The sequence below is a fragment of the Oreochromis aureus genome, linkage group 5 (genome assembly GCF_013358895.1).
Source record: "Oreochromis aureus strain Israel breed Guangdong linkage group 5, ZZ_aureus, whole genome shotgun sequence".
Taxonomy (NCBI): Eukaryota; Metazoa; Chordata; class Actinopteri; order Cichliformes; family Cichlidae; genus Oreochromis; species Oreochromis aureus.
In genome coordinates, this window is record NC_052946.1 from 529,742 (window position 1) to 772,304 (window position 242,563).

Here is a 242,563-nt window from a genome sequence, read left to right on the forward strand (position 1 = left end):
TACAGGCGGACAATTACACTTTCTACCGACCAACCGATCCTCCAAACAGTTTTCCACCTTTCTTCTTTACATCCTACCCTTTTTTATCTTATCATGTCAGAGGCCAACTGAAACCAAGGCCATCTATATAAAAACACCCTAATCAGACACCCTTTATTTTTCCTCACTACTTTACATCGGCACTTGAGAGCATAACACTTCGTTCATCAGCACGGGCATTTTACTTTTAATTTAACTAGTTTAGGAGCATTTTACTTTTCTTTAGCTCTTTGAAACACACAGAGGCTAATAGTTTCAAACAGAGTGTCACAAATAACATGTATTCCTTTAGAAATAAACTGTGATATTCTAAAAAACACATATTCACACCTAGCCACACTAGCACTGTATCAACCCCCAATGTTCCTTTAATGCAACTAGCCCTCTAATTATCTACTAGTCACAAACACCCTGTAACAGTAAGACTTGTTGATTACACATAGATGATTTAACTGCATTAGGAGCATTTCATATTCTTTAGCGCTCTGAAACACACAGAGGCTAATAGTTTTTAAACAGAATACCACAAACAACAGGTATTCCTTTAAAAATAAACTGTGATACTTCTAAAAAAAAAAAAAAAAAAACCACATATTCTTTTCCTCATCACTAGCCATTTCACCATTTTATTTAAATATCTGAATTTTCGGAATGACGATCCAAGCGGGACACAGAGGCTGCTAGTTTTAACGCACCAGAATGCAAATATAAATAAAAGCCTGACTATCCTAGAGCCTAGCTGCAGCGACACCTTTCTTTGACACGGTTGCCTGGATGTGCGTTGGAGCTGCCTTTGCTACCCGCACACAGCGTTTCTGACCTACGGGCGTTGCTTATACAACAGAGAAAAGCAACAATATAGCGTGTTTCTCTGCTCCAAGACATCGGGGGGCCTTTCACACGGTAAGCATGTCTGTTATACCCAGCGCATAAATGTCTGTATGTCAGTGCTGATTATACAAACCCTGTTTAAAATGTGACACATATGTTGTCCGAAAACAAATCCTCTAAATTTGCAAAGTTACTGATTTAAAAATATATTTTCGAATTTTTAGTTGCATGACAAACATACGATAGAATCTTGAGCGTATTTATTTATATAGCTACATTCACAATGGTACAACCATGCTAAATAAAAGATGCCCAAGCACCAAAGCACTCTAATGCAAGCCTCTGAACTGTATGTTTGATAAGTGCATGAACTGTACCTCTACCTCTACAGCTGAAAATAGTTTGTATCCGCACTCTGAGGGTCTGCTGAATTGTTTTTAACCCTAATGCTCCCGCCAGGGGGAGCGTCGGGGTCGAGGAATGCTGGTCCCCCCGCGGAGGGAGGAAAGCGGTTGGGGTCGCGGGGGGGTGGGACAGAGGGAGAGAGGGAGGAGGGAAGAGGCGGGGGTCGCGAAATCCCCCCTCGGGGAGGGGACGGGACGAGGGAATATGCAGGGGTCGCGAGATCCCCCCCCCCCGAGGGAATGGGAGACAAAGCAGAGAGAGAGAGAGAGAGAGACGGCCGGAGGGGATCGAGAAACACGCCGGCGAAAGCGCAGCGTGTTGCGCGCCAAAATGATAAGAGCGTGGATGGCGGGTACTAAGCGTGTCGGGGTTTGGTTACAGAGGCGGTGTCCCAGCGCGCGCTGTACAACAACAACAACAACAACAACAAGGTGCCACCGAGAAAGAAGAAGACAAAGACAATGTCACGCACTAGACCGTGGGACCCAAAGAGCACTAAGGTCGGCACGGGCGGATCGCTTTCGCCGGTGGTGTCATCGTCGTCGTCCTCCTCCTCCTCCACCTCCTGCTCACCATCACCATCACTGTCAACATCGCGTTTGGCGTACGCGGGGTCGGCTCCGGTCGCTCCGTTGTTGCGACCGGCCACGTTTCACTATGGCGGTCTAGGGGTCGAGGAAGACCAAGAGCAGCAGCAGCAGCACGAGAACTCTGAGGAGGAGGAGGAGGAGGAGGAGGAGGAGGAGCAGGACGAAGAGGCCGAGGAAGAAGAGCAAGAGGCCGAGGGGGATAACGACTCGACCGCCCGAACGCTCGCAGACGAGGAGCGGTACTCGGAGGATCAGGAGGACGAAAACGATGGGGTGGCGGACCATAGGTATTTCGCGGAAGAGGAGCACGACTACGAATGGCGTTGCAACTCTGCCAGGACGGCGGCTCGCAAGGCGAGTCGAACCGCTGAGAGGGAGAGGAAGAAGCAGGCGCTGAACCGGGGCGGGGGACTTGGGAGATTTGGCAAGAGGACGACGCCGGCCGTGCTGCAGGTGGCGTTCATAATCCTGGGCGCGATCGCGGCCACGGCGCTGTCGGTGAAACTCGTGACGCAGATGTAGCCGATGATTATGACGATGATGATGAAGAAGAAGACAAAGACTATGAAGAAGAAGGAGACAAAGACTATGAAGAAGAAGAAGAAGAAGAAGAAGACGACGATGACCTCGACCCACGAGGACGAGGCCCCACCGAAGAGGCCGTGGTGGCGGCGCGAGACGAGGCCTCCTCGTTCATGGCCTACTTTCTGCCAGAGATAGAGGACTCTGTGATCGCCATGACCAACCTCGAAGCGGACAGGCGCAGGCCCGCCATCGACGGGTGGAAGCCCATGGGCCGCGTCGAGTTCCGGGCCTACGTGGGGCTGCTGGTGCTCGCCGGCGTGTACAGGTCCCGGGGAGAGGCCTGCGAGAGCCTGTGGGACGCCGAGAGCAGCAGGTCCGTGTTCAGAGCCGCGATGCCGCTCAAGACCTTTTGAGCCTACTCGAGCGCGCTGCGCTTCGACGACAGAGAGACCAGACGAGCCAGGCGAGGCGAGGGCGGCGGCCACGGCTACGACAAACTGGCCCCCATCAGAGCCGTGTGGGACGAGTGGTGCGCGAGGCTGCCCGCCATGTACCGCCCGGGACCGGAGGTCACCGTCGACGAGAGACTGGTGCCGTTCAGAGGTACGTACGTGGTGCGTGTTGTGTGTGTGTGTTATGTGCGTGCGTGCGTGACTGGGGGATGAGAGGAGGAAGAGGAGCAGGAACGGCGACAACGCTAGCTTGCTTTGTTGTATTTGTGTTGGGTTCTGCGTTTGTGCTTTTACATGACTGTATATCTTCCATGCTTGCAAGTGCGTTCTCTGTCAAACTGACGTCTCCTCTTCCATTTCTGCCCCAATCTCCCACACTTTCCCACATCGCTCTGGGGGATGAGAGGAGGAAGAGGAGAGGGGAACGGTGACAACGCTAGCTTGCTTTGTTGTATTTGTGTTGGGTTCTGCGTTTGTGCTTTTACATGACTCTTTATATCTTCCACGCTTGCACGTGCGTTCTCTGTCAAACTCACGTCTCTTCTTCCGTTTCTGCCCCAATCTCCCACACTTTCCCACATCGCTCTCTCTCTCTCTCTTTCTCTCTCTCGCCATCAGGAAGGTGTCCGTTCAGACAGTACATGCCCAGCCAACCGGCCAGGTACGGGATCAGACTTGCATCTTCCAGCTACGCGTGGAAGATGCAAGTCTACACCGGCAAGCCCGACAAGCGCGGCCCTCCCGAAAAGCACCTGGCCACTCGAGTGGTCGTGGACCTCACCGAGGGACTGGCGCCGGGACGCAACGTCACGTGCGACAACTTTTTCACCTCGCGCGAGCTCGCCGACAGGCTCTTTCGCAAAAGAGGCCACACCGTGCTGGGCACTCTGCGATCGAACAGACCCGAGATCCCAGAGAGCTGCGCTGCATCAAGGGCAGGGCCGTGGACTCCGTGGAATCCGTAGAACTCGGCGGCTCCGCGGCACGAGGACAAGGAGGAGGAGAAGGAGGAGGAAGAGGGCCAGACACGATCATCCTCTCCTACGTGACCAAGAAGAACAAGAACGTGCTGCTCTTCACCACCGCTCCTCGCTACCACCACCGCTCCGACCCCGAGCCCCGGCCTAGCCGCAGCAGCAGCAACAGCAAAAGCAGCGGCAGCAGCAGCAGCGGCGGCAACGGCGGTGGCGGCAAACCTCCCTTAGTGCTGCATTACAACCGCACCAAGGGAGGCGTCGACAACCTGGACAAGGTCGTGAGCACGTACAGCTGCAGGAGAAAGACCTGCAGGTGGCCCGTGGCCCTTTTCCACAACATGGTCGACGTGGCGGCCTACAACGCGTTCGTGCTCTGGAGGGAAATTCACCCCGACTGGATGGCGGGCAAGCTCAACAAACGAAGGCTCTTCCTCGAGCGGCTGGGCAAAGCGCTCGCGCACCCCATGATCGAAGCCAGGGCGTTAGCGCGAGGAGGAGGAGGTGGAGGAGGAGGAGGAGGCCGTGCCGCGGCCCGAGGTACTACTGCTACTACTACTACTACTACTACTGAGGACGACGATGCCGATGCTAGTACTACTCGCACGGCTGACGCTACGCCGCGCGACTCCTCTCCGGTCAAGAGGCGAAGGTGCCGCGTGTGTCCCAGAAGCAAAGATGTCAAGACCAAGATCCTGTGCCACGAGTGCCGAGCGTACGTGTGCACCAACTGCGCCGTCACGTACTGTCCCAACTGCGCCGCTTCACGCAGTCACGATGTAGTCCTCACTTTGGTCATTTTGAACGCTGAAGGAGATTTGTTCCATAGACACCTTATACTAGTGTTTCCTGCACTTAATCCATCACTACTATGTTCTATTTAAATCCAGATTCCTTTTATAGTTTGCAGTTTCTTTACTAACACATTTGTAGATAAGTTTATTGCTGAACCCCACAGCTAGCAGTCTCACACACTCTTTAGGTTTTTGAAGTTTTGTGTGTAACGGTTTAGTCTTTCAAACATTACCCTTTTCTCCCCAGTATCACAACAGTATGACTCCTGTTAAGGTTCAAAAATATAGGGAAGGAAACACAGGAGGAATGCAAGTAACCACACTGGTCCAAAGGGTAAAGACGATGATTTTAATGAAATGACACGCGTGGGAGAATGAGCGGACTCTGTAAGCAGACAGCCCCACAATCTCATCCTCCTAACATCAAAATACAGTTTTATATGCATCAGAGTATATTTAGTGACGCCCCCTCATTGCGTCATCACATACATCAGCTTCAAAACCACAAATGTTCTATTTGGCAACTTAAGGCACAATTAAAAGTACACTGGCTTCCATCTTCTCCCCGGTGGTTTCCCGTAAGCCAGCTCAGCTCTCGCACCGTGCATCTACTGCTTCATCAGTCAACTTTCACCTACACCCTAACAGTGTGTGTGTATGTGTGTCTGTGCGTCCACGTGCGAGGGCGCGTGCATGCTGTGTACTGCATGACCTCTCACTATTTGTCTGTCTGTGCGTGCAGAGTTTGCATCTGCTTTTCTGAACCTTAGTTGACCTTAAACTGAACTTTCCCCTATCAGTGATTCCTCTAACTAAGTGTGCGTGTGGTTACGTGTCTGTCCGAACCAAGACTATATATGTGTACTCTACTGAATTAATGTTTTGATCAAAAGCCTCTACTAAAAGCTTAAATCAAAGATAAATGCATACTAACTCTTTGGCTCTTTCTGCTTTCGGTTTCGCTTCTGCAAAACATGCTCTGCAGACGCGTTTCGTTTCCTGTCTCATTTTAGCACAGAGAGTATTTTCCTGTCTCTGCCCTCTACACAGAGATCATAAAAGCATTAATAACATTTAAATTATAGATTCAACAGAACCATTTAAAATGGTTCTTCTTTGGACCTGTAATAAAGGCTATAACCATATATTTGAACATCTGAATGCATCTAAATGCAACCTCACTATTAATACTGAAATGTTAATGATGATTATAAAAATAGCAGCAACTAATAGCAGGACAATATTTCTATTCCTGACACTCCCTCTCTTGGTGACCCTTAAAAGGGTCACCATACACTTATAACATTACTCTGACCCTCTCTAGAAATGCCAGCTCCCCTAAGAACACTCCATGGGTAAAGTCAGGTTCGTCCTTGGTCCCTCTCTCGTGGAAATCTTCTCCTGTAAAGGATAGAAAACACTTTCTCCCTACTATGCTCTAAGTTACTCTGTTCCTCGATTGTTCTCAAAACATGAACCTAATTTCGTATTTGGTTTTTGACTTTTATTCCTATATAATCTTAAACATCACTCATCTCAATCTACAGCTTTCTAACAGTCTTACAGCACTGCTGACATACGTTCCTGTTTTTCCTTATCTGATCATCAACATCCTGTGCACAAAACTGTCCCTGCTGCTGCAAGTGCCTCTCATCTAAAGTCACCTATCACAAGCAAAATCATCATAAAATCATTATAAGGGCTTATTCTACTAAAAGGATCAAAGAAAAACAATCACTTTAATCACTCAGTGTAAGCACATAGTTAATTGCTCCTAGATAAACTTCATCATAGCTAAAAGCTGAACTCTAACTGTATTTTGAACTCCCATTTCCTGGGTGATAACCTGTTTGAATATATCATTTTATTTCATTTTGCTGCTTTTAATGTAATGACTCCTTCTAACTTAAACTTTATCAGACTTAACCAACATATATAAGCTTTCTCCCTTTGCTTCTGTTTTAAACAACAACTTTTTTTACTTCAACAAGCATTTGTTATTCTGTAACTGCATTTTATATAAGAGGACTAATTTAGAACTGCATGTGTTATCTCCGTATTTTACATGTCACCCCATTTAGTTACCACCGAAACTCCTATTCAGTTCCTCTTTCTGTCATTTGTTATTGGGCCAACTCAAATTCAGTTAAAAGCTAAAGGAATTTCAGGCCCTAGGCCTCACCTATGTTTAAACCATATGTGTTTGTAAGCGTGAATGCTGTTTATCCTTCTGTTGCTCCAAGTCCCCTACAATATATCGACTGAGACATAACGCTCATCGAAGCTTATGACCTTTAAATGACCGAACCTCAACTCTGTTAATGAGCACGATTGCAATGTGTAAGAAAAATCATTTCTACATATATAATCTCCAATATTATTCATTTGAGTCCATAACACTTTTAACATCCTCATAAAAGCTCTCCTCTACCCTAAAAATAAATCTATTTACTCTCTGTTTCTAAAGCCTACATTATAACAACATTCTAGCATTATGTCACTGTTACAACTTATCCTAAAATCAAAAAGAAATCCCACATTTTCTACTCATCAAATGTTCACTATTTTCCCCAAAGCATATCCTTTATTCCCACAGTTTCCCCTTTAAATTTGGTGTACAACTTCTTTTTAACCCCAGCAATTTATCTTCTAAACAGGATTCAGTTCATTTTACTCCTTTCTTTAGAATTAACAATCTCCGCCTCAGTTTTACTATATCTAGATTATCAAACAACCCCAATCGTTATAAAATCCTAGTAAAACCCTTTCAAATTAAACAAATTAAATCTTAAATCCCTCTCTTTTTGACACATCTCATGTGGCAAAAACTCAAAATCTCCACCCAAGCTTAAAACATTAAAAGGGAAAAAGGTTAGTCATATCATATCATTTCTCAGAACACTTCAGCCATCCTCCCCTCCGGTGTTTTGCTCCAGCCCTGAAAACCTGTGTTTAAGGAACAAAATCAATTTAATCATCATGTCAAATCTCCTCAAAATCGTTGCTCCATGCAAAGTCTGGATCCTTGGAATTTCCTGAAAACAAAACCTGTGCCTTACATTTCATACTCAACTCTCCCTTTATGATCTAGTCTGTGTCATGACACAAAATAAACTTAAACAAAACAGTTATTAATCATGTGTTACCTCAGTTAATGGTAACTTAAGTTACATCAATGTTTCCCTTTTAGCATTTTATAATGTATTAATATGGTCTAACCCAAATCAATAAAACAGAAATTCACTCAAAGGAACATCAGCATCCCCAGATTTAAGTCTTCCACTTCTCCTGTTTGTCAACCTTTTATTTATTTCCCCCCTTGGTCCAACCACTCACATTCACTCCCATGCATTCACACATGATATTTTTGCTGATCTGCAGCCTTCGCATGACGTCATCAGATGCTCCACATCAGCAAAATGAGCTCAATCATTCGTTTTATTTCGTTTTCCTGTTTAGAAAAATAGTTCTCTATACTTTTGACTGGATTGAATCGATACAATCCATTTTTAGACAGAGACTTGCCGCCAATCAATCTCTGATTGTAATCAATTATAATTCTGTAAAGCCCACCTGATTTTCGTACTTGGTAATTTTGTCAACGCCGTCCGTTCACTCTCTTCCAGGCCTGCTTAGAACAAAAATGAAAAAAGAGAGCTGATTATTAGCTCATCAAAGTACAAAACAAAATCACCTGACAGGTTTTTTCCTGAGTGCACTACTACAAAAAAATTTTTGGGGCCCCTCTCAGACATATCCATGTCTCAATTAAACACCCTCTCTGGAAATAAAACAACAGCCTCAAAAATCTGAAACAATCTTAAATTTCACCCATTCAACACACGAAAACCTCGTCAAAGATCAAAGACCGTATGCACAATGTCACCCTTCCTCACTTTACCATGTGTTCATTCAGCACAAGATAAAACCAATTTCAACCACATATCATCCTTAAATTATAAATTTCCTGTCCAAATCTGCCCCTCTGAACAGACCTGACCACCGTAATCAACTATCCTGATACTTTACCATTATATATTTCGCCAAATACTCTTCATCAGCCCGATCTCTCTTGAACTGAAAGCCTCCGACACACACGCACACAGGAAGTGTCTTTGTCACTCACTCACTCCAGCTAATTTGCATAAACCCACAGCTCAACAGCCAACTTAACAAGAGGAATACATGTTTAAACCTTATCACATTATTGAATTATTTTCCTTTTCTTTCTATACTAATCACTTACTCTGATCAATCAGTGCAAGAGCACTCCTAAGTAATCACTTCTCTTTTGTTTTGTTTTTCCATAACTCACTCCCTTGTCATACAGCAGCTTCGTTTGAGTTATTCCACAACAACTCTATTTTATCCAAGTATGTTTTAAGTGTATTTTCTTCAACATTCACACCATTTTAACCCTCATGAAATTAACAGGCTGATTTAATTACATATGTTTGTGTTCTTAGCCAAGTTTTAATCACTATCTATACATTACTCTTCATGAGCTTATCTCTGTAAGGTTAGTGCATTTTCTGTTTGTATGTGTGATTTTTATAAATGTTTCTTTATGATCTTTGTGATCTTGTAAATGTTTCTTTTCCAGTGTTCCAAACTCCTTTTGACAGGGTGTGTTTTCTCTCTTTGGCTCATCACTGGTCATTGTGAATGACATTTCCCTTCTGTCTGTGCCCAGTGGCCTTACCTGTTAAATCCGTCTCCTCCAGTGACCCAAGGTCACTCCGGGACTTAGGTTCGAGCAATCGTGACTGCGCCTTGCCTTAGGTTGTCCCAGGGTTTCGAGGTGGGATCTTACCCGTCATGGGCTGTCCAGCCTTCCATGCCCGCCTACTACAGGAGCCAACTGGGCAAGGGTGTTATCAGATCTAGGGGACACACTGGTTCTGGAAATTAAAGGAGTGTAAACTGCTTTCTTTCTTAAACTTTCAACAATAATTTCACATGTAACAGTTTGTGTACGTATGCGTTTTCAATTCATTAATGTAATTGTTAGTTCCTGTATTTATTTCTCTCAGTCTGTCTCTTTTCTAAAACCTGTAATTAATATAATTTTATTACTTTATTACTTTTTCTTAAAACATGCATCCGCTTCATCTTCTTAGAATTTAACTCTGTCTATTTCTCTGGGTGCTCCCCTGACATCATCAGTCACACACACCTTCCTCTCACACACACTTTTAAATATTCTAACCTCTTTCAGACGCCATGACTCGTCTCACACACACTGCCTTCTCTCTCTCAAACTTCCATTTTCCACTCACTCAGACAAATCATGCAGAGTCACTCAAATCAAATACTGACAGCATTCACACAGTTAAAATCACACAAAACACGCTTTCATACGAGTATTTTGGACATGCCTTCCATGATCAGAAAGAGCAAGTCAAAAGAAAAAAGAAAAAGAAAACTGAAACCTCTCATCGTCTCGCAGCTTCTCCCCACACACATAACTGAAAAATAAACACACCAACATTTATGGCTCACGAAATATACATCTATCAAAATTCAGTCATTTACTATGCATCCACACTAATATATTCAAACTGTATTTACACTCTCATAATAAGCAAAACCAACCTCTTATATACAGGCATTTAGCAAAGCGCTCAGTCCTCTCGAGAACTGAAACCACCCTCTCTGCGCGTCACTGCTGCTCATTTGCATTTACACACACCATCCGTGCACATCCGGCTGTGCATTACTGACACAGAGACTGATCTTACTCATAGATCTCATATTTTATATTACAGACGTCTTATTAATTACAACTGCACAGATTTCAGGCCTCTTAACACCTATATAATTTTGATAAATTTACGTAACGGCTCCAACCGATAAGTCCTAGACTTTTTTGCTCAATTCACCGGACCAGCTCCAACCGTTCCGTCCACATTTCTAGCCCTAACTTAATTTACAGGTAGCCAAAAAAGCGCAGATACCGTTCCAAACGGTAAAGTGGTCCAACCACTGGCTTATCTCAGGATGCCCTGTACCCCACGGTCAAGCCAAACCGAGCTAACCCTACCGCCGATGGGTCAACAATGCGCTGGCGTCCGCATCGAGGAGGGATCGCAACGTCCGGGCTATGCGCTTCTTAACAGACGCCGCTGTCGTTCTACAAAGATTTAGAATAATTTGAACCAACAATCTACACTCCCACACAGGAGTAAGAATCAGGCAGACCTATCCTTGTGGACATAGGGGCTCCAACCCACAAAATGACCATCACAAAATAGAGTCCATGACCCATAGGGCTCCAACCCTCAAAACAACCAAATTCCCTACCACACTAAATTAGCAGCTCCCACTGCTTTAATTCTCTCAACGGCTCCAACCGTTCTTAATTCTCTCAGCGGCTCCAACCGCTTTTAACTTTCTCAGTACTGTACTTTATTACTTTCATTATCACCAAAATCAAAACAGACTTTCCCCAGTAATTTTCAGTGAGTAGACTTTAATTTGACATGTCCAATCTAGCACATTTTGGAAAATTCAACAGGTATGTGCCTTACCTTTTGTTATATGCCGGCTTGTCACTCACTTTGACCACTGACCAATGCCTGAGCGCCTGACGCCTCGGACCTTTCTCCGTCCTGTCTCACTTCCCCCCTCGGACGAAGCCCCCAAATGTTAAGGTTCAAAAATATAGGGAAGGAAACACAGGAGGAATGCAAGTAACCACACTGGTCCAAAGGGTAAAGACGATGATTTTAATGAAATGACACGCGTGGGAGAATGAGCGGACTCTGTAAGCAGACAGCCCCACAATCTCATCCTCCTAACAGCAAAATACAGTTTTATATGCATCAGAGTATATTTAGTGACGCCCCTCATTGCGTCATCACATACATCAGCTTCAAAACCACAAATGTTCTATTTGACAACTTAAGGCACAATTAAAAGTACACTGGCTTCCATCTTCTCCCTGGTGGTTTCCCGTAAGCCAGCTCAGCTCTCGCACCGTGCATCTACTGCTTCATCAGTCAACTTTCACCTACACCCCTAACAGTGTGTGTGTATGTGTGTCTGTGCGTCCACGCGTGCGAGGGGTGCATGCATGCTGTGTACTGCATGACCTCTCACTATTTGTCTGTCTGTGCGTGCAGAGTTTGCATCTGCTTTTCTGAACCTTAGTTGACCTTAAACTGAACTTTCCCCTATCAGTGATTCCTCTAACTAAGTGTGCGTGTGGTTACGTGTCTGTCCGAACCAAGACTATATATGTGTACTCTACTGAATTAATGTTTTGATCAAAAGCCTCTACTAAAAGCTTAAATCAAAGATAAATGCATACTAACTCTTTGGCTCTTTCTGCTTTCGGTTTCGCTTCTGCAAAACATGCTCTGCAGACACGTTTCGTTTCCTGTCTCATTTTAGCACAGAGAGTATTTTCCTGTCTCTGCCCTCTACACAGAGATCATAAAAGCATTAATAACATTTAAATTATAGATTCAACAGAACCATTTAAAATGGTTCTTCTTTGGACCTGTAATAAAGGCTATAACCATATATTTGAACATCTGAATGCATCTAAATGCAACCTCACTATTAATACTGAAATGTTAATGATGATTATAAAAATAGCAGCAACTAATAGCAGGACAATATTTCTATTCCTGACACTCCCAAAGTATGGAGCAGTAAACAACCAATGATTCTAAAGCCAGAACAGAAAGATACAGTTGGAAGATGAATGATTGCGTTTTTATGATGCGTAGTAAAACTGGCCCCTCTTCTTCTTCTCTGTGTTGTTGTTGTTGTTGTTGTTGTGTGTGTGTGGGTGTGTGTGTGCCTTAGAAGTCAAATAATACATTAGCCACACTTAAAAAAAAACATTTGAATTTCATTTAGAACTGAGATTCTAAGTTGTAAGCAGAAATCTTATGCTCAGCCACAAACATGTTTCCCCACTTTCACAATGCTGAGGTGTCAAATCCACAACCCCCAACAAATGGTTTGTTACACGCGGGTGTGAAGGGCAAGCTGTACTTACACAGCCTCACACACAGTAGATTTTTAAAGTTTTTGGGTACAGTGGTTTAGCCGCAGATGTAACTTCCACTTTTGATAAAGATCACTCCACCTGTTTATTTCTTAAGAAATTAAGCTCTTATTTATACATGTCTACAAAATAATAAACACCGTGTGCTCTGTGACATTATAGTCTTCTACTTCAGCTTCCATTGGTTTGCATTTTAAACTCCCAACCTTTCAGGTTGTTATGAACGACTTATATTTCTAACATTTTGTGATGTAAAAGTGAACCATGTGGGTTTTTTTAATTTTCTGTGTGATGGAAGGACTTAAGACACGAGTTATTTAAACAATTCTAAATGACAGTACGATGGCCATAGTACGGGTGCGGGTCAAATATGTTAAGGATAATGTTTATCAATGTAAAATTGCAAAGAACCTTTGGATAGATTATAACATCTTGTAAACAGTTACCTCAGAAGCTGTACTGTCAGATCTATGTATGTAAGGTAAAACTTTCCACAGTACTTCCACTTAAGTAACTAAACACATAAAGTCACCCTTACCAATAATCCACTGCTCCTTGAAAAAAGTAGCACAAACAGACAACTGACTCAGCAATGATGAGTAGAGCTACCCGAGGCCGAGACTCAAGCGGAAGAAAATTAAAAGTTGTTGTTGTTGTTGTTGTTTTTGTGGCTCAAAAGATTAAAGGAAAATATATTTAATAATTCAACAAGACCCGCACCTTCAACACATGTACATTCAAACTTTGGAACAGGCTCAGCAATGCTGTTTGTTCAATAGTTTTTAGCCGTTCGAAAAAGTCATTTTATGGCTTTAATGTTTCCAGCTGATAAGGAGAATGAGTGCATTTCAAATGTGCGTCCAAAGGCTTTAAACATCCGCTTTGTCTGTAATGACAGTATCAAACTACAGTGCATTGTTTTTACTAAAATTCAACATTTTCAGATGAAAATATGGCTGCTTTTTGTTTTTTTCACTGTAACACACCCCTCAATACCATTTTTAGGATATTCTTGGTGATCCCATTTTTTTCATATTCATGCTTTTGGGAGTAAGGGGAATCTAATACGCACGTTGTCACTGTGTTTTTGTACTACCAGCTGTGAGGGCTCTGCTTTTGCTTTGAGCAGTCTGTTTTTATTTTGTCTTGTGAGTGCGTGTTTTTCAAACAAGATCCTCGTCAGTTTGATTTTGTTACCACAAACTTTGTGTGAAGTTCACAACAGAGGTAAAGAGATTTAAACACACCAGTTTAAGGAGGCAGGCAGGGGTTGGACCAGCTGCACAGGACAGGTGAAGCAGAGAGTGTCAGGGGAGATGTACAACAGAAGCAGAGGGAACATTTTACAAGATGATAAATGGCACATTTAGATGATTAAGGACTTGTTGACAAGATTAAAAGACACGGCCCTCAGAGTTCAGCAACATTACAGTTTGATTAAATAAAAAGTTTTTAAACTACACAGGGTTTATTTTGTCCTCTGATAGTAATCATATTAAACATGTCAAGAAAGAAAGAGTATAAAGAAAAATAGTAAATGTGTGTCTAATTCAACTCTTCCTGTAAACCTTATATCATCCTTTAATATGTTTGGTGTTACAAACTTGAAGAAGCACAGAAGAGATCATCAGACATTAATCTAATCAGTTTTTCAACCTTCATGCATATTAAAACATTGAAATCTTCCCTGCTACACCAAAGTGCAGTGTTTAACACCGTTGACCATAACATTTTATTACTGCTATTATTAAATGGAGAGTCCTCTTCACACACTGAGATTAATTATGAAGGCCTCTGTGCAAGATCTGAAAACTGCTGTTCACAAACGCTGTCCATCTAATCTGACTGAGCTGGAGCTGTTTTGCAAAGAAGAATGGGCAAGGATTTCAGTCTGTAGATGTGCAAAGCTGGTAGAGACATACCCTAAAAGACTGGCAGCTGTAACTGCAGCAAAAGGTGGTTCTACAAAGTATTGACTCAGGGGGCTGAATAATTACGCACACCCCACTTTTCAGTTATTTATTTGTAAAAAATGTTTGTAATCATGTATGATTTTCGTTCCACTTCTCACGTGTACACCACTTTGTATTGGTCTTTCACCTGGAATTCCAATAAAATTGATTCATGTTTGTGGCTGTAATGTGACAAAATGTGGAAAAGTTCAAGGGGGCTGAATACTTCTGCCACTGTATATTGTACAGTAGATCGTACAATAATAGATAGAGAGAAAAACCCAACAATCATATGACCCCCTATGAGCAAGAACTGTGGCGACAGTGGGAAGGAAAAACTCCCTTTTAACAGGAAGAAACCTCCGGCAGAACCAGGCTCAGGGAGGGGCGGGGCCATCTGCTGTGATTGGTTAGGGTGAGAGAAGGAAGGCAGGATAAAGACATGCTGTGGAAGAGAGACAGAGATTAATAACAAGTATGATTCAATGCAGAGAGGTCTACACTGTAAAATCTAATATCGTGTCTAATTAAAAATATTAAGTAGGCTGAACTCAATTTTTATCAATTTGTTATTAGAACTCAGTTTAAGTAAGTTACCAGTACTTTTTATGCAAAAACGCTGATCAACTCAATTTATTTGAGTTGTCTTAACTTAGAAAAATTAAGCTGGAAATTTTGCTTCTCAGCGCGGAAGGATGAAACGATGTGTTTTGAAAATGCCACGTCACTACCATCCTCCTCCCTAGCACGGATCAGTCCGCATGTTCACGGTGCATTTTTGTCTGGAATATGTTGAGCAAACCTGGAGAAGCTTCAGCTGAAGATATTATTGTTGTCATTGCTGTGGATCTTTACCTGATACACTGACTTGGTGAGTAAATGTTTACTCTTATTCAAACTGATTTTGTGGCTTCTCTTAGTTTAGCACCAGGTTTATAATCTTGCTAGCTAGTTAGTGTTAGCCTAGCATTGCTGCTGCCGCTGGGCTCATGTTACTTAAAAATTAACACCACAGCCTTAAAAACCTTACATAAAACTATGTCTGTGAAATTTTCTGTTGACTGTTTGAAATAAAAAAGTGAGATAAGAGCCCAGACAAAATTTTTCGGGAGGTGCAGCCATTAAGGGTGGGGTGGGTATTTTCAATCCATAGCCATAACTGACTAACTATATATATTATATTTAACCTGAGTAGCAAAAGACCACAAGGGGGTTGAAAACGATATACGCCAGGAGTTAGCTGTGCTTGCCGGCTCTATCGAGCCTTGACCTCCCGGTCAACTATCGCGCTGGTGGATAACGGAGCTCTCTGAAAACGTCGAAGCACTTTTGCAAATATGTGATATTTTGATAAATTAAGTAGATATTTGAGCATTACACAGCTACATTCTCGCCTGAAAATATCTTAAAAGTTTATTTTGGAAAAGGAGGATCGCATTTGTCGGCCGCAGTTGTCGGAGCCTGTGTATACGTACTTGTGTGGACTTGGAGCGACTTGGTACAGCTAAATATCCCAGAATGCAACTGTCCAAAACTCAAACGCAGCAATGGCGGAGGAGCGCAGCTAACAAACTTTTAAATATTACTTTTTCTGGGTCACAAAATAAACTTTTAAGATATTTTCAGGCGAGAATGTAGCTGTGTAAAGTTCAAATATCTGCTCGATTTATCAAGACATCAAATATTTGCAAAAATGCTCCGACGTTTTCGGAGATGTCTATTTTTTTAATGCTTTGTGGCAGCTTTTGAACATATGTGGCATCTATTAATGTCAAATCTAGCCTTTCTTTAACAACATAAGCAAACTGCTTTTATATTTAACCACTTTTCTGTTTAATTAAATTTTAAATAATAATAATAACAATAGTATTTGTTTTGTTAAAAAATGTGTTTAAAAACAAGTTTTGTTGTGACAGCTATAATCAAGATTAGTGGCCTGTTAAATGGTTAAAGTTTAGGTTGGCTTCATACTTCAGAATAAAGTAATATAGCTTGTCCTTCTAAAGAATTAAGTTAAATTCCACAGTTGAAACATAAGAAACACTGTGTTACATATAAACCCTGCCATATGTTAGATCTGGTCATTTTGCTTATTAGAAACTTTATATATTGGAAGTTAACTTTTAACAAGCATGTAATGATTATATTTAAATTAGGTGGTCTTTTTTTAAACACATATCTCTTTAGGCCTAAACTGACAGTGCCAATACCACACATTCAGACACAGTAGTAGATGGTGTTTTTAATACTATATGTGTTAGTCTAATTTGGTTGTATGGGGTCTACATTGACCCTCTGTGTTGTAAGTTATAATGATTGCACAGCCATTAAGGATCAAATCAGTTTCTGAAAAATGTTCTGTTTTTTCTCCCTCTGCTTGCTTCTTACTGTCTTTGAGGCTCGGGACCTGCTGTTGGACAGAAAGACATCAGTAAGTATTTTGGTTTTCCAATATATTAGCAACTGTCAGTGACATTTATATTAATCAGGCTGAACTTTAATCATACTTTAGATCAGCCTGTTTTACTTATTGTTTTATTTGTGCTTTGGTTTGGGGAAGTTGTTTCTTTACTGATCTTTTCCTGTCTTCTGTTATTAGACTTGAGATATGACTGCACTATGCTGTTGCTGGTGACCACAGTTAATTCTACAAGACATGCTGTGTAAGTAAACAAACAGCAACAGTTTGGTCTGCATTTCTTGAAAGATCACATCCCCCAAACTTAGTTTAGAGGGTCTACACTGTATATAGTGAAGTCTGCAAGTTTTCTAACAGCAAAATTTGTTTTGTGCACAAATCATTTTGCACATCATTAGAATGAAAGTTATTGGCCATGTTTGCATAGCCCTTTTTAAAATGATGCTTTCATGACATTATTGTGTGTCGGGTGGTGGTCAGGGCTACCCAGACTGACAATTGGGACATTGAATGTCACCTGGGGAGGGAGTGGGGAGGGTGGGGAGGGAGCCTGAGATTGTCTAAATTGGAGTTTGTTTTATACCAAATGCAGAAAAAAATGTTTTAAGAAACCAATTAAGTTCATGTTCCAAAAAATATGATTGTTTGCTTGCAGGACACCAGGAGAGACGAGTCCTCCGTCACAGATGGTGTGGTCAGTGAAGATGGTTGCCTGCAGGTTCAAGCTCATTGCATCTCCAACCCACATCCACTGCCACTGTACTGAAGGGAAGTTAAAGACTTTCTTCTGCACCTACATTTGGATCACCTCGATCCATGACAGTCATTCAGGCAGTAATGCCTGGCCTGGAAACAAGCCATCCTTAAAATATTACAACATTCCAGCTCCTGTGTTGGAATGGAAAACAAATGTGTTGTTTAAATTAGAGACTGCACTTGTGACAGAACAATAAATATATTTTATTTTGATTATATAAGTAATGTAAGTACAAAACAAACTTGTGGTAGGCCTAAACTTATTTTCAGAATAATTAAATCTGAGACTTTGTTTCATTGTAAGATTGTAACAGTGATGGCAATATAATTGTTTGTTGTTCAGCAGAACAGTGTCCAGTATGTTGGCTGTTATACTTTGTTGTGTTTGAAAATAAAAGTTGGGCTGATTTTAACATCATTACAAAAAGTGTTGGTAATTATTTTTAATCATATTCATGGTACCACAAATTGTTTTTTCATTTAGTTGAACTTGAAACGTTTGTCAGTAGGTAAACAATTAGTATTGTACAGTCAGAAATATCAAGTTATTCTTAATACTGTCACGGTACTGGGTCGTGTGACCCAGTGTTTGAGTTTTATGTATTTTTGTATTCATTTTTGATCTAGTTAATTTCTAGGTTGCTGTTTAGTCCTTTATTTCTTAGTTGTTTCTGTCATCTCCCCCTGTACTCAGTCTCCCTGGTTCGTGCGTCTAACTGTCATGTTTCATGTCTATGTGGTTATGTTAAGTTCATGTCATGTTTTATCTCCATGTCTATGTCTCCGTGTTTCCTGTTTTATTTTGGAAGAGTCTGGTGTTCTTTGTTCATTGTAGTTAGTGTTACTCTCCCCTGTATTGTCATTATGTTTCATTCTAGTCAGCCTTTGCCCACTGAAACTAGCCAGGATGCATCTGACCATCAAGCCGATGTCGGCGGTGGTGGTGGTGACAGACAAAAGGACATGTTTGTGGATGAGGTTTTGTCATATAGAGATGTGATAGACCGAGTTGAAAAAGCAGGAGTCGTCAGAGGAATTATTAAAAAAAATAGGGTTGCCATTTATGTAACCCAAAAATTATATTTACAAAAGTAATGAATTTGAGCTCATAAAGAGGTCAAAGAAACAAAACTCAACTCAGGCAAAGAACTGCAAACTTAACAAACCAAATGACTGCTCAAACAAACATAACTGACTTAAACATTAGTGAGGTGTCGGTCGCGAACGAAACGGCTCTTAGAAGCAGATCTTTGAAGTGAACGACGTGAGCCGTGGGGTTTTTTTTCTTTCTCTCACCCTCTCTCGCACATTTTTTCTGCTTCACTCCGCATGCGAGCCTTGTGCTTTGCGCTGGGCAGAGGGGGGAGGGGCGGTAGTTACACTCTCAGTAGCACAGGAACAGAGCAGGAGGGAGAGACAGAGACGGCCAGGGACAACAACGTCACATTAGAAAGGTATAGTAATCATCCACAACTATTTTCAGTTGCGGATGATAAAGGATTCAGAAAGTTTATTCATGCAGGCCTATATGACTAGTACGTGTTTTGGAGTTTGTACGTGCTTCAGAGTTTGTACGTGTTTTGGAGTTTGTATGTGCTTTGTCTCTAGGGGCCACCGTAAATATACTTTTATTTATTCACTCCACATAAAATGTAATAAATAAATCATATAATACAAAAACCAACTAGTCACAGTTCAACTTTTAACTATTTAAATTTTCAGCTTTTTCCTTTTAAACAAATTTAAAGTAAATCACAGCAAAAAATCCTGGCACAACTTCACCTGCTTCCAAGGTGCATGGAGAAGATGAGAGAATTAAAAAAAACAGGAACTCCAGCAACACTTGAGGAAAGAAGAACAACTTTAATAATAATTTAATAATATTAAAGTTGTTCTTCTTTCCTCAAGTGTTGCTGGAGTGTCCTGTTTTTTTAAACAAATTTAAAGTGAAACAACACAAAGCACTGCAAACCACAACACAATTAAATATAAATTAAAATATGAAAACAAAAAGAAGATGCATGTTCTCTGTCATATAGGCCTGCATGAATAAACTTTCTGAATCCTTTATCATCCGCAACTGAAAATAGTTGTGGATGATTACTATACCTTTCTAATGTGACGTTGTTGTCCCTGGCCGTCTCTGTCTCTCCCTCCCGCTCTGTTCCTGTGCTACTGAGAGTGTAACTACCGCCCCTCCCCCCTCTGCCCAGCGCAAAGCACAAGGCTCGCGTGCGGAGTGAAGCAGAAAAAAAGTGCGAGAGAGAGAGGGTGAGAGAAAGAAAAAAAACCCCACAGCTCCCAATAAGGAGCCGGCTCGCGTCGTTCACGACAAAGATCCGGCTCTGAAAGTGATTTCATTTGCGACCGACACATCACTACTGGTCGGTTTGTCAAGATATAGCCTCTTTGCAAAAGTGCTTCGATGATTTCGGAGATGTCTGCCCAGCCCAGTCTCAGGGCAAAGCGTGGGACAGACCCACTCGCCTCGCAACCATTCGAGCTTTTATTACCACCAACAAAGCGCAGGCCCCGGTACACAGCTGTAATAACCCCCGCTGACACTGACTTCATTTACTGAGGTTATATTTATCAGGTTTTTATTTCCTGATGTTCGTATGTATCCTACGTGTTTCAGTCGCCAATTCTGAATTATAACTAACATTAAAAACATGTTTAAGGAGGAGAGAGAGCAAATAAATTCGATTAACAGCTGATCTTTGGGTTTTTGTTCAGTAATCAGCGTGACCTGTGTATAAACGCATAAAAGAGATAACGTTGGTGTTTTCCGTCATGGAGTAACTGCTAGGCTAGGTTTAACTGTACAAAGGTTGTTCGACACTATGAAACACATACAGACTTCATGATGTTGGGCTAATATTTTTATTGTGAATATTAATCATCAGGGTAAATGGCCCTGTACACCACGGAGCGAGGTCAGCATATCCACAATATCTTCAGCTCTCTGAGTTAACCCAGTTTCCCAGCTGACTAATCAAACTGTCATCTACGAATATGTCACGGGTCATATTAATATGATTTTACAGAAAATCATCCTTATTACTGCCAACTATTCCAGAGACGTGAAAATCTACAGCATAAAGAACAAAAATATAGCAGTCTAGCAACACTGTAACAGAGATGAACGCATCAGTTTGTCACAGATCAAAGTGGAATGAAAGTGATTGGTTGAACAGGTGTTCATGATCTGTGTTATCTGCATTTTCATCAGTGTAAGAGACTCAGCAGGAGATTAGAATAACAATTTGGTGATTAAATCACTAAATTAATACACGCAAGAAACGATCAAACCTGTTCCGACAATTTGAGTTTGTATTCCCTCAGCTGCAGACTCGCTGCTGTTTAAATGTTTGAGAGAAAGATTAGATATAAAGCAAACGTGAGGCCAGCACGTATAGTGGCTGTGTCCTGTTTTAAGATCATATATGTAAAATTGTTGTCTGACCTGCGTCGATCCAGCCACTCAGAGTCCGTGGTTACCATGGTTACTGCATAAGCGGCTGTAATTTAAACAGCTGGCACAGCGGAAACCTACCGGCAGCATGGGTGTTTATGTTTGTCATTGCAAAAGAACTGTCTGAATGGTTAACTGAAGTTAACTTGGATAAATTATAGTTAAGGAGTATCACAGATAACGCCCACAGAGCTGTGTGACTGTTCACCACTACACTGAAATAAGTAGGCTATTATTGAAATACACGTGCTATATCATAAACTATGATATAAATAGGGAGGTCCTATTAACATGTTTAGTTTTAAAGGACACCTTCCTGCCTTTAGTCTCATTCATGAGCAGTATTAGTTTTCTTCTAACATCCAGAAGTCTGCACGATGTGTTTCATAGTTTGTAACAAGCCTTTGACAGTTAAACATAACATGACCGAAAAAAAAAAAAAAAGAAAAAAAACCCACACAAATTACATGTTAACCTCATTTAGTTTTAGTTAAGTAAACTCTAAAAATTCTAACAGATACCTGGTGCTTAGAATACAGTTGAATAACTATTAAAAAACAGATGATGTAATATTTCTGTCCAGGTTGCAGTCTTCATAATGAACACGCTGTTGCAAACTCTGCTCCTCTCGGTGGAAATGCACCTTCTCTTCCTCTTTGTATAGAAACATTTTAAAAGTCAGTTTAATCTCAAAATTGACTGTCAAATCCAAAACACACCAGATAAAGAAAAGCGAATGGTTCAGTCTAACACATGTGCCAGTGAACCATTAAGCTTCAGTAAAACTATGCAGTTGTGAAACGTAACTTTAACCTCAGCCAAACCGATTTGCTCAGTTGTAAATAAAACAGCGAAGTAAACGTGACCCGACAGACAGAACCTGAGTGAATTAAGTCCAGTGTTTAAGCACTGAGAGCTAAAACTCAGGTGAGGTTTCAAAGCTGTGTGCCGGTGATTGGATATCAGCCGCTGATAAAGTGGGTTCGCCTATAAAGTGCTCTGTAGAGAAAGAAGCTCCAGCAGCTCTGTGCTCGGAGAAAAATATTATATTTACTTATCTTGTGCAGAAAAATGCGCCGACATTGCGTTATATCGAGCACTGGCTGCCCAGTCAAACTGTGACTATCACCAGGTAACGTTTCTTGAATTAGCAGCAGGTGTTAAACAGCTGACAGGTGAGGAGGAGGATGCATGCAGGTAAACTGAGGGCCTGTTGAGCTGATCACTGGTGTCCTGAGGAAAATGTCAGCTCGTTCTTTATGTTACAGAAGCACAGAGACAGAAGACCAGGCGGAAAGAGACGATCGTTCGGTGAAAATGAGAATCTGCGAATGCAACATGTGAAACACGGAGAGTGGAATATGTAAACAAACCGGTTAACGTAACCCCCCCCCCCCCCCTTAAGCTGGAACAGCTGTCCCAAGTCCACACAAGCAATCGATTATCTAGGATCGACCTGTCTTGACTTACTTTGCAGGCAACCAATCAAATGTTAGAGAAGCTGCATGGGCAGCGTTAACCCCACCCACTTAGTTTGATGGGTGAGGCTGACAGATAAAATTATTTCAAGGTGAGACATGAAGGGGATGAAAGTGCCAAAATGAATTAAATAAATACATCATTAAATAATTAATTAAAACTGTCAATAATTATTTAAATGTGTTATTAATTAATTAAATATGTCAATAATTAATTGTGTCATTAGTTAATTAAATATGTCAATAATTAATTAAATGTGTCAATAATTAATTAATTGCATGTGTCATAAATATTTATGTAATTAATTATTTCCAATTTTAATTAATTATTGCCACATTTAATTAACTATTTAATGGTGTATTTAATTAATTCATTATGGCAGTCCTGGCGTTCCATATGCTTGTGTATAAATACACAAACAATACACATATGCATTCAATTGTGTAATTTAAGTGATCTAGGTAGCTCTGTTTTGGAAGTTCAGTTAACGCTAGAAATGTGTTTTGGAGTTTGTACGTGCTTTTTTGGTGTTTGTACGTGCTTTGTCTCTAGGGACCGCGTGTATTTATATATAAACATATAAATAAAACCACTTTTTTTTTTACATTAGTAATTCTTTTTGTGCATAATTTTATATTATTGTTAATAATAAATTAATTAAAGCAACAAAACAACCTGAAGAGCCGGTTCTTTTTAGTGAGCTGAGCCGAAAGAGCCGGTTCTCTAAAAAGAGCCAGAAATCCCATCACTTCTAAACATGAAATGACACTCAAGGATTTATATAATGGCTGATCAGACCACTATGACACACGAGGCGTAACTAAACGAAACACAAATGTAAACAACAAACAATGCACTACAGTCTGGTTTGTTAATAAACTAAACGCCAAAGAAGAAAAGTCAAAACTGAACCTTAATCTCAAATATTTAATTAAATACAAATACTTTGTTTTTAATTTAAGAAAACACACATTCTCCCCTTCAGCAAGAAGTGGTGGTGCGGTCCAATTATCCCTTTTTGTATTTAACAGCTTCAAACCCTGACCACTAGTGATGGTAAATTTGATTCTTTTAAAAGATTGAATCGAGTTTTAATGAGTCACTCACCAAAGTGAATCGGGTTTTTTGAGTCATTTGAGTCACTGAGTCAGTTGACCAGAGAGTGCAAAAAATGTACATTTTCACTCAAACTTAATTTGTTTCTCTTTTAATGTAAATCCTACTGCTAAGATGAGTGATTCTTAAAGAAAACAACTATTTTATATAGCAAAAAAGAGCAAAAGAATTTCTAAAGGGAACATTTCTTTTGTTTATTTTTATTTTATTAGTATTTTCCTTACATGTGTCAAATATATATTTTCTCATCTAAATGTGAACTGAGCTGTGAGCCAGGGGGCGGTAGTGCGCCTTAACATTGGTTGCCAACCAAGAAGAAGAAGAAGTAGCTGCGAGCCAGGAGCGAGGGGGTGAGTGAGTGAGTGATTCGTTCGCTCTATGATTCAGCACAGGAGGGAGGGAGTGAGCGAGTCATGAGTGATTCGCTCGCTCTATGATTCAGTTTTCAGTTTCAGCTTTCAGTTTTCAGTTTTATTTGTCATATGCAAGTTAGCACAGGGTCAACATCGCAATGAAATGTGTTTGACGAGCAGCGGTCTCTCAGCAGCATGATACAGTAGGAAAAAATATAATAAAATATAATATAATAAAATAAAATAACAAATAGAAAAATAGTAAAGAACAAAATATTAGAGAGACATGGTAAAAGAGAAAAGATGACTAAATATATATGTATCTATAAATATAAATATATGTACACTAGTGATTAAATAAGAAAATCTTGAAAAGAAATATGACGGGAGGGCAGATGGGATATTGCACAGGAATGAGCAGCAGAAATTTACAGTATTGCACTTTTTAAATATAAATTACAATAACAATAACAATTCAGCACAGGAGGGAGGGGGTTAGTGAGTCCTGAGTGATTTGCTTACGCTACGATTCAGCACAGGAGGGAGGGGGTTAGTGAGTCCTGAGTGATTTGCTTCCCCTACGATTCAGCGCAGGAAGGGAGGGGGTGAGTAGCTCAAATGTGCTGTTAGCATGTTAGCAGAGCGATGCTACTGTGAACCGAGGAGCTATTGTCTTGATGTGAGCTTCTACTCAGGGTTTTTTCTTCCAGTTCAGAGCAGAAATGTTTTTGTTAAGATACTGGATGTTGTGTTTTTCTTCACAATTTTAATTATAAGCTAGATATATTTCTACTAATGAAATTAGTTTGCTAACAGCAACAGGGATGAGTCAGTGAGTCAGTTGCGCTTGTGAATCATGATTCACGAGTCAGTGAAGTGATTCTTGAGTATTGAACGATTCATGATTCGCGCATCACTACTGGCCACCACCTTTTGTCTGGCAACTCACAGGGATCATGGCAGGTAAGGCAGGTTTTCCTATAGTCCGACAGAGGACCCATGTGTTTGAAGTCATCCCCGAACTGCTGCTTTGTGAGCGCTTGTTCTGCGCTCATAGAAGGGACAGACGGTGCGCAGCAATGCGTCTAATGATGTTTAAAAGATCCCATAGCGCAAGTGCGTCATTTCAGATGAACTGCAAAACAAATTTCCCTCGTACCGGCCCAGTACTGGTAATTTTTCTTATGCAGATGAGGCATTATTTCTGTACCATTATTTAATTCCAGATGCTTTTAAGTTTTTGGGGGGTTTTTTGTTGTTGTTTTTTTGTGCTCGTTGACTTGTAAAAGCCTATATGACACTTTTCGTCCACATGTAAACGGCGTTTCAAATCACCGAAAACTGAGATTTTTTTTAAACTCCTGCCAGGATGGAGATTTGCGAAAACTGCATTTTTGCATTAACGTGTGGACAAGGAATACGTTGTTCGTCACGTAATGTCAAAGGTATATGCCTTTTTTTCACGCCACGTTGCTGTTTACATTAGATGAATTTCTACAGACAAAATACTGTTACTGTTAATCTGAGTATCTTCAGGTTTTACACGCTTACATATACACATGCAGTTACTGTCCCTCCATTTAGAAAGGCAGAGGCGTCACGGTGTAATTATTTTACGTGTAGTTGTTTTTTTCCTGTGTAATAATATTCAACATTGCTGTCAATACATTTTTCAAAAAATGCCTCTCTGTGCAAAATGGGTTCAAAAGCATAAACAACTGTGGGATACTGTTTGTCCGTGATTTGAACCGGGGGAACAAATTACGGCAGGATCAGCCTGATATTATTTGTATCCCACTGTAACTTTACTGCATAAAGAGCTAACAGCTCCAAAATGTCAGGAGTAGTTAGTCATTATAAGAAGTGTTTGTGAACTAAAAATCAAGAATGTGGGATCCTGTTTGTCTGTGATTTGGAGAGCCCAGCGCTGCTCCCGACGCAGGGAAAACTAATTCTGCAGGGGAGACCTACCTTGGCACTTGTGCAGGTGAAGCCAAAGGGAAGATATGCTTCACCATATTTTCTAGTATTTGGCGATGCTTCATCCTCTGCTTTGCATTTCTGTGGGAGCCCTGTCAAAAACCTGTCCATTATGCTAGCAGTGTCTAAGCATTCCTTTTTTTTTTTACCCTGGTGGGTAACAGACGTCTCCGAAAACGTCGGAGCGCTTTTGAAAATATGTGGTGTCTTGATAAACCGAGCAGATATTTGAGGTTTACACAGCGCCGTAGCTCCGCAAACGCACATAACGCACACTGCGTAGGGCACCAAATGGCGGTAGGGCACCAAAAAAATCAGGGTCGTAAAAAAAAAAAAAGTAAACCATATTAATACTATAAATATCATATGCATTAATATGGTTAAACAATACAAAAGCAACATAAAACAATTTTCCCGAGAAAAGGGGTGAATCTGCTTTGTGCCCTGTCTCCAGTCTCCTCCTGGTGCCCCCCCACTCCCAGTGGTCTGTTCTATAATGCCTCAATTCGGTATTGGTAAACACCTGTTTGAACATGGCCTCGAAAGCGGCAACAGGAGTCGGGAGCGGAGAAAAGAAAGAAGAAGAGGAAGCGTGATGAAACTCAGGCGCCGCTTGCCGGTAAGGCAATGTTTAAATAATAACAATAAGAAAAAGTTCATTATTGTAGCCCTTGCTTGCACGCTCATGTCCGTCAACTCTGTGATAGCTCCTGTTAGCAGTGTTCATACTGTGTTAACAAATGTTGCAAATGATTGATGTTGGGTAGTTTGTTTACGTTGTGGATATGAATATAGAATGGACTACTAAAAGCAACTCATCATGGTCACTCAATTGACGGTTTTCAGATAACGTTAGCAATCGTGAGACTAGCATTTCCCTCCTCAGGTTGCTAGCTGGCTAACGTCATGCATGCTACTGATTAACCTTAACTTTGGGATAGGTCAGTGATGCAGTCAAGTATTATTATCAGATTAGACAAGATTACTTTGTATGTTGCTGCATTTCAGGATATCTATAAAGACGCATATCTTATTTATGCGGCATAAATAAGATATAGGTTTCATATTACAGTGTAATATGAAACCTATATCTTCCAGTAATATAGATTTCCTACTTGCATTTATATCAAATTATGTACAGCATGTTTATATTGCCATTTGCCATTATGAAAATCTATACATGTAAAATATAGTTAGTAATTTTTAAATGTACCAGTGACTTACTTAATTTATTAGTCTTATAATGCAATTTTTCGTGAGGCCTACTGTAGATTCAAAATTGTATTTCTGTAAAATCCCTGAATATTTTCTCTTGTATGCAGGGTCAATGCTTAAATATGTTCAAGGAGGATCTCAAGGACAGGATGAACCATCCAGTAGTAGTGCCATCCCTGGACATCAACCACCAGCCATTGTAGACCCTGCAACAATCCCTAGCCAAGAAGAACAAGAACCATCAACCACCAGTTCAGGTACAGTTCCATACACAAGTACCACTGAGAGTCCTGTCACTGAGAGACTATCAGAAAGTGACACTGTGGAGACATGTGTGCCCCTTCAACCGATCCTGCTCTTTGGCCAGCTCACATTGTAGATGCTGATCGTGTTGAAATTGTCTTGAGAGGTCCTTTTAATGTCAGCTCTGATTTTAATTTTCCAAAGGGGCCTGAGTATTTATTTGTAACAGTATTTTTAACCTCCTTTAACCTTATTTATTTGTTTAACTGTCATGTTTGTTGTTATTTAATTAAACAAATTCCACTGAGAAATTCAAAAGTATTTTTTTTTTTTTTTTTTTTTAAGTGGCGGGGGCACCATAAAGCATTTGTGCTTAGGGCACCCAAATGGCTAGCAACGGCCCTGGGTTTACACAGCTACATTCTCACCTGAAAATATGTTAAACGTTTATTTTGTGACCCAGAAAGAATAATAAGAGTAATATTAAAACTAACTAGCTGCTGCCATTGTTGGAAACTGAGCTGGGCCGCGCTATGAATTCTGGGATAGGTTGGGCCACGAAGGATACACCCGACCCATCCTTCAAATCTGGGGAAATGAAGGGCGCAATTGTCGGAGTCTTCGAATTTGGACAGTCTTTGTCGTGTCGCTGTAACCTAATTGGCCTACAAATGCGGGCACAGGAGGATGCGGCTCCTGAATTTGGACACAGCTACGATACCGGACACTGGTTCTTCTTCTTCTTCGGGGTTTAACGGCAGCTGGCATCCTTGTACATGCAGTGCTGCCATCTTCTTTTTCAGTCCATTATTACACTCTTAAATCCTACTACTTATTCTTGCGTCTTTTGGGATCTTACAAAGCTTCAAACGACGCATCGACTATTAAATTAGTCTGTTAAATTAGTTAGAGATGTCATTATGGAGGCAGATGAAACCATGGTCTCGTATGATGTTACATCTCTCTTCACTTGCATCCCAGTCATGGAAGCGTTGGAGGTAGTCCGTAAGAGATTACAGGATGACACCAACCTCAGCAGCAGGACCACTCTCAGCATCGACCAAGTGTGTTTGCTTTTGGAACTGTGTCTTCATTCCACCTACTTCACATACAAGGGTCAGTTCTACTGGCAGAAACATGGGTGTGCCATGGGCTCCCCAGTTTCACCCATCATGGCCAATTTGTACATGGAAGAAGTGGAAAAGAGGGCTTTGCTATCCTACCCTGGAACACCACCAAGCCATTGGTTCAGATATGTGGATGACACCTGGGTGAAAATCAAATCTCAGGACGTACCACACTTCACGGATCACATTAACTCGGTGGACCAACACATCAAATTCACCAGGGAGGATATGAAAAGTGGCAGGTTAGCCTTCTTAGACTGTGAGATTTCCATCAGTAATGGGGGACATCTAAAAGCTGACGTGTACCGTAAACCTAGCCTAGCGTACACTATGTTATTTAATTCTGAGATTAAAGTCAGAATTCTGACTTTTTTCTCAGAATTCAGGAAAACAAGAAAAAAAAAAAGACGTGCCCATCTTTTTTTTTTCCAGTGGCCCTAATCCTCTTCCGTATTAATGTCATCAGGAGTCATATCATTAAAGCCATCTCCCCCGAGCTATTTAGCCAGATTCACAGCTGTATCTACTGCAGAGTGATGAATCTCATCAAGAGAGCATTCGGTAGGGTTGTGCACTGCTTCAGGCCACATGTTTTTTCCAGCAGACATTTAAAGTTTCAGTTTTCATCTCCTGAATGGCTCTCTGAATATTTTTGAGACAGGATGCAATTGTGTATTCACCCCAGCAGCAAGAAATCTTGATCCGACTCCATAGCCGTAAAATACACCTTTCACCACTGCACCTGCGAGATCCTCTAGTTTGTATATGGGAGGGTCTCTTCCTAAACGCTCCTTTATGGTAAAGACCTCGTCTGTGTAGGTCTGCTGATAACCCTTTCGGATTGTCCCACGTAGTTTAGATATTCTCACTGTATCATCCACATTAAATTTAAAAGTCACCGACCTCTGGGGTTTCACCTTGTACAAAGTGTTAAAGACTGTTTTCTCATTATCTTTGTTCACCTCAGCGGGGGTCATTTTGATAGATCTGTAATAAGACTTGTAATAAGACTGTACAAGATCCTGGATCACATTAACCCTCCTGTTGTGTGCACCCCCACCCCCCTTACTTTAGTGTTCTGGTCACAATTGACCAGTCTGTTTTAACAGCTCTTAAATTAACATAAGAAACATTTTTCACCACCAAATTCAGTTCAGTGAGTGGTTCAATGGGTTGTTCAGTGGTCATTCAGTGGGGTTGTTCAGTAGGTTGTAAAGTGGGTCTTTTATTTGGTCATTCAGTGGGCCATTCAGGGGATCAGAGGCCAAGGGAGGGTGGGGGGGATTCCCAATCATTTCCTATGGTGGTCACTTTTGACCAGAAACAAAACAGATGTTACACAGTTGATTAAAACACTCAAAATTCAAACAACAGAGGTGCTCATCACTTTAATATGTTCAAGTGCATAGTGTGGAGAATACCATAAGGTCTTGAGGCAATCAGATGTAAAACACAATATTTATGAGTTTTTTAATTTGTAAATCGGTCAGTTTTGACCTGAACACGATAGGAAGTCGATATCTTCATTAGTTAAGCGATGTTAAGTATTCTACAGTTTCCCCTTTAAGCTGCGGTTAAAACACCTCCGCAACCGATGGTCCTGTCTTGGTTTTAAGACACCTAACCCATGCATACTTCGAAAACACATTTATACATGTCAGTAAGTAACTCACATTATCATTATCCACAGAATATTCACGCATGTCAACCAAATCAGCCTGAAACTGCTTGTCGATTCCGCCAACCAAAACTGTGCTTCTGGGAAAATGTATCGTTGCAGGTTTATGAAGAGTATAGGTGTCTTCTCCCTTTAAATAACGTTCCACCTCCAATAATGACGGTGTTACGCCTGTTGCCTCCCTGGCAGCAATACAGAGCTTCTTTACACTTTCTAAACCCCCTAGGTGTGCAGGGTTGTGATATATTTTTCTCAGTGTGTTTTCCATGATCATGGTGACCAGAACAAACAAACAAATAAATGACCAGAAAAAGTGTTAACATCACGTTTTATTTAATTTCTGTGTAGTGCACAGTAAGGTTATGACAGATGTACATTATATCTTATGTCTCCCATGCCAGTAGTTTCCAATCATGTGAAGCAGCACCAGTTTAGCACTACTGTCATCATCACCTGCATCTAGCAAGGAAGCGAAGGTGTCGTCAATGGCGTCTGCTATGTGTATTGACTGTTTCAGTTCATGCTAAATGTGTTCTGCAATGCCACGGAGTTGTGCTTTAGCCTCACAGATGTTGTGTGAGCTTACAAACAGGCAGATTGCTGGGATGATTCGGTCCATCCAGAGCCTTTTCATCACCTCATCATAGTGAGGCATTTCAAACAAACAGTTTTGTCGTAAGTGGCTGGGGTGGTTGACTTGACATCCATAACATATCTCCTGTTGATACTCATTCAGCGCAATCGACAGCAGGTGGAGGCTTGCAAGTTTAATGTTGGTTACTGTTTCCTCAGACAGGTCTGATCCAACTGTGTCCTGAGAGCCTTGTGGAGATGGAGGAGGAGGAGCTGCGGACTGGATTAGCAGTGCTGGAGGGGGAGACTCTGAGTGCTCTGCAATACACTGGATGTTGTCTGTAAAAGAAACTGTTAGGGTTCAATGTTGAGAGAAGAATCCATAAATAACCACAGATCCGGTCCGGTGTGCAATTAGACAGTATTTTAATAAACACGTGTGAGTCCGACCGCTGTGCAGATTTCAGCGTCGAACTGAACTTACAATCATTAGACAAGGTTTTATAGGGGTAGGACAACAAAGCCCCCTCTTTTACAAAACAGACAATAGTACAGCTTACGTCAATCCAAACCACAAAATGTTCCATGAACTTTAACATAGCTTTAAAGAACATTGTCTTGGTCGGTGCTTCCCCTCAGCTCGTCTTCTCGCTGTCGCTCGTCTGGTGCACTTCCTCTAAGCACGCCGGCACACATCTTCACTTCTGCCCTACCAAAATAGATCTACCATGGTGTGTGTGTGTGTGTGTGCGCACGCGTGCGAGGCGGCGTGCATGCTGTGTACTGCGACGTGTCATGACCTCTCACTATTTGTCTGTCTGTGCGTGCAGAGTTTGCATCTGCTTTCTGAACCTTAGTTGACCTCAACTTAAGCAACCAACCAGGCTAAGGCCATCCTGTGTGTAATGATCTTGACTTATATGTAAAATATATAACAACTGTTTCAGTCTACCACAACTACTTAAGGCTTAATCCGCAATAAATGCATAATAAACACCCTGCTCTTCACTTGCACTCACTCTGCTTTCGGTTTCACTTCTGCAAAAGCATGTAACTTCCTGTCCCTGCAGTCAGCTTCTCACCCACTGAAGACTTCAGTATAAGAATATAAAAACATTCGAAAACCTTTAAATTATAGATTCAACTCCACAGTTTGAAGTGGTTATAACAACCTGTAATAAAGACTAATATAATACCCATATATTTGAACATCTGAATGCCTCTGAATGCAACATCACTATTAACATGAAACGGTAATGATGATTATAAAAATAGCAGCAAATAATAGCAGGAAAATATTTCTATTCCCCACAAAACCCATACATTGCGTTTTTTTAAAAATAATAATATAATAATAAACTTTATTTATGAAGCACACTAAAAAACCAAGGGTATACCAAGGTGCTTGACAAAAAAATAAAATAGGAAAAAGGAGATGGGAGGGAAAAGAGAAAGGACCTGGCACGTATCAATTATAAAACCATGACAATCATAATACATAAAAGTAGTTAACAAAGCATAACGGATAAAAATGTATCAACGCACACCAAATTTTAGCTAGGTGGAAAAGCAAGATTAAATAAATAAGTCTTCATCCGTGATTTAAACAATGGCATAGAGTCAGACGCCCGGATAGCAACAGGAAGATTGTTCCATAAGACTGGGGCAGCTACAGCAAACGCACGGTCGCCCCGTATTAAAACCCGATTCTTTTGTCCCCATGATAGAACAGAGAAAACCCGACTCATAGTGGTCAAAACATTTTATATTTCTTTTTATTCAATCATCTTCCGGAAGAGAGAGCCCTGCACAGCCCAAACGCCAGTTGCAGGATCTCTAACATTTTTTGCTCAACATGTGTCTTATATGGTGTTATTTCGGTACTTCAGACGTCGCACATGTCACAAGTGACACACACAGTTTCATTACAAACAAAACTCCTTCTACTCAGTTCCTCTTTTCTGTGTCTGATTTATTAATATGCCTGTGCACTAAAACTTCCTGTGCAGCTTGCAATAACTTCCCCTTTCTAAGGTCTGTTGCCAGGGCAACCTGTCTAAACTTAGTCTCACGCTGTCTGTTCCCCATATTCTGCAAAAACATGCAGTTTCTGGTCAGCCTGTGACCTAGTCAAGTCTGGGCCTCTCATAAAACAATCTAATGAGCAGATACGCATTAAAAATATCTCTCTATTTCTTAACTTCAGCCGAGAACGAGGTTGCTCCAGAAGAAGTTGGGTAGCAGATCTAAGTGCTCTGACAGGAGTGTGTAACCTAAGAAGCTCATTCGGCGCCAAATTAATAATAATTTTGTACGTGAAAAGTAGTACTTTAAAGTGAATATGGTATTTAACTGGCAGCCATTGCAAGCCAGCAAGAACAGGAGTGACGGAGGAAAATTTCCTTCTACCTGTGAAAAGGCATGCCGCCGCATTCTGGACAGTCTGCAATCTAAGGAGAAGGGAGGAGGAAAGGCCAATGTAAAGAGAGCTGCAGTAATCCAACCTGGAAGTCACGAATGCGTGAATAAGTTTTTCCAGGTCATTATGCGGAATATAGTGCTTAGCCTTAGAAATGAGGCGCAGCTGATTAAAACTAGACCTCACTACGGCAGACACTTGTCAAATTCAAACGAGCTATCCAGTAATATGACCAAATTACTGGCATAATCAGAAGGGGAGCTAGCAAAAGGCACCAGAGCAGCACACAATTGGTCGCGGGGGATTTTAATGTCGAATGCCACGATCTCTGTTTTCTTTTCATTCAGGACAAGAGAATTACTCTTGAATCTTTAACCTCATGCATGCATTCACGAAAATAGTGAAAAGACAGCAAGATCGTCAGTAATCTCAAAATAAATCTGTATATCATCAGCATAGCAATGAAAGGCAATATAATACTTCTCAAAAATTGTTCCAAGAGGGAGCAGATATATTGAGAAGAGAATAGGGCCTAATACAGATCCTTGAGGCACACCACAGCGTACAGGTACCGAGGAAGATGAGAAATTGCCCAAATTAACTGAGAATAACCTGTCAGCGAGATAAGATTTAAACCAGTTAAGGGCAGTGCCTCTTATACCCACAGTATGCTCAAGTCTTAATAGAAGAATGTTATGATCCACTATATCAAAAGCCGAGGAAAGGTCCAATAAAACCAGGACCACAGAGCGTCCAGAATCAGTGCTTACAAGAAGGTCATTGAGAACTCTAAGACAAGCCGTTTCAGTGCTGTGCCGTGGCTTAAAGGCAGACTGAAATTTCTCTGCAATGTTGTTCGCGTCTAAATACGCCTGAAGCTGAGAAAGAACTAGTCGCTCCAGGATCTTGGACAGAAATGTAAGCTTAGAGATTGGTCTATAGTTCAAGAGATCATAACAATCAAGATTCTTTTTTTTTTCAGAATAGGCTGGAATACAGCATGCTTAAAGGCCAGTGGGACAGATCCAGAGAGTAGAGAAAAATTCATTAAGAATAGAATGCTCGGTCCAACTAGAAAAAAATTTGCATTTCCTGCGAAAATGCTGTGTGGATGCCTTAACGCTGAAGATGTCTGCTGAAAAAAACTGAAAAAGTTGAAAAGTTGCAAAAAGGTGTATGGCGGTGAAGAAACTGAAAATTCTGCTGAAAACAGGTGAAGAAGCAGAAATATTTTGCTTAAAAGTGGTGAAAACCAAAAAATTCTACTGAAAAGGGTAAAGACGGAGAAATTTTTGCTGAAAAGGGATGAAAAAAAAAAAAAACATTGCCCTGAGCAGGCTTCGAACCTGGTCCTCCTGGTTTCAAGGCGGCTACTCATCTCACTAAGCCAAACTCGTTCTCACAAAGAAGAAGTGGAGAGACTGACAATTCTACTGAAATGAGCAGAAGCTGCTGAGAATTGTGCTGATAAGAGGTGAAAAGGCTTAAATTTTCTGCAGAAAATAGGTGAATCAGCAGAATTTCTGCTGAAAAGAGGTAAAGAAGCAGAAAGTTGGGCTGAAAAGAGATGAATTAGAAGAATTTCTGCTCAAAAGAGTTTTTCCTGAAAACAGCTGAGATTGGGGCTAATAAGAGGTGAAAAGGTTGGAAAATTTTGCAGAAGAGGTGAATAAGCAGAATTTGGGCTGAAAAGAGGTGAAAATTCGGCTGAAAAGAGTTCAATCAGCAGAATTTCTGCTGAAAAGAGGTTTTTGCTGAAAACAGCTGAAAAAGCTGGGATTTGTGCTGAAAAGTGGTGAAAAAACTGAAAATTCTGCTGAAAAGGGGTGAAAAAGCTGAAATTTGTGTTGAAAAGAGTTAAAAAAGTTTAACTGTTAACTGAAAGAAATGTTGCCATAAGCGGGATTTGAACCCGGGCCTCCCAGTCTGAGAACGGATGCTCATCTCACTGAGCTAAAACTCAGGTCAACCCGGCAAGGAAAATCAGTGACCCCACTGATAATGTGGAAGAAATGGGCAAAAAATATAGCAAAAAAAATTCAATATCTCAAAAAGTATAGAAGTTATGAGCACCAAAAGTCATAGCCGGCATTACCAGAAAGAGCAGAATTTTTTAAAGTTTGAATGGCGAAAATCGGATAAAAACTGTGGGAGTAGTTAAGTGCCAAAAAGTGTACGGAAGCAACTAGAATATAGTGGAATAAAGAATAAAGAGAAACAGGAACTCAATAGTGTGGATGCCTTTGAGGGCATCCACACAATTACATCAAAGCAGCCCTTAACAATGCGTGATGGGAGAATATCAAACACAGTATTGGTGTTTTTCAGTTGATCAACCAGCTGCTTCAGAGTCGAAAGTAACACAGGCTCAAATTGATGAAAAGTTGAATTGCACTCAGAGGAAAAGACAGGACAAGAGGCAGACGGAGAGGAAAGCTTAAGGGATGAAACCTTATCTAAAAAAAGAATTTGAAAACGCTCACAAAGAGCTTGTGAATATGGTAAAGGCATATCAGAAAAGGGATTAACAACAGAATTAAACATTTTAAATAGCATACGGGGGTTGTGACCATTAGCCAGAATGACTTTGGAAAGAAAAGATGCCTTAGCCATTTTAGCAGCAGTTTGAAAATTTGAGCGGCTAGTCCGTAACATGTGATAAGAAACCTGAAGTTTATCTTTTTTCCACCTTCTCTCATCACGGCGACAAACACGTTGTAAAGCACGTGTAGTAACATTTAGCCAGCAGTGAGAGTAGGTTCTAGAGCGCTTCATTTTGATGGGAGCAACAGAATCAAGAATAGAAGAACAAAAAGATAACAGGATATTAGCATAACCATCAACCGAGCAGAGAGAACAGTAGTCAGGTCCAGCCAAATCAGAGGTAGATGAAAATAATGATAACAAAATATCAGCATAACCATCAGATGAGCGAACTGAGCAGCAGTCAGGAATCATAAATGCCAAATCTAAAAAAGACACAGCAAATATTAAATTCCAGTTCTTTGTATTCTTTACGGCCAAGAAAGACACGGCTCAAAGTGGTCTAACTTAAAAAATGATCTTTATTTTACATATCCCGGGATATGGAGACTGAGCACAGAGACGACATCAGCTACAGTCTCAAGCAGAAACAGGAAGCCAGGTTATTTATGTACTTCTCGACGTCACACCACACTTTCGATCAAACACTCTGCTTAGTTTCACTTTCTGGCTCTGCAAAAGCATGCAGTTTCCTGCCAGTACTTTTAGCTCAAACTCAAAGCTGGCCATCTCTTATACATAAAACAATATAATCAGCAAATAAGCATTAAGAATATATATTTTAAATCTCAACACAAACTTTGACACAGCTTTAGAGCTGAGTACACGTAGCGGACGAGAAAGAGCTCCAGACTGCGGTCCAGCGGCAGATAAACCAATATCAAAGGAAATTGGAAAATGATCTAAAATCCCAGCGTCATTTATATCCTTAATACAGATATCCAGGCCATACATAAAGACCAAGTCCAAAATATGGCCTTTAACATGGGTTGGTTCATTTACCCACTGAAGGAGGTTAAAAGAGTCCATTAAAGCAAGAAAGTCTTTAGCAGCAAGCAGGTCATCCTTACAACAGATGTGTATGTTAAAATCACCAAGAATAAGAACAGAGTCATATTTAAAAAGAACGGAACCCAAGAAGTCGGCAAAGTCCGAGATAAAACACTTGTTATATTTGGGTGGTCGGTAGACCAACACACACAAAGTGGTCATGGAAGCAGTCATCTCCAATAACTGAACTTCAAAACTAGCAAAGTTAGGTGAGGAAAGTTGCCAAACATATACGTTTTTAAAAACTAAACCACCTCCCCTACTAGAAAGCCTCGTTGAACTAAAAAAGGCACAGTCCAAAGGAAGAAGTTCAGAGAAAGGGATGAGCTCACCAGGGCGAATGCAGGTTTCTGTAAGGAATAAAACATCAAGGCCGCTAGTAGAGAAGAAGTCATTTAAAACAAAGGTCTTATTTACCAGCGACCTGACATTAAGCAGTGCCATCCATGGCCAGGGTACTAAGTCACCTCTAGAAGCACGACGTGGAGTGCTTAGACAAACTTCCCGTCAGCACGACGGTATCCAAATCCGAGCAGGAAAGCGTTGTCGCATAGCGAGCAGAGGAGGCTTGATGATCAACCGGGTAAATCCAGATATAAGTAAGCAACTTAGCGTCAGAGCAATCCAGGGAGCAGGAAAAAAATGGAGTATCCCGGTTAGCATGTACATGGTCCGTCATTCTGGCTCTGAGAAAGGCCCTGAGACAGACGCGATGGCCACTCCTTCTGCCCCGCTTCCAGTAACGTTTCTTGTGGAGATTAGGGAGCCGTAAGTAGGAGAAGCCGAAGGACGAATCCAGTTGTGGTAAATTAGCGCTGCCCACACTCCAGCAGGGGTCGGCCCGAAACGAGTGGAAAGAACGAAGATTTAAAAGTGTTTGCCTGTCATATGTAATCAGTCCACAACCACTAGATAAACATACGACTAGAAAAATAAAGATAAAAAACACAGTGCTGAGGTCCATAAGGGAAGGTAAAGGAAAAAGGGAGGGTAAAAAACGGCGAGACAGACACAACCGAGGATGGCAAGCCAAGCACACCGGTGCCATCTTCTTCTTGAGTTAATGAAATAACGGGTATAATACCATTATCTCTCACACGTAGACAACCTACCATTTGTTTTTATTTTTATTTATTTATTTTTATTCAGTCCTCAGGGTTTTTGATGATTTTTGGCCTGAACATGGTAGAAGGTAAACCAATCTTTGGGCCAGGCGTCAGCTGATCATATACCAGATGCCTCCTTATAGTCTCATAAGAAGAGCTGACCTTGTCTCTCTTGATAATCTTATCGACCTCATTAAACAGCCGCTGCAGTGCTCTCCAGTCTGACCACTGAACAAAAAACAAGTCCTTAAACCACGACAAATGTTTTTGAAGGGTTCTTGGTGGGTTTAGCCTCCAGTTTTCAAGACGCCTGTCAGCAATTACACTCTCTCTGTCTTCACACACGCTAAGTCATTGCCAGGACGATTGAAACGGTCAGCTTCTACATGATAGAGTTCAGGTCCTGTCGGACTGACCCAATGTGAAACATAAAGCATCTCCGGGAATCTTGGTTGGTCTGGTATGCGGTATCCCTGAAAACCAGATGAAAACCTGGCCCAAATTTTTGTTCTAGTATATACGTACCGCTTTAAAAACGTGTAACATTCCAGTAGGAGGAGACAGAGAGTGCATAGTGCGGCCGGAGGTCGGAAGTGTCCCTTTTTGAATGAGTGATGTGTTCCACCTCAGTGCTCTGTGTCAGTGGAATAATCAGGAAAGCAGGATTCTATGATAGATCCCACATATTCTCAGAGTTATCATTCACAGGGAAAACCTTGAAAGTCCTAAAAAATCTGCAGTCAACTTGGAAAAAAGTCCAAATCCTTTTCAGAATTATAATCCAACACGCTGATGATGATGATAAAAAGCCATAAACTACAGAGATAGCTGGTCAGCGCAGGCTCTCAGGACCGGACCAGGGATTCAATCTGGTCCTGCTGCCTTCCTGGTGTTCACCCTCCTGAAAGCTTTTCAAACGGCATTATCTGTGATGATGAAGGCGTTGTCTTCTCTGCTGCACTCTATGCGCGTGCAGCCATTTGTTGTTTTAATGGCTGCAGCGTCGAAGTGAGCATAAAACGGGTTCAGCTCATCAGCCAGAGAAGCGTCGGCATTCATCATTGGAGAAGCTGGTTGTTTGTAGTCCGTTATTGTCCGCAGTCCCTACCACAGGCTCCTAGAGTTGCACTGTTGTAGCTGTGACTCCAGTTTTTCTCCGCAGCTCCGCTTTGCCTTTCTGACCGCTCTGCGCACGTTGTAAGACGCAGCCTTGTATTGGTCCATATTACCGGAGACGAGCCTTTCATTGTAGGCAGTGGTGCTTGATCTCACAGTGTCGCAGATGTTTTTATCCACCCACAGATTCTGGTTGGGAAATGTTCGGATGATAGTTCTTTCTGCTGTGTCATCCGCTAGTTTCCTGATAAATCCCACAACTGCTTCCGTAAACATGTTGATGTTGTTGGGTCTGTGTTTCCACAGGCCCCGCTAGTTTTGAGACTTATTCCTCATGAAGAACACAAGACAAAACAGAACATCTTCAACCGGTCTTTAACTCGCTAACGAGGGAAGCCTTGGTTAGAACCAGGCGGTGGAGCAATGCTCCTCACCTGTCTCTAGCCCAAATCCTTCAAAGAGCAGCTCTCCTCGCAGCTATTTATTGACATGACAGTTACAATACACATCACAACACAAGCACCTCCCAACGTAAAACCCCCCTTGGTTACACAGACAAGGCACTGTGTGTGTGTGTGTGTGTGTGTGTGTGTGTGTGTGTGTGTGTGTGTGTGTGTGTGTGTGTGTCATAGGGGTGCATTTGTGTGACCTCCTGCTCACCAAAGCTTACAACACAAGAACCAGATCTTTCAGATAGAATGTATCTACAATAAAACCCCCCGTCAGCCTCCCCCAGCACCAAATTGGCTGGAGAGGTGGTCAGGATCAAAGGAATGGCTTTGATCCTACTGCTTGAACTAAGACTTCACAAATTTAAGAAACACAATGACAACATTTAACAATTTGACTTAACAGATGTCGTCAGAGCTGCACCGAAACATGTCCCAGCGTCATCCAGTGCGTCCTGCAGCGCAGTCACTGAGTAGTCTGTCCAGCGTGCGACCTCCCTCCTGATTGGTGCTTGCTGGTTTAGCCTTTGTTTGTCAGCAGGCATAAGTAAGATGGCGGCATGGTCCGATTTTCCAAATGCCGGCAGAGGCTGGGCCTTGTAGCAGTCCTTGAATGGAGTGTAGCAGTGGTCTTATGTCCTAGTTCGTTGGAGATAAGATGTCCTAGTGTATTTTTGTGCCACTATTCTGAGCACACGTAAAAAAAAAAAAGTGCAGGTGCAAGCATTGCATTTTGAGAAGAAATGTATTTTGAGCGAAGAAAAGCTAAATTTGAGTGAACAAAATTCATTGCTGCGTGCAAAAATGTATTTCAGTGTTTGCTATTATCCGTATACACACACTGTCATGACTGTGTGCAGGCAGGCAGGAAGAGAGGACCCAAACTGCAGGACTCACGGAGGCAAACATAACTCAAAATACTCAGCTTTATTGCTGGACAGCAACTGAAAAAAAAAATAACTAAACTGAGAATACAGAACAAACTAAACAGGCAGGCAGGCTGGCAAACAGAACACACAGTGAAAGTGAGGGTACGACAAGACAACGAGCAGGGGAGGATGCAGACACCAAATACAAGAGGTGAACAGAGCTAAGAGGAAACAGCTTGGAGACACGGCTGACGCTGATTACACTGACGAGATAGGGAGAGCACAAAGCTGAACGCACTGACATAAGGCAGAGACCTACAAAGTAAAATAGGAGGTACACAACAGACACAGAAATCCAGACGAGACAGAGAACTTAATTGACGCAGAATCATGAGCAGACATAATAACATCATGGGCAGTGTGGAATTAAAGAAATTGCTTCACTGCTACAATATATATTCTTTAGCATTAGCATCGCATTAATAATATCACATATAGCTTTAAGATGGCAGGGAGACATTTAACACACTGACACCATATTAACCTTTATTACAGGTGCAGTCATAATCATTTTTACATTGTTATATCTCTATACACACATTGCAGTTTTGTGCTCATAAAGAGTTGAAGCTTTCCCAGGTAGTTAAAGGTCTCAAGCTTCATTCAGCGTGATGTCTGGGTGACCCATTGGTTAAGAAGCCTGGAGCTTAAGAAAGATTGCACACATGCTTACAAAACACATATATATATATCACATATAATCTAGACACAGATCTGAGCAGAGGCCTGAATGTATTCAGTAAACCTGTAGCAATAGAGTCTACCCAACAACAGGTGACAAGAAGGAGGGGGCCAGCCCATGGGGACCCAGAGGCCTGCGACCATCGCCTTATTTGGAAGAAGATGCCAGAAAGAGGAGCTCTTGTGTCTGCATTTACCTCTTAAAATTGATCATTGTCTGTAAAAGAGGCAAATAATGTTCTTAAGATGCAAATTATGTGCTTGTAAACGCATGAGGGGGCGTCATAATACCCTGATATTATAAAAGCAATCTGAAATGTATTTTGGGCGAAGATGCTTGCTGAGGTGTGCAGTAACTGTCTTCCCGCACGTGTGTTTAAATAAAACTATTATTCTGACCTAACCCTTCTGGACTATTTTGGTTTTGTATCTTCCCTCAATTTCGAACCCATAACAGCAGAAAGAGGGAACACAGAAAAGAGAGACCAGGGCAGACACAGAACAGAAACCTAACAAATGGCAAATCTTAATGGAAAACACAATCAGAATAAACAAGATCATAATAAAGAAACACAAAACACTGAGTCACCAGACTCAGGACCACGACACACAAAATAGCAGCCCCCCTCATTCAGTTTTTGCATTTGCGCTTGCTCGCAATGTGTTGCTTGCGCTCTCAACACTTCTGCCCCTGCGCGTTCAACTCTTTCTGTACGCCGTTATATTTGTGCCACAAAACCAACCAATCACAGACTTGGATGCAAAAAATTCTGATTGGCTATTTTGGTCTCCAATTAGCTCGCTAGCTGCTGTAGCTAAACTCAGGCAAATATCTCAGAATGCATTTCATCCAAAACTCAAACGAGGCAGTGGCGGAGGAACGCAGAGTGGTGGAGTTTGAAATATTACTCTTTCTGGATCACAAAATAAACTTTTAAGATATTTTTAGGTAAGAATGTTGCTGTGTAAACTTTAAATATCTGCTTGATTTATCAAGACATCACATATTTCCAAAAGTGCTCCAACATTGCACCTGCAAATTTTTTTTACATGCGCTCAAAATTTTTTTACGTGGCACAAAAATAACGCCATAAGTGCTCCTGGTGGGGCAGGTGATGTGCTGGTTAAGGTTGTGAAATGTGCGTTTGAGATTTAAAATGTCCCATAACAATAAGCCCGGCATCCTGGTGAAGTGCTTGTTGTGTGAGAGCCTCATGTAGCTCACATAAGGCAGTGTTCAACTCCGCGTGAGGCGGAATATAAACAATAACTGCAGTGAATTCCCGAGGGAGATAGAAAGGACGACATTTAATGATCAAAAGTTCCAGATTGGGTGAGCAAGAGCCTGTAAGTGGGGAGATGTTGCGCTGTTGCACCACCTGTTGTTCACCATCAAACACACTTGACCACCTCTTTTCTTCCCTGACTCCGTTGTTCTGTCCATGCGGTAAAGTGAAAAGACCCCACCGGCTGCACACCGTGTTCCGGTATCCCTGGGTTCGGCCAAGTCTCGGTGAAGCAGCGGAGGTTGCAGTCCTGAATGTTTCTCTGGAACTTAATTCTGGCTCTGAGGTTATCAAGCTTGTTCTCAATGAATTGAACATTGGCTAGCAGGATACTGGGCATAGGTGCACGGCGTTTGCAAGCTCGTAGCCTGTTCCTGGTTCCTTTGTGCTCTCTCAGGATCTCCCTTGGCCAAGTTTGGTCCAGAGTTAAAAACAATGAAATGTGTGTATATTGTAAACCGATAGAAACCAGTGTCTCTACTGTAGCGAATTTGTGTGTTTTCCATGATGCCCATGCAAGATTAAGGTAGAGCAGAAAGTACACTGAAGTTGTGTTTTAGAAATGCTTGACGGTAACATGAGACATGTTGACTTTGACAACACTATCATCCAACACTAACATCCAGAGAAGCAAGTGCATCACAGAAGGTAAAAGGGAGCTGCTTCTCTCTACATGTGTTCAAATAAATTACAGCTCTATAATGAAGATCACAACATAATTTCACTAGCTGGGCCCACGTCCTCATTTTAGGTTTGACAGCATTTTAGTAGGTAAAGGTGAATGCTTGGACATGAATTGAGCTGCGGTTTGGAGAAGGCCTCGAAGGGGACTGGCGAACGGCTCCCGGGCCTGGCAGCTCCACAAAGAAGGCATCCCTGAGAAGCAGTAATAACTGTGCTTTACGAAGGTCGAAGACCTCAGCTGTAATAATTAGATTTTCAATTCAACTTATTTATACAGCACCAAACCACAGTGACAGATGCCTCAAGACCCTACAATGATGTCTAGAGGAAAAACCCAACAATCGTATGACCCACTATGAACAAGCACTTTGGTTACAGTGGGAAGGAAAAACTCCCTTTTAACAGGAAGAAACCTCCGGCAGAACCAGGCTCAGGGAGGGGCGGGGCCATCTGCTGCAACGGTTTGGGGGTGAGAGAAAGAGAACAGGAGAAAAGCAAGCGCAGGGAGAGCGAAAGTCGCTCCATGGAGTGAAGTGGATGAGCTCGGACAATTAGGAAGGAATGGCAGGAGAAGAGATCAAAGGAAATTGCGAACAATGGAAATCTTAATAGATGAATGAGGGGAACCCTCGATCGGGTAGCAACGTGGCTCGACTTTGAACTGAAGCTCTGACAGAGAAGTATGCTGGATTTGAGGTAAGGCTTGATGGTTCGTAAAGCTTGCGTGAGCTTGTCTTTGAATAGAAGATGGAGAGGGGGTGCTTAGCTGGTTAATTACTTCAGATAAGGTTGCGATAACTACTGTGCTGATTTCTGAAAAAAACAGAAGTGACAGCAGCAGCTTGGGAAGGGTTGATGAATTAGGCTGATTAAAGGAAAATCGTCTTCTATAATAATTACCCCCAAAATCATCAGGGAGCAGAGTTCGAGTCCACTGAACTTCATGGGAGATGATAAGCTGTTTAGACGTAGTCAGAACCATGAGTCAGATTAGAGAGCGGTCTCAAATGATTGTGTAGAGCAGAGGTTCCCAAAGTGTGGGGCCCGCCCCCTAGGGGGGGGCGCAGAGCCATTGCAGGGGGTCGCGGTATGAAAAGAAAAAAAAAAAGAAAAAGAACGCTTGGACACTGCTAGCATTATGGACAGGTTTTTGACGGGGCTCCCACACAAACGCAAAGCAGGAGATGAAGCATCGCCAAATATGTTTCCAAACCAACTTCCTTCCAAGCCAAAGACTAGAAAATATGGTGAAGCATATCTTCCCTTTGGCTTCACCTGCACAAGTGCCAACGTGGGTCTCCCCTGCAAAATTAGTTTTCCCTGCGTCGGGAGCAGCGCTGGGCTCTCCAAATCACAGACAAACAGTATCCCACATTCTTGATTTTTAGTTCACAAACACTTCTTGTAATGACTAACTACTCCTGACATTTTGGACATGTTAGCTCTTTATGCAGTAAAGTTACAGTGGGATACAAATAATATCAGGCTGATCCTGCCGTAATTTGTTCCCCCCGGTTCAAATCACGGACAAACAGTATCCCACAGCTGTTTTGGTTTTTGAACCCATTTTGCACAGAGAGGCATTTTTTGAAAAATGTATTGATAGCAATGTTGTTAACTTGTTATTTTCTGTTATATCGCGAGAGTGCTGTTGCCCGCGAAGAGTTGTTGTTGGTGTGGAGAAAAATGGCGTAACGAATAAAGCGCTTGGAATGAGACTACGACGTCGTATCTTTTGAGTTAACATTGGTAGCAGAGAATGGTTACCAATTACAAAGTACCACCAAAGCTTGATGAAGCCAGGAAGAATGCTGGAAGAATGAAGTCAATATCTGGAGACGAGTTACGGAGCTGGATAAAAAGAAATAGGCACTCGCGGTGGTGCTGGGGCTCGAGGGAAGAGCCAGAGAAACGGCCATGGGCATACCCATGGAAGACTTGAACGAAGATGACAGTATGGAAATACTACTTGCAAAACTTGACGCGGTGTTTCAGAGAGAAGAGAAAGACCGCGCTTATGAAGCCTACTCGTGTTTTGACTCCATTGCAAAGAACCACAGCGTGTCCATGGCAGACTACATTATAGACTTTGAACAGAAAAAGTACAACATGACGCTGCCTGACGCTGTGCTAGCATTTAAGCTTCTAGATACAGCTTGTCTTGATGAGAAAAGTCGACAGCTTGCACTGACAGCATGCACGGACTTAACGTTTGCGACTATGAAGTCTGCACTGAAACGGATTTTCGGAGGGAAAGTAGCCGGAGTTTTCAGCGGAATTCAACTGAACCAAGATGCAATTTTCCTTACGGAACAAAAAGGTCCCAAATACAAACGAAACAACGGTACTTCATCGCGGAGTGGACAGCGACAACCACTACAAGGTACCAACCCACTTGACAAGTTTGGCAAGCGAACAAGATGTGCTATTTGTCAGAGCACTTACCACTGGGCGAAAGACTGTCCTCATCGTAATGGTGACCAAGTAAAGCTAACTGAAGATGGGAAAGTGGAGGAGTGTAACATTACTTTGTACACTAAAGCCTCAATGACAGACTCTGAAATCTTCCTGACTGAAGCACTGGGGTCAGCCATTATTGATACTGCATGTACACGTACAGTTTGTGGTCAGAAGTGGCTAGATAGTTACATGCGTGACCTCAGCCCAGGCCAAGTAAACAAGTTGTTGCAATCAGAAACCCCCAGCTCCAGACCATTTCGCTTTGGGGATGGTACTGTAGTATATTCCAGCAGAAAAGTGAAACTTCCAGCCAAAATTGGACAAACGAAATGTGACATTGAAAGTGAAGTAGTTCCTGTTGACATTCCACTACTACTGAGCAAAACGTCTCTCAAGAAAGCAGGGACTGTTCTAGACATGGAGAATGACAGTGTTGTCATGTTCAAGCAGCCTGTTCCCCTAGAGCTCACTAGTTCGGGACACTATTGTGTGGACATTAGAGATGAAAATACTGCAGAAAGCTGCAATGAAAATGAAGTTCTCATGGTAACTGCTGAAATGTCTACAAAAGAGAAACAGAAAGTCCTTGTGAAGCTTCATAAGCAGTTTGGTCATGCATCTGCAAAGAAGTTATTGAGGCTCACCCAAAGCTCTGGCAATACAGATAAACAATGTGCAGTTATTCTACAAGAGATAGTTCGTGACTGTGACATTTGAAAGAGATATTGCAAAACCAAGCCGAGACCTGCTGTTGGTCTACCCCTGGCTTCTGAGTATAATGAGACAGTAGCGATGGATCTACATGAGCTGGAGCCCAATGTGTGGTCCCTTCAGATCATCGACCACTTCACACGCTTCAGCGCCGGCAGCATCGTAAAGACAAAGAAAGCTGCAGAGATCGTCAACTCCTTCATTCACACCTGGATAAGCATTCATGGTGCCCCCAGACGGCTCTACACAGACAACGGCGGAGAGTTCAACAACACAGAGATTTGGGACATGGCTGAAAACTTCAACATTGAGGTAAAGACAACGGCGGGGTATAGTCCCTGGAGCAACGGACTACTGGAGAGACATAACATGACACTTACAGAAATCTTCCTGAAGGTAAAAAAGGAACGAGGATGTGACTGGCACACTGCGTTAGACTGGGCCCTTATGGCCAAAAACAGTATGCTTAATGTACATGGTTATAGTCCACATCAACTTGTGTTTGGCCAAAACCCCAACCTTACTTCTGTGTTGATGGATAAGCCACCTGCCTTAGAGGGCACAACTGTAAGTGCAAGAGTAGCTGAACATATATCAGCATTACATGCTTCCAGGAAAGCATTCACTGAGGCAGAGTGTTCAGAAAGGATCTGGAGAGCACTACGCAAGCAACTTAGGCCTACAGATGACAAATATGAGGCAGGAGATAAAGTATACTACAAACGAGTCGACTGTACAGAGTGGAAGGGTCCAGGTGTAGTTATTGGGCAGGATGGAACTGTTGTATTTGTAAGACATGGGGGGACTCTTGTAAGAGTACACCAGTCAAGGTTGAGTAAAGTGGATGCACAAAGTGGAGATAAACAAATACCACACAGTACTACTGATGATGACACTGACAACAAAGACACAGTTGAAAATGATGACACTGACACACCCGATGGTGAACAGAGTATTAGTGAGGAAGAAGACATCACTATTGACAGAGAAACTAACACTACAGAAAACATGTCTGTCACACAAACTGCAAATGAGCCCTCTACACCCATTGATCCTGTCTCCTCTGCAAATGTAAAGTTAAGGGCAGGACAGCTGATCACTTTTACCAACAGAAACAACGGTGTTCAACACACAGCGAGAGTGCTAGGCAGAGCGGAAAAAGCAAAAGAGACTGGGGTGTTCCCCAGCTTTTTTAAACATGCCATTGTGGAACCAAGGCTCAAAAAACCCAACCTGGACCCAACACTACTTCAAAATTTAAGACCTATCTCCAAACTCCCATTTATGTCAAAACTCCTTGAGAAGGCAGTAGCTGTCCACCTTACGGCATACTTGGAGAAATATAACATCTATGACCGTTTTCAATCTGGGTTCCGTAAATTGCATTCCACTGAGACAGCACTACTGAAAGTTACCAATGATATTGTGATGTCAGCAGACTCCGGAGAATACACAGTCCTAGTCTTGTTAGACCTTACCTCAGCCTTTGATACAGTCAACCATACCATCCTGATAAACAGACTGAGAGACCTGGTTGGGATGTCTGGCTCTGTTCTAGACTGGTTTTCATCTTATATATCTGAAAGGAGTTTTAGTGTGTCTGCAAACCAGATCATGTTGGAATCTACAGAGTTGTTGTGTGGAGTTCCTCAGGGCTCTGTTCTGGGACCTATTCTGTTTTTAATATACATCCTTCCTTTAAGCCAGATAATACAGCAGTTTCCTGAAGTATCTTATCATCTTTTTGCTGACGATATTCAGCTATATTATTCTTTTAAGCCTGCTGAAACTCATAAGCTCTCCAATCTGACTGACTGTTTAACCAACATTAAACAATGGTTGAACAATAATTGCTTACAGCTAAACCCGGCCAAAACAGAGACTTTGATTATTGCATCAGGCAGTGCAATACCTGATATTAAACGGCGACTGGGTGACTTAGGTTCCTCACAGAAACATAACCTTAGAAACCTGGGTGTTATTTTTGATGAAGCTTTTTCTTTGGAGGGACATTTAAATCAGACAGTAAGAACCTGCTTTTTTCACTTGAGGAACATTTCTAAACTTAGATCCATCGTGTCAACAAGTGAGCTCGAGATGATAATACATGCTTTTATCTCTACAAGACTTGACTACTGTAACAGCCTGTTTACTTGTTTAAACATGAAAGGGCTAGCCCGCCTTGTTCAAAACTCTGCAGTGAGGCTACTGACCCGCTCGAACAAGGGTGCTCATATGACCCCTGTTTTAAAGTCGCTGCACTGGCTACCAATCAGATTCAGGTTCCATTTTAAAATTGTAGTTTTAACTTTTAGAGCATTACAGAGACAGCCCCCCCCCCCCCCCACATTGCTGATCTGATTCATACACATACCTCAACTCGTAACCTGAGGTCAGCAAACCAAAACCTTTTAGTGATCCCCCACACTCGTTTTAAAACCCGAGAGGACCGATCCTTCCAAGCTGTTGCACCCAGATTGTGGAATGCACTTCCCCTATTTCTGCTGCGGGGTTTGGACTCAGTGGAGACCTTCAAAAAGCAGCTAAAGACATTTTTATTTCAAAAAGCTTTTAATTAGACCGAGGTTTTTATGGTGTACTTTGTGACATACGTCTGTGAAAGGTGCTATATAAATAAACTTTACTTACTTACTTACTTACTTACAAAAGGGCAATACAAAAACTGGTACAATGTGCAATATCTTGAGCGTGATGGTAGTGAAGGTGAAAAGAAAGCTGTAGACATGTCACTTGTTGATGGTCTTTGCACTGAAGCTGAAAACAGAGATGCAGATGTACTCATAACAAAAGATATTTCCTTTGATTCTGCTAAGCAGCAGGAGATTGAGAGCTGGCAAAGTAATGGTGTTTTTGATGAAGTGAAAGACCTGGGCCAAAAATATGTGTCTACTAGATGGGTCTGTACACTCAAAGAAACTACTAATGGTGTTGTCCCAAAGGCTCGACTTGTGGCACGCGGGTTTGAAGAGGTAAATACTAAAGAACTACAGAAAGACTCTCCAACATGTGCGTCTGAGTCCCTCAGACTGGTGCTAGCTGTGATATGTCAAAATAAGTGGAGAGTAAATTCAGTGGACATTAAATCTGCCTTCTTTAAGGGAATGGAGCTGTCAAGAGACATTTATCTTCGTCCCCCACCTGAAGCTGGCAAGGACAATGTTCTATGGAAACTGAAAAAGTGTGTTTATGGACTTGCAGATGCTTCACTTTATTGGTACAATAAGGTCAAAGACATTATGCTCAAAACTGGTGGTAAAATATCACAGGTTGATCCTGCAGTGTTCTATTGGCAGAATGAACAATCTGAGATTACAGGAGTACTTGCATGTCACGTTGATGATTTCCTTTGGGCTGGTTCAAGTCACTTTGCAACTCATATCATTCCTGTACTGAAATCTACCTTCCTCGTGGGCCGTGAAGAACATGACAGCTTTTCTTATGTTGGTATGGACATTTGTACAGTTAATGATGTAATAGAGGTGCATCAACAACTTTACATTGACAACCTACAACCGGTTCAGTTACAAGCAGCACGGGCTGTACAGAGGGATGCTTCCTTAAGTGAAACGGAATGTGAGCAACTCAGGTCAAAAATAGGACAGATTTTGTGGGTTGCCAAACAAACGACGAGGCCTGATGTTATGTTTGACACATGTAGCCTTGGATCTAATATCAAAGATTCAACCGTACAGTCTATTCATGAAGTGAACAAAGTTATCCGTAAACTTAAGGCAGAGAAAGTGACTCTTAAGTTTCAGCACTTGGGTAACCGTGAGGATTTGGCATTGGTTGTTTTCAGTGATGCTTCATTTGGCAACCTTCCTGATGGCAGTACTCAAGGAGGGGCATTAATCATCCTTATGGGTAAAGGAGGAAAGTTTTGTCCTCTCTTTTGGCAGTCTAAAAAAATCAGGCGTGTGGTCAGAAATACACTGGCAGGAGAAACTCTTGCCATGTCAGATGGAATAGACAGTGCTGTCTTCCTGGCAACACTTTTTTCTGAGCTTACAACTGGTAACACTGGTCTGAACGCTCTTCCTTTGATCTGTGTGACTGACAATCATTCCTTGTTTGATGCACTCAAGTCTACGAAGCAGGTTACAGAGAAGAGACTGAGGCTAGAAATGAGCAGCATTAAAAAGCTCATACAAGCCAAGAAAATCAGACAGGTTTGTTGGTCAGATTCAAAATCCCAACTTGCTGATTGTCTGACAAAAAAGGGAGTTTCACCTTTAACCCTTCTAAAGGCACTAGATGAAGGACTCTGGATAATGTGATCCTTTGTTTACAAAGTTGTCTTTGCATTAAAATGCACTATTGTTTATTGTGTGCAATGATAGTATGCTTTAAGTAAAGCAAAGCACTTTGAAATGTTTTTTTTGTTCATATAAATATATACAATATATAAACCGGGGGTTTACTGGATTATAGATGGCAGACAGTTGGTGTCATAAACCGGGGGTTTACTGGATTATAGATGGCAGACAGCTGTCTGCCATCTATAATCCAGTTTTGAGATCCCTTCCCAGACGCCTTAACGCCCACTCACAGCCTGGGCCATCTGACCTCAGGAAATCACATGATAGGGTGGGGCCAGGTTTCACAATGAGCTCACCCGAAACTCTGGCTGATTAGGACCCACACCCGCTTTCACACCTTGGCTCATGTGATTAGGTAGAGGATCATCAGGGGGTCCTTTGTCCCCCTTTGGGGGGGAAAATCTGGGACTCTCCACCACTGATCCTTAGAACTGAAGAAGCTTCTCGGATGAGAGGTGAAACGTCTTCAAGCAACTCAAGAAGTCCAGACGCTTTTCTTTCCAAGCTCCTTAGTCTACGATGACCTGGATGACTGAGAACCTTCACAGACATGCTGCTGTGATTGGATATGAGTTAAGGACCTAGCATCCTGGTGCCATGAAAGCATGTTGCTGAATTTTGAAGGAGGGATCGAGGGAAGGGAAACTGGCAATGTGCTGGTAGAAGGCTTGCTGCTGCTTTTGTAAATGAGGGATAAAGGAAAACCTGGCAACCCAGTGCCATTTTTTTTCCCATGCAGAGAAACTAGCCGTTTTACGAATGAGAGACGAGAACTTGGTATCCGGGGCAAGAAAGAACTGCGAATCTCGAAGTCATAAGCATGCTGCTGCATTTTGCAGAAGAAGAACAAGGAGTGAGAACCAAGCATCCCGGTGCCGAACGCTTGCTGCTGCAATTGCAAATGATGGAAACAGGGAGCCTAGTGTCCCAGTGCTAGGTATGACTGCTGCTTTTGTGATGTAAATGTAGAGAGACTAGCAACTCCTTGATAGAAGCTTGCTGCTGCATTTGCGAATGAGGGATAAACAGAGAACCTGGCATCTCTGTGCCAAAGAGGTTTACCACTGCTTTGCAATAAGGGATGCAGAGAAACTGGCAACATGGTGGAAGAAGTTTGCTGCTGCGATTACGAATGATGGCTATAGAAGGAACCAGCTGGAAGGATTCTCTACTGCTTTTGCCATGATGGATGGACAGGAACTGGCAACTCAGGGGTAAGAAGCTTGTTGCTGCAGTTTGCAAATGGCAGATATAGAAAGAACCTGACACCACAGTGCTAGAAGGGTTTGCCGCTGCTTGCAATGATAGATGCAGAGAAACTGGCAGTTCAGTAGTAGGGAAGCTAGATGCTGCGTTGCAAATGGGGGATAAAGGAAAACCTGCCAACCCAGTGCCTTTTTATTTTTATTTATTTATATATTTATTTTGTCTATACTGAGAAACTGGCAACCCGATGGTAGAAAAGCTTGCTGCTGCTTTTGTGAATGAAGGATAAAGGAACCTGGCAACCCAGTGCCAAGGTTTGCTGCAGAGTTTAGCCGAGGAGTGGTGAGTGGCTGAAAGCCTGGCAACTCAGTGCCGACGTTTACTGCAGAATTTTGCGAAGGAGGGATGAGTGGCTGAGAACCTGGCAACCCGGTGCCAGGTTTGCTGCAGAATTTTGGGAAGGAGGGAGTTACTTCATAATTGGATTTAGCTGAGATAAGACGACTGGATGAATCGACGCAACAGACTGTATGTAGGGTGGCGAGAAAACTGCTAGAAAGTCGTCAGCATTTGGTCTCTCAAAAGCGCCGCCGTGACATTCGGTGTGTTTCTTGGATCGCTGGAGAAAAAGCGATGAACACAGAGCTTGAGTAGTTGTTCATCTGATGCGCTGATGGACGAGAGGGCAATTGTAGTGAATGGAAGGGTGAGTAAAATTATGTTACTCCTGAGAGATGAGCTGTGTTTAAAGGTATTCGCCGAGAATGGACCCTGTTTGCACATAAACGAGAACGAACAGCCAGCAGAACTGGGGGAACCTATATAGATGACAACGGGAAAAAGCATGTTTGGAGCCGTGGTCCCGCTCCTGAAATTCCGATACATAATCTCCAATTATAACAAAATCTAACATCAATATTATTGTCCCTAGAAATGGCTCAAATATTAAGAGGACATGCCCAAGATCACAGAGTGGCAAAAAATGTACTTTAAAATGAGCTCTTTATGTTTCATTGGAGCAGTAAAGTAACACAACACCATAAATCACTTTTTGACACAAAGTCTCTCTCAAAACATTATGATGGTGTAGGTGTTAATACGTTAATAATAATATAGTGTGCAGTCTATCATCCCCACATCAGTGGCTCAGTTTTACTGGTATATGTTAATTTTTATTTGCCTTTCACTGTGTAAGACAAACAGTGGTGCATGGGAGCAGCTACAAAGTTCACTTGGCTGTAATGCTTTTAATGGTGATTACAGTAACAGGCAGTGCTGTTATGGAGGCTAGAAACATGTTATTTGTTCTACCCGAGCTCACCAAGTCAGTGTGTGTAGACACACTCTTAATCTGGGGCCTGTGTGGGCTGTTGTGTGTTGCATATAACAGGCAAACAAACAGAAGCAGGAAAGCTGGAGAGAAAATGGTGTTGCATTCATTTACAGGATCTTCATTCGGCCTGGAAAAAAGGCTTGCTACTCTATAAAAAAGGTCCTCCATGAAGCTAGAATATCTTACTATTCGTCACTAACTAAAGAAATAGGAACAACCCTAGGTTTTGTATTAGCAGTCTGCAGATTATACCCATCTTTATTTACCCATTAACCCAGATGATACAGGTCATCTAGTTAAACTAAAGGCCTGTTTTAAAGAGAAAGGCTTAGGTCACCTCTAATTTCGTACTTTTAAATTCAGACAACGCTAAGGTTATTGCACTCTGAAACATGTTGTCTAACCAAATACTTACTGTTGATGCCATTACCTTGGCCTACACTGTGAGGAATCTTGGAGCCATTTTTGATCAGTTGATTCAGTAAAAGGACTAGATGTTACAATCCCTGATAATGCATTGCTTTAGATGGAGAGACTCTTGAGGGATGGCTGTTATGAGGAAAGGCAGCCCAGAAACTTTGCCAGCAGCACACATCGTTGTGTGCCTCAACTTTCGGTCTTTTACCCAGGCTAATCTGCCATTTTCATTCCTTGGTTAGGTTTAGGGATTAGAGATCTGATCTAGCTTATCATTTTGAAATTTGGGACACATCGTCAGTAGTGGACCTTGGATTCATCGGGTGTTTCGGCCATTATTACTAGACACCCTCATCCAAGGAGGCCCTGCCAGGGTTGATCAGGCCCTGGAGTGTGTCACTGGTTTATGTTAACTTGTTATTTCTCTTCTTCTTTCTTCTGTTTAGTTTCCTACAGTTTATTTTCTATCTATTCACTGCAACTGAGAAATAATACTTACCTCTTTAGCATTTATGGAGCCTAACTTCTTCAAAGGGATAGAAAAGGTGATAGAGAGAAGTAAGACAAAAGGGGCAAGATAGGAGAGAGCAGAGAGGAGAGCCGGGAGGGGGGCGCCTGATCTGGCTTCCCACACCTCCCCGCTGGATCGGGCTGTACGCTCTACCTCCCCACTGCCTCCCAGAAAAGGGAAGAAGAGCAGAGGGGAGAAGAGTGGAACATTTCTTTTCTCGTGCGGTTAGCTGACTGCCTTAACTGCCCAAGTGATGCAGCTGATCAAACCCTCACACGTGCAATAAGACTGCTATATGTCCAATTCTTTCTCTGACAAAGTTGTACTTTTGTATTTTCTTACTCAGTTGTATATAGTATTTGTATTCTATTTTATTCTATTGTATATATTATTCTATTTTTATTCTATTGTATATAGTATTTTATTTTATTTTATTCTATGTTATTTTATTGCATTCCAGTGTTTCTAATTTCTGCTACATAACTTTGCACTTTGGCTGTAACAAAACAAATTTCCCACCTGTGGGACTAATAAAGGTCATCTTATCTTTATCTTTATCTTTTAGTCATAGCCAGTGACTGGTCCTCTCAGCAGTGTTAGCTAATTCTCTTATAGCCTGCCGTTGTGCCTGTCCTCTGATCCCAATCTCTCTAAGCAGTTTCGCTGTTGTACTGGCAACAAAGCCCCTGCACCCACTTCCACCAGGCGCACTTTGATCTTCCAGCCTCTGTCCTCTGCCTCAGCTGCCAAGTTGGCATACCGCAGCTTCTTACACTCAAACGCTTCCTCAATTGCTTCCTCCCATGGTACCATCAGCTCAATGACGTACGCAAGTTTTTGGGAGTTAGACCAAAGGACGAGGTCTGGTCGCAGAGTAGTTGTTACGATCTCTGTGGGAAAAATTAGCCTCTGATCCAAGTCCACTTGCATCTGCCAATCCCTGGCAACCTTCAGCGGGCCCAGGTCTGGAGTTGTGGGGCTTGTCTTCGGCTTGTCTCCCTCCCGGACAAATGTTGATGAAAACTGATGCTCCTCTTGGTTCGTGAAAGGTTGAGCGTTGATGGATTTTCTCTTGCACTCAACTTTCACGGCTAGACACCTGAGGACCTGGTTGTGTCTCCATGTGTATTTGCCTGAGTAAGGCTAGTCCTACAACCAACCAAGATGTGCTTGAGTGTGGCTGGGACTGTACACAGGGGGCAGGATGGGTCCTTTCCAAACCACAGCTGCAGATTTATTGGGGAAGGCAGCACATCGTATGTCGCTCGGATTATGAAACTTGGTCTATTAGACTCCATGCCCCAGATTTCACTCCATGAGAGTTTCCTCTTTTCCATACTCTCCCAATTCATCCAGCGACCCTGCTTGGCCAGTGGCCGCATGACCAACTCCATTGCCATGATAAATGCCAGAGGGGAAATCGTGCAGCCTGCCATAACTCCAATTCCCAGGGGCTGCCAGGCGGTGGTGGTGTTCTCAGCTGTCACACAAATCTGTAAATCCTGAAAGTAGGTCTTGACCAGTCCTGTGCTGTGGTTTGGTACGCTGAAATAGTTGAAGGCCATCCACAAGATCTCGTGCGGAACTGACCCAAAGGCATTGGCAAGGTCTAAAAAGACCACATGAAGGTCTCTTTGTTCTTTCTTGGCAGTTTGAATATGGTGCCAGATGACGCTGGCATGCTCCAGACATCCCGAGAAGCCCCGGATGCCGGCCTTCTGCACTGATGTGTCAATATAGTTGTTTCTTTGCAGGAAAATAGATAGCCTTTGGGCCAAGACACTGAAGAAGCTCTTTCCCTCTACGTTCAGCAGGCTGATCTGGCGAAACTGGCTGATGGATGAGGAGTTCTTCTCCTTAGGGATCAGAATACCTCCTGCTCTTCACCAAGCCTTTGGGATCACTCCTTTCTGCCACGCTCATTACTTGTGGGCTGGAGTATCCTTCATTATTGCTACATTGCTCTAAAAGCTTCTTCAGCCTTCAGTTGATCCAGAACACTGCAGTGAGAGTACTAACTAGGACTGGAAAGGGAGACCACATTTCTCGCATATTAGCTCTCTTCATTGGCATCCGGTTAAAATATTTAAAGACCTCACAGTACCTTATTATCCAAACAGATCACTTCATTCAGAGACTGCGGGCTGTTTTCAAAAGTAGAATGGGAGGCAGAGCCTTCAACTCTCAGGCCTCCCTACTATTAAAGCAGCTCCCAGTTTGTATTCAGGAGACAGACACTATCTCCAGGGTCGAGATTATGCTTAAAACTTTCCTTTATTCTGCAATAGGCAGCTGTTGGGCTTCCATGGTCTACCAAGTGTTTCTTCAGTACTCATCTTTGTTCAGTTTGTGTTTATATGTATCACTACTGTAACTGTTAATGTCTGTGTCTCTCTCCCATAGTTTGCCCTTCGTCTCTTCTCTTTTCCCCTCACCCCTGCTGGCTGCCCCTCCGTGAGTCTGGATCTGCTGCTGGAGGTTTCTTCCTGTTAAAAGGGAATATTTTCCTATCACCAAGTGCTTTCTCACAAGATGCTGTGTGATTGCTTGAGTTTCTTACTAATGTTGCAGGGTTTTCACCATACAACATAAAGCATCTTGAGATGACTGTTGTCAATTAGTGGAATATATGAATGTATCCACGATGTCACCACGATGTCACCCACTGGTTTCAGGAAGTTTCATCTTTGAAATTGTGTCCAGTATCATCTTGGTTTTTAGAGCCTATAATGACCATAACTGGTGAGATGGTGCGGTGTTGAGTAATGAGGTCATGGTAGAAAACCTGTCTGCCCAGTTGCTTTCATATACTGTATGCATCACCTAACAGACTAATAATAAAAATTCACTCTTGAAAACTGAAGCATAAACATCTAAAATGATCTTTACTCTAAATGATACTATTCCAAAAAGCCAAACAGAGGTTCAGAAAGTAAACATTTGGTCGACGTCAGGCCTAAAAGACCACATCACTTACAGCCCTATTCCACTGGTACCTACCAACACGCTGCTCGACTCCACTCAGTTCTGTTTCAGACAGTAAAAATAGTTTTTGTTTTGTTCTAGTTTGGTTTTGTAACAGTTTGTAATGATGCACTTTTATTTCTGTGAATTTGGTCAGTTTAACTTGAGACTTTGTTTTAGAACCGGCCTTAAGAGGCCACTAGAGGAGCTAGCTTGATAATCACCAACTCTCCTAGAGGGAGCCTTTAAATGAAGACAAAGATTTTTGGGTGATGTATCAGTAGAAAAACCTGGTGTTTTCTACTATAAATATAATGAATTAGGATGGAATAATCAATTCTTCCATAGGAAGGTCTACTGCTTTAAACCTATGCTGCACACAAGTACAGAAACAAGGATGACAACCAACAGTCAGGAGGTAGAGAAAAGGAGATAGCTTTACTATAAAGAAGGCGCCACTAGCAGAAGTTGCAACATGTCATCATACACGCATACATGGTGAATATATTTAAGCCATTTCCTGTAGAGTAGATGTACCTTACAAAAGCTGTTATGCTGCATGTAGAAGCAAGGTGTTAACACACTGCTCTGATACACATGGTAAAAACAAGAAGATGCCAATATGACGCAGTCGTGAAAAATCCAGCTGGAAATGTGCACCAGTAAGTTCTGACACTTTGCAGCATTTTAAACTGAAGGAAAAGCAAAGGCTGTAAAACTGCACATTGACTATTTTCATCCCCAGTTAAAGGTGAGCTAAGATAATGTGAAGAGTGAAGAGAAAGAAGCTTGGTCTTTGTGCACCATAAACTGATGTGTAGACACACACGAAGCTTTGTATACCTTTGTTTCTTTATGTTGCCAGCATCCCTGTTGTGATCCACCAGTGGAGGTTGGTGGATGGGCAGCAGCAGAGCGAGTAAGGAGTGGTGTGTGTGATGATTTTTAGCAAAGTTCCAGTGATAAAATTCAGACCTGTTCTTCAACCAAATATTGCTCTTTCAGTGCTCTGTCTCACTGTGTGCGTCTGTTTCACAAGCAGCGTCCTGCTAGTCAACACATTATAGTTGGTGCAAAAGTACAGCATGGGATGAATCATCCTGCTGATTAAAACTCAGAGGACACTGCTTTAACATTCAGGAGAGAGGACAGATGACTGGGACGTACTGTCAAGCAAGAGGTTTGTCTTGAAAGGAGTGAGAAATATAAGATCATCAATGACAAGGAAACTACTGGGCTCTGTTTTAGAGATGCTCACACTCAAATTTCACTTTGGATTCACAAGGTCTACCATAAATAAAGTGGCTTTCTCCTCTGCAGACTTTAGCAACAGGTGATCTGAGTTAACTTCTAAACCCACTGTAGGAAGCAAATAACCGAATAACTCCTGAAATTCAGATACTTTAACTACAATAGATGTGGATGCTGATCCGCCTCGCTTTGTGGTTGTCTAGTCTCATTCAGTATTTTTGCATACAGTATGCATGCAAACATCTCACAATGAACGCACTGAGAAGATTAAAGAGTTTCCCATTGCATGAAATGATTGAGGAGTTTTACTCCTTTAGTGTCCTTCACGTGTCCTTTAGTGTACACATGAAGAATTGAGTTTGCTTTAACAAATCAAACAGACGGAATTAGAAAGGGTTGCCTTTTTATACAAGACTGGAACCATTAGCAGGCGAGGTTGGTGAGGCAATAAGGCAGCTCGTCCAAACTTCAGGACGATTAAAGTCCTGCAGTGAATTTAGAACATTTTGAAGGTAAGATTATAGAGTAGCTCACCTGTGCTCACCTGTGTTTACTTGCTACTAATGCCATTGTATTAACACTGCCAAAGGTTCATCTGTACAGTGTTCGAGAGAGACCTGTCAACGAATTCTAGACAGAAAAAAACACACCATTTAAATGTTAGTTTTACCAAATGCTTAGTGTTGATTACATATCATCATAAAAAATATCCCTTTGGTCTTTGTTACAGAGAATGAGATAAAACTAGTAAAACATTTTCATTCTGCAGTGTAAGTTTATCGGCTGAGGATTATAGGCCGGGAATGATCTGAAAGTTTTATTTTTGATGTATTTATTTTAAACACAAGGTGGTCTGACATCACATTGTACCTATTTGCTGTGGATTGTTTGAAACACATGTCAGGTTTGGGGCTACAGTTTATTGGCAGTCTCACACTAGGACACATTAAGAAAGAGGAAGTTCAGAAAATGAATGATTTTCCCTAGTTTAAGACTTTTTACCAAGGTTTTTGTGGATATGTAGGTTTACAAGTTGACAAAGAGCACCTGAGAAGAGTTGTAATGGGGAACAAAGACCAACAAACAAAGTGGAATACATTACAGGGGTCAAAGTTGTTGACCCCTGTAATGAGACACATGTCATGCCTGTGTATCCAGCCCCTATTCAAGAAAAGGAGGGGACCTCAGGAAATTCATGTTCTCAGGTCTTTTAGTAGTTTGTGTAACTCAGGTAGTACACTGCATGAGCTGTTACTTTGTACACAATAGAATCGCACATATTTCTCTTTCAGAACACACAAACCAAGCCATCAGCACACCCGAGAAGGCTTGCCACAGTCCATATATGACAATGTCAATGCAAAGGGATGATTTCTCCTCAGAGTGCAAAGATTAATCAAAGCTACATAACAAAGGTGTATGACAGACTGGCAGACTGCACCACTACAGCTGCTTGGTGGATGCAGATTTGTGACTCTCATTGGGCGGGTGGGGGTCAGTCTTCAGTATTTACAAAGGTAGGATTTTCTTTCAGGACTCTGATGTACAAAATAAATACCAAATAATGAAATAATGAAAACACATCAATTCATTCTCAGAATGATGGAAAGGTTATGCTACTTAAGTCTGAACAGCAACACAGAGTAACAGTGATACAACACGAGTATAAGAATGGACGGAGACGTGACGTCTTTGACAGATATATTTTTGTGTATCAGTTACAGCAGAAAATGCAGCTGCTAGAAAAATATCTTGAACATACAGTTGTGTGTTGATGCCTCTCATGATGAACAATAATTTTATTCTGTAGCCATCGGTAGTTTGGCTCAGTTGTACATAAAAATGAAGTGAATTAAATTAAGAACTAATATATTAATGCTATCCACATCATGTAATAAATAACAAATAAATATTCCAAATGTCAGCCTGTTTGATGTAGCACTCATGGGTTTAATAGTAGCTTCAGTAACTACAGCATGAGTGCCAACAACTGTTTGGTGAACCTTTATAGCAACTTAAGGCCAGTGAGTCTTACAACAGGATGGATCTGATACTCAGGCAAAAATGTCAAATGAAGCGAATAACTTTTATTTTTAAGTGTGGCTGTGAATTGTACCTTTCGTTCTATAGATCATTTGTATCACGTAACAGTGTTTTGTAATCATGTCTTTTTGGAGTTTATAAAGATTCAAAGAACCAAAGAGGCCGTGGTCCCTCTGTGAAGGTGGGTTCAGGCTAAACTCACAGAGTGCAGTGCACTTACCTCACTGATTAGGATGTACCTTATCTACATCATGTGATTGTTGGGCTTCGCTCTCCGATGTTGTACCTTGCAATATACAGCACCTCAAGGCAATAAAGTAAAATAATTGGACTCTTTCAGAGCAACACATCTGTGGCTGTTCCAATAACAGTGAGTACTGGAGGTCATTGTATACAGTGTGTGGTACTAATGTCTGCACAGCCTGAGTGAAGCTGAACGCACAAAGTTTACTGTGGACACGGCTTATGGATCATGACTTCTGGTGCTACATTCATGATCCAGGAGACAAAATGAAGATACCTGCAGTGCTAAAGAGGGGTAGAAGAATATTTTCTTTCAGTTGAAATATGTCCCTGTGTGTCCACCATACATTTGGCCTGGTTATAAAACACACTTTCAAAACTGCCAGTTTACCTGATTGGATGTAACTCTTTAACAAAGTCAACAGAATTAAGGAGCCTCACAGATGCAAAGAAGGTTTGTCTGTTGTACAAACCTATTAGAAGAATACTGATCCAGGACTGTGACTGACCAGTCATCTTGTGCTTTGATGAGGTCATCCAATAATTGAGAGGTTGGCAGTTTGACCCATACCTCCTCGAGTTCACAGACTAAACTGTCTTTGAATAGCAGACTGGACTTAAAAATTTCCAATGTCTTTCACGATTACGTTCACAGCAGGAGACACTGAATTCAAACTTCTCCCTTTTGCAGTTTTTCCCACATTCCAACAACACGATGGCAATGATTCCCACACTAATATGGGAATCACTGCCATCGAACCCTGTCAGCTAGACATGAATGTAGCACAAGCCCACATGCTTAATAGGGAATTCACTGGTTTTTTAGTGCGCTGGTGTTTCTTGAGCAAACCTAAGTTTATTACCATGCTTCAGAACAACGTTGGGTTTAATTAACCACATACTGTAACTGAGCTCAAAGCATGAAACGGCTTTTCCCAGGAAAAGCATTTTGAACAGCTGCAACACAGGATAAGAGGAAACAGATGCATGCCTGCAACAAAGGTCAAGGCAAACCACCTTGGAACTGAGTCTGCTAAAAAGAAGCCCACAATGTGTATTTTTACTAACCAGATGGAACCAAAAAGGGTATGGAGGTGATAGTGCATAGATTTGCAGGGCACTAAAATGTGTGCCAGGACTTTATACAGCATTCGTTAAGTTTCACGGACTCCTCTATCAGCTGTGGAAAAACTAAAATCTTTCATTGCCTAAATATCAATATGATAAACATATCTGCCGGCATCCTATGGTTAGAAGCTGATATGTTACAGGATGTGGCCAGAGTGTGTATGTATATTTAACCTCTGTGACTACTTTACTTGGTTACGCAGAGGTATGCCGGGCACAGGGGAGGTTATCGGGAAGCAGAGCTGAGTCACAAACCAAAAAATCTCTAAAGCATGTTTGATGCCTCCCGAAGGCACACTTCAAGTCTGTGTGGGTAAAGGGCAGGCAGAGCACAAAGGAAAACGAGCATTGTCCACTTTCTCCAGATGTGTCCATGGACCATATTGTTAGAACTGGAAAAATAAATTAAAGGCTTGTGGTCGCATCTTTTTCCACGTTACCTGCAGAGGAGAGCCTAGACAGTCTCCAGACTGGCGCCACTGCTGCTTTCACTGTGTGTAATGTGTTTCATATACTCAGAATCATGTGTGTTGGTATATGTGTCTGGTTCTATCATAACAAATCAGAGGGTGTGCCCAAGTTCCCCGCGTGCGCTGTTGAGCCGCTATCCCAGCGAGTAGATGGCATTCACAGGTGAAGTGGCCTCGGAGCTCTCGTTGCCCTCCGTCTCATCCTTGTCCTTCTTCACTGTATATTGGCCGATGAAAGAACCGTCTTCGTTGAACTGCCCGTCTCCACCCTCGCCGTAGTCCACCAGACTGTCATCACTTTCCTTTACGTTGCCATCCAGTGAAGTCTGGCTGCCCTGCAGAGGCTTGTTGTCCTCGTCACTGCTGCAGAGGTAATAAAAACAGCAATGTTAGAAGTTCAAACGGCTCCAAGCTCTCATTATAGCATCAGGTGGACCTGTTTAGCTTCAGGACCCTGTAACACACTATAAGGGGAAAGTAAAGATGTAGGGGATTACAGGTAAAGAATAGGCAGCTTCTCTTTGTCAAATGATTTGGAAAAAACATATTTTTTGAATGATTAATGTTTTTTGATGTTTTTCTTTATTTTTGGCAGATAAGTTGGCTCTTTATCTTTTCCTCCAAAATTTAGACTGGGTCTGTTTGAGAATATATCCAGCACACATGCAGCGCACTGCTGTTATCTGAATTTATGAATGCAGTTTGTAATTGTTGCCTAAAGGTCTGACAGTACAGCAGTCCTTCTAGTTCTTAAGCTGCAACTGTATCAGTGAGAGTATTGATTCAAAAGTAGAATGGGAGGCAGAGCCTTCAGTTTTCAGGCCCCTCTTCTGTGGAACCAGCTTCCAGTTTGGATTCAGGAGACAGACACTATCTCTACTTTCAAGATTAGGCTTAAAACTTTCCTTTTTGCTAAAGCATATAGTTAGGGCTGGACCAGGTGACCCTGAATCCTCCCTTAGTTATGCTGCACTATGTGTTTATACACCTCTACTGCATTTAATCATTAGTTATTATTAATCTCTTCGTCTCTTCCACAATGTGTCTCTCGTCCTGTCTCCCTGTCCTCACCCCCAGTCGGTGACAGCAGACGGTTGGCCTCCCTGAGGTTCTGCTTGAAGTTTCTTCCTGTTAAAATAGAGTTTTTCCTTCCCACGATCGTCACAGGGGGGCATTGTCTGACTGTACGGTCTTAGCACCTAAAGGGCCTTGAGTTGACTGTTGTGGTGATTTGGTGCTATATAAATAAAACTGAACTCTGGAACTGAATTGTTCTTCCAGCTCCAATGCTGTTTCACAGTCTAACAACAAATGAAGAAGAAATGTAGAAACAGAACTCAAATGTAGGTGCAGATTTTAAAGAAACTTAGCAAGTACAAACACAGGACTGTGCAAAGGTCCTGAGCTGCCCCCATCTCTTTACACTTTGCTGGGAAAAATGGGAAATAGGTGTAGCAGTTTATTGAAACGTGTGAAAAGATGACTGAAAAGTACACAATTACAGGGGAAAACAGAGTTGGTACAAACAAACTCTAGTCAATGACCGCTTCCATTGCTCAGCACAGCTTGAACTCTGTTAGGGAAGCCTTCTGTAGTCTTTAGTTGTTAGTCTTGTATTGTTTGCTTTAGTCGTCTTCAGGGATGGTTTTCCAGGCTTCTTGAAGGACATTGGAGAGTGCTCCTTTATCTGCCTTTGGTTCTGTCCAGATGATCCCACTCTGCACAAAAAATGCTGAAGTCCAGGAGAGACTAGTCCATCCAGCTATGCTTTTTCTGCAGTGGGAGTGTCTTTGGGCTCATTATACTGAAAAATGAAGCTGTTGCCAATCAGATTCCAGATTAGTTGATTAAAGTTGATTAAAATCTGAAAATACTTTTCTGTGTTCATAATTCCATCATTTCTGGGAAGAGCCCCCTCACCACTGGCTGAAATACAGCCCTACACTGTGACAGAGCCTCTACCGTGTTTTACAGACACCTGTAGACGCTCAGTGTTGCACATCTCTCTTGACTTCGTCCATACATATTAATGAAAATTTCAGACAAAAATGTCAAAATTAGGCTCAGAAACCTGCTGCTACTGATTTTCAGTCCAGGTCTTATGTAATCTGGCATATCTCAGCCTTTTCTCCCCATTTCCTTTCCTTAACAATGGTTTATTAGAAAAATTACCTCCTGGTTGTGGCTCAAGGGAGAGCAGGTCATCAACTAATTGGGAGGTTATTGGTGTAATCCCTGGCTGCTCCAGTCTGCGTGTCAAATGTTGGCAGCATACCAACTCCAGGTTGCTCTCTGATGTATTTTTTCTAGACTCAGTAAAAAAAATTGGGAAAAACAGGCTCTAATCTAAATAAATATATTAAACTTTACTGTAAAATAAAGACAGGATTTCATATTGGTTTTTTATCTCTTACATGTACAGAACACTGGTTGTCAACTAGGTGCTGTTTTAAAACCACTTAAGAACAGTGGAAGAAAATCTAGTGGAAGCAAAATGTAAAGAAATGAGGGCTGGTTGAAGATGTATGCACTACAGTAGGCCTCCTGTAGGATCATACAGCCTATTAATGCTTATAGAACAATAACATTGTTGTAAAATTGTTTGCAGCCAATAGGAAAAAGCTCAGCACTATCTGCTGTGTGAGGGAATCTGCAGGAATGGTGGCACAGTGTTCAGGAGAATTTCTTCATCAGTAGCATCTCTGCTTTGCAGTAGGCTGTGTAATACAGAGCAGGAAGTAGCAGACTACTTATGTAGTACTGAAAACCCAAGGTTAACCCTGAAGTTAGCTGGATAAACCCCAATCAAGCTTCGTAGTACAGGCCTCAGATAATGAGCTCTGGTCTGAGCATAGCAATGACAAGAGTTCACTTTGTGATTTCAGCACACACACAATAACACCAGCAGGAAATAATCCAGGCAGCATCTTCTCAGAAATGAATTTGAAAACCAAAATAAACAAACATGTTTTTTTAAATTAAGTAACAACTATGACACTTGATTGTACATGCTAAAGTAGCCATATTTAAAAATGAAATCTGGGCAACTATCTGTATTGCATGCTTGATTTCATCTCTGATGGATATGTCTCCTAACAGATTTTAACAGGCAGGAGAATTTCATGCATAGTTATACACAGCTGTATGCTAGCATTAACTTTGTCATCTCACATTAAAACAGTAGCATGACAAAAGAAAAAAAGAGTGCATTTAAAGGATGCAAAGGTAAGATGTTCTCATCTCCTTTTCTGTGTGTTCAGACGTTGCCCTCCCAGCCCTCACCCCCAGAGGACACAATCTACACTGTAGCTTATCAGAACTGCCTTGCTTCATGCCAAAGGACATTTGTAATATATATGTATATGTGTATATATGTGTGGATACATTTTAGCAAACAAAAACAAGCAAAAAAATGAAAGAAAAAACATGACCAAAGCAAATTCAAGGTCAAAAATTAAAAATGAAGAAGCAGGAAGGAAAAAAGCAACACTTTCTGAACCAAGAAGGAAAAGATGGTAGAAGATGATTATATAAGTATTTTTTATCCTGACAAGTAATTCTGTCCTGCTGAATAGGTCAAACATGAACGTATACTGAGTGAAGTATCCAGTGGCACAGCGACAGTTGTGTGTCATCCACACTACTGCTTGGCACAGTTTCTGGTGAAGACAGCCTTAGAACTTCAAACTAAATAATGACATGACAGTAATATTTGTTGGCTGAAGGGAAACCGACACGTTCTTAGGTGTCAGTGGTACTTGATTAGGAAGCCTCTTCTCTTCAAGTAACAATATAGTTCTTTGAAGTTCCGGCTACGCCGAAACAGAAGAGTGAAAATTATGCATCGATCATGTTTTGGTGTCTTTTCTCTCTTTGCATGAGATGAGCCCTGGTAATGGACAAACCAATACCATTATCAGTGCCTCCGTTTAGGCTTAGAGTAGTTTGATGTTTAAAGGCACACAGAGATGTGAAAGAAGAGCTTCCATCAAACGTCTTAATGCTAACGCAGCAAGCCTATTTAGAAAATTACAGGACTACAAAGTGCAGCCATTTGTGTTAAACAAAAAGTCAGAAAAATAAATACTCAAGTAAACGACAGTTACTTGAGTATTCTAAGGCTACGTCCACACTAGTCCAGATAGATTTGAAAACGGCGTTTTCGTCTGAAAACGCTCCGTGTCCACACTACCGTTTTCAGTTGTTTTTACAGAGTTGTGCATCCACATTGAAACGGCTGAAAACGCTTACGTTCCAGTCCTGTGCATGCGCAAAAGCAAGTGAGAATTAAAGAATTTGAAGAAAACCCCTAACCCCCTAACCCAAAACGGAGAGAAAACGATGTGAGGTGAGATGTGAGTGTGGACGTAGCCTAAGGTAGTGTTTTCTACTTCGGTACTTCCCACCTCTGTGAGAACCGCCACTCCAAAAGCAAGCCCAACTTAATGACAGCAGAAACGAACATGCTTCCAGCTGAGTTCAAAAATGGTTTTGGTCTCGATTCCTGTTAATGGAAATTTTACTGGGGCGATTTTTAGAGTGTAAAGTGGGCGCCATATTGTCCAGTTCAGCATTTGTTTTTAATCTAATGAAACATTTCATGTAGGCTACTTTCACTTTCACCCACTGGTTAGATTTAGGCACTGAAACCATGTGGTTCAATTTAAGAAAAGATGATAGTTTGGTTAAAATGGGCAATCCTAACCTTTTATGTATTTAAAAAGTATTCACATAAATCCTGAAATATAAATAAATACAACCAAATTAAACCAATTAAATGTTCTTTATATTTTATATAAATGTTTTCTCAGTGAACATTGAGATCTGGTCTGTGAGGGGTAAAAGTATTAAACCTTGTGGATTAGCAGTAAATTTAACAGAGAACTTTTTATTTACTTAGCTGTGAGTTGGCATCTTTTTATTTAAGCTATAAAAGAGAAGGCTGTTTTAAATGTTGCTCTTTGCATGATAAAGACATGAATTAATTGGTGGAGTGCTTGGATCTGTTGCCTTATACCATAAGGATTCCAAACTTGTGCCTGCATCCCTGGCTTGTTCCCACAGTCCAGAGAAACACATCTTAGGTTAGCTGGCGATTCTAAATCAGTCATGAATGTAAGGTAGATAAAAGGAATGAGTGTAGTTCAATGTGGCTAGTCAAGAGTGTTTTAAACTAATAAAATGCGCTCTCATTCCCTGATAATCATGCTGGGAAAAGATAAGAAATCAAAAGAGCCTCAAATCCACCAATCCACAGGCAGATACGCCGTGTACAAATTGAGAAAATCAAAAGTCGTTTGTTGTGCCTGGCTTTGTTGTGGACGCTTAGTTCTAGTTGCCTAGGTAACCTTCTGAATCGGTCACCATGAAGTGGAGAAACGTTTAGCTTGGAACAAACACTGCAGAAGTTTGACCACTGACTCTGTCTCTAGTTACAAAGCTGTGAACTTCCTGTGTGGCACAGCAACACACCTAACAAAGGAAGTCAACCAACAAAGTTCACACTCCAAGAGTGTGTGACCATGTGGACTTTCACAAAGAAGCCCTGGTAGCATTAAAGGCCTCTCTCACCTCGGCTAATTTATGGCTATGTGAAAAAATGTGGTGACCGGGCTGCAAGGAGGAAGCCCTGCTCTCCAGCTATTAAAAACTGTGGGGACAATACCAGGAGACATTTGGGACAAAGGACAGGTTCTTCTTGCAGAGAGGAAAATCTGCGTTCCATTATTTTAAACTTTATTTCTACTAAAAATCAAGGTACCGCTACAATCAGAGCTTTGTTGTGTTTTGGTGTATCTGGGCAAGAACAGCTCGTCATAACTGACGGAGCAAATACAAATTCTGTTTTCATTTTTTCCTAAATATTACATTAAAATGCAAAGCAATCCAGATGGAGTGTTACTGCTCACATCATGGACTTAAGCTGCACCCCCTTTGCAGGCTGACCAAAAAGCCAACAACGCAGGCATGTTGTCAAGTCTCCAAACATGCTACACCTTATCCTGTTCTTACCCCCACCCTCACGCCGCTTACCCCTACATGCTCAGGCCAAAAGACTTTGCTGAAAACCAAAGTACCTGTTCTCGTTTTCGTTCCTGTCAGGGACAGATGACCCATTTCAGCATTGGGGAGAGAGAGGGACAAGATGTGAGGAACCACATAAGATGGCAGGAAGGAAGGAAGGAAGGAAGGAAAGAAAGAAAGAAGACAAGTTCCATATTGTGCATGCATGGGTTAGTGTAAAAACGGGCTGGACCCTGAGTTTAAGAGTGCCGTTGTTCGTTAACAGAAAACACAAGATGAAACATACATTATTAAGCACAGCATGCTGGGGTCCAATGCTCATTGCACCTCTTTTAAAGTTACCCTGAACAGAGTCCACACAGTGTGAGTCAAAAAGCATAGCAGCTGTCATTTTAAGTACAATTTTAAGCAAAAGCCCTGTAGAGTGAACGTTATGTGGGACCCATTTGTGTGATTTAATGGACCCATTTAGGACCCAGGGTCACAAATGAAATTCTGATGCTAAAGTTGTGGTGATGAAAGTTAAGATGCCACTCTCACAGCTCAGTTAGAACACGTCCACTTCAGATTTAGAAAGCAGGTTAAACTTAAAACGTCTTTAGTCTAAAGGGACTGTTGGCAAATTAAGAGACAGGTTCATTGGTCATGAAGAAGAATGAGGCCACAGAGCTCAGTGGAACCTGGAAGGAGCAAAAGATGCAACTTACCACATATCCTTGACATTACATAGAAGCCTTTACATAGTACATTGTATCGAGTTTGAATATATTTGTGTACACACTTATGTCTATTCAGAGCCTTTGTGGAAAATAACAGAAAGCTTGGAGAAACACGGACAAAACTAGATAAAAGGTTTAGGTGGGTCAGGAGATCGTCTAACTCTGCTCATTCAAAGAGTCACGCAGACCACTCTGAATTTGTGAATGTGCACGGTACACACACTCGAAGAGCAACAGTGTGTGGGATGGCTTTACTGTACTTGTGTTATTGCTGTTCCAGAAGTTTTATTCATAACTAGCTAACCAACTACCAGCAAGGAGAATGTACAAGAAAAATGTGCCAGGCGTGGTCTGAACACCAACTTGTGTTTACAAGTTATTCACATGTATGTTGTTAGAATAGTGACCAGCTAAAGAAGACAGTGTATGTACAGATCACGCTTCACTTTAAACACTCTAGTCTTAAAGATGAATCAGTCACAGAGCAGGAGGAGCCTCACCCTAACCCTGGCCTCAAGAGGAAGGAGCTAACACGGAGCTAACCCCTGTTCATGCTGTTCACCACAGAGCACAGCTGTAGGTGTACTCAGGCTGAAGCCCGTGTACACTTCCTTCAGAAAACTGGCACCAACATCGGGCTGATTCTTTTACAGAAATAATAATAATTAAAGAAGCTGGAAACAGCTGCCATTTCAATTCAAATATTGAAAAATGTTTCCTTTGGATTCCTCTAAGCAGTAGTGCTCTGTGGTTTTATAGTGCAGTGTTTCTGGTTCAGTTCTTTAGCGAATTATTGCTTAAAGTTTAAACTCAGGCTATGTAACGTTGGTACATATACAGGTTCATTACTAAAGGGGCTGTAGACCACCGTGACTGATAACTGCTGATGACCTTTACATGAGCGTATAACAGGAATAGTAATGCAGAACAAGCTATTTATACTTACTGGTAATCAAAGGATCCATCCTGGTCTTTTTGATCCACTGCATCCAAGGGGAGATCTTTTTTATCTCGCACTGCCAAGGAGGAGAACAAACGTGTTAGGCTGAAGCTGTTAGATTCAAGAGAAACCAGACAGATTTTCAGGGCTTTATGTTGAAAATACAATCATTTAGTTAGTCCCCATCTGTTGATTTAGTTGTTTACACTGTGTACTGTGTATAGAGTGTATGAATAACGAGTGTAGGTTATGTCCTGTCTGTCCACCGGTGTGCAAAAACACAGGGTGAAGCAGCTCACTCAAAGGCTTCGTTCAGTTGCTGCCAATTAAAAAAGAATTCAAATGTCATTTAGTGACATTTTTTCATGCCTAGTGAAACATGCATTTGGAACACAGTGCATTTATGTGAAGGGACACTCAAGCCTGTTTTAGTAGCAGTTGCATTATGTTGGGTTTGTACAGAGAGGCTCAGGGCCACTGGGAAAAAGGAAAAAGTTTCTTTCCTTTTCTTTTTCCCAGTGGCCCTGACCCTCTTCGGTAGCTTTGTGAGTTTGTCAGATTTGTTAAAAAAACTTGTTGAAAACGTTAGTTTTAGTTGGCAGATGGCTGACTGAAGGCTTGTCAGTCTCTTTTATTGGTCACTGGCCTGTTATAAGTATTAGTTTATCACTGGGTCAGCACCTACCCTGAGCTTTTGTGAAACAGCTCATGTAGCCACCACCTGGACATTACAAAAACTGTAAAACATTAACAATACTCTAATTCAAGTGATTCATGACCATTACGTTGTAATACACAAAACAGCAATCCAGCAAAATGCTGTAAAACTTCTAAACCCTGATTTCTAATTCTGAATTTTCCATCATCATATTTGTCATTTTTGTTTTCATTACTCTTGCTCATGCACACAGCAGCTAGCTGCTTAGTTCAATCATCCTCCCTGTACTGACTGATCAGCTGGAGTCAGGGCTCAGGCTGCCTGTTTGGGGTCTGCTGTGACTCTGAGCCCTCTCTTATTGGAGCTTTTCTATGCAGCAGGCTACACAGGCTGCTAAGAACAACAAGCTGTGCAAAGATAAATCTACAAATCCCTCACAGCAGATATTCACCCCTCCTCATTTCCTCCTGTTTCCAAAGGATTTTTGTTGTTCCTTTCATAAACTGCTTAAAACAAATAAGTTCTGTAAAGCTCACTACTTGAACCTCTATGCGGGGCAGCATCTTCCCAAAATTAGATCTAAGGAATCATCTTTATCATCATCACTTTGTCAGAGTGAGAAATGAATGGAAAACTGACTTTAACACTCTGGTTATGTCCTTCTTCCATACTGTGCTAAAAGATATCTAAGAAGATGACGTCAGTCACCTCGTGTCATCTTGTCCAGAGACCCCGTCTGAAACCACCCACCATGACTGCCCAGTTTCATTTTCACTTATCAAAAGAAATATTTAAATAAAAAAGACTAGTGTGCTTTCCTTTCTTAAAAAAAGTGCATGACAATATTGATTCATGTTTTTATGTTGTCAAAGGTAAACAGCCGCCTGATAAGTCGGTGTAGCAGCAGTCTGTTCTTCCTCTCATTCTCTCTGTTCTATGTCATAGCTGTTTCAATAAAACAGTATTTATGTATTTACACTTTAAGCCAATGAAGAGCACATATTTACAATCCACAGAAAAAAAAAATCAATCAGGTATTGTTTTCTTATTTTCTACACACACGTGTCTGTTTGTATTACACAGAAATCCCTTTGGGTTTGTGTTAGGACGGCACAGAAACACAAGGCCCAGCCCAAATGACTCATCCACAGTCCTGGGAAAACAGACTGTATGTCAAAGCAGACAGTTTCCCACCTCACTGGCATTCCTTAAATTCAGTGGACAGATGGAAAAAGTCAAGGTGGTAGTTTAGTGGCCCATCAGGAAACAAGTGCACTTTGAACACGTTGAACGTTTGCATGAGATGCATCGTCCAAAGTGCCATCACGTGGTCACCAGAGGAGTTACAAGAACAGACCTCTCTAGGGTGCTAGTACAAACACAGCAAAGTAAAACTAGCTTACATTCGCTCAAAGTCAAGATTCCTTTCAGGCTCACTGCTTGTTGTTTTTTGAAGGTTTCATTTCACTACAATACACAGACCTGGTTCTTGAACCCAGATGCTCTCTACAGAAAATACTCTGCCGATGAACCTCAACAACATCCTTCCATCCATCCAGACGTGTAAATGGCCTGTATTTGTATAGCGCTTTACTTAGTCCCTAAGGACCCCAAAGTGCTTTACACTACATCCAGTCATCCACCCATTCACACACACATTCACACACTGGTGATGGCAAGCTACATTGTAGCCACAGCCACCCTGGGGCGCACTGACAGAGGCGAGGTCTAATGGCATGAGGCGTGGGAGATGGAATCAGTAACTAACTGGGCCCCGGTTGGATCTAAATATGTCCTTGTGGTAAGTTGTAGCCACATATAACAGCATTGGCTAAAATACCCACTGCTCTTAAGACCATTAAGACCATTGATCTTCTAAATGGAAACTACCTGGATGAACTGTGACATTACTGACATATTCTTCCTCTCGGCATTAAAGAATATTCAGTCTCTGTGTGGCACCACAAATTCAATAATTACTTCTTCCCACTGTCTGCATGATTTCACTCAAAAGAATAGACTTGCATGAGAATGCTGTGGGAACCTTACCTGGGTACTTTCCTCCACGACTCCGCTTGATGAAACAGACGATGAGGAGGATCAGGATGATAAGGGCGATGGCGCACATCAATCCGATGAACCAGCCCTGTGTGGCTATGTCTACCTGGTCTATGTAGGCTGGAGTCATATCAGAGAGACACACAAGACCAGACAGTGGACAAGAGAGAAGAACGCAAAGAGAGTTAGTATTTATCTGAAGAGGGTTAGGGTTAGCCCCCTGACCCTAACCCATGTGCATCCCAGAGCGCTCAGCAGACGTCAACAGCTCAGAACCAATATGTCATCGTTTTCCTCAAAAACAGTGAGGATGATGTAGTGAACATGATCCTGTCCATGCCAAGGTGATTGCCTAAAAATTCACACACTGTGTGATTTAATCTGAAAGATTTACTTGTTTTTTTTGTTTTTTTCAACAAATCAGGGACACTTTGTTTCACAGCTGCCAAAGTTACTGTGTAAGTGTGCAATAGGAATTTCTCTTGCTGCTTGTTGACACACTGTAACCAACAGTCTACCAAGATCAGTCATTTTTTACAGGTGTTTGCGGCTTGATTTATCCCAGCTTTGTGTTCATGTCATGTTGGAGGAAGGGAGTCCCATATTTAGGACTTGAGCTACCAGTTTTGTTTTAGTCATTACTCTTAATTCACACTTAATTCAAATTACCAGAAGGATACAGTACTGGTCAAAAGTTTTGGAACACCCTGATTTTTCCAGTAATTTATTGCAGTTCAAGTCATCCAAGTCCAATGAACAGATCAAAATGGTACAAAGGGAAGTGGTTAAAAACAAAGGTTACCCCAAACGGAAAACTAATGTACACATTGTGAGTACAAGAAAATAATTATTAGAGTGTAATGTGTTAAATTTGCTTAGATAAGAGGGTCCAGCAGTAGACCAGAGGAATAGGGAAGGATTTGTCTGTGTTTTTCAGTTGGCTTAGCTGTAGGCCTGAGAGTGTGTAATTGTGTAGAGCAGGGGTCCCTAATCCCAGTCCACGAGGGCCGGTGTCCTGCAGATTTTAGATCTCACCCTGGGTCAACACACCTCAATCACATGATTAGTTCATTACCAGTCCTCTGGAGAACTTCAAGACATGCTGAGAAGGTAATTTATCCATTTAAATCAGCTGTGATGGATCAAGGACACATCTAAAACCTGCAGGGACAGTGGCCCTCGTGGACTGGGATTGGGGACCCCTGGTGTAGAGGGAGAGGAATTTACGGACACTGGGGGTCTGCTGTCATAAAAGGAGACAGGAAGCTACAGTTGGGGGCTGCTGATGCTGATGCTTGTACCTTTAATAAAAACTCATAATTGTCATAACTTAGAAGTAGGTTTGCAGGAGACTCTCCACCTTATCTGTAAATGTAAGACAACAAGAGGCCAATGGCCCAGTGGATGCAGAGTGGGGGTCTCAGTGTTTGTAATATGTTAACTCTGTTTTCTATGTTGTGTAGAGGAATTTGGTGTAGCTTGGGTGAGGAGATTACTTTTATGACCGACAGGAAGTCACAGATACAGAGACACACACAGTGCTTTGACTGTTACACTCACACACACCCACATGCACACTCACTCACGTGCACTCACACATACACACAGATATGCGCACACACAGGCACTCATGTGCTCGTGCATACACACACAGACACACAGAGTTTGCAGCACACCATGGGGGTTTTATGATGGGGTCACTTCTATAAAGCTGACTGTAACAAACAAAGGAGTGGAAGATCTGCAGAGGGACACCGGCCTGGCACATCTCCCCTTCTAGAAGATGCATGCGTAAATGAAGATGAATAAAGATGAATAAAGATGAATAAAGGCTTTGTGAAATAACTACTGAGTTCCGGTGCCGTCTCTGGATGCCCGAGGAATAAAAAGAACCGGGGTGAAACTGGTTTCTTAACAACATACAAAAAGGCCTTTATCAGGGAACACAACATGGGTTAACAGTATAAAGCTGTTCTGCAGCAATGGAGGTTGATCAAGCCTTGAAAGCTGGAGCTACTAATTCCTACAGCTGCTCCAACTTTTCTGGATTACTTCCCCCTCTGTCTGCATAAAGCAGTGCTGGAACACACTGATGTACCCTCGTGAGCATCAGCTGAACAGTACTGTACTGCAGAAAGTAGTGTGTTGCTACAAAAATGGTGTGAAAAACACAATTAACAATGGAAGAGAGACAGAACATCATAACACTTATAAATGCAGGTCTGTCCTACAGTGAAACTGCAAAGTTTCCTTCACCAGCAAAGGCTCAGAAACTGTGACAGGAAGAGGTCTGCAGACCCAAAGACATGACTGAATCAGAGGACAAGTTTCTGAGAGTTAACAGTTGTGTGATGGCGGCTCAGAGGACAGCAGCTTAATAGTGGACAAGCCCCCAAAATGTTACGGATTCAAAATATTGAGGAGAGATACAGGAGGAATCCAAATAACAACTCTGGTCCAAAAGGTGAGGTCAAACGATGATTTTAATGAACACACGTGTGGGAGATGTACACTGCAAAACATCAGCTGTAGATCTCTCCTCTAACAATAATAATAACAAACAGTTATTTTATATCATCAGGGAAATATACGCCCCTTCATGCGTTAAGCAGATACAATACATGCATACGTCAAATCAAAACCACAATTCTGTTAATGACTTTTGACATAGTTTGAAAAGAACATCGCCTCGTCCCCATCCCAGGTGTCTTCCTGTCGCTCATCTTGCCCTCGCTTATCTCTGGAACATCAGGCGCACGTCCTGCAACAAACTGTTCTTATGCAGGCACAATTTTGCAGTCACAAGCAAACTATGATTAAACTTTCACCTATAAATGAGTCTATCCACTGTGTGTGTGTGTGTGTGTGTGTGTGTGTGGGTATGTATGTGTATGTGTCGACTTTAACTGCACTCAGTTTCACCTCTCACCTCACCAGCTAAAACGTGTAACCTTTCCACCAGACAGAAGGCCAGCACGTACACAACTGAAACTATATGTGTAATATATTGAATAAATGTTTTAATCAAATGATACCACTTAAAACTTAATCTTCTTCCTAGTATAAAATATAAATGGATAACAGATAATAAAGAATAACCTGGTATAAATGTGTTGTAAGCATGCATGCAATCCTTCCACAGCTCTAGCCAACATCACAGTAGATTGGCTGATCATAGCGCCAGCCAAAAGCTCTTGAGCCTCAATTAGTGGACTGAGCCACAACTCCTTTAAAAGCACAGAATGCAATGTGTATAAAAATGATTATAATCATTCCTGCAGCCAGGGTTACATGTTACCAATATGTTTGCTCTTCTCAATATGGTCTCAATATGGCTATATCTTGTTAATACAATATGTATGCTGCGGGTTATATGATAGCAAAGAACATTTTCCTTAACCCCACACAGGACAGCAGCTTAATAGTGGTCGTAGTAAGAAAGTCTCAGTTTCAACTGTGAAGAGAAGACTTTGAGCTGCAGGTTTGACAGGATGAGTTGCAGTAAGAAAGCCAGACGTCAGAATAAGACAAAGAGGCTTGTCTGGGTCATGAAACACCAACATTGGACTACTGAAGGGGCTGTGTTGGTGGATCCAGGGTCGGTGACCTGTACACAGTCAGAAGCTCCCTGAACCAAAACAGCTACCACAGCACTCTGCAGCCCATCAACGACCCAAAACATAAGTGCCAGAGTTTTTTTCAGACTGCAATGAGGCATTAAAATAGTGGCGTTCTAAAACTTTTGACCAGTAATATACAGTATATCCGTACATATATCTGTATATAGATATACAGATATATGTACACACACACACACAAGACAGAAGCAATAAATATATTTTCTTTCAAGTCGAACTAACTTTTTAGTTGGTTAAAAAAACGTAAACTACCAGAAGTAAGCACACGATCTAAACTAACTTGTACTTCTTGTCATGTAGATTCCATTTCTAAGGACAATCCCTCTAAATCTGAGGCAGTTCAAATGTAGAAAGGTTTACTGCTGGAAAAAAACATGACAGATATCAATCAAACAAACCGTGACAACCCACCCTGCGGTGACTTAGTCAGTGTAGATATTACTTGTATCAAATACCTAGAGGAGCCCAGCTGGCTCTAATCCTTGTTCCACACGGCGAAGTGTGGTCTCACCTGCTTTGGTCTTAAAGGTGACTTGTTTGCTGCTGACATTGTTGAATAGATGGGAGTAAACTCTCAGGTGATACACGACGCCTGGGATGAGATCCACCACAATAATGGGGGGCTGTTGACTCTTTACATCTTTCTTCGTGTTGTTACCTTGGAAACACAATAAAAAGGCCCATCACACTCCAGGGGTGTGGCCTTCGCTCCACTCTAAAACTGCAGCATCACAAGGCTTTACAGGGAGACTGCTGTTATCTGATAGCAGGGTGGCTGTACTGAACTGAGGCTGATAGCAATGCTGTAACCACAGTGGCCATAAAGATTCATTAGTAAAACATATGGATTAAACAGTATAGTGATGTATGCTCAGTTCAGACAATATGTTCTGATTAATTTTACTGTTTTATGGCCCTGTGATTGCTTTTTTTTCTTCAAGGTGAAGTTTCCTGCAGAATCCTGATCATTGCTAGTAGTGGAGTAGTGAGGCACAAGGACCACTGTCTGTCAAGCAAAACCACTTCTGGAATAAAATTGGCTAAAACGCATGTTTTAAAACATGTTTAGCACCATCTTCTGTCAGTACAGAACGTTGGTGTTGGTTACCATCAACAGATTTACTCTACATTAGTTTATGTTCACAAACTAGCAACAAAACCAATAACTTAGTGGGACATAAGCAGACTTTTGGAATTCTGCAGGGTTTGTCTGCATCGTTCTTTCACAGGAAAGCATTATCAAGATTATCAGGTAAGTTTATACAACTGCGATATTACATTTGTTTCAATTTCTGATGCCCTCAATCTCTCTTGAAAAAAGACATTTTTAATGTCAACACTTTTTACCTGGATAAAAGTCACTTTGGCAAAAACCGATTGCAGCAGCTACTTTATAATCGGAATGTTCTTTTTGGCTGTAAATTACTTGATATTCTTTTATAAAAGTTTAATTTACAGAAATCATTCTTTTGAAAAATTCTGGAAATCACTTTTCAGCCAGTGATCACTGGAAGCAAGTGTGGATTGGTATACTAACTACATATATTTATAATATATATTTAAAGAAATGATGAACTATATTGTCTCTATTAACTTAGTCTTCTTAAGGTACCTCAACAAAAAAGAATAACATCTAAAATAAAAACTTTGTCCACAAGGTGTTGTATGTCTAGTTACATTATGTAGCAGTTCTCTTCTCTCGTCGGCATATTTCCCCGAGACTTTGTGGAGATTCCACACTTCTGGAGACTGGATTACTCCTTCACCTACATTTAGGCGAAGGAGACTTTAACACGGAGACGTTTTCTCCTTCGACCATGCTCATGAAGCTCAGGATTTTTGATCGTGTTTTAATAAGAAACACAGTGAACTGTTTGCTTGTGCTTGGGGAAAAAAGAGAATATTTTATTATATAAAATAGTGCATATATTATATCATATTTTGCAAACACTTTCTTTGCTAGCTAATTGTGTGGCTCGTTGCACCCGGCCTGTCGAGGAAAAGCTGCAGTATTGGACTCCAGCTAGTTGGTCTGGTGATTCAAACAGACTCTCCTCCAAACATTAAAAAAGTACTTTGTAGCCCAAACGCTGCAGGCGGATTTTCCCATGTCAGTGCAGCTAGCCAAACAACAAAGAACCGCTGACTGCTTAAATGATTAAAGTGAAAGTGGACAGTATAGGCTTCATTTAAAACTCATTGTTGCAGCTAGGGGCAGCGCAAAAGTGACTCCCTTAAACTGCTTTTTAATTTTATTGTCCCTGTTTTTCCCCAGGTTATTGGTTCTGTTACTAGTCAGTGAACAGGAAGTCTATTGACAGCAACCAAACAACCAACCCGGTGACATAAAGCTCCATACTGAGAGAAGATGCTACTAAACATGATTTTAAAATGTAAGCACTTTGAGTTAAATCTATGTCAGGTGGCAAAACATTGCTTGTCTCAGTTGGACACCAGACCCCCTCCTATCTCTAAGGTCAAGACAAAAAGCAGTGACGACAGCCGGCATGTTTTCAGCAGAAACACGTCTGTCATGCCCAAGCTATGAGAGACACTCTGAAAAGGCAGTGAAAGTTGAGGGCAGCATGAAGTGACATCATGCACCATGCTGTTAGACACACTTTCACAAAGTGAAAGTCATCCAACATAGGTGATTACCAAGCCATGCCACAGCAGTCCTCAAACCAGCCAAAGAAAACACAGACACACAAAGAACATGCTGTTCTACAAAAGTCAGTGAAGTGCTATGAGAAAGGCCAAGGCTTATTTTGAAAAATACTTTGGATCTTTATCATCTACACATCTTAACCACAGACACTGCCAACCTATCTGGATGACATCATCATCTACAGTGACTGCTGGGTGGACCATAAGCCTGCCGTACCTGTACATTGTGGCTTTTTGGTCATTTGTAAAATGATATCCATCTGTCATGTCTTTCTTTGTGTATGTGGCTAAATAATTATCCTCATGACAGTCAGCACTATTTGAAAACAGTGTATTTAAGCTGTATTTATGTTTCATGCCACATATTGTTTTCAAGCAGGTGTAAAAAAATCAAACTGTAACCCAATCCTTTTACCTAAACAATATATTCTTCTTTTTTAAATAATAATAATAATAATAATGATCAAACATAAAAAGGCAGTTTGTGTCAGTTTTTGTGGTTAGCTCCACCAGATACATCCTTTAATTCTGGGGACAGGTTGGCCAGAGTTAATAACCTGTTCGGGCAGTGTGTTGGGATGTGTTCGTAACCTATAGCGACATGTAGCGGGGCCTTCTCGGTAGCCCTAACCCGCCAGCATCAATAATGCACTCCACGAGAGTCATCTCGTAATGACAGTCTATGCACAGACTTTGCCCTGAGGCAGCCCTGACCTACATGCATTTAGGTCACAGGAACACAGTTTGTCCCGGACTTCAGCTAGAATGGAAAAAGACACAAAGCTGGATTTATTCTGTCGTTACGCTGTCAGCTGCTTCTTCTTCTCTCATTCTCTCCCCCTCCCTCTCCTGTTGCTACTTCAATCATGAAACTGATCAATGATCAGCTGATCAGCTTTTCTGATACAAGTCCCGTCTCTCTTGTTTGTGTATCGCCCACTTTGCACCAGAGGGTTGATATGAATGAGTTGAGGGGAAGTTATGAACTGTTTCTGAGAGACAAATAACACCAGGATCCTTTTCTAAGTAGCTGACAGCTGGTAACTGTGCAGGGGCGGGTCTAGCACAGTTTTGCCAGGCTTTTCCTACAATAACTGGTGGGCCGGTCTCTAGTCAAAATGCCTGGACCATTTTTTTTGTCCCAGTCCAGCCCCGGTACTTCCTGTTTACTGTTGGGTTGTAGTTAGCGCTGGTTAGCTCCAGTAGCTAGCTAATTCTCAATTGGAAACAAACAAAAAAAACTTAATACACGAAAAAAAATGTGGACGCTTTTGAAATAAAATCAAATCAATAAACACACATTATAAACAGCTTTACTACTTTACACGAGTTCATCTTACTCTACAATAGGTTGGAAGAGATCTGAAGAGAATTGAATCATCTTGTATTTAGTGATTTGTAAAAGAGGACATGTGTAGAGCACTATTTTATCTGCCCTGGCCAATAACAGGACATAATCATCATCATCATAATAATAATAATAATGAGAGAGCCCGCCTTGAGGAGGTCAAAGTACTGTCATCCTTCTTTCCTCCCCACACACTCACAAAGACTGTCATTGCCCTTTTATACTACAGATGTTACTGCTGATGCAGTTTAATCAGAACTTCAATGATGAATATTTAAAAAAAAATGACAAATGTTGTGATTTGGTTAAGATTTATTTATATCACTTACTATGTTTTTTGAAACAATGTAATATCCCTGTTGTCTTAAAAATGAGAGAAGAACCGTCTCCTTTGTCTCAGTCAACCTAAAAATGAAACATACCCTGGCTGGCCAGATCTCCCGTTAGCCCTGCTGTGGTTTATCTTATCAGGGTTACATAAACTGTGTCCTCAGACATGACCTACCACTGATCAAGAGTCTGTATGAAAGAAAAGTCTAAATCTAACATCCTTACAGCCTGACAGTGCAGGGACAGGTGAGAGAAGTGGATACCATCAGACCAATCACATCACTTCCTTTTCTCACACTCAGACATTAATAATTAAAATCTCAGCACAAGTACACAAACACATTTCCATCCTTTCTCTGCTCCACAGTTTATAGACTGGGCTGAAGTAAACAGCAGTAACTGAGATGTCTGATCAGAGCTGCCCAATTTTGCTATCCAAGCTCTGTGAAAAGGCGGGATGATTAAAAGCCAGAGTACACAGCACTTCATACCAAGCAGGTGAGTATGGCAGCCTTGGTGAGCAACAAAGACACACTGAAACAGCAGTTCAAAGAAAGCAGCCCATCCCAGCGCTGGGCCAACAAAAGCAACTCAAAGAACGGCAACAGAACTCATAGATCCATGCACATGGTGCACTCAAACAGGCAAAACCAAAGAGTGAGAGGGAAACAGAGCGTAATGTGTTTGCTTTCTTTTCTGAAAGTACAAACCAACACGTCAACCTTAGGGTACAAATATCGACTCCTTAATTAAAGGGAGATAATAAAACAAAGAGCAACAGAGCCATAGCATTGCTGCTGTTGAAGCTTTTTTCTTAATAACAGTTATTATTGTTGTTTATTGTATTGATGACACACATTAGGAAAAGCTTTTCCTTTCCATTTTCTCTGATTGTTTCATTACTTTTCATGACTTGCTTCATAATTTTGCAGATGCTGCCTAAAAATGTCTCTCAGTTAATGTGTAACTGCAAAGTATATGGAACAAAATGTCAGTCTTTCATCTGAATATAATTACATTACGATGTACCATTTCTGTTGTGACTAAAATCAATATTATGCTGATCTGGAAAACATTTTCAAGACTGCTACTGCACATCCAGTTGTTTTCCTCTCATCCAGTCACATTAAAATCTAACTATAGACTGTGTTACTGCAGCTAAATTATATATTGTTAGGTCTTTTCAAGCTGAATTATGTGTGAATTGTTAACAAAAGAATGCACTTATAAAAAGCAAAAAAGGAAGTCAATTTGAACCATCTGACAGCACCTCAAGCTTCCACACACAGTATCAAACAGACTTTTATGTTGACTACATCTATTTATTTCATTCTAATGTTCGGTTTGAAGATGCTTATGAGAACTTCAAAACTGGATCCGGTCTCATCCTTGCCACCTGGCTGAATTGCGTACTGTATTCCTGTAATGTACAAATGGTGTGATAAAATGTGGTTTTACCTGTTCAGCTCAACCTACACTCTGCACCTTGAAGCTCCAGTATTACTTCACTATCCTTGTAGATCTACTCTGTAGTCAGAACATTTAGTTCACAGTTTATATCTCAGTAGCTCAGTTTGAGCTTGGTCTGATTTCTTACTGTTTAGAATGAACTCTAGTACAAAATCGCTGCTGCCGGGCGGGAAGTTGTGTGTCCAGCTGACGTTAGCGTAGTTACTGTTAGGTTCCACCGTCAAATTCCAGATCTCTCGCCCAGAGTCCACTACACAAGGTAGGGTAGGTGGGGGGTGGGGTAAGGGACAAAGGGTTCAAAGTTGGAAGCAAGAGGCAGAGAGGGCACAGTTACAACAACCACACACAGGGCTCTGTTTGGACCTGTGCCTTGCACAAGTCTTCCTACAACAAAATAGACTCCATGCTTTGCTCAAAATCAAACTAACAGCATTAAACTATATTCACCCCCCCACCCCCCACCCAAATATATCTGCATAGTTTTTTAAAGTTCATGAATGAATGAATTGTAATGTTTACTTCTGAGTTAGCGATCACTTCAGTCCTAACACTGCCAGTGTCCAAGTACTAATCAAACCCGACATATTCTAAATGTTGGCACTACTGAAACTCAAAGCCATCATGTTCTGTGAAATAAAAGTTTAAGTTCTCACTCCCTGACCAGGAGGATATTTGCTGGCTTCAACCCAGTATTTTGTAGCATCTCCCCACTTTTTGTGCAGCAGGTACAGCACAGCGTATCAGAATGAAACCCTGATGTAGTTTACTGTTCAGGTAGGAGAAGACAGTTCAATTCAAATGGTAGAAAGACAGTAAAACTAGAATGGGACAACAGCAAGTACCCAACACATTCTGGTCAATACGCTTGGTGGTGAACAGCATTGGAAGGATGGTAGTGGTTGCCTCAGTAGTAGAAGTGGTGGCAATAGTAGTGGTTGAAGTCGTAGTTGTAGGAGTGGGAGTAGTTGAGGTACTAATGGTTGTAGGAGCAATGGTAGTAGGAGAAGGATAACCAAAAGGAGTAGGAGTAGGAGTGAAACCAGAAGCCACAAAGGAGTCGGTAAGCTCGACTACAAAAGAGGAGGAGAGAGCAGAGGGTTAAAGACAAGGTAGCAGGAACGTCAAACACAACGATCAACAATGACGCACACACATGCATACGCACACACATGCATACGCATGAGAAGTCAAAGAATCCCTGAGCAGAAACACTCGAGGAATTCCCTGCACGATCACAGTCCTCATTTGAGAGCATCTCATTCCAAGGATCCATGCACGTTATTCTTCTGTCATCAGGAGGACAAATGTTGTCTCGTATTGTGTTTCGTCCAAAGTCCCTACCTGGGACCGGTGACCCAGGGTTTATGCTCTTTGATTCAGGGTTTCTAATGGAGTAGTCTTTCTAGTTCCCTAAGTTATCTTTAGTATTTCCTGATTTCTAGCTCTTAGGTCTTGTTCCTCCCTGTGATCCTCGTGTCTCATCGACTCAGATAAATTAATAATAAATTAGATAAATAATGCTTATATCATTTGTATTTTTTGACTGTAGTCATCTTGAACCTGTTGATATTTATTTGTAATATAAATCGCTATTCTAATGAATTGGTATTTATTAGAATGTATATTTATTGTATATTTTTATATTGTATATTTTTTTGTACATTTATAAACTTGAATGTAATTTTATGTCATTTTGTTTTTAACAGAATGAGGCTAAAATGTAAAACTGTTTTACTGATAACTTCTTACAAAGACTGATTCCCAGTCTCTTCCTGACGGTGAGGATTACACTTTCATAATCTGACACTGGTATTAGACTGACACGCTACGCTGGCCGATACCCACAGACAGGGCACTGAATGGAAAATGGAAAGAGCTCAGTCAGTACATCCCTTATTTTCCCCTTTCTGAGCTAAAATATGTCTGCATTTTAGCCACTACTAACTCTAAATCTACCCATACGTGGTTCATTAGATAAGACCTGATCAAGGACATTTTTCACTCATTTGAGGGAAAGTTGAGAAACAGCTTGGATTGCTTTGTAAAAAGCTTTTCTTGCAGACACCACAAAGAAAAACTATCAGCACTGGTGATAGAATCATAACAAGTGGTTTGATTAATTCAAGTGTAACTGTTATTTGTTCTGTCATGAGATCACGGTTGCACAGTCACTGCGTTTACCATGAAACAATAAGGCATGTGTGTGAACTCTCCCCAAGAGGCCCAATGTGGATCACAGAAACATGATTATACATAATACGTACAAGATGTTAATACTTGTTAAAGTAGGTATTAGCAGAAGGTGTTATAGTGGCATTGGTATAGAATATTTTCTTATAAGCAGTCGAGCAGTTTCACTGATTTCTTCTTCAGCTTTTGACACTTTGGAGGCTCCTTGTGGGGATCACGCACACCTCAGGTTAATTTCACTTGAAAGAAATCTACTGTACCTTCAACTTGAGATTGTATCCAGCCAGTGAAGGGCCCCACTACTGATGCTCCCACCCAAGCACCAACCCCCCCCAGCAAGCATGCTTTTATCACCTGGATCGAATCCAGGCATGCCCTCAAACAGCCGTTAGTGCAATATCAGCATGTGCAGGACAGCTCAGTGAGGTGGGCCAGCTCAGCCAAACGCTTCTTACAACCTTACCTGTAATCTCTGGAACATGCTATTCATCCAGAGAATAAAAACGATGGATGAAGATGACAGAGCAACATGGCCTCTGAGGAATAGTCAAGGCAGCAATGCCAACTGCTGATGGTGTTCATCTGTCCTGCCCAACACACACCTGTCATACACCTCCATCTTCACCTTCTGATGCACGTATGTGCATCTTCCCTTATTCCCCACACTAAAAACAGCAGTGTCATCATGACACTGTATCCAGTGACAGGGAGTGAGAAGTCATTAGCTCCAGCACAAGGTGAACTTGTGTTCCACAGTACACAGAAAAATGCAGCGATGCAGTGAGATTGTACAGTGGAGGCATGCCATCAGGGATTGGATTTAAAGGTCAGCCGATATACACACTGCCCAAAGGAAGACTACAAGAGTGTATGTGTGAATGTGTGAATCCCAGAAACATTAAGTGGGAAGTGAGCGTATTCAATCCCTGAGAGCATACAGCAGCTTTACTCTCCGAAAACAATGCTGAGATGCAGGAGAGGCAGACGGGCAGCACAAACAGCAGTTCAGTCTAACAGGAAATCACTTTTCATTGTGACGTCTTAAACCTACATTTCAGGTAATCAAAATGTTTAGTTTCAAATCTCATCCATTACTAGGATGATGTTTAAATCTAATTTTCATCAACACTGCTTTGCACCTCACCCTGTGGCAGAAGAATAGGGCAATGGAGGTGGACTGCGCTGCTGTTAGTGTGTGGATGGACAGGCTGGGGTTGGGGTGAAGGTGACAGACATGCTGCACTTCTTGTTCCCCTTTACCTAGATCTGTCGTGTCAGTAAAGTTTTCTGCCAATAAAAAAAGAGAATGAAAACATGAGAGTTGTAAAAAAGGGGCAGCAAGAAGGTTGCCTCAGAGGTGCACTTCAAAGTGTCCACGGGGTTTGTCTCTACATGTGGGTGAGCTGACCTTTATGGTGAGGTAACATGTTGCTCAATTAATATGATCTCACCACCACTGGATGCAACACACACATGTGAGGAAGTGCAGAAGAAGAAGAAATTAGCTAGAAATCATAGAGGACAACAGTGGCTTAACTGTGAGCTGGTCAATGAGATAAATAATACTTATATAATTGTTACTATAGTCATCTTGAATCTGTTGACTGAGGGTCAAATTGTTCACACATAAAGAATGATTCCCAGTCTCCTCCTCCTCCTAATTATTTAGCACTGGTATTGGACTGGTACTCTGCAGTGGGAGGTACCCAGAAATGGAAACAGCTTAATCCATACATCCCTGTTAGAAAGGCAACATCTTCAAGTCTCTGAGCAAGTGGCTACAATGTAGCCATAATAATAATAATAATAACAGCAGCTCCTTCTCGAGCTAATCTCATACACTGTTTATTGAAGGACTTCAGCCTTTTTTCATTTTCTGTCTTTGTCTGTTGATCTCTCTCACACACACACACACACGCGCGCGCACACACACGCACACGCACACGCACACACACCATTACTGCCAGTGTTAGCCCTCAGCCTTCTACTAGATGACTTTACTGTGTAAATTTGAAAATTCCTTCTTAACTTATTCACAAGATTTTTAGAAAACCTGACCTCTGACCTTGAGTTGCCAGGATTTGAACTTGTCTGAGATTTTTAGTAGATGCACCTATGGTATCAATTTGAAACAAAATTGGGTGGCAGTAGCTCAGGTGGTAAAGCAGGTCCACCACTAATCAGAAGGTCGGTGGTTTGATCCCAGGCTGCCTCCTGGCTGCATGCCAAATATCCTTGGGCAAGATACTAACCCCATGTTTGCCTACTGGTGGTGGTCAGAGGGCCCGGTGGCGCCAGTGTCCGGCAGCCTCGCCTCTGTCAGTGCGCCCCAGGGCAGCTGTGGCTACAATGTAGCTTGCCATCGCCAGCGTGTGAATGACTGAATGTAGTGTAAATCGCTTTGGGGTCCTTAGGGACTGAGTAAAGCGCTATACAAATGCAGGCCATTTACCAATTACCTATTTTTTATGTTACTTTTTGAATTCCCAGTGAAGGGACAAATGTCTGAAAGCATGTCAGATGATACAGAGAGTTTTAACAGGTTCAGAAATGTCCTAAAACATCAGGTAAATAACTTGACTCTCACTAGAGGAAGTAGCAGAAACCACTGGGAACCATTCTGAGCTGTGGATTCACATATCTTTGGTAGTTACTAGTTAATTAAAAATGTCTGCGATTCTAAACAGTTAATAAAATACTTTTGTTAAACCCTCTGTCAAATCTGGTTTGTTTTAGTGTAAATCCACTGTGGGGGAGTACAGAGATACAGTCCCTCAGAGTTCTGTCGCAGCCATGAAAATATCCACACATGGCAGCTATCAGGACTGTAGTTAAAGGTGAAGGCTTTCTGGGTTTTTGAACCAGAACAATTAACACTGAACAGTGCCAGTTATGAAAGAGCTTGTACAAGCATGAGTACAGTCAGGCACACACATGCTCTTGCTTTTGCTTTTCTTTGTCAGTAATTGAGCAGATGTTCTGTAAACTCTGAACTGTGACATTAATGAAGTGTTGCAGTAATTAGTCTAGCTCATATATTTAGTTAATTCTGAATTTCCTTCCTTTGTCAAACAAATATATAGTGTTTTATAAGCATATCACAGCCTTACCTTCATTAGTGAAGTGTGGAGACTCCTCAGCATAGTCCTCCCCCTTTCCCACCTGAGTCAGTGCTGACAGGAAGAACTTGTAGCGGGAGGAACGGTCCGGCACGCGAAGGAAAAACTCTGTCACATTAGGAAAGAACGTCTCCAGCTGGAAAGGACCCACCTTGGAACCGTTGACTACATACACAACAAACACACACACACACACACACACACACACACAGTCATTCAGCTATGTTGTCCATTTGAACGCTGTAATCATCATCTCAATCGTATCCAATTAGCAGTATCAGTTTCATGAATTTCTTGTACATTTCTGTACAGTCACACTTAGGTGCTGTTCCAGAATTAGAACATTTGACTATCACTATTTCTACCATCATTACCATAATGGTCAATAAAGCTGATTCGTCTGAGGTAAATCCTGATTGGTTCTATGTAGCACAGTTGTGCTTTCTGCAGAGTAAGGCCTAACTTTCAGCCTTTATTGTCACTAAAACACTGGTAACATGTTACCATTTCAGTTTAAGCCCAAGTGACCAATCACGCTGCTCCCTTAATGCATCTCTCTTGTAGACCTATGTGGTCCCAATACTAACACTACAAAGCAAAGCACTAAACTTAGGCCTGTAAAAACTCACAAGCAAGTCTACATTCAAGAGCTGAACAGCTGATGATGATGTCAACCATCAATAAAAGCATTGGCATTTTGGACATACCAACATGTGTGTGTGTTTCTTAAGTCAGATAATAAAAGATAACCAACTTGGCAAGCTGCTACTGTATGAGATGAAATTATTCTAAATCATACCCAGTTTTCTAGCTTGACTCTAAATGGGCCCATAATTTACAAAATGGACAGGACAATGTATTGAACAAGATTTAAAACTGAAAACTGTCAACTCATTAGGACGTTTACTAAGGTTTAAATTAAGTGATAAACAGAGTGATGCTGAGGAGTCCATGCCTGCTGGCCTTTAGAAAGAATACAAGTTTAGGGAATGACAGAGTAAGACGAGTTCACCTGTTTGGTACTTGAGCTGGTATCCAGTCAGAATGCCATTGGGCTCCAGAGGTTTAGCCCATTCCAAGTGGATCGTGTCCAAACTTCTGCGATTAATCTTGAAGAACCTTGGAGCGTCTGGAACTACAAACACAACAAAAGAGAAGAAACAGTGTCCAGTATGGTAGCTAAAACGCAGTTTCGACACATGTTTGGACAGCACCAAGAAAAACTGCAGTGTGTGTTGTGTGTCTTAAAGCTTACATGCTTAGTCAGTATCATGGAATACAATGTTCAAGTTCTGAGACAAGGTGAGTTCATATCAGGTCAGTGTCAGTACTGGGCCGTTGTAAGGTATGCAGTGTTGAGAACTACTTTTTTATTCCTTTCCGCTCCACCTGATTTTCCAGCCTTTAATTTTTTGAGTCTACACAAAATTGTCTTTATAAAAAGGACATATAAGACTGTCAGAGAGCTACCTCTGGGTCACAATAATATGATACCTCTACATGGCATGCAATGGGGGAAGTAATTATTTGATCCAGTGCTGAATTTGTATGTTTCCTTACTTTCAAAGAAATGAAGTCTCTCATTTTGATGGTAGTTTCATTTTAATGGAGAGAGACAGATCGACCATGTCACTGAGTGTAATAACAATCTGAATTCCCAACAATCATGCCAGAATTCTGATTGGTTGTGTTCCGATGTGGCCAGATTACAAAAATGATTTAGTCAATCACAGAAATTCCTGATCTGAGCTTGTTATCTGTAAGAAGCACAACTTTCCACAGAATGAATTTCTTTTATTCCAGCCTCTCCACCACAATGGGAACGACCAAAAAGCTGTCAAAGGATGCAGGGTACAAGGTTTTAGACCAACACAAGCGTGGAATGGGCTCCAAGACCATCAACGAGAAGCTGGGTGAGAAGCCGAGAACTATTGGTGTGACTGTTCGGAAAGACAAGAAATATAAATTGACCATCAAACGCTCTAAATCTGAATTTGATCTTGGGACAGATTGAACCACAATCACCAAGAACACCATTGGTACCACACTACACCGTAAAGCAGGACTGCCAAACATATGAGATCATTTCATATGTCAGTTATTGTTGGTATTAACAATCCACGTATGCAGGGCGGGACTTTGTTTTGATGGGCAGCCAATTACATGCAAAGACAGACTGGGATCATACCATTATGTGAAAGAAGAAAGGGGGACAGACGTTCTGAAGACAGCGAGTGTAGTGGTCCAGGTCCACAGAGAGACGGGGAGCTGGGTAAAGTCATTTTCCACTGTGGAGGACAAACAGTTTCAAACTTGTCCAGGTCTTAAAGCTCATGTGTGCTCTCCCTCGGAGCAGCAAATCCATCACAACAACACAAACTGCCTCCTTTAAAAAGACTCAATGTACAGTTCAGTATTGAATGCGACATAACATGAAGTGTGTTTGAATGTCAGAGATGCAGAAATGTGTGCATGTAGCACAGAGCCATGGCTCAGTGTCTGAACGAGCCTCACAGGCCTGAGTGTGCTGGAAGCCGTTTATGATTCTCAAACAAGCTCAAACTTTGGACTTTGAACTGTAAGTTTTACACCTTTTTTACTGATGAAAAACTCTATTATGGCCGTTCATACTCCACACAGTCATTAACAAATAAACAGTTAACCTGTTGAACCCCAATGCCTCCAGCACCAGGGATCAGAGGGTGAACATCTGGTTTAACAGGATGTACTGCCAGATTTGTTACTTAAATATAGACGTGTGGCATCCACAGAAACATCAAAAATCTCAGGTAAAAGCTCACAGAACCATTTCAACAACCACCAAACAGCTAAAAGAGCAAATGACTGGAGAGCAACTAAACAGATTCTGCAAAAAGACGTAAACACAAAGCACGCATCTCCGCCGGGGCGTACATGGACATGCCGTCTTTTGCTGAAAGCAGACATCTCACAGATTCCGAGCTCCAGGTTTTGTCACTCTGTGACCAAAAGTCACTGAACCAGCAGCAAAGGAAAACATCCTTCACGAAGGTAAGACAAGGTGAGTTTGTCTTACTTTTGCTGTCTTGCTTCCACCACAATAAAATCAGACTTCCTGCACAGCTCTGGGTACACTGAGTGGCCAATGAATGGGACCATGTACCATCAAATCTTAGACTATTCATTTATTTGAAAGATGAATTTACAAATTCAGCACATGATCAAAGAGTTATTTCCCCCTGTATAAACTTGTCATTTTTCGGTTGGGTGGGTGGACAGCATCCTCACCTCCTTCTTTGGTGGTAAATTCCACAGTGTTGCTGGGTTGACTCTCAAAGCGATTGTTGGCCACAACCATGAACATCTTGTAGTTAGAGTACGGCACCAGGTCACTGAGCATGCCTGATGGTTTGACCGTAGTGCTATAAAAACCTTTGACCTTCTTCTCCTTAATGACCACCAGACCTGGAACCTGACTAGACTCACGCCAGTAGTATAACTGGGAAGCAGAATGGGAAGAAAGGTGTTAATAGGTAAGACGTACGGGAGATTGGAGGATATTACACAAGAGAAATTATCCAAAATTGATCATGAAGGATAATTGGAGATTATGTATCGGAATTTCAGGAGCAGGGCCACGCCTCCAAACACGCTCCTTCCGGCTCTCATCTATATAGGTTCTCCCAGTTCTGCAAGCTGTCATTCTCGTTTACGTGCCCCACCCTCCCTCCCTCCTTGTTCTCTATTCTTTAACTTCCTCGCTTCTAATTAGTCCATGGGGATCTGCCAGGCCGGGGAGCCGTTGCCAGTCGCCTTCGAGGCCTTCCCCAAACCGCAGCTCAGTTCATGTCCAGGCATTCACCTTTAACTACTAAAACGCTGTCAAACCTAAAATGAGGACGTGGGCCCAGCTAGTGAAATGACACGTAATGTACCAACTCTGCAGTTTGTTCTCATTAGAAAAACCAAAGGCAGTCTTACTCTATACTCCTTGAACTCTCCCTGGACAGAGTTCAGGTCCACAGGGTTCCAGTGGATGATAACTTTGGTGCTGTCAACCTTTGATACCCGCAGGTCAGTGGGAGCATCAGTGGGCTCTGAACACATCCAAGTCGACACAATATGTGTGAACAGTCAGCAGTATTTTCAAAACAAATTCTCAATTCGGTTTTCACTTTTCCTCAAGCTCCACATGGGTTGCTCTTATAATTAAAAGCTGCTTCATAGTCAGTATTTACTTACTGTCTTCTCCAGAGTATCCAATCACCATGTTAGACTCTGGTCCTGCTCCAAACTCATTCCTGGCCTGGATTTTGATCTCATAAGGCACATAGATTTCTGTATTGTGGACCACATGTTTGGCCCCCAATATGGTCACGTTATTCCACTCCTCCTCAACGTCTTTTCGTCTCCACCACACAATGTAGTGCAGGTTTGGACCATTTCTTTCCAGATCAAGGAGAGGCTAGAAAAGTCAACAGAGAAATGAGCCTGAATGTAAACACACTGGAAAGTAGATATTGGTATGACAAACAATGAGTGATACTTATCAAATGATAATTACATGTTATAACTGTTTGGTGGTTATATACATTTACTTAGACATTGGTCGTTTTGCGTCTAACCTTACTGTACAAGGAGATTAACTCTGATTGGACACTTCCAAGCTCATCCCGCCTTTATTCCACAACATGTAGTGTTTATTTGTAAACATGTTGATACATTTCATCATATTTCTGTGCATTATTTTTGATTTATTTATCATCTTGTTTTAGGTCAACAAAAATAAACCCTGTTAGATGAAGCAACGTTTTATGGGGAAAAATTTTATCTTGTAATTTAATTTTTGTTAACAAAAAGAAGATGAAAATTATGATGAAATGTTTTGACACTTTTGTTGACCAATAAAAATCAAATGACAGGAGAGATTAGATCCAATCAGAATTAATCAGGTTGTGCAGAGAGCGGGACGACTTTGGAAGTGATCTCCTTGGGCAGAAATATTAGATACACACAATTTGATCTCACAAGGTGAGAGCTCCCATCCTTCCTGTTTGTCATGAACAGGCGACAGTGCTTGGGAGGAAGAGAAACGTAGACTCATTCCACATTTGACGTCAAGGAAAATACAACATTTGTAAACTACATGGCGCACCGGTAAACACATGACAAACTTTTAGTCAACTGAATTCACTTCAGATTAAGGCGACGATAATCTTATAATATTTGGTCAACTAAAACTAAAACAAGTTAGATGCCTAAATTATGACTTAAACTAAAAAGACTGAAACTAAATCCAAATTTGCTGTCAGAATTAAGACTGGTTTGTGCAAGTCTAACGAGCTGGAAAGACAATATTTGTTACGACCACCTTTACTGTTCAACTCTCTCAGGCAAGCTTTCTTTAGCTCTTCAGGCTTCTTGCAGGACACTCCAAAGCTCTTCTTTGGATGTTAGCTCCCTTTAGTTTGATTCCCTGTCAAGATGATCCCATAAAAATTCAATAATGTTGAGGTCCAGGTTCTGGTGAGGCACATGCATGACTGAAAGTGTTCCACTGTGTATCTCTTTCTATCCAGGTCCACACATTGGCTGTAAATGGTTCTTAGTGCTTTTCTACTCCACCTGAGCATTCAAAGTTCCCTGTGTTTAGGATCATTGTTGTCATTGTTGTAACTCTTACATTGAGACCATTTCTAATGAGGCTTAAGCAAATCCTAGATTGATCAACATAAGGTCCAGATCCAGCTGTTTGGTCCTGTGTCAGCTTAATACTACATTTTTTCAAACCGTGTTTCTGCTGTAAATAGTGTTTTGGGCCTGCTACTTTTACTCTTTTGTCCAGGTTTGTGAAATAGACACACTGCACATCATGCCAAGATTTGCCACATTTTCAGCTAATATATATTTGGGAATTAACATGTTGGAGCACAAGTACTGTTCTATGTCTGGAAAACTGTTATCTTTGGCATTTTTCATAGATTCTGCTAGCAACAAAATGCATAAAGATCCTATTTAACACTGAGGAGAACGTACCACCACACAAAAAGGTCGTAGCTGGACCTTTGCACACAGGACTCTGTGCTTTCAGCTAACAGTGCTAACCACCAGCATAAAAACGTTTGTCATAGTCACTGAAAATGTCTACAGATACAATGTTCTACATCAGCTTTCTTTTATTAAGATGACAACAGGACCTGATTACACATCTGCATTCAGGTGACTTTCAGTTTCATTATATTGTTAACATGTTCACAGTGCAGACTACACTGTCTTACTGATTCATTTCCCATAGATGTGCACATCTTACCTCCCAGGTGATCTCCATATTGTCCTTTCTGGACCCCCAACCCCGTAGGCCTTTGGGAATGGCATCTGGTGCTTGTTTCAACATAACAGAGTGCACTGACATTAAACAGAGTCAGCAAACCGTTTAAGGTCACACTTATTCAACTGTAACTGTAAACCTTTAGTGAACATACATTTCCAAAACAGCACATTACATGTTGTACCTAATTTGAGTACATGTAAACTAATAAAACCGACCAATTGAGGTCAGATGATTGCATGAGATGCTCCTTACCAGCTCCAGTTGTCTTGTATCGGGGCGAGGGGCGGCTGGGATCACTCTGACCTACCGAGTTGATGGCGATGACCCTGAACTGGTAGTTGACAAAGGGAGCGAGCTGCAGGATGACAGAGTTGAGGTCTCCAGGGTAAGATGACAAGTTCTGCCACCTACCCGGCTCCCAGCGGTCCTCTTCAAACTGGACCAAGAACTCTGAGGAGAGACAGAACTGTAATGAGAAAAACCAAAAGAGTAAAACCTGCTGCAAGTCTGTGAGTCCATGTGTTCTGGAAGCACGCTGTGTCCCATCCATTTGTCCACAGCAGCTTGTTTAATGGCCCAGCTGCATACATTTTACAACCTTTTCCACAAATACAGATTTCAGTATCCCACATGGATCATAATTTACCCAGATTCTTCAGTAATGGGATTTTGAGTTTAGCATCCATTCAGAATCATGTCTCAACTGTGGTAACCTAGAAACTAACTAGGCTACTTTTGCTTACACAGTGTCCCCAACAGGATCAGTTTAGTCAGTTTTTGAGAAAATAACACAATCCTGTCAGGATCCAGGTTTATGTGTGCCTACTTACCTGTGATGGGGCTCCTGTGGTCTTTTCCAGGGATCCAGGTGAGGCGAACGCTGCGTGCTGCTGGGTCCGACAAATCCAGATCCATGGGGGGGTCTGGACGGGCTGAAGAAAGACAAGACATGGCTTTGCTTGTGTCAGACACACAAAAGCATACTCACATACATTTGTAGACATGTTGCACTTGTGTTGCATAAAGACTTTCTTCATATAAAACAAATGACTCGTCGGGTCTCCTCTCAGCACAGACACATAACACTCTCAGCACAAAGGTTTCATACAAATAGTAAGACAAAGAGACACTAGTTTAAAAAAAACAAGCAAATAACAAATGTAAAAACAGGACAGAGACAAACAGTAGATAATATAAAACTTCCAACTGAGCTGTGTGTTACCTGGAAGCAAGGCACTAGAGACTGAGGGGTTGAGAGTGGCCACCTCTGTGGGACAGGGTCAGGGAGCAGGAAGTGGGTATAAAGGTTAGAGTCTGCAGGTTAGTCTACAAGCCAATCAACAGCAAGGGATTAAGAATGCATTTAGCACACATAGTAATAAGGTAAGTTACACAGTTGTACACAATCACGTAATCACTGGTTTTTGCAAATAAAAATGCTCACACTGATGACGACATGTGGATTAAAGAAGAATGCCTGTTATTATTTTCAAATCATTAAAGGTCTACCACACACACACACACACACACACACGCACACACACAAACACACATACACACAAACACACATACACACACACACACATGCATGCACACACACACACGCCCACACATGCGCGCACACACACACACAGACACACACACACACACACAGACACACACACACACACAGACACACAGACACACACACATGCATGCGCACACACACACGCCCACACATGCGCGCACACACACACACTCACACATGCGCGCGCACACACACACAGACACACACACACGCCCACACATGCGCGCGCACACACACACAGACACACACAAACACACGCACATACACACAGTCAAAGGAGTTTGCAAAGAAAAGTGTCTGGACTTCTTTAAGTTGCTTGAAGACGTTTCACCTCTCATCCGAGAAGCTTCTTCAGTTCTAAGGTCAAATGGCCGAGAGTCCCAGATTTAAACCCAGTGGGAGTATCCCCCCAAAGAGGGACAAAGGACCCCCTGGTGATCCTCTAATCACATGAGCCAAGGTGTGTGAAAGCGGGTGTGGGACCTAATCAGCCAGGGTTTCGGGTGAGCCCATTGTGAAACCTGGCCCCACCTTGTCATGTGATTTCCTGAGGTCAGATGGCCCAGGATGTGAGTGGGCGTTAAGGCGTCTGGGGAGGGAACTCAAAACTGGATTATAGATGGCAGACAGTTGGTGTCGTAAACCACCGCCTCTGTTCAAAGATGGTCGCTCACAGTGGACATAGATGGCTTCTTTCACTCCTCTTTCAAACCATCTGTCCTCTCTGTCCAAAATGTGAACGTTGGCATCCTCAAAACAGTGACCTTTATCCTTAAGATGCAGGTGGACTGCTGAGTCTTGTCCTGTGGAGGTGGCTCTTCTATGTTGTGCCATGCGCTTGTGAAGTGGCTGTTTGGTCTCTCCAATGTAGAGGTCTGGGCATTCCTCACTGCACTGTACAGCATACACCACGTTGTTCAGTCTGTGTTTTGGAGTTTTGTCCTTTGGTGAACCAGTTTCTGTCTGAGTGTGTTGCTGGGTCTGAAGTACACTGGCATGTCGTGCTTGGAGAAAACTCTCCTGAGTTTCTCTGATACACCGGCTACATAGGGGATGACAACGTTGTTGCGTCTGTCTTTCTTATCCTCCCTCGCTGGTGTCTGATCTTCTTTTCTGTGCCTCTTTGCTGATTTATGAACGCCCAGTTAGGATAGCCACATGTTTTGAGTGCTTCCTTTACATGTGTGTGTTCCTTCTTTTTCCCTTCAGGCTTAGAGGGAACATGTTCTGCCCGGTGGTGTAGGGTCCTGATTACTCCAAGTTTGTGTTCCAGAGGGTGATGGGAGTCAACGAGGAGGTACTGGTCCGTGTGTGTGGGCTTCCGGTAAACTTCGATGTTGAGGTTGCCATTCTCTTCAATGTGCACGGCGCAGTCCAGGAAAGGCAAAAAAGAAGGAACACACACATGTAAAGGAAGCACTGAAAACATGTGGTTATCCTAACTGGGCGTTCATAAAGTCAGCAAAGAGGCACAGAAAAGAAGATCAGACACCAGCGAGGGAGGATAAGAAAGACAGACGCAACAACGTTGTCATCCCCTATGTAGCCGGTGTATCAGAGAAACTCAGGAGAGTTTTCTCCAAGCACGACATGCCAGTGTACTTCAGACCCAGCAACACACTCAGACAGAAACTGGTTCACCCGAAAGACAAAACTCCAAAACACAGACTGAACAACGTGGTGTATGCTGTACAGTGCAGCGAGGAATGCCCAGACCTCTACATTGGAGAGACCAAACAGCCACTTCACAAGCGCATGGCACAACATAGAAGAGCCACCTCCACGGGACAAGACTCAGCAGTCCATCTGCATCTAAAGGTCAAAGGTCACTCTTTCGAGGATGCCAATGTTCAAATTTTGGACAGAGAGGACAGATGGTTTGAAAGAGGAGTGAAAGAGGCCATCTATGTCCACTGTGAGCGACCATCTTTGAACAGAGGCGGTGGTTTACGACACCAACTGTCTGCCATCTATAATCCAGTTTTGAGTTCCCTCCCCAGACGCCTTAACGCCCACTCACATCCTGGGCCATCTGACCTCAGGAAATCACATGACAAGGTGGGGCCAGGTTTCACAATGGGCTCACCCGAAACCCTGGCTGATTAGGTCCCACACCCGCTTTCACACACCTTGGCTCATGTGATTAGAGGATCACCAGGGGGTCCTTTGTCCCTCTTTGGGGGGGAAACTCCCACTGGGTTTAAATCTGGGACTCTCGGCCATTTGACCTTAGAACTGAAGAAGCTTCTCGGATGAGAGGTGAAACGTCTTCAAGCAACTTAAAGAAGTCCAGACGCTTTTCTTTGCAAATTCCTTTGACTACGATGACCTGGATGACTGAGAACCTTCACAGACACACATACACACACATGCACGCGCACACACACACACACACACACACACACAGACACACACACACAGGCTGTCCTGTGGTACCATGACTACAATCATGAATGCTGCACCCTACAGGTCGAACAGGAGAGGTGCCATCCAGCCGGTCACAGCTCAAAGCTACAGTCTGTCATAGTGTGGCATTTGAAAGCAGTTGGTGTTCTTTGCTAACAAACGCTTGGAGCGTGTTGTTGAAAGATGACATGTTTGTAGAATGATGGTGGACTAAATATAGACTAATAAACGGGTGGAGTCTTTTTCTGTGTTGTGTTTTTAGGAGCAACCTCAAACAGCTCAGTCAAATCAATGGTGACACAGAATGCTAAAACTGTTTTCCAACCAGTCCCAAAGACTACATCAGTCTGTGTAGAAGCATGCCACTGGATATATGAGCAGTTTTGAAGTACTTGTTTCAGTGTCTCACATACTGCTGCTAAATTACAAAATGCTGTATTACATTAGAGTGATTTGTTTCGTTTTTACACATTCACTGTAAATAACTGCTTCATACGTACGATAACTTTTTTCAGCTAATACACAGCACTGTGCATAAAACTGAAGCCTTCAAATGTGCTGAAACTCTTTGTCATATCCTGATACCATCAAAGTGCAGTCTGACTAGTCCTGTTTCATTCAGGAGCAGGAAAGCATCAGAGCCGTCACAATGACCTGAAGTAACATGAACATAAGTCCAAAGTAACAGAAGGTCTTTCATCAAATGCAGTTACATATGCAGTACATATGCATACCTCTTCAGCAGCTCAAACCAGTGCTTTAACCATCTCTGCTCACCTAAATCCACAGCATTTCCACAGCGTGTTCACAGGGGGTCATGTGATTGTTGGGTTTCCTCTGTATGTATCATTGTAGGGTCTGCCTTACAATATAAAGGTGACTGTTCTTGTGGTTCAGCGCTGTATAAATAAAATTGAATTGAAACTAATTGCTGTCATGTGACTGGCTGATTCCATATTTGTAGTAACAGGAAGTTGAACAGGTGTACCTAAATAAGCACTGAGCGCATGTGCATGCTGCTCATGGGATGATGATGATGATGATGATGGTAAGTGTAAATGTAAGAGAAGATTACATATTTTAAGAATACATTCAGACTAATGAACTAATGAAACAACACAGAGTCCAGTCTTTATGTGAGTGTACCTAATACTGTGAGGCGAGCAGAGGCTGACAGCTGGTCTATCTCAGATTTAACAGTGCAGGTGTACGTCCCCTCGTCACCCTCGTTCACATTGGGGATCGACAGGGACTCATCATCCTTCTTCAACCTAGGAGACAGATACAGAAAGGACTGTCACACATGTAGTAACAGCACTGGAGGTAGTCTTTATTCATATTCATACAAAAACCAAAGAAACATGGATACAAGTGAAGAAGGCTACCATTAGGCTGGAAAAAATCCTGTCAGACAAACAGGAAGTACTTTAGATCATGTGACATATTCTTTCAAACAAAAAAGGATGCTTTGGTCACCTCAGCAATACCAAAAGACCACAGAAGACAACTTACAGTTGAGGCCAAAATTATTAGCCCCCCAGGAATTTTGGAACATTTTCCTAAACTTCTGCCCAATATTTACAGCATTGATGAAACTTGATATAATCGAACATTCACCAGTGCTATTAAGTAGCTTTTGGTACATTTTGTAATATAAAATACATTATTAGGCTTGCTTTATATCAAATATAATAAAAAATGGGGTGGTCAAAAATATTAGCCCTATGTGAATGTTTGCTTTCAAAACACCGAGAGTAATTAACCAATCAGCTTTGAAACCATTGCCAAAGACAAAGGAAATAATTCTGGAGCTCAGAACAAAGATAGTAGAGGCTCATGATAAGGGGGGAGGCTACATTGCCATTTCCAAGCAATTCACAGTGTCTAGAACTGCTGTATCTTGCATCATTGCCAAGTATAAGGAGACAAATTCTGTAAAAAGCAAACCTGGCCGTGGCCGTAAGTACAAGATTTCAAGAACTCTGGAGAGGAAACTAGTCACAGATGTCAGCAAGAAGCCCCGGACATCTGCCAAGACGCTTGTTGCTGACCTGGCCTCTTCTGGGGTTGATGTTTCAAGGAACACAGTTGTGACGGCTCTTGGTCGTGGTGGACTTCAGGGGCATCGTCCCAGAAGAACCCCTTTAGTCAAAGAGCGACACATCACAGCCCAAATGATGTTTGCCCATGAACATTTGAAAGGTAAAGATGAGTTTTGGAAGTCTGTGCTTTGGTCTGATGAGAATAAACTGGAACTGTTTCAGCACATAGTTGTTGCTTATGTTTGGCGAAGAAAGGCACAGGCCTTCAACCCCAGGAACACAGTTGGGAACATCATGCTGTGAGGCTGTTTTGCAGCCTCAGGCACAGGGAGCCTTGTTTGGTTGCATCATGAAAAAAGAAATTATGTTGACATTTCGAAGGAGAATATGCAGAAATCTGCTCATAGTCTAGGCTTAAGTCATTGCTGGGTCTTCCAACAAGACAATGACCCAAAGCATAAATCAAAATTAGTCCAATGGTTCCTCAAGGATACCAAAACCAAGATTCTGGAGTAGACCGCACAGAGCCCAGACCTCAATCCTATTGAGAATCTGTGGCAAGTGCTCAAAGTGAATGTCCATGCTTGGAAACCATTCAATTTGGACCAGCTAGAACAATTTGCAATAGAGGAATGGGCCAAAATCCCTCAGGAGACTGTGCCAACCTCGTAAAGAGCTACTCTAAGAGATTGTTGTCAGTTGTGTCTCAGAAAGTGTACAGTATTGACTATTAATGGCCATGGGGCTAATAATTTTGGATGTCTCATTTTTGCCCTTTCTTGTTTTAACTTGGTGTATCAATAAAATATGCTAATTAAACTTAGTGGACATTGTTATTTTGGAAACAGATTCACTATACAAAACAAAGACTTAGTCTTTAATGGTCATGTTCACGCTGAAATCAAGAGTGTTCTCTAATTTCATAACAGGGGCTAATAGGTTTGGACTCATCTTAAGTGGATCATTTCAGACTTTTCACAACATCTAGCCAAATCCTGAACAGAACGAGACAGGCCTATCATGAAGTCTTTTATCAAGAGGTGCCTTCAAGCATGTAAACACAGAAGGCTTACCCTCAACAGAGAGGCCAGATCAGACTTTTTTACAGTAAAAACTGGAAGAGGAGCCAGATGTGCATCAGCCACATATGAAATTACTCGAGTAGACCAATAACAGATCAGCAGCTGAAGCAAAAGGAAACCTTGCAGATAAGCTTTAGATACCAAAAAGCATCACACTCCACCACAGAACCAAAGTGGACATCTCTGAGCAAACATGGATGCCCCTACATCAAGATCACATGTTGCTACAAAGAACACGCAACAGTAACATGTGACCAACATTAAGTGGAGCCAGCAGTGGCTCATGTTGTCATGCAAGGATTACTGCCACATTAACCAAAAGTACTGTTACCCCCATGACACAGATGGTCCTATATCACAACAAGTAACTTCACTGTACAAAATTCAGTAAAGTAAGTGCTCTGATAGTAAAGCACAAACGTGGAACCAAAGAAGACTCACAACACACAAAGTCACCTCGTCAAAACTGATAGATGTGTAGATGTCCACGTCCACACAGCTCAACTGAATGCTGCTTCAGTCACATGGTCATCTCTAGCCAATGGTCTCTGTGACAGCCCACCTTGCCTTCCTTTTGTCTGTTTGTGTGGAAAGTCTCATTTACAGACTTTGCTTGTTTTCCACTCAGTGGCACCTCGGCCCTGTGTGCTCTGTAAGACCTCATTTTGGGGTGGCTCTCCTGGGGCCTGGGTAGCCTGGTTTGTGACTGTCTCAAACTGTTTTCAGAATTCCTGACCTGTATCTAAAACTGAGTCTGCTGGACGCACCAGTTACCTGAAAGAGAGACACCGCTACTGCAAAAATAATAATTCAAGGTTTCCTTAAGGGAGACAAATCTAATATTCTTCATTTGATATTATAAAATCCTATGTAGAACATGAGCACAGAAAATAAGGAGAAATTACTGTGGCAGGAATGAGGCACGACCACGTTTCACCAGTCTTGAACATTCTCTTTATTGCGGTTACTTGTTCACACAACTCGGCAGCAGCTTCCCTGCTGCCAGCCACACACCAACAACAACAGCAACCCCACAACAGGTCTGTACACCAATCTTAAGCTGGCGAGGCGTGATTGTGATGCCACGAAGGTGCGTTCGCCTCCCCTGCAGCGGCACTGCCCACCACACCCTCCCACAATTACATTCAAATTGCATTCAAATAAACCTCGGGCAACCTCAGCAGTTGCCTAATTACTATTTCTATCGTTACAACGCTGTTACCGTTACTAACAAGAAAATGCGGCGCGGTCACATTACTGACGATCACTTTCTGGCACAACACCTGGAGCTAAGGGGGCAAAACAGTCGCAACATGACATTTGGTTGTTTAGGAAGAGGGGGAAGTTTTAATTCAATTCAATTTCATTTATATAGCGCCAAATCGCAACAACAGTCGCCTCAAGGCGCTTTATATTGTGCAGTAGATCGTACAATCATAGATACAGATTTTTGGAGTGACGGCGAGAGAGAGAGAGAAAGAAAGACAGCAGAAAAAGAGAGAGAGTTTTGAGATGTGAGAGATTTGTGACGTTTAGCATGTTTGTAGTTTGTAGTGTTGTGGATAGTTTTGTGTTGTGTGCCAGAACAATGAGGCGACTGCTGTCTCCAGGTAGAGAACAGGAGGAGTGATACACCTGCTGCTGTCAGGCCTGCAGGTATCAGGCTGTCATGTTCTCCTTTATAGTGGACAGAAATTATATTTTGCAGTGGCACAAATAATTTGTGTGGCATCTTATTTAATGCAGAATACCTGATTTTTCTGTAAATGGTTTCAAATGGCTGCAAATAACTTTGTTTGCAAAACTTGTGCATAGGATTTTAAAATTTACAATTTATATTTGCATTTAAAGTTATGAAATATGATTCAATAAACAAGTTTGTGGTTGTTACTGTAAAAAAAATGTGTTTTTTGTCTGATTTTAGATCAGTTGTGTTAATACAGTAAGTCAAAATGAAAACATAACTGTAAATTCAGACATGTGAGGTTGTGCTGAAAAAGATGATACCAAACAAGGCAAAGTAAATAGTTTTTAAAGGTGAAATGTGGAGGGAAAATCAAAAGTAGTCAAAAACAGCCAATTATACCCTGGACCCCAGAGGGTTAAACGTTTTTTTTAAAGTAACGCAATAGTTACTTTTCAAGTAATTCATTATTTTTAGAAACTTGTAACTCAGTTACTAACTCAGTTACTTTTTTGAAGAAGTAACTAGTAACTATGATTAATTACTTTTTCAAAGTAACTTGCCCAATCCTGCTGATGACACCACCATTATCGGTCTGATCCAGAATGATGATGAGTCTGAGCGGAGGTGGATCAGCTGGTCCACTGGTACAGACTGCCAGTGGACTTTGGAGAAACTACCCGATGCTCCGCCCTCTCACCATCCTCAACAACAGTCTGTATGTGAGGACCACTTCAGATCATAAAAAGGTGGATCCTAAGGAATCTGAAGTGATCCACTCTGTCGAGAACAAGGCCCAGATGAGGTTCTTCCTGTGGCAACTCAGAAAGTTCAACAGGAGCTGCTGGTCATCTTCTACGCTGCCATCACCCAGTCTGTCTTGTGCACATCGATGACTGTCTCAGCTACGTCACTCTGATAAACACTCTGAAGTAACCACTGATATATCATTAGGTCATATGCATACTGCACAATTATAGTTATTTTATATATATAAGTTATATACTTCTAGTTTGTATAGTTTCTTAAGATTTGCTGTAGCAAAAGTTGCCAGAAAAATAACTACTCAAGTAGAGTACAGTAACAAAGTATTTGTACTTCATTACCTCCCACCTCTGAGTATAGCCAGCTGCTCCTCAGGAGAAATTAGTGGTAGCTCAATCAGAGGGAGGGCTTATTTTAAACCATGTACTTTTGTTAGTCTATAAACCATCATCATATATAACGTTGGGTCTTGGCCTGCTTAGCATCTCCAGCAACAGAACAACATCTAAGTTGAGATTCTGTTTCTCAGTCATGTTTTAAACTCGTCTCACCTTCTGCAGCTACACACTCAGTCCAGCTTTTCGGGCATAGAGTCTCCTAAGGCTGTTTGAAACAAACCCGTTGACTCATGGACCCTGGCTGAAGCTTTACCCTTCACTACAAATGCTTTATACATAGCTACTGGGAAAAAAACAGTGGGTAGGTTGGAGTGATATGGGTGGGGGTACTCCCTGACATCCCAGTACAGCATCTGTAATTTAATGGACCCATTGAAAACACTAGAAAGAGACACTGATCTTTTATTGACACACGCTGTAGAGATGAAGGGGTTTAAGGATTCACCTTCCCTTTGGCTCATTCAAACTGACCAGGACTCAACTGTTGGAAAGGCAACACTTTTTGGTTGTTTGGAGGCTCATTTTGTGCCACTATGTAACCATGAATGTGTTCTGCTTTAGGTCTTGAAGAGTCATTGTCAGGACTACGGATTGCCTGCATGTCACAACACTGGGACTAGATACTCATTTTTAGTAACACAGCCTCAGTACAATTCACTGTTACAACTACACACCAATCACAGCACTGCAAACCACACCCAGGCCAGCCAACAGCTGATGCTAATACCCTTCACTAAATTGTGAAATGTTGTTGTTAGATTCAGACATAGAGCAGTCAGGCTAGTCAGGCTTGAAACAGAGTGTTACATCCTGTGAGGCTGTGGGAGTGTGTGGGTGGGGTGTTTGCCCGCTCTCTCCGCCTCCTCCTCTCTTGCCACTCCTACCCCCTCTGTCTCTCTCACTCTCCTGTCTCCCCAGGACACAGCTGCTTTTGGTTAGCCTCGTTTGCCACCTGGGCACAGTCAGCAATCACCTCTGAGGCTATATAAGCAGGGGATGAACTGTGAGCAAGGTGGTTTTTCCCCTCTGTGGCTCTACATGTTTTCCTGCTAGGTTTTGGACAGACAGCCTCCTTCGACTAGTGAGTAGATGGACTTGTGGCCCCCGAGAGTGTCTCCCCGTGGTGAGGAGTTAAGTAGGAAGTGCCTCCCTTAGTTGTTTGGTAGTTTTCTTTTGTTGCTGTAACTGTTTCCTTTGTTTCTTTGGCATTATTGATAAAACGGTGTTGCCGGCTCTTTAAGTTAAGGTTATTTGTAATAAAACTATATTGTTTGTAATAAAACTATATTATTTTAGAACAACTTTGTCTGTTTTCCTTTTTATTCTATTTCCGGACCCATTTGTTACTGGTCCCCACACTCACACCCCCTAGACCTCTTCGTGGGGACGTAACACAGAGACAAAGAGGGTGACAGCAGAGCACAGGTTGTTAAAAAAGACCAAAAGCAGGGGTCATTACCTCCATCCCAAGTAAAGAGGCTTGTCATCCTTCATCCAGGCCACACTGACAGGAAGGCTGGGGTCAGACGTCACCCTACAAGTGAAGCGAGCTGTGGAGCCCCTGATGGCTGACTGGTGCTCGGGGGCCTGAATGATGCGAGTTGGCTCTGGGTCAAAGTTAAGATGAAGAGCAATACATTACATGAAGATTTTAGATGCATCCAATAATACATGTGGTAGATAATACTGTGTGGAGATGCATTGTCAGGTGCCACAGTCTTATCCAAAACAAGACTAATTTACCAAAACGTATTCTTTCCATCTCTTTACATGTTCAATATGAGATAAGCTGCAAAGATTTAGATAAAGAAAATGTGCAAGAAAATTGAATCATGGTGACTTTATTTGCATAAAAATACAATCCCTTTGTGTAAAAATCCAGTTAACACACAGTACAGTTAACATGCAAAAACAAATCATGCAACCAACAGCAAAGTCAGGTGCTTTGTATGTCCAGCCATCCCACCAACCTCTGCCCTTCTCCTCTGGTCTAAGAAAAGAGTAACATGTGACTTAGACAGGACTACAAATAGCTTCAACAGTCTTACTAATGTACCCTGACATGTAATAAAGGTAAGCAATGTTATTTTCATCATTGGCTCTAATGCTTTGGCTCACTGGAGACAGGCTTGGATAAAACAAGTTCAAATTTCCATTTGATTCAGTGAAAGTCAAACAAAGGTCGGCAAATGTTGATTTAAGATGTTCTGCCCACATAGCAGACAGGTCTGTCCCGGATCTGGTGTCAAGCCAGCACTGCTGGCTGACTTCTGGCATGATAGGTGGTATGTGATCCAAATATGGACCTGGGGCCCGTTCTTCGTACCTCGCTTACTACATCCAAGATCAAATGACACATCCAAGATCAAATCATCGCGCTAACTTTGAGCTCGCTAATCCGGTTCTCCGAACACACCTGTTGTTGACGATTAGTATAGCTGGATGAAGTAATCTGAGATCACTGGGTGGCTTAAAAGGGGCTACGCATCGATAGTAGAAACATTGATCGGCAACCCTGTGATTGGTCGGCGAAGATGTCGAAGGAGCGCGCTCAGTATTTCACGGCAGCAGACCAAGAACTCTTGATTGAGGGATATCAGGAGTTTCAGAGTTTAATTAAAACGCAGGGGAACACTGCAAAGGCTGCAAAAGCAAGGAGAGAGGGCTGGCAGAAAGTTGCTGACAAATTAAACTCGTAAGTGATCCATGATATTACATTATATCATGTGATATTATATTATACCACAGTATATTATATTACATCATATCCTCTTTCACATTAGAGCCACAACAGGACCCACTAGAACATGGGAAAAAGTAAAAGTGAAATATAAGAATATTCCACAGAATGGTAATATTTATCACTTATATTGCTTTTAGTCTATGACAAGAGACCCTGAAATAATCTGTTTGTTTGTTTATAACAGCAACCAAGAAAAGGGCAGAGCAAATAAAGACAGGTGGTGGTCCTGCACCCCTCGTCACACCCCTTTTGTACTGTGACATTTATTGACATTGTGGGTTTTTTTTGTGTGTAGTTTGACATAACACTCCATCACTTTTACCTGTTCCCATGCAAGGGGTGACTGAAGCATGCACAGTAAGTCGGGAGTAAGTATATACAGTACAGTAAGTGTATATATATATATATATATATATATATATATATATATACACATAGAGAGAGAGAGAGAGAGAGAGAGAGAGTGTTAAGTAAATAATACCCTCACGGGAGAATCGATATCTCTCTATGAGCACACTGTCGCGCTGAGCTAAAGGATCCCGTCTATCCCGCAATATACGCTAAATTCTGTAAACTCTCCTTATCAATCTTGCACCTTCCTTGCTCGCGTACAAACGGACAGGACATGGCTGCGACAGACTTCCCAAATCCACCTTCACTTTTATAGCCGTGGTCTGTCATCTTGATTGCACGTAGTAATTTACTATTACTACTCTAAAATATGAATTACATCTGACATGATCTACTACATGTAATAGAATGATTAATAGTACATTTCCCTTTTTTTCGGAAATGACCTGTATGTATCTGTATGAAATCAATAAAAGAATCAAATGCTGCATTATCTTTAGTGACAGTGATAATATTTATTTATGGTAAAACAGTGGAGAAATATCGCTCTTGCTTTCATATAACTGCAGCGGACATACCTGAGAGGCCGCGATCTAATCCTGTTTACATAAAGTAAGCCTGCTCCCGAGCAGGTTTTACGCCACGGATCTGTTGCTATGACAGCAAGTCCCAGATGAGCTTCGGAGAACCGAACGATCCAAGATCACGCGAAATCGTCAACATTCAAATCCAGCTAACTTACTTAGCGAGGTACGAAGAACGGGCCCCAGGCTTGGCGTAGATGGCACTGTTTATGTTCCTGTTTTCCTATTTCAGTTAGAAGACCCAAATGCCATGTTGCAATACTATACTGCTATAGTAGCCAACGTTTCAAATGTAGGTTTGACAGGTTTGTGAGTGTACACTTTATCCAAAACCTGGTGAGGGTTTACTCATGTTTACCACTGGGTGGCTGTAGCTCAGGAGGTAGACCAGGTCACCTATTGAACGGAAGGTTAGTGGTTTGATCCCTGGCTCCTCCAGTCTGTATGTCAAGAAGTTAGGAAGCACTCAGTTTAGAGAAAGTGTGTGATTGGGTGAATGTGGCGTGTTACATAGAGCACTTTGAGTAATCTGGGAGAGTAGAAAAGCGCTGTATAAGAATCAGTTCATTCACTGTCTGAACAGTTTCGTCATGTTGCTTTTGCACTCTTATGTTCCGGCACATGATGTTACTACATGGCTTGATTAAGGTACACATTAGGCTGACATCTGGGGCCAGAGCTAAAACTGTTCTGGGCCAGCACAGGGCCACCAGTGTGTCTGCAACTGGCCTTGTGCTGGCCCATGTGTGGGCCACCTCTGGCAAACCAGATCTGGGCCACCAAAGGGCCGTCATTCTTTGCAGTATGTGGGTCATGTGTAAGCACATTGTGTGGGCCAGATCTGGGCCATACCAATTTTGCTATGTGGGTGCATGTTTACGTCCTCTTTGTCTCTTTCTGTCATTCTCACTCTGTCACAGTTTAACATTTAATAAAAGGCACATGAGATTTGCACATAGTCACAGAGTGCAGGCTGTTTGGCACAATGAAAGGAAATCATTCAGATAGCTACACATTTGTTGAACAGGCATAGACCTGCTCGAGCAGAGCTTATGTCACTCATGAATTCACTTTTCATTTTTAACATCTAACCTTTGACCTCCAGGCGCACTTGGTTTTCAGCTTTTCCCAAGATGCTGCTGGCCACACAGGTGTAGGTTCCCTCGTCCTCTGCTTGGGCCCGCTTTATCTCCAGGGTACCATTAATGTAAACACGGTACTGGCCTCCATCCAGCCCGCTGCCCTGTCCGTTCTTAAACCTACACATAATAAAAACACATAAACATGGTTAACAGCTGAACTCTGGCTGTCATTTTCCTGTAAAAGGACCAAAAAGCTTTAGATGCTCACCAGCGTAGCTCCGGTAAAGGGGAACCAAAGAAGGGGCAGTCTAGGAAGGTGCGGTTGTTCTTAATGACTTTTATTAGCTGGTTTTTGGGGCCCAGCATCCTCGGGGGCAGGTCTACAGGAAAAAGGATTACAGTACATCTTCACCAGGCTTTATCCCTTACACAGGCTTACAAGCATTTAATCAAACACAATTATAGAATAGAATTAGAATAGAATTCAACTTTATTGTCATTGCACATGCACAGGTACAGGGCAACGAAATGCAGTTTGCATCCATCCAGAAAGTGCTTTAGCCGTGATATAGATATATTACAATATATATATTAGCAATAATATAGATGTGTAAGTATATTACAGAAATGGGTCTATTATGGTATGTTATAATGTACACGGTGTGAAGTGTACATTATAACATACCATAATAGACCCATTTCTGTAATATGATGTAATTATGATTATTTTAGGAAAACTCAATACTTTTTTGCATAGAAGGTTCCTGTGTGAACTAACCCTGTGTTTGCAGTGTATAATAAGGGTATCCATAAACCAACAACCATCACACTTCAAACATAAGTCCAGTATGAAAGTTATCTGGCTCCTTCTCAACAAGCACTCATTCCTATAACTGTCAGTATGTTTATACTCAAAGAGTCATTTTGCTTTTACCGGCTAAACCTGGGCAGAAGATTAGAGAGATGTAACTGATCATGTGCTCTGTTGGTTTTGAATGCAGTTATCTTTAGACAAAATGTCAGTTATTTCCTGTTGTCTCTCAGAATCAGAATACTTCATTAATTAGGAAAATATGGGCTACAGCAGGCTGCATGCTGGCTGATGCATGCGCACTAAACCTTCCAACCATACATACATTGCACAAACATCACATTGGGAAGACAGGTCATAGACTAGGCTGACAATAATACAGGTATTACTTTGTAATACATCTTTTAATTGCAAGATTTAAATTTTTTTGCAATAATTAGGTAATCTATCCTGACTCATTTTTCTTGCTATGTCAAGATAAAAAGTGCAGGAGGAAATGGGCTCATGAGGAATCATTAGGAGCAACATTTAAACTTCCTCAATAATATGTATGAGTATATTTCAACTTTTTTCAAGGTGCAAATAAAAGTACCAACTACTGACTATCTGTGGTACTTTATGATAGAAAATGAGTACTTTGCCATCCAGTCGAGGTGCAGACTATGACTCTTATCCCAAAGCCAGACAGAGGTGAAGAATAACACTGTCTTTGTCCTGGCAAACTAAATTAAGGGCTCGATCAACAGCGGTCACCACATTTCTAGGTAACCTCTAAGAATACATGTTAAATTCGACGACACAGCAATGATTATATCATTATAAATAGTAGTAACAAGCAACACAACACAGGTGTTTTTCCAAACACTAATTTGAAGATTAACCAACTAACCTCATGTTAAAGTTATTTTGGAGGTTAAATTAATGTTAAATTTGATCAAACAACTGACAGACTGCCTCTGAAAACCACTGATTCCAGTAATGAATGACACAATGTGTGTGTGTGTGTGTGTGTGTGTGTGTGTGTGTGTGTGTGTGTGTGTGTGTGTGTGTGTGTGTGTGTGTGTGTGTGTGTGTGTGTGTGTGTGTGTGTGTGTGTGTTTCATGGATCTCATAGTAAAAAAATGAGTTTACATGAACGCAGGTCAGCACAGCAGCCGTTCTTTGTTTCAGCCTGCTCACCAACATCTAAAGCGCTGGTCAGCGATAACATATCACTACATTGGTTATCAACTGTCCTCCTGCACAAAGTGCTGCCTGCTCCAATCACAAGAACTTTGATGATAAATTGGTGATTAAACTCTTTAAAGAACAAAACAAACTTGTCCAAACTTTTACCTGGCAGTGTAACCACTATGGTCACTTCTGGATAAGGTTTAAAGAAAGGTTTTTAAAACCAGTCCTGACCCCAGTGAACTACAGCACACTCTGGATGCACTGTGGAGAGCTAATAGCCTCACTGCTCTGTTTCCATTTTGAAATCAAGCTCCCACTTCTGTGTCTCACCAAGAACGTTGACAAAGGCGTTGGCTAACAAATAGCCATGCTCGTTGGAGGCATTACACTGGTACACGGCGCTGCTTCCAATCTGCACAGAGCGAAAGATGATGGTGTCTCCGAGCACCTGTCTGTTTGGGTTGGTGGGAGAGCCTGCAGTCGGGCAGAGGATGGTTAGATGATATAGACAGGAAGACAAAGAAAAGACTGTTGATAGCTGTCGTATATACTGATGTTAATTCATAAAAAACAAGGCTGATATTCTGTTACAATAATTATAAAGAACCATACTCTCTATAGGCTGCCCATTGACAAGCCACTCAATGTGAGGTTTAGGGTTGCCATTGGCCCGGCATATCAGGCGTCCAGTCTCTTCTGGGGCTAGCACCTGGTCTGATGGCTTGACTAACCAGTAAGGAGCCGCTGTTGGACACAAGGCCAACATGTTAGCACAAGTTATACATTCATAGAAACACAGAGCCAATACAGCCTACTCACCTTTAACTTGAACAAAGATGGAGTGGCGTATGGTGCCTAAATGATTGTTGGCCATGCATACATACTCGCCAGCATCCTCCTCTGACACACTAACAATCTTCAGGGTCTTGTTGAAGTTCTCAAACTTCACCTTCTGCCCTGGCAGCTCCCCACCTTTCTTAAACCACTTGATGATGGGTGTTGGACTGGAGGAGAAAGCAACGGTAGGAAAGACAAGACTTTGGCTTCAAAATTCAGGTTCATGTGCCACTGTTCACTTTTCAAATAAATGGCATAATCTTATCATTACGCAGTACGTGTGTGTGACAGTGCACTCACAGTCCAGCAGCGATACACTCCAGCAGCAGCTGCTCATCTCGCAGCACCATTTTGGAGCTCTCACTTCCTGATGGTGAGAGGAAGGTCGGCGTGGACTCTGCTACTTTACGGTCTGAAGATGTGACACGATAATACACACAAATGAAACATTCACTTATCTTTGCAGCATGACTCACTTTCTCCATGGGTTAAACAGCCTCTTTTTAAAATCAACCTAGGACTATTATTGTGAATCCTTGCAGGCTTGGCTCTGTGCAGTCACTGAGGTCACAGTGACCTGTAAACAGGTCCAACACTCTCTGGCTTATTTTGAAATAAATGAAATAAGGTGATTAAGATAAAAAACAATGATGTTTGTTTAAGTTAACCAAGGGAACGCGGATGGCAAAGCCGGCCATTAAAAGCTTAAATCAAACTTTCCCACACTTTATTTTTGTTTGTAGCCTTTTATTCACACTTTGATTTCAGAGTGTTTTTGGCTTCACATGAAACTACACGTAAGGGCACACACAATAGCATTGGGTATTATGTTAGCACCTTTGAAGCAAAAATAAATAATAATCCCACATATAATGTACGGAACATTTTTACCTTTCATATATTTTTTCTCTTCTAAATCATTGAGGTAACCAGTTTGGACTAAAAAGCTTTGATCCAATCCCAGCTGTAGAATCCAGCAAAGAGATGCAGCCTGCCGAGGCTTATGTGAAACTAATTTGGCTGCAGCCGACTTTGTGATGCAGATCTATAATGGATTAAAGCTGCGAGCGTCTACAAAGGAGCTGCTGAGAATGAGACAAATCCAGACCCGGGCACCCATCGCTGAGCTGATGATGGTGGCAGGACCAGCCTCAGACACCTTTGAGTGCATGTTTACTCACTGCTGCTGTAACACAAGCACAACCTCATTCTCAGACAACAGTGTGATGCCACACTCAATATTCATCATGTCATTAATGTCTGTTCCTTCATCCCTCGGGGACATATCCCATCTTCCCAAATCATGTTCTTTCACAATACTGTCTGCATAATTAATACAGAGATTATCTGTGTACGCTCTACTTGAATTAAGGGTAGTTTGTGTGTTATTCTATGTTTATATGTGATCCTTTAATAATGACTCTGCTGCCAGCACACAGCATGTTAGGGTTTACAAAAATGTTGATAACACATGGTTCAATACTACACACGCTTTGGAAGATTCATTTAAATGTCATGTCATTCATATTTATCAACAGGAACAATAAAGGATCATTTTCCTCCATCTCACACACACACACACACACACACACACACACACACACACACACACACACACACACACACACACATTACGATTCTCTGCCCAAAAAGGATGGCATAATTTCTACCACCATTTGGGAGTCCAGCTGTGTCGACCCACCATTGTATGTCTCTTTCTCTTCCTGTATTTTCTCCCTCTCTTCCTGTGTGTGTGTGTGTGTGTGTGTGTGTGTGTGTGTGTGTGTGTGTGTGTGTGTGTGTGTGTGTGTGTGTGTGTGTCAGAGTAGGGATTCCTCCAGATTTCTGGAAGCTGTTGGATAATAACACAGCTGTGTGCAGCTGGTCATTCCCTTCATGCTTCCTGTAGAAATCCCTCAGTTGATGCCAGCTCATTGTACTTACTGTGGCTTCCACATGTACCACGGGTTACTCTGTTATATTTTGCCTACCCTGGACTAAGTTGGAAGTCCTGTTAGTCCAAGTTAACAGGACATCCATGGAAAATTCAGGAAATCCACCTGAATTTTCACCAGAGTGAATTATCTGCCTGTCCCTCTGCCAACTCCATTCAGAAAATACTTCTTTGTATTACTTATATTACTTGTTTTTCTTCTGTTCCTGTTCAACTTTTACTTCAGTGTCCTGCATTTGGCTGCAAGAGTTGACATTGAGATGACTTTGGACTGCAGTCTACGTTTCCACTTTTGTCTTCCATCCTGACTGAACATCATGATTGGCTCTCTCTGCCTCCCAGCAACCATGCAATTGTGTTATTGACATCCTTACCTGGTGCCCGATCTCTGGCCATGAGCTGCCTATACAGTCTCACCAAATCAGAACACGATCCAATGGAAAAATACACCCACCACTCATTAGCTGCTGACATCATCCCACCCTCGTCCTACTCCCTGGGAGCTGCATTTCTTGCATTAACTTTAGAGGTTTGAACTGTTAAAAACAAACAACCTTTACATCTGTTGTCTTCTCCCTTTTAACTTCTTCTGCAAAGAGCCACAGTCTTTTCCGAAACATCTACGATCCCATTGTGACAAGTGGAAGACCACCTTCTATACTCCCCTGGGGCATTTACCCTGTCACACCACTTGGACTTACCAATGTCCTGGTTGTCTTCCAGGCGTTGGTAAATGATGTGCTTTGGGACTTCCTTGCTTCATCTATGTCTACTTGGATGATATTCTCATGTTTTCAAACCACTATAGTCATGTTTTAGTCAAGTTTTAAATGGCCTGGCTCCTTCTTACCTGTCAGACCTTCTACACCGATACACTCCACAAAGGTCTCTCAGATCAACTGGCCACTCACTCCTTGCTGTCCCCATGTCGAGACTGAAACACCGGGGGGATCGAGCTTTCGCTGCCCCCAAATTATGGAATAAACTGCCCCTCCATATTAGGCTGCCCCAACACTTGAAATGTTTAAATCACTTTTAAAAAGGAGTATTATCAGAGTCATCCTGTAGTCAGTTTTAGTCAGCTGTTGGTCACTCTTAATCTTTTTATTTTGTTCATTTTATTCATTGTATATCTTATTTTCTATTTTAATCATGTTTTAATATTTAATATATATACTGATTTATTTTTATGTATTTATATTTTATTGTTATTTATATTTATTTCTTTGTCTGCTTAATATATGGTTTTTAACTGCTATATCTGTTTTATTATTGGAAAGCACTTTGGTCAACTTTGTTGTTTTTAAAGCAAATAAAGTTGGATTGGATTGGATGCTTAGTACTCTGGTACTCTAGTACTGGTACTTCAGGTACTCTGAAGACTATGAGAGTACAAACTATACTGTACAGAAGAAAAAAGTTCAGTCAGTTTTCTTTCAGGTGTTCATCACTGAGAGAGGGCAGGTGAAGGGAAGTCACACAACTCAGAAGCAGCTGTGGCATTTTTGGGGAATTTATTGATGGTTCATCAGGGATTTCAGTAAGGTTGTCTTACCACTCGCCAGTCTAAACTCACCTAAAGTTGTGTCGTGATGGAACACCCTGCCCACCACACCTTTGAATTTTTAAAGGAATTCTGCAGTCTCATTTCATTTCTGGCTTCCATCCTTAGACAGAGTCAAAGGGCCAAACCGGGAGCTGGTGGCAGGACCAGAGGTGTGTGGTACCGAACAGTCAGTCCACATGAAACTCACAACTAATGGAACTCAAAGATCTCCACAGCCACAGGTCTTTCTCAAAGCATTCCTCAGTTACCAGCTCCAATGTTCCCATCTCAGGAGTGTGAGTTTTCGGTCTATTGGTCATTACCTTCATTGCTGTTTCTGGCTATGGAGAGCATCCCATGTACCATTACTAAGAACACACTGCCACCATATTCCAGCACCTATCTACTCTCCAGGTGAGAAAGTCTTTCAAAAGTGATTAATTACAAACTTAGTCTAAAAACTGTCTCTTGTTTACATTAGTGAATTTGAAATTGGGGCAATCATCAACCCGTCCATCTAAATCCATCCAAACACTGGGCTGCCGCTGGCCAATCAAATTTCAGACACAGTCATTGTCAGGTACTGAAGAAATGCATACACTGTTAACCACACTCAATGTGCAGCAGTGTATTTTACAAGCAGCTTCCCCCTCGTCATCACTAAATATATGCATCATATCTATTTTTGACTAAATGAGTGGCAAACTGCGAGGAACACATGAGGTGGGCACAAAGTCAGACACAGGGATGTGATGGAAGATCTGCTCACTGAGCCTCTATTGCCACCTTCTATTTCTATGGTACAGACTACTGAAATGTTAGAAGCAGATCGTGTAAGTATTGTCACGTTCAAGCTGCTATGCATTGTGCTCTATACTGCCACATCAGGGTTTGGCCTTCCTCTCAGTCATACAACCCTCTGTGTTTCTGATCCATGTGGGTCTTCGTAGTCACCAAAGTCTTTAAGCTTCATATTTCTCTTACAGTCGATACACTGACTACAACAACCAACTAAAATCTAGCTCAAAATCTATATCCTAGATTTTGGCATTCAGCACTATGGGATAATATTGTTATTTGCTTTAGCTATAGGTAGTTAAGTTGTGCCTTGTTATTGTCTTTACATCATTATTAAAATAGTTAAAAAACAGCCAACATTAAGAGAAACACAATAAAGCAACCCAAACGTAACATTCAGTATGAAACTAACCCACTTCTACACATGTAAAGAGCAGTTAGGAGGTTAGACTGAGCTTCAGTGAGTCAGTAGGTTAGCACCATGTTACACCCTTAGGAGGTGAACAGGAAACCGAGCTGTCCTGACAGGAAGAGGAAACTCACCACCGTGGGGCTCAGAGGCATTGTAAGATGTGTCATTGTATGGCTCCTCTAGAAACAAGAGGCACACACAGTGGCACATCAATCTGCATAAAAACACTTTCACACAACCTGACAACAATGTTCAATGTAACAATGTTCAATGTAACAATGTTCAATGTTCAAACAAACTGTTGGAAGAATGAGCCAACATTTGACAATCTGATCTTTTTGAGGCAGCATTAGGAAATCATCACAAAGGTTATGGTTTCATGCATGTCATAACATCCCCTCTAGATAGATAGATGGGGTCTTACTGTACTTGGGTTAAAGTAGTGTATGTGTTCAAAACAGACAAAGCAGATAAGAGTTTAGCAGGAAACAGCAGCTCTAATGACACGACAGCACTAATCACTTGGCAACTGACTGCTTCAGGATCTAACTCCTTATTTGTGTGTGTGTGTGTGTGTGTGTGTGTGTGTGTGTGTGTGTGTGTGTGTGTGCGTGTGTGTGTGTGTGTGTACTTACTGGTCTGAACTTTGAGTTTGTATGGGTTCTTCTCCTGGATGGTGTGTGTGAACAGAAAGCGAGCTTTGCAGCTGTAGTCTGTGTTTGCATCTTGGGCCAAAACGTTGGAGAAGTAGAGGTCTCCATTAAGACCCATGGACACTCGTTTATCCTGAGGGATTGGACTCATATCTCAAGGTCAGACAGAAATGAAGAATAAGAGAGAAGGAATGAAACCACATCGACAAGTTTAGGATTTCATTTATCAGCTGCAAGTTCAATAACGTTCAATGCTCGAGTGGCTCTGGGAAGCTCAGCGTGTAACTGAAAAGATGTAAAACAGCTTTTTGGCTGTAAAGTGGTCCTTCCAGGTCATTACAGAGAAATTTAAAAAGATATGTCTTTATTTTTAAATCTGGTTGAGTCAAAGTGCCTTCCTTCCATTTTTTAGTACCTATGCAAGATTTCCTCTTGCAAGAATGCAAAGAGGGGCCATGTCATCCGAGCAGCTGGGACTAATAAAACAAATACAGACCACTTCTATATTTGCCAAAAGTATGTCTATGTTTGATCTAGAGGTCGACTAAATTTCTCAACTAAACTGACTGCAACAGGTGGTTATCCAACATTTTGATGTCTTTTAAACTTCCAATTCAGTTAAAACACAATGATGTCACTCCTTAAAGGCGTCCTGACATGTGACAAAGGTATCTTTCCAACATGTTTTTGTTGGGTCCAATATTTGCACCCAATTCGTTGTTGCATGGACTTGCTTGGTATTATATGCTTTTTGTTGTCTCATTCCATTGATCTCTGGAAAAGCCAAAATATCAACCTACAAACACAGAAGTAACAATCTCTTCAGGGTTACTGGAGACAGTTTGCTGCTTCTATTTTCACATGTAACTCAAATCAACATCGGCTGAAGTTAATCGTGCTGATGTGTTATTCTACAGTCACTACAAACAAACCTCCAGTACTCTCACACAGATGTCAAGGCAAAGCATCCCCCATTGTAAGTGTGCAATGGGTGACATAACCCATCTGACCGTTAACACAGAGCCCCAGGACCAATCAGCAGCTGGGCCAGCAATCCTAATGATGCATCGGTGTGTCTGCGGCTTCCTGTTGTTTGTTTACGACTGTGTTTGTGTCACAGGCTTTACGGTGAACGGGTCAGTTCAGGTTAACAGCCATTTTCAGCAATGTCAGTTTTCAAGCAGGACAAATGTCCAGTCTATATTTCAGTTTCAGTTTTACATAGAGAATTATAGACTGGATTGAATAAATATTAGTATTGTTTAACTAAATAGCTTCTTGCCTCTGGCTGTTCAACAGCTAATGGGTTAGGGTTAGGGGCCTGCTCTCTCAGCTAACAGTGGCATGAACTTGTGCAGATGCAGCCTAAGGACCAGAGCAGCATGAGAATCAGAAAAACCATCACTTTATTTAGGACACAGGAGTCCTAAATAAAATGCACCTCATATATCAAGGTAGCTGTGCTAAAGAACTTTAACAAAGCAACCATGTTATCCTTAAGAATGAATGACTGATAGGTGAAGCCTGTCAGTCTACAGTCTGGCTTCTGATTCCTATACGTGTCTCTCTAACAGCGACGAAACAGATACCACATACTACGAAAAAGAAGTGGGTTCAGTTATTTGGGGATTTTGAAACTCACTGCTGTCCATCCAGAAGGTGAACGGAGGAGGCAGACCTGGTGGGGGGTTGCAAGGTAGAACCAGTGGGGAGCCTTCAGTCACAGATACTGGCTCCAGCACCTCCTTAGGCCACAGAGGAGCCTCTGGAGGATTGGGGGAAATATGAACAACAGGATTCAGCTATTAGTTGAAAATATAAGAAATACAATTAGCACTGAGCTGTTGGTGGAGATAGATATCTGCCATCAGGGGCGATTTTAGCCCATTTTGGGGGGTGCAATGAATCAAAGCACCCCCAAAGATTTCTTACTTTTTTTTGACAATATTTGCTGTTTGTGTGACACACTACTAAAAATATAAAAAGCATACAGTACTTGGTTGAGACGGAACATTTTAACAACAAAAGTATAGATAACCCCTCCCCCCTCCCAAAATGGTTTGTTCCAGCTCGCCCCCACTCTGGCTCTAGGGTCGATGCTGCCAGAGCGATGGTAGCTGAGACGCAGCAGAGCGGAGGTGGAGTGCCCGGATTAAAACAGGACATATTAGCAGCATTTAACCTTCAGTTACTCTTTATGTAGTTAGATAGGAGTCATGTTTCTTTTTAGCTGAAAAACCTTACACCAGGTAACCTGCAGTGTTGAAAATGTGTTTTCCAATGATGTTTGCTACCCTACAATCCGTCCTGCTCTGTAGTAAAATCAGCGACATTTGACCGTCCTGTTGCTCCCACTGAAATGTATACAGCCTATTTAAAATCTAAAACTTAAAATTGGCCGTAGCCTGCTGTTGTTACCACTGTCCTGTTTGAAATGGATACTAACTAGCTAACTGACTGAATGCCCATTAACCTTATAACTCCTGTTGTGTGTGTGTGTGTGTGTGTGTGTGTGTGTGTGTGTGTGTGTGTGTGTACAGAGAGACAGCCAGGTTCATAATGGATATGAGGAAGCTTTTTCAAAAACAGGAGCCACATTCAGGTAAAAGTGTAAAATCAAATGATCCATCAATAAAGGATAATGTTGGATCAGTGTTTCAATATTTATATCTTTTATTAGATGTTCATGTGGTTTGGTTATTTGCCTTTTGGTTGAAAGTACACTGAGAGAGGACTTTTCGTTAGTGAACTTAATATTTTTTTTTTTCATATTAATGTAATTTTTCATCTAATTGAATCCAATCTATTTGTGTATGATTGTCAGTCCAAAGAGGGAGAGAGGAAAGAGGGAACATGTGGAGAAAGTACAAGGTCAGGAAGAACCAGGTAAGAAAACAGACAGGGAACAGTGACAGGCAAAACAGAAACTATTAAACTGACAAAGAGAAAAAACCTGATTTTACTCAGACAGTCTGGAAGTTGTGTCCTCCCTATATTAAAGCTGCAATACAGAATCTGCAAAACAAACTGGGTTGAAACATTTTTGACCCTCTTTAACAACATTCCAACATAACATTATCATTGATTGGGGAGATTAAAATTAATGATATATTTTTATGTGGTTCAGCCACAACTCTACTAAAACCTCAGCCAGTAATACGTAGACCAACTTTTGGACCGTCCAGTTTCTCTGCCGCATACAGACTTATGCGGCAGAGAAACACTTATCAGTGTTTCTCAAACTTTTTACAGTGTGTACCACCTGAGAAAAATGTCAAGCTCTCCCAAGTACCACTATGAAAGCATGAAACTCATAAATCTTACAGCACAAAATTAGTATTATTAAATTAGTTAAATTAGTATCTGCAGTAAAGATTTTTTCATACATTGTATACATTCTACCACAGGCAGAGTTGCCTCCATTTTTATAGTTTTTTATTAATATTTTGTAATAATTTATTCTGTTTTGGGAGTGTTTTTTATGTATCTGTATTATATTATACACACACATTAAAAGTGAATCTCTGTCCAAAACATGCACTCAGTTTACTTCTTACTCACTATGAGCATCATTTAAATAACCTTTATCAGATTTGATGGTTTTGTTACAGACTTTAAAAAAGTGTTTTGCTTTTCTTTCACAAATGTGGGGATTAAATTGTGTTAAAATGTACAAAACAGTGATGTCATGTTTTGTGACGAGGACCCAGGCACAGAGGGACTTGATGAATTTAAGAATCTTATGATTTAATAAAGAAATTTGCAGACTTGCACAGAGATGGTAAAATTATGATGACTGATAACGGAGACAAAGACAACAGACGACGAGGACAGGGAGGAACAGGGGTTTAAATGCACCAAGGAGACAGTCAGAGGGAACTCGGGACAACTGGAGACATTTAAGGATGCAGGGACTGACAGAGACGGGGAAGAAGTCTCATCGTGACGTGTAAAGTTTATCTTGCCTGGCTGGGCAGCTCTCTGGGTGCTCAGCACCCCCAAAGCTCTGATCCTAGAATCGCCCCTGTCTGCCATCCATCCATGCATGCATTTATTACTCCAATGTTTCAAGGGGTGTGTTCTGGATATCAAAAATGAATGAATGACATGTAAATAGTAATTAGTGTGTTCTGTGATCTTACTGGAGACCCGGAGCAGGATTTTGTTGGACAGAGACACTCCAAAGTCATTGGTGGCAAAACACTGGTATTCTCCCTCGTAGTCCTCTGGCCGGCCTCCGCTGCGGAAGCCGATCTCCAGGGTTCCTGAGCGCTTTCGCATCGTCACCCTGGGATCTTTCCCAATATTGAAAAACTTCCCATTTCTTCGCCATGAAAACCTAAGATTCAATTGAAGAAATCAAAGAATTATATCTCTTATAACCTTGTTTTCCAAGAGCAGACAGTGTCTACGTGTAACTACACTGACCGAAGAAAATGCATGCAGGAAACACCGGGCAAAATATAAGCACGAATAAACAGCAGCTCTCCAAATAATAAAAGGAAAAAAATCAAACTCAAATTCGATTTTTTGTTTGTGTTTTACATTATTTTTACGTTTATCTTTCTCTGAAAGTGTCCGATTGTTTAGACGTATGTGTTGCTGTTTCACTTGAGCTGAAACTTCAGTGGAGACAACATCATCATGATGAAGATGAGCCTGTATTTTCTCCTATTTATCCTCTCCACTCAGGACTTTACACTGTCTTATTGTACTGCACTGTACAATTTCTTTACCCAATGTTGTAGTGTAATAGCTTGTATGTGTTGCATTTCTTAGTTTTTAACTACCTCTGTCTAGTCTATTTTGTAGGGTGTTTGTGAAAAAGTACAATTTCACCACACCATTGCAAACTAAGGTTTTGTTTCCTTCTCAGACTGGAGCCCAAATGAAATCCCAGCAAGTCACATTTATAAATACATTATGTAGAAATAAGTGGCGTTAAGAACAGAATCTTTTCCTTTCAGAAAAGGTAAATGACAATATCATTTCTGTGAGTGTACGGCTGATAGGTTTATAGGAAACACATCAGACACTAAGGACACACTACCACCATTATATTAATCTTTTCATTGTTTAACAAGCAGGAAATGCCAAAGTTCTCTGCTTGTTACCAGGGGACATAAGGTACTGCTGATCAATGCACTCGACTAACCGATCAGAAGAAACCAATACGTGACATATACACTGTGACCACTTGTATAAAAGCCGACGTTTGGCAGTTTTCTGGTATGCTAAAAAGGAAAGACCACAAAAATAATCTTAGTGATGCAACTGGTGCTGTCCAACATGGACACAACGCCATTTCCAGAACAAATGAAAGTCCCTCATTCAACAGTGAGAGTGATCATGCACAAATGGAAATCAATCTTCCCAGGATATACATACCAACCAAGGTCACCCTGAGGTCACACAAAGTTCAGAAAAACTCCAAAGGCCTCATCTTAGTACGTTAAAAGTTCATCACAATACAGTTTGATAAAGACTAACCAAGCATGGCTTATTTGGAAGGTCTACCAGGATAAAGCATCTTTATCCATCAGAACTTTTCATTCCATTTCATACTGTTTTAGTATCTTCTAAGGACCTGAGTCAGTCCTAATAAACAAAACCCTACAATTAAAAGAGGGTGTATTTTCTTCTTCACATGACTGTATATTACTCAACTGTTATATGACAGCAGTGCAAATATAACACACAGTCTACACGTGCTTTTAGTAATACTTTAATCCAGTGCTGTGTGGTTGGTTAGTGAAGAACACCAAATATTGTTACATAAGTCAGCTCTAGTTTTAGTGAGGCGTGGGACTTTACAAAATTAAGGCTTCCCATTATTTTTCAGCAAGCAACAGCTGTGATCGGCCTGTTTGTGGTGCAGCACAGAGCACTGAGCCAGGTGTGTGTGTGTGTGTGTGTGTGTGTGTGTGTGTGTGTGTGTGTGTGTGTGTGTGTGTGTGTGTGTGTGTGTCATGTAGTGAGAGCCTGATTGCAAGTGAATAAGTGAACGATCCTTTTTGGTGACTGATCCATGTCCACTGGATGCATTACTGAAGCAGAGGAGACACAGCATGTGCACATGGCGTAGTGGCTCTGAGTGGCTGTTTGTGAGGTTGTGTACGTATCTGTGTGAACACAAAAATCTTCCTGTCTCCAGTAAAACAATGAACCACTGTTCTGAGCTGCCCATACACCCAGTTATGTAAGCAGTGGTATCTCTGGTCTGAGTTTGACTTACAGAGGTGAGGCTATGACTTGGTGTTAGCTATTCCTTTAAGTGTCATCCCTATGTGTGAGAACAATATGAGAAAGGGGCATCAAATGCTCCAGAGCAACAGAGGGACAGAGAAAGGTATTCACTCACTGGGCCCACGTCCTCATTTTAGGTTTGACAGCGTTTTAGTAGGTAAAGGTGAATGCTTGGACATGAGTTGAGCTGTGGTTTGGGGAAGGCCTTGAAGGGGACTGGCAACAGCTCCCGGGCCTGGCAGATGCCCGTGTACTGAATAGGAGTGAAGAAGTTAAAGAATGGAGAACAAGGAGGGAGGGTGGGGCACGTAAACGAGAATGATCAGCTTGCAGAACTGGGAGAACCTATATAGATGAGAGCCGGAAGGAGCGTGTTTGGAGGCGTGGCCCTGCTCCTGCAATTCCGATACATAATCTCCAAAACAAACAATGTAAACCAATATGACAGCTCATTTGTGTATGAGCCTCAGTGCTTGGCATAGCTGAATTGTAAACACATTAATAGTTCTAAAACTATGGATGGCTTTATTGATCCAAACGTCTGTATCTTGTGGTTCCCATAATTTACTCCAATGCTCTCTTCTGGCTTTTCCTTGACCCAAACTTTTTAAGAACTCACATCTCTGAGGTTCTTTCAGCACCTGTTGTGAAGACGGCCCAGCAGCAGCTGCACTTTTTGAAGGGTTTAAGGAGGAATCAGTTGGTGCGGGTGAACTTTTACTGTTCTACAGTTGAGTGTGCTGACACTTGCCATTACTCTGTTGTATGCCGGCTGTACAGTGGCTGAAAAGAAAAGACTGCAGAGGTTGATGAGGTCAGCTGGTCTCTGGATGAGACTACAAGCCCAGTATTGTAAGTGTTGGGATGGACCCAACACTTACAATACTGAGTATAACTACCTTCCTTTTTGAAAAGTCACCCCCACGCTCCGTGTGTCCCAGATCAAACCTTGTTGGTCACCAGTCCTCTGTGTCTGCTAACGGACCCACTCCCTCCTGCCTCCCAAGATGTGGACAGTCACCCCTGATGAGCACATTTTTGGTTACTCGAATCTTGAATGTCCGGCACAAGGGGTTGGTCCTCCAGTACCTCGTCGACTGGAAGGGTATGAACCTGAGAAGGTTCCACATCCATGCTTCCCTCATCACAGACTTCAACAGGTCTCAGGTGGTTGGGTCCGGTACTCTGCCTGTAGATGGCCTTTGAGTGGGGAGGATTGCCATAGTCTGCCAATGGACTGTGTGTTTTTAACTCTCTGAGCCTAGGAAAGGTTGAGGAGGTCTTGTACAACCCTTTGGGTGGTGCTCGGAGTCTCTCCACTCCCTTGTCAGCCTCATCAGCAGCAGTATAAATGGACCAGCTCTGCAGTCCAGTCTCTGCTAGATTATCTGCCACTCTAGTGTGGTGACTAAGCTCAATTTAGTTGCTCCTCAGGCTCCTTGCTTCCTACTTATACTAACATCAGTTCTCTTTGTGTTTCCAGAGTGCATTCATCAACTGGGCCCAACGGTGGATTCTAGTTCCTCATTGCACCCCTATTCTGCAAGAGCTGGTCTGTCTCCACCAAATCTTAATTAGATACCTCTACAACTTACCTGCCTGCTTACGCTTGAGCTTCTTCCCTTGTGGGAAAATCCTTTGTGAAATCCTCTGCAAAAAATTACCTGGACTAACTTATGTCTGTCCCCTCTAGCCTGCTTCCCTTGACCTGTGCAGTTCCCAGACTTTTGTTTCCTCTCTGTTGCAACATACACAGTGCACATGTGTCCAGCTGAGTCATCGCTTCAGCTGGCTACCACCAGCTGGACCAGCTAGAGAATAAACAGTATTAAAGTAGCAGGAGTAGTAGGAGTAAAAAAGTAAAATATTTTTTCATGTTCTACGACAGTAAAGACAGTAAAGGTAAAACATATAAAGGAAGAAATGCTGAATCTGTAAGTTTGCTCATTTACAAAGAAATGAACAAGCTCTAATTTTATGGTAATGTAATTTTAATGGAGAGAGACAGAATATCAAGCAAAAATCCAGTATTGTTCCCTACAAACCTGCCAGAATTCTGGTTCCCACAGACTGGCTCAGTGACACCCATACTGTAATCAATCAATCAATTACAAAAACTCCTCATCCAGTCTCACTATATGTATAAAGCACACCTGTCCACAGGAGCATTGTCTTCCATTCCAACCTCTCCATCACCATGGGCAAGGACAAAGAGCTGTCAAAGCATGTCACATGACTGTAGACCCACATAAGACTGGAATGGACAAGATCATCAGCAAGAAGCACGGTGGCAGCTTTTGGCGCAATTATTCACAAATAGAATATATTGCATATATCAAGTAAGGTTTGAGCTCTGGAGACTGGCTAGGCCTAGCAAGTCTCCAGAGCTCAAACCTTTAAAAAGTCTATGGTTTTTATGGTTTTGAGGCCATCTGTCTGACAGCCTAAATTTGGCCAAAACTGGACTCAAACAAAATGAAATGATCCCAGAGCAGCTGAAAAAAAAAGGCCCAATCAGTCAGGATCCATCAAGCAAAGTGGAACAGTGTGGCTGGACGTCGAGACAGCAGGGAGATGAATGCCTACAAAGCTGTGACAACACTGCACAATGTTGCAACACAGCAACAGGAAGATGTGCCAAAATCCTTCCATAATGATGTAGAAACTGATTACATGGAAGTTATATACAAAAACTTCAATTCCACTGTGTCATTCGTTGTTCTTTATGAATGCTTTGTTTTTACCATGACTCATGTTGGGACTGTGTGAGTGTGTGTGTGTGTGTGTGTGTGTGTGTGTGTGTGTGCGTGCGTGCGTGCGTGTGTGTGAGTGAGCTTACGTTGGCACTGGGTTGCCCTTGGCCTCACACTCAATGATGATGTTATCTCTGGGGTCCACAATGTAGTTCTTTACTGACTGTTTCATGATAGTTGGGGGCTGCTTCACTGGGAGAGAGAAACAAGACACTAGCTTTGGTAGAAGTTTGCCACCTAATCACATCCACTGGAAGAAAATACAGTTTGTAAAGAGCCATCATGGTATGGTATTTGATACTTTCTATGAATGTTTAAGATGTCAAACACTTTCTATTATTACTGTGCTTTAGTAATAATGGAAACAGACAAACAGTCACTTGCAGCAGGCCCATAAATCAACGTCTGATGAAAACTCTAGTACATTTATACTACACTGTTGAGTTTAGTATGGAAGTGTTACGTGAGGGGGCTGAGAGGTTTGCTCGACAAGGACGACCTGGGACTAAATGGAGCATTGTTTATCAGAAACTGTTCAATAAATTCCAGTTTGAGAGATATTTGCTGAGATGGAAAAGGAGGCTGGAAATAAAAGAAAGTTCTTGATTGCATTTGTGCTTGGCTCACTTTTTCACATGCTGCATCACAAATGTGCATGTCCTACAAAATCGGGTCATCAGCAGACTGTTTCCCAATTTTACTTTTAACAAAGTCAATGACATGTCAGAAAGACCCAGGCTGTGATATGGAAGCACATGCAAACAGTGCAGCCTCCTAATGTGGACTCACATCTATTCAGAGGATGTTGCAGGAGTGACATTTAAGGCTCTCTGCTCACTTTGGCTTACTAAGTGCATACTTCTGCGTTCACTTGCAACTGCTTGGCCAGGTTTAGACTGTTTCAGGTTAAAATATGTTTATTGTATTCTTGAGTTTTAACTTTGCACTTAAACACGATGCATTCAAATCTGGTCTTAAGTGGTCGTTTGTGAGGATTCATGACGGTGTTGATGGAGTCACAGCGCTGTTTTAATATTACAGTTTGGACCTTTTTTAACAAATGCCACTGGCTTTGTTAAAACAACCATATATGACCCTCTGAGTGAATGACAGCAGGTTTGCTCTGAACGTGAGGACAAAAACATGTTAGAACACTTACAGTCTTGCTGGATCTTTGCTGTTAGTCCAAAGTAACGCCAAGGAGAAACAGAATAAGATGCACAAGTTGTGATTGTTAATTACATTAGAGACAAATACACATTAATATTGTACTATGTTACAACTGTTATCATACACAGCTCAGTGGTTCCCAACTGGCCCACTAAGATCATTTTAAGTGGGTCAACAACAATATTTAACAGTGGTAAAAATTGTAAATCAGTCTTTTAATTATGAAGTACTCCATGTAAGTGTGACTGTTTACAACAAGCTCTGTCAAGTATGTCACTGTAGCTTTGCTATGTTGAGCTAACCCAGCAAGACAAGCACGAGCAGAGCCAATCATTTCAAGAAACCATCATGTGGGTACATTTATCTGTAGTATGGAAGCAGGTGTTCTCAGTAAAGGAGCCTCCAGTAGCAGACATCACTGGGTTCGATCATTTTGAGAAAGGACTGCTTTGGTTCCCTGCAGAGAATCCGTCTCCATATAAAACTTTGGAGTCAGGTCCACATGTACAAGTACAAGGTTATCAAATACACAGCAGATACTTTCACCAAAAGGTGGAAGCTCGAGGAAGTGTTAATAGGACGCTTCATTTGAAGGTGCTAATTTGTTGGGGTTTTTATATACACATTTAAAGACTTATAGATAAGATCTATACATATCACAGATTCTATTTTTATCGTGAGAGTACTTTTTTCTCTTTTTAGAAGTGCATTACTGAATATAGTGGTTTACACATTAGCATAACAAGCCAAAGATCCCCAGTTCAGTCCCAAGATGATGCTCAGATGCTTTTCAGGTTGCATCTGGCATAAAAACATCAAACCTGCAGGGTGACTCTTTAAAAAAGGGAGCAGCCGAAAGTAGAACAGCTTTACTTTTGTCCAGTCACAGCAAGAGATGTGAGCCCACTGTCAAGCAGAACTGATGTGTTTTCATGAGAATAGGCCAGTAGAGAACCACAGTTACAGCTTGCATGTGTAAGTATGTACTATATTAATTGTTTTAAAAAACCTAGTGATGGGTCTGTCTAGCACAGACCCGCCGCTGGAACGAGAGAATTTTAATACAACAGCAAAAAGCATTAGACAGCAAGCAGGCAAAGTTCTTTATGTTTCTTGTATACGAGGAAGACCAACTGGACAAACGCCGTTCCTTCGCTTGACCCCAATTGCTCTCGTCCGCTCCCTCGTAACACTGCTCTTTTATTGAGGTTGCATGAATATACATAGGTTCATTAACATATGACGTCTACATAAGTATACATACAAACAAAGAGTACCTTGTCTGTGTGTGTATGTAGGTATGTGTGTGTGTGTGTGTGGGGGGGGGTCAGAATGTGACCCCATAAAGACTTCCCTAAACCTGCTGGTCTGGAAGTCCAGCAGTTCATCTAAACAAAGGCACTTAGACTAAAACAGATATAGATGTGTTTGCTATACTATATATCAGCAAGAAAAGATACGACCTCTTCCCATGACCGTAGGATGTTAGTGTGTATGCTAGAACACTCAGGAATGCACACAAGGTCTTTGCAGACTCCTAAGGATCAAACCTCTATCAACATGACATTGTTTATAAAACTCTAAGCATATATGAGTAGATATTTCTAAGCATAAATGACAATCCAATAATATAAACCTGACACCTAGGAGTGGGAACTCTGGTCAAATCAAATGGAGGAAAAGTGGATAAAGACTTACCTGTAGTGAGTTCACATGCCAGGAAAGGACAAGCCATGTGGGACAAAGAGACAACATACTATTACAGCACTTTACCAAAGGAAATATACAGAGGAAAGTGTTATGTGCGGGGTACAATAAAGAACATTTATTGTGTAGACTCTTAGTACTTAAACGCACTAGCTGGACTCAGATGTCCATCGTTTCTCACAGTAATTAGTATACTGAGACGGATGCACTGGAATGTCCTGAAAACTATTTTAAACTAGGATGCAAATTAGTTGGTTTTGGTGTCGATGAGGCTGCTGTTAAGAACTTTGTTGTGAAGAAAATTGAAAAATTCAAACCCCCAAAATAATTTCCAAAGTATCTCCCAAAAGCTCCACCCTACCCTCAAAGGATGTTTTCAGTTTTCACCCAAAGAATAAACTAAAATGAACAAACACATGCTCATGTGGGCAGAGTATATAGTAGTAACACTATCAGATGTGTACCCTACACTCACAATAACTGCATGATTCACTTCCACTGCTCGCCACACTTGCATTAAGTTGAAAAATGTTCTCCTCTTTACAAATAACTGTCAGTGTCACGTTGTGTCAGAAGTATATGCTTAAAGGGTTAAATGGTGAGCTGAAGCCAGGGCCCTAAAAAACATCACACTGATCTAATAACTGTTAGAAAAGTGTAGTGTGGAGCTACAGCTAGCATCAGTATAGTGTTGATGTAGCATTGGGTGACTTACGGTCTTCTGGGACTTCAATGGGTGCTGCTTCCTGCCACAGTAGCAGCAGTAATGACATAAAAGTCAGGGCCGCATGCTTGTCCTGCCACAACATCTCTGTCCCTCCAACTGGCTGACTTTGCCCCCTCAAAGTTGGCTAGACTCTGTCCTGACAGCCGTGCTGATAACCTGTGAGCAGGCAGACGAAGAGAGACACATTAGATGAAGACAGTGTAGTAGACTGACAGCATATGTACAACAAACATGTTAGTGTGTGTATGTGTGTGTTTGTTGTGGGGGTGGGGGCCGAGCGTGTAGCTGCATAGACCCATTCTGGCATGAAGAGCTGTTTGTTGGCCTGGCCTACATTCACAGCTGAGTCCTTGTGTGCGTCCCTAGAGAGTGCAGCCTAGAAACAAACCCAAGCACGAGCGCTGGGCTCAGTCTTATCACAGCAAGAGCCAGGCTGTTGGTTCACAAAGCAGAATGTGGAGTTTAGAAAAGTGTTCAGACATAATAATTCAATTTAATAATAATGAGGAAAGGGATCATCTGAACATTATCTTATTACCAACTTTATTTTGTGCTTTAAGGGTTGTTTTGGATTTAAGATCATTTGAGCCCCCATTTCACTTTACTGGGGAATTATTCCTCTTAGCTTAATATTGTAGAGACAATCGTTAAAGCACTGTGGTTTGCAGGTCTTATATGTGAATGGATAAACAGCATTTAGCATTTAACACATTAAACACTGTATGCAAGGGACCAGACTGTTGGTACCAGGAGCTTTCAATTTATCACTTCAAAATATGAAGACAAAAACCAAAGGGTGATATCACAGTGTGAGTACAACAACGTGCTGCTAGTTTCATATTCATAGGAACTATAGCTGTCTCTCTTTTATGGGCAGGACCGTGTCCTGCTGACTGGAGCTGGGCATTGCATTCTGGGTGTCCGCACAAGGGCATTGTGGGTAAACCTCTGGTCTTTCATAGTAACCTGATGGGACAGCAGGGTGCGAGGTACGCTGCCACTGGCTCTGCTTTCACTGGTCTGAGATCAGTTAGTATCTCTCCTGTTTTGGCTTCCCTTCATTGGCTTCCTGTTAAATCCAGAATTGAATTCAAAATCCTGCTCCTCACATACAAGGTCTTAAATAATCAGGCCCCATCTTATCTTAATGACCTTGTAGTACCATATCACCCTATTAGAGCACTTCACTCTCACACTGCAGGCCTACTTGTTGTTCCTAGAGTATTTAAAAGTAGAATGGGAGGGAGTCCGGTGACGTAAGCGGTCAAGATGGCAGCTTAAATGGGGATGCTCCATCGCAGTGGCAGCTAATTTGCATTAGACATAGAACATTACGCTACACAACACCTAGAAATATCATCACAAGACGGTGGGAGGCTTTAAGACTCTTTGTGAAAGCTCATAATGCCGAGTCACCCTCAAAAACTTACGCTTCGTCGGCAAGAAGGCGCTAGCAAGGAAACCTTGGCGAAGGCTAATGTTGTGCGCCCGCCTCACCTTCAATGTCGGATACTATCAAGACTGCTACAACTCAACAAATGGCCAAGGACATTGCAAGTATTTATGCACTGCTTAAGGAAACCTCCGAGACACAAGAGAGCAAACTCAATGCTATCCAAACTGCTACGAGGGCAGTGGAGGCTAAGCTAGCGGATATGGCTACCCGAATAAGCAACGCTAAATCTCGCCTGGATTTCCTGGAGGATGCTAGCAGAGCGCTAAAGGAAAATCCACCTGCTACTAGTGATGAGCTGAACGCTCTACGACAGAATTTAGATGACCTCGAAAACAGAGGACGGAGAAACAACCTGCGCTTTGCTGGCTTTCCAGAGGGCTGCGAGGGTTTGGACACTATGATATTCGTGCGCAACACGATCCCACAACTCCTGAAGGTCGACTTCCCTGGCGGGCTGGAGATTGACCACGCACACTGCAGCCTAGTGAGACGCAAACCTGACGGTCATCCCCCGAGGGTTATCATCGCCCGATTTCTATGGTTCCAGGACAGGGAACGGATCGTGGAAGCTGCGCGGAGGCTGGGGCAGCTGAGCTGGAACGGCCACCGCATCATGATTTTTCCTGACTACTCCAAACTTGTCACGGACAAACGAGCGGCTTTTAATCCCTGCAAACGGTTGCTGCATGAAAGGAAGATCAAGTTCTCCCTACTGTTCCCAGCGGTGCTGGTGCTGAAAATGATGGAGGGCAAACGTGAGTTTACCGACCCAAAAAAAGCCCAGGACTACATTCTGTCTTTACCTTAAGGGTGCTATTTACAGTCAAGAGCTTGGATTTATAAGCACTACCCCTTTTTCTTTTTTTTGCTCTAGCGTTAATTAACTCGCTATACACAATATACTTTGCACCTCCTAACTGTTTCATTTCAATATTATAGGGCTTTGTGGTTTGATTTGATTTATTCAGTTGTGCTACTTTTGAGAATACTGCTTGGTAGTGAAGCTCACTAAGTCTATTAAACTCCTGTTTTAGTAATTCAGTTATTATAAAGCCCTTCTCAGTTTGCCAAAGGACAATTTTAACCAACCTGCATAGAGGTGTGTTCGGGTGGCTAAGTTCCGGAATGACTGTTCCCCTCATATTACATTGACTTGTTATGCTGCTGCTGCTGGCGACGGGTCCTGTTTATGACTGTTCGACTGGTTAGAGTCGCGGACCATAAAGTTTATGTTTTGTTTTTTGGGGCCCATGGCCCGCCTGAGGGTGACTAGTGTTCTCGGTCACCCCAGACACATTTGTTTAAATGTCTATCAGTTGTTATTTTTACTTATTTCCATACCCCCCTATTTTACTTACTGCCAGCCTTCCAAATATTGTACACTCGATACTGAACTCCTGGTTCTAATAATAAACTATCCCACTGTTGTATGTCAGATACATACTGCATGATGGCGAATAAGTACCAAAAGGCCCTTACCTTAATGACCTGGAATGTAAAGGGCCTCAACCATCCGATCAAAAAAAAGAAAATCATGACATTTATCAAATCAAAAAAAGCTGACACTGTCTTTCTTCAAGAGACTCGCCTGTCCCCCCGAGAGTCAGATAAGCTTTGCCGTGATTGGGTGGGTCAGGTATGTAGCAATTTTAATTCATAAGCGGCTACAGTTTAAATGCACTCGGATGGTTAGGGATGAGGATGGGCGGACATTGCTACTCTTGGCTGAGATTCAAGGCCACAGGATGATTTTAAGTAATATCTATGCACCAAACATTGACGACCCTACCTTTTTTGCGAACTTGGAATGCAAAATTAGTGACATGGGCGACTACCCAATCCTGATAGCAGGGGACTTCAATTTGGTCATGGATGATATACTGGATCGAAGCACTCCCTCACAGCGACACTCTAGATCAGCTTCGGTTGCTATAAAAATGTGTAGGACCTTGGGTTTGGTAGACATATGGAGAGTATTCAACCCATCCATAAGAGATTACACCTTTTATTCTGCCCCCCACAACGCTCTGTCAAGAATATCTCTTGATGCATTCTCAATCATCCAGGAAGGTAAATCTCCAAAATCTCCACAATGGGCTGACCTCACAGCCCATTGTTCCTCAGTGGGCTGGTTTCAGTCATTATGCAAATGTACTGTTTATAAGGTTTGGGGAAACCTGCAGTCAGCTGAGACTGAAGAAGTCACTTGGATGAATGAGGAAACGTTTCTCCCACAAATGCTACGTCCAGATGAACAGAATCAACTTTTGGAGATCTGTCAAGAATAGATTACTTTCTTGTGTCAAATTCTATCATGCCCTCAGGAATGTCTTGCTTTATTGGTAGTATACACATTTCTGACCACGCCTCGGTGCTCCTGCATCTGGGCTCATTTGATAGCCCTCCCAGGTCTCCCTGATGGAGACTAAACTCAAGCCTTTTGCATGACCCCAACTTTTTCCAGTCTTTGGGAGAGCAGATTAATTCTTATATAGAAATTAACCTCTCTACAGCTCCCAGTGCGGGTGTAGCATGGGAAGCTTTTAAAGCTTACACCAGAGGGTTCATTATCCAGCATGCCTCATACAAGAAAAGAGTCGCTCTGACGAAGCAGGTAGATCTGGAGAGGAAGAGTGCCATAGCCAAAGCCGCTTTTAAGGCAGACATGAGCTCAGCGAGTCTGACCCACCTAACTAGACTTAAATATGAGTTTAACTCGATTTTGACTCAGAAAGTGGAGTTCTCCCTATTTTGGGCTAGGCAGAAATACTTCGAAGATGGAGATAAGGCTGGCAAATTGCTTGCAAGATATATTAAACAAAAAGAAGCTCAGACTATCATAGCAGCAATTAGAGCACAGGATGGCACTATGGTGTCAAAACCTACTGAAGTGAACGAGGCCTTTAGAGACTTCTATATGCAACTGTACTCCTCAGAGGTACAAGCGAACTCACAGGAAATTAACAGTTTTCTTTACCCCCTCAAACTCCCAACTCTCTCTAAGACACAGGTGGACTCCCTGGATGCCCCAATTTCAAAGGAAGAGATCTTAAGGGTAATCAAAAACCTCCCAGTTGACAAGGCCCCTGGATTGGATGGGTTCACGGCAGAATTTTACAAGAACTTTGCAGAGGAGCTCTCCCCTTTACTCCTGCGAATGTATGAGGAGGCCCTGGATAAGGGCAGCCTGCCACCAACACTGTCAGAGGCACTTATTTCCCTTGTCTTAAAGAAAAACAAAGACCCGCTTGACTGTAAGAGTTACAGACCGATAAGCTTAATCAACTGCGACTGCAAAATTCTAGCCAAGGTACTAGCAACCAGATTAGATAAGGTCATGACTTACCTAATACACCCCGACCAAGTCGGCTTTATTTGGACTCGCAGCTCTGCCGATAACATTAGACGCCTAATTGATATTATGTGGGCAATCCAGAATAAATCTTCTATGGGGGACTCCTCTCCAGCTATAGCCCTCTCCCTAGATGCAGAGAAAGCATTCGACAGGGTAGAGTGGCGTTTTCTATTTTGTGTAATGGAAGCATTTGGCTTTGGCCCAAAATTCATAAGGTGGGTCAAACTTCTCTACAACAATCCAAGAGCATCAATACTAACCAACCGTATTATATCACAGCCCTTCGACCTCCACAGAGGTACGAGACAGGGCTGCCCACTGAGTCCTCTGCTTTTTGCTCTAGCTTTAGAGCCTCTGGCAGCGACAATACGTAGAGACCCTGATTTTCCAGGTATCCAGGACCACAATAATAATCACAAATCGATGCTCTATGCTGATGACGCCCTGATCCTAATATCGCAGCCAGAACGCTCTCTACCTGCTCTCTTAAGAATTATTAACCGGTTCTCTAATATATCAGGATATAGAGTAAATTGGTCAAAGTCTGAAGCGCTCCCTCTGACAGCCTTCTGCCCCAAAACCCTGTTCCAGCCAGGGGACTTCAGCTGGCCTCAGACTGGTATTAAATACTTGGGCATTACATTCCCTTTGTTATCTAACAAAGCTCAGGCTAATTTTGAACCTCTATTGGACAAGTTCAGAACCGACATAATTAGATGGTCCCCTTTGTTTCTCACCCTTTGGGGTAAAGTTAACATCATCAAAATGAATTGTGCTCCAAAATTTAATTACTTACAACAAACACTCCCGCTAAAAATCCCATCTAAATATTTTCATCAATTTGATAGAATATGCAATCAAATTATATGGAATAACAGACGTCCTAGAATACAGCTTAAAAAGTTACAGCAACCAGTGGACTCGGGTGGCCTGGGGGTCCCAAGTTTACTGTTTTACCATTATGCTTTCAGTTTGAGACACATGGTTCACTGGGCTCTCCCTCCAGAACGAGCCCCCCCATGGTTTAGCCTTGAGAGTGCTTTGTGCTCACCACTCCCCCCGATGCACATTTTAACCACCAAGCTCTCACCAGATATACAAACCCATCCCATTCTTTCATTCCTGCAGACGACATGGAAGAAGGTGGCCTTGCTATTAAATTTTAACTCCCACCTCCATACTGAGGCATCCATATGGCTCAATCCGAAACGCTGCATTAATAAGTCTCCGTTCTTCTGGAGGCTGTGGGTCCAGAGAGGGATACTTGTTCTTGGAGACCTGTATCAGGGGAGAATTCTCAAGTCCTTCAATGACCTTAAAGTGCAGTTTCAGTTGCCACAGAGTCAGTTTTGGAGGTACCTGCAGCTCCGGCAGTTACTGCTCAAAACCTTTGGTTCTTCCTCCACATCACCTCCAATCATCGAATATGTCAGCTACATCAAAAAACTCTTTGGGGGAGGTCGTGAAGCCTCTAATTATTACTCAATGCTTGTTAAGGGCACGAGTAAAGGGCTACCCGCCCTCCGATTAGCTTGGGAAGCTGACCTTGGTGTGGTTTTTACAGATCAGGAATGGACTACAATTTTGCAGAATAGTAAAAAGGTGTCCAGGGAACTTAGAACGAGACTAATCCAATTCAAATTATTACACCGAATTTACTGGTCGCCACACAGACTGTACAGGGCGAACCTCATACAGTCCCCTGAGTGTTGGAGATGTCAGACTGGGGTGGGCACATTGACCCATATGGTTTGGAGCTGTCCTAGAACCCAAATCTTTTAGACTGAGATACATGATTTTATCACATCAACTATACAATGGGATATTCCTTTCTCACCAAGACTATTCGTTTTGGGGGACCCATCACTCCTTAAACATGTTCCACTTAAGGCTGCCGAGTGGGTACAGACTGCACTGATGCTGGGCCGTAAACTCATTATCTCCCACTGGAAGGCCCCTTCCACCCCACCTGTCTCTGTATGGCATATTCAACTAGGAAGACTCGCTGCAGTAGAACAACTCTCATACAGGCTTCTGAATAAAGCGGAGAGCTTCCACCAGAAGTGGGATCCATATCTGTTCAGAATAAAAGGATCAGACTAGAACTTAGAGTGAGATAGATATTGGAATTCTGACGAAGTATTCAGAGTGTGGCACGCAGCAAGACCCACGTAGTCAAGGCTGGCTATGGTTTTGGGTTTTTTGGTTTTTTGGGTTTTTTTGGGTTGTTTTGTTTTGTTTTCCGCCCTCAGTTTGGTTTATTATTCTCTACTGTTCTGCTGATGTTTTGTTTCTCTTTAACGTGATGTGATCTGTATTTACAGCGGACTGTAGTGTTCTAAAATACAATAAAAATATTAATCACAAAAAAAAAGTAGAATGGGAGGCAGAGCCTTCAGTTTTCAGGCCCCTCTTCTGTGGAACCAGCTTCCAGTTTGGATTCGGGAGACAGACACTATCTCTACTTTCAAGATTAGGCTTCAAACTTTCCTTTTTGCTAAAGCATATAGTTAGGGCTGGACCAGGTGACCCTGAATCCAAAGCCAAAGTGAATTCACAACACAGGCCAAACAACAGCTTCTTGGCGTATGGGCAGTAGTCACAATTCATCCCAAACACCTACTTCACACACATATTATGCATAAACCATATGGCAGTGCATCAGTTCACATTTTTCAAATAAATAGCCCCCTGTCAGCAAACACACACACACTCTAAATAACCTGACTAATCTCCCCCTGTCTCTGTTTATTACTGAACTATTGTCAGTACACAGGAGAAAGAAAGGGTAGGGATTAGAGACAGCATGTCAATATGAGCCATGAGACTGGAATCAGCTTTGAATTGCAGATGTAGAGTCATGAAACGAAAGAAATCAAGATAACAAAGAAGAGAGATAAAATGTCAGTGAGACTGAAAGCTCTGAAATATGTCAGCATTCCTCCCCCTAGCTCTAGCTCTCTGCAATGTGTTCTAAATGACAAGACAAACGGATGTAGTGAAGGTGAAAACGCTGTACTTTAAGAAATAGGACGTGTCCACAGAAGTAGTGCCAAATATAATGGAGCAACTTTTAGCTATAAGAGAGAAAATAACATGTCACAGTTAACTTAATCAGCTCGAATTAATTTGTCGCTAAGAGTCCACAATGGCCGATCACAGCAATCATCATTATATCAGAGCCAGCACCTCAGCTCAGCCACGAGACCCTGGTCGTCAACAAATAACAAAGCGGTGATGAGCAGTCAGGCCTCCATTTCTACCTGTTCACAATCTCTTTAATGATCACTTTGAGTCTCTTTGTCTGCTTCTCATCCTTCTGTTGGCAGCTTTTTGTTTATACCTGAAAACTGTCACATTATTACCAGTTAAACTGGTAGTAATGTGTTTCAGGTCATTCATGTAATGAATAATGTAATGCATTACTCTCTCCATGAGTATTTAAATAACGTACTGCATTACTGTTAAGAAAAGTAATGAGTAATGTCCAATATATTACTTTACATTACATTAACAACCGCAACACTGGTTGTCTGACAACAACAGAAAATCTGTACTTATTGTGAATTTGGCTAATTAGTTATTAATTAATTAGTTACTATACTACTACTGTAATTAGTAGTATAGTATCGCACAAATCAAGTCTCTGATAGTGATTTTGAATGTATTCAGTGATTCTATTAAGCAGATTAGATTATAATAAAAACAAACCACCTGATCGTCGTTGAGCTGTAAACTTGAAAGAATAAAAACAACTGCACAGACTTTGAAGTATACTTAATGTAAAACATTTGTACTTTTCCTTCAGTAAAAGTTTATTTTTATACAATCTACTTATACTGTAGTGTTACTACTTTTATATAAGTACAGGCCTAAGCAGCAGCTGCAAGGATGGTGTGTAATATTGTTCCTTTATAAACTCAGAATGGAAATCCTATCCTGTAGGAACGTTTATTTGCTGTAAACGGTGCCATGTTTGTAAGAAACATGCGTCTGTGGGTTGCAGAAATTTTTATGCTGATGCTGAGGCTGTGTGTGGTTCTTCCACATGTGAGTGATGCCCCTGTTTGTTCCATTAATAGACAAACAGTGTCTCGCTTCCTCAGACTGACAGTAGCTAACAGAAGGAAACAGGAGCGCTTACTACAAGATTCAGCATGTCTTCAACAACGCCCCTCAGTATCACCATCTATCACAATCAAAGATGAGCTGTACTCACGCATCCATTCATGTTGGATTCCTTTCATAAAGTTAAATAGAGCTTGATGCTGCTCACTACTCAGACAGGGAAAATGTGTGGATGTGGTCCAGAGTCACTACAGATGAGTGATGGCCAGAGTTTCTGAGGTGACTTGGAAGTAAACAGGTAACATATTGAACTGACTGTAAATTCACAACATGAAGCGATCAACGCGACCGTCCTTCTGATTTGGCACCAAAACAAATCAAAGTGAATTGAATTTAACTGAATATATTGAAATGCTGCAGCCATTATGGGTCAAATGTGTCTGATCTCTGCTGGCTGACTGAACCATGTCAGTCCTACAGCAGCCACTGTAGCTAGGATTAAACAACTGAACTGGGAAGAAAAAAGAGCCTAGCTGACTGTGAGCTGCAATCTACTGACATTTAGCAGTGAAAATTTTACACACTCTAATTTTAAAGTAGACATGAAACACTACATGTGTTTACTACTCTAAAACAGTCATTCCTAACCTTGGGCCAACGGGTCACGAGCCACACCTGTGGGCTGCAAAAACTTGTAGTTTTACACCTGTAGGCCACGAGGGCCGCGGGATATCAGAGGTTATTAACTGAAGACAGCAGGGACTGTTATCCATGAAAACCTCAGTCACAGTGCAGCTTCCCACTGCTTGGTGCAAGTTGTTTAACCAGCCTCAATAAGCCAGCGGAAGCAGACACAAAAGATATGGAGAAGTTCTTAAAACGCCAAAATGAAGATAAAAGTGACAACCCCCCCCAGAGCGACGTGCTTCTTCCAGGGAGAAGCAGCAGCATGTTTCCTGTTGCAGACAAAGTTGAAGCTTTCAAGGGGAAACCTGCTTTGTGGACTAAGAGGCCCCAGGAAAAGAAGATGTGTGTCCTCATCAGGACAGGGATTTGTGTTGGTGTGTGTGACTGTAGCCCAAAGTATAACAAATGAATTTCTCCTGTGAGTAACTAAGCAATGTACTGCATGCCTTTTAATATGTGTTATATATATTACTTCTTTTTTTCACTGATCACAACAAACAGGGGAAACACCTCCAACGCGCACAAACATTGACCACAGCATACAGTTAATCTGCATGCATGTGATGTCTGTGATGTGCTGCTGGTGACTCTCACAGCAGAGCCAAAGATAACCCAAAGCATCAATAAGTGATATCGATGATAGAACGGGGATCGCTAAATTCTTATCAATTACCATCCCTCGTGCTAAAACACAGTGTGCACATATTCACAGGACATTATACTGACTTTGATTTATTTCCTGAGGAAATGGTAAATGGACTGATTCTTATATAGCGCTTTTCTACTCTCCTGGAGTACTCAAAGCGCTCTATACAACATTCCACATTCACACCCATTCTCATAAGCACTACCTCTATACTGAGTGCTTTCTAACTACACTCACATACATTCATACTCCGAGGGATGCATCGGAGAGCGACTTGGGGTTAGTATCTTGCCCAAGGACACTCGGCATGCAGACTGGAGGAGCCTGGGATCGAACCTCCAACCCTCCGATCAGCAGGTGACCTGCTCTACCTCCTGAGCTACAGCCACCCCTGTGGAAATGAATGAAACCATAGTAACCTTTACACTGCCTACTGTTGACTAACCCTGTCACAGCCCTAACATCGGTTTGTTCAACATCAAAAGCTTGTACAGCAGCTGATGAGAACGATGAGACCAACGTGAGCTTATATTTGTATATCATCTAAGGCAGAGGTTCCCAAAGTGTGGGGCGTGCCCCCTCTAGGGGGCGTGGTATGAATTAAGAAAAAAAAAGAAGGTTTGGACACTGCTAGCATGATGGAAAGGTTTTTGACGGGGCTCCCACACAAACGCAAAGCAGGAAATGAAGCATCGCCAAATATGTTTCCAAACCAAAGACTAGAACTCACTCACTGGGCCCACGTCCTCATTTTAGGTTTGACAGCGTTTTAGTAGGTAAAGGTGAATGCTTGGACATGAATTGAGCTGCGGTTTGGGGAAGGCCTCGAAGGGGACTGGCTCCCGGCCTGGCAGATCCCTGTGTACTAAATAGGAGTGAAGGAGTTAAAGAATGGAGAACAAGGAGGGAGGGAGGGTGGGGGACATAAACGAGAATGATCAGCTTGCAGAACTGGGAGAACCTATATAGATGAGAGCTGGAAGGAGCGTGTTTGGAGGCAGCAGCGCTGGGCTGTCCAAATCACGAACAAACAGTATCCCACGGATGATCTGATATCGTCGTGTTGGTGTTGATCCCAGATCATCATGAAAATGTTGTTCCAGGATCAACATTGCAAGTGACCACTCACATTTTTGTGACGTTATTCTTTGGCGTGCCAAGCCATTCATGCATTTATGAAATTCCAATGTTGCAAGGACAATATCAATTCTGCTTACCGTTTATTAAAGGGTCAGGGTCTGTTGATCGGTGGACAGAGGCAGTTTCTTGCAGCTTAAGTACAGTTTTTTGTTTTACGGCGGTTTTTCCCGAAGTCGCAAAAGTATGACGTCACAACATTCTGATTGGTCACTTCCAATGTTGATCCTGGAACAACACCAACACGACGATATCAGATCGTGCATATCCCACAGCTGTTTATGTTTTTGAACCCATTTTGCACAGAGAGGCATTTTTTGAAAAATGTATTGATACCAATGTTGAATATTATTACACAGGAAAAAAACAACTACGCGTAAAATAATTACACTGTGATGCCTCTGCCTTTCTAAACAGAGGAACAGTAACTGTGTGTAAAACCTGCAGATAGTCAGATTAACAGTAACAGTATTTTGTCTCTATCTGCCATTGTAGAAATTCATCTCATGTAAACAATAACGTGGCGCACAGCGTGACGTGAAAAGAGGCACATACCTTTGACGTTGCGTGACGAACTCTGTAATCCTCGTCCACACGTAAACGCAAAAAGGAGTTTTAAATAATCTCCGTTTTCGGTGAATCATAGCGCCCGTTTTACGTGTGGACGAAAGGCCCAAACGCATAGAAACAGCTGAGTTTTCAAAAATACCCGTGTAGGTGTGGACGCAGCGTAAAAGAGTTAGTAGTATATTTTATAGCTACCTGTAAAATTATTGCCGTTTACCTTTATTTGTTTAATTGTTTACTAAATGTTTGAGGTGTGAAATAAACTGCAATGTAGTTTGAAAACAAAACATGGGTGTGTGTGTTTGGAGGATGTGTTTGTGGGGGGGTGAGAGAGTATGACTTCTCCTTCCTTTGTAGTGGAGTCCATCTGTGTGTGACAAAGTGTTAGTGTATTTGAAGGTGACAGATGTAACTAGATATTCATACACCACATATACAGTATGTACTCCTTATATAATGTGCATTAAATGTGGAGCATACGTTTCTACATCATCCTAAAAATACAAATATGTGTTGCCATAGCAGCCCATCTGCATCCTCCACCTGTCACATCAACCCTCTGTGTGTCTTCCTCCGTACACATTCTTTTAAATGGTTTCCATCCTGTTTACTCCCAAAGGAAACAAGTTAACATCTTCAGCTCAGCAGCTGAGCATCTGGTCATTGTAACGTGCTATCATGACACGGCTACCTGTCTTTCACTTTTGCTGCTCTTCATTCTGTCACAGACCACAGACTCCATCCTGCCTGTGCACTCTGCTGTGTACAGTGCTGATCTCAGTTAGCTACACTCTAAATTATACACCAATCGTACATAAAACGGGACATTTGAAGAGTGATATTTGGAATGTTGATGAATGCAGCTACAGTAACCTCTGACATGCATCAAGACTAACCTGTCACACTGGGACTCGTATGGTCCACCAGTGAGTACCAGTAACAAAGAGACAATCAGTGACTCACGTTCACGTATGTGGACAGCTTCCTTGTCCACCCACTGTGTTAGAAGCACTTTGCAGACCTGGTGAGAAACGGAGAGAACACAGATTAATACACTTTGTATAGTTTATCAGTTCACACACACAGCTTTCCCTCTTCTGTCCAACTAATGCAGAACGCATGGAGAAGCCTGCACACTGGGTCAGGTAGAAGCTCCCAGTACACCAAACCACTCATGTTTCAGTGGATTTTCCCCAAATAGAAACACAGTTGTTGGGGAGGAAAACTGATTTATTCAGCCGGTCAGATATTGTACCGACCCTATCAGCGTGTGCACACTCACACACTGTTGTATGCCTGAGGACTTTGTGGGGTTTTTCCCCTCGTGTGTGTGTTTGTGCTTTCAGAGAGCTCATCTGTACACCAGCTGCTGCCTTTGGGACTCCAGGATGTTCTTTTCCTTCTTTCTTTGTCTCTTTGTATGAAACTCATGTACAGTACACAACAACACGCACACGTGTCTGACTGGTGGCTCTGTGGTCAGCTGAGCTAACAGCTTACACTTCTGTTTCACACATGCACTGACAGACTACACTACTGAATTTAAAAGAATCATTATTATTTATGCATTTCCTGAAACAGGAAATTAGTTTTCTTTCTTAGTAGCTGCTGGTAACAGGATGGTACACAGAGATCTCTAAAACTGCAGAGAAGACAGCGAGTGTAGTGGTCCAGGTCCACAGAGAGACGGGGAGCTGGGTAAAGTCATTTTCCACTGTGGAGGACAAACAGTTTCAAACTTGTCCAGGTCTTAAAGCTCATGTGTGCTCTCCCTCGGAGCAGCAAATCCATCACAACAACACAAACTGCCTCCTTTAAAAAGACTCAATGTACAGTTCAGTATTGAATGTGACATAACATGAAGTGTGTTTGAATGTCAGAGATGCAGAAATGTGTGCATGTAGCACAGAGCCATGGCTCAGTGTCTGAACGAGCCTCACAGGCCTGAGTGTGCTGGAAGCCGTTTATGATTCTCAAACAAGCTCAAACTTTGGACTTTGAACTGTAAGTTTTACACCTTTTTTACTGATGAAAAACTCTATTATGGCCGTTCATACTCCACACAGTCATTAAACAATAAACAGTTAAATGACATCAAAGTTTCAGTTTTTTACGACCACAGTTACAGAAAGAAAACATAAGCAGGCTAAAGTGAACAGTGGCAGTGAGCTACCAGAACTTTCTATATTTCACACATTTATTTCTTACAATTTAATCCCAGTGAAGATCAGAGTGGCTGTTTGTGGCCCACGATCTACACGGAGCAGAAAAGGATCCAGAGCAGACTTTGTAAGGTGAGATAGCTCGTGTACATATGTGAGCTGTGGGGCAGAGGAATGGGGAAGGTTACGATTGTCTGTAATACAGTGAAAATTGGCATGTAATATGTCACCAAGCATAGTTCATGTCAGCTGGGATGGTTTGTACATTATGATGCAGAGCAGACTGAAACATACTGAAATATCAACAGGTGAGTAAAGAGTTGATCCAGTACAGGCTCTGGGTGTATAATAACCCCACCAACTACAGTACGCCACATATTTAACATCTGGGGAGGAACGTGAGCTAAGAACAAAGGGCCTGATGTCCTGCTCGACGAGAACGTGTTTAAGAGTTCTGACGTACACGTTCTCGTCTTTTTATTCAGCAGCAACATAATCAGCCTAAAGATTAGCCAACAGCAAGGCAAACTCTACAACAACAACAAGTAACAGGCTTCATATTATTGTCCTCGGTGGATTCGAGGAGATGGACACTCTGCACGCCTTACAATTAGACAATTCATCATTAAGCTTGAAACTTCCTGAGAACTGAGAACAACGAGTTTCACCTTCAGTGTTATTTGCTGTTTAATCACATTTTATACTCCAATCAGATTGATTAGCCAGCCATCACCAACAGCCAGCTTCCCTGTGAAGGTTGACCCTGGGTTCACTGTGGACACTGTGGGTGTGTTCCACAAAGCGCTCCTGTCTCTGTTTTCATGCAACAGAACAGCTCAACAACAAGCAGCTTACGGTTCACAGTTCAGCATTTCACAGGCTGTTGCTACAAACTCAACATACAGGAGCAGGTTGTGCATTTCTCCTGTTTTGGCTTCCCTTCATTGGCTTCCTGTTAAATCCAGAATTCAAAATCCTGCTCCTCACATACAAGGTCTTAAATAATCAGGCCCCATCTTATCTTAATGACCTTGTAGTACCATATCACCCTATTAGAGCACTTCGCTCTCACACTGCAGGCTTACTTGTTGTTCCTAGAGTATTTAAAAGTAGAATGGGAGGCAGAGCCTTCAGTTTTCAGGCCCCTCTTCTGTGGAACCAGCTTCCAGTTTGGATTCAGGAGACAGACACTATCTCTACTTTCAAGATTAGGCTTCAAACTTTCCTTTTTGCTAAAGCATATAGTTAGGGCTGGACCAGGTGACCCTGAATCCTCCCTTAGTTATGCTGCAATAGACGTGAGCTGCCGGGATTCCCATGATGCATTGAGTTTTTCCTTTCCAGTCACCTTTCTCACTCACTATGTGTTAACAGACCTCTCTGCATCGAATCATATCTGTTATTAATCTCTGTCTCTCTTCCACAGCATGTCTTTATCCTGTCTTCCTTCTCTCACCCCAACCAATCACAGCAGATGGCCCGCCCTCCCTGAGCCTGGTTCTGCCGGAGGTTTCTTCCTGTTAAAGGGAGTTTTTCCTTCCCACTGTCGCCAAAGTGCTTGCTCATAGGGGGTCATATGATTGTTGGGTTTTTCTCTGTATCTACTGTACAATATAAAGCGCCCTGAGGTGACTGCTGTTGTGATTTGGCGCTATATAAATAACATTGAATTGAATTGAATTGAATCCCTGTGCGCGCGCACACACACACACACACACACACAAAGTTAAAGCTTTAATGAGTGACTGTAGCCCCTCTGTGGTGCTGCTATCATTCCCTTCCTGCTGTTGTGGTGGTGGCTGTAGCTCAGGACATAGAGCAGGTCATCTACTGATCGGAAGGTTAGTAGTTCGATCCCTGGCTCCGCCAGTCTGCATGTCAAGTATCCTTGGGCAAGATACTAACCCCAAGTTGCTCACCGATGCATCCCTCGGAGTGTGAATGTGTGTGAATAGTAGTTAGGAAGCACTAAGAACCTTAGAAGGCAGTGCTTGTGTGAATGTGGCGTGTTGTACAGAGCACTTTGAATACTCCAGGAGACTCCAGGAGAGTAGAAACGTGCTGTATAAGAATCAGTGTGCTTTTTGTGTTTGTCTGAAATCAAACCAGTGAATTTGCTGGTCTTCCAGCTGCAGCCCCACTCTGCCTTCTCCCCTCTCCCACTCGTCTTTGTTTCCATTTTCCCTTTCGGTTAAAACTAGGTCATTTTCCAACCCACAGCTCCTACTGAGCATGACATCCAGATACACACGCGTATCCCCTGGCAACCACACGTACACCCTCGACACCTCGTCCAGACTGCGTCCTCGTTTCCTGCACCTTACTGGAGGTTGTGTTCACTGAGCATGGCTGGCTCTGCAGACACAGCTTTGTTTAGCAGAAGAGTTCGCTCTTCAGCGACGCACACTTCATACTGTAAGATGTGAAATGTTATATACAAGCTTCTACATCCATAGTTTTAATAAAATACAGCCTTTTGAATGCGATGATTCTTCTTGTATATCTGTTAATGTAGAGTTACAGCTGAGTGTAATGTGGATGGACAAATTATGTTTTCACCCACTATCACAATACGAAAAGTCCCCTCGAGACTGTTTATAGTTCTACGAGCGTGCCTTTGGGCAGCTCAAGAGGTGGGGCAGGGCGTCTGCCAATCGGAAGGTGGGTGGTTTGATTCCCAGCTACCCCAGTCTGCATGTTAAAGCATTCCTGGGAATATACTGACCTGCAGGTTGAACCTGACCCATCAGAATGTGTGTGAGTGGGTGAATGATGCTTACACCGTCCATATTAGTGATATCCACTCTTACTGACCTCACACACAGTCAAAACGAAAACAGATTTCAGAAAAGGTGGAATAGCAGAGTCCTCTCTGCTCTGTGCTGAAGTCATGACACACTTAGCAACAATTTGAATGAAGCATTTTGCCCATTAACGGGCAATGAACCTCTCGCATGAGCAAGTTTGGCCCGCTCGTCTTTAGAGAATTGTTTTAATTCAGCCGCACTGAAGAGAGTTTAAGCACGAACAGCCTGTTTAAAGTCATGCCAAAGCATGTCAATCTACTGATCGAGGTCACTCCAAAACCTCCATGTTGGTTTTTCTGACCATTCAGAGGCGGACCTGCTGGTGTGTTTGGGATCATTGTGCTGCTGCAAATGTGCTTCAGCTTCAGTGCACGAACTGATGGACACTCACTCGCCTTCAGGATCTACTTGTAAATCATCACACTGTCACACAAAGATGACGGGTTACTCAGCAGGCGTCGACCTGTAGAAGTGTGGGGAGAGTGAGACAGTATAAAAATGATCCAGGAGACAAAGCTGTGCCATTTCTGGACTTGGTTCAATTGTTATTTATGGTTTTTGGGGAGGTCATGAAATCCATTCATTGGTTTTCAGTAGCAGTTAGGAAACAACACAAACATGTTTTTACACCAGACAGCTTTGAAAACGTTGTGGGGAAAGCTGATGACGCAACGCAGAGTTTAAATTCTTCTCAGTAAAGAATAATCAATAAAAAGCTGAAAATCATCGTCTGAACTCATTCATGCTACTTTGCATGTTACTGCACAAACCATGAGCCCAGCATGTCTCAGTTATCCTCTCAGCTGAGGGCTTACAGGCTGCAACTTTGAAATGAGATCAGATTGTAGATTAGAAATGATGTCACTGTCATATAATGACATCACTGGACGGGGAGGGTATAGAGTTCAGAGGTCACAGGGTAAACAGCACGGTGGGGGAGGGAGGAAACATGCATGTGCAGACACACAACAGAAACACACACCTTTTTAGAGCAGTGCTGCGAGTGCTAGACTGTGTATGAGTCAGTAGGGACCTGCAGTGATAGACTGAGTAGTGTGTGCACACATGTACACAAACACATACACAGTTGTGCCTGAATAAGGCCTTTGCCTGCTGGTACAGAGAGCTATACCAGCATCAGCTGCCTCTTTAACACCCAGGCTAATCTCAGCAGTGCTGCTGCTGCTGTGATGTCATTATTATGTGATGAGACCAGTGCCTTTTGTTCTGTCTCGTGTCCCCTCACTGCCAACTGGTTGTTTCAAATGGCTGCTGGCTCTGAGTTTTTCTATCCACCCGCACTCGCTCATGTGGTACTGTGGGCTCTTTACCTTACACTATAAAGCACCTGGATGATTGGGTGATATGTAAATAAAACTAGATTGATTATAGGCCAGGTCACATGGGGTCAGTGCATCCTCACTCCCAGCCAATAACATGTTAACACAGGGGGCGTCCTTCAGTCCCACCACGGACCCTTTTAACGGTGTAAGGAGACACCAGCAGCAGTGCTATGTTTAATGACAGCGCCATAACAGCGGACAGTTGGGATCAGAATATCAGTATTAAAATATTAATGATAATCAGTGTGACTGTGATTGTGCTGCACAGAAAGAGACTGCAAGTTTTTATTCAAATGGAGTCTAATTACCATGTGAACCATGTCGACCATCATAAGGAGACATACAGTGGCTGCAAAAGTATTCGGCCCCCTTGAACTTTTCCACATTTTGTCACATTACAGCCACAAACATGAATCAATTTTATTGGAATTCCAGGTGAAAGACCAATACAAAGTGGTGTACACGTGAGAAGTGGAACGACAATCATACATGATTACAAACATTTTTTACAAATAAATAACTGCAAAGTGGGGTGTGCGTAATTATTCAGCCCCCTGAGTCAATACTTTGTAGAACCACCTTTTGCTGCAGTTACAGCTGCCAGTCTTTTAGGGTATGTCTCTACCAGCTTTGCACATCTACAGACTGAAATCCTTGCCCATTCTTCTTTGCAAAACAGCTCCAGCTCAGTCAGATTAGATGGACAGCGTTTGTGAACAGCAGTTTTCAGATCTTGCCACAGATTCTGGATTGGATTAAAATTGATTCATGTTTGTGGCTGTAATGTGACAAAATGTGGAAAAGTTCAAGCGGGCCGAATACTTTTGCAAGCCACTGTATATGTGCCAAGCAAGTAAAGGTTACATGTGTACCCCCTTTTTTCTGTTTGAAGGTGCAATCAGTCATCTGTGTTCAGACCAAGCACCACTGCTACTCAGGTGTTTTATTTTTATTGTGAAGCGGTCGCCACAGCAGCTAGCTCCACCTCTTTAATTAGTGAGATCTTTGTGTCAGATGGACCCTCAAAGGAAACTGGACTGGTTCTTCTGTAGCACGGTTCTGCTCTACCTGAGCCCTCAAAGCATTTACACAGCTGCATCATTCACCCATTCACACAAGTGCTTTCTTAGGCACACACACATTCATGCATCGGAGAGCTTAGTGTCACGCCCAAGGATATTTAGAGCAGCCAGGGGTTGAACCACCAACCTCCTGAGCTAAAAACATCTCATTATTGGACTGGCCTCCAACTGACCATCACATCCCTGTGATGGGATTTCACATTTATCTGTTGCTGATTTTGCACTTTTTTAAAGAGAGCTTTAGACTAAACAATGTTCACAGTCAGCCTGTGTGAGGAGTCACACGGGTACAAATGAGTGAGAGCAGATACACAGACTGAAATAAGCCAAACAAACAGCAAGGAGCCATCGTCTCAACCTCGCCACAAACTGTACTCCCTCAGTTTAACCCCTGAGGGAGTGCCACCTCAGGCTACGTCCACACTAGCCCGGACAGATTTGAAAACGGTGTTTTCGTCTGAAGCGCTCTGCGTCCACACTAGCGTTTTCAGTCATTTTCACAGAGTTGTGCGTCCACATTGAAACGACTGAAAACGCTTACGTTCCAGCACTGTGTATGCGTGAAACGCAAGAAGATTCGACCTGCCTCATTTCTGTCTGCCGCTTATTTACTTTCCGGCTCTTTGAAACGTCGCTGCAGAATGTTGAGGAAATGCACCGAGTTTTTTAAATGAACTAACAATGAGGTGGAGTTGTTGCTGCGAGTAACACAAAAGTACAAAGTTGCAAAAGTGAGTGAGAATTAAAGAATTTGAAGAAAAGCTATCTGGAGCATCTAAAGACTGATATTAAGCTTTACAGTTTTTGCCCGTTGCTTGAACACTATAAACCCATGCTCAGACTAAAGTAACACAACTTGAAGCTTTTGTTACCATACCTCAAACACATGTATCCATACCTTAAACAAAAGCGCTGCTTTGCACTCTAGTTGCAATTATGCAACACACCTACTCCTTTATGCAACACACATGGTCCTGCATACTACACTCTATTTCATACATAAGACACTTTGTTCAAAAATGACATTTCAGGGTGCCATTTGGAAAACACATGTATCCAAAATACAAAACACATCAGGTAATTGCACCCACTCAAATACACACCTGAAGGCACTTGCAAAACTGAACACCAATCAGCCAACTACAAAAAGCCCTCAGTTTAGCCATTTCAAGAACTTTGCAAGCATGGATGGAGGGAGAGCGAGAGGAAGAGGAGGAGGTCGAAGAGGCCATGCTCGGACCCATATTTCTGATGATATAAGAGCAACTTTGGTGGACCATGTCATCAACCATGGCCTGACCATGAGGGAAGCTGGGCAGAGAGTCCACCCACATCTAAGCCGCTTCACAGTGGGATCTGTAATAAGAACATTCTGACTAGAAAACAGGTATGTCGTCACCTCTCTACCTTCTACTCTACTCAGATGGTTCTTATAGCACTGTTCTACAGTATATCACATGACCATATCAAGTGTACAGGATATTGCAGGGTGCTAATGCTTCTTCTGCAGCCAAAGTGGTAGTTTTGTGAAACATACCATGATTACTTATATTGAAGTACAGTGTTGTACAGTGGATGATACAGTATATACAGTAAAGTACTGTAAGAAAAATAAGCAAACCGATGACAATATGTGGTTGTACGTCTCTAGAATGACTCGAAGACCTTCTGGGGAGGACGTAGCGCCTGTTCACACAACAGCAGGAACTTGCCGTTGTGGACCTAGTGAGGGCAGACAATGCCATCCGTCTCCACCAGCTACGAAAGACAATACTTGCAGACAGGCAAGTGTTCAACAACATAAACCATGTGAGCATCACCACCATCAGACGCATCTTGGGAAAACACAGCATCACCATGAAGCAGCTCTACAGAGTCCCATTTGAGAGGAACAGTGACAGGGTCAAAGGCGTCCAGCTGAATATGTACGGGTAAGTGTAACTGTCCTTTACATTTACAATACAGTATTGGTGAAATCCAGTAGCAGCTGAATATGTACCATATCAGCACCACATGGATCCATTCTGAGAGCTGCACAGGTACCTGTGTGCTGGGGTGAGGGTTCTGTATGTGTAGCACTGTAGTACAGTAATATGTCCTCTTTTTTTTTACAGAGAATCTTGGCCATGGATGGAGCTGCACAGCCTCATGAATTCATTTTCATTGATGAAGCTGGATTCGACCTGTGCAAAACAAGACGACGGGTCGTAATGTAATTGGCCAAAGGGCAATTGTGCACGTCCCAGGGCAGCGCTGGGGAAATATCACATTGTGTGGCGCCATAAGCCTTCGAGGGCTTCTGCATCATCATGCAAAACTAGGTCCATGCAATAGCCAACATATACTCACATTTCTAGATGCTCTCCATAATATAGTTGTACAGAACAGCCCAGATCAGCCCAGGTTTGTGGTGATATGGGATAATGTCAGTTTCCATCGGGCTGCTCTGGTCCAGGCCTGGTTCTCCAACCACAATCAACTTGAAGTGGTATACTTGCCTCCTTACTCACCATTTTAAACCCTATAGAGGAATTTTTTCCGGCTTGGAGATGGCGTGTATATGACCGCCAACCACATGCCCGCATGCCTCTTCTGCAGGCAATGGAACAGGCCTGCGGCGACATTCCGGTAACAGCAATCCATGGATGGTTTTGACATGCAAGGGGATATTTTCCCCGGTGCCTAGCGGGAGAAGACATTGCTTGCGATGTCGATGAGGTCCTGTGGCCAGACCCCAACAGACGGCGGGATCCATGAGCCCACGTATGCACAATTGTCATGATTTTTTGTTTACAGTATAGTTTTTTTTTTCTATTACTGTATTATGTTTGTTTGTTTTTTTTTGCTTTATCTGACTTCATGGTACTGCAATGTACAATACTGAGTAGGCCTATTTGCTTTTTTGGTTGTTTGAAAATGTGTCTCCTGCAAATATGCCTCCTGAATAAACAATGACCATCAAAGACTGCAGTGTTTTATATAAAGTAGACTAGTGTGTTCCCCCTGATCTGAAAGTGTTTGCATATGATGCAAGTATGTGTCACTTTGTCAACAGAGTTACATTTTGACAAAGGAATGTTAGGTTTTGATAGCAGAGTTTAGGTTTTGAGAGTAGAGTTTCAATTTGGCACAGATGTGAATGGTATATTTCCCAGTGTTGTGTCATGTGTTTAGAGTTTTGGCACAATGAGCAAAGTTTTGCAAAATGTGTTCAAGCAACGGGCAGAAACTGTAATAGGGCTATTTTAGTTTATTTGGTCACATGACTGCATCACATGACTAAAAGGTGTCATCATTTTCGAAAAGTCTCCAGGTTCGCTGTCCACACTGCGACGCGAAAGCACCATTTTCAAATGTATCTGCTTTGGAGAGCGTTTTCCTTTAGTGAAAACACCGTCTCAGTGGACGGGAGCCCAAAACAGAGAGAAAACGATGCGTTTTCAAATGAAAACGTATCAGTGTGGACGTAGCCTGAGACGGCTCATACACTGCAAGACCAGGAAATGAAAGAGGCAGACGGAGCATGGTCAGTGATCACACCCACAGATGGAGGCAGACAGTGAGGGTGGGGGTGTTAGAGATGGAGACGGGACAGACAAAGAAGATGTGGTGTTAGAAAACAAAGAAGTGATGCAGAAACAACACGTGTGTACTGGAAAGGCTGTAACATGCCAGGTGACTGAAAAGCGTGAGGTCAGACCATCCTGAGGAGGCTCAGAGGACACTTCCACTTCTTTCTGCTTTTAAAACCACCTCACTCCATTTCTCAATGTTTATTTAACTTTGAGCTTCACAGCTGATTTTATTTCAGATCAGCAGAAGCTGGTTTGCTTTTATAGTTTCCCCAACAATGGATTTAACCCTTCACTGGTGAGGGCCTGTCTAACACAAAGATAGCTGAACCCAGCCACTGATGTGTGTCTTATGCTGAAAGAAAATTAATATTCTGACTGCATAAATAATAAATGGCTTCATTATTTTGTATTGAAATAAAGTGAGACGTGGAACAGGAAGCTACGTCGCAGGCTGAGGTTCAGTGTGTGAGACCTTCAAGCCTCCAACGGTGCCCCGGGTGGATGTGACACTGGTGAATCAGGCACTGCATGCAGCCCAAATCCACTGTTTCCTTGTGCGTTTGGAACCTATCGAGCCATTAATGGGACGACTGGGATAAACCCACTCTACCTCTGTGTGAATGCTGGAGCCGTCTGTAGCGACACCTTCTTTGTTTAACGTGTTTCTACAATACTTAACTCATCATTCAGCCTCCATCTGAAGTACTGAAGACCTGCTGCTGACAGCCACATCACACTAAAGTCACTTTGGTCAGTTTATGCCACCATAGAAATTATTCATGACATTTGTATAACATATATATGTAATATAATCCTGGTGGTAAAAACAGCTGTTTGAAAGCAAGTCCTTAAACTACACCACAGATTAACCAGCAGCTGTTATTCTGATGATCATCCACTGCTCATATATGCGTTTGTACACTGCATACATGAAGGGGCAGACACAATAACTTATTTGTCATTATTTTTATTTGAAACCATAAAAACCTTCATGCAATAAAGCAGTCAGATGTATCTGGTTCCAGTAAAGCCTTCTGTTATGGGACTGAGACTTCCTCACTGGTGCTTTGTTCTACAGTACATAAGTACACTGCCCAGTTCTCCACTGTACTTCATTTATTAGATCTACATATAAGAAATTACCTTCAGCTATTTTTTTCAGCTTAGCGACAAACAGGCTTAGGAGGTAAAAATGTGGCTCCTGCTGCTGCTGCATCTGTCTGACGCGTTCAAATGCTTTGAACAAGTGTCTGTGAGACATAGATGTACTCCTTTAAAGAATGAGGTGTGGGTCCAAGATTAGAGTGAGTCCTATTTCAAGAACAGGAAATGAGCCGTCGACAGTACTTCACCCCTGCAGTCACAGAAACATCTGTGTGTCCAGACATGATGTTTCTTTGTGCCGGCCAGAACAAATGAAAGTGTGCTCTCTGTCTCACTCTTATATATCACTCCACATCAACAATCACCATCCCCATCGTGTTGTTATCTCTCTGCATCTTTTTTACAGTCATTCCCATCCTTTTGGCTCCTATTGTTCCCTATCACTGTTCCCTCTATCCATTAATCCATATATTCTATCTTTTCCTCCACGTCTGCTGAAGCGTTGCAGCAGGTCAGTTTGTCACCTCATTACCACATCTGGATCTCACTTTGCACTCACACACACACACACACACACACACACACACACACACACACACACACACACACACACACACACACACACACACACCTATACAAAGAAAACACTACCCCCTTTCCCTCACTCATCTGCCTTTTGAACTTCCTTTTTTTCTCTCTCCTTTTTGTCCAATGAGAAAGCTGTCTGGTCACCAGGGCTCCTTAGCAACAGTCCCACTAGAGGAAGGAGGAATGAAGGAGGTAGGGAGTAGGAACAAAGGATGAGAGGGGTGGGGTGGTGAGGGTAAGAAGGGATGACGATGAGGAGGAGGTGAACGGGAAAATCAGCCCCTGCGGGAGTGTGAAGCTGGAGATGTGTGTGCTGTTATCTGTGTGTGTGTGTGTGTGTGTGTGTGTGCGTGCGTGCGTGCGTGTGTGTGTGTGGGGGGCAATGATAAGGAGGCGATGCCACAGTTGGGTCGAACTCTAAAAATTAGAGCATAAATCCTGGTTTGTCAGTCTCACCATGTTCTACATTAGAGGATTAGCTGTGGTATGATTGCCTAACAAGTAACATCAGCAGCCAATGAGCATGTGCATGTTCATCTCAACACTGGACTGTCCATGTTTTATATTATGTGTGGTGATTGCGTGTTAGTGAGCTACAGAGCATTCACTGAGATAAAACTAGACAATAACAAATAAAGAGAAGCAGTAAAATAAGCCAGTATCTGAAGGTCAGAGTAAAAACGGAGCGGTGTGTGTGCTGCTCTGTAAACATGTCCACCAGGCCTAATTTGCCAGCATGGCCCCATCTGCCTTGAGGTCACGGTGGCTAATAAAGCCATTCTGCAGCCTCACACATGTACATGCATACAGTTGTCATTTCTCATTTCTCTGGCATAATTACACCATTACCAAATTTAATTTCCGCAGGTCCTCCTCCCTCTATTTGGTTTTTTTTTCCTCCAGCAAAATGGGGTTAAATGTGTGTGTGTGTGTGTGTGAGTTGGCCTCTAACAGTCAACCTTCCTCTGGGACTGTGGTGACCATGGTGAGTTAGTAAGATGGTGTGCCCACATGTGGGTGTGTGATTATAAAGTACTGTGGGGCTGTTGGAGCTGCAGACAAAGCACACACACTCAAAATAACACGATATACAAGTAATCAGTAATATCAATAGCATTGTTCCAGCTTCTAATCAGCACCTTGGCCAGCACCCACAGCCACAGGCCAGGGGAATGCTCACACCAACCATGAAACCACAAGCACCGAGTCAGCCTCACTAAAGTCTATAAATCTGCGACGTACAAAGGAAGCCACAGGTCCTCACACAGCGTCAACCATGTACAGATATCACAACCACACTACACTGGGACTGCATATTTTCAACATATAAGTGGTAATAATATTTCATTACAGAAATGCAAATGACTCACCCATCACACCTTTGTCTTATTCAAAAGTTAAGGAAAATGTGTAGTGCATGAATAAGGTTAGCTTTATAATCTCTCCAACTTTAACCCAATGCACTGAATATGTAAGCACGCTGATTAATGTGGAGGCAGGGTCAGTTTGGGCTTGTGCCGTCTGCGCCCTGGGGCACTGCCCCAGCTGCTGCATCACAACCTACGCCTTTGCTATGCCTGACCTGTTTTCTAGCAGTTTTCTGCATTCAAGTATATATGCAAATATGTGCAAGTACATATCAAGCAGTTTGTCACATTTCAGCCTCCAAAAACTCTCTGATAAACTCCCCTTATTAGGCTTCCTAGTTTTTATTTGCTAGGTTAGATTTGTGTGCAAGCGAACAGTTTGCTAGCTCGGATAGATGCCAGCTCACAATAAACCAAAGACTGATGCAGATGCACGTAATCAAACTACGAGCAACATAGGAATACAACGTTTTTGGCAAAAACATGCGGATTTGGTTCAGAATGATTTCTGCTGGGGCAGCACGGTGGTTAGCACTGTTGCCGAGTCCTGAGTTCAATTCCACCATCAGGCCGGGTTCTTTCTGTGTGGGGTTTGCATGTTCTCCCCGTGTTTGCGTGGGTTCCCTCCATGTACTCCGGCTTCCTCCCACAGTCCAAAGACATGCAGTTAGTGGGGATAGGTTAACTGATTAATCCAAATTGCCCATAGGTGTGAATGCGGGAGTGAATGTGAGCGCAAATGTTTGTCTGTCTCTGCGTGTTAGCCCTGCGACAGGCTGGCGACCTGTCCAGTGTGTACCCCGCCTCCCCCCCATGACAGCTGGGACCCTGAAAAGGATAAGCGGAAGCGAATGGATGGATGGATGATTTCTGCTGATTAAAATAATGATTTTACTATACTTACTTTACCTTTTCATTGTCTAAGGATGACATCTACTCTTACCAGGAACAATTTAGAAACAGATAATATTGAGCAGAAATGAGTTAATGCTTTTGGTGCAGCCCTGCACAGCAGCCCCAGGCCCCCCTGGGTCACCTCTGCATTAAACCCTTACTGGAAACCTTACCTGTCCTAACTACATGCTCACTCTGTATGTTTTCTATAACAGCAGGGTAGCATGTGGAGAGCGCAGATGGACCACGTGCCTCTCATGTGGTCATGTTGTGAGGTGAGTCACAACTGAGGGGGGGAGTCTAGTTTTATGATACTGACTTCATCACATTTCCAAACAGTTAATATCTTTTATGTAATAAATACATAGATCATATAAATTATCACTATATAATACAATGCATTATATACTGTACCCTCAGCTAACAGAAGGCTGGGACTTCACTAAGGTGAAGAACACACTCACATAGTCTGATAGGAAGTTTTGGTTTTGTTACGCTTTTATTTTGAAGTCCACTATCCACTCTCTCTTTTTAAGGTCAACTTCCTGAAGCCCAGATGGGGTGCACACATGATTACGGACTAATGATGTTCACCTATTGGGAATTCCCTGATTAAACACTGTCAGTGGGGTGAACCATTAGAGCTGGGGGGGGGTGTTAACATGAGTGCAGTACTTGTCAGTACTAGCCGCAGTGTGTAGGGGAGTCTGTTAAATGTTATTGGTGGTAACATTTAAGGAGGGGGCCACTGGGATGTTCATGCTGAGACGTGCTGCTGGTCGGAGTGTTGAACGTTTGTATCTGTAACAGAAATATATTCAGAGTTCTGAAAACGACTGAAGTCTGCTATGGTTGTTTTTCCTTCATGTTAACCACTGACCCCTACAGACATGTTTGTCTGTTGTATGTCCTTCCACTTCTTCAGTCTTCAACCTCTCTCCAAGTCCATAATTACACACAAATTCAGAGCATGATGAGACTTTGGAAATAGGATAGTGGACTGATTCTTATATAGCACTTTTCTACTCTCCTGAAGTACTCACAGCGCTCCATACAACCACTGTTTGGAGAGTTGTCAGAAATCAGTGGTTTATTTCTGACAATTTCCAGTACTGACCAGTCCAAGCATCACAGGCTTACAAACTGACTTTTAACTGCCGGGAATCTGTGAAAATGTGCAAAATACACATTTTTTATACAGTGAAAGCTGAAAGAAAAAACAAAATATGAAGAAAAGAGTATGTTTAGAGGTCAGGTCTGGCAGCCTGGACAGGGACAGCACACCTGCTCCCAGGAGCACTGTTGTTTCAGTAGTTTATCACCTGTTATTGCACAGTTATTGTATTCGAGTGTTGTGGCCTGGTAGTGCACAAAGAAGATGCAGAGGTGTTCATATCGCTCTCTCAGTCAAACAACACAAAATGACTGACAGGCCTCTGCCTGAGCCTAACTCTGTGTGTCACACTACTGTCACCGTTATCCAGTCTAATGAAGGCTAAATGCCAAAAACAAGTGTTTAAATAAAGTAAAGATAGTGTGCAGCCAACAGCTCCTGGTTAGTGAAACATTATTCAGCTCCTCTTCCAGATACACTGCAAGTATACAGCTCGCAGTATTTTAGTGAACGAGTATACCAGCTGTACTATGGAGGAACAGCTAGCTGTGCTAATGCTACTGATAACGACAAACCGCGCGCTGGTGTATGACTCGAACCATTACGTTCAGATGAGCCACACCAGTACAAAGACACAGATATAATTCTTTTTAAATTTAAAACATATTTTGCTGATGAGTATTTATCCAGCACTACTGTCTACACACACCTGTACATGGAACTAACAGATTTAGCTGCCAGGACTAAACTGACCCAGCATGCAGAAGCACAGCCAGATGGTATGAATATGGTAATATGGTTGCAGTTCTGACTGATACTGTTAGTGACGATTAGTAAAGACTACAGCTCTCTGTATTTAATCACAGCTTGTGTAATCTCTTTTGCAGTAGTAGTATGAAATAAGAAGGAAATACGTCGATTTCTGACAGTGGCCCCATAATTGACTGGTTTCAGCTGGAGATACAAATCCACTTTTGGAGTGCATCAGGAAGAGCGCGTGGTGTCAAATCTGCCAAATGAGAACACGTGGAGCGACCTGTTGTGACAGGATGAGGTCAAAGGCAGCTGCATTTGTCACACAGGCCCTCAGGGCCCCTGAGAACCTGTAACTTGTGATGTACACAGAGCAAGAACCTACAGTAGTAAACTGAAAGCAGACGCACGCACACGTTTCTCTGCATCCCATTAAGAGCTCGATTTGTGTGTGACGCATGTCTTTGAGCATTGTTCTTGGTGTCCTGATCACACAGTGACAATTTGTTCTGATCTTTTTCCTTTGGCCATGAAAGGAGGGGGTGGAGAGAGCGAGGGGGGATGGGTGGTGGTTAGCATGAGACCAAATATTTGCAGTGAAAGGCCCGTCATTGTCCATTAGACTTTCTCTCTTTTCTCCTCTCTGGGTGCATTAACCTCTTCCTCAACAATGCTCCCAAACAAAGGAAGTACTGTATGTGTTTGTGTGTGCGCCTGTGTGCGTTTGCCTTTCTGCCACGCCCACACTGTCCACCCCCCTGCATCCCTCAACAAACACACACACACACACACACACACACACACACACTAGTCTGTCTGCCACAGATGATCAGAAAAATATTGACTGTTGTCTTGTTTGCACATTACGTCATTGTCCAGGATGTCTGTGATTGTGGGCGGTTGTACTTAAATATATTTACTAAGATGTGCTTTATTCACAGCAGTTATGGTCTGCTGTGCTCTCTTTAGACAGCCTCATGTGGTCGATGCCCTCATCAGCAGTGTGTGAGGTTGTCTGGCTGACCAGCGCTTTGTGAAGCTGCTTTATGATCATGTGGATCTGCTTTTCCTTTCACAGTTTGTTGGTATAACACTGTATCCACTATAAATGTTGGCTTTAAAATTTCCAAACTAATCCATACAGTTGGATTCAGTTATGAACTCTATTCTCATCTATTGTAACATCTCTGTTTGTGTCTATGTAGTTGAATGGTTATTCATTTATTTATAATACAGAGTGATGACATGAAGTATGGAGTACAAGTATGTACTGTGCAACCTGACTGCATGAAGGAATACTTCTAATATATCAGAGGCACTGGTGTGAATGACTGAAGCTGCACACTCAGAAACTGTTAGAGGGGTACAGTATGCAGACATCCACTGACATTGGTTTCTCCAGTAAATCTGATGTTTACCCCCAAAACAGTCTTGGTCTCTACGGTTTAGATGTTATTTCAATGTAATTTCAATGTTTTGCTTGAAATGACAAAATGCCTGATTGTAATAAGACACAAACACAGCAGACACCCGATGTCTCACACTCATGGCCGAGCCTTACCCTCCCAAAAGTTCATTTGTTGAACTAATCAACTTTTAATGCTGTTGCTGTTTAGTTCATTAAGAAGTGTGATTTTTAGACACAGGGTTGGTTGAACACAATCAATTGTACTAAAGGATCCAGATTCTTATATGTCGGCTATTCTACACAATTATTTTCTTTATATCCCAAAACGACGATCAGCTTCAGACGGTCTCAGAGTCGGTTAGCCGACTCTTACCTGATGGTTTGAGGTGACATTTTCTCAAAACCAACACTGACCATTCCTGACATGATAATTATATGACATATTTTTGTAATGCCATAATAGTATTAAGATAGCATCCAACATAATATGCATGTGCTCATGTGATTTATTTATACAAAATGTCTTGATGAGTTGTTCCTGCTGACATTAGTGGAAGATGATCGAGTAGAGACCATGTGGAAGGCCTGCTGCTGTTAACATTATATGATGAAATCTTAGTGTGTTTAATACAGACTGTAGCAGTGTGGAGTCGACTGTGCAACTTCACTTTGTAAAGCACCACTTCTACTTGGTATCAATGTTTGGCTGCAATTACATGTGATTCTTTACAATAGTAAACAGCAAGAACATTATTATTCAATCTTCAGTTCAACTAAATTCACTTTTATTTATACAATACGAGATCACTACAAGAGTTTAAGTGCTTTATATTGTCAAGGTACAAAGAAAACAAAGAAAACCCCAAAAATCACACCAGAAATGTGCATTAACACCTAATGAGAGAGAAAGGTGACTGGAAAGGAAAAACTCAATGCATCATGGGAATCCCCGGCAGCCTACGTCTATTGCAGCATAACTAAGGGAGGATTCAGGGTCACCTGGTCCAGCCCTAACTATATGCTTTAGCAAAAAGGAAAGTTTGAAGCCTAATCTTGAAAGTAGAGATAGTGTCTGTCTCCCGAATCCAAACTGGAAGCTGGTTCCACAGAAGAGGAGCCTGAAAACTGAAGGCTCTGCCTCCCATTCTACTTTTAAATACTCTAGGAACAACAAGTAGGCCTGCAGAGCGAGAGCGAAGTGCTCTAATAGGGTGATATGGCACTACAAGGTCATTAAGATAAGATGGGGCCTGATTATTTAAGACCTTGTATGTGAGGAGCAGGATTTTGAATTCAATTCTGGATTTAACAGGAAGCCAATGAAGGGAAGCCAAAACAGGAGAAATCTGCTCTCTCTTTCTAGTCCCTGTCAGGACTCTTGCTGCAGCATTTTGGATTAGCTGAAGGCTTTTCAGTGAGTTTTTAGGACATCCTGATAATAAAGAATTACAGTAGTCCAGCCTGGAAGTAATAAATGCATGAACTAGTTTTTCAGCGTCACTCTGAGACAGGATATTTCTAACTTTAGAGATGTTGCACAAATGGAAGAAAGCAGTCTTACATATTTGTTTAATATGTGCATTGAAGGACATGTCCTGGTCAAAAATGACTCCAAGGTTCCTCACAGCATTACTGGAGGCCAAGGTAATGCCATCCAGAGTAAGAATCTGCTTAGATACCATATTTCTAAGATTTTCAGGGCCGAGTACAATAACCTCAGTTTGATCTGAATTAAGAAGCAGAAAGTTAGCGGCCATCCAGGTCTTTATGTCTTTAAGACATTCCTGCAGTTTAAGTAATTGGTGTGTGTTACCTGGCTTCATGGACAGATAGAGCTGGGTGTCATCTGCATAGCAGTGAAAATGTATGCTATGTCTTCTAATGATGCTGCCTAGGGGAAGCATGTATAATGTAAACAGAATTGGTCCTAGCACTGAACCCTGTAGAACACCATAACTGACCTTATTGTGTGAAGAAGACTCTCCATTTACATGTACAAATTGGAGTCTATTAGATAGATATGATACAAACCACTGCAGCACAGTACCTGTAATATCTGTGTGTGTGTGTGTGTGTGTGTGTGTGTGTGTGTGTGTGTGTGTGTGTATTTGTTTGTGTGTGTGTGTGTGTGTGTGTGTGTGTGTGTGTGTGTGTGTGTGTGTGTGTGTGTGTGTGTGTGTCTGTGTGCTGACCAAAAATTGACATGCTACTATACTTGTAGGGACCAACAGTCACTGTTGCAGACAAAAATGTGGTTTTAAGGGAAAGTATCATTCCAAATCAATGTCCTTGCTAATTAGTAAAAACAAAGGTGTATGCATGTAACTGTCTCCTCATTTCAACCCCAGCAGCCTGAATCATCACTTAAACAACAAATATAAAGGCATTTAAAAACAAAACAAAAAAGCAGATAACACTTGGAACACATTTTTGTGGACAAAAATTAAAACAATATCAGACATAACTGCATCAAACAATTGAAAATGATCATGTCTACAGCTCACAATCAGCACCGTTCACACTGATACTGAGCACCAGGCTTACTCTGGCCTCTTCCCATGAAACAAGAAAGAATTCCTACAACAAGCTGCACTACAACATTCATTCACACAGGGTGCAAGCGTAATATCTTACACAGGTTTCTGTTTTAAGGCTGATACTAGGCTGATTAATGTGAGGTCAGAGCAGACTCCAAAATATAGATTTAGTGAAAAAATTGTAAGCTTTGAAGCATTTAGAATAACAGTTCATCCACTAGTGTCATATACACAGTTTCTTTTGAAATAGTAGTAGTGCAGTACAGGTCTCAGCACAGACTTGTCTTTGTGGAAAGTTTCTGATTAAATATCTGCCATTTATCCACATGATATGACAGAGTGTCATGCTACTGTGGTTATTGTCACTATGATATTGTGATCTTTGAGTAAAAAGATCAAACTGTCTAACTTGGTTTATCTCGCCTGCACAAACACACAGAAACAGTACAAATATGAGTACCTCTGTCAGTGCAGCTCTTTTGTCCAGGTGTACAGCAGTGCTGGGTGACTATGCTGTCTCTCCATCTCCATCAATCCTTTAGCATCCAAAGGGAAAAAAGAGAGAAAACAAAGACTAAGCAACTGTCAGGCAAATACAGAGTAAGGCCACAAAGATAAAAGATGCCAGTATACAAAAAATCGGGGAGATGCTGTACTCTACCCATCTCAGTGTATTTGCTTCTTTCTCATTCTGTGTGAGCGCTCACTGCTCCTCAGGCTTTCTCTCTGTGTTACACACTGATTCCCCATCTGTCACCGCCCCCTCTCATTCCCATCCCACCTCATACATTATTAATGAGTTTCACACACACACACTCACACACACACACACACTCACACACACACACACACACACACTCACACACACACACACACACACACACACACACACACACACACACACACACACACACACACACACACACACACACACACACACACACACACACACTTGTCCGTGCATGTAGTACAGCCGAGGAAGCCCCCTCAGTTAGTTAGGCTATCTGAATTTTCCTATTGATGAAGCACAGCTGGAAGCTCTTCGCTGGGGCACGAGGGCCCCTTAAATCAAACTTTAGAAGTTGAGAAAGAAAATAATGATTACCCACAAACTGCATATGGACAGGATTTACTACAGTGGCTGAAAAATCCACTGGAAAAGGTACAAATGAGATGGTTTCACTTCTCGCTCATTCTGTTTGTGCGCAGGCTCACACAGAGATCCCGCCCCCCAGCTCAACATCCAATCACTGTTGGTATGCAAATGAGCCGGTGTCAGGTTTCTCAGTAGGCAGGACAGAGCAAACTGAAGCAGCAACTCTCTGTGGTCCAAATCACAGCAACTCGTGAGATAATTAACAAGTGCAAAACTTGTACAGGCAGTGGGAGACCAGTCCACTGTCGTGTTTCTCTCTGCGAGCCTGTCTGCTGCACAGAGACACAAAGCCCCGCCCAGCTTTCAGCTGCAGTTTCCTCGTTTCATATTCTGATGTAATCACAGCGATTTTACTAAAGCTAGTTCACTTTACCCCCCAGCTTCCAGCAGCTCACAAAGGGAAACGTAATGCTGTGTGATCGGTCCAACCCCCTGTCGTCGCATCATGGTATATAATTTGGTGATCTCGGCCCATGAATAGAACACATCTTTATTGTCACTGCTACCAGTTTGGCATCTCTCCATTGGCAGGATGTAAGTTTTTACATTCAGATTCTTTTAAGACAAGAGAAGAAGATAAAATAGACTTAAGAGGTACCTACACAGGGAATGTATGTAACACCATAACATAATCATCTGCACAAATAAGATACGTACAAGTTATATCCAAAAAAAGTGAGAAGTCCATAACAAATAAGTTGGATATGGATGAGTCTGTAAGGGAAGCAGGAGACGGTTGTAGAGGAAGGAGAGCTATTCAGCTGCTAACAGAGTTCAGTTCATTGTAAACAGACGAGCTTAAAACAAGACAAAAACACAGCGTGCTCATGGGAAAGTAACAGTAATCTAATTACTTTTTTACAATTGTAATCCCTTACTTGTTACTTGAAAAAGGTAATCAGACTACAGTAATGTGTTCCTTGTAATGCGTTACTGCCCCTCTCTGGTTATAATCTGTTGTTTTATTTTCCAGTTTAACCCCTGAGGGACTGCCACCTCAGGCTACGTCCACACGAGCCCGGACAGATTTGAAAACGGCGTTTTCATCTGAAAACGCTCCGCGTCCACACTATCGTTTTCAGCCGTTTTCACAGAGTTGTGCGTCCACATTAAAACGGATGAAAGCGCTTACGTTCCAGTCCTGCGCATGTGCAAAAGCGAGTGAGAATTAAAGAGTTTGGAGAAAAACTATCTGGAGCATGTACAGACTGATATTCATCTTTTTAGGGCTGTCAAAATTGAGAGCAATCAAAACAACCGCTGTATAATGCACTCCGCTATCGTTGTTTAATTGGTCACATGACTGCATCACATGACTAAAATGTGAAAGTCTGCGTTTTCGTGTGTCCACACTGCGACGGGACAGCTGTGTTTTGAAATGTATGCGTTTTCGAGAGCGTTTCCAAAACGCTGTGTTTTTCTTTGAGGAAAGCACCGTCTCAGTGTGGACGGGAGGCCAAAACGGAGAGAAAACGCATTAGTGTGGACGTAGCCTTAATGTGGTCACGAGCTTTGTGTGCCTCAGGCTGTCCCACCTGCAGCCTTCAGGTGGGACAGCCAAGTTGGTCAGGTCTTAGGGTGTAATCCAATTACATGACAGAAACAGTTATCCAGAGCAGTAGCATTTAGAAAGTCCGCACTTTAAATATAGTTAACGTTATAGTTAGCTAATATCCACAACTCCAGCTAATGTTAAAGCAAAACAAGGAAACCACTGAATCTACAGTTTTTTACAGACGCTAGGACACATTTTGCAATACTTAGGTCACTTTTGGAAAACTCCTCACACAGTGAGCACAACAGAAGTCTATGTGGGCTAAACTGAGGATCAGTTATCATTGTTTTGGCACAAAATGCATTCAATGACTACATCTCTCAAATTTCATGAATTATTTTCTTACTCAGACACAACAACTGCCAAAAATCTTTGTACGTACAGGACATTTTGCATGTACTTACATAATGTTTTCAAAACTGTTAAACTTATGGTCAAAACAATAACATAACGCAAAACTGAATAAGACAGCAAAATTCAACAGCAATATGTTATTGAAACATATGTTAAATCTAAAAATGCAGTTTAACCAGCCACAGCTGATTCTCATTGTAGATGAACATCTACACAGGTGTTACTCCTTCAATCTCATTACAAAAGGAGACAACTGCTGAATAGGTTTGTTTTGTGATGTAAACATGGACCCAGCCAGAAATGGAGAAGTGGCTGAAAGAGGAAGAAGAGTGGCTGGGAGGGGCGAGGAACACGTATGCGTGGTGGAAGAAGAATACGAGGAAGATCAAGAGCTGTAGTCGCAGATGAGATCAGAGCTACTGTAATTGATCATGTAGTAAATCATGGTCACTCGATGAGAGAGGCTGGTCAGAGAGTGCAGCCAAATCTGCAACGCTCTACAGTGGCATCTATTGTTAGAGTTTTCCGGCAAACCAACAGGTAACTTGTATTCTGCAAGGGCATTTGCACATTTCAGACGTAAATAAGCTTTTTGTGTAATTGTTGTTGGATTTCTGCTTAGGACTCAACGGTTACCTCACACAGGAGGGAGAGGACGGATGTTCACTGATGTGCAGGAAACTGCCATTGTTGATATGGTCATCAGAAACAATGGGATAAAACTCACTGAAATTAGACACAGAGTCTTGGCAGACAACGTTACTTTTGCAAATATTCACAGTGTAAGCATAACAACAATTTCTAGAGTCCTGAAAAAACATCAGGTCAGGATGAAACAGTTGCACACTGTGCCTTTTGAGAGGAACTCTGAACATGTCAAGCAACTCAGGAACCAGTATGTCCAGGTAAGATCACAATAAAATACAGATCTGTTTTTGAACAAAACCAAACACACACAAAGACAACTTTTACAAATTTACTACTGTAACAGCTTATGTTGCCTTGTGGATTTATGTTAGAGAGTCATGGAGATTGAAGGCAGGCAAACACACCACATTTTCATCTTTGTGGATGAGGCAGGTTTCAACTTGGCCAAAGCACGGCGACGAGGGAGGAATGTGATTGGGAAGAGAGCCACAGTGAATGTCCTGGGCCAGAGGGGTGCCAACATCACAATGTGCGCAGCAATATCCACTGATGGACTGCTGTTACACAGACCACTAATTGGGCCATACAACACTGAACGGCTCCTTGCGTTCCTGCATGATCTCTATGGAAGGGTTGTGCTAGGTGAGGAAAGGGATGCGGAGAGAAGGAATCAGCCAACATTTATAATTGTATGGGACAATGTGGCATTTCATCACTCCCGTGCAGTCACAGAGTGGTTTGCAGCCCATCCCAGAATGGAGTCTCTTTTCCTCCCACCTTACTCTCCATTCCTCAACCCCATAGAGGAATTCTTTTCCTCATGGCGGTGGAAGGTTTACGACCATCATCCACATGATCAAATGTCCCTCCTGGATGCAATGAATGCTGGATGCCTGGAGATATCAGCAGAAGATTGCCAGGGATGGATCAGGCATGCCAGAAGCTTCTTTCCTAGGTGTATTGCCCTAGATGACATAAGATGTGATGTGGATGAGAACCTGTGGCCAAATGGAGAAGACCGAGTAGATTAGCATTACTATTGTATGTGTATCAGTGGATGGTGTGTATACAAATTCTTGTATTTTGGGATTACTTAGTGCAAAAAAATAAGAATACATAAACAAATATTAACGAATTCTGCATGATGTCTGATTCATTCCAGTAACATATATTGAAATTATGAACAGAGATGTGTCCTTGTTTTACACAAGAAAACACTGTAATGCTACATGTTGTTAGTGTTTTTTAGGTCATTGTTTTGTGGGTGACAAAGTGTGTTTGTTGGCTGTCAACTTTTGCTAGTGTTCTGGAAGAATGAGTTTATTTGAGACCTGAATAAAGTGTTTTGGTAGTTGTAGTGCATTTTGAATGTGAAATGAACTGCTTTGCCAAGCTGAGGGTCAGTTAGGAGAATTGTGTGAAGAGTTTTGCAAAAGTGACCTAAGTACTGAGAAATGTGTCCTAGCGGCTGTAAAAAACTGTAATACGTCAGCTTGGAACATGAGAAGAACGCTGTGACACTGGTGCTGTACCTAATGATGAGAGCAAGCAGCACAGAGCACACACTCTGACAGTGCAGAGGAGGAGGAGGGATGGGGTTGGACAAAAGAGAAGAAGACCCCAAATCCCCCACCCTCCAACAGAGTTTAAACTGACCTGAGGGCTCTGTGTGTGTGTGTGTGTGTGTGTGTGTGTGTGTGTGTGTGTGTGTGTGTGTGTGTGTGTTTGGCCTCCTGACCTCAGCCACTATTTTCAGCCCTCGTCTGTCTGCTGCCACACCCACAGAAAAATCAATCAGCTCCCATCCAGACTGCTGCTGGCTGTGACATGACCCTCGCATATCATTAAACAGATGCCCTGAGAACAGCAGAGCATCATTTCCCCCGTCGCTGCTTTTTAAGCAGCCAACCAGCTTCAAGCTGTTTCTGATGCTTTTAGCAAAAACATTCAATCACAAATTCTTGCCTCCTATGCTGAGAAAACCAGACCTGATGGTGACTGAGGAGTCAGGGAGCTGAAAACAACCAGACTCCTGTCACTCTGTGCCACGGTGGGGTGAGGGTGTGCTTTAATGACTCTACACACACACACACACACACACACACACCTGTGTCCTGTCAGGGCAGATCTCACCCTGGGCACAGAGACAGTGCCCACACACACACACACACACACACACACACACACACACACACACACACACACACACACACACACACACACTCTGTTGCATGAGTCATTACAAACTGCTGGTTGGAGGGTTGCAAATTTAAAAAACACTTGTTTACTGAATCTTGTGTTTGTGCATCTATGCTTGTCCTCTCCCTGTTTACACCAGGGAAGCTGAAACTGGAAGCTCCCATCAACACACTCTCTCTCAGCATGTCAACTATGCTGAGCAGATCCAGTATGTGAGCCTGTATGAAAATGGCTGTGACCCCACTGTAACAGGAAGTGTACCTCAGAGAGAGTCAACAGTAAGCAGAAGTATTTTTATAACCAATACTCCCCATCAAGGACTGGGACTCATAACAGATACTGCAGGACTCCTGGTAATGTGGGCTTTGGCTAAATCCAGAATACACAGCAGCATAATTAGAGCAGTTCATCACCTCCAGGACCCAGCTGGGCCCAGCAAAGTCAAACATATGAATCGAAGTTAGAAGTCCAGCACATTTCTGCTTGTGCTTGTTTGTGGTTCAGAATCATAGAGAGCTTCCAGCACACTCAGGCCTGTGAGGCTCATTCAGACACGGAGCCATGGCTCTGTGCTACATGCACACGCCCTCTGGGCACACTCTGTTGGATAGTTTGTTCCTGATTGTGATTGGCCTAACTGTTTCCTGGGCACTCATGAACCTGCAGCCTGACCATGGTAGTAGACTGGCTCACCCACTTTTTGCTCTTTGCTCAGTAATCCTGTTTCCACATCTACTCCCCAGTTACTTGGCTTAGGTTTGCTCGTTGTTCCTCGGAGAACTCTCCTGTTCTACAATATGATCGAGTTAGAACTCACCCAGGATTTTTGTTTTGCAGTCACAGTGAGTCTTTGTGGAAACAAGGACGTACCTGTCACTCACCTGCCTGCCCACTCTCCATCCAGCCTCTTTTGTCTTCACTGGATCCCACCTCATCCTCAGCCCTCTCAGTTGTCTGCTGGCCCTCACTAATAACCTGTCTCTCTCTGAATGCTCATCATGGAAATATTTCCTGCCCAGGTGCTCACTTGTCAATAATTGAATTCATTCTGTTAAGAAATGGTTTATAACTTTTGTAGCTCTCTGCTCCTTGGGTCCAGAAGTTGCAAAATGATAACACACATAACGTTTGACTAAAATCATATTCCCAAACAGAAAAATACAGTGTGAATGTTTGAGTCAGCTCCTGTAAGACGTTCAGCCATCGTCCTGCCACATTAAACAATGACCTGATAAACATGGTGTGCAGAGATATGTCTGTAATTAGTTCCAACACTCAGCACGTGGAACCAGGTTATTAGCTGTATGTGAGTCAGGGAGAGCACACTTCCACTTTGCACTGTGAACTTTGGGGTCCTGCCAAGGGACTGCAAATGGCAATTATCTGCTGGTTATATAATATATAGAATATCTCTACCTCTCTCTGTTATCAATGGAATGTACCAGGGTTATTTTTTTATTAAAAAACATCTCTCTCTTTCATAATGCATACAGTAAAAGCTACTCTTCATCAGTTTTCATATGTCTGTTACTGATATTTTACAAAAAAAGGTCAAAGCGCTTTATAAATGTTGTAGGTTTTATTTTTTTTATCATAAAAAGGTGAAAAAAGCCCAACAAAACAGTTTACAACGACTCGAAGGACAGTAACAGACTAAATTAAAAAATACGATATATTACAAGACAATAAGCTGTACAACAGAGCCGTAGAAAACCCTGAGCACTGTGCAACAGATGTTTAGACCTCAGCTGCCTCAGTACCCAGTCCAGTTTATCATCAGTGTGTACTCTGAGGTGTCCTCCACATCGAGCCCCTGGATTCAAACAGGAGTCGGAGGTTTCCTGGTCCTCCTAAAGTCCACAGTCAATTCTTTGGTCTTTGTCACGCTGAGCTGCAGGTGATTCTGCTCGCACCACGTCACAAAGGAGTCCACCCCAGCCCCGATGATTTGAAAATCCCACAGACATATACTTTATTAGAACAAAGTGTTACAGCCCTAGCAGGCCACCCTGTAGGCTGGTGATGTAAAGATCACCAGCCTACTGCATACTATTTTTTAGATTTAAAAAATAAGATATTTTTTAAATCTAAAAAATATCTTATTTTAGATTTAAGATATTATTGTATATACAGGAAAATTAATTTATATATTGAAGAAAACTTGGAAATAAAATATTATGTTTTGTATATTATTTTAAATTAAATATACAAAGAATTTTATACGTAAGTAAACTTCTTGTGTGAACTCCCTTCTTGTCACCTACTTTGAGGCAGTTTGTAACAGTGTGCTCCAACTACAGAGGCATCACACTTCCCCGTCTATGCAAGGATGCTGGAAAGGAGAGTCTGTGTGCGAGGCTACATAGAGCCTGGCTTTTCTTATCAGTCGAGACAGGACACAAAGAAAGAATTCAACATTTTGAGTGGTCAGACAAGAGGACAGCTTTCCACCATCCATCCTAAAGCAGCAACATTTCTACATGTTGTTCATGTTTTCTTTCTTTACCTTGTGGAGCTAAACTATAAGGTAAACTCATTCTAAGCTCGGAGTGATTTACGACACACAACTCATCTGTCATACAAAATTAACAACAAAATTGCTTTATTATATTTGTCTGTAGCCGGTAATAATGTTTGTTTGGAATTTCATTCTGTGTGCCAAGTCCTGCATCTGGGTCCATTCTCTGCTTGCCACACGACTCTTTCATTGCATTAACATGTTTAAGTTTTTTGTATTCTTGTGCATTGTCAGTAGATCCCAGCAGCAGCAGCACCGGCAAACAAAAACGGTGAAAAATATGAGTGTTGGCAGTTGACATACAGTCATGAAAGTCCAGAGAAAGGAAAGGTGAGGGGGCAGGGGGATAACTGAGCACACAGCAGACCAGACAAAGTGACAGCAGGCCATGGCATCAGTGCTGTGTTAAACACGTCTTCACTGATTGTTGAGTCAAATAAAGGCTGCCACACAGCAACCCTATTGTTAACAGTCTAATGCTCCTCACCACCTCCTTAAGAAAAGAAGAGGCTGCCCCCCCCGCGCCTCTTAAACACACACACTTCAGTCCCAAATGTCTTTGTCTGCAGCAACAGGAGGTGCAGTCGTTTTATTTTTTCCAGTTAATGAGTTGGTGGGGCCAGGAGGGCCAAGCAGAGGCATGGATTACTCATTCAGCCTTTAAGCCTTCTCCCCACTTGCTTCTTTATGCACACTGACGTGCACAGAGGTGCACTGATTTTGGTGCTGGTTAACTGAAAGGAAGAATTCCACTCACACATGTGAAAAAGCCACGTTTGTATACAGTATGAGTACAACAAACATACGTTTAAAATGTCTTCATCATGTTCAAACACACACAGCCATATAAGGTCCTGTCGTTTGGAGACAATAGTTTCTGGTAGCAGCTGGTCAGCAGTACCCTTAGGAGCCTCATACACACACACACACATATGTACGAGGTTCCTGCATGTCTAATGACATGCCGAGACAACGCAAACACAGGGAAAACGACCTAACTGACCATCTGTGGCTCAGAGGCTATGTTGAGCATCTGTGCTAATCAATAACAATTTCAGTCTTACACAGGTTTACACATGAATGTGCAAAAGTACTTATCGATTTGTCTCGTCTTCAGTTATATTTCTGCAAACTTGTGTGTCCTTTAGTACCACTTTAATTTCTTCAAACGGCCAAAACGTTAACCACAATTTATACACAATAACGTGTGCCTACTGCATGGGTACGCTCAGATTCCACACCATGCAGCTGCATGTACAGGGTGGGCCATTTATATGGATATACCGTAATAACATGGGAATGGTTGGTGATATTAAAGTCCTGTTTGTGGCACATTAGTATATGTGCCATCTACAATAGAAATGTGCTTAGAAAGGCTCATTCTATTATTAATTGTGTGAACCATCCACTTCACAGCGAGTTTGAGTTGTTGCCTTCCGGCCGCCGTTTTAGGGTACCTCCGAGGAGGACAAAAAGACTCCAGGTCTCTTTTATCCCTACTGCATCTTGTCTCCTTAATGGCAAATAACTGTCCTTGAACCTTTTATCATTATTATTGTTATTATTATTTATAGTATTGTTCTGTTCATTTTTATCCTGCTGCTAAACTAATTTCCCCTTGTGGGACAATAAAGAAATTGAATTGAATTGAATTGAATTGAATTGAGGGGGCAAACTCCTCAAGATGGGTGGTGACCATGGTGGCCATTTAGAAGTCGGCCATCTTGGATACAACTTTTGTTTTTTCAATAGGAAGAGGGCCATGTGACACATCAAACTTATTGGTAATGTCACAAGAAAAACAATGGTGTGCTTGGTTTCAACGTAACTTTATTCTTTCATGAGTTATTTACAAGTTTCTCTTTGTTCACAGCCATTGACATGTCGAAGAGGTTAACACGTGAGGAGCGGATCGAAATTGTGTTGATATCTGGTGAACGCAGTAACCGGGTCATTGCAGCAGATTTCAATGCAAGACACCCTACGAGACCACCCATCTCCCATGCTACAGTTAGCAAACTGCTTGCTAAGTTTCGTGAAACTGGTTCAGTGTTGGATTTGCCAAAATGTGGACGCAAGAAAACTGTCACTAATGAAGAAACATCAGTGGCTGTCCTAGCTTCATTCAGCAAGAGCCCACAGCGTAGCACTCGCCGCATGTCACTGGAGAGTGGCATTAGTCGAACATCCCTTTGGCAGATATTAGCTACTCACAAATGGCACCCTTACAAACTCCAGCTACTGCAGCATCTCAACGAGGATGACCCAGATCGGCGCACAGAATTTGCAGAATGGGCAAAACAAAAATTGGAACAGGACCCTCAGTTCATGCAGAAGATTTTGTTCAGTGATGAGGCAAACTTTTATGTGAATGGTGAAGTTAACAAACAAAACCACCGCTATTGGTCTGACACTAACCCACATTGGATAGATCCCTCCAAGACTGTTGGAACAACAAAAGTGATGGTTTGGTGTGGTATATGGGGCACAACGATAGTGGGTCCATTCTTCATCAATGGAAACCTCAAGGCCACTGGATATTTGAAATTGCTAATGATGATGCGTTTCCCTCTTTATGCACTGAAGCTGGCACGTTCCCTGAGTTTTTCCAGCAAGATGGTGCACCACCACATTATGGGTGCCAGGTCCGAGCATTCCTAGATGAACAGTTTCCTGGAAAGTGGATTGGTCGTCGTGGGCCAGTTGAATGGCCCCCAAGGTCTGCCGATCTGACCCCCTTAGACTTTTATCTTTGGGGTCATCTGAAGGCAATTGTCTATGGTGTGAAGATATGAGATGTGCAGCACCTGAAACTACGGATACTGGATGCCTGTGCTGGCATTTCTCCTGCGGTGTTGCTATCAGTGTGTGAAGAGTGGGAGAAGAGGGTTGCATTGACAATCCAACACAATGGGCAGCACACTGAACACATTTTATAAGTGGTCAGAAACTTGAAAATAACTCATGAAAGAATAAAGTTACATTGAAACCAAGCACACCATTGTTTTTCTTGTGACATTACCAATAAGTTTGATGTGTCACATGGCCCTCTTCCTATTGAAAAAACAAAAGTTGTATCCAAGATGGCCGACTTCTAAATGGCCACCATGGTCACCACCATCTTGAGGAGTTTGCCCCTCACATATACTAATGTGCCACAAACAGGACTTTAATATCACCAACCATTCCCATGTTATTACGGTGTATCCATATAAATGGCCCACCCTGTAGATTAATAACTATTGTAAAAAAACAAAATCAAGCATATCACAAGTTCACTCTTTGTTTGTGCTGTTTTTGAACACATGGTAATTCTCCTTGTAATTGTGTTGTACAACTCTGAAAAAGTATGTGCCACCTGTCTGCGTCTTTATGTTATTTACATAAGTGTCTGTCAGTGCGCCCCAGGGTGGCTGTGGCTACAACGTAGCTTGCCATCACCAGTGTGTGAATGTGTGTGTGAATGGGTGGATGACTGGATATGTAAAGCGCTTTGGGGTCCTTAGGGACTAGTAAGGCGCTATATAAATACAGGCCATTTACCATTTACCATTTACATATTTATCACATTTACATGTTTCTTATCCCTTATGGCCTCTGACAGTGGACTCATCTCTGTGCTTGTCCTGCTAGACCTCAGTGCAGCGTTCGATACTGTCGACCATAATATTCTATTAGAGCGATTAGAACATGCTGTAGGTATTACAGGTACTGCACTGCAGTATCATCAGAAGACAGAGTATAAATTTTCACTGCTATGCAGATGACATGCAGCTCTATCTATCCATGAAGCCAGGTAACACACACCAATTAGTTAAACTGCAGGAATGTCTTAAAGACATAAAGACCTGGATGGCCGCTAACTTTCTGCTTCTTAATTCAGATCAAACTGAGGTTATTGTACTCGGCCCTGAAAATCTTAGAAATATGGTATCTAACCAGATTCTTACTCTGGATGGCATTACCTTGGCCTCCAGTAACACTGTGAGGAACCTTGGAGTCATTTTTGACCAGGACATGTCCTTCAACGCACATATTAAACAAATATGTAAGACTGCTTTCTTCCATTTGCGCAACATCTCTAAAATTAGAAATATCCTGTCTCAGAGTGATGCTGAAAAACTAGTTCATGCATTTATTACTTCCAGGGTGGACTACTGTAATTCATTATTATCAGGAAGTCCTAAAAACTCCCTGAAAAGCCTTCAGCTGATCCAAAATGCTGCAGCAAGAGTCCTGACAGGGACTAGAAAGAGAGAGCAGATTTCTCCTGTTTTGGCTTCCCTTCATTGGCTTCCTGTTAAATCCAGAATTGAATTCAAAATCCTGCTCCTCACATACAAGGTCTTAAATAATCAGGCCCCATCTTATCTTAATGACCTTGTAGTACCATATCACCCTATTAGAGCACTTCGCTCTCACACTGCAGGCCTACTTGTTGTTCCTAGAGTATTTAAAAGTAGAATGGGAGGCAGAGCCTTCAGTTTTCAGGCCCCTCTTCTGTGGAACCAGCTTCCAGTTTGGATTCAGGAGACAGACACTATCTCTACTTTCAAGATTAGGCTTCAAACTTTCCTTTTTGCTAAAGCATATAGTTAGGGCTGGACCAGGTGACCCTGAATCCTCCCTTAAATGGTAAATGGCCTGCATTTGTACACTACATTCAGTCATTCACCCACACATTGGTGTGTGGCAAGCTACATTGTAGCCACAGAGGCGAGGCTGCAGTGGTCAGAGGCCCCGGACACTGGCGCCACCAGGCCCTCTGACCACCACCAGTAGACAAACATGGGGTCAGTTGCCCAAGGATAGTTGGCACGTAGCCAAATGTAGCCTGGGATCAAACCACCGACCTTCTGGTTAGTGGCTGACCTGCTCTGCTACCTGAGCTACAGCCACCCCCTTAGTTATGCTGCAGTAGGTGTAGGCTGCTGGGGGATTCCCATGATGCACTGGGTGTTTGTTCTTCACTCACCATGTGTTTATACACCACTCTGCATTTATCTATGAGTTATTATTTATCTGTCTTGGGCTCTCTTCCACAGCACGTCTTTTGTCTTGACTCCCTCACCTCCAAACTGTCGCAGCAGATGGCCCCGCCCCTCCCTGAGCCTGGTTCTGCTGGACATTTCCTCCTGTTAAAAGAGTTTTTCCTTCCCACTGTCGCCAAAGCACTTGCTCATACTAGGATGTGTGATTGTTGGGGGTTTCTCTGTATTATTGTAGAGTCCTAACCTTAAAATATAAAGCACCATGCAGCAACTGTTGTTGTGATTTGGTGATATATACAGAAAACTGAATTGAACTGAATGAACTGTGGTCACCAGAGGACTAAAACAGAAGAACAATGGTTTACTGTTGGTCAACGATGCTTTACTGAGCACACAAAGCACTCTGTAACATACACCATAATCACACATTCACATTCTTTACTCTGTGTTTTGAGTGTGATCACTGCCACTCACTCTGATGGATGGACTGGGGCCAGTGTGTGGTTCAGTATCTTGCTCAAAGACACTTCAGTACTGGGTGCCAGGGACTGACCCACAAGTCACCCAGTTGGTAGACAATACACCATCTCCTGTTTCCTGCATGTTAGTAATACACAGCACAGAATATAGCTGTGCATGCGTGTGTGTGTGTGTGTGTGTGTGTGGTTTGAAGGTTACATCGTATGGTTTCATTTCCTCTCCTCTGTAATGCTGACCATGGCCTTCACTTTTTATGCTCTGTTGACTTCAAATGCCACACAGACCCACAGGAGCATGAACACTGAAACTGATGAACTTGTCTATACATCTGAGAAGTATTCAAGCATGTGCTGCATGGATGTATCTCACTCTCCTTACCAAGCAGTGGGCATAGAAATGGATGCTATCAAAACACTGTGGAATAAGAACCTCATGTTTTTGAATGTTCTCATTTTCATAGGAGATCTGGATCAAACCAGCTTCTTCTATTATGAGCTTTAATCAACTCTTTGTTAAAGGTACTCATGGCCATTTATCAATGATCATGGCAGTTTACATAGTGTGAAATAAATCACAGCCCCTTGAAAGAGTCCAAGCATGTTGCTCCAGGAATTAAGAGCTGAGACACTTTGCTGGTTTGTTAGCCAGGTGAACGTGGCGGCTGTGATTTATCGTACTGCTTGCAGCATCTTTAAAGCATTTGGTGGGTCCCTGCTGAAACACAGACTTAAACATCAGCTGCAGCAGGTGAGATCAGTTGTCCGACCCTCTCGCTGTCTCTGTCACTGGAATATCCCTCACTGGCCATGAGTTAATGTATGAGCCACTGTACTCAAAACTAGGCTCATAGCTGAGACAGTACGAAGCAGAACAGTGACTGAGACCTTTTCTCAACACCCAAGGAAGCACGTTCATACTTGTTCACATGGGACTTCCTGAGGATGAGAGTGCGATCAATCTACAGTTTTCTGCCATCCCTACTTAATTACACTGATTAATATTTACAGTGCAAACGGCTCATGATACACCTAATTATAGATTACCATGAGAAAATTCAATAGATTATTTTAAAGTGTTTTTAAGGACTTTAGCAAAAGGCTTGGCTATAAAAGAAGTGTCAGTGTGAAATCAGAAAAATGCAGTAAGGACTGGAGTGATCTTAGAGCTGTGCTATACTGAACTAAAAACTGAAGAGTCAACAAACTTTTAGTAACATGTCCATCCATGTGCCATAAACTGTGTTATTCATGTAGAGCTGCTGACTAATGTTATATTAATGCTGTTTTAGATTGGGAGAAAACCTGCCTGCTCTTAGGTTTCATCTTCATTATTAGCTGTCTAGCATGCCTCCCCTCCCAACCAATCACAGCAGATGGCCCCGCCCCTCCCTGAGCCTGGTTCTGCTGGAGGTTTCTTCCTGTTAAAAGGGAGTTTTTCCTTCCCACTGTCGCCAAAGTGCTTGCTCATAGGGGGTCATATGATTGTTGGGGTTATTACTGTAGGCTGTAAACACTTTCTTTTTCCTTAAGTCACAGGTCCAGCTGCAGTTCCACACACAGTACTGAAGCTTATATGAAAATATTCTACAGAATGTGAATGAATTTAACTCAAATGAAAAAGCAACCAACCCGACCCTCCAACAACTTCAGCTATGACTCATTGGTGGTAATTACTATTATTTATAGTGGCCTGAATTCACTAATCATTCACTTTTAGTGTGCGTGTTCAGGATGACCACCTAACAATAGACAAGCGGGTAAACAGATTTTGGGAGTAACACAAAAGTGACATAAAACAGTTTACAAATGAATCATGTACAACAACAGAAACTATGTACGTGAAAACACATTTACTGTGAGAGGAGAGTGTATGACTACTTTTAATTTAATATTTATACTGTAGGGTCTTTACCTGTATAATACAAAGCACCCTGAGGGGAAGCAGACACTCAGTGTGTCAGGTAACGTGCTTGGCCTCTGATGAACCTGTCTCTGTGCAGACCTCTCCATGTTTCAATCACTGTCAGAGTGTGTGCCATCACTAATTCCCATGTAGTGTGTGGGTCAACCATTCTGTCCACCAATCAGAACTCAGTGGTTAAGCCCCGCCTTTTCCTACAGTAGCACAGACTGTCATCCCCTCGGTGCCCTCTGTAATGCACCTTATAAAGGAGTCAGTGCTTCATCCATTACTCATCTACAGAGGGTGCAAAATTTCTTTTGGCACATTTCCCCTGTTTTAGCTCTACTTCACTGGCTGCCCATTTCTTTTAGGATTCATTTTAAACTTCTTTTATTTGCTTTTAAAGCCCTCATCGCCCAGCCCCATGCTGCTAAAGATTTACCTGTGTCCTCAGCTTTCAGTGTGTATTAGGCTGGATCATCACCTACGTGAGTCGCCGCTGACGGTCTCTGCTTCCCTCAGAACGCTCACAAGACCAACCAATAGGTGGAAGTCACACAGCAGAGCCTAAGACGCAGGACGCAACTAACACCAAGGAGGCTTCTGACAGAAAGATGCTCAGCTCTGCATTTGTCCTGGCCCAACCCAGTCACTCACTGCACCTCACTGTGGTCGTCTGTGACTCTGGAGACAACTACATATTTGTTTCTGAAATATTTCTAAACTTAATAAAGCTGTAAAACAGCAGGAGAAATCACTGAAGCTCTGAGAGCAAAGCTTTTTGCATACTGCTGGCACATAAAGGCTACAGGGATCAGCACCTGGCCCTGCAGGGATGTTTCTTTAATAACAGGGATGCACCTGAGAAAGACGAGATAAATGTTGGCTGTAAGTTCACAACATTATAGCTGTTTCTGGAATATTTGTATTTTCTACAGCCTAAAAATCGTGGGTTATTTTACAAGCTCTCACATTTTGCAATATATTTCCCTTCATAGTCTTCTTGTTTCCATATTAAGATTCATATGTAAATACACTGAGTTGAGTTTAAATGTAATTCACAGTTTTACATGTGCATGCAAAGGCTATTAAAACCTACCGATCAGGATCACTGGTAATGTGATACACACGTGTGTAAAATGCACATCTTTAAATGTAAAAAGTAGGGAGCAGTGACCTTTGGTATCGCGTCCATGAGCCTTATGAAACAACTGATGACCAAAGCCTTGTGCCAGGAAAGCTCTGCCCATCCATCATTTATGTATTTTAGCACATTCATGTGTTCTGACAGGCCAATCGTCATTCAGCCAAATGCAACTCTGAGTCCTCATCTCGCTCAGTGAGTATGACCTTTGAGGTGATTGGCTGTACATTCTCAGCTTGCCTTAGTGCAATGGGATTATTGGATGGCCTGGGCTAGTCTGATTTAGTGCACTGAGATAATAAGGTCCAGAGAATAACTGGTGGGCTCACAGGAGCAGATGGGTGACCCTTTGCTCTCCACTCTTCCTACATTCATCTTCCCTTCATCTGTTTTTTCTTCCTTCATTCCTTCACTTCATCAGTGTCTAAGAACAAAACAAAGAATTAGGAACGTTAACATTTAACTAATTTTGGGCAGCCAGGGTCACCAAACTGAACCTGAAACTGAAGTAAAAGGTATTTATGTAGCACATTTAAAACCTCAGTGTTTTCACAGAGTCATCATTAAAAACCACATGTGACAAATAAATAAATAAACCAAAAGTAAGAAATTTGGAAGGGCAAATACTTTTTACCAGCACTGTATGACAGCTGGACCGCCTTTCCATTGTCCGTCCTCTTCATCCTCTTCATCCTTGCATCCTCCTTTCTAATCCTCTGCACTTCCTGATTGTCTAACTGTCCTCCTTATCCGTGTTTGGACACGGGCTCGTGGTCGCCATGGCCGGGATTTTCTGTTTCTCAAATCACCACCCTCCATTTCTTCATGTTCGGTCTTTTATTCACAATCCAACAACTACTCCCCCATCTTGATTTGTCAGCCACTCTTCCCTTCTCTCATAGTCGTGGGCCTTCTGTCCATCACCGCTGCCTTTCTTAACCCATTTTCACAGCCAAACAATAGAAACAATGGGGAGAAAACCCCCCAGGCAATGGGAGGAGATCACAGGGGCAGTACAAGTATCAAAAGACTGCTACCCAGAGACAGAGAGAGAGAAAGTGTGTGTGTAGGGGGGGCTACAGCCCATCTGCTGAGGTGCTGAAAGGAAACAATAGTGACAAACTATGAAGCAGAACTTATATTTGAGCAGGGTTCACAGTCCAGGGATGCCCCAGCTACCTGCACAGGCTCTGCTGAGTGCTGTGGCCCACTCTTGCTTGCTCTATTGGAGAAGAGCAGAGGTACAACATAAAACATAACAAAATAAAAAGAGATGAAGTGAAATCGAGTGTTAAAAACAATGAAAAGAGTCCACTACAGCCACTGCCGGTGCTTTTCCTGTTTCTCCGTCTTTGATATTTTTTTACAGTCCTCCCATTCCCGATGGTTGTGACTATTGCTCTCTTCCCAAATTTGGCCCACTTGTCAACCAATCAGCATTCAGCAGACACATCCATTATCCACTTCCAGTAACACGCAGTTGGGATTCTGGAGGCATGCACAGGACTAGTGTGAAAACCCTCGTTTGCTTGCTTCCCGAATGAAAACAAACCCTAAATTGTGCTTTTGGTCTAAGTGTGGGCAGTGACATACTCCACTGCTCCATTTCTGGTGAAGAACTGGAAAAGGAAGAAGCCTCTGGTTCCAGAGGTATTTATTACCTCAGTCTTTATTCACTTGTAGATATCCAATTCCACCATAAATTTCTTCAGTGTTTCGCAACAAAAAAGCTTTTCAGATGTTCACATCAGAAATATTATAAGAAAGAGAAATAGGAACCCCAAAATCTCGTGGTCCTGGCAGTTAGCTTCTCTACTCCCCACCAGATCATTGTTGTTTCTGTGGAGGTCATGGGCTCTCTCGTGCTCTTACCCACTTCAGTTCTGTGCCTTGTTTAATCTGTCTTCTCATCTGCTTCCAGTGATTTCCCAGCATTTGCCTGCTGCCTTACTCACCTGTCCCACATGCCACTCTCCACCTCGCCCCTTCATACTGTATTTCTCCAGCTCAGACACAACCTCTTGCTGAAACTAACTCCTCTTTTCTCTCTGGCAGTGCTCCCCACCTCACAGGATGCCATCTGTTACGTGACAGCAGTGCTAGTAAGGTCATGTTGTACACAAATGCAGGAAATGTAATAAAATCATACAAAATCCACAGAATACATGCAGTGTGACTCAGTGCCCGAACTCCGAGGCTTCTGCAGTCTCTGTCCATCTCTCCTGCTTTAAACAAGTCAAGTTAAATCAACTCACATCAGTTTAATGCTGGATTGTGCTACAGTAGTTATCATTGCTCTGAAGGAGAGGCTAACGTCCAAGGACTGAGTTGGAAGCGATGTCGTTTATTTACAGTTGTGCTCATACGTTTACATACCCTGGCAGAACTCCTGATTTCTTAACCATTTTTCAGAGACTATGAATGCCAACACAAACTTTTCACTCATGGTTGGCTGAATCTGTTTATTGTCAAACAACTGTGTTTACTCCTTTTAAATCATAATGACTACACAAACTACCCAGATGAACCTGAGCAAAAGTTTACATACCCCACTTCTTGATACTGTGTTTTGCCCCATTCACCATCAATGACAGCTTGAAGTCCTTTGTGGTAATTGTGGATGAGGCTCTTTATCTTCTCAGAGGGTAAATCTGCCCATTCTTCCTGGCAAAAAGCCTCCAGTTCCTGTAAATTCTTGGGCTGTGTTGCATGAACTGCAGGTTTGAGGTCTCCTCACAGTGGCTCAATGATACTGAGGTCAGGAGACAGAGATGGCCCCTCCAGAACCATTATTTTATTTTTCTGTAGCCAATCACAGGTCGACTTGGATCATTGTGGGAATGTCCAAGTACATCCCATGCGCACCTTCCGGGCTGATGAGTGCAAATTGTCCTCCAATATTTTTTGATAACTTACTGCATTCCTATTGCCATCAATTCTCACTGAATATCCCGCACGTTTGTAGCTCACACCAAGCATCAGCGATCCACATCAGGAACTATGGACTTTTCACCATAGGCCTTGTTGACCCCTCTCCAAACGTAGCGTTTATGGTTGTGGCCTAAAAAGTTCAGTTTGAGTCTCATCACTCCAAATGACTTTGTGCCAGAAGGTTTGAGGCTTGTCTCTGTGCTGTTTGGCATATTGTAAGTGGGATACTTTCTGACATTTGCGTAGTAATGGCTTTCCTCTGGCAACTCGACCATGCAGCCCATCCTTCTTCAAGTGCCTCCTTATTCTGCATCTTGAAACAGCCACACCACATTTTTTCAGAGTCCTGTATTTCAAATTTATGTAATTTGTGGCTTTTTTCTTGCATCCCAAACAATTTTTTTGGCAGTTGCTGAAACTTTAGTTGGTCTGACAGCGATGTGGTTTCAACAGAACCCAAATATTCCACTTCTTAATTAGAGTTTGAACACTGCTGATTGGCATTTTCAATTCCTTTGACATTTTCTTATATCCCTTTTTTGTTTCATAGCATTCAACTACCTTTTCCTACAGATCCTTTGACAATTCATCTGCTTTACCCATGACTTAGAATCTAAAAAACACAGGAGGAGTTGAGCAGTGGGTTCAGGGCGTGATGGTAGGGAAGGCAGAGCTTTGCAGCTGGTGAGCATGGAGAGAAGGAGAGCTGCCAGAGCAGTGCAAATGGCAAAGTGCTGAAGTGACATCGTGAATAAAATAAAAACACCAAACGTGAGTTTCTGAGTCATGTCGGGTCCTTTGGGGTTACACACACATACACAATACTATGTTCAAAGCTGCATTAATTTGTGAAAGAAGGAAATGAAGCTGGAGATGATCAAATAATTCTCATATAGTGCTTTTCTACTCTCCCGGAGTACTCAAAGCTCTATACAACATGCACACCCAATCACTCTAGGCTTTGTCAGTGCTTGTTAACTAACATACACTCATTCACATTCTGATGGATGCACCTGAAAGAAACTTGGGGTTAGTATCTTGCCCAAAGATACTTGACATGAAGACCGGAGGAGCCTGGGATGGAACCACCAACCTTCCAATCAGTAGGTGACCTGCTCTAGCTCCTGAGCTACAGCCACCCAACATTGTTAACTAGTACATACACAAAAGGTATTACAGTGCCAAAAAGAACTATCATGTTTAAGAAATCTTAAACATGATAGAAACAAACTCTGAATCCTTGAAAACGTGAATCCTTGATTTGTAAGCTGTGCCTGAAGAATGGGCGTCATGGTGGAGAAAGCTTCCTGCAACTCCCGAACTCTGCTGATCTGACTATATCTCAAATGATCTTCCCGATGGGAGATGACTCTATGCAGGGTCATGAGGAAAGCATCTCACTCCAACCTCTGCAAAAAATCCAGGTGTATGGTTGTGCACTTAAAGATTATGCCCCAGGCCTTCTCATGCCTCCAACCAAAAGACAGGTTTGCAGTCTCGCTGTGGACAAGTCAGCCATTTTAGTGAGAACAGGTTTCCCATGCCACCTCTGATGATCCAATAAGTGCACCATATCTATGCCAAGACACCCTCTGGGTAGGATGCAAGAGATCACATCAAATTACAGGACGAGGACCTTGGCTACAGGAGGTAGAACAATAGGTGTATAGCATCTGAGTCCCAGCAGGCGTCCCCCGCCCACATCAGGCCACTAACAGGATCATATTCAAGTGAGGGTGCACCAAGTCCACTATTTGTCTGTTTGTCTGGACTATCAGCTTTTTCAATTTAATTCAATTTTCTTCATAAAGCACCAAATCACAGCAACAGTTGCCTCAAGGTGCTTTATATTGTAAGGTCAAGACCCTACAGTAATACAAAGAAACAGAGAAAACCCCTAAAATAATACCCCCTATGAGCAAGCGCTTTGGCGACAGTGGGAAGGAAAAACTCCCTTTTAACAGGAAGAAACCTCCGGCAGAACCAGGCTCAGGGAGGGGCGGGGCCATCTGCTGCGACCGGTTGGGGTGAGAGAAGGAAGACAGGATAAAGACATGCTGTGGAAGAGAGACAGAGATTAATAACAGATATGATTCGATGCAGAGAGGTCTGTTAACACATAGTGAGTGAGGAAGGTGACTGGAAAGGAAAAACTCAATGCATCATGGGAATCCCCGGCAGCCTACGTCTATTGCAGCATAACTAGTATCACCTGGTCCAGCCCTAACTATATGCTTTAGCAAAAAGGAAAGTTTTTTGATAAAGCATCTAGAGACTGCTGAGTAGCTTTTCACAAGCTCTGCACAAAATGTAAGTGTTTATTTAAAAAAAAAAGAAAAAAAACATTAAATATTGTGTATGCTTGTTAAAAGTTTTGGTGCTGAGGAGATGATCTAAGATAGTCTTTCACATCCACTCAGTACCATTGTTACAGACGGAGCACATCGCAGCAGTCGCTGTCAACTGGACACACAATGAAGGCTCTGCCAACTTTTCTCTACATTGTGCTGTATGGCTTTTTCAAATCACTGCATTGAACACAGGATCTCAGATTGTGTTGGAGATGCACTGTGGGCATTGTACTGGGAGTATATTTGTATTGTGTGCATTTTGTATGAGTACTGTAGAGTACCAATGCAGGCCTATAGACACATAGAGGCTATGTTACACTTGGCCCTAATATATGCAACAAGACTTGCACTGAATCCAGACACTGACAGTCTGTTGGCATTAATGTAAAACAGAGGCACACTTAGTGTGTCAGAGGTTTCACTCAGACCTGAGCCCACAGTGGAAGACACTACATCAAGCCCCTGACCTCAACTCTATGTGGCAACAAAACTATACACAGTGACAAAGATAACAAAGTAAAGATTTCATAATAATTTGATCAAGGGAAGCAAATGTCACCTTCTGGGATAATATTCCAACTAAATATTGACAGGAAAATAAATTGTGGCAGCCATATCTTCCTTGGAATAAATCTATTAGCACTACAAAGGGAATCTCACTGGGATAGAAGCATTTTGGTTTGGGTCAGGGGTGGAAGCCCTGGTGGTCCAACCCCAGCTGTCAAAACATGCCATAGATACACAGAGTGTAGATGTGTTATTTAAATTCATGCCTGCACCTTCAGACTCCAGATAAGAAGAATCAGAGCCATGTTTGATCACTGCAGAAAGAAACTTAAATGTTGATGTGTTGATTACAATGCTTCCTTTTTTCCCAGTTTTCTCTTTCCTGCCTCCCGCTCACCCTTTTGCTTTGTGTGCTTCTCTTTCACTGCATCGATCATCTGTTTTCTTACACAGTCACAAACAGCACGATCACACACACACACAATCAGTGTCAGCACATCCACTACAGCCTCACAGCGCACACAGACATATAGGACACACACTCAAGCACATACACACTCACTCATATTAGTTAATATTCACACACATAGTCAGACTTATGGAGTCTCTCACCACACACTTCTTTCTATTTACACACCAGTGATGTGTTCCTTTTTTCCTCACCCGTGTAAGCGTCACACACGTTTAACATTAGCTACACACACACATCTATGGGCAGACTAAGGTTTGTCACACGGGATGTGCATGGAGCTGGCTCCAGAGGTTAAGAGGTTAAAGATATTTAACCAGCTCAAAAACCTACAGGCAGACGTTTTACTACCAGAGCCTCACAGGCCTGTAACAGGTTCGAATGAACTTAAAACACCTGAGTTTCCTAATGTGTTCTCAGCCTGTTATAACTCTAGACAAAGGGGATGTTGAAAGATTTTATTATGTTTATGTTTAGAAGTACATTTCATTTAATGTTTTCTTGATGTGTTTGCTCTTTTTTACTAGAGAAGTTACGCTGTGCAAGCTCAACAGGAAGTTACGTTGTGCAAACTCAGCAGGAAGCCTGCATGCTGTGCAAGCTCTGCAGGAAGCCTGCACAGTTGTATGTTATCTCTTCCTGCATGTTTCTGAGACGCAAACATGCTTGAGTATAAATAAAGGCTGACCACAGCTCTCACCCGTGTGAGTCTCCTTTGAGCTCTCACCCGTGTGCACGTTAATTTGTAAAACCTGTCTGAGTGTCATTTATTCCAATTTGAGTTGCATTACAGGAAAACTCCTAGCATTTCTTGGTCCTCCGAGCCGGAGTAACATAACACTTTTGTGTGATCCCACGGGAAAACCTCATCGAGTCCTGACGTCGTGAGAAGCCCGCGCTGAAGTCTGTCGACAGCTCATGTCTAGGTACAGTATAAAGACCAGAGACGTTGAAATTCGGGTTCTGGCCAGCGTTTTTAGAAGTGGTCCACGACGGTGGGGGTCGATGAGGAGGACCTGACAACCCGGCAATAACTCAACAAGCAGGTGAATATTGACACTCTGAGACACGTTGCGTATAACTGTGTAAGCTCGCCCAGAGGGGCTGGTAGCATGTAAAAGCTCGCCTGAAGAAGGCTGGTAGCATTTTAAAATAAAATAGAGCTTGTCTGGGACTGGTAGCTCCCCTGTAGTGGGTAAAGTTAGCGCGCGCATAAAGGTATTTATTGTTTTATTTTTGTGTTGATGGAATAAGTTGATTTTACAGCACAATAAGGAGGCTGAACTATTCCACTAATTTGTTTACTGTTGGCCACCCAAGTACTGGTGAAGAGAGAAAAAGGTCGTGTTTTATCACGTAAAGCTGACACCGCTTTCAAGAATAGCTTGAAAGTAGAAGGCCGTGTCAACTACCTCTCTCGATTCTCGTGCCAGAGAAGGTGCCGCAGTTGTGTAGTTGTAAAGGATTAAAATGGGTAACGAAGCTTCAAAACTCACTGCTGACGAGCAGTGATTAGAGAAAAAATGTCCAGGCGCCGGACAAATTAGTGTATGTAGATGGAGAAATCCAAAAAAAACTAAATGTCCCACATGGGAGGGAGAATGTAGCCCCTCCGCATTGACTAAATTAAAAGAAACCCTCCAAGTAGAAATAAATACTGAAAAAAATCCAAAAAAGAAAACAAAACGTATTCAAGAGTTGCAATATTTTAAAGCATGGAAAGAGGAGGAAGAAAGACGTAGTGAAAATAGACAAAAAGCCGCACCAACTGCAGAACAAAAGAAATGATTAAAATGTGGTGCACAGCTGGAAAATGATTTGATGACTTGTAATGGCAAACCAATACTACCAAAATCCCTACACAAAACAGCAGCATTAGTGACACACGGTTTCACTCATGTGTCAACCGGAGGGATGGTAGATATACTTTCTAAACATTTCTTTACTCAAAATTTCGAAAATTCAGCAAAGGAATTTGTCAGTATTTTCAAAATGGCCAGAAATCTATCCAGTAAAAAAAGCAGACGCCATCTCAGTAGCAAAATGTTTGTGCAACCATTTCATTCCAACATATGGCACCCCCACTCTGATAAGATCAGACAATGGGACACATTTTGTTAATGAAGTAATCAGCAAGGTCTCTGAAGCACTAGGATTCAGCATCAAACACCACTGTGCTTACCACCCACAAAGTGCCGGACTAGTGGAAAGAACTAACGGCACGATAAAACAGAGACTGAGAAAATGCATGGAAGAAACAGGGAGACCATGGCCTGAGTGTATAGGCCTGGTAAAAATGTGGATGAGACTGACACAAAGTTCTCAGAAACTCACACCTTTTGAAATCATTCACGGTAGACCATTTCCACTACCAATCACAAGTGAGCCCATAGATAAGTCAATAAGAGAAACTACACTAGCCGAATGGATGACTAAATTGCTTGAAAATAAAGAGATTGTACTAAACAACCAACTGCCGAGTGATATCTCTCCAGTGTCTTGCAGGTTGAAACCAGGTGATTGGATCCTGATCAAAGTACTCCAAAGGAAAAATTGGAGCTCACCAAGGTGGGAAGGTCCTTATCAAGTGCTACTCACCACACCTACTGCCTGCAAAATAGCAGAAAGACCGTCCTGGATTCATCAAAGCCACTGCAAAAAAGTGAGTGACAACCTAGACGTTTAGACGCCGACACCCCTAACTCCTGGTGATCTATTGGTGAAGGGAGGGCTGATCAGGTACACCCCGCCCTCTACTTCTCGCCGGTAGTCTACTCATCAGAGGTCACAGGTGTGTCTGGTCATCATGAAGACGGTCGTCCTCCTAGTGGCTAGTGTTGCACTCCTGGTGAGTTTATTGACACTCACCCGAAAGAAAGAAGATGAACAACACCACCTGCAGACAAGATGGACACATGACAACTCACACCTCCGTGACATGACACAAGACTACATTCACCCATGGATGAATAACGCATGGTATCGCTACGTGCATGACAGAACTAAGGGAGAGCCTAACAACACTGCATGTTACGTCTGCTCCCACATGCCAAGCACCTCGACACATCCCACCTTTTATGGAGACTACATGAATAAAACACAAGCTGGCGCGCTGCCAGTTTCGCGGGCATTGGCTATCAACATAAGAAAATCATCATTAATGAGACAAGCTCTACCATCCACTCGCTTAACCTGTTTAGTATGTTTACGGGACCACCACAATATGAGTTGATCACCACTGAAAACGCTGGATTAGACAATGGAACGTGTGATCAACTTTTCTGGATCAACTTCAACGTGACGAACCGGAACACATCCATTCACTTTCCAGTGTTCTTGGACCAAACCCCAGGGAAGAACCAGTCCATGTGCTACCGGCAAGACAACGGTAACAGACCGCTTGGAAACACCACTAATTGTAATCAGACTGCTGGAAACGGAGAAGGTGCCCCTGTGAACACAGCCAACCGCTCTAACGGCACTTACTGGGTGCAAGGAATGGCCTGGCTATGTGGACAACGTGCTTATTTCATACTACCCCCAGGCTGGACCGGAGTTTGCGCTCCCATCTTCATATCAGATCACACCTTCAAAATAACTGTGGGAAACACCACGATGCCTCGACGACAACGACGAGACGTCTCTGCAGTACAACCACACGACCCGATCTGGGGATCAGATGTCCCCCAGGATTTCAAGCTCTGGACCACTGGACAGAAAGTGGTACATGCCCTGTTCCCATGGGTCGGAGTTGGGAAACATGCCCAGCGTATCGAGACGTTGGACTACCGTTTTGGACTTTTTCTGAACGCTTCATGTAAAATCAACGACAAACAGAATCAAGAAATTGACGCTCTGCGCATTGCAGTAATGCAACACAGGGTAGCATTAGACATGATTCTCGCCGAGAAAGGAGGACTATGTGTCCTCTTTAACAACACATGCTGCACATACATTCCAGATAATGTACACTCGTCCAATATGACTGATGCTCTGAACACACTTAGACAACTCAGGGATGCACAACAACAAGACTATGTCACAAACACAGAAGACTGGCTCGCATGGTTGTTAAGCGGCTCTTGGAAGTCCCTGCTGATTAAAGGACTTGTTTTAGTTGGTGTTCTACTATTGTTATTGTGTCTTTCCACTTCATGCGTCATACCTTGTTTGAAGAACATGGTGTCAAAAATGGTAACTGCTTCAATTAATGCTTACATCACCCTACCACAGAATGAAGAAGATGATAATGAGATAGACATTTGGATATAACATACTCACAAAACCCACTAATTAATGATGTCCTGGCTAAAAATGTTTTACAAGTGGCCATAGACTGATACAGTGTTAGTGAGTTGCTATGTATATATATAGGAGAAAAGATCAAACAACAGGAGGGAATGCTGAAAGATTTTATTATGTTTATGTTTAGAAGTACATTTCATTTAATGTTTTCTTGATGTGTTTGCTCTTTTTTACTAGAGAAGTTACGCTGTGCAAGCTCAACAGGAAGTTACGTTGTGCAAACTCAGCAGGAAGCCTGCACGCTGTGCAAGCTCTGCAGGAAGCCTGCACAGTTGTATGTTATCTCTTCCTGCATGTTTCTGAGACGCAAACATGCTTGAGTATAAATAAAGGCAGCTCTCACCCGTGTGAGTCTCCTTTGAGCTCTCACCCGTGTGCACGTTAATTTGTAAAACCTGTCTGAGTGTCATTTATTCCAATCTGAGTTGCATTACAGGAAAACTCCTAGCAGGGGAGTAGCAATTTTAATACATAATTAAAGCTGCAAGCAGCGATATGAGGGCCCTCGCACCCCAGCACGTCGAGCCAAGCCCAACACCTACAACCAGCGCTTCCGATCTGATGTCACATTGATGGAATTCATGCCTAGAACCACCAGCTAAAATTTCATCTCATTCAATCATGATTATAGTCGTCCCACTAGGTGGCGCTCTAACCATTACTGACAAATGGTATAACAAACATTTCCGAGCTCGAGTCTCATCACGCTTGCGACCTTTCGGGAGAGATTGGACATTGTATTTTTGAGTGACAGCAGATTACTGCTTTTTGGCGAGTGATTGAAACTCCACGTGCCGCCATGACCACCCCGTTTCCCTGAACGTAAAAAGCTTCGCAATTTAACATCACAAAGGTCTTTAGATTCCACGCACTGGAGATCGCCTCAATCTGATGAAATCCCTTGGAGGAGTTCGTCAAAGTATGAGGCCTGAAAAGAAGGGAAATTGTCGCCAAAATTACACATTAATTTCAAAATGGCTGACTTCCTGTTGGATTTGGGATATTGCTCCAAGAGACTTTTTTGTACATCCTGATGTCTTCCATAAGCTTACCAGTTTTCAGACTCATACATAAAACACAGAGCAGGGGCTGTTGTTTTGAAATTTTGTAGGGGGCGCTGTGGAGCCATTTTGCGCTATTCAATGAAAATGGTAAAATAACCAGAAAGCGCTCATCACATTGGAGGTGTGCGCCAAATTTCAAGACATTTTAAACTTTCCAAGCCCCTCAAAAGCCACTTCAATGGTCATGGTGAACAGCGTTACCACCAGGATGCGCCGTTCAGTTTAAAGTCACAATTTTCTAACTGAAGCATCACGAGGGACTGATGGTGATATTCACCACTTTTCAGGTGGCCACGATGAACCTGTGAAAATCAGTACAACAAAATGTAAGACATGACATTTCCTGTTGCCACTAGGTGGCGCTCTATGTATTCCTGACAATGGGCACAACAATCTGTTCAGGGCAGGTCTGACATCATGCCTGTAAAGTCTGGTACTGATCAGACTGGATTTCATTGAGTTATACTAATTTGTTTCTTCATGGCGAGACATCAAAGTTCGCCATGCTGCAGGGGTCACACCCTCTGACGAAAAGTCACAGTTTTCACTGTAACCCAAGACCAACTCCTTAAGGCTTTCCTGGACAAATTTGAGGCTGCAGATGTCATCGGTCACAATACTGTACACCAAAGTGTAAAACATGACATTTCCTGTTGCCACTAGGTGGCGCTGTCCCTCATGTCAAATATGGCAGTTGAAATATGTTCAGGGGTGGAGCCTTATCATATGTGTGCTCTTTGGTCCAGGTCGGACCATGTATGACAGAATGAGAGGCAATAAGATTTTCATGGCGAGTCATCGAAATTCGCCGTGGCACCGCCGCTTCACCGTATTGCGAAAACTCAAAAGCTCCGCAATTTAACATGGCCCAGGTGTGTAGTTGACACTGACCAAAGATGAAGCTTATACGACCAAATCCCAAGGAGGAGTTCGAAAAAGTTCGAGGCATGGAAATGGCAAAATTAGAGCCAAAATGTCACCTTCAATCCAAAATGGCGGACTTCCTGTTGGATTTGCGTCAATGGTCCCGCTGACTTTTTTGTTCGTCTTGGCATGATACACATGTGTGCCAAATTTCATACATGTAGTTCAAACGATGTGTTCGTAGGGCTGCATTTAACAACGCATAGGTGGCGCTACAGAGCCATTTCCCAGTGCTCATATGTAAAACCATTAAAATACAAAATTTTTCACCAGACCTGGCATGTGTGCAAAATTTCATGAGTTTTTGAGCATGTTTAGGCCCTCAAAAAGGCCCTTGTTTTGCCTGAATAATAATAACAATAATAATAATAATAATAATAATAATAATAATAATTAAAGCTGCAAGCAGCGTTATGAGGGCCCTCAGACCCCGGCACGTCGGGCCACGCCCAACACCTACAACCAGCACGTCCGATTTGATGTCACATTGATGGAATTCATGCCTAGAACCACCAGCTAAAATTTCATCTCATTCAATCATTATTATAGTCGTCCCACTAGGTGGCGCTCTAACCATTACTGACAAATGGGATAACAAACATTTCCGACCTTGAGTCTCATCATGCCTGCGAACTTTGTGAGAGATTGGACATTGTGTTTTTGAGTGACAGCAGATTACTGCTTTTTGGCGAGGGATTGAAACTCCACGTGCCGCCATGGCCACCCCGTTTCCCTGAACGTAAAAAGCTTCGCAATTTAACATCACAAAGGTCTTTAGATTCCACACACAGGAGATCGGGTTATTCTGATGAAAGCCCTTGGAGGAGTTCGTCAAAGTATGAGGCCTGAAAAGAGGCGAAAAAGTGGCTAAAATTACACCTTAATTTTAAAATGGCTGACTTCCTGTTGGATTTGGGATATTGCTCCAAGAGACTTTTTGTACATCTTGATATCCTCCATAAGCTTACCAGGTTTCAGACTTATAAATAAAACACAGAGCAGGGGCTGATGTTTTGAAATTTTGTAGGGGGCGCTGTGGAGCCATTTTGCACTATTCAAGGAAAATGATCACATAACAACAAAGCCCTCATCACATTGGAGGAGTGCGCCAAATTCCAAGACTTTTTAAAATTTCCAAGCCCCTCAAAAGCCACTTCGTCTTTCATGGTGAACTGCGTTGCCACCAGGGTGCGCCGTTCAGTTTAAAGTCACAATTTTCGCACAGAAGCATCATGAAGGACTGATGGTGATACTCACCGCTTTTGAGGCAGCCACGATGAACCTGTGAAAATCAGTACAACAAAATGAAAGACATGACATTTCCTGTTGCCACTAGGTGGCGCTCTACGTATTCCTGACAATGGGCATATCAATCTGTTCAGGGCGGGTCTGACATCATGCCTTTAAAGTCTGGTACTGATCAGTCTGGATTTCATTGAGTTATACTAATTTGTTTCTTCATGGCGAGACATCAAAGTTCGCCATGCTGCTGGGGTCACACCCTTTTGCGAAAAGTCACAGTTTTCACTGTAACCCAAGACCAACTCCTTAAGGCTTTCCTGGAGAAATTTGAGGCTGCAGATGTCACCCTTTACAATACTGTACCCCAAAGTGTAAAACATGACATTTCCTGTTCCCACTAGGTGGCGCTGTACCTGATGTCAAATATGGCAGTTGAAATATGTTCAGGGGTGGAGCCTTATCATATGTGTCCACTTTGGTCAAGGTCGGAACATGTATGACAGAACGAGAGGCAATAAGATTTTCATGGCGAGTCATCAAAATTCGCCGTGGCGCCACGGCCTCACTGTATCCCGAAAACTCAAAAGCTCCGCAATTTAACATGGCCCAGGTGTGTAGTTGACACTGACCAAATATGAAGCTTATGCAATCAAATCCCAAGGAGGAGTTCGCAAAAGTTCGAGGCATGGAAATGGCAAAATTAGAGCCAAAATGTCACGTTCACTTCCGAATGGCGGACTTCCTGTTGGGTTGAGGACATGGCCATAATAGACTTTTTTGTGCGTCTCCGAACGTTAGATATGTGTTCCGAGTTTCATACATGTAGGTCATACCCATCTCGGGGGCTCGCGTTTCCCATTTTTCTAGGTGGCGCTACTGAGCCAATTTTCCCTGGACATGTCTACGGACATTAAAATACGTAAATTTTCACCAGACCTGATGCGTGTGCAAAATTTCATGAGTTTTTGAGCATGTTTAGGCCCTCAAAAGGCCGATTCATTTGCCGTAACAATAATAATAATAATTAAAGCTGCAAGCAGCGTTATGAGGGCCCTCGCACCCCGGCACGTCGGGCCACGCCCAACACCTACAACCAGCACGTCCGATCTGATGTCACATTGATGGAATTCATGCCTAGAACCACCAGCTAACGATTCATCTCATTCAATCATTATTATAGTCGTCCCACTAGGTGGCGCTCTAACCATTACTGACAAATGGGATAACAAACATTTCCGACCTTGAGTCTCATCACGCTATGCGAACTTTGGGAGAGATTGGACATTGTGTTTTGAGTGACAGCAGATTACTGCTTTTGGCGAGGATTGAAACTCCACGTGCCGCCATGGCCACCCCGTTTCCCTGAACGTAAAAAGCTTCGCAATTTAACATCACAAAGGTCTTTAGATTCCACACACAGGAGATCGGGTTAATCTGATGAAATCCCTTAGAGGAGTTCGTCAAAGTATGAGGCCTGAAAAGAGGCAAAAAAAGTGGCTAAAATTACACCTTAATTTTAAAATGGCTGACTTCCTGTTGAATTTGGGATATTGCTCCAAGAGACTTTTTATACATCTTGATATCCTCCATAAGCTTACCAGGTTTCAGACTTATAAATAAAACACAGAGCAGGGGCTGATGTTTTGAAATTTTGTAGGGGCGCTGTGGAGCCATTTTGCACTATTCAAGGAAAATGATCACATAACAACAAAGCCCTCATCACATTGGAGGTGTGCGCCAAATTCCAAGACTTTTAAAATTTCCAAGCCCCTCAAAAGCCACTTCGTCTTTCATGGTGAACAGCGTTGCCACCAGGGTGCGCCGTTCAGTTTAAAGTCACAATTTTCGCACAGAAGCATCATGAAGGACTGATGGTGATACTCACCGCTTTTGAGGTGGCCACGATGAACCTGTGAAAATCAGTACAACAAAATGTAAGACATGACATTTCCTGGTGCCACTAGGTGGCGCTCTACGTATTCCTGACAATGGGCATATCAATCTGTTCAGGGCGGGTCTGACATCATCCCTGTAAAATCTGGTACTGATCACATTGGATTTCATTGAGTTACACTAATTTGTTTCTTCATGGCGAGACCTCAATGTTCGCCATGCTGCTGGGGTCACACCCTTCAGCGAAAACTCACAGTTTTCTCTGTAACCCAAGACCAACTCCTTAAGGCTTTCCTGGAGAAATTTGAGGCTGCAGATGTCACCCATTACAATACTGTACCCCAAAGTGTAAAACATGACATTTCCTGTTCCCACTAGGTGGCGCTGTCCCTGATGTCAAATATGGCAGTTGAAATATGTTCAGGGGTGGAGCCTTATCATATGTGTCCACTTTGGTCAAGGTCGGGCAATGTATGACAGAACGAGAGGCAATAAGATTTTCATGGCGAGTCATCGAATTCGCCGTGGCGCCACGGCCTCACCGTATCCCGAAAACTCAAAAGCTCCGCAATTTAACATGGCCCAGGTGTGTAGTTGACATTGACCAAATATGAAGCTTGTACGATGAAATTCCAATGAGGAGTTCGCAAAAGTTCGAGGCATGGAAATGGCAAAATTAGAGCCAAAATGTCACATTCACTTCCAAATGGCGGACTTCCTGTTGGGTTGAGGACATGGCCATAATAGACTTTTTGTGCGTCTCCGAACGTTAGATATGTGTTCGAGTTTTATACATGTAGGTCATACCCATCTCGGGGCTCGCGTTTCTCATTTTTCTAGGTGGCGCTACTGAGCCAATTTTCCCTGGACATGTCTACGGACATTAAAATACGTAAATTTTCACCAGACCTGACGCGTGTGCAAAATTTCATGAGTTTTTGAGCATGTTTAGGCCCTCAAAAAGCCGATTCATTTGCCGAAATAATAATAATAATAATAATAATAATAATAATAATAATAATAATAATAATAATAATAATAATAATAATAAGAAACGGAGCAGATACAATAGGGCCTTCGCACTCTCAGTGCTCGGGCCCTAATAAGAAGAAGAAGAAGAAGAAGAAGAAGAAGAAACGGAGCAGATACAATAGGGCCTTCGCACTCTCGGTGCTCGGGCCCTAATAAGAAACGGAGCAGATACAATAGGGCCTTCGCACTCTCGGTGCTCAGGCCCTAATAATAATAAACGGAGCAGATACAATAGGGCCTTCGCACTCTCAGTGCTCGGGCCCTAATAATAACAAGCAGCGTTATGAGGGCCCTCGCACCCCCTGCACGTCGAGCCACGCCCAACACCTACAACCAGCACGTCCGATCTGATGTCACATTGATGGAATTTATGCATTTAACCACGAGCTAACATTTCATCTCATTCAATCATGATTATAGTCGTCCCACTAGGTGGCGCTCTTACCATTACTGACAAACATACATAAATAACAAACATTTCCGAGGTCAAGTCTCATCACGCCTGCGACCTTTAGGAGAGATTGGACATTGTGTCTCTGAGTGATAACAGGTTACTGCTTTTTGGCGAGTGATTGAAACTCCACGTGCCGCCATGACCACCCCGTTTCCCTGAACGTAAAAAGCTTCGCAATTTAACATCACAAAGGTCTTTAGATTACACGCGCTGGAGATCGGGTCAATCTGATGAAATTCCTTGGAGGAGTTCGTCAAAGTATGTGGCCTGAAAAGAAAGGAAAATGTCGCAAAAATTACACTTTAATTTTAAAATGGCTGACTTCCTGTTGGATTTGGGATATTGCTCCAAGAGACTTTTTTGTACATCTTGAAATCTCCTATAAGCTCACCAGGTTTCAGACTTATAGATAAAACACAGAGCAGGGGCTGTTGTTTTGAATTGCGTTATTCAATGAAAATGATCACATAACAAGATAGCAGTTGTCACATTGGAGGTGTGCGCCAAATTTCAGGACTTTTTAAACTTTCCAATCCCCTCAAAAGCCACTTCATTGTTCATGGTGAACTGCGTTGCCACCAGGGTGCGCCGTTCAGTTTAAAGTCACAATTTTCTCACTAAAGCATCACGACAGACTGATGTTAATATTCACCGCTTTTGAGGTGGCCACGATGAACCTGTGAAAATCAGTACACTAAAATGAAACACATGACATTTCCTGTTGCCACTAGGTGGCGCTCTGCGTTTTCCTGACAATGGGCAGATCAATCTGTTCAGGGCGGGACTGACATCACGCCTGTAAAGTCTGGTACTGATCAGACTGGATTTCATTGAGTTATACTAATTTGTTTCTTCATGGCAAGACATCAAAGTTCGCCATGCTGCAGGGGTCACACCCTCTCGCGAAAAGTCACAGTTTTCTCTGTAACCCAAGACCAACTCCTTAAGGCTTTCCTGGAGAAATTTGAGGCTGCAGATGTCACCCATTACAATACTGTACCCCAAAGTTTAAAACATGACATTTCCTGTTCCCACTAGGTGGCGCTGTCCTTGGTGTCAAATATGGCAGTTGAAATATGTTCAAGGGTGGACCCTTATCATATGTGTGCTCTTTGGTCCAGGTCGGACCATGTATGACAGAATGAGAGGCAATAAGATTTTCATGGCGAGTCATCGAAATTCGCCGTGGCGCCACGGCCTCACAGTATCGCGAAAACTCAAAAGCTCCGCAATTTAACATGGCCCAGGTGTGTAGTTGACACTGACCAAAGATGAAGCTTATACGACCAAATCCCAAGGAGGAGTTCGAAAAAGTTCGAGGCATGGAAATGGCGAAATTAGAGCCAAAATGTCACATTCACTTCTAAATTGCGGACTTCCTGTTGGGTTTGCGTCAATGGCCATACCAGACTTTTTTGTTCGTCTTGTCATGATACACATGTGTGCCAAATTTCATACATGTAGCTCAAATGATGTGTTCGTAGGGCTGCATTTAACAAGGAATCGGTGGCGCTCTAGAGCCATTTCCCAGTGCGCATATGTAAAACCATTAAAATACAAAATTTTTCACCAGACCTGGCATGTGTGCAAAATTTCATGAGTTTTTGAGCATGTTAAAGCCCTCAAAAAGTCAATTCATTTCAATGAAAAATAATAATAATTAAAGCTGCAAGCAGCGATATGAGGGCCCTCGCACCCCCGGCGCGTCTAGCCAAGCCCAACACCTAAAACCAGCGCTTCCGATCTGATGTCACATTGATGGAATTCATGCATTTAACCACCAGCTAAAATTTCATCTCATTCAACCATTATTATAGTCGTCCCACTAGGTGGCGCTCTAACCATTACTGACAAATGGCATAACAAACATTTCCGAGCTCGAGTCTCATCACGCCTGCGACCTTTGGGAGAGATTGGACATTGTGTTTTTGAGCGACAGCAGGTTACTGCTTTTGGCGAGTGATTGAAACTCCACGTGCCGCCATGACCACCCGTTTCCCTGAACGTAAAAAGCTTCGCAATTTAACATCACAAAGGTCTTTAGATTCCACACACAGGAGATCGCGTAAATCTAATGAAATCCCTTGGAGGAGTTCGTCAAAGTATGAGGCCTGAAAAGAGGGAAAATGTCGCCAAATTTACACATTAATTTTAAAATGGCTGACTTCCTGTTGGATTTGGGATATTGCTCCAAGAGACTTTTTGTACATCTTGATATCTCCAATAAGCTTGCCAGGTTTCAAACTCATACATAAAACACAGAGCAGGGGCTGTTGTTTTGAAATTTTGTAGGGGGCGCTGTGGAGCCATTTTGCGCTGTTCAAGGAAAAGGAACATATAAAAGAAATCCCTCATCACATTAGAGGTGTGCGCCAAATTTCAAGACTTTTAAACTTTTCAAGCCCCTCAAAAGCCACTTCATCTTTCATGGTGAACTGCGTTGCCACCAGGGTGCGCCGTTCAGTTTATAGTCACAATTTTCTCACTGAAGCATCAAGAGGGACTGATGGTGATATTCACCGCTTTTGAGGTGGGCCACGATGAACCTGTGAAAATCAGTACAACAAAATGAAAGACATGACATTTCCTGGTGCCACTAGGTGGCGCTCTACGTATTCCTGACAATGGGCATATCAATCTGTTCAGGGCGGGTCTGACATCATCCCTGTAAAATCTGGTACTGATCACATTGGATTTCATTGAGTTACACTAATTTGTTTCTTCATGGCGAGACCTCAATGTTCGCCATGCTGCTGGGGTCACACCCTTCAGCGAAAACTCACAGTTTGCTCTGTAACCCAAGACCAACTCCTTAAGGCTTTTCTGGAGAAATTTGAGGCTGCAGATGTCACCCATTACAATACTGTACCCCAAAGTGTAAAACATGACATTTCCTGTTCCCACTAGGTGGCGCTGTCCCTGGTGTCAAATATGGCAGTTGAAATATGTTCAGGGGTGGAGCCTTATCATATGTGTCCACTTTGGTCAAGGTCGGACAATGTATGACAGAACGAGAGGCAATAAGATTTTCATGGCGAGTCATCGAAATTCGCCGTGGCGCCACGGCCTCACAGTAACCCGAAAACTCAAAAGCTCCGCAATTTAACATGGCCCAGGTGTGTAGTTGACACTGACCAAATATGAAGCTTGTACGATGAAATTCCAATGAGGAGTTCGCAAAAGTTCGAGGCATGGAAATGGCAAAATTAGAGCCAAAATGTCACCTTCACTTCCAAATGGCGGACTTCCTGTTGGGTTTAGGACATGGCCATAATAGACTTTTATGTGCGTCTCCGAACGTTAGATATGTGTTCGAGTTTTATACATGTAGGTCATACCCATCTCGGGGCTCGCGTTTCTCATTTTTCTAGGTGGCGCTACTGAGCCAATTTTCCCTGGACATGTCTCACGGACATTAAAATACGTAAATTTTCACCAGACCTGACGCGTGTGCAAAATTTCATGAGTTTTCGAGCATGTTTAGGCCCTCAAAAGGCCGATTCATTTGCCGAAATAATAATAATAATAATAACAATAATAATAATAATAATTAAAGCTGCAAGCAGCGTTATGAGGGCCCTCGCACCCCCGGCGCGTCGAGCCACACCGTACACCTAAACCCAGCACGTCCGATCTGATGTCACATTGATGGAATTCATGCATTTAACCACCAGCTAAAATTTCATCTCATTCAAGCATCTCATTCGATCATGATTATAGTCGTCCCACTAGGTGGCGCTCTAACCACTATTGACAAATGGCATAACAAACATTTCTGAGCTCGATTCTCATCATAACTGCAAATTTTTGGAAAGATTGGACATTGTGTTTTTGAGTGACAGCAGATTACTGCTTTTGGGCGAGTGACTGAAAGTCAACGTGCCGCCATGACCACCCCGTTTCCCTGAACGTAAAAAGCTTCGCAATTTAACATCACAAAGGTCTTTAGATTCCACACACAGGAGATCGCGTCAATCTGAGGAAATCCCTTGGAGGAGTTCGTCAAAGTACGTTGCCTGAAAAGGAGGGAAAATGTCGCAGAAATTACACATTAATTTTAAAATGGCTGACTTCCTGTTGGATTTGGGATATTGCTCCAAGAGACTTTTTTGTACATCTTGATATCCTCCATAAGCTTACCAGGTTTCAGACTCATAGATTAAACAGAGAGCAGGGGCTGATGTTTTGAAATTTTGTAGGGGGCGCTGTGGAGCCATTTTGCGCTATTCAATGAAACTGATCAGATAACACGATAGCCCTCATCAAATTGGAGGTGTGGGCCAATTTTCAAGACTTTTGAAACTTGCCAAGCCCCTCAAAAGCCACTTCGTCTTTCATGGTGAACCGCGTTGCCACCAGGGTGCGCCGTTCAGTTTAAAGTCACAATTTTCGCACTGAAGCATCATGATAGACTGATGGTGATATTCACTGCTTTTGAGGTGGCCACGATGAACCTGTGAAAATCAGTACAACAAAATGAAAGACATGACATTTCCTGGTGCCACTAGGTGGCGCTCTGAGTATTCCTGACAATGGGCATCTCAATCTGTTAAGGGCGGGTCTGACATTATCCCTGTAAAGTCTGGTACTGATCAGACTGGATTTCATTGAGTTATACTAATTTGTTTCTTTATGGCGAGACATCAAAGTTCGCCATGCTGCAGGGCTCACACCCTCTCGCGAAAACTCACAGTTTCCACTGTAACCCAAGACCAACTCCTTAAGGCTTTCCTGGAGAAATTTGAGGCTGCAGATGTCACCGATCACAATACTGTACCCCAAAGTGTAAAACATGACATTTCCTGCTTCCACTAGGTGGCGCTCTCCCTGATGTCAAATATGGCAGTTGAAATATGTTCAGGGGTAGAGCCTTATCATATGTGTGCTCTTTGGTCCAGGTCGGACCATGTATGACAGAATGAGAGGCAATAAGATTTTCATGGCGAGTCATCGAAATTCGCCGTGGCGCCGCCGCTTCACCGTAACGCGAAAACTCAAAAGCTCCGCAATTTAACATGGCCCAGGTGTGTAGTTGACACTGACCAAATATGAAGCTTATATAATCAAACCCCAAGGAGGAGTTCGCAAAAGTTCGAGGCATGGAAATGGCAAAATTAGAGCCAAAAGGTCACCTTCACTTCTAAATGGCGGACTTCCTGTTGGGTTTACGTCAATGTGCCCACAGACTTTTTTGTTCGTCTTGGCATGATACACATGTGTGCCAGATTTCATACATGTAGCTCAAACGATGTGTTCGTAGGGCTGCATTTAACAAGGCATAGGTGGCGCTCTAGAGCCATTTCCCAGTGCTCATATGTAAAACCAATAAAATACAAAATTTTTCACCAGACCTGGCATGTGTGCAAAATTTCAAGAGTTTTTGAGCATGTTAAAGCCCTCAAAAAGGCCCTTGTTTTGCCTGAATAATAATGATAATAATAATAATAATAATAATAATAATAATAATAATAATAATAATAATAATAATAATAAGAAACGGAGCAGATACAATAGGGCCTTCGCACTCTCGGTGCTCGGGCCCTAATAAGAAACAGAGCAGATACAATAGGGCCTTCGCACTTTTGTGCTCGGGCCCTAATTAAAGCTGCAAGCAGCGTTATGAGGGGCCCTCGCACCCCGACACGTCGGGCCACGCCCAACACCTACAACCAGCATGTCCGATCTGATGTCACATTGATGGAATTCATGCCTAGAACCACCAGCTAACCATTTATCTCATTCAATCATTATTATAGTCCTCCCACTAGGTGGCGCTCTAACCATTACTGACAAATGGCATAACAAACATTTCCGAGCTCGATTCTCATCATGCCTGCGACTTTCGGGAGAGATTGGACATTTATTTTTTAGTGACAGCAGATTACTGCTTTTTGGCGAGTGATTGAAACTCCACGTGCCAGCATTACCACCCCGTTTCCCTGAACGTAAAAAGCTTCGCAATTTAACATCACAAAGGTCTTTAGATTACACGCGCTTGAGATCGGGTCAATCTGATGAAATTCCTTAGAGGAGTTCGTCAAAGTATGAGGCCTGAAAGGAGGGGAAAATGTTGCCAAAATTACACATTAATTTTAAAATGGCTGACTTCCTGTTGGATTTGGGATATTGCTCCAAGAGACTTTTTTGTACATCTTGACATCTTACATAAGCTTACCAGATTTCAGTCTCATAGATAAAACACAGAGCAGGGGCTGTTGTTATGAAAAATTGTAGGGGGCGCTGTGGAGCCATTTTGCGCTAATCAATGAAAATGATCACATAATAAGATAGCCCTCATCACATTGGAGGTGTGCGCCAAATTAGAAGACTTTTCAAACTTTCCAAGCCCCTCAAAAGCCACTTCAATGATCATGGTGAACTGCGTTACCACCAGGGTGCGCCGTTCAGTTTAAAGTCACAATTTTCTCACTGAAGCATCACAAGGGACTGATGGTGATATTCACCGCTTTTGAGGCAGCCACGATGAACCTGTGAAAATCAGTACAACAAAATGAAAGACATGACATTTCCTGTTGCCACTAGGTGGCGCTCTACGTATTCCTGACAATGGGCACATCGATCTTTTCAGGGCGGGTCTGACATCATGCCTGTAAAGTCTGGTACTGATCAGATTGGATTTCATTGAGTTACACTAATTTGTTTCTTCATGGCGAGAAATCAATGTTCGCCATGCTGCTGGGGTCACACCCTTTCGCGAAAACTCACAGTTTTCACTGTAACCCAAGTCTAACTCCTTAAGGCTTTCCTGGAGAAATTTGAGGCTGCAGATGTCAACCATAACAATACTGTACTCCAAAGTGTAAAACATGACATTTCCTGTTCCCACTAGGTGGCGCTGTCCCTGGTGTCAAATATGGCAGTTGAAATATGTTCAGGGCTGGAGCCTTATTATATGTGTGCTCTTTGGTCCACGTCGGACCATGTATGACAAATTGAGAGACAATAAGATTTTCATGGCGAGTCATCGAAATTCGCCGTGGCACCACGGCCTCACAGTATCGCGAAAACTCAAAAGCTCCGCAATTTAACATGGCCCAGGTGTGTAGTTGACACTGACCAAATATGAAACTTACACAATCAAATCCCAAGGAGGAGTTCGAAAAAGTTCGAGGCATGGAAATGGTAAAATTAGAGCCAAAATGTCACCTTCAATCCAAAATGGCGGACTTCCTGTTGGGTTTGTGACAATGGTCCCATTGACTTTTTTGTTCGTCTTGGCGTGATACACATGTGTACCAGATTTCATACATGTAGCTCAAACGATGTGTTCGTAGGGCTGCATTTACCAAGGCATAGGTGGCGCTCTAGAGCCATTTCTCAGTGCTCATATGTAAAACAATTAAAATACAAAATTTTTCACCAGACCTCGAATGTGTGCAAAATTTCAAGAGTTTTTGAGCATGTTTAGGCCCTCAAAAAGGCCCTTGTTTTGCCTGAATAATAATAATAATAATAATAATTAAAGCTGCAAGCAGCGATATGAGGGCCCTCGCTCCCCAGCACGTCGAGCCACGCCCAACACCTACAACCAGCGCTTCCGATCTGATGTCACATTGATGGAATTCATGCATTTAACCACCAGCTAAAATTTAATCTCATTCAACCATTATTATAGTCATCCCACTAGGTGGCGCTCTAAGCATTACAGACAAATGGCATAACAAACATTTCCGTGCTCGAGTCTCATCAGGCTTGCGACCTTTGGGAGTGATTGGACATTGTGTTTTTGAGTGACAGCAGATTACTGCTTTTTGGCGAGGGATTGAAACTCCACGTGCCGCCACGACCACCCCGTTTCCCTGAACGTAAAAAGCTTCGCAATTTAACATCACAAAGGTCTTTAGATTCCACACCCTGAAGATTGCGTCAATCTGACGAAATCCCTTGGAGGAGTTCGTCAAAGTATGAGGGCTGAAAAGAAGGGAAATTTTCGCCAAAATTACACATTAATTTCAAAATGTCTGACTTCCTGTTGGATTTGGGATATTGCTCCAAGAGACTTTTTTGTACATCTTGATATCTTCCATAAGCTTACCAGGTTTCAGACTCATACATAAAACACAGAGCAGGGGCTGTTGATTTGAAATTTTGAAGGGGGCGCTGTGGAGCCATTTTGCGCTATTCAATGAAAATGGTAAAATAACAAGAAAGCGCTCATCACATTGGAGGTATGTGCCAAATTTCAAGACATTTTAAACTTTCCAAGCCCCTCAAAAGCCACTTCAATTGTCATGGTGAACAGCGTTGCCACCAGGGTGCGCCGTTCCGTTTAAAGTCACAATTTTCTCACTGAAGCATCATGAGGGACTGATGGTGATATTCACCGCTTTTCAGGTGGCCATGATGAACCTGTGAAAATCAGTACAACAAAATGAAAGCCATGACATTTCCTGGTGCCACTAGGTGGCGCCCCTCGTATTCCTGACAATGGGCACATCAATCTGTTCAGGGCGGGTCTGACATCATGCCTGTAAAGTCTGGTTCTGATCAGACTGGATTTCATTGAGTTACACTAATTTGTTTCTTCATGGCGAGACATCAATGTTCGCCATGCTGCTGGGGTCACACCCTTTCGCGAAAACTCACAGTTTTCACTGTAACCCAAGACCAACTGCTTAAGGCTTTCTTGGAGAAATTTGAGGCTGCAGATGTCAACCATAACAATACTGTACACCAAAGTGTAAAACATGACATTTCCTGTTCCCACTAGGTGGCGCTCTCCCTGGTGTCAAATATGGCAGTTGAAATATGTTCAGGGGTGGAGCCTTATCATATGTGTGCTCTTTGGTCCACATCAGACCATGTATGAGGGAATGAGAGACAATAAGATTTTCATGGCGAGTCATCGAAATTCGCCGTGGCGCCACGGCCTCACCGTATCCCGAAAACTCAAAAGCTCCGCAATTTAACATGGCCCAGGTGTGTAGTTGACACTGACCAAATATGAAGCTTATATAATCAAACCCCAAGGAGGAGTTCGCCAAAGTTCGAGGCATGGAAATGGCAAAATTAGAGCCAAAATGTCACCTTCACTTCGAAATGGCGGACTTCCTGTTGGGTTTGCGTCAATGGGCCCAATGACTTTTTTGTTCGTCTTGGCATGATACACATGTGTGCCAGATTTCAGACATGTAGCTCAAACGATGTGTTCGTAGGGCTGCATTTATCAAGGCATAGGTGGCGCTCTAGAGCCATTTCCCAGTGCTCATATGTAAAACCAATAAAATACAAAATTTTTCACCAGACCTGGCATGTGTGCAAAATTCCAAGAGTTTTCGAGCATGTTAAAGCCCTCAAAAAGGCCCTTGTTTTGCCTGAATAATAATAAGAAGAAGAAGAAGAAGAAGAAGAAGAAGAAGAAGAAGAAACGGAGCAGATACAATAGGGCCTTCGCACTCGAAGTGCTCGGGCCCTAATAAACGGAGCAGATACAATAGGGCCTTTGCACTCTCGGTGCTCGGGCCCTAATAATAATAATAATAATAATTAAAGCTGCAAGCAGCGTTATGAGGGCCCTCGCACCCCGGCGTGTCGAGCCAAGCCCAACACCTAAAACCAACACGTCCGATGTGATGTCACATTGATGGAATTCATGCACTTAACCACCAGCTAACATTTCATCTCATTCAATCATAAATATAGTCGCCCCACTAGGTGGCGCTCTAACCATTACTGACAAATGGCATAGCAAACATTTCCGAGCTCGAGTCTCATCACACCTGCGACGTTTGGGAGAGATTGGACATTGTGTTTTTGAGTGACAGCAGATTACTGCTTTTTGGCGAGTGAATCAAACTCTAAGTCCCGCCATGACCACTCCGTTTCCCTGAACGTAAAAAGCTTCGCAATTTAACATCACAAAGGTCTTTAGATTCCACACCCTGAAGATTGCGTCAATCTGACGAAATCCCTTGGAGGAGTTCGTCAAAGTACGCTGCCTGAAAAGAGGGGAAAATCTCGCCAAAATTACACATTAATTTTAAAATAGCTGACTTCCTGTTGGATTTGGGATATTGCTCCAAGAGACTTTTTTGTACATCTTGATATCTTCCATGAGCTTACCAGGTTTCAGACTCATACATAAAACACAGAGCAGGGGCTGTTGTTTTGAAATTTTGTAGGGGGCGCTGTGGAGCCATTTTGCGCTATTCAATGAAAGTGATCACATAACCAGAAAGCCTTCATCACATTGGAGGTGTGCGCCAAATTTCAACACTTTTTAAACTTTCCAAGCCCCTCAAAAGTCACTTCATTTTTCTTGGTGATCCGCGTTGCCACCAGGGTGCGCCGTTCAGTTTAAAGTCACAATTTTCTCACTGAAACATCACGAGGGACTGATGGTGATATTCACCGCTTTTGAGGTGGCCACGATGAACCTGTGAAAATCAGTACAACAAAGTGAAAGACATGACATTTCCTGTTGCCACTAGGTGGCGCTCTGCGTATTCCTGACAATGGGCACATCAATCTGTTAAGGGCGGGTCTGACATCATCCCTGTAAAGTCTGGATCTGATCAGACTGGATTTCATTGAGTTATACTAATTTGTTTCTTCATGGCGAGACATCAAAGTTCGCCATGCTGCTGGGGTCACACCCTTTCGCGAAAACTCACAGTTTTCACTGTAACCCAAGACCAACTCCTTAAGGCTTTCCTGGAGAAATTTGAGGCTGCAGATGTCACCCATCACAATACTGTACCCCAAAGTGTAAAACATGACATTTCCTGTTCCCACTAGGTGGCGCTCTCCCTGATGTCAAATATGGCAGTTGAAATATGTTCAGGGTTGGAGCCTTATCATATGTGTGCTCTTTGGTCCAAGTCAGACCATGTATGACAGAATGAGAGGCAATAAGATTTTCATGGTGAGTCATCAACATTCGCCGTGGCGCCACGGCCTCACCGTAGCGCGAAAACTCAAAAGCTCCGCAATTTAACATGGCCCAGGTGTGTAGTTGAAACTGACCAAAGATGAAGCTTATACGACATAATCCCAAGGAGGAGTTCGAAAAAGTTCGAGGCATGGAAATGGTAAAATTAGAGCCAAAATGTCACCTTCAATCCAAAATGGCGGACTTCCTGTTGGGTTTGCGTCAATGGTCCCACTGACTTTTTTGTTCGTCTTGTCATGATACACATGTGTGCCAAATTTCATACATGTAGCTCAAATGATGTGTTCGTAGGGCTGCATTTAACAAGGCATCGGTGGCGCTCTAGAGCCATTTCCCAGTGCGCATATGTAAAACCATTAAAATGTAAAATTTTTCACCAGACCTGGCATGTGTGCAAAATTTCCTGAGTTTTTGATCATGTTAAAGCCCTCAAAAAGGCAATTCATTTCAATGAATAATAATAATAATTAAAGCTGCAAGCAGCGATATGAGGGCCCTCGCACCCCCGGCGCGTCGAGCCAAGCCCAACACCTAAAACCAGCGCTTCCGATCTGATGTCACATTGATGGAATTCATGCATTTAACCACCAGCTAAAATTTCATCTCATTCAACCATTATTATAGTCGTCCCACTAGGTGGCGCTCTAACCATTACTGACAAATGGCATAACAAACATTTCCGAGCTCGAGTCTCATCACGCCTGCGACCTTTGGGAGAGATTGGACATTGTGTTTTTGAGCGACAGCAGGTTACTGCTTTTTGGCGAGGGATTGAAACTCCACGTGCCGCCATGACCACCCCGTTTCCCTGAACGTAAAAAGCTTCGCAATTTAACATCACAAAGGTCTTTAGATTCCACACACAGGAGATCGCGTAAATCTAATGAAATCCCTTGGAGGAGTTCGTCAAAGTATGAGGCCTGAAAAGAGGGGAAAATGTCGCCAAATTTACACATTAATTTTAAAATGGCTGACTTCCTGTTGGATTTGGGATATTGCTCCAAGAGACTTTTTTGTACATCTTGATATCTCCAATAAGCTTGCCAGGTTTCAAACTCATACATAAAACACAGAGCAGGGGCTGTTGTTTTGAAATTTTGTAGGGGGCGCTGTGGAGCCATTTTGCGCTGTTCAAGGAAAATGAACATATAAAAAGAAATCGCTCATCACATTAGAGGTGTGCGCCAAATTTCAAGACTTTTTAAACTTTTCACGCCCCTCAAAAGCCACTTCATCTTTCATGGTGAACTGCGTTACCACCAGGGTGCGCCGTTCAGTTTATAGTCACAATTTTCGCACTGAAGCATCAAGAGGGACTGATGGTGATATTCACCGCTTTTGAGGTGGCCACGATGAACCTGTGAAAATCAGTACAACAAAATGAAAGACATGACATTTCCTGGTGCCACTAGGTGGCGCTCTACGTATTCCTGACAATGGGCATATCAATCTGTTCAGGGCGGGTCTGACATCATCCCTGTAAAATCTGGTACTGATCACATTGGATTTCATTGAGTTACACTAATTTGTTTCTTCATGGCGAGACCTCAATGTTCGCCATGCTGCTGGGGTCACACCCTTCAGCGAAAACTCACAGTTTTCTCTGTAACCCAAGACCAACTCCTTAAGGCTTTCCTGGAGAAATTTGAGGCTGCAGATGTCACCCATTACAATACTGTACCCCAAAGTGTAAAACATGACATTTCCTGTTCCCACTAGGTGGCGCTGTCCCTGATGTCAAATATGGCAGTTGAAATATGTTCAGGGGTGGAGCCTTATCATATGTGTCCACTTTGGTCAAGGTCGGACAATGTATGACAGAACGAGAGGCAATAAGATTTTCATGGCGAGTCATCGAAATTCGCCGTGGCGCCACGGCCTCACCGTATCCCGAAAACTCAAAAGCTCCGCAATTTAACATGGGCCAGGTGTGTAGTTGACACTGACCAAATATGAAGCTTGTACGATGAAATTCCAATGAGGAGTTCGCAAAAGTTCGAGGCATGGAAATGGCAAAATTAGAGCCAAAATGTCACCTTCACTTCCAAATGGCGGACTTCCTGTTGGGTTTGCGTCAATGGTCCCGCTGACTTTTTTGTTCGGTTTGGCATGATACACATGTGTGCCAAATTTCATACATGTAGCTAAAACGATGTGTTCGTAGGGCTGCATTTAACAAGGCATAGGTGGCGCTACAGAGCCATTTCCCAGTGCTCATATGTAAAACCATTAAAATACAAAATTTTTCACCAGACCTGGCATGTGTGCAAAATTCCAAGAGTTTTCGAGCATGTTAAAGCCCTCAAAAAGGCCCTTCTTTTGCCTGAATAATAATAATAATAATAATAATAATAATAATAATAATAATAAGAAACAGAGCAGATACAATAGGGCCTTCGCACAGTCAGTGCTCGGGCCCTAATAATTAAAGCTGCAAGCAGCGTTATGAGGGCCCTCGCACCCCTGCGCGTCGAGCCATGCCCAACACCTAAAACCAGCACGTCCGATCTGATGTCAAATTGAAGGAATTCCTACAATTTAACCACCAGCAAACATTTCATCTTATTCAATCGTGATCATAGTCGTCCCACTAGGTGGCGCTCTAACCATTAATGACAAATGGCATATCAAACATTTCCGAGCTTGAGTCTCATCATGCCTGCAACGTTTGGGAGAGATTGGACATTGTGTTTTTGAGTGGCAGCAGATTACTGCTTTTTGGCGAGTGATTGAAACTCCACGTGCCGCCATGACCCTCCCGTTTCCCTGAACGTAAAAAGCTTCGCAATTTAACATCACAAAGGTCTTGGTATTCCACGCACGGGAGATTGGTTCAATATGATGAAATCCCTTGGAGGAGTTCGTCAAAGTATGAGGCCTGAAAAGAGGGGATAATGTCGCCAAAATTACACATTAATTTTAAAATGGCTGACTTCCTGTTGGATTTGGGATATTGCTCCAAGAGACTTTTTTGTACATCTTGATATCTCCTATAAGCTCACCAGGTTTCACACTCATAGATAAAACACAGAGCAGGGGCTGATGTTTTGAAATTTTGTAGGGGGTGCTGTGGAGCCATTTTGCGCTATTCAATGAAAATGATCAGATAACACGATAGCCCTCATCACATTAGAGGTGTGCGCCAAATTTCAAGACTTTTCAAACTTTCCAAGCCCCTCAAAAGCCACTTCAATGGTCATGGTGAACAGCGTTGCCACCAGGGTGCGCCGTTCAGTTTAAACTCACAATTTTCACACTGAAGCATCATGAGGGACTGATGGTGATATTCACCGCTTTTGAGGTTGCCACGATGGACCTGTGAAAATCAGTACAACAAAGTGAAAGACATGACATTTTCTGTTGCCACTAGGTGGCGCTCTTCGTATTCCTGACAATGGGCATATCAATCTGTTCAGGGCGGGTCTGTTATCATGGTTATAATGTCTGGTTCTGATCAGACTGAATTTCATTGAGTTATACTAATTTTTTTCTTCATGGCGAGACATCAATGTTGGCCATGCTGCAGGGGTCACACCCTCTCGTGAAAACTCACCGTTTTCACTGTAACCCAAGACCAACTCCTTAAGGCCTTCCTGGAGAAATTTGAGGCTGCAGATGTCACCGATCACAGTACTGTACCCTAAAGTGTAAAACATGACATTTCCTGTTCCCACTAGGTGGCACTCTCCCTGATGTCAAACATGGCAGTTGAAATATGTTCAGGGGTGGAGCCTTATCATATGTGTGCTCTTTGGTCCAGGTCGGACCATGTATGACAGAATGAGAGGCAATAAGATTTTCATGGCGAGTCATCGAAATTCGCCGTGGCGCCACCGCTTCACCGTATCGCGAAAACTCAAAAGCTCCGCAATTTAACATGGCCCAGGTGTGTAGTTGACACTGGCCAAAGGTGAAGCTTATACGACCAAATCCCAAGGAGGAGTTCGAAAAAGTTCGAGGCATGGAAATGGCAAAATTAGAGCCAAAATGTGACCTTCAATCCAAAATGGCGGACTTCATGTTGGGTTTGCGACAATGGTCCCGCTGACTTTTTTGTTCGTCTTGGCATGATACACATGTGTGCCAGTTTTCATACATGTAGCTCAAACGATGTGTTCGTAGGGCTGCATTTAACAACACATAGGTGGCGCTACAGAGCCATTTCCCAGTGCTCATATGTAAAACTGTTAAAATACAAAATTTTTCACCAGACCTGGCATGTGTGCAAAACTTCAAGAGTTTTTGGGCATGTTAAAGCCCTCAAAAAGGCCCTTGTTTTGCCTGAATAATAATAAGAAGAAGAAACGGAGCAGATACAATAGGGCCTTCGCACTCTCAGTGCTCAGGCCCTAATAATAATAAACGGAGCAGATACAATAGGGCCTTCGCACTCGAAGTGCTCGGGCCCTAAAAATATTAATTTCACAGTACTCAATACAGTTATAGATCCAGAGGGCAGATTCTTAATCATTAAACTATCTATACTTGATAAAAGGCTATGTATTGTAAGTGCATATGGTCCAAATGTTGATGATCCCTCATTCTTTCACAGTTTTGTCAGTGCACTCTCTGAACACTTAGATGGCACACTTGTTCTTGGAGGCGACCTCAACCTTGGACTAAATAAAGAAATGGATAGGCTCAATACAGCAGGAACTCAGCGTAATTGGCAGTCCACAAATATAATCAAACAGTATATGAGCGACTTTGGCCTTTGCGATGCATGGCGCTCCCTTCACCCCAACAGTAAGGAATATTCTTTCTTCTCACATGTTCATCGCTCCTACTCTCGCCTGGATTATTTTTTGGTCAGCAGCTCACTGCTGAGCGACATTTCAGACACTGAGGCTGTCACTTGGTGTTCGCTCGCTTTGTGGTAGAGTATCACTTCCTGTTCCTGCTCAAACACAGTGGTGTTTCTGAGTAGCTTTTCTGCTTAGCAATTTAATTAAAATCTTTTAGATACATTCCTTCTTCATAGTATAATCTTCACGTGCTTCATCTGAATCACCCTTTCTGTGTGCTCACTACCTAATTTATAGCCAAAGTATTCACTCACTGTCTCTGTACTGTTTTGCTAGCTTAGCTTAGCTCGTAGCCGACTCGTTAGCACCATGGCTACTTCACCTGTCCCTCCTGCACTTTCCTGCTCATTGTGTCAGATGTTTAGCTACTCCTCGGCCTCCTTTAGCAGTAATGATACCTGTAACAAATGTAGCATATTTGCAGCTCTGGAGGCCAGGATTACTGAATTGGAGACTCGGCTTCGCACCCTTCATTCACCCGTAGCTAGCCAGGCCCCTGTAGTTGGTGCAGCCGAAGATAGCGCAGGCCCCGCTAGCTGTTCCCCGGCAGACCCCAAGCAGCTGGGGAAAGAGGGCGGCTGTGTGACGGTGAGGAGGAAGCATAGTCCTAAACAGAAGCCCCAGGTACACCGCCAACCTGTTCATGTGTCTAACCGTTTTTCCCCACTCGGCGACACACCGCCGGGGTCAAACTCTGGTAATTGGTGATTCTGTTCTCAGACATGTGAAGCTAGAGACACCGGCAACCATAGTCAATTGTCTTCCAGGGGCCAGAGCAGGCGACATTGAAGGAAATTTAAAACTGCTGGCTAAGGGTAAACGTAAATACAGTAAGATCATAATTCACGTCGGCAGTAATGACACCCGGTTACACCAATCGGAGGTCACTAAAGTCAATATTGAATCGGTGTGTAACTTTGCCAAAACAATGTCGGACTCTGTAGTTTTCTCTGGTCCCCTCCCCAATCAGACCAGGAGTGACATGTTTAGCCGCATGTTCTCCTTAAATTGCTGGCTGTCTGAGTGGTGTCCCAGAAACGATGCGGGCTTCAGAGATAATTGGCAAACCTTCTGGAGGAAACCTGGTCTTGTTAGGAGAGACGGCATCCATCCCACTTTGGATGGAGCAGCTCTCATTTCTAGAAATATGGACCAATTTATTAAACCCCCAAAATATGACTATCCAGAGTTGGGACCAGGAAGCAGAGTTGCAGTCTTACACGCCTCTCTGCAGCTTCTCTCCTCCTGCTACCCCCAAAACCCATCTCCATTGAGACTGTGTCAGCTCCCAAACAGACAAAAACAAACTAAAACCAGCAATAAACAACTTAAACATAAAAAATCACAAAGAAAGAACAATACAGTATCCACATCTGAACCAAAGAGTAAAACACCTGAAAAACAGTGAAATGTGGATTATTAAATATTAGGTCTCTCTCCTCCAAGTCTCTGTTAGTACATGACTTAATAATTGATCAACAAATCGATTTACTCTGCCTTACAGAAACCTGGTTGCAGCCGGATGATTATGTTAGTTTAAATGAATCAACACCCCGAGTCATTCTAACTACCAGAAACCTCGAAGCACAGGCCGAGGGGCGGTGTGGCAGCAATTTTCACACCAGCCTATTAATCAACCAAAGACCCAGACAGACTTTTAATTCATTTGAAAGCCTGATGCTTAGCCTCGTCCACCCCAGCTGTAAAACTCAGAAACCAGTCTTACTTGTTATCATCTATCATCCACCTGGGCCTTACACAGAGTTTCTCTCTGATTTCTCAGACTTTTATCTGATTTAGTGCTCAGCTCAGATAAAATAATTATTGTGGGTGATTTTAACATCCATGTAGATGCTAAAAATGACAGCCTCAACATGGCATTTAATCTGTTATTAGACTCAATTGGCTTCTCTCAAAATGTAAAAGAACCCACCCACCACTTTAATCACACTCTAGATCTTGTTTTAACATATGGCATAGAAACTGAACATTTAACAGTGTTTCCTGAAAACCCTCTGCTGTCTGATCATTTCCTGATAACATTTACATTTACAATAATTGATTACACAGCAGTGGAGAGTAGACTTTATCACAGTAGATGTCTTTCTGCAAGTGCTGTAGCTAAGTTTAAGAATATAATCCACCCACTGTTATCATCTTCAATGCCCTGTACCAACACAGAGCAGAGCAGCTACCTGAACGCTACTCCAACAGAAGTCGATTATCTTGTTAGGGCCCGAGCACTTCGAGTGCGAAGGCCCTATTGTATCTGCTCTGTTTATTATTATTATTATCATTATTATTATTATTATTATTATTATTATTATTTTTCATTGAAATGAATGGCCTTTTTGAGGGCTTTAACATGCTCAAAAACTCATGAAATTTTGCACACATGCCAGGTCTGGTGAAAAATTTTGTATTTTAATGGTTTTACATATGAGCATTGGGAAATGGCTCTGTAGCGCCACCTATGCCTTGTTAAATGCAGCCCTACGAACACATCATTTGAGCTACATGTATGAAATTTGGCACACATGTGTATCATGCCAAGACGAACAAAAAAGTCTGTGGGCCCATTGATGCAAACCCAACAGGAAGTCCGCCATTTGGAAGTGAAGGTGACATTTTGGCTCTAATTTTGCCATTTCCATGCCTCGAACTTTTTCGAACTCCTCCTTGGGATTTCATTGTTTAAGCTTCATATTTGGTCAGTGCCAACTACACACCTGGGCCATGTTAAATTGCGGAGCTTTTGAGTTTTCGGGATACGGTGAGGCCGTGGCGCCACGGCGAATTTCGATGACTCGCCATGAAAATCGTATTGCCTCTCATTCTGTCATACATTGTCCCATCTGGACCAAAGTGGACACATATGATAAGGCTCCACCACTGAACATATTTCAAGTGCCATATTTGACATCAGGGACAGCGCCACCTAGTGGGAACAGGAAGTGTCATGTTTTACACTTTGGGGTACAGTATTGTAATGGGTGACATCTGCAGCCTCAAATTTCTCCAGGAAAGCCTTAAGGAGTTGGTCTTGGGTTACAGAGAAAACTGTGAGTTTTCGCTGAAGGGTGTGACCCCAGCAGCATGGCGAACATTGACGTCTCGCCATGAAGAAACAAATTAGTGTAACTCAATGAAATCCAGGCTGATCAGAACCAGATTTTACAGGGATGATGTCAGACCCGCACTGAACAGATTGATATGCCCATTGTCAGGAATACGTAGAGCGCCACCTAGTGGCACCAGGAAATGTCATGTCTTTCATTTTGTTGTACTGATTTTCACAGGTTCATCGTGGCCACCTCAAAAGCGGTGAGTATCACCATCAGTCCTTCATGATGCTTCTGTGCGAAAATTGTGACTTTAAACTGAACGGCGCACCCTGGTGGCAACGCAGTTCACCATGAAAGAATAAGTGACTTTTGAGGGGCTTGGAAATTTTCAAAAGTCTTGGAATTTGGCCCAAACCTCCACTGTGATGAGGGCTTTGTTGTTATGTGATCATTTTCCTTGAATAGTGCAAAATGGCTCCACAGCGCCCCTACAAAATTTCAAAACATCAGCCCCTGCTCTGTGTTTCATTTATAAGTCTGAAACCTGGTAAGCTTATGGAGGATATCAAGATGTACAAAAAGTCTCTTGGAGCAATATCCCAAATCCAACAGGAAGTCAGCCATTTTAAAATTAAGGTGTAATTTTAGCCACTTTTTCACCTCTTTTCAGGCCTCATACTTTGACGAACTCCTCCAAGGGATTTCATCAGATTAACCCGATCTCCTGTGTGTGGAATCTAAAGACCTTTGTGATGTTAAATTGCGAAGCTTTTACGTTCAGGGAAACGGGTGGCCATGGCGGCACGTGGAGTTTCAATCCCTCGCCAAAAGCAGTAATCTGCTGTCACTCAAAAACACAATGTCCAATCTCTCCCAAAGTTCGCAGGCGTGATGAGACTCAAGGTCGGAAATGTTTGTTATCCCATTTGTCAGTAATGGTTAGAGCGCCACCTAGTGGGACGACTATAATAATGAGTGAATGAGATGAATCGTTAGCTGGTGGTTCTAGGCATGAATTCCATCAATGTGACATCAGATCGGACGTGCTGGTTGTAGGTGTTGGGCGTGGCCCGACGTGCCGGGGTGCGAGGGCCCTCATAACGCTGCTTGCAGCTTTAATTAATAATTTTACCTCCTCACTACGTACGACTCTGGATACTGTAGCTCCTGTGAAAACTAAGGCCTCAAATCAGAAGTACCTGACTCCCTGGTATAATTCTCAAACACGTAGCCTAAAGCAGATAACTCGTAAGCTGGAGAGGAAATGGCGTGTCACAAATTTAGAGGATCATCATTTAGCCTGGAGAAATAGTTTGTTGCTTTATAAGAAAGCCCTCCGCAAAGCCAGAACATCTTACTATTCGTCACTGATTGAAGAAAATAAGAACAACCCCAGGTTTCTCTTCAGCACTGTAGCCAGGCTGACAAACAGTCAGAGCTCTACTGAGCCAACAATCCCTTTAACGTTAACTAGTAATGACTTTATGAACTTCTTCACAAATAAAATTTTTATCATTACAGAAAAAATTACCAATAATCATCCCACAGATGTAATATTATCTACAGCTACTTTTAGTACCATCGATGTTAAGTTAGACTCTTTTTCTCCAATTGATCTTTCTGAGTTAACTTCAATAATTACTTCCTCCAAACCATCAACGTGTCTTTTAGACCCCATTCCTACAAAACTGCTCGAAGAAATCCTGCCATTAATTAATGCTTCAATCTTAAATATGATCAACCTATCTCTAATAATCAGCTATGTACCACAGGCCTTCAAGGTGGCTGTAGTTAAACCTTTACTTAAAAAGCATCTCTAGACCCAGCTGTCTTAGCTAATTATAGGCCAATCTCCAACCTTCCTTTCATATCAAACATCCTTGAAAGAGTAGTTGTCAAACAGCTAACAGATCATCTGCAGAGGAATGGCTTATTTGAAGAGTTTCAGTCAGGTTTCAGAGCTCATCACAGCACAGAAACAGCTTTAGTGAAGGTTACAAATGATCTTCTTATGGCCTCTGACAGTGGACTCATCTCTGTGCTTGTCCTGCTAGACCTCAGTGCAGCGTTCGATACTGTCGACCATAATATCCTATTAGAGCGATTAGAACATGCTGTAGGTATTACAGGTACTGCACTGCAGTGGTTTGTATCATATCTATCTAATAGACTCCAATTTGTACATGTAAATGGAGAGTCCTCTTCACACACTAAGGTCAATTATGGTGTTCCACAGGGTTCAGTGCTAGGACCAATTCTGTTTACATTATACATGCTTCCTTAGGCAGCATCATTAGAAGACATAGCATACATTTTCACTGCTATGCAGATGACACCCAGCTCTATCTATCCATGAAGCCAGGTAACACACACCAATTAGTTAAACTGCAGGAATGTCTTAAAGACATAAAGACCTGGATGGCCGCTAACTTTCTGCTTCTTAATTCAGATCAATCTGAGGTTATTGTACTCGGCCCTGAAAATCTTAGAAATATGGTATCTAACCAGATTCTTACTCTGGATGGCATTACCTTGGCCTCCAGTAACGCTGTGAGGAACCTTGGAGTCATTTTTGACCAGGACATGTCCTTCAATGCACATATTAAACAAATATGTAAGACTGCTTTCTTTCATTTGTGCAACATCTCTAAAGTTAGAAATATCCTGTCTCAGAGTGACGCTGAAAAACTAGTTCATGCATTTATTACTTCCAGGCTGGACTACTGTAATTCATTATTATCAGGATGTCCTGAAAACTCCCTGAAAAGCCTTCAGTTAATCCAAAATGCTGCAGCAAGAGTCCTGACAGGGACTAGAAAGAGAGAGCAGATTTCTCCTGTTTTGGCTTCCCTTCATTGGCTTCCTGTTAAATCCAGAATTGAATTCAAAATCCTGCTCCTCACATACAAGGTCTTAAATAATCAGGCCCCATCTTATCTTAATGACCTTGTAGTACCATATCACCCTATTAGAGCACTTCGCTCTCGCACTGCAGGCCTACTTGTTGTTCCTAGAGTATTTAAAAGTAGAATGGGAGGCAGAGCCTTCAGTTTTCAGGCCCCTCTTCTGTGGAACCAGCTTCCAGTTTGGATTCAGGAGACAGACACTATCTCTACTTTCAAGATTAGGCTTCAAACTTTCCTTTTGCTAAAGCATATAGTTAGGGCTCGACCAGGTGACCCTGAATCCTCCCTTAGTTATGCTGCAATAGACGAGGCTGCCGGGATTCCCATGATGCATTGAGTTTTTCCTTTCCAGTCACCTTTCTCACTCACTATGTGTTAATAGACCTCTCTGCATCGAATCATATCTGTTATTAATCTCTCTCTCTCTTCCACAGCATGTCTTTATCCTGTCTTCCTTCTCTCACCCCAACCGGTTGCAGCAGATGGCCCCGCCCCTCCCTGAGCCTGGTTCTGCCGGAGGTTTCTTCCTGTTAAAAGGGAGTTTTTCCTTCCCACTGTCGCCAAAGTGCTTGCTCATAGGGGGTCATATGATTGTTGGGTTTTTCTCTGTACCTATGAAGCGCCTTGAGGCGACTTTTGTTGTGATTTGACGTTATATAAATAAAATTGAATTGAATTGAATTAAATATAGTGTTAGCATAGCAAAGCAAAGCGAACATTAAATCAGCTCAACAACCAACACTGGACACACTTAGCATGTTAAAGCTAACCCCAGTTCAGATCGAGTAAAGAAAATATCCCAGTCCTACTTTACATACAAAGAACTGTTTCTATACAATCGTCTTAAGTAGACGCACAGACTCTAGTGTTAAAAAAGACTCAGTAAAAGTTCGGATTCAACTACAGCTTATGGTCGCTCACTGCTAGCCAAAACGGCGCCCTCTGCTAGCTATTTTTGTGCAAAGCTAACTGAACCTCACGTCTTATTAATAAAAATATACACAGGAAAGGAAACATTATTTCAGTCTTAATTTGAATTCTAATGAATGTGCTCAGCTTGAATCAGTTATGTAGAACGTAAGCAGAGAAAAATAATGTTTGTTTTTTGATAGCTCCACTTTTGTTGCCTATGTTGTAGAGGGTGACTCCACACATAAACAGAAAACACAGTCAGCGGTTTAGGTTCAGCTGGAGGACCCTAAAATTAGCTGTAGTGGCTCAAGGGAAAAGAATCACAGCTGACAATGACTTCTACTGAGTGGTCCAGCAGATTGTCTTAGCGTATGGGCTGTGATCAGCTGACCTGTGCTGTTGCTGCTGCTCCTCGGTTTACTGCTCTCAGTGGATTTACACGACTGTATGAAATAAGATGGAAGCAGACCTGGCTGACGTCCATGCTCGACACTCACAGTACACTGTTTATGCCATCTTTATACCAGCTTACACATGATGTGACATTACTCTGAACACAGCTGCTGTGCACCAGTCCAACTCTGCTTTCTATTCCCCACACACTCACCTTCACAATAAGAGGACTTCAAATTCCCAGTCTATCAAACACCACTGAGCATCCTTCCTTTAACTCTAAGCTCTCTCCTTCTTCTTGTCTCCTTCTTTCTTATCTGTCTCCATCTCTGAGTGAACTTGGCTCTCTGTCTTTTCTCTCCCTGTCAAATGCAGCAGCTGGACCTTCAGCTGCAACACACTGAGAGACAAACTGCACACACACAGTTTGTGTTTGTTGAGCTGATAGAAACGCTGCATTTGAAATTACCTGGCACCTACTCAGCACCAACAGCAGCCCAAGCTCAGCCCTTACACTATCAATTATACACAAACTATAAACCATTAAATGCTTTTGCCTCTTTCATCTTTTTGTATGTGATCGACGCACCAAAAGGATGTATTACTGTTTATTTTTGTTAAGATGTAGGAAAAACTACTCAAATAAAGGACAGATATGTGAGACTGTGATAGTATCTTATGCCATGTTATACCCCTGATTAATGATTGTGAAATTATTATGTAGTTTTACTTTGCATTATTCTCCTGAATTAGAAGGAGTGATAACTATTACAGTTGTTCAACTGATTTGTATTATATTAGACTGCTGATTCAGTGTGAATGAATGATATTGTTTATGATGCATTATACTGCGGAGTTATAAGAAATACTGTTTTCAGGACCTTGCTTTTTCTGATATTAGAGGAGACAGAGAGCACATTCCACGGGAGCTTCACTCCCACCGTCGTTGAAGGCAGACAAAATAGGGAGCCAAGGCCGTAAGTCAGGCTCGCTGGGAGTTAGAAAGAATGTGAATGTTTAGGCTTTTTTTACGACTGGGTGGGGGCCACTAGAGGCTATAAGAGGCTGAGTAACCCTCCACCAGGTTGAGATTTGCTGTGACCCTCTTCATGCATGTCTCCCCATCCGGATGGTTTATGCTCATAAAGTGTTGAATTGTATGGAAATAAATAATTGTTGATTGAGCATTTATACACCGAGTTTTGTCCTTCCTTCAGCCCAAAGATTAAAAGAGTTGGGAGATTTTAACAGATACCAGAAAATTGTACTTAAATACAGTAATAAAGTATTTTTATTTCATTACTACTTATAATAAATACAAATATATAAATGCTAATGAACAAACACAGAGTTTTAAAAGGTAAAATAAAGTATTCCTCTGTATTTGGAGTAAAGGGATTATGTTACCATGCACATCATGTGAGAATGTGCTAAAGACTAATCTAATTAAAGCAGAATTACATAAACTGAATGAAACATGAAGTAAATTATATATTATTTTGTAAGTCAGACAGAGAGACAGGAAAAGTGTGGGTGGACATCAGATGATTAAATGTCAACAACTTGATTGGACGGCCAAAATGTGACGATGTGACGTGGAGAGGAGGGAGAAAGGGTCCCTTTGGTGTTGTGTGAGAGGAGCAGATGTGATGTGAGATGTTCACAGTGGAGAATCCCAGCAGAGACAGTAGAGGGGAACAAAGGCCAACCTGTGAACTGATTTGGCCATTTGTGGCTCGTCATCACGTCGCCGTGTTAGACGGCTCATTCAGAAGGATTTCGATTGACATCATCCTTCATGAATGCCCAGCAGCTTTCCTGTCCAGTGCTCATCATCATCATGGGGATGAAGAGCATCTTCAGGCCTGACTGTGCTCATCCTTCCTCCAACCTCTCCTCACCAAAGAGAACAAACTCAGCATTAGCTCACAGTAGCTTAGTTAGATGAGTAGAGTTCAGGTGATCTGTGAGTTTTACTATTTGATTCTGCTCCTGTGAAACTGCTTTAATAACATTTCCTGCCAGTAAGTTGTGGACATTCACTTTTTAACTGTTTGTTAAGTGTGAAGGTAAAGATCAGAGTATTGTTCTTTATAGTGCAAACAGCTCTTACACGTTATCCTAGCATAATACAGTAATGTTTCCTTGGAGCTGTCCAGGGTACTAAAATCATCCAGAAATAACAAGTGCCACGATCCAGAGGGCAGCTGCTGTTAACAGGTGGGACTGACAGGGTTTGAGCTGCAGGAATACTCAGGTTTCTTCATATCAGGGTCAGACAGCTGGATGATTCAAAGGTAGTCCTGGCTGAGTCCCCTCACCTGCATCGGCTCCATTATCTACTTGGTCCATTATCAGGGGCCAAGGCTTTTTCATCAGAGAGCCAAAATCAACTTCCTGTATTAAATTGAATTCAGTTTTATGTATACAGCACCCAGTGACAACAACAGCCACCTCGGGGCACTAAGATAAAAAACCTTTACAGACTACAGTGGTTTAGAAAAACGTCAGAAATGCTGATGTTCATTTTCCCTGAAACACATGCAACACTGCACCAAATGAATCAGAAAAGTACTGTCACAGGCACACGTGGACTGTGAAGTACAAAATACAAAAATGTCAGTCAGAGTATTACACATGATGGTTTATATGGAGTGATTTAGTGAAGGGGAGTGTCAGTGTGTGAACATCAGCACCTGTGTACCTGTACAGGGCCCTGCAGAGCTTTTAATGACAGTCTTGGTCAGTCTGCCTGATAATCCCATCTGACAACAACACAGTGCACAGCCAAATGTCATGATGCTGCAACAGCTAGCCTTTTGTCTTCAGCTGCAGACCTCTGACTAGCTGAGCTATGGACACGTCCTCTCTCATCACTCCACACACACATCTGTCCACCACATGCAGACAAAAAGCTCAAACTTATTCAGAGGTTTCTCTAAGTTATCTGGATATGCATCACAGGAAAGTGCAGTTCTTGTCACAGCTGAGTGTTTCCCTGCAGCTTTGCCTCATCCAGCACTAACTCCAGGCTGTGTGCACTCCTCATGATGACTCTGTAACAAATGTTTAAACAATCACAGCATTCTCACCATTAGCCTCTGTACCCGACCACACAGGATTTTAAATCAAAGCATGATGTAAATATAGACTGAATACTTTTGCAGTCAGAACTCACAGAGAGCTGCATTTCAGCTACTCAGCTTTCCTACAGCTGCCTTCAGCTGCTGCCTGTTTGTGGATCCAGTTTTGTGTTTGTGGCTGATGTGGTCACTGAAGAGTATCAAGAAACTGTTGGGCTGCTTGTACAGTGATATGGGTTGTTGTCTATTTGCACCAAGAAACATACAAATGCTTTTCCAGCATTTAAAAACCAGAAGACAAAAAGGATGATATGAATTCTTGTTTTTAGTCTTGAGGAGAAAGAAAGGAGCAGCAAACACATCAAACATGCCATGTGTAGGTCAAACCACTGGTTTTAGACTATAAGCACGCTCTCTCAATTCTCTTCAGTGCAGCATACGTTTTAAACAGCATCCAGCAGCATGAGCAGTGGAAACATAGCAGACACTCTCCTCCCTCTTCTTGTTTTCTCTTCATCCAGTCAGTGGTCTCAGTGGAGAGCCAGGCTTTTATCCATCCTCTATTTTAACTCCTGGCAGCCTGTGCTCTTGCTCCAAACACCTGTAAAGTTTCCTTTTTCTATGTTCATCTTTCACTCTTGTTCGGCACCTCTGTCTCCTTTCAGTCTGTCTTATATCCATCGTGTATTTCTCCTCTCTCTCCTCTTTCCTGCCCTCTGGGAAAGCAGCAGTTTCTGTAAATAGAGCCTGCTGCAAAGTGATGGCCATTCAACAGAGACCAGGGTAAGGAAACCACACATGGACTTCAAATAAAAGGAAACAAGTGAAGGTCCTACACACACACACACACACACACACATATTCTGTTTTTTTGTTTCTTGCCTTTCTGCATATTTGTTACAAATGTTTCAGATCACCAAACCATTTTTAGTAAGAGACAAAGTGAATGAGGTAAACACTACAAAGCTACCAGAGCCACCTGAGTGTGAAAAGCAGAAAATCAAAGCTGGTTTCAGGATGGACCGAGCAGGCTAACAGACCATGGCCTCCCCAAAGCCCCAGCCTCAGTCCTACTGGACATGTGCAGACTGCACTTAAAAGCCAGGAAACCAACCAGTTTAAATGCATTCTGCCATGAAGAGTGGTCGAATATCCAGGAACGTGTTCATGTCTACCAAAGGATTAACATTTGCCGACATTTGACATGTGGGTGTACTTATAGTTACAGTCTGTGTCAGCGACCATTCTGAGCTCAAAGTTCTTTATTACAGGAGGTGATGGAGCTGCACTGTTCCTTCACCTCCATCAAATGAACTTTAACTGTAACTCCTCCCATAATTTCACAGTTTCAGAACGAGTTTAAACAACGCTCTCTGTCTATTTAATAACTGACAGTTATCTTCTGGATGCAACAAAATCAACTGCAGGGAATATTAATTGAACATTTCACACCCGGTCATTAAAGCTCTGACCCATGCAGCACTGTGTCTCACATTCTTTATTTTTCACTACTATCAGTTTATTGTTCAGAGTTTTGTGTAAATGTATTTAAGTAGAGTCGTTTTTACCAAGTTATTCTGTTTTAGAGTTGATGGTTGTTATCACCTGTGTTCTCCACAGGCTGTGTCCTGTGCTTTAATAAGGGTCACACCCACAGTTATATTACAAACATCATATATATACATAGAACTATTAGGGCTGACGTCTTCTTCCTGATGTTTTGGAGAGACACTTCTTGCATTGGCAGGTTCGGCCTGGTGTCATTGGGACAGTTCACATCTGCTTTACAGGTATTTGTGTAGTATTAGCCTCTCACAGGTGTTTGTTGACATGAAACTACAGCATAGCAGAGTGCTTAGACATTCCAGTAAGACACATTTCCCACTCACTGCCTGTTTGCAGTCTGCAGCCATCTATTGCCCATTTAACAACAGAAACCAGTCCACCTTCTTCACTGCTCTATGATCCAGTTCTGGTGCAGCTGCAATGACACCAGGGACCTCTATGTTCTGTCACGCTCCGAATCTACTATCATGGATACGGTGATATGGATAAGCGTGCTCTCTCGTTCCAGAGTGATGGAGCTAACCAAGGTTGCATTGTTGCTTACATTAGCTGGTAGCTCCAGTTTCACTTTCTAAGCAGGTTTGACTGAAGCATCTCCGCTCGGATGGACGCCAACAGGCACTTAGAGGAGACGTCAATTTGTAAGCACAGGACAAAGGAAAGGAATCAAAGTATGCACTAATGTCTCACTATATAACTGCATTGTGTGTGTGGCTGGTGGCATGGAGTCCAGAAAGCATTATATGCCAGCTAAATGGTAAAATGGTAAATGGCCTGTATTTGTATAGCGCTTTACTAGTCCCTAAGGACCCCAAAGTGCTTTACACTACATCCAGTCATCCACCCATTCACACACACATTCACACACTGGTGATGGATGCTACATTGTAACCACAGCCACTCTGGGGCGCACTGACAGAGGCGAGGCTGCTGGACACTGGCGCCACTGGGCCCTCTGACCACCACCAGTAGGCAACGGGTGAAGTGTCTTGCCCAAGAACACAATGACCGAGACTGTCGGAGCCGGGGCTCGAACCAGCAACCTTCCGATTACAAGACGAACTCCCAACTCTTGAGCCACGATCGCTAAAATATTACAGGTCAGCATTCATCCTAAATCCCATGCCAGGTGAGCATGTATACACCTGAACAACAGATACCCCGTGCCAAGTGATCGTAGGGATGCCAGCAGGCTTCCTTAATCACTGGGCACCATCTTACCCACAATCCACTTGGCCTGGCTGTGCCCCATCTGCACAGGCTGCTCCATTTATACTGGAGGGCAGCCAACAGAGCAGCTCACAGCCACACAGTCTGCTGCTACATATTCTAGAGTTACCTCGGCTTTTATTACTAAAGCTCACAAAAGGATCCGTTCATTTCCTGCCACTATATCTGATCTGTTACAGTGAAACAGCCTCTATAATACATCTATGTATCTGTAAGATCATAAGGACACGTTTACTGTATATGACAGCACTGCCATCTGCTGACTAAACACATGAACTGCAGCATCATGTAACCACAGCCGAGGTTTCTCTTACAGGATCATATACATTATTACCCCTTTGTCTGTGTTCAGAGTATGAAACGTTGTCATGCTGATTAACCAGAGTGTCACAAACAGGAGAAGAATTTAAGTTCTTACGACTGATTAAACACAGAGCATCTAAGACCTTGTCTTCCAGTAACACCAGCATATTTCCTTCAACATGCACATTAAGCACATGTGCAATATATTTATTTAAGCGAGTCCATTCATTACTGGACAGGGTTACTGTAAATCTTTATTATCAGGCTGCTCTTTGTGTTGTTATATCACTCCTGCATCATTAGTGGCTGATGGAGTTTTAATGTCGTAGGTCAGGGGTGGGGAACTCCAGGCCTCGAGGGCCGGTGTCTTGCAGGTTTTAGATCTCACCCTGGGTCAGCACACCTGAATCACATGATGAGTTCATTACCAGGCCTCTGGAGAACTTCAGGACATGTTGAGGAGGTCATTTAACCATTTAAATCAGCTGTGTTGGATCAAGCACACATCTAAAACCCTCGAGGCCTGGGGCGTTTATCAATATGCGTACTTGTGCATACTTGCGTTCTCGTGTACTCGTGATACGTCATCAGTCGGAGACCAAGTACTGTTCCAATTCGAAGTACGCATCACGCCGAGAACGCGAAAAAGTCCCGGATGTGTTCTCGATCCGCCCATTTTATCGAGCATGCATCGGTGTAGACTTGGGACAGCTATATATCCCAGAATGCATTTCGTCCAAAACTCAACAGCGGACTCCCGGCACATCGCCCCCCCTCGCCCCCCCCCCGCTCGCGGACTTCTCACTACTCAGGTTAAAGAAACTCCAGCAGCTGTCTATAGTATTGAGTGTCCACTAGAATAGAAATAAAAGCGTTCTAACATCTCACCTGCTTGTTTTTATTAAGGTATGTACACATATGTACATGTACACTATTTTTATTAATAGAGGTTTCACTACTGAGGTTAAAAATGATATATAAGTCACTTAGATCACTTCTAAATGTTAATGTTTGGTTTATTTCAGTGTGTTATTTGTTCCTGAGTAAACCGGTTTGGCTGTGATTACAGTTAAGCTTCATAACATGTTACTCACAGTTAAATTAGGAGGGGACGGCAGTAAAAACTCCGGCCCTGTGACATCATCACGTACGCTGGTGTTCCGACTGTACAAATCACGAGTCCGTGCTCGCGTACTTAAGAATTGAGAAACGGCCCACGAGTCCGTGCTCGCGTTCTCGGCGGGTACGTACTCCCGTGCGTTCTCGGCGAGTACGTACTCACCGAGAACGCGAGCACGTACTCGCGTACTTGGGCATTGATAAACGGCCCTGGAGTTGCCCACCCCTGCTGTAGAGTCTTCACCCTATGAAGTGCTGTAAGTCTGCTGTTATAGTGAACTGGTGCTATATACAGTAAACTGAAGTGAATTAAACCAGTCATTCTGGTTTATGTTATTTTCTTTTATTTTTAGGGCTTTTTTATTTACTTTCATATTGAATTCATCTCCTTTGAGTCATCTCTACCTTTCTATGTCTTGTCTTATATCAGCATACTCTACATTATTGTTTGATGTTTTACTGACGCAGTATTTTCACCTTTTGTTACTGTAACACAGCATTTTCTAAACTCTTGGAAGAATAACATCAGAATGTTTTCTCATGTGTTTGGTGTCACCACCCTTTAAAGAACAGGCTGTGCTTCAGACCTCTTGTTCACCCTTCAGATGGTTGGAATTACTCAGACTGTGACTTTATCATAACCTTCACATTAAGGAGGAATCTACCTGCTCTCTTTTCTAATGTGATTCAGGTGTCCAGTACTGTATGTCACATGTTAGCAGTGTGCACTGACTTGGTCAGAACCAGCATACCCCAGTGCCTGAGGACAGTGTGAAGCTGTGCTGGGTAAACTGGTCAGAGCCATTATAGGCCTGGGATTGTTCGCCAATGTCAGGAAGCAACTTCAATGATCAAATATACATTCAGCAGCTGGCCAGATGGGCATTGTTCCTAAAGTCACCTCTATTATAAGTGGCAAACGTGGCTTCAGAAAAGAATACGTTAAAGTGTTAAAGTGTGAGCTATCATCGTGTTTGGGACTCTGCAGCCGAGCTCTTACACAGATAAAGCAGCTGAGTGTGTTTGGACATGGCAAACCACAGTGAAGCATCGCTTTAACCCAAGTGTGTGCTCTCAGGCAATTAGAGGGTCTTATATGTGATTATAGTGTTCATGAGAAAGTTAGTTAGCCTACTGATACCAGCGAATCAGACCGCTGCTGTGCAGAGCCCCACTCAGCAGGAAAGCACCAAACAAAGCTGTTGTGACTGCCCTGACACGCTGTGGTAGATGTCGATCCAGAGCCCCAGTGTGCAGCACAGTGTGGACAGAGGGGAACTCTGTGTTGGGGTAATAAGGACTGAAGGTGGGTCAGCCTGAGGGAGAGGTCCAATCAAAGCCTGTGACCTGAGAGGACACGTCGTCTAAATGGAAAGTCTCTAACATTTGAATCTCTCTGATCTTATTTTATCAGCCTTTCCTCTGCTGTGTGAAGGTGTCTGACCCCCAAGACAAATATTAGACAAATATTAGATCAAACCTCAGCGGCGGTGTCGACAGCTCACATCAGTTCTGAACTCCTCACTTCCTGTGAAAGCTCTGAGTCCTTTTGTGTGCTCACAACAGAACAGAGCAAAGATCCTGGAGAACACAGAACGTAACATCTATACAGGCTCGTCAGTAAGCGAGGATGTACATGAACATACAGCTGATCTGAACACTATCAATAATTCTAATCAGTACTATCAGCTGCGCACTCCTGCCCTGCCTCCTCACATGCTCCTCCTCTCCTGTTCCTTTATCTTTGCCTGACAGCAGTGAAGTGCAGATCTTATTCTTTATGATGTTTGATTTGACAAAGGTGTTCAGTCAAGCGGCCTTCCTCATCTATGCGACCTGGGAGTGCCACTACGAGTACACTGGCTGTGGCCACATGAGGTGTGGAAACTTAGTTGAACTTGGTTCTTGTTCTTGAAAATGTGAAACTTTCACAAAGACAAAGGTTTGCTGTTGTTGCAGCTCATTAATGTTGTTAATCCTAAAACGTGATTATGTGCTTATGGGTTGACCATGGGACAGTCTGTGCTTCAGATGCCCTCTAGTGGGGAAAAGGAACTACAAGCAGATTAACTCTGACTCTTTTGAATGTATTAGAGGACTTATACATCATTTATTACTCAGCTGGAAACTACACAAATACAGGGTAGCTGCATTAGGCTCTCATTACAAGTCAATACATTCATACAGCTACTCTGTGGCAGCAAAACACACAGATCACAGCCGCTATCCAGCATAGGAACGCCAGGAATATGACAGGCACACAACAGGAAGACATGCTGCATGTATGTAGGTCATAGAAACGTAGAACAACGCTCCAGAGTTCACACGTTAGAGAAGAACAAAGCTGTCCAATCACTGTTGTTCTCTAACGTCCACATCAACCTCCTGCTGCATGTCCTCAGTACTGTAACCTTAATACAGAAGGTTTATATGCAAACCATACACTGGGCTGATCGACATCAGGTCCACCACAGCTAGTTACGTTCATATGAGATATAACAATCAATCATTATCATTGATCCACTGTTAGCTGCTAGCATGAGGCAGAGGATAACTCCGCCACTGATGCTCTGTTAACTAAACACTGTCAGGACAGAGGAGCGGACACTGTGGTCAGCATGAGCGCACTGCTGATGGCTCCTCACAGAGCTGGAACAGGATTACCAGTGCGTGATAAGACACAGCTAAGTTTGTTCTGAGTGGACGAACATGACGAAGTTTAACAGTGCTGTCTGGTAACACGACACATGCTCCTATAAACAGGCTTTCAGATGTGCTCTGATGTAGTTCCGGCGCTCACAGCCGTACCTGACTCGCTGTGTGCACAGGCTGCAGACCTGGGGCCTAAGTTGAAGCCCTTTAAACGTCCCCGTTCGGTCGTCCTCTGCAATGACACCTCTCTCCCACATCACACAAAGGCCTCTGCAGATGCACACGCCAGGCTGGGTCGGTCAGCTCCGCAGACTAACTACCTTTATTTGCAATTTGCGCAGAGCAGCAAAAATCCCACAAAACCGCAGCATCATCCAGAAAATGCGCAGAGAGAAGCGCGGTGCGGTGGGGTGGGGTGGGGGGGTATCTGGCGCACAGAGTGGCCGGTAAACGGTGCAAATTACGTGTAAACTGCGCTCCGAGCCCCTAGGACGTGGCTGAGGCTGCAGCATTTTTCACATCATCGGTTCTCCTCGGGATCCAGTGCGGCCGGAACCACAACACCACCCGATGCGTCAGCGCTATGGGAGCCACTACTATGCCCATCATAGCTCCTCCATCACGGTGGAAAGTACAAACCGTCCGCTTACCTGCGATTGTCAGCCGCTCCACTCTCCGCTCCACCACCGGGCACCGTCAGCTCGGCATCAGAAAACTATCCTCCACCTCCTCTGTGCTCTTTCTCGTTAATGCAGTGCAGGGCTCTCCTCCGGCTCGCTCCCTCTCTGTTGTGGTCTCCGCACCTCCTCCCTCCTTGTCTGTGCTCTCTCGGGTCTGCAAGCGAGCATCCGGGTGTGCAGATGTGTGCACATGGAGCTGATGGGCAGGTGGTGGAGCTGGAGGACAAAGAAAAGAGGGAGAATTCAAAGGCCAAAGATAAGAGAGGTTTGATTTTTGTGACAGGGTTCGAACAAAAAGAAGCAGCCAGCAGCGCAAACCTGTTAACTAGGCCCGTTTACTGTGCTCGCTTTGTTCTTATCAAACATACCTTAACAGTCTGTAGTGCAGTCAAAGAAAAACGTTTACATTTTATAGGTTTTTACTATACTGGACATACAGAATTATAATAAAATGTCAGATGTACAATCCCCATATAACATCTCTACACACCTCGGCAGTAAGAAGCACAGCTTTAAGTAACGCTGTATAGCAGTGTTGTCACTTTGGCCTTCAAATCAATCTATTGAGCTTGAAGGAGAGGTCAAAGGTCAAATGGGATACAGTACACCTGTAAGAATCAGCAGCTCTTTAGTGGGCTGGATGAGAGGACACATGGCGCCTGCTCTCTGATGTAACTCTGTGGAGCTGGCTGCAACAAATCAGTTTTAAAAACACGTCCATGACGTCAGCAGCCTGGGTGGCTAACAGACTCTAGTTTATGTTAGCTAACTAGTGACAGGATCTATAACTCAGTGACTAACACTGAAACTAAGACTAGCTTTAAGGGCGTCACTTTAGTGCTGCAACAGTGAGTCCATGTTAAGACAACATCATCCAGACAACATTAACACATTTAAGATGGGCAGACTTAAAACAACCATCATGAGCACTTTCAAACAAAGCTGTGAAATGTTATATGCATCATTGTTCACATATGATGAGACCACAAGAGGCTTTAGACTAAGTGCTGGTCTAAGTGCTTGGAACTCCATAAGCAAAGAAATATTTGTTTTATTTGTTTTTGTATGTAAATCATTGTGGAACTAAACTCATGAGTCGGTGTGCATTGACCTCCAAGCTTATTCAGTGTTAGCGAAAGTGAGAAACAGTGAAACTTTAGCTTAAAGGTGGTGTTAAGGTTCAAAAATATAGGGAAGGACACACAGGAGGAATGCAAGTAACCACACTGGTCCAAAGGGTAAAGACGATGATTTTAATGAAATGACACGCGTGGGAGAATGAGCGGACTCTGTAAGCAGACAGCCCCACAATCTCATCCTCCTAACATCAAAATACAGTTTTATATGCATCAGAGTATATTTAGTGACGCCCCCTCATTGCGTCATCACATACATCAGCTTCAAAACCACAAATGTTCTATTTGACAACTTAAGGCACAATTAAAAGTACACTGGCTTCCATCTTCTCCCCGGTGGTTTCCCGTAAGCCAGCTCAGCTCTCGCATCGTGCATCTACTGCTTCATCAGTCAACTCTCACCTACACCCTAACAGTGTGTGTGTGTATGTGTGTCTGTGCGTACACGTGCGAGGGCGCGTGCATGCTATGTACTGCGTACGTGTCATGACCTCTCACTATTTGTCTGTCTGTGCGTGCAGAGTTTGCATCTGCTTTTCTGAACCTTAGTTGACCTTAAACTGAACTTTCCCCTATCAGTGATTCCTCTAACTAAGTGTGCGTGTGGTTACGTGTCTGTCCGAACCAAGACTATATATGTGTACTCTACTGAATTAATGTTTTGATCAAAAGCCTCTACTAAAAGCTTAAATCAAAGATAAATGCATACTAACTCTTTGGCTCTTTCTGCTTTCGGTTTCACTTCTGCAAAACATGCTCTGCAGACGCGTTTCGTTTCCTGTCTCATTTTAGCACAGAGAGTATTTTCCTGTCTCTGCCCTCTACACAGAGATCATAAAAGCATTAATAACATTTAAATTATAGATTCAACAGAACCATTTAAAATGGTTCTTCTTTGGACCTGTAATAAAGGCTATAACCATATATTTGAACATCTGAATGCATCTAAATGCAACCTCACTATTAATACTGAAATGTTAATGATGATTATAAAAATAGCAGCAACTAATAGCAGGACAATATTTCTATTCCTGACAGTGGACACTGATCCTAGCAGCTGCAGGAATACGAGCCCATAAAATGCCGGATTTACTCATCTGAATGAGTAAATATCCACACAATACGTGATTGTACTGTGCTGGCAACAATTAGTCAGGGAGCTGTTACAAGGACCAAACTAATGACACTGAACCAGATGACCTGTAGAGCTGGCCTCCACAGAGCCCCACATACATCATTCATATCATTTAGTTCTGCCTCTACACACGACTCAAGGTTCAGCACTGCATGAACTGTTTAGGAAGTTTGACACGTTGTGTTGTGTTTGTAGACACTAAAAAGTAAGTGGATACACAGTTTATGGGCTCTGCATAGCAACTGCAGTGCATTCTGGGTGTTCAAGCAAAACCAAAATCAGGACCGATGCCAACAGGAAACAAAGAGGAAACTATACCAGTGAACTCTGACACTGACATACACTGTGAAGCTAACGATGAGTGTCAGCAACGTCTTAGAAGAAAATCAGAGCGATGGGAACATAAGGTGCCTTGATTTATAGGAAATACTCACCATACTGTGCTCGACTCATGACACTGTCACCTGCAAACAAGGGCACAGTTATAAACCAGTTCCAGCTCTCATGAAGACGTGGTGGACCCAGTCAGGCGCACTCAGCCACTGGTTCTGTAATATATGCAGAGCATCTCCTCACCCTGGACTCAAAGTCAGCTTTACTGTCATATGTACAGTCATACACAGGAATTTGAGATTGCAATGCTGCCATGGCCCTCAGTGTACACTAAAACTATATAAAGACTCACACTTTTTACAGTTTATATAGTTTATTTTACACAATACTTCATATTCTGCCCTGATCAGTTGTTTATATGTTTACATCCCATTGCACATATTTAATAGTATTTAATACTGCAAAGTAGTAGTTTGTGTTTGCATACATCCTTCACATTACTGCCACCTTCTGGCTGCAGTCAGCAAAATCCTGCTCCTCACATACAAGGTCTTAAATAATCAGGCCCCATCTTATCTTAATGACCTTGTAGTACCATATCACCCTATTAGAGCACTTCGCTCTCACACTGCAGGCCTACTTGTTGTTCCTAGAGTATTTAAAAGTAGAATGGGAGGCAGAGCCTTCAGTTTTCAGGCCCCTCTTCTGTGGAACCAGCTTCCAGTTTGGATTCAGGAGACAGACACTATCTCTACTTTCAAGATTAGGCTTAAAACTTTCCTTTTTGCTAAAGCATATAGTTAGGGCTGGACCAGGTGACCCTGAATCCTCCCTTAGTTATGCTGCGATAGACGTAGGCTGCCGGGGATTCCCATGATGCATTGAGTTTTTCCCTTCCAGTCACCTTTCTCACTCACTATGTGTTAATAGACCTCTCTGCATCGAATCATATCTGTTATTAATCTCTGTCTCTCTTCCACAGCATGTCTTTATCCTGTCTTCCTTCTCTCACCCCAACCGGTCGCAGCAGATGGCCCCGCCCCTCCCTGAGCCTGGTTCTGCCGGAGGTTTCTTCCTGTTAAAAGGGAGTTTTTCCTTCCCACTGTCGCCAAAGTGCTTGCTCATCTTATTGTAGGGTCATTATCTTACAGTATAAGGTGCAGTGAGGTGACTGTGGTGATTTGGTGCTACATAAATACAAAGTGACCTGAGAGCTGACAAAGCTCAGTCACTGCTGGTTTTCAGTCAGATCTGGGGAGCAGCTGGTCCATGGACAGCTTACACAGTGGGGCGTGGGGGGTCAAACACATTCAGCCCGGGAGATCTTTTCATGTGAACCTTGAGCCCTGCTGAGCATCCATGCAGGCAGGGGCGGAACTTTATTTCAATGGGCACACCAGGCAGCCAATCACATGCAAAGACAGACTGGGATCATACCATTATGTGAAAGAAGAAAGGGGGGCAGACGTTCTGAAGACAGCGAGTGTAGTGGTCCAGGTCCACAGAGAGACGGGGAGCTGGGTAAAGTCATTTTCCACTGTGGAGGACAAACAGTTTCAAACTTGTCCAGGTCTTAAAGCTCATGTGTGCTCTCCCTCGGAGCAGCAAATCCATCACAACAACACAAACTGCCTCCTTTAAAAAGACTCGATGTACAGTTCAGTATTGAATGTGACATAACATGAAGTGTGTTTGAATGTCAGAGATGCAGAAATGTGTGCATGTAGCACAGAGCCATGGCTCAGTGTCTGAACGAGCCTCACAGGCCTGAGTGTGCTGGAAGCCGTTTATGATTCTCAAACTTTGGACTTCGAAGCTTCTGTTCTTCACTTTGCGCTGCAGAAATGTCAGGTTTTTACAACTACAGGTAACAAAAGAAAGCAGAAAAACAAAAAAACTGGACAGTAAGGACAACGAGCCACACATCAGCTGATTGCACCGCTCGCGACTCTCCGACAGACCAGGAGAAAGTTCCTGACAGCTTGTCAGTCTGGTGAACAGGCTCTCCTCCACACTGTTCTTATTTATAAAGTGCTTTACAGAGCTGAGCATTACAGCTGACTGCTAAAGAGAGTGAGAGTAGACCGTACATCCTCGGCTGACTCATAACCTCATTGTGGCAGAAAGTGATCCTCTTAAAGTGACTGTTGGTTTTAGTCTTATTGCTTCTGTGAACATGAACTAATGTAAATGTATTGGCCACAGCCACCCAGCCTGCTGACGTCATGTTCTGTACTGACAGAAGATGAACATGTTTTTAAGCCAGCTTCACAGTTACATCAGAGGGCGGGGCTCCACGATGTACACGAGCCTCCATACGTTTAGTGTTTCATGTGTGCTGGTCATGAAGGGAGCTGCTGTCACAAACCTGGCTGTTGGAGGCCTCCCAGGCTGCTCCGGGCAGTTTTTGTCAGAGATCAGCAGGGTGGACATTTCTGAGCAGTTAGAGCTGGGAGAGGCACCACTCCCACTTCAGCGCCATCTGAACTGTACATCCCCATGGTGGGCCACACTCATGAGATCAGAGATTAGGAGTATTCAATCAGAGAGCCAGCCCAGGCCCTGGATCCTGACGATCGACAAGCTGTATTTAATATTTACAAGTTCAAATGAAATCAGAGACGTTCTCAGACTGTATAAAGATTATAAAGATGGAGAAACAAAGAATTTAAACTGGATGTAATTTTAATGACAGTGTTGGTAGTAATGATTGGACTGGTGGTGAGAAGATGTGCGTGCTCCAGTAGTTTAGTGAGCTGGACGTCATGCTCTCACTGACAGTACCCACACTGAGCCTTACACAGAAAGAGCAGAGAAGGAAACAAACCCTTATGAACCATGTTTGGGTAACATCCACAGGAACAGCCTGTGGCCTTAATAACAGCATGGCTAATTATCACAATACTGCAAAGATACAAGAGTCCAGCACTGAAAGGAAAAAACAAAGGAGACATGGTTTACTCTGCCATCTTTAATGTCCAGCCTCGCCCATCAGTAGCTACAACTACACTCATTAATACCAGCACACATCACCGGATCTGCAGTTGTCATGTTTATTGCACAACAAGACACGAGCACACCACACTGTACACCACTGGAAGAAACGGTTTTTGGAGTTCCTACTGGGACAACTTGCAGTGCGGCGCTCGGCTCCAGCCGGCCCTCTCTCTGGTGTGAAGCCTGAAGTGGGTGTTAAGGTGAGCTGACTGGTTGAAGCATTTCCCGCAGACGTGGCAGCGGAAGGGCTTCTCTCCGGTGTGGATGCGGTGGTGCCTCTTCAACATGCTTACGGTGGTGAAGCTCTTCCGGCACACCGCGCAGCTGTATGGCTTCTCTTTGGTGTGCCAGCGCATGTGGACCTCCAGCTGGCAGGCAAAGTTGAAGCCCTTCCCGCACTCATTGCAGCTGTGCCACCTCTGGATGCTCTGGCTCGGATGATGGGGGCGCGATGACGACGCCTTCAGGGACTTTACATTTTTAATCTGCAGTATGTGAGCACTTTGCTTCCCGTTTGAGCGCAGCAGCCCCTTCACCTGCTGCTCATTTCTCAGAGTCCTGTGTGTCTTTGCAGCGGTGGCACGAAAATGACTTTGAGCTGCGTTAGCAGACGCTGGCAGGCTGTTACAACACTGCCGTTTCCTGCCGTCCTCCCTGTCCGTCTCCGTCTTCACCTCTGGGGATGTAAGCGGAGGCAGGGAGGCGGTTTGGGCAGGTGGAGGATTTAACCTCAGCGGCTCAACGCTGCTGCAGTTTCCTTCCTCAGAGTTGCTTACCTGGTGCGAGCAGTGGCTTTGAGTGTTTCTCTGTTCATCTTTGATGTGTGACAGCAGCCCTGCACTCCTTCCACACTCAGACGCACAGAGCTGACCGTCTTCTTGGGCCTGCACAGAGTGGGGTTCTGAAAGGTGACAGACATCACAGTCATGCTGGGTGGATTTATGCACGGTCAATGAACACTATGATTCACAGTGGCGCTGTAGTGGAAGCACAAATCTGCACGTGTGAAGATGGCCGAAGCTGGAAACACGTTGATCGCTGACTGTAAGTAAAAGCACTTTAATGCTGTATTTGCCTCCTTCCTCATTTTCTTTAAACACATGTCACATGTTTCAGATCATCAAACCAAATGTGTAACCTTCTGCATCACTGAGGAGCACCTGGTAACACTCATCTGCCTGCTTTCCTGGGCGTTCTGCTTCTCCTCTGTTCTTTACATCACTACCCACGCTGTCCCCCTCAATACTGTTGCTCTAGTCCAATCATCTTTGAGCCAATCAGCCTCAGCTTCGCATGCTTTAAATCTGTGCTCTCTGTCATTCTGCCTTTTAGACAACCCTTCTCCTCCTCGTCAGCCTCAGTCTTTATCTTCACCACCACCGCGTCCTGTCCTACATCCTATCTGCCATGATCATGACCAGAGTCTAATCATTCATTTCTCTATCTCAGTGAATCATGTTCAGTTCTTCTTACTTACTTTAATAAGTAAATATAAAAACGGGGAAAAGCTATCCAACCCCAGCTGGCTGTAATAAACTCATGGATGTGTGACCCTGAGTGTTTCACAGCCTTTCTTTGCTGAGTCGCTGTAGTTCAGCCATATCGTTGTTGAGCATGAACGGTTGAAGTCGTGCCGTATTTATCACAGCAAAGTAACGAAGCACAGTACTGGGATTAATGCTGATGAATAATATAGTGTAGTGCAAAGACACACACTGTTACACTGAGCTGTGGCGTGTCCAGCGGGGTGGCCTGGGGGGGCACAGGCCACCCCCCCCAACCAGACTGGCCACCCCAGGTGCCACCCCGAAGCCAAAACAATAAAATCCAATGAAATATCAAATGTACGATTATGTTTTCACCGTGAAGCTCAGATATCCGAGTGTAAGTGAATGCAGCATCGGCTTCTGCGCTATGAGCATCATGTTAGCAAAGGTAGGAGAGCCAAGCACGAAAGAGGCACCGCAGAAAACAGTTTTTCGGCGAAAGATTAACAGTTTAACACAGCTGGACTGGCCATCGAGCATGGCGGAGCTTCCACAGCGGCTAGCAGGTGGATGAGGGAAGGGTAGGCAGGAGGAGGAGAGACCCGAGGCGGCCGCCGGTCCGAGTATCGGGTGAACTGAACTTCAGGTAAGAAGTTATGACCTGCAGTCTATCCGGGTCAGATATAAACCAAGTTTAGGTGGAGTTTATTTTCGTTGTGCTGACTTTTTACAGTCAGTTACAATAACTCGTACTGCGTACTAGCTAGCATGACGGAGTTTCTGTACAGCTGGGTGGGTGCTGTGATGTTACTGATAGTGAACTTTATTCATAAGGTTAATTAGTAGAGTTTACAACGGCTCCTTAAAATATGTAATGGTCCCTCATTCAGAGAAAATATTACGTGTTACGTATTGAGCTGAGAAGAGACGCAGTTTGTCCCGGACTTTAGCTAGAATGAAAAAGACACAAAGCTGGAGTTATTGTGTCTTTGCTGCACAGCTGCATCTTCTTCTCCTCTCATTCTCTCCCCCTCCCTCTCCTGGTGCTACTTCAATCATTAAACTGATCAATGATCAGCTGATCGGCTTTTCTCTCTTGTTTGTTTATCGCCCACTTTGCGCCAGAAAGAGGAAACCAGCGGATGTCGCGTTAAACAACAGCAGCACCTTTAAGCTTGATCAGCTGTTGTTAGAATTTATTTAATATTAATTTCTAGTATCAGCTGATGTTTGCTGGAGCCACAGCTGTAAAGCTGCTGGTCATGATATCGGTTTGGTTATCTGGTGAGAGGGAAACATGCAGATGAAACCAGGAGATGTCCTTACTGAATCATCAGAGCTGAACAGGTGATGGAGAAACAGGTTTACCTTTTAGGTGACATGGATGAGTTGAAGTTATGAACTGTTTCTGAGAGACAAATAACACCAGGATCCTTTTCTATGTAGCTGACAGCTGGTAACTGTGCAGGGGCGGGTCTAGCAAAGTTATGCCAGGGGGCCAGGTAGGGCATTAACAGGGAAAGGGGGGGACAAAGAAATACTTTTCTTACTTATTCTCATTTAAAATATCTAGCTTTTATTAAATAATTATCTGAATCTTGCGAACAAAGTTTTTATCTGACGTAAAATTGATAGAAATCCTACATATACCAACAAGACTGTACATCACTGTCACAACAGCGTTTGTTTTCATTCAAAGGCTTTATGGTTTTAATACCTGGTGGGCCGGTCTCTGGTCAAAATGCCCAATTTTTTGTCCCAGTTCAGCCCTGCAGGTTAATACTGGCAGTGTCACCATGCCAGCTGACTGTATTTCATCATCAGCCAGTGTTGTTCTTTATACATCTATTTACTTGCTTTCAGGTTTCATTCAAATGTTAGTCTTTTCATTTGTTTCCCCACTTTTTTCCTGTTTCAAAATCAAACACCAGTTTGTGAGAAGATTATCTTCTTTTTTTTAAATAGGCAGATAAAATTTTGCATTGGCTAATTTGCCAATTGTATGTTAAAAATGTTTGTATTTTAATATTCAAAAATGTTTTTGCCCAAAACATATGTGCACTATATGTCAGTAAAAATACTATGCAAATATTGCTGCACCGTAGTGGTTAAAACCTCATTCTAATAAGAGTCAAAAGCAAATTCAGTTATTAGGTTTACAGGGTTATTGAATGATGGTTAACTGTTGGTAGAATTTTTTTTTTAACATTATCTGCCAATTACATCTGCCACCCTTCACCAAATCTGTGCCCCTACCTGGCCCCCCCAACAAAAATTTTCTAGACACGCCACTGACTCTGAGGCGATGGATGCTGCTGTAAACAGAAATGTGTCTTTTTACTGATATCCAGTCAGTGTCAGTGTGGATGTCTAACACATGTATGTTGACTGGACACACACTGATTGTGCCAAAGTAGTTAGAGTGTGTCTCCCTGGTGTCTGGAGGTCTATCTACAGAAACGTGTTTCCCAAGAACAAACTGAACAGTGGGTGTTTTGGTTTCCAGCACACAAACCTTCAGCGATCTGCAACAACCAGAGTAAATATTGTGTATTATTAATTGATGTGAGTCGAGTTCACACAGACGTGACTATCGTCTCATTACACACAACGTCTTCGGTTTGTTGAAATAATCCCGTCCACAAACTGATCGCTGCTGTACCGACACTCACCTTTCACTAAAGTCAAACGTCACTGTTTCCACGTCAAGGTGTTTAAAAAGGAGGTGGAGTCAACTGGACCCGCTCTCCCTGCCCAGTGCGCGCTCCCGACGCAGGGGAAACCAGTTCTGTCGGGGATACCTACCCAACGACACCGGCATTGGGCATCAGTTAAAATCTTAACAATTAGGTTAAACGACTAGTGAAAACAGCGACGGTTAGCGATCACGTGTTGGTCCCAGTCCAGCCCTGTGTCTGGATCTGGCTGTTTGAAACTGGCTCCTCGGGAAACTCTCTGACGTCATGTTTCTAGTATATCATCAGCCCGGGTTTAGTTGTTTTTTTGCAGGTTAAACTACCAACTGTGTTCTTTCCAAAGCCCAAAGACCAAACTGAATTCGTGTGTCTGTGCTAGCACACCTGCGTGGGTCTATGTGGGAGCTACCGCTGACAATGAGTGACACTTGGGCTGGTTTTTACCAGTGAGCGCCGTGAGCCGATGCTCTTCACCTGACTGCAGCAGTAGCCGCTGGACGGCCACATTCAGGAGCCGTTTGAGTCGCTCGTTCTCCTCCTTGGAGCGCAGGATTTCACTCTGGTACTCCACCACCGTGTCTTTAACGGCGCGAAAAATGTCTTCGGCCGCCGCCGTGAGCCTGTCGTTCAGAAACACGTTGAGGAGCTCCAGCTTGGTCATGTTTTCAACCGCTTTCTCTGAAGACTCGGTGTCCTTCTGTTTACATCCTCTCCGACGGAAGCTAAGATACACCGGCTTCTGCGAGCTGTGTGACGCCACCTGCTGCCTGGAGGGGCCATTGACACGGCTGCTGGTTGGCAAACAACAATGTGGTGCACTACCGCCACCAACTGGCTTGGAGTGTGGACCAGAATTCGCTCATATCAAATAATCACAAATAAATAAATAAATTAACAAAAAAAACCCCAAAAAACAACTACCATATCGTCATGTCTCTGCATACAAATTAGTCTGTTTTACAAACTGAAATAAAGCCATAAAACTTTCACATCTGGAGTTCCTTTGCAATAAATCCTTTCTATCTAGCTTAATCTTGTTTTCCCCAGGTTTTCAATCAGTTGACTTCTTTCTTCCTGATCATTTTGACAGTGCAACAACAGAACAGGTTAAATGGTTTCACTTATTCCACAGCGACTACATCTCCCTGTTTCATGTTTCCCTGTAATGAATGTGTCCAAATCTGAATTGAGATATGATTGTCTCCTCTCTCCTGCTCCTCCCTGTGCTTCTCATCTTCCCTGTTTCCCTTTGAATAGAATAAAACCATCTCCCTTTCCTCGCCTCCTTCCACCACTTTTGCCATCATTTTCTGTTTTACCATGCTCTTCATTTTAGCTTTGCTAGCACTGATATTTAAATCCAATTGATCTCCTTTAACAGCCTGCTTTACAATTCTATCTGCCACCTCATTACATACTGTGGCGGTTTTTGATAGGGGCGACATGGGCGGTTGCCCAGGGCGACATTACGGGCATCTCCAAAAAAAGTTGCTCGTACTCATGCTGCCCCGACATCAGCCAGCGCATACTGGGAATGTCACAGGCACCGATCGGGCGGGACGGCGGGGGATTCTCTGGCTGGCTGGAGCAGCATCTAATAACCAACTCGCAAAATAAAATAAAAACAAACCAACAAACACGAAAACACCAGACATTATGATACAGACTTATAATTTGCACCGATGTTTTTTCAAAATTCTATAAGCGAAAAGTGAGCGCGAGAGCCCTCGGTGCGCCTGCGCGCTGCTGAAGTCAAAGTAAACTTTATTGTCATCTCCGCTACATACAGTCCAGTATATAGAGAGACGAGACGACGAGGCTCCAGTTACAGCAGTGCAAGTAAACGAACAATAAATATAAGAAGAGTAAGAAAATAAATCTACACTTTAGGACTCGGGGTAAAGGGATCAATAACAATTTAAAATTTATAATTTACAGTTTGATGATTTAAAGTCTCAAACACAATCCGTCGAAAGGGGAGGGGCCTGCTGCTTCCAAATAGAGCACATTTCATTCATAATGTTGTAAATCCAAGCCCATTATGTATTCATGATCTGAATCCTGGGTTGGGCGAAATCCCAGAAATAAACCCTAGACAAAGTGAATCTGTGAACCAAGGTGTAGGTCTATTAGGTTATGTTGTGGTGATTCTCGGGTTGGGGGATGGGGGTTCATACTGGAGTGCAACATTAAAACCAATGGAAGATGGACAAGAAAGGTTCAAAGCCATCAGGTGCTCAGTTTAGAAAAAAGAGAAAAGGAGGAGAAACGAGCAAAAGATACAGGTAAGCAGATGTGTGATTGGATAATGGCAGGTCATCCTGAACCAATCAGAATCAGAATACTTTATTAATCCCTAAGGAAATTATGTGGGTTACAGCTGCTCCAAGAAGAAATGGTAAAAATAGTAACAGTAACAGACTAAACTCCAAACAACACATTATAGCACTAATATATACAGATTGGTCAGTGATAAATATCAAGGATTAACAGAGGTGATTATAAATATCAAGAAAATTGAAAGAATATTACAGAGTAGAAAAGAGTGTGTGTAAAAAGAGTGTAACTATAGCAGTGTTTACAGTGTGTTAGATGGAGGAGTTGTACAGGGAGATGGACACAGGCAGGAATGATTTCCTGTGTCGGTCAGTGGTGCATTATGGGTAATCTCAGTCTCTCACTGAGCGTGCTCCTGTGACTAGCCAGCATGTCATGGAGTGGGTGGGAGGTATTATCCATGATTGTCCTTCTCTTGGACAACATCCGCCTCTCAGACACCACCCTAACGGAGTCCAGCTCCATCCCCACAACATTACTGGTCTTGTGGATCAGTTTATTTAGTCTGTTGGCGTCTGTGACCCTCAACCTGCTGCCCCAGCATGCAGCAGCATAGAGGATCGCACTGACCACAACAAAGACACAAGATAACATCAATTAGTCAGGATAGTGAAAACTTCTGTTTACATTTGTTAGCCACTTGGCTTTGATAGTAAACAGTAGACACTGATGTAGCTGACTGAATCTTTTGGACTGTTCAGCACAATATTAATGAGTCATTGCCAGTTGTTGATTTGTCCTGTTCTTA

The 242,563-nt window shown here is 42.6% G+C and overlaps 4 protein-coding genes across 12 annotated transcripts; 2 read left to right on the top strand and 2 right to left on the bottom strand.

The window, feature by feature from the left end:
• Positions 1-2,560: 2,560 nt before the first annotated feature.
• Positions 2,561-31,341, top strand: LOC120440218 (piggyBac transposable element-derived protein 4-like). The gene is made up of 6 exons (XM_039612185.1): positions 2,561-2,763; positions 2,836-2,993; positions 3,461-3,648; positions 3,744-3,987; positions 4,048-4,595; positions 31,216-31,341. Exons 1-6 carry the CDS (start codon positions 2,561-2,563, stop codon positions 31,339-31,341), a joined length of 1,467 nt encoding a protein of 488 aa, XP_039468119.1.
• A 28,012-nt stretch (positions 31,342-59,353) lies between these two features.
• On the bottom strand, positions 59,354-229,792 carry nfasca (neurofascin homolog (chicken) a). 8 transcript variants are annotated; one of them, XR_005613116.1, is made up of 35 exons: positions 229,665-229,792; positions 162,410-162,485; positions 142,179-142,236; positions 129,288-129,455; positions 126,855-126,872; positions 125,782-125,887; positions 120,839-121,035; positions 118,339-118,461; positions 116,679-116,849; positions 116,175-116,222; positions 111,634-111,745; positions 111,316-111,500; positions 111,109-111,240; positions 110,827-110,970; positions 108,781-108,892; positions 108,523-108,689; positions 105,212-105,359; positions 98,928-99,052; positions 95,031-95,075; positions 94,639-94,740; positions 94,061-94,258; positions 93,788-93,858; positions 91,720-91,942; positions 91,459-91,574; positions 90,766-90,976; positions 88,511-88,633; positions 87,490-87,663; positions 85,640-85,666; positions 83,032-83,259; positions 82,317-82,439; positions 76,886-77,032; positions 72,728-72,856; positions 70,027-70,096; positions 68,415-69,041; positions 62,649-62,700 (listed from the first exon to the last, which is right to left on the bottom strand). XR_005613116.1 is itself a non-coding variant. In XM_039612438.1 (34 exons), the coding sequence occupies exons 4-34, from the start codon at positions 129,379-129,381 to the stop codon at positions 62,472-62,474; spliced, it is 4,098 nt and encodes a 1,365-aa protein (XP_039468372.1). In that variant the 5' UTR covers positions 129,382-129,455; positions 142,179-142,236; positions 162,410-162,485; positions 229,665-229,792; the 3' UTR covers positions 59,354-62,471. The 8 variants fall into 8 exon arrangements, 7 of the variants coding, with proteins under 7 accessions (XP_039468372.1, XP_039468373.1, XP_039468376.1 ...); XM_039612438.1 differs by lacking the exon at positions 68,415-69,041 and having other exon boundaries at positions 59,354-62,700; XM_039612439.1 differs by lacking the exons at positions 68,415-69,041; positions 229,665-229,792 and adding an exon at positions 162,611-162,672 and having other exon boundaries at positions 59,354-62,700.
• LOC120440259 lies at positions 165,413-166,797 on the top strand. The gene is made up of 3 exons (XM_039612445.1): positions 165,413-165,554; positions 165,637-165,919; positions 166,034-166,797. The coding sequence occupies exons 1-3, from the start codon at positions 165,469-165,471 to the stop codon at positions 166,691-166,693; spliced, it is 1,029 nt and encodes a 342-aa protein (XP_039468379.1). The 5' UTR covers positions 165,413-165,468; the 3' UTR covers positions 166,694-166,797.
• A 5,462-nt stretch (positions 229,793-235,254) lies between the features above and the next one.
• On the bottom strand, positions 235,255-240,562 carry LOC116312941 (zinc finger protein 250-like). Of its 2 annotated transcripts, none has more exons than XM_031730469.2 (2): positions 239,953-240,562; positions 235,255-236,196 (listed from the first exon to the last, which is right to left on the bottom strand). In XM_031730469.2, exons 1-2 carry the CDS (start codon positions 240,137-240,139, stop codon positions 235,418-235,420), a joined length of 966 nt encoding a protein of 321 aa, XP_031586329.1. In that variant the 5' UTR covers positions 240,140-240,562; the 3' UTR covers positions 235,255-235,417. The 2 variants fall into 2 exon arrangements, with proteins under 2 accessions (XP_031586329.1, XP_031586327.1); XM_031730467.2 differs by having other exon boundaries at positions 239,923-240,559.
• Positions 240,563-242,563: the final 2,001 nt, after the last annotated feature.

What these genes read in the sequence shown, in the direction of transcription:
- LOC120440218 (XM_039612185.1), top strand. Translation starts at nt 2,561, where the DNA reads ATGGCCTACTTTCTGCCAGAGATAGAGGACTCTGTGATCGCCATGACC. An exon ending in TGGGACGCCGAGAGCAGCAG is followed by an intron (nt 2,764 to 2,835) that starts GTCCGTGTTCAG and finishes CTTCGACGACAG; the next exon opens with AGAGACCAGACGAGCCAGGC. An exon ending in GAGACTGGTGCCGTTCAGAG is followed by an intron (nt 2,994 to 3,460) that starts GTACGTACGTGG and finishes TCTCGCCATCAG; the next exon opens with GAAGGTGTCCGTTCAGACAG.
- nfasca (XM_039612438.1), bottom strand. Translation starts at nt 129,381, where the DNA reads ATGTTGTGGCAGGACAAGCATGCGGCCCTGACTTTTATGTCATTACTG. An exon ending in AATCCTGCTCCGGGTCTCCA is followed by an intron (nt 118,462 to 120,838) that starts GTAAGATCACAG and finishes CCAATCCTCCAG; the next exon opens with AGGCTCCTCTGTGGCCTAAG. An exon ending in TCCACACTTCACTAATGAAG is followed by an intron (nt 85,667 to 87,489) that starts GTAAGGCTGTGA and finishes TTTTATTGGCAG; the next exon opens with AAAACTTTACTGACACGACA.
- LOC120440259 (XM_039612445.1), top strand. Translation starts at nt 165,469, where the DNA reads ATGAGAGAGGCTGGTCAGAGAGTGCAGCCAAATCTGCAACGCTCTACA. An exon ending in GTTTTCCGGCAAACCAACAG is followed by an intron (nt 165,555 to 165,636) that starts GTAACTTGTATT and finishes ATTTCTGCTTAG; the next exon opens with GACTCAACGGTTACCTCACA. An exon ending in TCAGGAACCAGTATGTCCAG is followed by an intron (nt 165,920 to 166,033) that starts GTAAGATCACAA and finishes GATTTATGTTAG; the next exon opens with AGAGTCATGGAGATTGAAGG.
- LOC116312941 (XM_031730467.2), bottom strand. Translation starts at nt 240,139, where the DNA reads ATGACCAAGCTGGAGCTCCTCAACGTGTTTCTGAACGACAGGCTCACG. An exon ending in TCGGCTCACGGCGCTCACTG is followed by an intron (nt 236,197 to 239,922) that starts GTAAAAACCAGC and finishes GTCACCTTTCAG; the next exon opens with AACCCCACTCTGTGCAGGCC.